The 258,765-nt window shown below is 39.0% G+C and overlaps 6 protein-coding genes across 7 annotated transcripts; 2 read left to right on the top strand and 4 right to left on the bottom strand.

Annotated features, from left to right (window-relative positions):
* Positions 1 to 2,785: 2,785 nt before the first annotated feature.
* ifnphi4 (interferon phi 4) lies at positions 2,786 to 4,705 on the top strand. Its single transcript, XM_056245783.1, has 5 exons — positions 2,786 to 2,941; positions 4,026 to 4,103; positions 4,191 to 4,334; positions 4,421 to 4,498; positions 4,582 to 4,705. Exons 1-5 carry the CDS (start codon positions 2,795 to 2,797, stop codon positions 4,675 to 4,677), a joined length of 543 nt encoding a protein of 180 aa, XP_056101758.1. The 5' UTR covers positions 2,786 to 2,794; the 3' UTR covers positions 4,678 to 4,705.
* Positions 4,706 to 9,586: 4,881 nt separating this feature from the next.
* Positions 9,587 to 15,990, bottom strand: cd79b (CD79b molecule, immunoglobulin-associated beta). 2 transcript variants are annotated; one of them, XM_056245785.1, is made up of 5 exons: positions 15,885 to 15,990; positions 15,140 to 15,436; positions 14,933 to 15,051; positions 14,476 to 14,529; positions 9,587 to 9,859 (listed from the first exon to the last, which is right to left on the bottom strand). In XM_056245785.1, exons 1-5 carry the CDS (start codon positions 15,934 to 15,936, stop codon positions 9,755 to 9,757), a joined length of 627 nt encoding a protein of 208 aa, XP_056101760.1. In that variant the 5' UTR covers positions 15,937 to 15,990; the 3' UTR covers positions 9,587 to 9,754. The 2 variants fall into 2 exon arrangements, with proteins under 2 accessions (XP_056101760.1, XP_056101759.1); XM_056245784.1 differs by lacking the exon at positions 15,885 to 15,990 and having other exon boundaries at positions 15,140 to 15,870.
* A 7,931-nt stretch (positions 15,991 to 23,921) lies between these two features.
* scn4aa (sodium channel, voltage-gated, type IV, alpha, a) lies at positions 23,922 to 67,088 on the bottom strand. The gene is made up of 26 exons (XM_056245986.1): positions 66,987 to 67,088; positions 54,480 to 54,784; positions 52,780 to 52,900; positions 52,583 to 52,682; positions 52,116 to 52,244; positions 51,029 to 51,120; positions 50,501 to 50,755; positions 49,422 to 49,485; positions 49,096 to 49,237; positions 48,807 to 49,001; positions 48,464 to 48,622; positions 46,788 to 46,932; positions 44,859 to 45,097; positions 43,733 to 43,906; positions 43,185 to 43,541; positions 36,202 to 36,567; positions 33,445 to 33,571; positions 33,156 to 33,310; positions 32,309 to 32,482; positions 32,085 to 32,207; positions 29,793 to 30,071; positions 29,362 to 29,415; positions 27,944 to 28,081; positions 27,739 to 27,843; positions 27,318 to 27,588; positions 23,922 to 25,602 (listed from the first exon to the last, which is right to left on the bottom strand). Exons 2-26 carry the CDS (start codon positions 54,729 to 54,731, stop codon positions 24,302 to 24,304), a joined length of 5,517 nt encoding a protein of 1,838 aa, XP_056101961.1. The 5' UTR covers positions 54,732 to 54,784; positions 66,987 to 67,088; the 3' UTR covers positions 23,922 to 24,301.
* A 3,717-nt stretch (positions 67,089 to 70,805) lies between these two features.
* Positions 70,806 to 78,643, bottom strand: ghrhr2 (growth hormone releasing hormone receptor 2). The gene is made up of 13 exons (XM_056245987.1): positions 78,587 to 78,643; positions 78,374 to 78,494; positions 77,404 to 77,502; positions 77,157 to 77,266; positions 75,515 to 75,612; positions 75,218 to 75,350; positions 74,956 to 75,109; positions 74,790 to 74,850; positions 74,639 to 74,705; positions 74,250 to 74,341; positions 71,502 to 71,631; positions 71,123 to 71,164; positions 70,806 to 71,034 (listed from the first exon to the last, which is right to left on the bottom strand). The coding sequence occupies exons 1-13, from the start codon at positions 78,641 to 78,643 to the stop codon at positions 70,942 to 70,944; spliced, it is 1,257 nt and encodes a 418-aa protein (XP_056101962.1). The 3' UTR covers positions 70,806 to 70,941.
* Positions 78,644 to 81,087: 2,444 nt separating this feature from the next.
* zgc:163073 (uncharacterized protein LOC100037358 homolog) lies at positions 81,088 to 174,850 on the top strand. Its single transcript, XM_056245988.1, has 7 exons — positions 81,088 to 81,439; positions 173,075 to 173,102; positions 173,182 to 173,331; positions 173,958 to 174,131; positions 174,264 to 174,341; positions 174,433 to 174,473; positions 174,756 to 174,850. The coding sequence occupies exons 1-6, from the start codon at positions 81,173 to 81,175 to the stop codon at positions 174,462 to 174,464; spliced, it is 729 nt and encodes a 242-aa protein (XP_056101963.1). The 5' UTR covers positions 81,088 to 81,172; the 3' UTR covers positions 174,465 to 174,473; positions 174,756 to 174,850.
* On the bottom strand, positions 151,171 to 153,674 carry LOC130080576 (pituitary adenylate cyclase-activating polypeptide type I receptor-like). Its single transcript, XM_056245989.1, has 6 exons — positions 153,496 to 153,674; positions 153,194 to 153,326; positions 152,932 to 153,085; positions 152,773 to 152,839; positions 152,644 to 152,710; positions 151,171 to 151,919 (listed from the first exon to the last, which is right to left on the bottom strand). The coding sequence occupies exons 1-6, from the start codon at positions 153,576 to 153,578 to the stop codon at positions 151,821 to 151,823; spliced, it is 603 nt and encodes a 200-aa protein (XP_056101964.1). The 5' UTR covers positions 153,579 to 153,674; the 3' UTR covers positions 151,171 to 151,820.
* Positions 174,851 to 258,765: the final 83,915 nt, after the last annotated feature.

Below are 258,765 nucleotides of genomic sequence, written 5' to 3' on the forward strand. Positions count from 1 at the left end.
TTAAAGAAATAGAAATCGCCCAATATTGTATAAAAGTGACAATAAAACGAATCATTAATGAAAAATAAAGCATAAGAAAAATATGTTTGTTCTACAACCCTTTTGTGACGTGTAGGACATTTCACACATGAGTTTCAAAACAAATTAAAATAACAAATAACGTAAAATATTTCTATACGCACTAACTGACGTATAAAAATAAAGCTTTAAAAGCTGACTATTTTATATGCCTGTCTTCATTTATTTAAGGTCAGAGTTTATTTGCTATTATGCTATGCTATTTTCCATACGTTTATGTATTTAGCTTATGTAGGCTATAGGGTGAATGCAGGTAAAGTGGGTCGTTTAAGGGTGATTGGACTGTGCTGCTCAGTAGACACTATTTCTTTAAATGATAAAATAGTTTTGGTTGATGGAATATGACATTGGTGGTCGTGGCCACACATCAAAAAACACCTCAATATGAAAGAAAACCCAGTTTAGACATAAGATTTTCATTTTTAACTTAAGGTTGCTCGCTAAATTTAAACAAATATTATTGTTTGTTACTACAGTTAACAAGGAATAAAATGCAAAGACTAAAAGGCTTAAAATTTATTTTCTTGTGTTTAAATATTGCTGGCCCACCATGGCTGAATGTGTTAGATAAAGTGGGACAGTGAAGTGGGATTCATGTAAAGTGGGCGACCTTTAACCTTCCGTAATTATTCTCAAATTGACATTCATTCACTTGTTATTTTATAGTTGACCTGTATATTTTTTTAGAAAACAGACATGAGTGTGCAGTCAGGAAATTCAAGTCAGAGATGGAAGAAAGGAAAGAAAGAACAGAAGGCGTTAAATTCAACCTGTGAAGGGAAGAAAGGACGAGAGGAGCAACATTTAGATACAGAGAGAGCTCTAAAATATGAACACAATTAAAGTTGATATAGAGAAAATAGACAGAAAAAAGGCATATTGAATGGTTATGGTTAAGCCATATTGAATCTTATTCAATTTTTGGTAGCCTTGCATGTTATAGTCACATTTTTATTATGTTGTAGAGTTCATTTTCATTTCATTAAATTTAATGTCAACACAACATGTTCTATCCGTTGTTTTAAATTTTACACATGCATTGAGTGAACTGATGAATTTTACTCATATAAGCTATATGTTTTTGGTTTGTTTAATGTTGTTGATGTTGACTAGCCTTGATGATGTAATAAATCGTGTTTTTGATACAGGATCATTTTTGATAAATCAGGGATGGCCCACTTTACCAGACCATCTGGCTGACATTTGCTGAAAATACATTTGTCTGGAGTGCATCTCAAAATGTTCATACCTGGCAAATAACAACAATAGCCTATGAACTGTATTCAAATTGAAGCTGGCCTTAAAGTTAACAAAGATAAGAAAAGAAAAGAAAAGAAAAGAAAAGAAAAGAAAAGAAAAGAAAAGAAAAGAAAAGAAAAGAAAAGAAAAGAAAAGAAAAGAAACATATGTAGGCCTATCTAAATCACACATTTAACAAAAAGTGTCCCACTTTACCTGCATTCACCCTTATTTTATGGTTTTGGTATCTATTTAAAAACCTTAAATATATATATTTTTTTTACATTTTTATTTCAATCTTCTTCTTCCTCCTCCTCTTCTTCTTCTTCTTCTTCTTCTTCTTCTTCTTCTTCTTCTTCTTCTTCTTCTTCTTCTTCTTCTTATTATTATTATATCATCATTATCTATTTTCTTCTAATTTCATCATCATCATCATCATCATCTGTCGTGTGTTTTCAACTCAAGGCATTACGTCATCAGCATTGCCGGGCAGCATTTGCTAAACTGACAGCTTTATTTCTCCTTATAATTGATTTTAGCCCACGGAATTAGTCTTTTTTCTGACTAATATTCTTGTAATTGCTAATTGTACTGTAATAATTCATGTGCATTCAATGATGAATTGAAATATGGAATAGGTAGCCTATATATGGCGTCACGACTCACGACGTCACTGGCTTTCGATTTCACTTTCTCAGGTATTCAGGTTTGGAATTTTTTCTACAATAAGAGTCAAAGTTCACACACAAACGCAAAGAAACATGACCTTTCTTCTTCTGCAAATCATGAAACAAACAAACAGACACAAATTACCTAAAATAAATTAATAAACAAAACACGCTGTGCACATGTAAACATTTGTGTAGGCTATTAATAGGCCCTATATTGGCTATATGTACGTTTTCCAACATTGATTTATGCTTTATTCTGCTAAACAGTATCTAGGCCTATCGTGCAATTTCTTTGTTTATTTATTGAGAAGTTGTGTTCGTACAAGGCAACACGAGTCCATTCACTCTCTCTCTCTCTCTCTCTCTCTCTCTCTCTCTCTCTCTCTCTCTCTCTCTCTCTCTCTCTCTCTCTCTCTCTCTCTCTCTCTCTCTTAATTTTTATTGTAGGGCTACTGTACATTACCAATAGATCTTCGGTGGTGTTTTATACTGTATATATTCAAGTGTAATGTATTTGCGCTTGTTATTGTGTAGCTACATAATGAAAAATCACTGTGGGAATTCTGATGAAACGTCGAACTTTCCCTCTCACGCTTGCGCACCGTGGTTTACCTATCGCTCAGGTGTGCCGCTGACATTTGCAAAGTGAATATCATATTCGATTCATGAGATAGCCTATATAAGAGGACAGCATGGAGGAGAAGAGACAAGATCATCCAACAGCAGTTAAGAACAAGCGGAGGACTGAAACAGCAGCAGCTCATCAAGCGGAACCTGTGGAATCACTGATCACTCAAGACAACAGGATGAATCGTGTGGATCTGAAGCTCTGCCTTCTCCTGGCAGTGTGTGTCAGCTCTGTGCTGAGCTGCAGGTGGACCAGTCAAACTCAACGAAGTCAATCAAAGTTTCGGCACCATCATGGAATCTCTCTGGATCTGATCAGAACGATGGTGAGTGTTTTTTTCTACTTAAAGAATGTCTTCCGATTTTTTCTTTTTTAAATAATTATTTTTCATATATGTTATGGCTATTCATTGAGAGACTAATAGTTGTATTAAAAAAAATTGTCATGAAGGACTGTAAGTGTAAAAAAAAATCGCAAAGTCTTTTGAACCCTGTAGGCTACTGTATCATATTCGATACATGATTTTATATGGCCTCTAGTCTAAATTACCAACATGAGCAAAATTTAAGTGAAAAACCTCAATCTTCACATTGATAATTCACACATTTAGTGAATAAAAGGTCTTTTAGTACAATGTAGAGACTAGAGAGAATAACCTTTAGGCTATATTGTTAGTGATATTTCAAGATGAACACTTACTGGACTGAAGTTTACTTGATTACTTGATTAAAAAAAATCATGTTGAAATGTGAGTATCAATATGAGGTTACACTTTATTTTAAGGTGTCCTTGTTACAGTGTAATTATATATTTAAGTACAGAGTAATATTAAGTAACTACATGTGCTTACTATAGGAATAGGGTAGGATTAGGATTTGGTTGAGGGTTAGTTACATGTAATTATGCATAATTTACTGTTATTACTACAGTAAGTACATGTAACATGTGTAACAAGGACACCGTAAAATAAAGTGTTACCCAATATGATCTATCAGGCTTTTGAGGGAAGTTTATTTGGACATCTGTCAATCATCATTGTATTGCATTGCATTATACGTTTTACTCTATAATATGGTTCATAAAACTAAACATTTAAATATCATCTTACTGATCTATTAATATGAATTTTATGTCAGTATCTGTTATTCGGATTTACATTACAAGCTATCAGAATTTCATCTTGCTTTTTGGCCATGTTAATATCAACCTCTACAGCAACTTTCATATTTCGGCTCAGTTTTTGACCTTTGAATAAAACCGATGAACTTCATATTCTCACTATATCATAGGCCTACTATATGACCCATATCAATCATATGATACAAAAAATTAAAAAGCATTCAGATCTGAATCTGTTCATTCTGTTCAAGATAGTGTCTTCATGAAATCTGTTTCTAAATATTTTGCAGGGTGAGAAAATCCATAATGACCACGAGGACATCAACCCTATCCCATATGAGCTGATCAATAACCACAGAAGAGCAGAGGTTAGTAAAAATGATTTTCACAAAAAAAAAAACTGATTTGTGCTGTTGATTACGACGAAGCTATATTCATATCTCTATTGTTTCCAGCCTGAGAAGCAGATCCTGTTTGTCATCCAGGCTCTGGTGGAGATCACTGGCCTCTTCGACGACGCCGTCGTGCCCTGGGATGCTAAAAAATGTGATGATTTCTTAAACATCGTCCATTCGCAGATTGACGGACTGCGCTCATGTGTGAGTACAGTATGTTCAGATGTGCATATACGTGATGTCATCAGCAGTCGAGCCAGAGGAACTCATTCTTTTCTTTCTGAATGCAGGGCGTTTACAAAATGAAGAGGAACAAAAAGCTGCATCTCTATTTCGAAAGATTGAGACACATGACAGAGCTGAACAAGGTGAGATTCTATTTCTAATATAGAAAGATTAACCCTCAGCTATAAATGTGGAAACTCCTGCTAATGTTGTCTTGCTCTTACAGGAGGATGGAGGTAAAAGCTGGGAGATCGTCAGGAAACGGGTCATAAGTCTCCTGAACCAGCTGGAGTCTTTCCCCTTCAACACTCAGGCTCACTGACTGGACTTCCAGAAGCTGCGCATTTACACAAGAACACGGAAACATTTCAGTGTTATTAATCAGTGTTTACACTCCTCTGTTTATATACAGTAGATTCACTGTTATACAGTTGAAAAAGAGTTATAGATTTATTTATTGTTGTTTTTTATTCTGTTTAGCTAATTATTTAAGATATTTCAAATTATTTATTGTTATTTAATATTTATATTTGATTTATTTTTATTTTATTTAAACATATTTTATATATATTTTTTATATGATATATTTAGCAGTTTTTTAAAAAGATTTTATACTTATTTATTTATTTATGGATCCTTTATTCTAGCATTAATATGCAAAAATGCATTACTGATTACATTAAAAATATATATTTTGTATTTCTGACATTCAATAAAAACTTGAATTCTTAATATATTTTGTGAATTTATTTATGAAATATAAAGAAAGTTTATAAAATCCTTTGCAGAAGAAAATGTTTTCCGATGTTTGCACATTGGCAGCTTGGGCTGGAATAAACTACAGCACTTTTCAGAACATCACTTGTCGACTTTGTAGAAGGTTAAGAAAAAGTGAACATCATACACTAAACAACTGAGGATCTCACACATCATCATTATATGAATATTGGAATGTCGTAATTAAAAAAATAAAATAAAAAATAAAAAAGAGGATTTAGGACTTTAAAAGTCGCAATTATGACATAAACCCCGGTTTCACAGACAAGGCTTAAGTCCCAGACTAAAATGCATGTTTGAGCTGTTTTAACTAGAAGTCGCTTGTACCGACGTATCTTAAGTGCCATTGTTTTATAGATGCACACCAGTAATGTTTTTAAGGCACATTTATAAAAGCTACTTAAATGTCCTAGTTAAACTTAGGCCTAATCTTGGTTTAATCTAAACCCTGTCTGTGATACCGGGCCAGTATGACTCTTCTAGGACAATTAAGTAGCTTTTATAAATGTGCCTTAGAATTACTGGTGTGAGACAAAACAAGACAAATCTTGAAACAAATCAATGGCACTGATATATTTTAAGATATGTCAATACAAGTTGCGTTAAGTTAAAACAGCTCAAACATCCATTTTAGTCCGGGACTAGATTTAAGCCTTATCTGTGAAACCAGAGGGAAAAATCGAAATAATGACTTAAGTCTGAACTATGCATTAAAAAGTAAACTATACTATAAATTAAAACTTAAAATCGGGGCAAAATCTGTTGAAAAGTCGTGTGTAGTATGGCAAGCCGTTTTAACTTTTATTCATTTCCAGGATATGAATACTTGATATCAACAATTCAATTTTCACTAGTTAAAATTATAATTATTGATATCAGGAATAATATTTCTACTAGTAACAATGGCAATTTTTGATATCAGGAATTACATTTTCACTAGTAACAATGCTAATTCTTGACATCAACATTTACATTTTCACTAGTTAAAATAATAATTCTTGATATCAACAATTGAATTGCAACTAGTAAAAACTATAATTCTTGATATCTGTAATTGTATTTTCACTAGTGAAATGTCACCATAGGCTAGGCATATGGCAAGCCGTTTTAACTTTTATTCATTTCCAGGATATGAATACTTGATATCAACAATTACATTTTAGATATCAACAATTACATTTTTTGATATCAACAATTAAATTTTTGATATCAACAATTACATTTTTGATATCAACAATTCAATTGTTGATATCAACAATTCAATTCTTGACATCAACAATTGAATTATTGATATCAAAAATGTAATTCTTGATATCAACAATTGTATTTTCACTAGTGAAATGTCACCATAGACTGCCATTCAAAATCAATTGTTGATATCAAGAATTGATTTCTTACTAGTAGAAATATAATTTTTGATATCAATAATTACATTGTTACTAGTAAAAATGCGAATTCCTGATATCAATAATTAAATTATCACTAGTCTAAATGTCTATTCTTGATATCAACAACTGAATTGCTACTAGTAAAAATTTTCATTTTTGATATCTGAAAATGTATTTCTGATATCAATATTATTTCAGATATCTAAAATGGCTTTCTTACTAGTAACAATCACATTCATGATATCAGAAATTAACATTGTCACTAGTGAAAATTGAATTATTGATATCAAAAATGAACATTGTTACTAGTAGCAATTCAATTGTTGATATCAAGAATAGACATTTCAACTAGTGACAATGTAATTCTTGATATCAAAAATAAAGGTTTTTACTAGTAAGAATTGTATTTCTGATATGTGAAATTGGAATTTCAACTAGTAAGAAATCAATTCTTGATATCAAGAATTGATTTTGAATGGCAGCCTATGGTGACATTTCACTAGTGAAAATACAATTACAGATATCAAGAATTATAGTTTTTACTAGTTGCAATTCAATTGTTGATATCAAGAATTATCATTTTAACTAGTGAAAATGTAAATGTTGATGTCAAGAATTAGCATTGTTACTAGTGAAAATGTAATTCCTGATATCAAAAATTGCCATTGTTACTAGTAGAAATATTATTCCTGATATCAATAATTATCATTTTAACTAGTGAAAATGTAATTGTTGATATCAAGTATTCATATCCTGGAAATGAATAAAAGTTAAAACGGCTTGGCTGCCATTCAAAATCAATTCTTGATATCAAGAATTGATTTCTTACTAGTTGAAATTCCAATTTCACATATCAGAAATACAATTCTTACTAGTAAAAACCTTTATTTTTGATATCAAGAATTAAATTGTCACTAGTTGAAATGTCTATTCTTGATATCAACAATTGAATTGCTACTAGTAACAATGTTCATTTTTGATATCAATAATTCAATTTTCACTAGTGACAATGTTCATTTCTGATATCATGAATGTGATTGTTACTAGTAAGAAAGCCATTTTAGATATCTGAAATAATATTGATATCAGAAATACATTTTCAGATATCAAAAATGAAATTTTTTACTAGTAGCAATTCAGTTGTTGATATCAAGAATAGACATTTAGACTAGTGATAATTTAATTATTGATATCAGGAATTCGCATTTTTACTAGTAATGTAATTATTGATATCAAAAATTATATTCCTACTAGTAAGAAATCAATTCTTGATATCAACAATTGATTTTGAATGGCAGTCTATGGTGACATTTCACTAGTGAAAATACAATTGTTGATATCAAGAATTACATTTTTGATATCAATAATTCAATTGTTGATATCAAGAATTGAATTGTTGATATCAAGAATTCAATTGTTGATATCAACAATTGTATTTTCACTAGTGAAATGTCACCATAGACTGCCATTCAAACTGTAATTGTTGATATCAACAATTCATATCCTGGAAATGAATAAAAGTTAAAACGGCTTGCCATAGTGTAGCCTATTCCAGCCTGAAGATGATCTCGACTGTTAGTTTGTCTGAATGGCCATAAGATGGAGCTCTCCCTGCAGCTCTTACTCTCTCACTTCATTATTAGAAGACTGAACACTCGTCCAGTCTGTCTCTTTCTGTCAGTCTGTTTCTCTTTTTGCATTTCTTAGATTCTCTCTTTTCCATACATGTGTATTATCCTGTCTCAGTCTCCATTCAAGTATGTAGGCCTATATACTTAATCCATATAGGCCTACTGTACAGTCCAAACTGACCAAATCTGATCTGTTTTAGGGTAAAGAATCAAAACAAATTCTAACGTAAAATGAAGAACACATATGATTTTGCAATATTTTAGTCAAATAGCAAATGTGTGACATTGACAATGTTAAATCCTTGTACAGACGGTCAAATGTTCTTTGCAGATGCTCTTTCAAATGATCATCAGATTTGTGGAGTCCATATCAGATAGAATGCAAAGAAAATATACCAAAAAAGCTGCTTTGTGGAAAACACCTGATTTTCACATGCTTATTTTAACAGATATGAAGTGAAAGTAGACATTTGATTTGCAGGTCCCTTTAGCATTGAGCAGTTCCTTACCACGAGTAATTTTATTTCCACATATACACGCACCTTATTATCACGAAAGAAACGCCAGAGCCAGTGCATTTATAAAACAAACACACTCAAAAATTAAAAAAAAAATAGCACATAACACAATATCAAACCCGTTCTCATCCCAAGGCGTCATATACTGACGCTTTTGCCAAAGCGTCTATATGAGACGCAGATATATGGCGCCTCCTAGTGGTCTAACCCTAACACTACCCCAGACCTAAACCTACCCATAACCGAAGCGTGTTATATTGACGCTAAAGGGTGCCATGTGCGTCGGATGTAGACGCTTTGGCAAAAGCGTCAGTATATGACGCCTTGGGATGAGAATGCGTTGCAATCAGTTGAGAAATTGAGTAATAAAGAAACCAAACAAGCAAACAACAAACACATAAGTTAAATGTATTACAACCATGCTAACAACAAATATGTTCCAAGAACGTTTTGCTAACGTTCTCATTAAGTTATGAAAACGTTATTTCTGAATGTTCTCAGAACATTTTAAAAACATTTTTTTCTCTCTCGGTTATGTGAACGTTACAGAAAACATTAAAGCCATGTTTTCTCCATTCTATCATTTTGCAAGTATTATGGGAACGTTACATTTGAATGTTCTCTGAACCATCTGAAAAAAAAAGTAGGCTAAATAGTAACATTCAAAAAAACATTATACTACCGTCCAATTAAAATATTTCAGAAAAACATTCCATGAATAATGTGTAAATAACTCTTTTGTGGTAATGTTTTGATAATGTTATTAAAGACCATAACTTTGAACGAACATTCTATTAACATTACTGGAAGAAGGTTTGTTCGTAACTGTGAGAGAACATCTGAGAACGGTCCCTGTAAGCTGCGAATTATTGTAAATTCTACAACATCATCAAAACGTATATAAACAGTAACGGCATGGTTACTCCTTCCGAGATAATAGTTTCAAGTGAAATCTTTTTCAAACATACACTCACACTCAGTGACATCATCAGTGTGCACACACAGCACACACAGATGGTCCGTCGTGATAGTGGACGGAATGTAATCATTGTTCTGGTGAAGCTGATATCTGGATGTGTGTTTTCTCACTCTTGGTCTGGGGACTCAACTTCCCATGGTGCATCTGTGGGCTGGGCGTAAACAGAGATGTCCTCGTACACATCACCACCACACTGCTCGATTTCTAAACCCTGTACAGCACACAGAGAAAACACAGAAAGAATATTAAGAACATGTGATGTTGTCAAAGTAGTATACTAAAGTAATAAGGCATGGGAAAGCCATGCATTTCATTTATGACAGTTTTTCTCGATTGATAACACACTATAATAACTGATTCAGTTGGCACAATTTCCCAAACCATTAATTCAGATCTCAAAACAAAGACACATTTCATAAAACGTTTAAAGGGATTATTCACCCAAAAATGAAAATTCTCTCACTAATTACTCACCTTCATGTCGTTCCAAACCCGTATGACTCATTTATCTTTGGAGCACAAATGAAGATTTTTTTTGATGAAATCTGAGAGATTTCTATCCCTCCATTGACAGTCTACACAACTTGACAGTCTACACAACATAAATTACCATTTTATTTACAATATATTAATCAACAACGCGTGTTCATGAGAACATGCACCAAGATGCATGTGTGTTGTGTTGACGCGAGAACAGAAGTTGTTGCGTGAACGAGCGTTTGAGATTTATATTTTGTAAATAAAGAGGTCAATTATGTTTTTTTCGCAAACAAAGCACTTGCATCGCCTCATACGTTGAGGTTAAACCACTGAAGTCACATGGATTACTTTAATAATGTCTTTATTACCTTTCTGGGGCTTGAAAGTGGAAGTTGCATAGCATGTCAATGGAGAAAGCTCTCAGATTTCATCAAAAAGACCTTCATTTGTTTTCCGAAGATGAACGGAAGTTTTATGGTTGTTGGAGTGAGCAATTAATGACAGAATTTTCATTTTTGGGTGAACTATCCCTTTGACACATCACCTGTTTTCACACACATTCCGATTTTCTTCATGATTAGTGCAAAAATGCCCTCATTTTTACAGCAATAAACCGTATTTCATTATCTGATATAATGTTAATTTACTGACCTTTTGAAGTATTAATATCTGTTTTTTTCCATTGTAATACACTGACAGCCAACAATCTCAGCAGTGATGAGAGTCAAATAGTCAACCAAAGCAATTAGTGAGCAATTAATGACAGAATTTTCATTTTTGGGTGAACTATCCCTTTGACACATCAAAAAACATAAAACATAAACAATGATTATGTGCTATGTTCATCCACAGGCTTTTTATACAGCTTACACATACAGTATAAGGGTAGACTGTAAAAAATGATCGTGATTTTAACGGTAAAAGACTGTAAAAATGCTACAGTGAAAAACTGTTAATTGGTTAACAGAAAGTTTCCTTACTATACGGTAAATAACTAATATATATAATGGTACATTTAATGTAATTTTACTGTAAAATACCGTTAAATTTACAGTTTTTGGAAGTGAAAAAGAACAAGTCATTGTATAATTTACAGTGAAAAAATGTAAATTGACATTCCCACAATTCCCTGCGAGACACTTCACATTTGATGTATTTTGTTTTTAAATAACTGTTTCTTCAGAATTTTCTTAGTTTTTTTCTAATCAGTTATGTACATTAGGGTTTTATGTTACATTTAATGTTGTTAAATTAATGCTTATTGCATTTTTTTAATTTCAACATGTTACCATGATGGTGTTTAATGTTTGTGTGAATGACACTGTGCAGCTTCTATATATTAGTATTAACTTTCTTGTGGAAGAGCTGCTTATGATGAGCTTTGGTTGACTATTTGACTCTCATCACTGCTGAGATTGTTGGCTGTCAGTGTATTACAATGGAAAAAAACAGATATTAATACTTCAAAAGGTCAGTAAATTAACATTATATCAGATAATGAAATACGGTTTATTGCTGTAAAATTATATACGGTTAAAAGTCTGTAAAACCTAAAAGGTTGCTACCGTCTTTTTAACAGGAAAACTCTGGTAACCACAGCTGCCAGGGTTTTCCTGTAAATTTAACGTTTTTTTTTTTACAGTGTATGCTTGATTTATTTGCAGAGGATTGCAAATAACACTTGAAGAGGATGCTTGATTTATTTATTTATTTATTACTGCACTGTAATTGACCGTATACTGTATTGTGTTGCATACAGAGTTCATATTCAATTCAAATGGTATTTGAACTTTAGTGCTTTTCATCTACTGTAGAATCTCTTTACAGTAGTGTAATGAAAATCATTTTTCCTAAAGCTCATTGTTGTATTTTACTGTATCTGCACTAATTTATGTTGTCTACTACTATAGACATTGAGCTGCAAAATTATTCCTGAATGTTGAGGATTTTGTTAGTGTTAATTATTCTCAATATAGGCAGGAAAGTAGTAATTTGTTAGGTTTTCTGTGTCATCTGAGGCCAAAATTTGATTCTGACAAAAGTGAACATGTTTTGGACTAAAATATTTGATTTGACATGATAGTTTGTACGAGTTGGTGTGTAGTTATGAGATTGTGTTTACAGAAAATAGTTATGTGTTAGCAATCGAGAAAAACTGTAATATAGACAGAACGATCAGTTCTTACACCAGGAAAAAAGGTCTATAATTCATTAGTGCTGCATGGTTAATTAATCTTTTTTGTAAATTAATTCCAAATGAGGCCAAAGCAGAATCAACTGTTGAGTGTCTACACCAAATACCAAAAGACCAAAGACTTTAGATATACAAATACTGTGCACTCATATTTCTATGAATGGGAGAAAGTACAACGCACAATATGGAGGAATAAGTGGTAAGTCATTGCATCACTGCAGCTGCTTTCAGAAGCTCCAGTCTCAATAGAAACAGTCTGTGTTTTGAGACACACGCTTATGACTGTACATGTGCATTGGCTGGTCCAGCCTGAAAAATGCAATTTCTTGGTAATGATTTGAGTGTTTAGAAACAAAAATTATGAGACAGTTGTTGTCAGATTTCATTTTAAATCTGCAATTTATTCGTATGCTTGGTGACCAGCTTTAAAGAGTTTGATGTTTCCCCATTGAGAGAGATAGGAGCTGCGTTTCAAAGGCGTTTTCAAAGATGGCCGCCGAGTAAAATGACTTGCCTTAAAGGGACTTTGGTGTTACATTCCTGAATGAATCAGGGTTACAATTCATTTTGATGGTCCCCTTTAGACATTCTGTTCTTACTCTAAGTAACATTACACCTACATGTCAACTAACTCTCATTCGATTTTTAGTTGAGTATTAGCAAACTGTTAAAGCAGCACTAAGTAGGAATTCCGTTTTTGTCAAACAGCGACCCCTAGAGTCGCTGTGGAGTACTTGTACTGTCGTGAATAGCACTCACGCAGAGATGGCTCGCACTCACGGCCGGATCCCCTCCCCCTGTACACCGGTACCTGTTCAGTGGGATGGACGCTGTAACGAGTGGAAATAAGGTATGGCCCCTTTAAGAGCTGCGCACGCCCAACACCACATGTATAGGGCGCCGGGTTATTTCTGTTTGATGCTCATTTTATCAGAATTTTATCAGATCTGTTTTTTGCCGTAAAGCAATTCGTTACCTCGCGAGACCTGATATCACACGATACTTCCTAACACTGAGGCCGGCGGCCCAAAGTTGCAAGGGTGGTTTTGCGGCTCACAGGCACCAGGGGGGTGCGAGACGACCACCATTCAACACGAAATCAGTAATATAAACATTACAATGACTCCAAAGCTGTTCGGTTAAGGTAAAAAAGTTACTTAGTTCACCTTTAAGTTAGGGTTAGGTGTTAAGGTTTGGATTAGTAGAATCAGCTGACATGTAATTTCAAAGTTACTTAAGGGCCGTTCACACCAAGGACAATAAATATAAAGATAACTATTTTAGTATCCACACCAGCGGACGATATCTGTCTTTTTATAAAGCGCGTGCTTGTCACTTTAATGGTTATTTAGAGTCAACAGAATGTGTAAAGTTACTATATTGGTTAGGGATGCACCAACATGACAACTTTGGTCGATACCGATAACTTTATATTTGAAAGCCGATAACCGATACATTGACCAATAAATGTAAATCCATATTTTTATATAATTTTTGAGAGCCTGATTACAAAAAAAAGTCTCACCATTAAAAGCCTTGTACCAAGCACACAATTATAATGTTCTCATTATATTGTTATGTAGCCTATATGACAGACTTGCGCTGCACATGTTGCACTTTACTGTATTTTCCTTTTTGAAGTGATTTCAATCATATTTCAAGCAATTCAAAACCATCAATGCGAACAGTGCACATCTGAAGGGTCTCAGCTGAAGGAAATACATTTATCTGCTTTAATATATCGGCCAAATTTTCTTATCGAGCTGATAACGATAACATTAAAAATGAACAAATATCGGCCGATATATCGTGCATCCCTAGAATTTGTATTGCAAAACAAGTCAAAAATACAAAGCAAATTATTTTTTGCAGTGCAAACTGACACAGACCAACTGAACTCATGGAACGGCTCTCGGCCAATCAAATTCGAGGACCGGAACTTGAAAAGTTTAGAAATGTTCCTATTTTCTTTATGAAATCGCATTGTACATCACAAGTATAATTTCATGCATTGTCTATCACAACAGACCATGTGTGTTTTCACTTCCTGTAGTGCATGCAACAATAGTTGCAGAACTCTGAGCTTAAAACTCAACCAACCGTAAAGCAACACATGACAGTAACAAGCTAACCGAATGAACCAAAACCCTCACCTCATATATGTGATCATCCTCAGGTTCTTCATAATCCGCTTCTTCTTTCTTCTCCTGAAACCAAACACAATGAGAAACTGCTGTTAATGCTTATTGATAACTGAATTAAAGTTGGTTAAAATAATTTCGATGGTCCACTTTAGATATTCAACTAACTAGAAGTAACTAGCAGTCATGAGAGGATTAGTCGACTGCCTGTTTAATATCCACTAACACTTTATTTTGATGCTCCTCAACCAATTTTCCACTGACTATATTAACTTTGCAACTGCGTGTCAACTTATTCTACTAAACCAAACTGTCTAATACTCTAATGAGAGTCAGTTGACATGTAGTTGCAAAGTTACTTATAGTTAGTAGAATGTCTAAAGTGGACTTTCGAAATAAAGTGTGACCAAACAGTAATGGATACCTCACACAAGTTCACATAGTAATAGAGAACGTTTGTGGCCCTTACCAGCTTGTAAAACTGAACCAGAGGAACGACAATGCACAAAATCAACAGAAAAGCCTGAAGGAAAATGATAACATCCTTGACTCTAGATCTGTGCAAGATAGCTTGGGGCTCACTATATCCTGTGGAAGAAACAAAGAAATACAATGGTAAACAGGCTAGCGAAGAAAGAAAGTGAATGAATGACTTTAACATCAAATCATCACCTACTGGACACTTGTAGCGCAGTTCCTGGTCCAAGCGTATCATTCAGCTTGCAAAAATAAACGCCGCTGTCCTCCATCTCCACTTTCTTTATGGCAATAGAGGCATTTGTTGTTTCACTCTTCTCCTTTATATTTATTCTTTGGCTGTTCTTGAGCGTGACTTTGTCAGCCCCTTCTTTAAACCACACTACATGAGCCGGCAAAGATGAATGAGACGACACGCAGTATATGATCACAGACCGACCTGTCTTAACGCCAAGAAATCGTGGCTTCTGGAACACATGGATATTGATTGCTTCAGCTGAAATTATGAAATGGACAGAGAGAAAATATATAAGACAAAACCGGTTTAATATTGCAATGGCCATTTGCTGCAAGTTATCAGCAGAAGTAAAACCATGAAACATGCTTGGCATTATCTAAGACACTTAACAGTATGTGCCTACCACATTACAACTGTTTATTTTTAAGGTGGCAAATGCAAACTTGTTTTGAAGCGGTGGGACTTCCTCTTTCACTCACAGATGGGAAGGAAGAACAACACTGAAAACAAGTCTAGGGCAACTGTAATATGCAAAATGTAATCCTGCAACTTTTAAATGTAAAACAAAATCAGTTGTAAAGAACTGCTGTCTTAAATAATTCCTTCCATATCTTAAAAAGTTCATCAAAATGTGGCATTTCAGAGAGTACCATGTTTAAAACTCAAACCAAAAAGCAGTTTTTAAATGTATAAAACAGCCATCTACCTGAGAGGTAAATCAGCGCCATGACTGAACATCCCAGCAGGAAGGAATGCATGATTCTTGGTCTTGAAATACACCTCTCCAAATAAAATGTACAAGTCAGTACAGATCAGATAGACAGAACTGAAGGAAGCCAGCTGAAGGGTGCGGGTCACGAAGCTGTGATGATACAATTCCGTTTCTGAGAAGAAACATGCAAATCCATACACCCATGCATCAAAATGTTAAGGAGCAAGTGAATCATCTTGATGCAAATTACATTAAGAATGATACTTTACCGTTTATGTTCAAAGATGACTAAACAACATACAAATGAAAATGTCAACTGCATGCATCACTGCACTGTAAGATACAAATCTGCAGAAAAACAGATCATGTCCTGGTAGAAAATGTTTTTTAGATTTTTTTTGTCTTGTTTTTCAGACCAGTACATATATCTAAACATTCTTAAATCAAGATACTTCTACTTAAGAAGTAAAATGACTTATTTTTGATGAATATTTCATTAAACAAGACTTAAGTTAAATTTAAGAGCTTACATAAAGAAACATCTGCCAGTGAGCTAAGACAAATATTATTGTTTTCCTTTTAAATTAAGTTTCATTTTCTGAACTCGCTGGCAGGAATTTCTTGATTTAAGATTTTCTTTTTAGATATTTGTAATGGGATATGATATCAATGTGTGATATCAATAAAACACATCAACAAATTACGAAAGGATTATTATTGCCGCTTCCATAGACATCAGTGCGTATTTTACAAGCTATCGTTGTAAATGTAGAAATGTATACATGCTCTACAATGGACTGTATTTTTTGGGACTTGTCTTTAAAGAAATTAGCCATTGTAATATGAATACACTCAGAAATAGTTAAATGCAAAAGCCCTGTTATATTACCTTCTGCAATACTGATGTGATTATAAAGAAGAATCAGCCTAATGGCTGCAAACAATAGCTGTTAAAAGCAACAAGTATGTGAAAATTAAAAGTAAATCTGAAAAAAAAGTAAATACTTTAAAAGTAAAGTGTTAACATTGAGTTAATGTAATTACCGTAATAAAGCTCAGAATCGCTCTCAGACACCGATCGGTCGGTCTGCACAGCGCCTCTTTAATTTGCACACACCTAAATCTGCAGTGGTTAGGTGGCACAGCGGTCATGTGGTACAAGTCGTAGCTCTCAGAAAATTAAGAGTTTATGTTGTAAGTTCTACAAGCACGTGAAGGCTTTTTACAGTTCGTAACTGTAATTACGACATGGCATGAACGCACCTCTATATACGCTGTGTTCACAACCCGTAGCGAACTCGTAGTTCCCATACTTATGACATTCTAATCTGAGCTGTTCTCAGGATATTACAGCCCGTTCTCATCCTTTGGCGTCATACGTGACGCTTTGTACATTTCGTCGAAATCTTACGCACATGGCATCGTTTAGCGTGAATATGAGACGCAGATCCCAAGGCGTCATAACCGTACCCTACCCCAGACCTAAACCTACCCATAACAGTGCGTGTTATATTGACGCTAAAGGATGGCATGTGCGTAAGATTTCGACGAAATGTCATATGGCGTCACCTATATGACGCCAAAGGATGAGAATGCGTTGGATATTATGTGTTTCTATGTCAACACTATCAATGGCAAAATTAATCTGCGGTCAGGTGGTACAAGTGAAAGTGACATGTGAAGACCAAGTATGGTAACCCATACTCTGAATTTGTTCTCTGCATTTAACCCATCCAAGTTAGTGCCCACACAGTAGTGAGTAGTGAACACACACACACACTGCAAACTGGACACAATTGTGGGTTACTCAGTCATTTCCTGCCGGTATTGAGAATCAAACCCGCAACCTTCGGGTTCAAGTCTCTAACCATTAGGCCACGACTGCCCGCAGTCTTAATTCTCTGAAAAGTTGTAATTACGAGTTCTTCTAGGACGTGAATCTCCTAATTGTGGTACTCCGACATGGCGTGAATGCACCTACAGTCCATTACAGGGGTGTTCAATCCTGTTCCTGGAGAGACACCTTCCAGCAGAGTTTAGCTCCAGCCCTAATTAAACACATCTCAACCCCGATCACTGGAAGCTTCCAGGCAGGTGTGTTGGAGCTAGACTTGTCCTCCAGCAGCAGGATTGCACATCCATGGTCTATAATCTTAATTTTGAGTTTTTACTGTTGCTGATGTTTTTTGTTTGACTTTGCTGAGTGTTGCCATGCTGAATTGTGTTGTGTCCCATACGTGTCTTTAATTTACATGCATAAGTTGGTGCTTTCCATGCGCATCTGCGGTGCAGTCCAACACAGTGGGTGGAGATAGCAGCAGTCGTTGAGCTGTGTGAATTGTACTGCAGTCAATACAGCTGTAACCACACACACACACACATACACAGACTCAATAGACTTGGTAAGTCCGTCCCATCCGTAAAACTCCAAGTGGACCTCTAGGTTAAAAAAGCGATAATCTAAGGAATTACATCGAGATGCCTGTGTGTTTTGTAGTCAAATGTCACCATTCAAACAAAGGCATGTTTAGCGGGATCCGTGTGCTAGTATTGGTGACGTATATCAAACGCGTCGAAAGCAGCGAAGAGTTGTAGTCCACAAAGTGCTCTCACACAAACTCTAACCGTATGAAAATTCTACCCGCTAAATTGTAGCATTCTTTACACGAAAAATAATATAAACAATTCACAGACAACATATGTTCACATTCATTGCAAAATTCAAACGGGATTAGAATATAATTATTTTCTCTCATTCACTTGCATTGACGATTTTTCAACCTAGAGGTCCAGCGGGGTAAGCGGAAGGGGCGGGACTTACCAGCTCTATTATCAGTCAAAGTCAGAACTGTTAGAGGAGGCACGGGAAGCGGTGTTCCTTCTCAAAAAACTCAGATGTGAAAATAATCAATGGTACAAAAATAAAACTTAACGTCCCGGTTTCACAAACAGGGTTTAGATTAAGCCAGGATTAGGTCTTAGTTAAATTAGGACATTTAAGTTGCTTTTTTTGTGCCTGAGAAAAAAAACACACACATTACTGGTGAGCATCTTGAGACAAATCAATGGCACTGACGTATTTTAAGAAATGTCAGTGCAAGTTGCTTTCAATTAAATCAAGATCAAACATGCATTTTAGTCTAAGATTAGGCAAACAAGTATTATGAAATATGTGATTAAATGAGATGAACCAGTGCATTCAGAGTGGGTTTTAGGTACCATGAAAGTGGCTTACGCTCCACGGCTAGCCTGCTCCAGGGCAGGTTTTGTTCTGGGTAAGAGATCTCAAACTCAAATGGAGCCAATCAGCTGAGAGCAAAGTGACACAAAGTGACTCTGATGCAATAAAGTCCCTCCAAACTAAAGTTTCTCTTGCTCCAAATTAAAGGTCACTACATAGTAACAGATCTTTAAGACAAAATCGTCTATTTATTATAATTATTTTACATGGTTTATAGATTATAATTATTATTTGCTTAATCTATTACATATGGGCAATTTTAGCCTGACAATTATTATTATGCATTTCATTTAAATTTAGGCCTATATAAATACAGTATATACAAAAGATATGTAATATAAAAACGCTTTAGAATCAATAGATAAAGCTTTAAAAATGAATACATGTAAGCTTACATATTCAAACATTTCTTTACCTATAGGCCTAACTTCACAGCTTTCACTGATATAGCAAGATATTTTCTTTTTGCTGTGTGAATACATTTATATACTTCATATTCTTCAATCTTTTAATCTTTGGCAGAAGAGAGAATTGAATCGCACTGACTCTCACGCGAGTGAATGGCAGTTTTGCATGTTTCAAGGCATGTGATTGGCTGTTTGCTGCTGATGTCTCAGCTTCATGTGCACGCTCTCCGAGAACTTAGGTTTAAAGCTTACAGAGAAAGTTGAATATCAGCATCATGGTACCAACAGAGCCTGATTAGATTGGTTTGGGTTAGTCAACTCTAAAACTAATCCTGTAACCCTGAGTTTGTTCAACTACCATCATGGTACAGGCCTCTGGTATATGTGTAACTAAAACTAGACCAATGGCCAATCAGAAATATCCTAAAATTCAAAACTCAAAATATACCATTCCATTAATATTATGCAAAATGAAAACCACTATATTGTAGTCATTTTGGGGTGTGGTCTGAAAAGTGTGACAGCCGATGTGAAATATTTGAGAATCAAAATGACAGTGGAAAAATAACTAAAATCATTTGAATGTTTTAGAAAAATGAGGTAAGCCCTGTGATGGACTGGCCATGTACAGCCTGAGACACAGGGATGTAAAAAAAAAAAAAAAAAGGTATACTTTACCACTGATATATGTGTAATGATTTAGAAACTGTCTGCTAAAACCCAGACACACGAAACACACTTCACTGCCTCACTTTCTGATTGACTCAGATGCTGTGGGAACAATTTCATGACTTTCACTTAAAGTTGTCCTAAGAACCATAACATTTTTATAAAAGTTATTTGTCCAAAAAAATCTTTTAAGCATTTCTAAACACTGAACAGAAATATAGGTCAGCATTCAGAACATCCACCTCAGTTTATAATTGTTCTTTCTCCCACTATCAGTAAATATGTTTGTGAAAGTTAAATTATATTAAAGTCGGCATGAGGGAAGTTGCGATAGGCTTTTCTTCCCTATCACTCTCAGAAAAAAGGTACAAAAGCTGTCACTGGGGCGGCACCCTTTCAAAAGGTGTACTGTTGTACCTAAAAACTGCATATTAGTACCTTAAAGGTATATACTGCTACCAAAAGTGTACATGTGTTAGTACCTAAATGGTAGGCTACATATTAGAACATTTTTAAAGGGTACGTCCCAGTGACAGCTTTTGCACCATTTTTCTAAGAGTGTAACGTACACTCACCGGCCACATTGTCATGATAGCATCACACAGTTGCTGCAGATTTGTCGGTTGCTCATCCATGATGTGAATCTCCTGTTCCACCACATCCCAAAGCTGCTCTATTGAATTGAGATCTGGAGACTGTGGAGGCCATTTGAGTATGGTTACAATGTCCTGTTAGAGAAACCAGTCTGACATGATTTAAGTTTTGTGACATGGTCACGTTATCCTGTTAGAAGTAGCCATCAGAAGATCCATTATAAAATAAGATATGTCAATTTCGATTTCATGACTAGTTTAAAAATGTAAAAAATGTACGTTGCATATTAAATCCCCATAACACAAATGCCAATGTTGACCACTGGATTCCAAACTTATTAAGACTGGTTACCTGAGGTGAAGACATCTCTAGCTGGGTGTAAAAATAGAAGGTGTGAAATAAGAACAGCTATCTGTTCAGGGGCCACTGTGACACACAGAAAAAGTCATATAGAGCACAAGTCCAATGGAAAAATGGGCTTGATAAACACCTCTGGGAAAACATATCCATAAACAACACATGATAGCATGCTAAGACTGCAAACGCCACAACATCTTGACATGAGATGAACTGTGATATTGCAGAACTGCAATCTGAGACTGCAATTCAAAACTTTAAAGCATGAAGAGACCCATGTTTATCTTATCAAATTTATTCTAAGAACATTTTAAATGCACATTGAATTAAATGTTTGTTAAGTTAAGTTATGATACAAAGAAAAGACAGCATCCGAGAAGTTTGCTTCTATCTGCAAAATGTATATACAGGCAATTAGAGGCGAGCAAAACCTAAAGCACTGCAATGTCTCTCTGCTTGATAAAAATGTAAACAATAGAAAATTATTTGCATATTAACAATATCAATATGAAACCAAAAAGTGCACAAAACTGCACACAAGCTCCATGAGATTTTTTTTTCTCACCAAAATTCATTCTCATTTAAACATGTACAGTAAATCAACATACGAGAGATAACATAAGTGTTAATGCTTTTTGGTAATAAGAGACCAAATCTAAAAACTATACAAGAGGTAAATATAAATGTCTCAAAAGTGCTTAATTTATACATTTTAAGAAATAAGACATTTGCAATCACTTTAAGACTTCAGAGGAAATCAATCATAAATGTCTCTAATACATAGAACTTTTCGCTACAACTCACAAGTACTAAAACACTCAGTGTACTTGAGGGAGAATTCACTTGATAGGGTTTTAAAATGACATACTTTAAATTGGATGAAAGGAATTTAAAGAAGGTGTGTAAACATCACAACCATATCTCCAGTAACAAATATGAATTTCAGTTAAAGATAAATTAGGTAAGAATTGCATGTGGCATCTACAGGACATTTCAGGCTCTTTTTGTAATGAAGGGATTTCATTTAATCTGGACAGAGAAAAAGAATCTGATGTAACTTAAATGTTCACAACTTAGCTATCAATTTATGATGACAGTATGACACTCAAATCAAATGGGACATTTTAGTGAAGATGATGCCTGTTTGTAGCTTGACTTCGTCATACTCATATTCTAGTCAGAATGTGAGTCTGATACTGCTCCCATAGGGCTTTGATTATGAGGCGTGTCTTAACCGAACCAGGAAAAAAACAACAACTCTGCACTTTTGGATAGACCTACAACCAATCAGAGCAACGCTGAGCTACGCATAGTTGTCAACAGAACTCAACTGCACGCACGCTGGAAGAAGTAGTAAAATAATGAGTGTTGCTTCTTTTACTTGGTCCACCATGAGTGTGACCAAAGGAGAAACCACAACGACCACAGGGTTTTCATTGCGTCCCATCTTCTTAGCGACCATCGGAGCCAGCTGATAAATTAAACTTTAGCCGAGTCCCGTAGGAAGGACGGCAAACACATCTTTCCGATCGACAAATGCCTTGATTGCAGTTCTCTGTTCGTCTTTTAAAATGAATGCGCTGTCGATTTCTTTTACAACAGACGCGATAGCGGAATCTCTACATCTCAGTTCTCCCGCAGCAGTCATCGCTGAGGGAAACCAGTTCAACCCAAGCGCTCTTTGATAACGTGATGATTACGTAACTGCAGATCATCTGTCCATCATCGTATAAAGCCCGCCCTGGCAATTTGATTGGCCCGACGATTTCTGAACCGATCATAATTACTCCTCAATAGATCGAGTCCAGACCGAACTTCCCGACCAAAAAATGTTGTGGGCGGGGTTCGGGCTGGCATCCAGGCTTGCCTGTGTGTTAAATTACAGTTTAATGGATGGGGTTACTTTTGGTTACTTAAATAATGTCTAAATAATAAACTAAATAAGGTCTCATTAAGTACATGAAAACCAAATAAATTGTATTTACTTTACAGGCATGGTAGAATTTCATGGTAGAAAACCTACTTTTGCAAACTAGTCCTAGGTTTTTCGTCCAATAGGAACTAAACCAGTGCAGAAAGATTCAAATTTGTTCGATGTGGGTGTGGCCACTTTTACTTAAATGACTATGGCCCTGTCCCAAATGCATGGCAGACTTCATATACACTTGCAGTCTTGTGGACTTACAATGGCTGCTGCGTGTCCACGTATCTGTTAAGTCCATAACACTGTAGGGTGTCCCATTTGTCATTTTAGGTTTCAGAAGGGTGCTCGTGGGCGCCCCCTTTGCTGCCGATATGCGCCCTCGATATGGACTTTTGCTGAGTCCATGAGCTCTACAGCAGACTTCTATCCAACAGTCAAAGCGAAGCGACATTACGTAAGTGTGGACTCGGAGGAAGATCGAGAGGGCTTAGGGCTCCATGTAAGACAGGGCCTATAACTATTGAATGGAAGGAGATATTGTAACCAAACCTGGTACATATGTGTATGGGCTCAATCGGCATCAAACGAAAAAATTGCGGTGCTTGTCCACTTTGTGGCACAATAACAGGATTCACAAGTTCACACTTACAAATAATCAGATAGAGTAAAAAGTATGTGTATTTGGCGTGCTGTCCGAGTGCATGGCTCCGAGCTCGAATTTTGGCCCGAACCCAGAGTACCCCTGTATCTCTGGTTAGGATAGTAACCAGGCAAGTGTGAGGAGACAGGGTGGTGGAGGGATGGAGGGAACATAGGAACATAGGTGAGTCGGCTATGTATATATATGCGCCTCCTCTCGTACTGATTAGATAGGCAATTTGAATGTGTTCCTCACGAACTTTGTTAATAAAAAATCATAAAATGTGAAAATGGCTCTAACTGCTCAACTGTAAATGAATACAAGGGCAAAACAACTTGGATAAGTACTGACATATACTGGGACATTTCCAATTGGGAACAAATAAGATAAAAAAATGAATAATAAAAAAAACAGTACTCCCAATAAATGGCATTCCAATGTCACACCATAGCAGTTCTGTATAATCCTCTAAGCCGACGACTTGTTTTTGGAGCATCTGTTGTTCAGTGCGTGCAGGTGATTCTCGATTTTACACCCAAGGATTATCTAAGTCCATACTCCAAAGACATTGGCTGCCAGTTATACTATTGACTCTTTTAATGTTGCATTCTCTGAACTGCACAGGCCATGCGTTGTGGGTGCAGATCGGAGGATCACCTCCCTTGTGAACTCCACTGGGATTATGAGTTGTCCCTGCGGCCGAGGGTAGGTCACTGATGCTCTATGCTGCGGGACCGAGGTGGGCTCAGGTGGCTGTCCATTAGACGGCATAGGCCTAGCCTGCAACTCAAGAGCCATGGCAAGTTCTGGGTTGCTACCATACAAGGCATCCATTTTCCTTTCAATTAGCCCTTGGGTTTCAGGAGGTTCTTCGTCGCCCTGACTACTAACTTTTCTCTTTGAGCGACGCATAAAGCAGGCATGTCGGATAGCACGTTTGAGGAGATGTCTACGGTATGTTCGTTGAACTGCAATGGCTGCTCGCTCTTCCTCCTTCCTCCTGAGAGTGGTGGTGATTGGCTCAAATGAGGCAGATGTGGGGTTGTTCATTATGAACTTGGCTTCAATGCTCTCCTTCATGGCATCCATCTCGATGGTGTCACCAAGAACCTCGCGGGTAACTGCCAGAAGAATATCCAGACAGTGGATTTTGTCTCCGGTTACAATGGGCAGATCCATGGTGATTAGTTTGAGGCGGTTGGGTTTGGCAATTCGCAGAGGTTCCTGCAAGACATCGACAAAGTCAAACAAGCGGTTGTATTCGATGAACTGTGTAGCATCAACGTCAAACTTTTCCCATGTCTCGTCGAACATCGTAAAGTCATCCTCGCAGAGTGGGTCTCCACTCTCCTCTTGAGCAACATTGAAGTTCTCAAGAATGATAGCAATGTACATGTTCACAACCACCAGGAACGACATGATTATGTAACTGCAGAAAAACATGATTCCCATGCCAGGATTCCCGCAGTTACCCCGAACGTCTGTACCGGGGTTCTCTATGTCAGGGTCACAATCTGGAGGGCCGCTGTTCATAATAGGCAGCAGAAGCCCATCCCAGCCTGCCGAGGTTGTGATCTCAAACAGACAGATGATGCTACCGCCAAATGTTTCAAAGTTGAAGATGTCATCGATGCCTGCCTGCTTTTTCACATAGGCAAAGTTAGACATGCCAAAAATTGAGAAGATGAACATGATGAGGAACAGAAGCAGTCCAATGTTGAAGAGGGCAGGAAGTGACATCATCAAGGCAAACAAAAGAGTCCTAATGCCTTTCGCACCTCTGATGAGACGAAGCACACGGCCGATCCTAGCAAGTCGGATGACACGGAACAAGGTGGGAGACACAAAGTACTTCTCAATGATGTCCGATAACATCAGACCTTGGGAAAGAAGAAATATGGGTTATTATAAACAATTTAGCGCAGTTACAGTAGGAAAGTATACACATAGGAGCACTTATAGAATGGTTAGTATCTAGTTTATTAAAATCAGTATGATCAATGCTTAGATATTCTATATGAAAAAACCTCAGCAACAAACTATAATGGCATGATGTTCAATAACTAGAATTCTACACTTTTGCAGAACTCCAAAAATACAAATAGCTACAGTATACATACATCTAAATGCAAGTTTTAGCTGAAACAAACAACAGTGGCAGTAGAACACCAACAAGTCAAGTCAAGTCATCTTCATTTATATAGCGCTTTTAACAATGTAGATTGTTTCAAAGCAGCTTTACAGAGATAAACATACAATTTACGGTAACTGAGATTGTTTTGGCTTTATAGCGATTTTTGAATAAGGTTATTTCCAGCTAAAGTTAGTTTTGATTGATTTACTTCCAGCAAAATTATCATTTGTTATCAAATTAGGGGCCACTAAGACGACGGCGTTCTCTCTAAACAGATTTTAAACGCGAACCTGTGACCTGATGGCGTTCACATGCGCAAATGTATTCCTGTTCACACAAATTGTGATTACGGAGCAGATTATCGATTAATAGGCCGAGTGTCCACCAAAGCGTTTTTAGGCAGCTGTAAATGCTAGACGCTCTGCTGAAGACGCCTAGCTGTGGGCGCGTGAGAGCGTTTTGGCAGCGCAGCATTTTTTCCTTTGAGACGTTTCGTTGCTATGATACAGAATATCCGCAGCACAGTTTACTTGTAACTGATTTCGCAGATAATTTGTTTCATACTATTTTTTCATCCATTTTGTTCGGATAGCTCTGCTGGTTGATGTCGATGTCGTTGTACAGAAAGAATGTTGTGACAGTTGGTCGGTGTGGTATTAGTCCCGCCCCTCCTCCACTGTGATTGGACGGCTGGGTAAAAAGTGACAGTGATGAGTGCTGCGTTTTTTATCCAAAGTTGAACATTTACTGGTCTCGGCGACCAGTAAAAAACGCCGGGCGCTCGGCGCTTCAGCGTGAAAAAACCGCTCAGCGCCTCATTACGCTCATGGCGTTTAAAAAACGCGGCGCTCCCATTGAAAACATACGCCAGGCGCGTGGAAAAACGCTTTGGTGGACACACGGCCATAGAATTTTCACGCGGTTCCTTGCGCAATACTATGTTAAGACCTCAAAACACTTTCCATAGTGCATGATTTGTACACTTATCGATTTTGACACTTGCATCACATAACTAGCTCCATATGTAGCTCACCTGGTACAAGTCCCATGAAACATGAGATACAATAAAAGAGCTCAAAGACATGTAGGAACAAGTTAAAATGGCTTGGTTAAGTCAGACAATAAGTATTTGTCCCGTTTGCTTTTGCTCACACTATTGGTTAGGTTTAGGGTACATTTAGTGAAGATGCTACATTATTTTCAAACATGATAGATCATTAACGTTTTAGCGCCACTAACTAGACATTTTATTTCAGAAAACGTGCAACAACCAACGTAATAAAAAATTTCCAGATTCACGTTCATCTATTTTGTATAAAACTGAACGTGGTCTTAGCGCCACTTGGTTGAAATTTCACTTCGAACGTGCTGCGAAATGTGCAAGAAGCAAGATAATGTTATTTTGCAGGAATGTTGCCACAAGCATGTTTTTCCAACGAGCCTGGGTTGTTCTACACTTACCTGCTACAGAAAGGATGACCACAACAAAATCAAAGACATTCCAGCCAATAGTGAAGAAGTACTGTCTGAGCGCAAACATCTTAAGTACGCATTCCCCTGAGAAGATGATGATGAACACCAAATTGATCAGGTATAGGATATCCTCTTTCTCAGTACTCTGGTCATCTGTCTCTATCATCATGGTCACCATATTGAGGCAGATAAGCACCATGATAAAGATGTCAAAGAACTGTTTTGAGATGAAGTCAAACACCACACCCTGGATAATATTCTGTTAGAAGAGCAATATAGTAGATTAGTTTTTAAAAACTTTTTAAAGAGATTTAATGCTGATATTTAAAAAAAATGTTTGACAGTCATTTAGTTTTAATGGTAAAAAAAACAGCAATGGAAGATTGAATGTAAGTAAAACGGTTCATACCGAAGGCCGAGGGATAGGTTTTGCAGGTTTTTTGGAACCCAATTTCTTCATGGCATTGTAGTACTTTTTCTGTTCCTCTGTCATGAAAAGGTCTTCCCCTCCAAAGTGCAGAAGAAACAAATATAAATTATTCTTTCTGATAAAGAACAATTCAAACGTGCAACACACATTAATTTGGAGGTTAGTTAAAAAAAGTGATACTTATCTTTGACTTTTGCTGATTAAAGTTGTCAATGATGACACCAATGAAGAGGTTGAGAGTGAAAAAGGAGCCAAAAATGATGAAAATAACAAAATATAGGTACATGTAAAGGTTGATCTCATATGATGGCTGCTCTTCCACCTGACATGGAAAAGAAATAATGAATGCTCCGATAAAAGTGTCATTTTAAAGTCATTATTTACTTTATTATTCTTAACCTTCGCTACATAACTCAAATCAATGCCACAACTTTGACGTCATGACGTTTGGTAACGAGAACCAACAATGCATAATGTTATTGACGTCCAACCTGTGCCATATGCACCATATATGATTTGAGATTTGCACTGGCGGAGAAGAATGACTTAACTCTTTCCCCGACATTGACCGAATTGTCCGTCATTTATGAGACAACACTTCCCGCCATTGACGGAATTTTCCGGCTTTCCGTGTTTTCACTGTTATACGGTAGGGGGCGCTATGACACATCTTCTGAAAAAGTACAGAATCTCCGGATCAAAACAAAGGCGAAAAAGAAGCAGAAACAAGCGATAGCATATGTAAGCAGATGCATGTGTAAAATATCATCATTAAACAGCATTAAAATCGAAATTGCCTAACGTTACCGAAAGAAATGTCGACCCAGGACTGTCAATCAACACCTTGGGGTGTTGATGGACTACTAGATCTACTCCATCTAAGTTTTGATCATCGTCCCGAATCCGATCCAGACGTAGTCTTTGACAAAAGAACGATTTTCTCAGCTTTTTGCTCAAAATGTTGCTTTTTTTTAATGAAACTTATCCACATTCAAGTGTTGATAAAAAAAAGAATGCATTAAGCTAGAATATAAACTCTTTTTTTTAGCAGAGGCTCTGTTCTGATATTGCATGTTTAGATATTCCTACAACAAAATAATCTGGGGGCCATAAAAGTTTTGTGAAAAGGATAAAAAATGCTGGCGCTGGCTGGCAACATTTTTTAAAAACTCTGGCAGGGAAAGAGTTAAATGTTTGTTGGTTCGTTACACACAGCTATTGAATGGCTTCAGAACACTTACACTATAGTGCAAGTTGACTACTTTTATGGTTCTTGCATAATGCATTTTCGTCCTTTTTAACAGCATACAGAGTTGGAAAGACATGAGGGCGAGTATATAATGGCGCAATTTTCATTATTTATATGAACTATTTCTATTTGTTTCACTCCAACCAAGAAATTTGTCCATGAATTAGACAGCACATTGCACTGTTCGTCTTTTTAATCAGCGAGGACAACATAACAGAAAGTTGTGTTGGCTATTTATTGTCAATTCACAAGCTCACAACTCACACTACATTATATGCATACCGCATTTAATATTGCTTTGTTGCAGCTGAGCATTGTAAATGTTCCAGGTGGAAAGCCCGTCGTTCACATACCTCTCTAGAATCCACTGCAGCATACATGATATCCATCCAGCCTTTGAATGTGGCCTATGTGGAGAGAGTATTTTCTGAATATCAGCATGTCAAGTTAAACGCATTGATTCATTATGGATTTGTAATGAATTACCTCTGTGTCCTCTGATGCAAAAAAAGAAAAGGACATGAAAATATATTCACAGTCTGTAAATATGCTTTAACTGATGCATTTATTTTTCTAATGTCACAAAGTTATGAAAGTTTTTTTTTTCTTTTTCTCAATGTTACTCTTTTGAGTTCTGAATTTCTGTTGTTTTTTTCAAATAGTAGCCTATATCAAGCCTTTTTCCCCCTCAAAAGATCAAGCAAAATATGATTCCTCATGATAGAGGTATGGCTGTTTATGGCTGTATAATAGACTGAACTCTGCAAGTAATGGCAAAACTTACAATTTGCAGTAGAGAGAGGTAGCCAAGACCCACGTTGTCATAGTTGACCTTGACATTAACCCAGCGCGCCTCATTGGTGTGCATCAGTGCCATGCAGTCACTCCTGTTGTTGACCACATCCATGGGAAAGCGTTCCTCTGTGGTGGTGTTGATGCAGTGGTAGAACTTTCCAGCAAACAGATTGACTCCCATAATGCTGAAGATGAGCCAGAATATCAGACACACCAGGAGCACATTAAAAATGGAGGGAATTGCCCCAACCAGTGCGTTCACCACCACCTGTATGGAGTGTGAAGACAATCATGATTTAGAGACAAATGAGTAATCAATATTTATATAAATATTACTTTAATGGAATTAGTATTTTTATGTTAACTTTGGAGTTGTTCTTAGAGGAAATGTTCTGCCCCTTAGGATGATTAAAATAAGAAATGCTTCAAATTCTGTCAAATCGTGCTTTACATAATTTTTTTAATTACCTTAAATTACTTTAATTACCTTTTCCTTCAAGTGTTGAAACCTTAAATACAGTATGGGTTAGGTATGGGTAAGGGTAAGGGTAAGGTTTCTCTATTTTTGAATTTTCAACTTCCCCTTTTTTGTGTCAAAATCAGAAAATTTCGAGGATTTCTTAAGGATTTTCAAAAGAATCATATTTCCATTCAGTTGGTATTCATGTGGACAATTTGTATAACATAGAATCACTGTTTCCAATCCTGCTTTCATTACCATCACACCAAACATTTAATTGATTGTTGCTTGCAAACTTGTTGTGTTAGCAAGTCCGAGGGTGCGTCTCAATCAGCTCGCTAGCTCCCTACATGAATCAGTATATCGCGTACATGAATTTGTCATTGGCAAGGACAGTAAGGACTCTGGCTCACTACACATTGGGACACTGATGGTGACATGGCAAGTGTGAAAGAGAACTCAATGTCTGAAGCAGCTTTCTGTGTGCATTAGTCGTGTGTGTGTGTCACATAGACAAGAGATTCACAGACAACGCGCCAATACCGTCTTTATATAACCGTGATTATATAATATAATGCTAGCTAAAGGATGACGGTGTCACAGATACCTGGCTGTAGAAAGCGTACGACGAATACACAGTCTTTAATTAGCAAACTCAGAGGAACATTCACATTCACGTTCAACACAAACAATAACCGATGAGGACTGAACAGAACAAGGAGTATAAATAATACACACAGTAAATAAGGACACTAAACAGGAACGACTGGACAGAGATGAACTAATCAGACACCATAGCAACTAATGAGAACTAATACAGACATGACAGGAACAACTAAACAGAACATAATTGCAAAAGACGGAAAGAAAATGCTGCGTTAATCGTGTTAATTTTGACAGCCCGAATTGTTTTGTGTTATTTAAATTACATTATGATAAATACTTTGTTACATATACCTGCAACATTTCAGCCATAAATGAATTATAAATGTTAGCTAGATTATGTTCAGTACCTGTTTAGTGATATATGTTTATGCTAAAATATAATTAAAACACTGTTTGTTTTTGTCGAAACATCTATTGCATGTCATTGCAATATGTACAGTGAGTTTGCTCATGTGATTTATGTTCCGCGCTTAGTTAAATGAACATGAATTGCGTCCCAATGACACACTCTACACTATGCACATATACTCTGTGTACTTATACACTATATATTCATCTGTGTAGTGTGTGAAATTTATAAGGTTATTTTGTAATTCAACATCGGGGCCTGATGCCCCTCCCCCTCCACTACGTAATTAAAGTTGCTGCATAAAATGTCCAACATTCCACACTTCGTATTTTCCGTTAATTGAGTGCATCCTCCGGGTATTTAAAGTGCATTTTCTTTTTGGGATTTTCAGTGTGAACTGTGAACAAACTATTTATACTTAAAAACATCATAGAATAGTGCATTAGAACGAATTGGGATGCACCTATAGTAAGCATCGATGCTCCCTGGTTTTCACGGTGCACTGTGGGACTTTTTTAGGAAGAGAATTTTGAATTTTGCGATTGAGCCCTTAAAATGGCCGACTCCCTAATCAGTGTCCTGACTACTGAACTAGGGAGCCGATTGAGACGCACCTCAAGGTTTAACAAATAATTCTGAAAAAGTAGAAAATGTCATAACCGTCCCACCACTCCATTAAAAAAAATCTACACCACATAAAGTATTCTATCAAAATTCTCTTTAAAGGATAATCAAGGTTTAGATATTTATTCCAGAATTGAAGAATCATACAAATAGACATAAATGAAAAGAGAGTAATTCTTTACCCTCATTCCCTCAAATCTCGACAGAGCTCGAAGGGGTCGAAGAGCCCTGAGTGTTCTGAGAGATTTGATTGGTCCCAACTCAGAATAGCCCATTAAATTGGCTGCTAAACTGACCAGAGACACCTTAAATAAAACAACAGGTGAGCAAGTCAGTACACACAAACTGGCATCCAACAGGTATTTGCTGATAAGGGTTAAGAGGCCAATTTTACAGGTAAACTCACATCCACAATGAGGAAGTCCAGCCAGCACCATGCATTAGTGAAGTACGTCTTGAAACCGTATGCCACCCACTTCAGTAACATCTCCACAATGAAAACGTATGTAAAGACTTTATCAGCATACTCCAGGATGATCTTGATCACTCTGCGGCGCTCAATGTTGATATCCTCAAAAGCCTGACAGAATGAAAACAATGATGCATCAAACAAGCATTAATGGATTTATAAGTTCCCATTTCCATAAAATGAGGTTCATAAAGATCCTGTGAAATGAAATTCCAGGACTTTCAAGGACTTTTCAAACTCTACTTTTTTGGTTTCCAAGGACTGCAGTCAGAGATCTCGCTTATCAATATAATATCTTTATTATCTTTCAAGTTCTAAAAAAGGTAAATAGATAAAAATAATAATACAACAAAATGGTAGAAATAAATTGCAGCAACCATTGAAAGGATACTATGACATATATATTGCTTTCCTTATTCAAACTGATTTTTCCCCCCCATGAATATATGATTGACCTGAAGAATAAAAGTTGTATCATATACTTGGATATGTATATGAGCAATATCATGCTCATAGCCATGCGATTGGCTATATATCAGATGGACTGCAGCGTAAATTTAGCATGAGAAGATTCGTTTATCGATAAAATTAAACACTAATTTCACATTGTCTTTCAATAACTCAAGCATTTCGAGATTGCTTTTCATAATTATGGCTGTTTTCAAGGGTTTTCCAGGACTTAAATTTCAAAAAGTCAATTTTAGCACCTTGGATTTAAAGGATTTAATTTTGTATGAATAACATAACTATAGTGCAGAAATACAGTAAGCATTGACAGACATACCAGTGCTCCACTGCTAAGGAGGATCATAAAGATGATGAAGGTCTCAAAGTAGTCATGCTCAACGATGGTGAAGCATGTTCTTCGCAGGTTCCACCACTTTTTCCCCCACCCTTCAGTGACGTCTACACTCAAACATGTACAGCGCTTAACACAACCTAGGTAAAAAGAGAAAAACATTTTGACCTTGATGAAGAACCTGCAGTCTTGAAGTGGTGCCTTGAACATTAATATTCATTTCATTATGAGTACTGGTAAGAAAAAGTGAGAAGAATGAAGCATGCATGCTCACCCTCTGTGAAACAGGACTCTGGCTCTTCAGGCTCAGGTTCTTCTTCCTCTTCGGGCTCAGGCTCAGGTTCTGGAGGTCGGTAGTCCACTGTGCTACAAACCGAAGAGTCGTCATCATTAAGAGTGGCCTGTGCAGCAAAAGACGTAAAGAAATGAGAGAGCGAACAACAAAATTGAAGGGAACAGTGTGAGATGTGCTTTAATTTCTAGCAATACAAATTAAATAAACATCATGAAATTAAATTAAATAAATATATTTGTTGAATACATTTTATATGATACAATTAAAAAAAAACACATACAAAACTGGGTAACAGGGTTGCAGATTTAGCCTTAATTACTTATATTTAAATTGTACGTGCATATTTCTCATGAATTAAAAAAATGTATTTGTTTAATAAATTCTCTTAAAAAATTGATAACAGGTTTCTGTTGTAATAAAATGTAAAAATGTCTGCAGCCATTACTTCAGTCTTCAAGGTCACATGATCTTTCAGAAATCATTCTAAGATAATTTATTATTATTATCAACGTTGAACAGTTTTAGCTGCTTATTATTATTTTTTGGGAAATCATGATACACAGCCATTCAAAAGTTTGGGGTAAGTACGATTTTTTTAAAAGAGAAAATAAATAAATGAATACTTCTATTTAGCAAAGGCGCATTAAATTGATCAAAAAAGACAGTATGAAATTATTAAATATTAAAAACAATTTCTATTTATAATAAATGCTGTTCTTTCTTTTAATTAAAGAATCCTGAAAAAAAAACATCATAGTTTCCACAAAAATGTTAAGCAGAACAACTGTGTTTAACATTAATAAGAAGAAATGTTTCTTTAGCACCAAACCTTGATGTTTCTATAATACGCATGATGTCACCGTTTTCACAAATTTGTGTTTTGTAACCCGTTTTCAAAAGTTAGCATTTTCAGACCTGCAAAACACCGTTGTTGTGTAAATGAACGGCCAAAACACATAAAAAGTTTTCTGCTTTTAGTTAAAACGGTTTTGTGTAAACGGCCCCTTAAAGGGATACTCCACCCAAAAATGAAAATTATGTCATCATTTACTCACCCTCAAGTTGTTGCAAACCTGTATGAGTTTCTTTCTTCTGCTGAACACAAAGGAAGATATTTTGAAGAACGAATGGAACTTTGGCACCATTGATTCCCATAGTATTTTGTTTTTCTACTATGGAAGTCAATGGTGCCCCACAACTGTTTGGTTCCAATCGTTCTTCAAAATATCTTCCTTTGTGTTCAGCAGAAGAAAGAAACTCATACAGGTTTGCAACAACTTGAGGGTGAGTAAATGATGACAGAATGGGTGGAGTAATGATCATTTTTGGGTGGAGTATCCCTTTAAATACACAGAGGAAGATAATTAACGGAACAGGAAACAGGTAAGAACTAATTAAAAACCATGACGACAAATAATGAACCAGAACACAGGCGAAACAATGAGCCTAAAGCCTAAACCCTCTCAATAATAAAGCAGTTTGAATTTTCATAGTCCGCCTACGACCGCTGACGGACTGTCCCGTATTAGCATATCTCCGCCCTCAGCCATTTGTATACTGTCTGCCAAGGCAGCTCTTTATGTGTCTTGACACACCCCACGGAAGAGAGGTATGAGGTGAGCAGTTGCTCATTATCGAAACGGGTCGCTGTGAACAGAGATGTTTTTGAGGAGGTAAAAAGGTTGTTCAACCATTGAGGAATTTTAACCAAAGTATGTTACAAACTTTACATGAAGACCCTAAAGAATCATACCAACGTGTGGAAAATGGGCATCCGATGACACCTTTAAAGGGATAGTTCACCCAAAAATGAAAATTCTGTCATTAATTACTCACACTCATGTTGTTCCAACCCCGTAAGACTTTCGTTCATCTTCGGAACACAAATTAAGATATTTTTGATGAAACCTGAGAGCAGGATCACTGCTTCTTTAGTGTGGGCCTCTGATGTGAGTTCACGAGAGCGCCACGACGCATGCGCGAGAACTGAGAAGATGACGCTAACGATCATTTGAGGGGAAAGTGTGAAAGGTAAGCCATTCATTTTGCGGCATTGGTAAGGCACTTTTACGTTTTCTTGTTGGTTTATCACGATTCGGACATCCAGGAAATGCACACTTTAGAACCATTTTAAACACGAAATCGAGACCCAACTGCGTCATCTTCTCAGTTCTCGCACATAAGTCGTGGCGCTCTCGTGAACTCACATCAGAGGCCCACACAGAAGAAAATGAATAGTTGAATAAAGTTGTTATTTCTGGGGGGTTTTGTGCACAAAAAGTATTCTCGTCGCTTCATAAACTTAAGGTTGAGCCACTGTAGTCACTTGGACTATTTTAACAATGTCTTTACTAACTTTTCTGGGCCGGCAGATGCAATTACCTAGCAGCCTATTAAGGAGTGATACAGCTCTCAGATTTCATCAAAAATATCTTTGATAAATATCGTGTTCCGAAGATGAACGAAAGTCTTACGGGGTTGGAACAACATGAGGGTGAGTAATTACTGACAGAATTGTCATTTTTGGGTGAACTAACCCATTAAAACTCAATACTTTTCATGGCAAGTAAATTTGTAATAATTTCTTCACGATAACTTGTAAAGGCTTATCTAGCATTTAGGATTTGTGCCTTTAATGCTTTTTTAAAAAGTAATGGCACACCACAGTGTACACTATTCTATATTTTGATGGAAGGAGAGTGAGGTAGAGTTGATTGCTAAGTTCTGACCCCTTACCTCTCTGTCCTCCTCATCAGAAGATTCATCGGAGTCCTCTTCAACATCGGACTCAAAACGAGCAATGGGCACAGTCAGTGTCAGAGACAAAGAGTTGGTCAAGCCATCTGCCATTTTTCCCTCATCCAGGTGGTTTAAAGCATATAGTTCTATGTCTCCGTCCACTCCTCCCTCCTTATTGTCAGGAGGTTTCTTTCCTAGAATCTGTCCCACCATACTGGCGACGAAGGCTTTGAGCCAATCTATACCCCTGGTGATGCGACCAATGGCGATCTGAAGGTTGTTCATCTCACCATCGTCATCACCTGCAGACAGGTTATCCCCACTGAAGGAGCTGAGCAGCAGGGCCAGGAACAGATTCAGCACCTGAGAAGAACAGGTAAGAATGAGCTTGGCAGGATATAGAAGACGTTCCTGTAGCTAGTAGTAGACCGTGGTGCTACAACTGCTAACAATGCCAAGATCAAGGGCTTCACAGTCACACACATGATAAAATGCATAAGATGCAAGTCACTTTGGATAAAAGGTGTTCTACTAAGTACTAAAGATGTTTGCCATGAGGGGGTTGACTAATTTTGAGACTGCAGGAGTTGAATTTGCGGAAACCACTTGAAACATTTTGCTGTGTTGAGCTATTTCAATTACTTTGGTTTGATTTCATCATTGCAAACAGCTGAAAGTCAGTGAGTTTTGCTAATAAACCTGATTTGCAATGGGGGTTGAAACATTTCGATTACAACTGTACATCCAAATGCCTGCCATGTTACACGTTAATTGTAATTTAACACAGTTGCAAAAATTTTATATTTATTTAAATATAAAGTTGATCACTTTTTGGCTTGAGCTAAAAAGTGATCAACTTTATATTTAAATAAATATTTAATTTTTGCAACTGTCTTGGATTTAGTACCACATATGGAAGTGGCCCAAATCAGAACAGAAAAGATCAGATTCCATGTGGTTTGTGCTGTTCACACTGTCATGACAAAACCAGCACAGTCACATATATGAGCAAAACAATCTGATTTGGGCCACATTTACCTGCAGTCTGAATGTAGCCTCAGTAATAAAAACAAATAGTTGGTTTTCAAGTTATACACAGGCAGGTTTATCAGGTTTAGGTAGGCTCTGTTGTAATGAAGTTTCTTTAACTGGAAGCCTGAGACAGGGATGCTATCTTTAGGATCTAAGCACACTAGATATAGCACATAATAACAGCAGCATGGCTGTTCTCATTTACACAGGCTGAGAAATATAAATAAAATAAGAGAGATCAGACGGGTATAAAGGCAGAATGATGTTGGTTCATCTAAATAAAAAGTTGTCAGGCTTATTTTATGAGAATTAAGACATATCATTTTAACCCCATCAGTTTTTTCTGATGTCACAGTATGGTTTATTTTGTAATATGACCTATTCCACTGATGCAGTACTTAAAATATTTTTGACACTTAAGGATATGTGGGTGTATTTAAAGCTCCAAAATAAGAATATAAGAATACATCATTACCCATTTATTTTGCTTAGTCAAGTTACTTAATACTATATTAATCATAATAGTGTCATGATACTATATTAATACCGAGCACACATTATTTGGCACTCAGTCACATCCTAGTGCAAAATGCCCAGACCATTTGACAACATATCAGCCTAATGTATGAAATACATCAAGCTTCCTGAGAAACACAGCAGTAGAAGCAGGTGCTGTGATTTTCACATTGCACATCAGAGTTGCATGCCAAATGAGGCCACTGATATTTGGTTTCCCGTGTTACCCTCCTCTAGCAAACTTTTTTCATCCAGCCCACTAAACTTAGAGTGCAGATGCAACTCATGCCAGTTCTCTTCTCAATGCTCTATGATTTGTTTGCACTCCATCATGTGGAGTATTCTGCCGATTTGTCTTCAGGACCCTCTGGTTTTTCTCAGTAAACCCTTTTAACATACAAATGTAAAAAAAGAATTAAAAAAATTTAATAAAATTTAAAGGGATAGTTCACCCAAAAATGAAAATTCTGTCAGTAATTACTCACCCTTGTTGGGTGAGTAACGGGGTTGGAACAACATGAGAGTTAGGGTGCTTTCACACCTGGATCGATTGGAGACGTTGTTCCGAATAAAAGGGGCGTTTCCCTTTTGGCCCGGTTCGTTTGGTCATATGTGAACACAACAATCGCACTCTGAATCGGAACAAAACAACCGAGCCGAGACCGCCTAGAAGAGGTGGTCTCGGCTCGATTCCACACGAACCCTGGAGCGGTTCGTTTGTAGTGAGAACACAACCGACCCACGAACCGGAACAAATCAATCTCGGAGTTTTTTCGCCTTTGCGCGGCACTGCTCGACGGACCGTTCATAACCCCTCTCTTTCATTTTATAGCTGATCTTCTTGTACACTTCGGTGTTCTTGTGTGTAGTGTCCAACATCTGGGAGATGTGTTCTTGTCTTCCGACCAAATATCTATGAGGCATTTCACCTCTTCGTAGCACCGCCACCAAGTCAACCCGCGATTCATTTTGTGTTAGGCTACTGTTATCATGACGATGTCCCACAATGGAATGCGCGACCTGCACGCATGAGGTAGTGATGTAATGGCGTACGGAAAGCCCTGGAAGGGTGCGCGATTTGGACCGCTTTACAAAAGTGTGGTGTGAACAGAGTGACGTATTAAATTGATTCGGAACAAAGTATTCTGTTTCGGATCTGTTCCGGAGCAAAACAAATCGATCCAGGTGTGAAAGCACCCTTTAGGATTAGGGTATGTCCCTCTGTCTGTTCCCATTGGCATCTAATAATACTTTTTGCCAATATACGGTAAAGTTTGAAGCACATCCTTTAACACCAGCAACAAACCGAACATCCAAAACAATGCTGTGTGCTGGGCTAACCGAACTGTGACGGGCAACATCACGACTATGACAAGAAAAAACTGGTATGCTTGAGCATTCTGTCCTTTTTAGGGTTGCATCTTGTGACATCATCATGTCCCGTTTTTGGTCTGTTTGCATGTCTTTGGTCCGTGTTACATTCATATTTCATTCGAACCGCACCAGAGTTCGTTTGGAAACTGAACGAGACCCATCTTTTCAGCGGACTCGGTCAACATGGTTGGTGCGCACCAGGCAGCGTTCACACTTATTCAAATAAACTGCACTAACAGCAATCGCACCAGGGTTCGTTTTAATCGAACCAAACACACCAAGTGTGAACATGCTAAATTTGCAACTACATACTGCATTTAAAAGTTATGGGTCAGTAAGATTTTTTAAAAGAAATATTCAGCAAGAATTCATTAAATTTATCAAAAGTGACAGTAAAGATATTTCTAATGTTGCAAAAGATTTCTGTTTCAAATAAATGCTGTTCTTTTGAACTTTCAATTCATCAAATAATTTTGGGAAAAAAATGTGTCGGTTTCCAGAAAAATATTAAGCAGCTCAACTGTTTTAAACTTTGATCATAATAAGAAATGATTCTTGAGAAAATAACAGTTAATTTAATTGGTAATAATATTTCACAATATTACTGTTTTTACTGGATTTTTTTATCAAGTAAATGCAGCCTTGGTGAGCATAAGAGACTTTAAAAAACAAAACAATTTTTTAAATCTCACCAACCCCAAACTTTTGACCAGTTGTTTATTGTCAGCTGTTTTTTCTTATTTGCATTTAGCATTGTTTTTCTCTCCTTTCAATGACCTTATCAGAGCAGGGAGCTGCGACATGGATCTTTAGCTTCTATCGGTGTGTTTCTTAGCTGTCCATGTTTGTTTCTTGTGCGCCAAGACATTCACTTGAGCTCTGTGTTAGCACACAGCCAAGATCAAAACCGTTGTTTGCTGGCTCCAGTCATACACAGCACTAAACATGTAACTGTGGCTTGCAATGCCTGTTTGACCAGAAGACAAGTGCAGTAGAGGGTAAATACGAGAAGAGTGTATGTGTGAAATGTATGTTAGCCATGGGTCGTGTTGTAATAATAGGTTTGCTAGCTCGCTAAGACAGGCCATTTCCTTTTCTCTCTATGTATAACCTGAGAGGAAGTTTATTCAGTCAGCAGCTCCAATATGGTAATTATGTGCACAGCTGCTAGCAGCTCATCTGCATCTCCTTGTTATGTATCAACACATGAAGTTAGCAGACTAGTTTTCACTTAAAAAGTCAAGTCAAGTCAAATTTATTTGTATAGAGCTTTTCACAACATACATTGATTCGAACACGATTTACAATTACCTACTTCCTCCAGAGCAGTGGTGTCTTTAGCCATTTTCAAGAAACCGCCAAAGACATCTCTTTCGTGAACACTTGACCCAGTAAAACGAACACACTACTGTACCTTCACCTTAAAAAAATCCTTGCTGCATGCACTGTGCTAAACTAAGTGAGAATTATCTCAGCACTTATTCTATTGTTGCCCTTTTGTTGGATAAATTGCTTTGATTGTAAGTTATTGTGGATAAAAGTGTCTGTTAAATGAATAAGTGTTATGTAAATGTGGAGCTGAGTGATAATATAGTTTACATTTTGCGACGACGCAAGCAATCAAGCAGATTAGCTATATAGCATGTAACGCTTTATGAGAATGTACTGTATGTATGCGGATATAGTTTAAAATATACCATACTGTGACATCAACTCAACATGTATGTGTAACATTGCGTTTTGTTCATCTGTTCATGTCTTTAATTTTGTAATTAATGCTCACAGTCTTGAGCTGTGTTCAAAAACATCCCCTATACGCTCATTCACTATTTCCTACATTATAGTCCACTTGAAGGAGTGAATGAAAATGAGAGAGCGGATTCAGACACTGAGTGCGCTGGAAGGGCTGCCGCTTTCGCATAGTTTGTGCTTGCTGTAATTCTGTTTAATAATCATTTGAAACTTGGCAAACTGGTAGTAATGAGAAGATTTATCTTGAACTCTGTTTAGGGCTGCATTTACCTCCACTTTTAGACATACACGTGCAAACTTCCCTAAGCACTTCCCCTTGGGGGAATCCCTGCCAACATTTTGAAGTTTATTTTGGACATCCCCTCGACCCCTCGATTTTGACAAAAGGAGCAAGTAAACTCAATATGTATAGGCAGATACATAGACAACAACTCAACACGATTTTGACGTCACAGGAATCGTGCTTAATTTTCTCCACTCCACACAACTCTAGTTTATGATATTGGAGTAGTTTACTGTATGATTATCATTTTCGTTTGTGTAATTTTTTATATTGTCTCCAACAGCCCAAGCATACACACAGTGTTACATTCGGTCAGGAACAAAACGGAGAGTGAATCCAATCGCAAGCTTTTTTAATAACATAAACAGGTAATCCAAGGAACTCAGAACAGGACAGAGATAGCTACAGGAACCAAGTAACATTAAACAACAACCAACAACTGAAACACAGGGGTTTAAATACACAGACAAACAAGCTAAACAAGATAACAAGGGGGCGTGGTTAATAAGAAACACCTGGGGAGACTAATAAACATAGACGAGGAACACCTGTGGACACTGAGCAACAACAAACAAAAGACAAGACGCATGGCAGGATCACATGACAAACAAGGAATCACGTGACGTGATATACAAGACACAACAAAAACCCACACGTAACACACAGGCCTATAGATTGGTGCGTAAAAGGAAAAAAAGGGGGGAAACTGTAAATAAGCTCCATTCCAAGTGATCAAGGGCTTAGGGCGTTCCATTTAAACACATTGCAAGGGTTCTGCCAGTAGTGTGCACTCGTCTCATGCAACATTAGCAAAGGAAGGGCATAAAAAATTGGACTTAAATGCAGTCAATAGCATGTATAAACCTTAATTAAACACTTTATTAATCAATTAAAAAGGAATGTATACCTGCTGTAATATATACCGTTGCACCCACATTGGAGCAGCGGTTTGGAAAATGGATGGATGATTCAGCTGTGGTGCATTATGGGATTGAGTGAGTGCACTCGATAACGTTCACTATAGTTTCGGACACCACTACAAATGGCTGTCCCCTCAAATAGTGCCCTGTTTAAGGGTTTTAAGGGTCTTACTTAGTATTTTTGTCTGGTTTACTGGTACAATATCTAAACATTCTTAAATCAAGATTTTTTTTCCCTGAGATGCAAAATGTATAAAAATAAAGTGAGTTTATGCTTAAAACAAGAAAAAAAAAAAATCTGTCCGCAGGGTAAGAAAATAAACTTAATTCAATGGGAAAACAAGATTATGTTTCCTTTTCCATTGACAGACATTTTTTTCTTGTTTTAAGCATAAACTTACTTCATTTTAATACATTTGTCAGAAAACAAGACTTAATATCTTAAGGCATATTCTCAAGTAAATATATCTGTATTTAAAAATATGCAGGTATTTGTACTGGAAAACAAGATAAAAATACTAGGTAAGAAAATCCTTTTTTGCTAAGTAAGAAAATCTTTATAATAACCTTGATTTAACATTATAATAAATAAATCTGATTTCAGCATTTATTTCTCATTTAGGAGACATTTAAAGAATTTTTCCCATTGAAATTCAGCAAATGGTTGTACACTATAGGCTGCCCTACATATGAAAGTTGAAATGTTATGACTTATTAACACCTGGTTACACAGAGGAATCAGATGCTAACTGATGTGCCACCTGAATGTCAACAACAGCCGGCCTGCCATCAGCTGTGCTGAAAATCCTTTGGGTTTGGCTTGGTTGATATGCTAAAGCTTCAGATCAGGACAGCTTCTGGCTAACAGTTATAAAGATTAACAGCTTAGCAGTGGCAGCAGATGTAATAATAATAATAATGATGTTCCCTCTCAGTGCAAAGGAAAATAGTAGCATATCAGAGCGGTGCTGTACTGAAAGCTTTCTTGCACATACAATGTCAGAGATACACTGCTGTCTTTTTACAGAACACTCAGCAAAATCAGCAAAGTTCAGTGCCAGAATTGATTCGTATCATGTTTGTACAATCTCCGCTTCACTTACCACAAGGTTTCCAATGACCATGACCATCATGAAGACTATCAAACACATGTTTGCTCCCGCCACCTCCATGCAGTCCCACATGGTCTCGATCCACTCTCCACACAAGATCCGGAAGACGATGAGAAAAGAGTGGAAGAAGTCGTTCATGTGCCAGCGGGGAAGCTCGCAGTCCTGAGAGATCTTACAAACACAGTCCTTGTAGCTCTTGCCAAAGAGCTGCATGCCCACCACGGCGAAGATGAAGACGATGATGGCCAGGACAAGCGTTAGGTTCCCCAGGGCACCGACTGAGTTGCCGATGATCTTAATCAGCATGCTAAGGGTGGGCCAAGATTTAGCGAGTTTGAAGACACGTAGCTACTTCCAGCACATCCGTCAGAGATGGGCACAAACATACACATAGAGACACAATTACATACAAAGTTAAACCACACACCATTTTTATGTGGGGTTGGAGTATTTCACAAATTGTAACAGGTTAAAGAGGATATAAATCACGCAAACCATAAAATAATGAAACAGATCGAGGGGTTGAGATTCAGACTTACCAAACGGAAGGACCTAAGAACGGACAATCCCTGAACATTGGCCAGTCCCAACTCTACCAGACTGAGTGTGACAATGATGCTGTCAAAAATGTTCCAGCCCACCTGGAAGTAGTAGTAGGGGTCCAAAGCAATAAGCTTGAACACCATTTCAGCTGTGAAGATTCCTGTAAATACCTTGAAGAATAAGGTGAGATAAGAATGGAAACATAAACGGTCAATTTTAAGGTACACTATGTAGCTCTTGGTGCTCTAGCTGTTAATAAACAAAACTACATGTATATGACGAGTCACGCAGGTTCTACGGTTGTTGTCCCACCCGGTCTAAAATAGTCTAAATATAAACACTTATTATAGGCGTTTCAGGATAAGACAAAAACACGGTTTGGAAGTTGGATTCATGATGGACTCGCTCATTATATAAATACATTTTGAACAAAAAAGTTACATAGTGTACCTTTAAAGGGATACTCCACCCAAAAATTAAAAGTTCTCTTATCATTTAATCAACCCCATGCCACAAAATGATAGGTGTGTGAAAACAATACTATTTTAAACTTTTTAAACAAACAATCGCTTCAGCCAAACTGTCAACAATGGAATGACATGATGGTGAGTAAATGATGAGAGAATTTTCATTTTGGGGCAGAGTATTACTTTAATACTATTAATGACCAAAATGAATGACCTGATAATCATGCTTTGCTGATATTAACAGTCGCTTTGTCCTGATGCTAATGCCTACACTTAAATGACTTTACTAAAATAGGAAAGCTTTTGTGTAGAGCTGTGCAAAGATGTTCTCAGGCGAGCCCAGAAAGGGAAGATACACACATTCAACCTATTACAGTTTCTGTTCACAGTGATTCTGATCTTATTGATTTAAGGTTCCATGCTAGTTCAAGTTGCAACAAAATGCTGGTCAACCAGCATGGCCCTGGTTAAGCTAGTTCAGATGGCTGGTATAGGGACATCAGCATAGGGACCAGCATCCAAAACACAGCTATGCATTATGATATATGCTCTATCTGACATACAGTATGCATAGATTTTCAAAAAGGTAAATCCTGAAGATTAATATTTCTACAGAGTTTTGACAGTAATCCAGAAGTATTAATGTAACACTTACCAAGTTGCCTACTGAGAGAACATGTTCGAAATCCGTACTCATGGGGTAGTGCTCCATGGCCATGAAAAGTGTGTTGAGAACAATGCAGATGGTGATACCTAGATCAACAAATGGGTCCATCACTACAAAATGAACCCAATTCTTAAAGATGACCCAGGGAGCCCAGCAGTCCCATTTAAGGAAAATATCAGCGAATTTATACCAGCCCGGAGGACAAGGCCTCTGAGCATCTTCAAGATCTGGTGAGACAAAGAAATAGAGAAAGAGATATTGAAAATGTTTTTTTTTTTCATTTACAGTGAGCGGTAATAGCATTAAGAGCAATGAATGAACACCAGAAGAGTGACAGCAACAGTCTAAAGTCAGTCCATGGCTCTGAAATAGCCCAAAGATTAGCACCACTCTGATTAAGTTAACAGGTTTTTTCTCCACACATAATGTGACCTTTGCTTGGAATAAATCTCTAGCTCCAGACAATAGACACACTAAAACAGTTCTGTCACACCATGGCACACTAATCTAGACAATTTCACTTTATATTAAAATTCAAGAACATAGGGCCTCATTTACAAAAAGTGTATGGATTCACATCTTTACAGCTCCACAGCTTTTTTTGGGTTAAAAATTATCCAAAATACATATTTGAGAAAATACATAACCAGCCAGTGTTCAAAACTATCTGCTTGCCTTAGCTCAAACCGGTGTAATAATGTTTTTAATTCCAGTGGTACTGGTGGATTTCCGCGGGAGATTCGAGCAAGTCTTTGCGTCATTACGTCACATCTGTACACATAAAGAAGAGTCTCGGCTAGTATAAGCTATATTGAGTGTGAGGATGCTGGAGGTGGAGATCAATTTGATGGCGGATCCAGAAAGGTTCAAACGACAATCACCAGTGACAACTGGAGACTCACCCGTTGTAAAATGCAAAAGACTTTCGGACTTCGGAGTGGCTACAGAAAAAAAGAGACTGCAACCGGACCCATGCGAAAACAAGGATACATATCGGAAGGACATTACATGTAGTCACGCAATGCTGACGTTGTTAACATTAACAATTTGAGAACAAAGTATAATTTGCACGGTTCTGCGTGATATGATAAGCGATTGTTAGATTTAATCAGCGCGATTTACTGCAATGTCAGAACCAGAACAAAAGTAGATGTTACTTGTTCAGATGCCATTTTCCGGTGAAAATTATTATGTTGGTCATACTTCCAAAAAGAATAATCTGTGATTCTGAATGCCAGTATCCACACCGGCGCGGTGACTGACAGCTGCACACTCTACTCAAACATTGTGTTCATCCGCGCTGTGTTGTGTCGAACTACAACTCACGTAAAGTTGATAATTCCGCGAATAACAATTGCAGATTTCGAACAGAGATGGCGACAAAGAGGAAAAACTGCGGACTGCAGGCTGTAAGAGAGGCATACGCATGTTTTTGTGAGTGCGTTCTTTCTCAGAATCACACGTACGCACATTGGAGAAATAATCGAAAGATCAAAAGTAGGACAGTTTCTACGCAACATTTTATAAATGAAGCCCCTAGAAAATGCCTGTGATTATTTAGCATGTCTTTGATGTTTTAACCAGATCATTACAGAATGTCTTGCAAACCATACCTCCTCAAAACTAAAAATACAAAAAATTTATTACATGGTTATAAATGTATTAATTTGCTGAGCCTGTGCAGTGATGGTAATATTAATCAATTTAAAGCACAATTTTGTTTACTTTTGAATAACAAACCATTTTGGTACTGTGTTGGGACACCACTTGATGTTCAACATAAAGCCCTGACATTCTGGGACATCTGGAGAAGCACAATAAATGTAAAAACTCTAAAGGCTTCTAGACATGCTCCTCAGTGACAATAGCTACTTAATGAGGTATCCTTTTAATTTGCAGTTAACTTCAAGCTAGTACCCTCCATCGTGGCAGTGAGCACACTGACGGCACTAGCTGTTCTCTTGGAGAGCTTAGGCTGGTCCAGGTACTGCATGCTGTGTTTGGAGCTCATGGACTTGTCATCCTCTTCAGGCGGATCTCTTGTGAATTTCTCTTGTGATAACTGGAGGATAAATGAAACAGTCGCTGTTTCAAAACGGATGTCAAATAAAAGCTTTTTCAACAATCCAGAGTGAAGAGATTCTAATTTTCTAATTTACAATTTCTAAATGACTCGAAAACTTCTATTTACCATTCAGTTATTGCTGTATAATGAGCATGATGGCATGCATCAAAACGTCATTAAGATCATATGAAAAATACAGTATGTTGAAACTTTTGACTGGTTGTGTATAAATAGTACAGTAATCAGGGGTGTAAAAAGTACTGAGTAATTGTACTTACGCTAAAGTACATAAACTGTCAAACATTTTAGTCAAATTAAAATTCTATGTATCTACCAAAAAATATGAGTAATGGTAAAATAGTATCTACATTTAATTGTACTTAAGTTTTTAAAACCTGAAAAATGACACTTTGAGGTGTAAGAGATTTTACCATTTTAGTATTTTTTATGCAAAAATGACTATTTTCAATTAAATCATTATTTTCTCAGTGTTCTGACTACATAAAACTCTACAACACAGCAGATGTTAAAGTAAACCAATATCCTGTAACCTATTAGCTGAATATTTTGATCAAATATTTTCAGCAGATGATTATACAGTGGTTTGACATTTGAATATAGTGATTTTTAGACTAATAATCAAGACTAATCATGAACCGTGTTCACACTTTCATGTTCATGACTCAAGTTCCCAAAAATTGACGTTCTGTCATCCTTTACTCACCCTCATTTTTCAGTCACAAAATACTGTATTTATTTTTAAATAATTGAGAAACAATTTAAGTCATATGAGACTTTGTAAAGCTGCATGATTCTGGATAAATTGAGAACCTTTTGTGTGTCATACAGAGACCACGGTTTTCCCATGATTCGGAACAAAAACGTAATTTACTAGAGGTTCTGACAAAATGTTAATTAATCTGAATTATTTAAAAAACTCGGTTTAAACGAATGATTCAATGACTCACTCATAAATACTTTAGTTGGTTCATTACTGGATAAATCAGCGTTTTTGAAGGAATCTTTTTTGAATGAATGATTTAATGACAGATACATTTTTTAACAGTCAATTGTTGCCACCTGGTATAATTGTTTTCTGAAGTGCCAAGTTACTTTTAAAAGGTAATTTGCTCCATTTTGATCACTTCTGTAGACATCAGTGTTTTTATACGAACTATAAACTTTTATCTCAGGACTTCTGTGATGATATTGGTAACACAGAAATGACAATACTGTGTGGTTGAAAAGTTTGAATGTTCCGGTGTGATTTTTCCAAAGGTTTAATAGACACAGGTGAATCATTGTCATTTAGGAATGAGATGGCATGGGTGAGATCTGTTAACGATTAATCGTGCAGCTCAAGTATTTTGTACTTTTAAGTCTACTTGAAATTGTAATAGAATAAAAAGTATTATTTTTACAATGTAAAAGTACTTGGTTTTAACAGAACTCAAGTTTTACAGATTCCCCAAAATAATAATACTAAACATATTTTTTAAATACTCCTGATCTGAAAGCTGTACATCACCTCTCTGTCAGAGGAGACTCTGTTGATGATGAGGCGGGGCACAATCCGGCCATTACAGTCCTTTATGGCATCATCGCCGTCAAGACTGTGCAGGGAACCTGTCCTGTTTGACCCTCGACTTTGAGTTGTCTGGCTGGCCAGAGATGCTTTACTGCCTACCTGTAATTTGTGATATAAATAAACCACTATATAACAACATATCAGTGTGACGTGTATCAATATACATAATTGAATAATGAGTGTTTTGGAGTTTTGATATGCATTACACATTATCAACTGAATCTGTTCATTTTAAAGAAAGTAACCATATTTTAATGTGAAATCATTATGGTAGTCACCTGACCTCTTGGTTCCTGAGCTGCTCTAGCAATCTTTGAAACTTCTCTTCTTTCTCAATGGCCTCAGCCAAGGTGGCCGCATTCTGCTCATCATATGCCATCGCAACCACAGCCAAGATCAGATTGATGAGGTAGAAAGAGCCCAGGAAGATGACCACCACAAAGAAGATCATGTAGGTCTTCCCAGCAGCACGAAGGGTCTAAACAAGATGGAAAAGATGGAATTTAATTCGCTTACGCTACTGTATTCCAACAGATGAACAGACATAAAAACAACTACTGTAGTTAACAGACCAACTGGAAGAGATTCTCCCAATAGTCCTGAGTCATGACTCTGAAGAGGGCGAGAAAGGCCCAGCCAAAGTTGTCATAGCTGGTGTAGCCATAATTTGGGTTTCGGCCAGCCTTCATACAAGTGTATCCTTCTGGGCACCTCCTATAAAAACATCAGACAACAAATGTCATTCATCTTTATCTTTTCATACATAAATCTGTATTGCCTTTATGTGGCATTACAATTTGCTATCAGAAATGAATGAAAGCACTTGATATTATAGACAGCCTATATTAAATTACAAGCATTTTCAATTACCGCTAAATAGGAATGAAAGCAAACTTACCCAGCATCAGAGCTGTTACCACATATTAAAGCATCTAAACTTTCTTCCAGAAAGTATTGGTTTTCTGCAAAGTATAACAAGCAAATTTTTAGTAGACAAATGGTACGTTCAAGTCATGTCGAAAAGATCGTATTTCATGAGTTGAATGCACATGAACACCACCACAAAGTCATAAATACGAGTGGGAAGCTCGGGGTTTTATTTAGGCCTCAGAGTGCTTGACTGTTGTGATGTTATTTATTTCCATGAAGAGGTGCATACATTTTTGGTGAAGATCTTGTATTGACAATGCAAGAGTCCAGCACTCTGTAAAGTCTCCTCCAGCACATCCCAAAGACTTTCAATGAATTTAAGATCTAGACTGGAAGTGCCAATTCAGTGTCAAAATGATTCGTCATGCTCCCTCTTAACCATTCTTTCACAATTTGAGACTGATGGATCTTGCAACTTTTTTTTTGGCCGGGCAGTGTATAACAATATAATACTTTCCAATCAAGTTTACAGTGGCTTCATAAATTTATAAAAAATGTTAAAAAGTAAAGCACATCGGATGTACATTCTTTGTTTTTAATTAAGTAAATTTAATTAAGTAAATTTTAAAAAGTTGATTTTTGTGTAGTTAATTAAGAGAAGGTACACCGCCACCTTGCTCTGACGAAAGTATCTTGAACGCACCTGACGTCGTAAACACGACTTCCCAACTCGTAAATACAAACTTGCCAGGAGGACTTGAACGCACTAAAAGTTTATAGTAGACAATATATTTGCATTTTCATTGTAGGATTTAAAAAAAAAAAAACAGTGACTTGCAAAAAGAATCATTATATTTAACTAATATTTCACACATTTTGTCACAAAACACAGCTCAAATTCCAATAAAAACAGCACAACACAGCTGTAAAAAATGTATGCCAAAACCATTCCAATACTTTTCACATTTACAAAATTATTATCATCATTATTATTGTCCTGGAATTACAAGTGCTGCTAGTAGCCTACTACTTGTAGCACTAACTATGTGATGATGACATAGTTGAGTTAAAAATTGGAAATATTTAATAACCTTGATCTGAATTCACCTTCATTGCTTATGTATGCTTTGAAATCGAAAGTATCTGTGACGTTGAGGGTGGTGTCATTGGCCATGGTGGAGTTGTAGACATCAAAGATGGTGCTGTTGGGAATGGGCCAACGGATGCACTTATGACGTAGATTTCCCATGAACAGCTGCAGGCCAATGAGGGCAAATACAGCCAGTGCAAAGACGGTCAAAATCATTACGTCTACCATCTTCTTGACTGACTGAATCAAAGCCCCGACAATGGTTTTCAAACCTGAGCGGAAAGTACAAGGAGAGATTGAAACAAAATAACAATTCTTTTATGGTGTATGTACGTTATGCATTTTTCAGACATATGGTGGAGAAAAAAATGCAATGCAAAGGTGTTATCATTAAAATCAAAATGATATTATGGAAATAAATGTAGTTGCATCCAAAGACATTAAAGAAAATACCATTGAAAACATTTGCGCTTGTGTGGTTTTGTGCTTTTCCATTTGTGTGTGCTTTTTAAAGAACTGTAGCATTACATACAATTATTACATACCAGGGATAACTGTGATTGTTTTGAGAGCTCGAAGCACACGAAACGTCCTCAGTGCTGACACATTACCAAGGTCTACAAACTCTGTGATGTACCTAGAAACAATCAAACCACAAATCAGTGTCAAATAGGCACAACAGACAACACCAGCTACAATATGATTGAAATAAAGAAAACATTACCCACTTTTAATATTGATATTGCATCCTTTTGCAGTCCAACTAAATTTTAAGGTGACGTATTTACACGTTACTACATGTACTTACTATAGTAATAACAGTAAATGATGCATAATTACAAGTAACTAACCCTAAACCAAACCCTAACCCTTCCCATAACTCTATAGTAAGTACATATAGTTAATTAATATTACTCAGTACTTATTTGAGTAAGTACAATGTAACTAACTACGTCACCTTAAAATGAAGTAAAGGGGTTTCTTTTCATAGAAAAAAGCAATCAACAGACTTTAGCATCTCATATTTGGATAAACATTATTTTACAGAATGTATACTTACAGTGTAGTTACCAAAGAAAGCACTTTAATATAAGGTGACTACATGGGTTAAGGTCAGCTTTACTGATAGGTTCAGGGTTATTACCTAGTTATAACCTAGTTATTGTAATTGCTATAATAATACATAGTATGTACCGGTACATGTGAAACAGGACTGTAAAATGAAGTGCTACTCATATTTTGTATTCCACAGTATAAAGAAATATTAGTATAAAGAAAGTTGTACTGGTTTAGAATGATACAATTTCAAGATTCAAAAGAGATTATTCCTCTAATCATTTCTTTGTGTTAGCTGTTCCTGGCAGTGGAAAGTGATTGGTTTTTATATGTTTTATATTTAGAACTGTCAACCAATGTGGCCAAGTGGTAGCATTAGCTGACAGTTACTGAGAAGGTGTCTGAAAGATACATTGCAAAACATTAGATCAAAGAAACATTCTTAATACCAGTTGTGTGTGTGTGCGTGCGCATGCGCGCGCGCGTGTGTGTGTGTGTGTTTCAATCGAGCCCTATATATGTGTGTGTATGTGTGTGTATTGAAGTTAATGTATATATGTGAATTGAAATACTCACGCCATGCTAATCACCATGAAATCAAGCCAGTTCCATGGATCACGTAGGAATGTGAAAGGTCCTATGCAGAAGCCTCGTGACAAAAGTTTGATTGTTGCTTCAAAGGTATATATACCAGTAAAAACATACCTACAATAACAAATAAATAAACAGAAATAAAAATGTTTCTTGTGAATTAATTAATTATCATAAGAAAGTGTTTCAGAGTCACAATTATATAATACTAGTATTAATACTGAACTAAATCAGTTGCAAATGTCAACTATACAACATGTTTGGGATATATTTAAGATACAAATATTAAAAAATGAAATATAAATAAATAAACCAGCAATAAATGTGTTGATATTTCATATAGATTTTTTTAAAAGTTGTTTTATTTACTGTCTAATCTTTCATTTCTCCAAAATTATTTGATAATTCTGCTAGTACTTAAAATGTGTGTGTTCACACAAGGTAAATCTTACTCGACTGTTTTACTCCAGGCTGGAGGGTTACTCATTGTCATGAACACGCAGTTGGACAGGATGGTGATCATGATGAACAAACTAAAATATTTGAAGCACAGTCAAGGTAAATATGACAAACAACTCATTACTGAATCAATCATGATAACCATTACAAAACATTATGATTGTTATCAAAATGATGGCTTGAGAAGGATATGAATGTATAAGAATTTTGATGGCTCCTCTTCTGACAAGACTAAAAGGACTGATACAAAGCATTGCTGGTTCAGCTGAAAACCTGTAGATTGTGTTTCCCTTGCTTATGACAATAAACGTCTGCAAATGAGAAAGAGGTTAACACAAAGGCAACATTGAAAAACATTTATAGACACTAGGGGTGGGCGATATTCCGGTAGACACGATTAACCGGAATTTGTCAACCGGTAGAGATTTTGGACTATTAACTCTGAGCACATTTACACTGATAATTTCCAAAAATTAGTTTATTGAAATATCCCAATTTACATGCAAATCAATAACCTGGCAATGCAAGTAAACCGTGTTTACAAGACTGTTTAAAAACAGGTTATTTCCAGATGGTGACTTAAAAATGTAAGCATATTACACTCAGAGTATTCTAGCTAAATAATGCATTAAAAAAGTGCGGGCACATGAAGCCGCTGCTCATAAAACGTGTGAGAACTGAACTGACTGTTTTTTGCAGACTAACTGGGCTTGAACTGGTAAATACACATACTTACTGTATGTGTCAAAGTGACCATGTCTTTGCAGGTACACACAGTCATTTATGTCTTAAGTGAACATAAACAGTTGAGAAACTCTCTGCTCTTCAAATAATCACTTTTGTAACTTTCATAAGAATAAATGTATATTTAATTTACACAGTGAAGACTATGCAGTGTTTTTTATACATTTGATTACAAGGCCCAAAGCTGTGGAACGTACTTCAACCTCACCTGCGAAGTATTACTATGTTGAGCACTTTTAAATCGCAGTTGAAAACACATCTATTCAGACAAGCTTTTAACACATAGCTTCCGTCCCGTTTCAATTGCTATTTTATGTACACTTATGTTTTTATATATTGTTGTTTATTGATGTTTTACTGGAAAGCGCCTTGTGCACCTTTTGGTTGTTGTAAGGCGCTCTACAAATAAAATAAAATTTGATTTGATTACTTTATACAAGTGATGTAGTAGGCTCTATTTCTTATTTCTAGTGCTTCAAATTTTCCAGGTCTATTTCATTTGTCTTTGTTCTATTGTAGGTTGCTTTCCTGTATGCTAGTAATTAGATTCTTTGTTCTTTCTTTATCACTGTTTATGCAACAGTTCATTGTGTTTGAATTTTGTTTTCTGTTTTCACCATCGCCCGGCCTGGGTTAGTTTTTTAATTTGTCACCATGGTTTTTAATTTGATTTATTGTTTTCAGCTGTTCCCTAATTTGTTCTCTTGGTTTTCTAACAGTATATATCTCTGCCTGTGTTTTTAGTCTTGTTGGTTCTCGTTTATGCTATCGCTGAGTTTGGTTTCGTGAGTTTTACGTAAAGTCTTTTCAGCATTAGTCGTCTTCATCGTGCTCTTTCACACACCACTTAGCAGAGCGTGACAATTTTCTTGTCTTCAGTAAGCTTGAGGTTTTTTTTTAGTATTAGTTGTTTGTGATATTGAAAATGGTGACAAGAATTATGAAATTTCAATGGTATCAAAACATTTTATATCATAAAAACCTTATTTAAAGCAAAAACAACTATATTGTGATATACTGTATGTCGTTATACTGTATACTCATACCGTGATATAAGATTTTGGTCATATCGCCCACCCCAGACAAACACAGGTTTAGGTTTAAAAAAAGGGCAATCTATTTAACATTTATGGGTGTGAGACTGACTTTCTGTGCTTTATAGAAGGGGTCTAGATCCTCCAGAGGCGTGTTGAGGAGATCTTTTGGTGGTTCACCATAGATCATGGGCAGACACTTTCCTGCCTCCAGATCATTGCTTGGTGCCAGTGGTTCCTCCTCAACCCCGTCTACTTCCTCCCTGGTGCTCCTCTCCTGGATGAGCCTGTCGATCTCCGCCAGGGACTCTGGGGTGAATTTGCGTAATGTGTATGAGCCTGTGCGAGGGACAAGGCTTGCCATCTTGGCATCGCGAAGAGATACCACCTCAACGGGGAATCTCTACACCAAGCTCCCTAAAGAGAGAGAGGAATTTTAATTATGAATGTTACCATGGACTTCATATATGAAAGTTATATTATGAGTAAGTGCATTTTGAGGAAAATTTAAATTAAAATAAATAACTTTCTCCATTTCAAAACTGGCTTGCATTTGTCTGCTGCGGATGTATAGCAAGAGATTTAAAAAATGCAAAAGCATTTTATTCAGAGTCAAATATCTATAAGAAGTGAAGTCAAGTCACATTTATTTAGCCTATTTAGCACTTTATACAATACATTATACAATGTTAATGCTATAAAATGTATCAATTATGAAACAAATTTAAGCTGTAAAGCAGCTCTACAGAAGATAAAAGGGTCCAGCTCAAGATTAGTTGTTTCAATTAAGTTTAGTAACTAAATAAGTGACCAGGAGTATGAAATATGCAAATGATGTCATCAATTGTGGTTTGACTTGCACATGAACCCCAACCAAACAAATTAAAATCTGACGACAAACAGTCTTGGGTGTGAACCAAAAGCTGTGGTGTTTAAGCATTAATTTAAAAATAAAATGTTGAGGTACATGCACTAAATTACAAGTTTTTGGAGGCCGTTCATGACTAAACTTGTATGGGTGTGCATTCTCTTGTATGAGACAGCGTTTCCTCTCACTGACATCCTTGTTTAATAACATCTCCTTGTGGTCATTAATACAACTGCAAAACCCTCAGTCATGGCTGTTATATATGCATGATATCAAAACATCATAAGCCTACACAGAATATATAAGATGTGCATTATTGTAGCAGTAAATGGCAAAAAACTTAAGATAGGTTCAGGAAACAAATTTCTGTGCCACTGGTTACACAGAATGGAAAAGACAGAATGGAAATAATGATATAGTGAGAATATTGAGCTCACACTCAAGGGGTAAAAACACCTATCACACGTTTTATTCAGAAACCCAAACAGAGCAAACGTAAGCAATTTTTTATGATCAAAGCTCTGTAGTTTTAATTGTGAGGGGAAAAACATATAATGCAATGCAATACAATAATGATTGAGAGATGAACAAATAAACGTTACTCAAAAGCCTGATGCATTTGATCATTAAAAAATGATTAATGGATAATCAATTAAACCTTCAAAAACTTTAAAAAGTTGCTTCAGTCCAGTAAATGTTCATCTTGAAATATTACAAACAATATAGAAGTTATTCTCACGTTTACTATATAAATGCGATTTTACAGTGGAAAAAAAACATGAGAACCTAAACTGAATTTTTGTGCAATTTCGGTGAATAATAATAGTGAATAATCGTTAGTAAAAAACGATAAACTATAAATCAGACAAAAGAAGGCAATAGTAGATGTACAACAGGTTTTTCAGCAAAGCTGATCATTTAGAGGCGTTAGAAATGTGCGTATCAAATTTGATACAATAAGTAGGCTGTATAACAAGGTTAAGACCCTGCATTGATATCAGAATAGTTGCTCATTTAAAGGGGTGGTATAATGCCATTTTCACAAGATGTCAAATAAGTATTTGATGTCCCCAGAGTGTGTATGTGAAGTTTTAGCTCAAAATACCCCACAGAAATTTTTATATTGCATGTTAAAATTGTCACTTTTTGAAGGTGATCAAAAACGCACCGTGGGGGGCGGACCACAGGGGGCGGAGCTTCAACAGCTTGTGTCCTGAAAATTTCAAAAACTTTTAGCCTTTTATGTTCAAGGTCAAACCGGAGTCAGACAAAGATGGACTCTAGAAGAAGTGACAACATGTAGACAACATTTCTGAATGGTTAGTTGATGAATTTATGTAGCTTATGTGTAGTTATCTTAGTCATTGATTAGCATATTCGCGTTCCTGGGGGCAGGGTTGTAAATTTTAGGGTTGGTGATGTCACTAACCCGGGAGGAATGTCTTGTAGTCCCTTTCAGCCGTTTGTTGTAGTCCTTAAAATGCAATTTCTTGAAAAAGAAAATATCTCCCTTTGCTTTGAACTTTGAGCGTCGTAACTTAGCAGATGTTGTTTATGCTCAAACAGCAACATTACACACTAACTGAAGTTAAAAAAGTGAAATCATAATCAACCACCCCTTTAACCTACGGTAGAGAGTTCTGCTATTATTGTGCTGTGCTGAGAGTCACTTCAGGTCACATAATTTAATGATCTATAAAGTATCTCAGAACAATAAGTGTACACCACTGAGGTTTGAAATGTCAGTTAAGATGACTGTGGACTGCCAAGGAAAGGCTACGTTACAAGCTGACCTTGAAGATGTACGCTTGGCAGACTGACACTCCCTCTAAGACATGAGCCACGACCAGTCGAACCTCCAGTCTGCCACACTCCACCTGTGAGATCCCATCCTTGAGACTGAAGCATGAGGCAACCCAAATAAATGTGCCAAAGCAATGACAAAGTGTGCGAGACTTGCTTGGGAGCGACAGCAAGACACTTTCCCACAGTACCAAAGAGAACCAAACATTACTCTAGATAGAACATCATATTACTTATTAATTTAGCAGACACAGTCACCCCCGCCAACTCACATAGATCATGATGAGTTCACAGAGACAGTCAACGGCTGCCCACTACTAACGAGGAGCCGGAGGAGGTGGTTAAGTGTGTCAGGCCGCCATTTTGTATCTTTCTCGTTGAATATGAAATCAAACACTATAAGGGTAACACATTACAATAAGGTACCATCTGATAATAATAGTTAATTACATTAGTTCACATGAACTAACAATGAAAAATAATTCTAAAGCAGAACTTAGTTCATGTTAATTACTAATAAGTTGCATCTGTCAACATTATTTAATGGACCTGAGCTGACATGAACTATAATAGGCATGTGACGTATCAAATTTTCATAATACGATAATTCCCGAAGCTTTTATCACTGTATTGAATTAAGCTACAAAAAATATAAAGTAAACAAATATTTCAAACAGATTAAACTGCAAAAGAACTATAAAGAACAATAGATAACACTTTACAATAAGGTCCCATTAGTTAATGTTAGTTAATATTTTAACTAACATTAACAATGAGTCGTTACACTATTTTAAGGTGTCATTGTTACAGTGTAATTATACATGTACTTACTATAGGGTTAGGATTAGGAATTGGGTTTGGTTTAGGGTCAGTTGCATGTAATTATGCATAATTTACCATTATTGCTATAGTAAGTACATGTAACATGTAACAAGGGCACTGTAAAATAAAGTGTTACCCAATGAGCAATACTGTAGCTACATTTGTTACAGTATTTATAATTTTTTGTTAACATTAGTTAATAAAAATACAACTGTTCTTTGTTAGTTCATGTTAGCTCAATTAACATTAACATACAACTTTGATTTTAATAATGTATTAGTAAATGTTGAAATTAACAAAGACTAATAAATACTTAAACACATGTTTTGTTCATAATTAATTTTAATGCGATAACTACTAATCTGACCTTATTGTAAAGTGTTATCAAAATGTATCAAAGAACAAAACACAGCCTTGATTATTAATTCTGTAATGCACATATTTTACTACATATTTCTGATTGAATCATAATTCATTTTTTAGGTTCAGTGGAAATGAAGTTTGCCCTTGTAGGGCAGCATACATAACATGGGCACAAGTGCAAAGCACACACACATACATACATACACTTAAAGGATTCAGTGTTTCTTTATGGGGACCCAGTATACAGGGCAACAGGGGCTGGGAGACTTACTCTCTGTATCACTCTAATACACATGCGTACCACACAAACACTGATACGGTTGCTGCTCAGCTGCCGTGGGCCATCACGGTTGAGCATCGAGTTACAGAAGCGAGATGACTCTGCTCATTCCAGCCTCACTCGCATCGCACCAATAAACAGGCTAACACGCCAACTCAGCTCCGACCCACACCTCAACGCCCAACACCTAGTCTTATGCATGAGACTCCTTTAACCATCAAAAACAAATGGTCCCTCACTTTGATCCTTCCACCCATTACAGCGCACAACATCGTGAGTTTCACAGCAGGTCAATGTCACTCCATTACAAATTTACTGTAATTGAATTCAAACCGTCTCTTTTCTTACGTTTTCTAAAGGTTCTTTTAAAAGTAATGCGTTACAATATTGCGTTACTCCCTAAAAAGTAACTAATTGTGTTAGTTTGTTACTTTTCATGAAAAGTAATGCATTGCGTTACATTTTCTCACCTGTTACTTGTTTATTACAAAATAAAAAAGTTATATTTTGGGCAAATGTAAAGGCCCTTCCATGCTTGAAGTGAAATGACTCAGGAGAAGAAAGTTTAACACTCTTACGAAAAACAAAAAGTGAAACACTGTGACATTTCAACAAAGTCATTTTGCTTATGAATTGGATCATCAAAAGTCAACAGCAAAGACACTGGTTAATAAAGTGAGATTAAATACATAAATGATGTATTATTCAACATTTTAATTATTTGCAGGTTTGTTTAAAGGGGTGGTATAATGCCCCTTTTTACAATATATGTAAAATATGTCTCTGATGTGTGTATATGTGAAGTTGTTTATGCTCAAACAGCAACATTACACACTAACTAAAGTTAGAAAAGTGAAATCATAATCAACCACCACTTTAATAGTTTGCATTTCCCTGTTTTTATTAATTTTGAGGAATGACTTTTTTTGTGGAAGGGAAATGATTAAATGCCTGCTTAAAATTTAAGTCTAGAACTACAATAACCATCATGTTCTTAAACGCCTCTGCACTTACCCACGATTTCTCTCAACACGGGAACAGGAGAAGTGTCAAACAATGAAAAAAGTAATAAAAAAAATGAATCTGATTACGTAACTCACATGTATGTATTTTCCCCCCACCCCTGGTAGTGGCATCATTAGCATTTCTAGGACACCATTTCTGACCCATTTTTTGCAGCTTAGCATCCAACAATTTGTCAGTTTGTTTACACTGTCCAGCAAACTTTTTCAAAAGAGCACCTGCCAAAAAATGGAGGGTGTTCTATGTCATTTTCCCACCAATATTAAGCTTCACTGTGATATCCTGGATGGGGCTATTAAGCTGCCATCAAGATCTACTATCAGGGGTTTTCAAACTGTGAGAGTGGGAAAAGGTGGGTCGCGCAAAGTCACTTGGCTGCAGCTAAATTTACGTTTCAATGAATGACACAAATGACATACAGTAAACAGACACAAGTAGTTTAGTTCGGTGATTTAATTATGTAAACATATGCACCGCATGTTTCAAAGTGAAGCGTGCACATGCAACTTGTAATGATTGTGTTTTCAGGGTCTCAGAGTGACTCATGAGACTGCATTACACCGGAGAATCCAAATGTCATGAAAAGCATGTATTTGACATACCTACCAACACAATATGGCCTTTGTGACACAACACAATAAGGGAAAATATGTCTTTAAAAAGCATTTCACATGTACACACATGGAACGAGCATGAGGGCAGAAATGGAGAAATTGGAAGGTAAAAATGTTTACAGTTGGAAATTTTACAGTTGTACTATAAAATAATTAATAATAATTAATACAATTTATTAAATACTCGATTTCTGTCACATCAAAAGTTTGATACTACTATCTAAAACATTTTGATGGATTAAAACATTTTAATCTATCTCAAGTTCATTTTGAACTTGAGATAGATTATACTTGTCTAATGTCCTGGAATGGAAAAGTTTGGAAATCCTGTCCCATTTCACTACCGGATGAGACAGAGCGCCACCCCCTCCTACACTTTTTAAAAGTCTCTATCAGGTCAGGGGCCCAGTTTTCCCCAAGCCTTAAAATATACTTCTTGCAGAGTCTTTATTGAAGACATTTCCTGACTGCATTATAGCAGATCAGATCTTCAACAAGTAATAACTATACCACTGAACAGTCCGGCAACTTGCTCATACACAGTAGCTGTCAACAGAGATTTTTGTAAAGCCAGTACACAGGGCAAGACTAGTGACACTGACTGAAGTCTCAATTATAGGACAGAAAAGTTAATAATGCAGTCTGATGACATACTAATATGTGTTGCTGGTATTGCATCTTACTGTACAACAGCCAAATAGAGATCTCATACTGTTATGCACTCAGAAATATAGTGAAAAGATTCTCTTCATTTGAGTGATCCTTGCCAAGCTTTTTCAGATGACTGATGCTCAATGTTTGGCAGCAAAACACAGATGTAAAGATAATAATGAACCAACATATAGGAAATGTCCACCAATATACATACACATAATTGCATAGATTAGAAAAAATCTGTCATGTTTTTTTTTTTTTTTTTTTTTTAAAGGTAGCATTAAGCAGACATTAAAAATCAAATAATTGTGTTATGGTGTAAATTATAAAGCAATAAGTTCAAAATGAAGATAAAAAAGATAGAACTTGAGCTGAGTTAACTTTTTAGAGATCTGTACCAGACCCGAATTGACACCTAATCACTTCTTACCCAAACCTTACATGCATACATTAGTTTTGTTAAAAAAAATTGTTAAAAAAAACCCTCAACTTTAGATAGATCTGATAGAAATAGACCCGAGTCCAACTCAACGAAAACTTTTTAGAACCCGCCTGAACCGCAATGTAAAGGACAGTGAATTCAGTCTCCAGGAGGGTTTGTAATTTATAGATTAGGTGTATGTTAATGTCATGTTGTTAAATGGCAAAAAAAAACATTATAATAGAAAGTTGGCATTATTCATTTGGCTCCCTTTGGTATAAAACCACATTTATTTTACATTACAGGTGCATGTCTGAGGTACCTGCAACGGGTTTTCAGGTGCAAGTAAACCCATGAAGACCAATTCTTCATAAACCTATTATTGCCTAACTGCAAAAATGGGCAAAAAAAAATTAGAGCTGCTTACGTGTCCAAATAACTTACGGGGTAACTGCACACAGGCAAGAGCTTGAGTTTTAACACATGATCAATGTTGCTCATAAAACAGTGTCACTGACTGACATCCAAAAGGGGAAAAATCGATTGAAAAGCATAAATAGCATTAAAACTATACAACTATGCTGACACAACTGATATTTCAACAAAGTAAAACACCTCTACATTTCATTTAAATAAGACCAGGAATAGCTTGACTATATCCATTTGTGACCTCTTGACACCTGCACTTATGCCTGATGTGGTAAGTTGTAAACAAATGATCAGTAGTACAAACAAGAGATTTTATTACCATACCGTGATGACATGAGGCGTGCTCTGGGCCTATGTCTTCTTTACCGCTGCCGTGTGCACTTAACCTTGCTCTCTGGTCTCTGTAAGGCCTCACACAAAGCTCTAATGAATGCTGGAGCCTTACTGGCAAAGATGTCTCAAATCCACTGCTATCAACTGAAATCACTTTGTAAATCATGGTAATTTCATTCCAAATATGAGGATTATTCATCTAAAGGTTTATTTGCTTAATTGTGGAACTCAATACAATGATTACTATGATTTTTTTCCCCCAGTAATAAACAGATATAAGTTAAATGACCATTGTATGTAGACAAGTATGGGATATTTATGAAAATAACTGTGAAAAATGTATTTACACATTTTAAGGAAAATGGTAAAGGGTCTACATGTAGCAGAAAGCCACAGAAGGTCAAACATACGAGCATGTTAACACAACAGAAATCATTTACTCCCCCTCATGCCATCTGAAACCATTATACTCTTCTTTATACAGTGTAACACTAACAAGATATGTTTCATAATGTCTAAGCTGGTACTTTCTCAACAGTGACCAGTGGGTGTCAAGCGCCAAACAACACAAAAAAGCATATTAAACTAGTCCATATAATGATGAACAATACTTGAAGTATTCTGCAACAGAATATCTTTCTGTGAGAAACAGACATTGAAGTTATTGCTGAAAATCATCCCTCCTTTTTAGCTCTCAAATCACATTTACACCTGCACACCTTCGAGACACAGCAAGTTTGAGTTTAAATTTGAACATATTGAACAACATAATACAGAGGAGAGGGGAATTAAACAAACAAGGTTTGCCTACTTTGATGTATGGAATACTTTTCTTGTCCCTTTTGTCGCTGTTTGATTGACATTCAATTTATACTGTACTGTACTGCAAAGAGCATATTTTCAGCTCCTCCTTAACATTTCCTTTTGTGTTCCACAGAAGAAAGAAAGTCATAGTCCAACAATGGGGCTGTAAATAATGACAGAATTTTAATTTTGGGGTGAAATATTCCTTGAACTGAGGAACACTGGCACACTGTACTATGGTACACTACAGTATAGGGGCTTTCGCACTGGGTAGTTATAGGAACTTGGTTATAGGAACTAGCCAGGGCGGTCCCCCGAGAACTACATTTTCTCCTAGGGCCATTTTCCTGGTAAGTAGGCCAACAGCAACATCATTTAAACGTGGCATTCAATAACGTCATTAACTAGAGGATGGAAGACGCCATGATCAGAGCTGTGTTTTTATTGTGTGTTATGGGTTTCATGATAAAGGAAATAGAATGTAGACGTACAAGTTATGTGATAGAAAGAGCAAAAAGGAACGCTGAGAGATAAAATCTACTGACAACTTGCAGTTCTACATATCATTGAGGCTGAGAAAAAAACAGCACCGCAGACAAAGGCAAATGCTACCTATCACTGTTTTCCATGTTCGTGGAGTAAGTTTAAACTGTGGGTTTACACTGATTTTTAAAACTGGTGTGTTTTGTAAGGCATGCGTTCAGCCAATCAACGTACACTTACGTCACAGGTAGTTTTTATTGAGCTGGGTTAGACCTACTCTGAAGTACAAAAGGCGTTCCTATAACAAAAATAATTCCCAGTTCCAGTGGTGTCAAAAAATGGGTATCTCCGCCAATAGTTAGAGCTACAAAGATTAATCGTTATAAAAAATTGCGATCTTATTCCTAAATGAAAATGATTCACCTGTGTCTATTAAATCTTTGACAAAATCACACCGGAACATTCTGAATGATCTGTGTTTGCACTGCTGTTGACAAAAATATATTTATCATGTACTCTCTATAGGTATGAAACAGCTTCACAAACAGTCTTTTCAATCACACAGTATTGATATTTCTGTACAATAATTCAAATCATCACAGAAGTACTTGAACTAAGTTCACATTTCGAATATGAACACTGATGCAATCAAAATAGAGCAAATCCCATTTTAAAAGTAACATGGCGTTGTAAATAACGATTGTATAGATTAAATCGTTACACCAGTAGATGGCGACAAGCGACTGTTAAAAAAAAATTGTCGTTGAATTTTCATTCAAGAGATTCGTTCAAAAACGCTGATTCATCCAGTAATGAAACAAGTGAAATATTTATTAATGAGTCATTGAATCATTCATTCAACCCAATTTTTTTATATTAATTCTAATTAATTAAACATTTTTAAATAGACAGCAGCAATTAATATTTTGTCAGATTACATTACCTCTAGTAATTTACAGTAATGTTTTATTTAGTTGTCTGTTCAGAATTGTGGGAGAATTGTGATCTCTATTTGAAACAACAACAAAAAAATCGTGATTCTCTATTTATCCATAATCATGCCGCTCTACCTTCTAGGAACTATGAAAATGTTCCTGTGCGAAAGCCCCTTATATGTGCAGTTTCAAAGTGATCAATGGAAATTAATCAAGACCAGGGTGTCGTTAGACTCTTTTTATAGTAAAATATTACTGATAAGTCCTTGTCTGACAATGGAGATTACGGCATCTGAGGTGCGTTTTGCCAAAGACAACTATGGTCGCAAGTTCCGTCTTACAACACAATTTAACGGAACTTGCGACCATAGTTGGCTTTGGGAAACGCACCCTTGAGAATCATTTTCCCTAATAAGATTTCAGCAATCATGTAGTGTATTTTTAGATTAAGAACTAATGATGCCAGATTCGGAAATAAATCACTCTTTTGATCTAATCTGACGAAACTGTTTTTTGTTCGCGATTCAGTTTGATTCATTTGGACAGTTCACTCACACACTAAAATCTGTTTTTCACACCAAAATATTTACAAGATACTTTATAAGACAGAAAAAAAAGAGAGCACTGCATGATATATTTAGGCCTACCTATTCATTGTAGGATATGAAACCTGCAAATGTCTTATCATTTGAGTACAAGGAAGCAGCTCGGCTCTGTACTGCAAAGCCAATTTATATAAATATATCTGTAACAGTATCCAAAAAAAATAAAAAAAATATTGGGACACTTTTTGACGGAGGTCTGTGCGTCAGTACTGATGAAAAGCTAAAAACGCCCTTGATCGACACATATCTCATAGTGATATAATATCTCAAAGATATTAAAAGTCACAGCACTACAAACTCCGGATGCTCGAAAATGTGTGGTGGCTGAAACGGGTCAAATTCATGTTTGCACTTTCAACACTGAGTCCCCTTTTGCACACATTAGGAGAGTGCTGGTAGTGGGATTGCCAGAAGATCACATGGTTTCACCGGTGAAAGAAACCTAAAACCAACACCTTTTGCGTCCAAGGACATGTGATGCCCATACTCGCTCATACACACACACACACACACACTACACAACACAACACAACAGAATCTAATTCAACAGAATCTACACCAAATATGTCACTGAATGATGACATAAACAGTTGCTCCATCCATATGTCCGTGACAGTATCATATACATGGTGTTGTCAGCGTTTAGCTCCAAGTAACCACAACCCGTCCACCAGGGCTAAACTCACAAGGTCCAACCTCAGGTCTCAATTTTGCCCTCAGCAATAAAACTAAAAACAAACATCTCCTTTTATTTCAATCACAAGCAATATCCAGTATTAAACAACCTTTAGTTAGCTGGCACCTCTGTGAAATGAGACTACTTCATACAGGTACCTCTGTGAAAGGCAAGTGCATAAATCTGAAGGGGGGTTAAGTAAAATCCGATCTGAGGGCTTCTGACGAGCGTCTCGGGACCAACAGTCCAAGAGTCTCCAACATCCTACACCTCTGATCGGGGCAACATGGATTAACATTGGAGGAATGGTGGGGTACAACTGAGTACTACGAGCATCATCAGCCGAGCCCTGAAATGAAGACCCAGGCTATATTTAACTCTGACTCCATACTCTGTTGGATGGGAAAAAGAGTACGGCTACACAGTCAGCATCTGCTGGAACAATAGACCTGACACATTAGCCTAGCCATAGGGGAAAACTTGTATAGTCTTCACATATACATTTATAGAAATATGGTGGAGAGCAAATACACATGAGAGTAAGAGAAAAAACTTTGTGAATATGTAAAGGATAATGCAAATTGGTCACACTTTAGATTAGGGTCCAATTCTCACTATTAACTAACTGTGAACTATGACTTCTGCCTCAATAAACTCCTAATTACTGCTTATTAATAGTTAGTAAGGTAGTTGTTAAGTTTAGGTTTGATTAGGGATGTAGAATATGGTCATGCAGAATAAGGCAAGTAGGATGTGCTTTATAATATGTGCTTTATGAGTATTAATAAACAGCCAATCTCCTAGTAATATGCATGCTAATAAACAACTACTGTAGTTAATACTGAGAGTTGGACCCTAAACTAAAGTGTTACGTGCAAAATTATAATGTACATTATCCTGTTTACTACACACCCGCTTACAAAATAAATAAATAAATAAATAGACATGAATATTTAATTGAGTTTCAGTATTCATTTATTATTTATTTTTGAATTATTTTATTATTTGAAAAGAAAGACCACAGCATGATTTTGAGACATGAAACTAGCACAGCTACTTACGAAATAGTTAGTCGGGGACAATGTTCAATTCAAATTTAGTGGTCATTGTACAAAAATATTTGCCAGCAGAATGCCACAATTGACAAGTATTTCAGAGAGAAATATTTTAAAATCTTTCCCAACTTCCCATCTAATTTTCTAGATACTAAACTATTGGACATATTTACAGTATGTCTAGCTAAGCGGTGTAGCCCAACTTAAATCATGACCATTTTAAATCCCAATTCCTCAATATTCTATCATATCAAGCTTCTTATTAAGCTAGACACTTCTGTCAAGTCATGGTCAACAGCATATTAAAACAACACTGAAATCAAAATTTTTGGGGGCCAAAATGAATACTTATATGAATATGAATGAATACAGCTTTCTAGATAGAGACACAGCCTTGCCCTCAACCGACTGACCTATGCATCATGCAGTGCGCTCTTGACCACAGCTTTACCTTTCACAGTGAGGTAAATATTTCCACAAACTCTTCGGTCTTTGGTCTTCCTTCCAGCTGAAGTCTCGTCTCTCTTACCCGAGGCCAGCGCGAGCTCCAGGACAGCTGTTGCTGACGCATAAACGTCTTGAATGAAACCTGAGATTGAGCCGCAGGTATAGAGGATCATCACTGGAAAACTCTTACATATGCGGGGTTTGAAATACACTGTCTACTTTACCTTTCTGGAGCAGATGCTTTAATGGGTTGTTTTTATAGTAAAACAATGTATTGCCTATAGAGTAGACTAGAGAATGATTCGCCCTCCCCCACGGGGGTATTTAAAGGTTTTGGTTGTATTATAAAGGAATAGGCCTATTTAAACCGCTTGTTTAGCTTCTTTGTAAAATTAATCTAACGAAAAGAACCTATAACGTTTAGGAAAATTATAACACAGCTTACAAAAAGTGCACATTCATCAGTATCGCACAAATAGTCCGATAATCGAATGCGAAAGAGTTCACAGTCACACACGTTCAAACGAGTATTGTGGTAAAAAAAAGAGAAATCGATTTCATTTAAATTATTATTGATTTTCAACGAATAATTGAATCAGTGCATTGTTAGCCCATTGTTATTTTTATGTTTTAAATGCTAAATTTGTCATGATTAATAAATGGGTATAAATAAATAATAGGCTAAATTGTTAGTTCTAACAGTTCAAACTAAACAAAGCATATATATATGAAACAGATATAGGCTAAAACACACACACACACACACACACACACACACACACACCTCTCTCTCTCTCTCTCTCTCTCTCTCTCTCTCTCTCTCTCTCTCTCTCTCTCTCTCTCTCTCTCTCTCTCTCTCTCTCTCTCTCTCAGTCACTTTCTCTCACGCACACACCGACTGTTTAAAGTAGATCATGCAGCTGAACAGAAATGTAATATAGTTGATCACTCCCTACTGATAATGTTGCAGATGCTTCTTGGAAGGGATGAATGAAGAACTGTATAGGCTGCATGCTAACAACAACTTTTTTTCAGAAAACCTCTGAACCTATTCACATCACTATTTGCTCACCGTTTAATACTGAATGTCTAATACACATTATTCACATCATGACATGTTAATGTAAATACTGACTAAAAGGAGCTCAAGTTTGAAAACTGATATTGATGACGTAATACATCACACTGAATATTGAACATGTAGCGCCATCCTCTGGTGTCACAAAAAAACATACAAAAAATTAAGGGTTATATTAATAAATTCTATTTTAATATTAACACATGATTAAAAATAGTAAAGTATAAACCAAATAGGATTTTAAAATTTTCAACATGCCAAAAACACATTAGACATGTGGAAACAAATATACAGCGGCCACAAAATTGGACACAAGCCACTCTTAAATTTGTATGAATGCCATTGCATCAGATAAAATATGAAACTAAGTGGCAAAATATAAACCAAGTGTCTTTTTTTCACACCTAACTTTTTTAAACTAAATTGCAGCCATTTTTGCTTTTAATCAACCAAGTTTTTGCAAGTGATTTAGGTAATCAAAGTTCTCCTCCAGTTCACAGGTGTCCTATCATAGTTAAAACAGGTGTATTTCATCACATAAGCTATGCACTAATGTTTGACAACAATAAATATGTTAATAAATATATGGGCCATTCTACAGAATTGGTTCAAAGTCAGAGTTGGAAACATCTTGAATTTATTTTTTCCCCCACACATTTTGTATGCAAATTGTATAATATCCAAGGTACACATTTCTAGTAATTGTGCAGTTAATTCTCATATTGTATTTTCAGAATGTTTTGGAATATTTTCCTCTCCCCAAATTTGTCACTACCGAAACACAATAATACATAATAAGAAGGCTTATAAGGCAATAACAATTGCAATTTGAAAAATATTTCAAGTGTAATTTATGAGATTTGTTGTATTTTGAATCCAATCTTTCTTTGTAAAAGGCATAAAGACAAGTTTATCATACTGATTTCAAAGTTAAGGATTCATTAGTTTGAATATACATTGCACCAAACACTATAATAACATCTTAGTTGATAATTCAATATACTTATTTTTGACAAAACATTTCGGTTGTCATTTTCACAAGTTGAAATTTAGGGGTTAGGGTTCGGGACAGCCACCTCCCAATTGAAAGTACCCAATAAATGATGATTTTATAATACATTAAGCTTACTGATATTTTAAATATCGTTGTGGGATTCAGTAGATAACAGAAGGATCTTAGTAAACATCTAAGATTTGAATACTTAAATGCTTTTTAAATGTGTTTTTTGGTTGTGGGACAGCAGTTTGCACCAATTCTGTAGAATGGCCCATGTACTAAATAAACAATAAATAAACACTATATGGATACAAGTATTGGGACACACACACCTCAATTCAGGTGTTTCAATGAGACCCATTACCAAAGGTGTATAAAAGCAAGCACCTAGGCATGCAGTCTGCATTTACAAATATTTGTGAAAAAATGTGTCGTTCTGAAGAGCTCAGTAAATTCAAGCGTGGTACTGTTGATGGGATGCCACGTCTGCAGCAAGTCAGATTTTATCCCTGCTAGATATTCCTAGGTCAACTGTAAATGGTATTATTGGAAAGTGGAAGCGTTTAGGAACAGCAGCAACTCAGCCATGAAGCGAAAGACCACATAAAGTCACAGAGTGTAAAGCATAAAGGTCGCCAATTCTCTGCTGATTACATAGTTGAAGAGTTCCAAACTTCTACTGGCAATACAATCAGCACAAATGGAATGGAATGGATTTCCTTGGCAGAGCATGCTGCATGCAAGCCTCACATCAACAAGTACAATCCCAAGCATCGGATGGAGGTGTGTACTGTAAAGCACGCCACCACTAGACTCTGGAGCAGTGGAAACGTTCTGTGGAGTGATACATCAGACTTCTCTGTTTGGCAGTCTGATGGGTGAGTCTGGGTTTGGCGGATGCCAGGAGACCGTTACCTGCCTGACCAACACATTCTCATCCTTTGGCGTCATATAGGTGACGCCATATGACATTTCGTCGAAATCTTACGCACATGGCATCCTTTAGCGTCAATATAACACGCACTGTTATGGGTAGGTTTTGGTCTGGGGTAGGGTTACGGTTATGACGCCTTGGGATCTGCGTCTCATATTGACGCTAAAGGATGCCATGTGCGTCGGATTTCGACGAAATGTCAAAAGCGTCACATGTATGACGCCTTGGGATGAGAACGGGCTGGCCTGACTGCATTGTGCCAACTGTAATGTTTGGTGGAGGGATACTGGCATGGGGTTGTTTTACAGGGATTGGTCTGCCCCTTACTTCCAGTGAAGGGAAAACTTAATGCTTCAGTATACCAAGACATTTTGGACAATGCTATGCACCCAAATTTGTGGTAACAGTTTGGGGAAAGCCTTTTTTTTATTCCAGCATGACTGCCACAGTGCACAAATCAAGGTCCATCAGGACATGGTTGGATGAGTTTGGTGTGGAAGAACTTGACTGGCCCACACAGAGTGATGACCTAAATCCCATCGAACAGCTTTGGGATGAACTGGAATGAAGTCTGCGAACCAGGCTTTCGCGTCCAACATCTGTGCCTGACCTCACAAAGGCTCTACTGGGCAAAAAATCCCACAGAAACATTCCAAAATCCTGTGGAAAGCCTTCCCAGAACAGTGGAAGCTGTAATAGCTGCAATGAACCAACTCCATATGAATATATATGTATTTAGAATATGATGTCATTACAGTCCCTGTTGGTGTAATGGTTATGTGTCCCAATACTTTTGTCCATATAGTGTATATAAATGAGCTTTTACATGACCGGAAAAAAACAACCATATGTGATGTGTGAAAACATTTACGTAGTTATCATGACAGTGGTATAACAACATAACATGACAGAGCAAGCTGAAGTGCGTTTGTTATAAAATGTCCTCAAGTTTATGCAGTAAATTCTTGCGTTGCCATTTGGAGAGTGTTGTTGTCAGTTCGAGACTTGTATTTCTCAATCTCTTTTCTTATTTCATTCTGGACCTATGAAATCCAGTAGTTAGTTTATTACAAGAGGTCCGAAATATTTCTTTATATCTTCATTTGCTATTAAAAATAAATTAGATCTTACCTCAGTGTTCATGAAGCAGTATAACAATGCCACAATGAAACCCTTAAAAGAAAAGGCAAAATTAGTATTATGAGTCATGACTTTATTGAGAGGTTTTTATTTATGACAGGTTTTTTCATTGAGACTTTATAAACTTGACTACTATGTTTCTGCATGCTGTAGCTTTTGTATTTCAAGTGTATTTACTGTAGTAGAGGGCACAGTTTCACTTATGAACAAGCTTCATAGAAGCATCTCTTAGGCTCTTCACCACCTCTCAAATGAGAGAGCTAATAACAACAAATCTTGACAGCTTATTTCTTAAAGATGGCAGTATATATAGTTGACATTCCTGGGCTACACTGTAGATAGCATTAAGCCATAAGTGCCTGAACAGTACCTGGAAGGAACCTAGCACAAGTTCAAAGAAGAGTCTCGCCTCTAGACCCACATGCTCGGGAAAAAGAGCAAATACGGTGTAATGCACTCCAAAAAGAGGGATTAGCAGAAGAGTTGACTTAGCCAGTCGCCTACAGAACACAGTGAACACACATTGTAGTTTTAAAAAAAGTGAATGGTGGATAATAGAGATCAAGGCTCCTTAATATACACTCACCTAAAGGATTATTAGGAACATCTGTTCAATTTCTCATTAATGCAATTATCTAATCAACCAACCAAAGCAGTTGCTTCAATGCATTTAGGGGTGTGGTCCTGGTCAAGACAATCTCCTGAACTCCAAACTAAATGTCAGAATGGGAAAGAAAGGTGATTTAAGCAATTCTAAGCGTGCATGGTTGTTGGTGCCAGACGGGCCGGTCTGAGTATTTCACAATCTGCTCAGTTACTGGGATTTTCACGCACAACCATTTCTAGGGTTTACAAAGAATGGTGTGAAAAGGGAAAAACATCCAGTATGCGGCAGTCCTGTGGGCGAAAATGCCTTGTTGATGCTAGAGGTCAGAGGAGAATGGGCCGACTGATTCAAGCTGATAGAAGAGCAACTTTGACTGAAATAACCACTCGTTACAACCGAGGTATGCAGCAAAGCATTTGCGAAGCCACAACACGCACAACCTTGAGGCGGATGGGCTACAACAGCAGAAGACCCCACCGGGTACCACTCATCTCCACTACAAATAGGAAAAAGAGGCTACAATTTGCAAGAGTCTCGATTTCTGTTGAGACATTCAGATGGTAGAGTCAGAATTTGGCGTAAACAGAATGAGAACATGGATCCATCATGCCTTGTTACCACTGTGCAGGCTGGTGGTGGTGGTGTAATGGTGTGGGAGATGTTTTCTTGGCACACTTTAGGCCCCTTAGTGCCAATTGGGCATCGTTTAAATGCCACGGCCTACCTGAGCATTGTTTCTGACCATGTCCATCCCTTTATGGCCACCATGTACCCATCCTCTGATGGCTACTTCCAGCAGGATAATGCACCATGTCACAAAGCTGAAATTGGTTTCTTGAACATGACAATGAGTTCACTGTACTAAAATGGCCCCCACAGTCACCAGATCTCAACCCAATAGAGCATCTTTGGGATGTGGTGGAACGGGAGCTTCGTGCCCTGGATGTGCATCCCACAAATCTCCATCAACTGCAAGATGCTATCCTATCAATATAGGCCAACATTTCTAAAGAATGCTTTCAGCACCTTGTTGAATCAATGCCATGTAGAATTAAGGCAGTTCTGAAGGCGAAAGGGGGTGAAACACAGTATTAGTATGGTGTTCCTAATAATCCTTTAGGTGAGTGTATATAATGTGACGTATCTGTAACATTGCCTGTAACACAGTAAGAGGGGCCACTTACACTACACCATTTTCAATTAAAAAGTAAACTTTTTATGCTGAAAACTCAAACCTTTGAAAACTGGTTTCAAAGTGCAAGTTTTTAAAAACTATACCGCTATCTTCTCTGTGTAAACTACAAAAATGCAATTTGTGAAAACGGTGACATCATGCGCATGCGTATCACGTGTTCAGTTTATATGCACATAGTGTTTCTTTACAAAGTGACATCGCCAACTACTGGCCTGGCAGCAACATACAGCGTTTCACTGTAAACCCGAATAAGTTGGCACAACTCAAAAAATGTAAGGCAATCAGTTGCCTCAAATTTTTTAAGTTAAGAAATTCAAAGTTTAAGTAAGCAGAACTGACATATTTTTACTTTGTATTTGTACATTTGAATTGTTCTTAACTTGAAATGTTTGAGTACACTAATTCATACATTTAACTTACAATTTCATGTAATCTCAATGTGAACACTTTTATTAGTATTAACTTAGCTAGCTTTAACAAGCTAGTTTGCTAACATACTATTTTGTTAACATCTTAACAATAGTATGCTATACAGTAACACTTGCAGCAATATATAGATTTTATTTGCTCTCAAATCAAGCTCATGCACCACTTGTCACCATGATGGTAACTATCCTAAAACCAACATTAACAGAAATTCTTCTAAATTAGCATAACGAAACATCAATCATTACTAAATCACCCACTTAACATTAATCTTGCACAAAAAAACATTGTATTACACTTAATTTGAGCATTTACTCTCCCTTTCGAGTGCCATCGGCAAAGCATGCTGGGGAATATACATCCCAGCCGTTTCAGTTAAACTTAAGTTCGTCTAAATTAAAAGAAATAATTTCATAAAACTCAAAACAATGAAACAGTTCAGTTTACTTAAAATATATCCATTCTGTGAACTTGAAAGAAAAAGAAAGTGCTAAATACTTAATTTAAGTTTTTCCTACTCAAACCAATTAAGTATTTTGAGCGTTAGGGTTTACAGTGTTGTTTTCATGGGTCCGTGTGAACGGTGATTGTTTGACAATGGTGTCATCTGTACATCGTTGTCGTGTAACCGTACCCATATAGGCTGAATCCGAAATCGGCCCCTAAACTCTCTTTGTAAGAGAGTGAGTAAATTTGGACAGACTTTCTGTGTCATCGGCTGTACACTAGTTATTGCGGTGCAATGTGGTATTGAATGAGTGCACTCGGTAGCGTCCACTATGGTTTTGGACATCACTACAAATGGCCCCCTTAAGGGTGTATGGGGCGATTTCGGATTCAGCCATACATGCTCTATGTGAGATCTATATTAATTACTTAATATATCTCACCTGTAAAGCCGCCTTTCTCCTCCATTTGATTCTGGGGTTTTTGTCTTCACAACTATCATCCTGCTTATATTAACAAACACTACAAAGTTCACCTGTAAAGTTTAAAAGTACAAACCTTTTTATTATCTTGATTTATAGTCAATAAGTCTAAGAAGTATTATGTTCAAGTGTAATTTTTGTGGTAAGACACTGAAAAAATGTAACATAAATTAATTGGTTTAATATCACTGAATCAGCCCACATACGTTCATTTATAGCCTACACAAAAATGTTTTTTTATAGATTATATCAGGTAGAAATCAAATTACTCTTTAACCCCTTAAGTGTCAAACTGAATATTTACTGAATATTAAACTGGGAGTGTTTCATTTTTTTCTGCATAAACTTACAAATACAGAAAGCAAAATGGGAATTTTGATGATCCACCAGTAGCCACTGTCCATGTCATCCCAGCACCTACCAACACATATAAACACAGGCGTTTATGATACACTTAAGTACATAAGATCCAAATGTACCCCACAATAATCTCATTATCACCCATAGTTGTCATATTTCTGCTTGAGGAATGTCCATATGATTACTGTGACAGATGGAGTCCCTGTAGGACAGAGAAAAGAATCAACAAACACTTCAGAATAAGTTATACTATAATCAGCGGTTTGTGTGTAAAATATGCTTCCTGTAATGTAACACTTGGTTTTACCCCAGCCAATAAGAGTATACCACCAGAAGAATGTTCCCTTGCGGGCGAAGGTGAAAACTAGCAGTGTCTGGAGATAAAGTCCCTCAACGAGCAGCCAGTAGAAATTTGATAACACACAGTACTGGAAGAACGTCACCACAGCCTTGCACAAAACCTGGCAGATGAAATACAGCATTCAGTTATAGAGGATCAGATGATCTGATTTATGCTATGGCATTTATTTTGCATTGATCTTATCAGTCATTTCGTCGGTGTAATGTACAGTGGAGACTGTGCAGTGATTGATTGTCTCGTCGGCGAATAACACAGCATCTTTTACAAACACAGCCAAAGCCCTCAGGATAAATGTGGAGAAGAGGTTGAGGTGGATGTAGGTCCGTGTACACAGAAGCTTTCTGTTGGATTAATGAAAATGCGACACTATTACGTGATATCAGCATTCATTGAAGCAAATATAATATATGTAAAAAAAACTTCACCAGAATTGAATTCCAGCATGTAGCAGAACAGTGAAAGAGTAAAGGCACTGAAGCAAGAAGTGAATGTTTAAAGTTATTACCTAAAGATGCAGAAGATGAAGACCGCAATACAGAGAGAACCAATGGACACGCCGTACCCAACGGTGTATATCAACTTCACCATGGCAAAGTACTCTCGCTTCCACAGTAAAATGGAAAATATAAGTTTAGATACCACTTTATTCATCTTGGAGAATCCATTTGATCTAATCTAAAGTAATAAATTAACTTTTTCTTCAAAGGTGATGTGACTGTGTAATTTTTTTTTGCAATATTTAAATTCTTCCTGTAACATAATTGCTTAGGGCAGTAGTTAAACCTTCCTTATCCACATCATGATTTGCACAGTGAGCTGAACAGTTTAATTGTTAATACTGAGCTCATATTGATAACTTAATGCAAACAATGAATATTGAACATGTAGCCACAGGTGTCACATACAAAGCATAACAAAACAGGTTAGACACAAAAAAATGTATTCGGACACTTAAAGGGGTCATATAATGCCATTTTTGTACAAGCTAATATGATTCTTTAGGGTCTAAATTAAAAGTTTGTAATATACTTTAATTAAAAATTCTCATAAGTATTGTAAGAAAACACTTATTTTACTTGGTCAAAAACAGCTCTGTTTTCAGCACGCCGTTTCAGTGCATATGACTTTAAATGATAATGAACTTTGCTCACCCCGCCTCTCTGTTCTGTGCGTACACCGTTTGTAACTCAATAACACAATAACCATAACGCGTTGTTCAGTATAAACGTGGGATTATGAATTATATTGAGAACATCATACATAGAAAACATGCCGTAATGTTCCCTAAGTGTAAACCTTAGACGCATTCATTGTGAAGCGTGCAGCTAGCGATTTGCAAAGATTAATATAAATATTAATGTAAAGTTTAATAAAACGTTACACTCACTTCAGTTCTTCTAGAGGTTCAGCAGGAACACGAATAGCTGGTACCGATCCTTTTTTCATGAGCAGCTTCTTAGCAAAACCAGCTCATACTGATCCTCGTTTATAAAGCAGTCTGGTGTGTGAAATGATTCGCGCAAACATGAAAGCATTGACGTTGCTCGTGGGGAATATTCCCTTCGAAAACAAACTCAGCCACTGTGTCTTCAGCGTTTCGGATTTAGGAACATTAAAATGACTGCTGTGTTCGTTATTACACCCAAGAACAGAACACCACAATCGCTTAGACGCCATTCTGCTCATAGACAGTGCTCCAGCATATCAACAAAGACTGGATGGATTTTTATCATTTTATGATGGTTGTGTACAGGCACTGCCAACACACATTTCAGTACAATCAACTTGTAAAAGTGCAGGTACCAGTATATGACCCCTTTAAGCCACGCTTAAATATGTATGGATCATGACATTGTATCCGATAAAATATCAAACCAAGTGCCATTTCTCACACCTAATCTTTTATAAAAAAAGCCAATGGGGGAAGGGGAAGTGTTCAGGAAACCTGTTTAAAAAACATTCAAAAACCAGATCATTTTTATGTTTGGTGATGCTGGTGGTGAATCTTTTTTTTTTAAATCACACACTTCACCTTCCACAATACAGCAACATTAAACAGGATTGTAGAACCCATCCAGAAGTGCAATAATCCATAGCATTTAGTTATGTTCATTTAATATCAAATACGATTTCTTCAAGGCTTTTACTCTGTGTCCAGTGTCTTCCTGATCTGTGCTGTTGTCCTGAAAGCAGGCGCTGTAATAAGGCACACTCAGCCTACTCCATCCCTCAGTAGTGCAGGTGCGGGTGATCAGCTCTAAAGAAGTCAATCATAAAGACTTTTACATTTACTGTACGTCACAGCATTGGACTTTATGGCCACATTCATAGAAAGAGTGCAATTAATGTGTTGAAGTTTTGATATGTGCAGGGTCCTAAGAGAGAGAACATTACCATGGGAGTTCAGGAGAGGAGGTGGACAAGACACTGAGACTCTCTCTCCTACACTAACTGCAGGCCAGCAGTTCACTCCATCCCACTCAACCAGACAACCTGAAGACATCCACAGTGGTACAATTAAAGACAGAAGTCTTCTAAAACAGCTACATTAAACTGATTCTCATCATCATAAGTATATGTTTTCCTGTGAACTCCTGTAACTGTTAATGCTAATGAATTATTATTTATGTTGTCTTATAGTAATGCATCTTATAGTTCTGTAAAGAGGTTGCATAAAAAAAAATACAATGAAAAGCAATGGACTACGGCATTAAGATAGCAAAGATTGCCTGTGATTAATGACTTGAATTTTTGTCTGTTCTTTATGTAAAGCTGTTATATGGCTTCAGAAAACATCTAGCACACATATAGACAGAACTGCTTTTATGGTGCTTTAACAATGCAGGATGAATTTCAATCTTTTATAAAAGGGAATTGAAAGAGGAAAATTAAATAATCTGTTAAATTTTTTATCCTTAGTCAGTCCCATATTTGCAATTGATCAGAATCAGCTTTAATCGCCAAAGAATTTGTTGCGGTTAACAGGAGCTCTGGTTATACATATATAATACAAGAGAATAAAAAAAAACATTTAAAAAAGGAAAATTAATAAAAATAAAAATACTATACATTATTATACTATACATAACTACTATGTACAGGTGTTTTTTCCCCCAAAAATTAATATTTACATCTATCATTTGTATTTACATACTTAAATCTAAACTCTAAACCCTCAGGTTGACATAAATGCCATAAGCCCACTGAATTATGAATTAAAAACAGGTAGTAATTGGTGTGCTGTATATAAGCCTGAGGATATACATTTATGCAAATAACATGATAAAATCAAAGGATCAATAGTGTGAGTCGACATCTTGATGAAATGTTTTGAGTATCAGTGCTTATCTGTGACTTAGCTCACCTGTATCAGTAGCGTTAAAGTTTAACAAAGACTGCGTTAAACCTGCGATTTTGAGCTGACATTCAGCTTCATTCTTTTGCAGATGCAATACTATAGAACATTCAGGATGAACGGTCTTCACCTGAAAGGCATAAGTGGATGCACACTATAAGAACTTCACAGAAATATTGATCTTTTGAATATAGTTTTGAAAAAAGATAACAAAGAACTTACCCCTTCACGTGTACTAACTATAAGAGTCCAGATGACAAAGCCATGATTAAGGTCCATGATGTTTTTTCTATTCAAGTCCCCGATGTAAATAATTCTTGGTCGGTTATGGTGAACAAGTGTAGCTCTATTGATTTTGTCAGTAGCCTACACACATATTCCAATGCTTATTCACAGTAATTCTCATCTATCTCTCCAACCTGTTTCAAGCAGCAGATGGTGAGATATACCCAGATGGTACAGCCCACTTTTCTGGGTGTACAGGACCCTTATCACCTCATGACATTAAAGTGTCATTGTTATTTTAAAACAAATCTAACGAAAAAAGATATCTTTCTATTACCTTTACAACATTCAGCATCTATTAGAACCTTGATTCTGAAACTATCTCTTGCACTGTCCTATGTTTGTTAATACTGTAAATAGGCTGTTTTTTGTGTTTCTACCTTGGCATTCAAGGCAGTCATCCGTCTTCTACCTGCCTGCTATCACACTAGGGAGGTTAAATGAGTCTTTTAGCCAGCACCATTTACTGCATGAGTGAACGTTAATCACTTCTTCTGAGTTAAAAGGATGACATTACTTCAGAGGTATGCAAATGACAAAGTCCCTCCAATCCACATTAAACATATTTTGAAAAGGGTTGATACAAAAATAAGAATAATAATGATTCTAATGTAGTTTAGTGCATGTCTCCTTTACAGGGTTAGGAATTGAATCGATTAATTTGCTTGTTATTGTGTGGACAGCAGTTAAGTTTTTCGTATGGTGCAGATGGACCGTGCCACTTTATCCATCCATTTTTAAAGCATGTCCTTCCCCTGAGGAGCTGAGGTTAGGCTGAAAGAAGACAATCGCAGAAAGATACATTCATACAATATTCAGAAAGAGAGATGTACTGAGGGATGAAAGTGAGAATTTGAAAATGACAGAATGAAAGTGTATTCATATTCATTGGTGTGTGTGTGTGTAGAAACTATAGAGGCAGCGATGTGTTTGAATATCACTCTAAAAACTTTTACTATGATTTACTCTTTTTTTTACACTTAAAAATATTGATTACATTTTAAAGCAGTGAAATCAATTACATACACTGTATGAACTGAGTAAATGTAAGTAAAAAAAATTAAGTAGCCTAGATGCATTTGGTAGGCTACAAAATAAAATTGAGCAGAAATAATTGGGAGGAAACATTTAAAAACCAATATTTATGAGTAATATTAACTGTTTTTATTTGTGTAATATGAACTTTTTTATTTCCTCTAAACCTTTGTAAAATATTCCATACAACCACCGGACATTGGCCTTTATTGTCGATGAGTAGCCTAGCTACAGCACAGCATACTGTTTAAACGTCAAGTAGTATACAATATTGCCTACATTTAAATTCATGTAACAAACATTTTAGAAGTAAAAATTAAACATTCAAGTGTAATCAATCGGTCTGTTCCAAGTATCAGCGCTGGTTCTCGTGCCGGAGATGGACTCGCGGTTTGCTGGTGAACTTTAGACCGCCGTCCTGCATTTTACTCATAACCGAAAGATGCTGCGACGCGACTGACTCCATCACCAATGCGACACTAGTTTAGGTGTCACATTGCGCCTCTGTATGTCTGTATTGTAATACATAACTCTGTATGTTAGCCATTGACTCCCATAGTATTTTTTTTCTCTGGAAGTCAATGGCATCTCTCAGGTTACCAGCATTCTTTAAAATATCTTTGTTTGTTTTCAGCAGAAGAAAGAAACTCATATGGGTTTGAAACAACATGAGAGTGAGTAAATGATGACAGAATTTTCATTTTTGGGTGAACTATCCCTTTAAGTGAAACTTTCATAATCCATTTCATTATATTGTATTCAATTCAATTCTAGCTAATTTTACACAAATTACAACCCTCAGTTAAGGTGTAATTTCAACAATTTAATGCACATGAAAATGAGGCTGTGTAAAGACTTACATTCTTTACAATGGCATGCTACTGAGTTTTTGTCTACTTTTTGTCATATGTTTTGGAAAAGCTGAGCAGGTGTGAATGAGGTGTTAATGTTTGGGGGTACAGTTAAGCTACAACATTTGTGTCTATTAAAAGCAGCAGCACTGTACAGTATCCCTACTCCTATGCTATCATCCTTATTGGTTTTTATGTCATTATGTTGATGATATTAATTAGCAGAACACAAAATGTAATATCCATCTACACATCTATAGTGCTATAGATGTAGATGGGTAGATGGATATTCCATTTTGTGTTTTGACAAGGATGACAGCAGAAAATAGAAAATACTCACACAGGACAAAGAGGAACATGGATGATGGTGCTCTGAGCAGGCAGCAAAAGGTATAACAATATGAAGTGGGGAGGGGATATGTATATCCAATGAAGCTTAATGCATGCACTGGAGTCACGGCATTCTTTCCTTTTTTAGAAATGTGAGTAATATATGGGAGGTGCAGCAGATTCAGCGCTGAGTATATAACATTTAAGAGTATATAACATTTAAGGCTCCTATCCGTACCATTCAACAGCAGTCAAACATTTGCATAAGACTCGATTTTGTCCATTCACTTACTGTGATTACACCACCATGGCTTCACAAAAGCAAGTGGCCAAAACAGAAGGAAAGCCCGCCCCAGCTCCAGAGGAAGAACCAGCTCCCGGAGCAGCAGAACCAGCATCAGCAGCACTGGAAACGGTTACTTCTGCCCCAACTGCAACACCAGAGTCAGCTACAAAAGAGTCTGAAAAAGCCAGCACTGCACCTGGGTTAGCCCCAGTCACAGCAGCCGAAGATCCAGCCAAAGCACAAGCTTCTCTTCCAAATCCAGCTTTCAAAAATGATCCTGCTGCTGCAGTAAGTCTCTGTTTTGGATAACATTATTTTATGGTATTTCAGTTGCCTGATGGCCTGGATTGATGTGCCCACAATAACGATTGACGTCTACATTTAAATGCACACATTTCTTTTAAGAATAAAGACTAAATGATTAAGATCACTTTATTGACAAGCATTTGGGTAATTAAACTTAGTGTTAATTAATTGAAAAGTTCAAATGAGGCACAATGACAAATTTTTTTTAAAACAAAAGGTCCACCTGTTTAAAATAGGGACATATTGATATTCTGTCTAAATAAATAAATATATTCACTAAAACTTAAATAAATATGCTGCACTTTGCCAAAAATGAAAATTCTACCATTAATTACTCACCCTCATGTTGTTCCAAACCAGTAAGACTTTCAAACCCATAAGAACACAAATGAAGATATTTTTAATGAAATCTTAGATATTTCTTCCCATCTGTTGACGCAACTAACAATATGACGCTTTAAAAAGTTTATAAAGAGATTAAATGAGACACGGTCGCTTTATATGATGAACATATTTAACTATAGGCCTTTATTCCCATTTAAACTTTGGTCAGCAAACATAAACAGAAGCTCAACCGTACTTGCTTGATGTTGTCATATAGATTCAAATACTCAGTCATATGTATGTAGAAAAGAGAAAATCCAAGGCACTCTTCTTCAAAATTATTTAAAAAAACTTTATTTTACTGGCTATTTCATATTAGAAAATTAAAAGACATGGGGAGAAGCAACCCACGTGTGGCGGCGCAAACAGCCTTCTTCAGGGTGTGCTTTTCAAACAAACAATTTCCCCTTTTGTGTGTGTGCTAATTACACATTACACCTGTGACATGGTGAGTTACCACATGAACATAATACATACACATACAGAGAGTCAACTAGGTGGCTACATTGCAAATTGAATTCAAAAACAAATGCTTAAAGTCCTCTCAAGAGTGCGTTTACTTCAAAGCTATTCCATGCCGTTCCGCTAGTATGGCAAGAATTTAATCATTTGTAAAACCACAATTGGAATACTCCTTAATCTGTTCATAATTCATCATGTATCGGGTTGCGTCAGAACAATGAGGGTGCCAGTCGGCAAGTCATCATTTTGATTTTTAAAGTCAGAATTTCTTTTTTTTTTTTTATCTCATAATTTCGATTTGGCATGTCAAAATTTCAACTTTTTATCTCATACTTGTGACTTAAAGTCATAATTTCGATTCAGTAAGTCATAAATTCGACTTTTTATCTCATAATTATGACTTAAGAATGCTGTATTTTTTCTTATGTGGCGGGAATGGGCTTCCATAATTATTAAGAGATAAGTCATAATTACGAGAAAGTTTCTCATTATAATGACATAAGTCGTTATTATGAGAAACTTTCTCAATAATGAGAAACTAAGTCATAATTATGAGAAAGTTTTCTTTATCTAGTAGCCGACATGCATCGCGTCAAGAGCCGATTGGTCTGCGCAACGCATAAAATGGACCAGCCGTCTTCCCGTACTGGTTGGGCCTTGTCATCTGACAGAAGTTTGCGAGACTCAATTTTTCCCCCAAAACTTGATCCGAGGATGAAGTGTCGTTTTCATGCACGGCTTTGAAATTATGTTGAACATGAAAGTTCAGATGTTAATGATAGCATTATTGATAAATTGGGAGTTTGTAATAACAGTAGCCCATCTTAACAGAGACGATGCGAAAATTGATACAAATCGAGTCAATGAGTCGCTCCAAAAAGCACAGCAGTCTCCCGCAGACGTGGAGAGGTTGTACTTGAGAACTGCTGAAGCACGTGAAGATGATTGCGAACTTTATCTCAAACATTCAACGCCTTCAAGCGAATCGGCAGAAGACTCAATGACCGAATCCACTTTCAAATGCCATCCATGTTTGGCGGATCAAAGTTGGGGGAATGCGGACTCAAACCGAGATGGACCAATTCCCACACAAAATGACGAGTTTAAAGAGCTTCTCAGGGGACCAGTGACCTGGCGATCCTTAAAAAGTTTGTTGTTGAGCTAGTACTTAGCACTTAATTACGTGTGCCATTTTTAAAGGTATATTTTCTTTGACTAACTGCGCATAAAACCCGCTTTATTCTTTCATCAAGGTCATCAGTGGGTTTTGGACGGAGTCGCGGTGTCTGGCGTCAATCAACCAGTGTTTCATTGTGGCAATGAACTCCTTATGATCAAGTTGTCCATGACTCTGCACTCAAATCCACGCTTGGTTATCAGTAACGGTAAGTAAAGTAGGGGAGAGCGGGGCACAACCTAACACATTTTGGTTTTGGCTCAATTATTAAAAAAAATAAAGTTAGATTCATCTTTTTTTTTACACAAGCTACATACACATCTCTGCTACAAATGAACACTTAAAGTTTTTTTCTAGGATTTTCCATTTTCGTACTGTTGCACTGAAAGTGACAGAAGTGCAAATGTTACAACCTACCCTATATGCGGGGTTAATTGTAACAGACAGAGGGGTTAGTTGTAACACTTGTGTGTAACACATAATTCAGTACTATTTTATCTGTATAGTTTGATATTGTTTGTGCATCTCTATAGATAGATATCCATACATCCATCCCTCATCCTTCTATTATGGATCAATATCATAGATAGAGATATGAAAGGGCTGCACAGTTTTGCAAGCAATAAATAAATAAAATCATCAAATATTGTAATTGTAATTGCAATTGAATTACATTTGTGTGTGGCAGCTGCATGTACAATTATTATTATTATTGATAATAATAACAGTAATAATAATAAAAACGAGCTTATTGCATTAAAACCAGGCTATATTTATAATAAAGAAACAAGTGATCAATGCATAGTAAACTAAATAAAAATAAACATCCAACATTGTTTGTGAAAGTCCAACAAAGTTAAATATATAAATATATACTCAAACAGGAAAAGTTGTGTGGCTCCCTGTTTTCATTTGATTATCATTGTACACTTGGCGGCTTAGTTGTAACACTGTGCGACAACTAACCCCGCTGTGTAAAACATATTTTAAGCCTAGCTAACAGTTGCTAGGAGTTGCTGACATGTTTCAAAACGGTGCTATGTTTTAGCAAACAAGACCGTGATTAAGGCAATATAAAGTTAGATTTGGTGACGTACACACCCAACTCAGAAACCAAAAAAACCTATGATGAAAAAATTTACTTGCATGGTGTCAAAACACTCTTTGATCAGTATCTTCATGAAATCTTATCAAAACTTTCCACATATTCGCGGGAGACCGTCTTCTGGCTGCGAGAGAAAAAGAGCGGAAACACAACCGGCTTGATCCTGACTAACTATATAAAAGGTCCGTGTTACATTTAGGTTGTGCCCCGCGCTCCCCTACCTGCTGTGAATATTCTCTCTGAGATAAAGAGGCGAAAGGAAATCGAATTATGAATAAATTGTCACCACAGACACAAAGTGAATGTTTTGTGTTTAATATCATTAACAAATAATAATAATATTAACATTAGCCCAATGTTATTAGCCCAAGAGACAATGCAGAAGTTGATACAAATTGAGCCAATAAGTCGCTCAAAAAGCACAGCAGGCTTTACTGTGTATTTTTGTATTTTACTTACTATTTTTAATGTCGAAAAGTCTCTTATGCTTATCAAGCCTGCATTTATTTGATAAAAAAATACAGTAGAAAACATTAATATTGTGAAATATTATTACAATTTAAAATAATTTAATAAATAACTTTTAATATAATTTATTTCTGTGATGGAAACCTGAATTTTCAGCATCATTAGCTACTCCAGTGTGCGTTGCATTTACAATCCTGTGAAAACAGCACCCCTACTTCCTGCGCCCCTGATATTTAGCTTTTATTGTATATAATTGTTAAAGTTTATGCTTGTAAATGAGGTCAAAAAGTGCATTGAAACTAGATTAAATCGGTCATTCCATAGGCTACAATTAGTACCGTATATCTTCCTTCATTGTGACGTTTTAATTTTTCCCTCTATTACTGAAACACAAAGTTCATGAATATTTAAAGGGGCAAATGCTGTTTAGTTTGCTGTTTGTTGCTGAACAAGTGGTCAGTACATAAAATGAGCAATTTACAAGAAACATTCTATAAAAATGGTTATTGCAGTCTATTTAGATAGATATGTTAAATTGTTTTGCATTAATTTTCAGTAACTATTTTGTGTGAATCTGCTATAGTGCATTATCAACATCAAACATTATTTAATGTAATCTATTTTTCAACGTATCTTTTCAGAGACAAAATGGACTGATTCACCTTCACAAAAGCAGTGTCAATGCATCAAAAGGAATCATGGGCCATCAATGCTACTGGGAATCCCTTTTAAAGAGTGCTTTACTCAAAACTGGGTAAGATATTCTCTTAATAGTAGCCTAGATGTCATGCTACATATTTATCATTTGTCACCTTGACAGACTGGTTTATACCCCCCTTTTTTTAAAGCTATGGTCATTTCCATACAGGACATTTGAGTTCATTAAATTGTATAGATCTATCCCGTTAAGTTTCTGCATGTAGATTTAGTTTTGATATAGCTAATATTGACATTAAAACTTATAATTCAAGGTTTACTATAGCTTACTTGTTTGCAAACTCCTAAGGGGTTTATCTTAAGAACTTGCACAGCTGTCACACATGGCATTTTATGAATACAGTACTGACTAACTTTAATTTGAATGTTAAAGCCTGTAGCAATCAGGACAGGACTATAAATAGACTTGACTAAACTTTTATTACCAGGGATGCACCTATTTTACAGATTGAGTTAAGCCCTATTCGCACGGGATTAGTATTATCTGGTGACCTATAGTAATTTGTAATAATTGCGGAGTTTGTCTGTGATCTTAATCCCGTGCGAATCGGCCATGTCTGTAATTTGTAAAGTAAAAATTCCCCCGCAAATTACCTACTATATTTCGCCGAACACCGAGGTCCTGTGATAATATTAGTCCCGCGCGAATCGGCATCTCTGTGATTTGGCCGGATCGTATATCATTTTTTCAAGGTTTTTGTTTCATGTGTGCCTTTTTATCCATCTTTCGCGAAGAATGGAAGCTGGTTTGGAGTGTTTTGATAGTATTTTGGGTGCTGGGTCATATCGCAACTACACAATTTGCAGAAAGTGAAAGCTGAAAATCATCAGAAGAGCAAGAACAAAAAGAATGATTAGATGGAGATGAATGACATGTATAGCAGCATGCGGTAAGGAACTTTTTTTCTGTTTTTATGTCATAATATATCATACAGCTAGACCTATAACAAAAATAAATGTCCAAGCAATAGCCTATTGAGGTCATATCCGGGAGATAAGTTTGAGTAAAATCACAGGCTTCGGTTATCCCGTGCGAATGCGCCACATGAAATTCAGATGTGGCGGGGTAATATCTAAATCACATAATACTAATCCCGTGCGAATAGGGCTTTAGACACCGATACTCGCCGACACACCGTACAGATTCCTGTATTTTCATTGCATTTGTTATTTTTAAAACACTGCTTTTCCACTATTTCAGTTTGGTCCACTATTTTCCAGTCCTGGAAAACACATAGGAAATTAGAGAATCTAAAATGTTCTAAATGTTGTTGTCCTGGAAAAAAAATTTTTTCACAGATTTTATCACTGGCCCAAAACAATTAGCGCTAGTTGCTTAAAGTGTTATGTTCAGGGATGCTGAGTTTTGACATGTGAGAAGTATTTTGAATGATAATGTTTAGTCTTGTGTTGCCACTTGCAGCAGTTAGCTAATGTTATCAGCTGCTCAAATAAATGCAGCGAATGCCAACTGGTAAGCAGCTGCCTAATTTAGTAACTTGCTAACTAATAATTTTGGTGCGGTATAAGGCAAGGCAAGTTTAGTTCTGATTGATGTCAAAAGTACATGATACTTTGGTACCAAGTCGATATTGAAATATTATATATAACTATATCAGCCTTTCTGCAGTACTGATAGTACCAAGTACCAGGTCAATCTGGTACCCACTGACTGCATTCAAACACTCCCCCTCATATTTGTTTGAGTGCCATGTTAACCCTTTCACGCGTACGATCACACCGGTGTGATTAGAACGGTCAGTGCATCACGTGATCAACTGCTAAATATAAACGTGCTTTCGCGCGTTGGCTGGCGCTGAGCCAGAGACGGACGCACTCAGTGTTGTCATTATATATCACAACTATTGAGTATTTTAAACCACATAGTTTATTTTAGGTTTCAGACATTTAAATACACATAAGTACTAGCAAAACAATGATTGAGTTTGTAATATACACACTGATGTCTATGGAAGCGGCAATAATAATCCTTTCCATTATAATAAGACGAAACGTTTTATTCATATCAGATACACATTGTGTAAGTAGCTTTACATTTTACCCTATTCTTCTCCCAGTTCACTGGCCACTTTCATGTATTTCGTGAGAAGCAACAGATTCGATTCTCTGAACTGTGAAACAAACTAGCATGGCGCCACCCATCGCGCATACAGCTCAACTAACGCGATCGTTATAAAGGTATTTAAACAACAAAACACATCCACTTACACATATTTGACAATCGGAATATCAGTTTCATGTTATAGCTAATACATTTGTGAATATTTTTAATAGAAAAGGAAAAAAGACATAAAAGCAGATCATCATTCATTCAGCTCTGTGTTGTGATTGCGCTGTGTCATGTGACAAGAATTGACGCGTCACCATGGAAACATTAAAGTGACAGGTTCTAAATTACGGTCGCCTTGAAAAACTCACGCTGGGGGTCAGTTAGAATATTTTCATTTTACGTGTGAAAGGGTTAATGTTAAGCACATGAACACAATGGCCAATCAGAGGTATTTAAAGCTGCAGTCGCAGTTTTTCCTCTGTCGCCATCTCTGTTCGAAATCTGCAATTGCAGTTATTCGCGGAATTATCAACTTTACGTGAGTTGTACTTCGACACCGCACAGCGCGGATGAACACAATGTTTGTGGAGAGTGTGCAGTTGTCAGTCACCGCGCCGGTGTGGATACTGGCATTCAGAATCACAGATTATTCTTTTTGGAAGTATGACCAACATAATAATTTTCACCGGAAAATGTCATCTGAACAAGTAACATCCACTTTTGTTCTGGTTCTGACATTGTAGTAAATCGCCCTGATTAAATCTAACAATCGCTTATCATATCACGTAAAAGCGTGCAAATGATACTTTGTTCTCAAATTGTTAATGTTAACAACGTCAGCATTGCGTGACTACATGTAATGTCCTTCCGATGTTTATCCTTGTTTTCGCTTGGGTCCGGTTGCAGTCTCTTTTTTTCTGTAGCCAGTCTGAAGTCCAACGAAGTCTTTTGCATTTTACAGCGGGTGGATCTGTTGTCACTGGTGATTGTCGTTTGAACCTTTCTGGATCCGCCATCAAATTGATAAGTTTAATTATATCAAGTGCTGTGAGAAAAGGCTACAAATCTCCACCTCCAACATCCTCACTCGCAATATAGCCTACTAGCCGAGACTCCTTTGTCTACCGATGTGACGTAATGACGCAAAGACGAATTGCGTCATTACATGTCAATATCAGCAAATTTGCTCGAATCTCCCGCGTAAATCCACCAGTACCACTGGAATTATAAACATTATTACAAGCTTACCGTTTTGAATCGAGCTAAGGCAAGCAGATACACACTTGTTCCTGTACACAGGAAAATGAGCGGTGAACGGGTGTGTTTCTGTCTTACTTTATCTAATTAACCTTATTGAGGTTTTCTTTTGCAAAATGTTTATTACATCTAGACAAAAATCCATATTACCGCTAGTAGCACTTCACTCTCTCTAGGATAGGGGAATCTAAGCTGAAAGCTCTATCATATGTTGCTTTAAAAAAAAAAATCTACATAAGACGCGTGTGAAATTACTAAATTAGTGATTATGTACACTGAACGAATCTATTTCTTCCGTTCTCCATAAATTAATGAGAACATTTAATTTAATTGAAAGGAGGGTTTCATTTGTCTGTCCAAAATAATAATTTGGGCAATACGTCACAGGGAAGTTAGAAACAATTGTATATGGTTTGTTTTGTTCATTCATTATTTTATTACATTAACAGTTACGCTGACTGAATTCCAACTAAATTAATGAATAAGTGGGACCCCCTCAATTAAATGAAATGTTCTCATTAATTTATGGAGAACGAAAGAAATAGACTCATTCAGTAAATGAAACGTTTTTACAAAAATGTAAAAAGCAACATGATGGCAGAGCTTTCAGTTTATAGATTCCCTTATCCTAGAGTGGAGTGCTACTAAGTCCTAATGTGGATTTCTGTCTATATAATAAACATTTACCAAAACCTCAATAAGGTAAATTATAAAGACAGAAACACACCTGTTCACCGCTCATTTTCCCATGGGCAAAGGCAAGCACGCGTTTCACATCAGTGTTTCTCCCGAGAGACTAGCGCGAAATTGATCCCCTATCTTAGCGCCATCTACTGTTCTAGAAGAGGAAGTTGCTCAACTGCTTTTGTGAGAAAATCTGCCTGGACGCGTTTTTCGTACTTGTAGAATTTTGTTTTGTACTTGTAGAATTTTCTTTTTGTACATGAAGGTTTTTGTTTCGTACTTGTAGAATTTTGTTTTGTACTTGAAAGATTTTAGTTTGTACTTGGATGATATTTTTGTCATTGAAGAAATACGTTTCTATGTATATGTAAAACATACTGTATTTGTTTGATAGGTATGTTTTTTATTTGCAGAACAATATGCATTAGTTTGAGTGATGTTTTGTATTTACAAACCACATTGAGTTTGTTTGTGAATCATTGGGTGTGAGTAAAACACGTTTTGTGTGTGTGTGAGGTTTTGGCACATAATTCGCTCCATAGGCGGCACCATTCATTCACACAGAACATGCAGGATTCGTATTTAAATAGTCTTTGTGTTTAAATATTCACACACACTAGTCTACATCGCGATTTGATTTCAAGTGTACTGAACTGCTTTCTATTTTTTCCTCAAATTTACAAATTCCGTGAAATTCGGAAAAATGGAGAATTTTTTTTTAAGACCTAAGAAACAACTTCTGTTTTCTGGATCAAACCTAAAAGACAGACTCCTAAAACACTGGTGTCAAAGTAGTAGTGTGAACAGAATAATAAAGAAAGAGGCATGAATCATCTTACCTTTCACTTAAAATTACTACTTATCAACTGTAATTAATTTACTTATTACAGTTGTTTAGAGACATGCACAAAATATCTGGTCTATCTACGCAGTTTTTCTGTTAGCTATTCAACCGTTACACTTCAAACTTTTCAAACTCTTACACTTAAAACTCTGCATTTCACCGCACAGTTACATGTAACTTTATTGTTCTTAATGTGTTTGCATTACAATAGTGTGGCATAGTTCCTCTAACAAATCTGACAGAGCAAAAACAAAAATAAATGTACAAAGATTTTTTAGCACATATAGTAACTTTATTTGAGTCAAAGAAGATGGTGATAACAATCTTCACCAAATATGTATTTTGCTATAATCTATACATATATCTAAACTATAATCTTTAATGCTAAGCAGGACGTTGAAATAAACTATTCTGCGGACATTAAGCAACTTAATATAAGAAGTATAATATGAAATACTGGTTTGTTAAAAAGAGAGTTCAGTCGTATATTTAAAAAAGCCTATCGAGAGAGGCCCTTTTACTGCAGCAGCCTCTCTCGATAGGCTGCTGCAGTTGCCGCAGGACAGCTAATAGTCACGCGAGCCGCCTTGCCTATGTCTGCATACTGCCGCAATGCGTTTTACATTAATTCAAAATTAAGGATAATTTTTGGCTTCAATATCTCGTGGAAAAGAGGTTTTCCCCTAGCGTAAGATATTACGCAGTACGAGAGAACCTTGTAAGAGAACTGTTATTTTTTTGTTATTTATACAGTTTTTATTTCTATAAAATATTGTGCAAAAATCTCATCTTGTTGTGAACCCAATCTCATCTTGTCTAGTCACACCCCTAGCACACTCGCAAATTATTTCTTTATAACCAACAAAGTGTAAACACAATGTCAATAAGGTTACGTTCAGACTGTCAGACCAAATCAGATTGTGCATATCCGATTGAGATCACATTTAGCACGTGTGAACGGCAAAAAAAATCTCACACCACATAAAACTTAACGTCAGACGTTGTTATAGAAACATGCTGAAAGTCACTGCAGAAACATGGTTGTGATGTTGCAAAGTGCCGGACGAGCAGAAAATGACAATAGAACATGTTTATACAAGACATGTTTTGAAACCGGCGGAGACGACAGCACCGAATAAAGCCACTCATACCAGCCTCCTACGTTTCTGCCGCTGCCTCAGAAGACACAGTAGTCCAGCGCGGCGGATACACGCTTATGTTGTAAATAAAACAACATCTGTATTTCAACCCCCCCCCCCCCCCCCATGTTGCGGTTGTTGGCATATACCTACCAACGTAACATCATTGCCAACGTCAATAATTTTAGATCAGATTCCAATCACCTACACAAATAATCGGATTTGGACTGACTCTGTGGACTCCCTTAGTTGATGAAAACTGATGACATTTAGTCTGGTTAGTCTAGTCTCTTTTAGTCTCTTTTTAGTAATGCAATTCTATTTAACCCAGTCAATATAGTATAAGTACCTAGTAGTATAGACAAAACCAAAATTTTCTTTTAGCCAAACCCATTTCAAACAACGTTATCTTATTATATTATTGTTACCTTATAGACTCAAGAATACATCCATTCCAGACACGGAAGATGCTCTGATTTGAATTTACAACATATTTATTTTACCAACTAAACGTGTTGTGGAAAAATGTGGCAACTTCTAACATATTCAGTTTTCTTTTCCACTTCTATGTAAGGAAAGTTTTTCCAAAATGTCGTTTCTTTTTCTCCCAAAGACGAACCCCGGCTGGCCGGCCATCGGTCCCTTTCTCTGTGTCAGACTTAACTTTGTTGTCGTTTACGCTAAATCCCTGCAGCTGCATCTTATAAATAATGCCATGAGTAAATGATGGCGGCTGCGTCTGCGCAGTGCGACCTGATGCAGCCCCTGAAGTGAGACACAGGAAACAGAAATACTGCTAAATAACGCCACTAAACGAGACGAAATAACGTTATATTTCGTCTCGTGTTGGTCAACAAAGTTGAGACATTTTAGCATAGTTTTTATTTTATAAACCACATTTAGTCTCGTTTTTATTCGTCAATATTGCAACAATATTGCATTATACATTTATAGTCATCGTCACATGACCAGCATTTACGTTGCGTCTTGTTTTCGTCACGAGATAAATGTTCGTTGATGACGATATTTAGTCATTTTCGTTGACGAAAGCAACACTACCTGGAGGAGGTGGTCTGAGTTCGTTTGCACTCGAACCGTGCCGCGGTTCGTGTGAATGTGAAAGCAACACTGACTCGGGTGCGCACTTGTTCAGGAAGTAAAGTAACCTGCGCATGCGTTTTAGCTGATTATGATGTATTTAGTTATATAAAACACATGTAAGGTATGATGGTGTTAATGATTTACCTTGGGTACAAGTGAGAGTGAGCCTGTAGTGTATTCGTGCATAGCGCATGGAATCAGGGCAAATGATAGGGCCTGATAGGGCCATTATGGGAGGGCATAAAGCTTTCTTACACAAAACATGTCTTATTCAGATAAAACAATATATTGATTTAAAATTTGAGTACGCATAATAACTTTCACATAGTTAAACAAATATTCTAAGGCAAGGCAAGTTTATTTATATAGCACATTTCATACACAATGGTAATTCAAAGTGCTTTACATAGAAGAAATTTAAAAAATCAAAAGAAATAACAATAATTAAAACAGTTTAGAATAAAGAAATTAAAATAATCAAAAGAAATAAGAATAAATATAGCTGCAAGCAGCGATTACGGGCCCAAGCCGGTGGCACCGCAACCCCGGTGCCTTTAGTTACCTAAAGGCACCAGGGTGGCGGTGCCGCCGGCTTTTGCCCTTCATCGCTGCTCGCAGCTATATATATATATATATATATAAAGCCGGTGGCACCGCCACCCTGGTGCCTTTAGGGTTATTGTGCACGATGTGACACAAAATATCTGCTCGCTATCTGCCGAACGGCTCTGGTAGTTTCGCTTCAGCACTGATGATGTTGTAGAAATAGTGCGCTCTGGTTGGTCTGGATTATTCGGGAATAAGTACTAGTAGCATGAAAATAGAGACTAGTAGGTTAAAACGATTAAATGTTAAAACGGCTTGCCATATTGGCTCAGAGAGAGAGAAAATGACCTTTTAGATACTAGTACCTATTAATAGATACTAGTATTTATTCAATAAATACTAGTTCTAAGTCATTAGATACTAGTACCTATTAAATAGATACCAGTACTTATTCATTAGCTACTAATACGTATTCAAAAGAATATCTAAAGAATAAGCACTAGTATCTAAAGAATAGGCACTAGTACTAAAGAATAAACACTAGTCGCTAATGAATAAGTACTAGTACTTAATGGAATAGATACTAGTATCTAAAAAATAAGTACTAGAAGCATGAAAATTGAGACTAGTAGGTTAAAATAATTAAATGTTAAAACGGCTTGCCATATTGGCTCAGAGAGAGAGAGAGAGAGAGAGAGAGAGAGAGAGAGAGAGAGAGAGAGAGAGAGAGAGAGAGAGAAAATGACCATATTCAAACCAAAATATCTGACTTCCTCTTGGTCTGAGCTAATGACAGTTAATTAGAAAGTTGTCCGGCTTGATCTGAACAATATGCGTACCGAGTTTTATGATTGTAGGTAAAACTATAAAACTAACCCCCCCACTTTTGTCAAAAGGTGGCGCTACTGAGTCCCTGCACCACGCCCGTTTCTGAAACTTTGCACGTCTACTGGCTAATAAATGTGATATGTCTGTCGAGTTTCATGCAATTTTAAGCAATTTCAGGCATGCTAAGAGTCTCAAAAGCATCCAAAAAGAATATTAAAGTTTGATGCGTTGCCATGGCAACAGTATCTAAGATATCAATAATCCTTTCACAGGTCTACATCTGGCGTGTGTCTACATTATACACATACAGTTTGAAGCAAATCGGGTAAAAATAAGAGGGTGATTTAAAAGCATTTTGAAAGTGACACACTTCCTGCTGCCAGTTGGTGGCGCTATAACTTTGACTCACAATAGTCACATCCATGTGATCGGCCTCTTACAGCGAACACACTGCTAAAGTTTCATCAAGATCAGTTACTGTATGCTGAAGTTATAACACACTTCCTGTTTCCATTTCTTCCTGTTGGCAATTTTTCATCCTCAATGTCTTGACTTCATGCACACCGAGTTTGGCGATGATTGAATGAATTCCCTAGGAGAAGTGTTTCAAATTCCTGAGCATGCGTTTCCAAACAACCCTAAATAGTCGACTTCCTGTTGGGCTGGCGTAAAACTTAGAGCGCGAAAGTTGTTCAGCCCGATGAGATCTATATGTGTACCGAGTTTCAGATTATTACATGCAAGCGTGTTTGATATATGGACAAGTGTTCAAACCCCATTCCAGGGGGCGCTGTCGAGCCCCCCTGCCACGCCCGGGTACCAGCTTCAGCCTGATGGCCGCGGGTTCTGACCCGTGTGCAAAGTTTCAAGAGTTTTCGAGCACGTTAAGGGCCCCAAAAGTGCCCGAAAGGTTAAAAAAATAATAATAATTAAAGCTGCAAGCAGCATTTAGCGGTGTTCAAGCAGTTAAGGCCTTTAAGGCCGTTAAGCACAAAAGCATCAAAAGACATTAAGTTTTATGTAGCATACATTTAAACACTGACATAATAGATGGAAAAGACCATTTACAGCCAATACAGGCAGTTATAGCGCCACCTATGGTCCGATCTCCATAAAACTTTGCATGCATGTTCATGATGTTATGTCACATATGGATTTTTTCAGAAACATGGAACTACACACACATTCATTCTATTGTAGATTAAACTGTCTCATTCAGGGTTCACATTTGTCAATGTGACAATGAATTTTGACTAAATGTGATTGTAAATGTTAAAATATTGATTATATAAACTCTAAATATGAATTATAGAACAATAATAGTCAGCATTATGAAAAAATTACTATTTTAAACAGCAGGGGGCAGTAGAATACCACTTATTGGCTTAATATGCCATTATGGTCATATAATTTCCCCCTTTTTAACTGTAATAGAGGCAAATTTTGTCCGATCTGTCTGAAAATTGTCATGCTTGTTTAGAGTGATAGGTCTCATGTTCTGAGTTGTTTTTAATAAGATCTGAGCATTCATTGAAGAGATATAGGCTTTCGGGCACACTCGGTCAAGGCTACTGTGACGAAGCGGATGCTGAGGCAGACTCCATATGCAGATGTTTATTTGAATCCATAGAAAACAGATCAGAATCGGTAGGCAGATAGCATAAACTTGAAACAGGCTGAGGTAACTTTGTGTGTTTCAGCACTTTGCACACCACTATGGTCCGATCTCCATGAAACTCTGCATGCTTCTTCACCATGTTATGACACATGTGCTCATCAATTTTTGTGAAGTTCTGAGTTTTTATTTATGATTTATAGGCTTTTGAGTGTATTTTGACACGCCCCCTTTTCTAAACGACCCTGTTACAGTGAACCAAAGGGCAAAGTTCAACTTTTTTTTGATAATTATTGATCTAGAGAGTCCATAGAATTGTCCTAGACTGGTCTGGTTCCGATCAGGGAAAAAACCAGGGACTAGTTCGCAAAAGTAGGTTTTGGACAAAATTGGCCATAACAATTTTTTTTTGCTCAAATCAAGAATCCGAGATATACATCTTGTCCGTCTTGAGCCAAGGAACACAGTGGTGTGCAAATCTAGATTCTAGGTCAAACGGCCGATGAGTTATGGGCAATTTAGTACTTTTGGTTGCTGTAGCGCCACCTATGGGCCAATCAGGGTCATACTCTGATAGGTTCTCCCCAAACTGAGGCCCTAGCACCTGGCCAGGTTTCAAGTCTCTAGGCCTTACGGTTTGGGCTGCACGATGCGTTTTAGGTTTTTTTTTTTTTTCAAATAGCAATTACAATAGGTTTTCAGCACTTCGTGCTTGAACACCTAATAATAGGGGACCTTTTTGACAGTTATAGCGCCACCTATGGTCCGATCTCCATGAAACTCTGCATGCTTCTTCACCATGTTAGGACACATGTGCTCATCAATTTTTGTGAAGTTCTGAGTTTTTATTTATGATTTATAGGCTTTTGAGTGTATTTTGACACGCCCCCTTTTCTAAATGACCCTGTTACAGTGAACCAAAGGGCAAAGTTCAACTTTTTTTTGATAATTATTGATCTAGAGAGTCCATAGAATTGTCCTAGACTGGTCTGGTTCCGATCAGGGAAAAAACCAGGGACTAGTTCGCAAAAGTAGGTTTTGGACAAAATTGGCCATAACAAATTTTTTTTTGCTCAAATCGAGAATCCGAGATATACATCTTGTTCGTCTTGAGCCAAGGAACACAGTGGTGTGCAAATCTAGATTCAAGGTCAAACGGTCGATGAGTTATGGGCAATTTAGTACTTTTGGTTGCTGTAGCGCCACCTATGGGCCAATCAGGGTCATACTCTGATAGGTTCTCCCCAAACTGAGGCCCTAGCACCTGGCCAGGTTTCAAGTCTCTAGGCCTTACGGTTTGGGCTGCACGATGCGTTTTAGGTTTTTTTTTTTTTTCAAATAGCAATTACAATAGGTTTTCAGCACTTCGTGCTTGAACACCTAATAATAGGGGACCTTTTTGACAGTTATAGCGCCACCTATGGTCCGATCTCCATGAAACTCTGCATGCTTCTTCACCATGTTAGGACACATGTGCTCATCAATTTTTGTGAAGTTCTGAGTTTTTATTTATGATTTATAGGCTTTTGAGTGTATTTTGACACGCCCCCTTTTCTAAATGACCCTGTTACAGTGAACCAAAGGGCAAAGTTCAACTTTTTTTTGATAATTATTGATCTAGAGAGTCCATAGAATTGTCCTAGACTGGTCTGGTTCCGATCAGGGAAAAAACCAGGGACTAGTTTGCAAAAGTAGGTTTTGGACAAAATTGGCCATAAACAATTTTTTTTTTGCTCAAATCGAGAATCCGAGATATACATCTTGTCCGTCTTGAGCCAAGGAACACAGTGGTGTGCAAATCTAGATTCTAGGTCAAACGGTCGATGAGTTATGGGCAATTTAGTACTTTTGGTTGCTGTAGCGCCACCTATGGGCCAATCAGGGTCATACTCTGATAGGTTCTCCCCAAACTGAGGCCCTAGCACCTGGCCAGGTTTCAAGTCTCTAGGCCTTACGGTTTGGGCTGCACGATGCGTTTTAGGTTTTTTTTTTTTTTCAAATAGCAATTACAATAGGTTTTCAGCACTTCGTGCTTGAACACCTAATAAAGAAGAATAGCAAATAATCCTAAGAAGAACAATAGGGCTCTGCGCCCTTTCAGGGCTTGGGCCCTAATAAAGAAGAATAGCAAATAATCCTAAGAAGAACAATAGGGCTCTGCGCCCTTTCAGGGCTTGGGCCCTAATTAAAACAGTTTAGAATACAAAAATTAAAAATAAAATATATATATTTAATACAGTACAAACAGTCGGACGAACAGTGGCACAGTGATACAATTCTAGGCTACGTGATACAATTTTCAAAAGTCTTGTGAAAAAATATTCAGTATGGGTTTCATGACCTTATTTCAGTGACTATTTTATTTTTATTTTTTACAAACCATGCATAAACATCTCAAAACTACAAACTTGTACATGCTGCTGACATATTATTGTAGCAGAGTTTGTGCTGAATAGTGTAATAAGACTTTAGCCATTAAATTAAATTTCACAAGTAACAGAAATAAGCACAAATGTCAGAACATCTCCAGGACCCAGAAAACACCTCAGACCCCAGAGGGTTAAGGTTCAAACATGAATAACTTTTTTATTTTTTTTATTGTAGAGGCCATATGCAGTCTCACATTATCTTCTATATGCCTGTAGACGTTCCCTGATGTCTGTCGATCTCTGAGTTTTTGTTGGGAAACAGTCTCCCAAGACACTGATGTATTATATGCATATTATGATACCCTAGTACAATTTCATTCGGATTACATAAACGGAGAATTTGTTTTTCCTATGAGTTATGTCTTTAGAAAGCTTGAACTTTTAAATGAAGTATCTCATATCTGTATGGCAAATATTCACTGAGTTTCAGTTAATTTTTCTGATGCATTTCAGAATGGACTTTACTGAGGGAGAAGGCAGAACACGCATCCTGTTTGTTTTCTTTATTTTTCCATAAGCACAACAATTTGTTATTGTGATTGTATACAAATAAAAGTAGACACTTAACAGTTTTGAATGATGTAGACCTGTCACGATAACTACCTTTTGTTGGGCAGTAATATTGTCCCAGAAATAATTGCGATTAATCAATATTTTCAATAACTTTTAAAGAATATTTAGTAGGGATGGGCATTGAAAACCGGTTCCACTCGAGAACCGGTTCTAAGTTTTACGATCCATCGATATTGTATGCCCTCGACGTTAACGAGTCCTCTTATCGATGCTCCTGCTCTGAGTCAGCCTTAGTATGTAGGCTACAGACCGTGAACTCACAACTGTCCCTTTTGTCCTTTATGAATCACCATAGCACGGCGTCCAAAGCGAATTTTTGTACCGCCAAAGTCTTATTTGATCGGAGAGTAATGTAGATGAACTGCTGCGCTTGTGACAGGGCGCATGTTTAACCGAACGAGCAGAGAGAGAGAGAGAGCGAGCCCCGGTCGCGCGCGCGCACTCCCTCTCTTCAGAGCAAAGCGAAAGTAAGGGTTCACCGTCTCAAAACTAAGTGCTGTCTTGCTCTTTCTCCCTCGCACATATTAATCAAAATAAACGACACGATGGTAAGGTCGGGAGACTAAAGTTTCATGTGGAGCATTCGGAGATTTGTTTTTCCTGAATTAGGCTACCGCTGGGTGTGAATTGTGCTAAAATATGTTGCCTTTATCGGAAAAGCGTTCCGCACATTCGGCTGACATAAACCACACTTTAAATAAACGAAAAAAAACTATCCAGTGATGAAACGTTTTCTGTGATGACACAATTCTTGCGGGATGTCCCAACCGCGGGCTAATCACACAACGCGCACACGTCCGAAAATTACAAGTCCGATTCGCGAACTAATGATTTATTTGAACCGATTCGTTTTAATGAATGGTTAAATCAACTGATCTTTCCAACACTGAACTCACGGGACATTTTTAATCGGTGTATAACTAATCGGTAACACTTTACAATAAGGTTCCATTTATTACATAAATTACATAAGTACAGTTTGCTCAAGTGTAAGCTTTAAAACAAATAAAACCACTTGTTTTCCCCCCGAAAAAGCACATGACTAGCCTACTTTTTTCCACACAGTGCAGTCTGTGCTATCAGGAATCGATAAGAGAATCGTTAAAGAATCGGATCGATAAGAAGAACCGTTAGTGGCATTGATATTGATAAAATCTTATCAGTTCCCATCCCTAATATTTAGACACTGGAAATGCTGTCAAAAAATAAATATCCTAAATAAAATAAAAACTTGAAAAAAATTATAAATTAAAGGGGTCATATAATGCCATTTTTGTACAAGCTAATATGATTCTTTAGGGTCTAAATTAAAAGTTTGTAATATACTTTAATTAAAAATTCTCATTAGTATTGTAAGAAAACACTTATTTTACTTGGTCAAAAACAGCTCTGTTTTCAGCACGCCGTGTCAGTGCATATGACTTTAAATGATAATGAGCTTTGCTCACCCCGCCTCTCTGTTCTGTGTACACCGTTTGTAACTCAATAACACAATAACCATAACGCGTTGTTCAGTATAAACATGGGATTATGAATTATATTGAGAACATCATACAAAGAAAAGTGCAAAAGTGTAAACCTTAGACGCATTCATTGTGAAGCGTGCAGCTAGCGATTTGCAAAGATTCATATATTAATATAAAGTTTAATAAGACGTTACTCACTTCCGTTCTTCTGGAGATTCAGCAGGAAAACTAATATCTGGTACCGATCCTTTTTCATGAGCAGCTTCTTAGCAAATCCAGCTTTATACTGATCCTCGTTTATAAAGCAGTCTGGTGTGTGAAATGATTCGCGCAAACATGAGAGCATTGACGTTGCTTGTGGAGAATATTCCCTTCAAAAACAAACACAGCCACTGCGTCTTCAGCGGTTCGGATTTAGGAACGTTAAAATGACTGCTGTGTTCGTTATTACACCCAAGAACAGAACACCACAATCGCTTAGACGCCATTCTGCTCATAGACAGTGCTCCAGCGTATCAACAATGACCGCGCCGGTCCGCGCGGACTATGATTGACAGCTGGCTCACGAGCGAGGGCGGGTCTGTGTTGACTCGCTCCTGTCAATCAACAATCGTGGGAGGGGCTTCCGACCGTGTGACGTCACGCGGTCGAACGGCTTGATTTGAGGCAGGGGAAAACATATAAGGAGATTAAAACAAAAACACTGGATGGATTTTTATCATTTTATGATGGTTGTGTACAGGCACTGCCAACACACATTTCAGGACAATCAACTTGTAAAAGTGCAGGTACCATTATATGACCCTTTTAACATTTTCTAACAAAGTGCACAAGTAACAAGTAAAAAAAAAAAACGCCTGCAAATGCACAAAAGGCACACTGGAGTTTTTCCTTCTACAGATTTTTGCCTGACCTTTTCTCAGTAAAGTAAGGGTGCACTAGCCTGACTTCGTCATACTCATATTCTAGTCAGAATGTGAGTCTGATACTGCTCCATAGGGCTTTGATAATGAGGCGTGTCTTAACTGAACCAGGAAAAAAAAAAAACTCTGCACTCAATTGGATAGACCTACAACCAATCAGAGCAACGCAGTAGTGTTTTTTTTTTTTTTTTTTTATGAGCTACGCAAAGTTTATTTTTATGAGCTACGCAACAGAACTCAACTACACGCACACTGGAAGTAGTAGTAAAATGTGTTGATTCTTTTACTTGGTCCTCCATGAGTGCGACCAAAGGAGAAACCACAACGACCACAGGGTTTTCATTGCGTCCCATCTTCTTAGCGACCATCGGAGCCAGCTGATAAATTAAACTTTTGGCGAATCTCGTAGGAAGGACGGCAAACGCATCTTTCCGATCGACAAATGCCTTGATTGCAGTTCTCTGTTCGTCTTTTAAAATGAATGCGCTGTCGATTTATTTTACAACAGACGCGATAGCGGAATCTATACATCTCAATTCTCCAGCTGCAGTCATCTCTGAGGGAAACCAGTTCAACCCAAGCGCTCTTTGATAACGTGATTACGTAACTGCAGATCATCTGTCCATCATCGTATAAAGCCCGCCCTGGCAATTTGATTGGCCCGACTAATTCTGAACCGATCATAATTTACTCAATGGATCGAGTCCAGACCGAACTTCCCGACCAAAACATTTTGTGGGCGGGCTTCGGGCTGGCATCCAGGATAAGGGTGCACAACACTATTGCTGAAAAACACAAACCCTACTTGGTAGTTCGATGTTCATATGAGCAAAGGCACAGAAGCCTCAACTGGCCTGTCTGCTGATTAAACAATTTTTCTAGAGGCATGTTTAAAAAAACAAAAATTAACTTAACTTGAGCACCGCATGATTGACGCCGTTATGCAAAAGATGTCGGTCAGACATGTCCGTTTACATGGAAAAACAATGGAAAAACCGTAGCCTGGTTAAAACCAGACCATTCTCAGTTATAACTGAGTTATGGTCTGGCAAAGCTTCATAGACAAATTTCCAAAGGGGCGTCACCAACGGACGTAGCTCAAATGCCTCTGGGCGCAATTGGATAGACCTAAAACCAATCAGAGTGCTGAAGGAGATGACGTATGCAGAGCGACGTTCGTCTGTTACAGAACAACTTAGTTTGAATAAATGACACTGATTAGCTACTTGCTCTACGTTTATTTAAAATTAACAGCAAGACAACTACAAGTGAATGTGCTTTCCATTATATAAATCACACACAGTAAACAAAACCTTAACAAAAAAAACTTTGTAATGAACTTTGCAATTTAGACACGCAAACTGCGTGCCGGTGCGGTGAGACGTAGCCCTACATGCTCGGGCAGATTCGGCTTGAAGTCGTTCATCCTCGGATGCGGCGCCGCGCACGCTGTTACAAAAAAAGCCGTGCACACAGCCAAGGGAAGTGGGGTCGGTCTTGCGCACCGAACACATCATTTTTGCCGCGCACCTTCGCGCCGAGTATAAACGAAGCTTTACTCCGTGTCAGCGCGCGCTCTGATCGGTAAAGGTGCACAGACCTCTCCCGAATCATTACCAGCAGTAGCAGCCTCTGAAGCATCACTAACTCCGCCTCCGTTTTCCTCGTAAGCTGATATTAGTATTTAAACATTCTCTATGATAAAAAATGTTTGTGAAAAAAACATTTTAATAACATGGTTTTGGCGGTTATAGAGTTCTAATGACGGTGTTCAACTATAACCGTCACACCCCTTTGTAAATGTACAAAATCTGCTTCATCGTCGCTGTGCTGTCGTCATCGTGTAAAGCCCGCCCCAACGTTTCTGATTGGTGCCGTGATTTCGACGGATTAGAAATGGGCTTGAATGAGCTCTTTGCCAGACTAACTTTCAGAGCAAATCTAAATTTGCCGGAAGTTGTCTGGGTTTTCCCAGGCTAGAAAAACCGTGCAATGGGAAAAAAACCCACGTTCTCTGTCAAAATGAACTGTGAAAATGGTCCTGTGTGAAACAGCCTTAACACTAGCGTGCACCATTTCGCTCTGTGACGTTTATATATGTACCGGAACAGTGGATTGTGACTAAATTGGGATTTATTCTTCCAAACTGTCTTTATTTGTCAGGAAAACAATACCTCAAATGACGCTTTTTTACCTGTTGATGTCCGCTCTGTGAATTAAAGAACTGCCTGAACCCAGCTTTCGCCTCCGACTCGGAGAGCAGACGAGATGACGGCACGAACGGCAAAATGTAAACCTAATAGGAAGTGTATTGCGCCACCAAAAAATATCGAGGTCACATGCATATCGTGCTATAATTCGATATTGATTATCATGACAGGCCTAGATGTATAACACTTATCTGTATGACCTAAATCGACTGAGTATTTTGAGTCTCTTTCACACCAAGAAAAAAAGACCCCAGGGGTTAAAGGGTTAGTTGACCCCCAAAAAAAAAATTGGCATTTATTCATCCTTGTCATTCCAAATCCAAAAGACTTATGTATCTTCAGAACACAAAGATATTTAATGAAATCTGAGAGATATCTGTCCCTCCATTGACAATCTATGCATCTACCACTTTGATGCTTTAAACATTTCATAAAGAGATCATAAAGCTAATCCAAATTAATTGAGCGGTTTGATCCAAATTCTCTGAAGAGACACGATCACTTTATATAACGAACCGTTTGAATTTAGGCTTTTATCCACATATAAACATTGATCAGCGAACATAACCCGAAGCTGAACCGTACTTGCTTGATGTGCGAGAACAAACCTCATGGTTTCTTGCGGAAGCTTAAATGTACTGCGTAAAACACGAGAATGAACCTCATTGGTTTTTGCACCTCACGCAAGCATGCTTGAGCATCCGTTCACCATAACTGATGTGTGCGTTGATGAATGTGTGTGATTTAAAAATTAAATTTGTTTGTCATATAAAGCAACCTTGTCTCTTCAATAAAACGCTCGATTCATATAGATTAGTTTTACAATCTCTTTATGAACTTTTTGAAATGTCAAAGTAGTAGTTGCGTAGACTGTCAATGGAGGGATAGAAATCTTACAGATTTCATTGTAAATATCTTAATTTGTGTTTTGAAGATGTCCTGGGGACCCCCTGCACTGTTTATTTCCAACCTGCTTCCGCTCACCTACGTGTGTATTTTCAAGTGATCCTGCAGTGCTTTATTAGCTGGTTCAGGTGTGGTTGGTTAGGGTTGGAGCTAAACTCTGCAGGACAGTGGATCCCAGGAGCAGGGTTGTTGAAGACCTCTGTATTAAACTATATGGTTTTTTTTCCTTTTTTACGTGCTTTAATATGAAGCATTCTCATGTTTATGACCACTTGGTCATGCACTATTCCTGCAGCTCACTCTGCTTCCTGCTGTTTTTGAGATGCGTTTTTTCCGTAATAATTAGTGCTGGGCGGTATGACCAAAAATGTATATCACAGTATTTCTAAAAAGTAGTGCTGGGCAACGATTAAAAAATTTAATCGCGATTAATCGCATGATTTTCTTGCGATTAATCGCGATTAATCGCATTGTTACGCGCAAAATTGAATAATGAATTCTAAAGTAGTGTATTGCGCACTTTTGATTTAAATGTACTGCTACAAAAGTGCAATAATATGTGGTTTGCAAAAACTTTAAACAAATAAGGTGCTTTTATACCAGCAGTATTCCCTTTTACACAGTATCAATAAAATATTTCTTGTAAATCTCAACTTAAACATTAATGTAATCAAATCAAATATTTAAACAAAGCTATTTGCCACTGCCAGGGCATTACCTTTTATCTAGCTTGTTAAAACGAGTCCAGTTTTCTTGTTTTTTTTTTCGGAACAGGTATCTTGTATCAGGGAGCAGCAGAAACAGTCTATGTAGTCAAAGGGTCATGATCACTACTATAAGTCGACCAACGTTACTTCTCTGATAGCAGCTTAGGTTTGGTCATGGCATGCCATCAGGGACGTGCACAGGGGGGTTGCTCAGGTTGCCCGGGCAACTGCCCATATGCCCTTCTCGACTCAGGTTGCCCTTCCGAGAAAAAATAAATAAATAAAATGGTACAATGGATGCAGAATTTCACGTAGGCCTATATTAAAAAAATAATTAAAAAAAATAAAATCGCAAAGCCTCATTCACTTCCATTCGGGCACCGAAAGTGAAAGTCAGTAAGGGAAGGGCAAACTGTTTACATGGCTGTAGCGCTGCACGCGACCATAGACTGCACGCGACCGGCGTAGGGCCACGCAAATTACTTAAGGCCCCGCCTCCATCTCGTGTCATAGCGCGTCAATTAATGTGTACAACATCCATGACAAAATGAAGCGAAACTATCCTTCTGGTCACGAAAAGAGGAAGAAGAAAAAAACCATGAGAGTGAATTGCGGGAACAACAATCAGGTAAACTTGTGTTCTCTCCTCTCTAAGTTTGATGTCAGCAAAGTTTGATGTTTTTCGGTCTTGCTAACCTAGCTGGGCAGGCAGTGCATCTCTTGCATCACTTTGTGCCTGACAAAAGTGAGAGTAAAATACAATTATTTATTACGTTTGATTTTGATAAACGACAAAGTGCAACGGTGTTTTTTACTGCAGCTCGGAAAACATAACCGCGCGCGTCGCGTGTGTTATCGTGCGTTCAAATGCGCGTGCATGAAATGAAACGCGCATTTTTCAAGCAGAAATATGTGGAGACCAGACATACTGTACAATATATGCACGTGAATGATGGCACTCCCAATCAAAGTACACATTATACTTTTAAAACAAGACACTGATTATCTAGTCTCAGTGTTAAAAACTCTAAACAACTACACTAATTATGCAAGATAGAAAGCAATGTATTGACAATTTGACATTGATTGACTATTGATTTATAGGCTATATTGAATTTAAAATGTTGATTAGCTGGACATACTGGTCAATATGAATGCACATCCATCAGTAAATAATAACCATAAATCAAGAATGGCTTCAACATGCATAATAAAAAAAAAAAAATCATACTGATGCCGAAAATGCCCAGGCTGTAGAGAGAACCAAAGTTAATCCCAAAAGCCAAAGCTCAGGGTTATAATTTATTATTTTCTTCTTATTTATGTTTACGTTAATATTCACTTACTTAATAATATTCACTTGTTATCTTAACATTCTATAGAAAATACTCTATTCAATAAATATTGTTTGTTGGAACTTCATTCTGTTCTTTGTTGTACTTATTCTTTGACTGTTTTGTTTAAAGGAGGGAGGATTGTATTGGGAGCACTGAAGTGTCAGGTGCGACTGTGGCAATGGCAAATGGTTTACATAGCTCATGACATCACGGGTCAGGTAGAGGGCCCCTTAGCAGAATTTTGCTTAGGGCCCCAGGGAAGTCAGGATCGGCACTGGGTTTAGCAGTCGATTCTGTTCCCTACCGGAATTCCTGTTCCCTTTACGCAATCATACTACAAATCATGCGTAGTTGCCCAGTTACCATACGTACCATCAGAACTGAATTCGAGCAAAAAGCACAATTGAATGTACGGGAAGCCAAAAGGTTAAAAAAGGATTGTATTTTTTCCCGAAATCTAAGCGTTTTTTTTTATTATTAGAAGCGAGTTTTTCCCCATCTGTCAATTCAATCCAGATTATTTATTTTCAAATTAAAAAATAAATAAATAATAATAATTAAAAAAGACAATAAACAATAATATGAGGAACTCTTTTTCTCATGTGTATTTTGGTGACATTTAACATATTGTTAATACATTTTGTATACTGTTTACAAAGTTGTATATCATAAACCTGTCATCTCTGACGTTTTGCAATCTTTATAAATAATAATAAGACCATAATATGAGGCATTGCGTTTGGACATAAACACGATCAGATAAGGCAATTTGTATGGGCAAAATTCAATTTAATATATTCCTTCATATAGCCCGTGAGTTTTTTTGGGGGGGGGGGGGGGGGGTTGTGCCTCTTTTTCAGGTCAGAGCAACTGCCCCACAAAATTCCTGTGCACGTCCCTGCATGCCATGGTTTCCCACGTAAGATTACATTAAACAGAGGTAAAGCCCAATTTATACTTCTGCGTCGAACTCACGCCGTAGCTGTGTAGCGCGCGTACCCTGACGTGCATCTCTCCAAAAATGTAACGTCAATTCTACGCGCACCGCAAGCGCTGTGATTGATAGAACCGCTCCCCGGGTTTCACACTCTCCCTCTGCATGTGTAATTGCGCGTCAACGCGGACAACGACGCAGATATATAAATGAAAACCAACGCGTAGTCTATAGCGTAGAGGCTCCGGCTTAGGTCCGGCGCAGAAGTATAAATCAGCCTAGAGTTAGGTGAAGTGGTCGAGCACAGCACAGGTGCAGCGACAAGCGGGTGCGTTCCTGTGAAACTGTTGCGGTCATGCTCGCCTCACGCACGCGCCCGCGCGTTGCCGAAGTTGAATTGTCTAACTTTTTGTACACGACGCGCAGCACAAATCATTGGATGAGAGACTGATCCTCGGCTCGCTGTTTGTGAGTTTCCAGAATCTAAATAGTTATCAGGACATCAACAGGAGGGAATTCACATGGCAGAGCATCCCCGCTAAAATAAACGCAGACCTATCAGTTAAAGTTATGTATAATTTTAATTTAAGTTAAAAAGGCTACAGCTGCGTAGCGCACAGAAGCCGTTGCCATGGTTACTATCCATAGAGCGCCTGTCATTCACTCGCGGAGCGCTGTCTCCCTTTCTTTTCACCTGAGAGAACCTGCCAAAGCCTCTCCACTGCTTGTTTGGGTGGGTTATTTGCTGGCTGACCAACATCCCACCCCTCCTGTGATCATGGTTTGACTGTAGGCCTATGTGTATTGAGCCAGTGAGCAACGGACTTTCAAAATAATAATAATAAAAAAAACTGCGTTAACGCGCGATAAAAAAATTGTCGGCATTAATTAATAAATGCGTTAACGCGATAATAACGCGTTAACTTGCCCAGCACTACTAAAAAGTATTCCGGTTTCACGGTATATAACGATATTCTTTTTCCCCGCACATGACTGTGTTAACCACATTTTCTACTGATTGAAAGAGGAAATACGGTAGTAGATTGACTTAGAATGCCCTATTTTACTGTCGTGAGTGCATATTGTAGAGAAATTCCACACGTATTAATACAGGTTTGCAAGGCCCCACAAAATGATGCTGTTTACAAAGAGGTGCCAGCAGGAGGCGCTTTTAGGTGCGGCAGAAACAGCGGTTTCCCTGACGATTTTTTTTTTTTAAAGAAATTGACGAATTACACTTTAAATGTAAGTATAGGTTTTCAACTTACTCAAATGCTAGTATCTAATGATACTAATAATTCTAATGTAAAAAAAAAGTTAAAGCAGTTCATATGTTGACTTATATCTTACTAAGATGCGATTTATTTAGTTACACTCTTTATATACAGAAATAGACCATGGTGAACTTATTTAGACAGTTTGTAAACCCTGTTTTGCTTTCAGACAGTTTAATATAACTTAAAGTAAAAACGTTACTGTCACTCATCAACGACAGCTGTCACCATGGGCGTCGGTTTGGTTTGAAATGTGCTGGGGACAGAGACGCATTCGGAAGAGCTAATACAATGCTAAATCATAAATCAGATGTACCTATGTACAATAACATGTCCAGCAATCGATTTAAATAGTACATTGTGTTTAATGAGATCTAACATGTGTTGGTGCCGAGAATTTACTTTAATGGTCCAGTGGCAGAACTTTTGCCAAGCGTGTCAGAGGTTCTGGGTTCTAATCCGCACTCGTATAGGTTTTTTTTTCTCTCATTAAAACCGATTGTTTGTCAGTGAATGTATATCAAGCAGGGACACGTTTGTGTGCATTTTACTTTGTGATTTCACCGGAACGAATAGTCTCCGCAACGGATTAAAGCGCGAGTCCGTGTGAAGACTATGCGTGATGCAGCGTGAGCCACAAGAGAACACTGTATCCGCGCCACTGATCGCAGTCAACGAGAACTTTGATCACTTGATTTCAAAAACAACACATTTCAGCGTGCTAGATCGCCTCTTATTTAACAAACGAACGAAATGAATGCTCTGCTAGTTAACTAGAGATGTTTTATTTATTTGTATTAGTTAAATCCGTGCCGCGAGATGTTTCAAAAGTGGTGGGGACAATATCGACCCCGGCAAAAAGTGGTGGGGACATGTCCCACCCGCAAATTATGCCTATGGCTGTCACAGTTGCTAGGTGACAAGAACAGTCACATAGGCTAGACCATCCCATTTAACAACGCTCAGTCCGACCTTTGCGGCCTTCTAAAGCATAGCCATTTAAGTCAGAGTATTTCGAAGGATGCAGCTTTTGAATTGGTTCACAGCCTTGTGCTTTGCACATCACCACACATCCTAAAACGACTCGTCCGATGATTCAGTCTCGAAATGCCTCCTCTCCGCGAGCCTACTCTGCTCTGATTGGCCAGATGGCCCAGTTTGTTGTGATTGGTCTACTGCTTGCACCGTGTTGGAAATTAAACGCCCATTACCATAACTGAACTTGCTCCGGAGGTTTCCTCAGCGATTGTACACACTGTAAAGACAGTGTAAAAACGATGGCGTTGATTGTACAATTTCAATCTGGGCGTGAGTACGATGATGAAACATGGAAGAATTTACCCGAACCTCCATCGGAAGGATTACTTTAGCAGGGCGTTTCTCAGTGATGCGCTACTCAGTTTGATGTACATTGAGATGTTGCAACTGTTATTTCTTCGCCATCAGAATTAACAAGTGTATGTCTATTAACAACCCGATGTGTATATTTCTAATGTATTGCAGTTCACATCAGAGAACTGTATCAATATCAGCTCATACATCAGCTGAGCACTAGGGCTGTCAACGAATATTCTAAATTCGAATATATATTCGAATAGTTTTAAAAAACAGAAATTCGAAGGTGAAAATTAATATTCGAATCATGTGGAAAAACACGCGCACGGTAGCAGAGGCGCGGCTGTCTGCTTTGCGAGTGGCAAAATTCTGAAGCTTAAAATGTAAAACGCATTTTCCAGCTGCACAGCTAGCACAGTGAGTGTCTGGCTCACTCATTGGCTGTGCTGCGGCAACCGCACATCCAATGGCACGGGCGCCTCCAACGTGTGCGCCAATGAGCTAGCATTACATCAGACACGTCACAGCCCGCCATGGGGGCGTGGCCAGACGCCCTCGAAATAGCCATATAGCAGGCTAGCTAGCAGCAGTTTACCCATGAGTTTATCACAGCACAGCTCGCTCGGAGCGTTCAATGTCGGTTCTATATACTGTAAAACTTCAATTAATGTTAATAATATTTGTTTCAATCACCGAATGAAGCCTGCTATATCTAGGACAAGAGTCGCGACCTTACATTGCTTGCACAAAATTCTTGATCAGCACTCAACATTTGTTTATTGTTGTTCATTTAAACCGTTATGCGCAGAGAGCGTGAGGGCGAGAGAGAGAGAAAGAGTGCCTGCGAGTTAGGGATGTCCCGATCAGGTTTTTTTGCCCTCGAGTCCGAGTCATTTGATTTTGAGTATCTACCGATACCGAGTCCCGATCCGATACTTATGTAATACATAAAAAAAGAATAAAGAAGAGAGAGAAAAAAAGATCCAGGATGTTCCTTATTTTTTATTTAATTCACCTTATTTTAACATTCAACAACCCTGTTAACAAACAGAGCACTTCTGTGAGGTTGCTTGAACAATCAAGTAATAAATAACATAACATCTTCACTTTTGGACTTTAGTGCAACAGTAAATATAGAAAGTCTAATATAAAAACAAATAGCACCTCAACTTAAAATACCCGGCAGGCATGTAAACAAAAAATAAAAATGTTTTAAAAGTGTATAAAAAAATAATGAGCATATATATATATATATATATATATATATATATACACATTAGGGGTGTAACAGTTCACAAGATTTGTGGTGCGGTACGATACGATACAGCAAAAAGAAAGAAATGCCAGAGAAATTTCCTATTTATTAAAAGAAAAACCTTTAAATAAGTTTGAGTTTTCCTACATCTTGAAACTTTCAGGTTTATAAATGGGGTAATCTTTGAAGGATGAACAAATAATGTTTTGGTAATCACATTAAAAATAACATTTAAATATATATTTATATAATATTTGAGTTTTGAAGTGAAACATTAGATCCATGTTCACAATGTTTCTCCTGGTTCCCACGTCAGCGCTGTTTGATCTAATAGAGATCTACGGTTAATAACGGAGAAATGTGAATGCTTCTCACTAGATCTCGCAGCGATGTTATTACTTCAGTGGCGGATTCAAATGTTTTCTTCACTGGATCTCTCAGCACAGTGTCGCTTGATCTCGCGCTGCACAGATGTTGCTGGTCCGAACTGATAATGGTCCGTTAAGCACAATATAATGAGAAGCGCAGTTTCGTTCCGCTTTCATTACGTTTGCCATTTGATGTTGCGCAACGTTGTGGTGATCGCGCCAGCGCGGATTTTGTCTGCAGGAAAAATGGTCCTAGGAATCGTTCGGTTTGTATGCGTACCGAACCGGAAGCCTCGTACCGAAACGGTTCAATAATTACGATTACATGTACCGTTACACCCCTAATTTACATATATCCGAGTCCTGATCGGGAGGTAACGTCCGATTCCGATCGAGTCTGAAACCACGTGATCGGGCCCGATTTCCGATCGCGTGATCGGATCGGGACATCCCTACTGCGAGTGCGAGCGAGAGTAAGGTCTGCGGTCTTGGCCATTAGTTGATTTACCTGGTTTTGTGTAAGTTAATACGTTGTCAAATATGTTTAAACTTAAATAAACTACCTATACAAGTAGTTGTGTCTCTTTGTATTAATTTGTCCTGTTATTGACGTAATGCGCGTCATTGAGAAAATGCGCAACCAGATATTCGAATAGTTCGATTATGTGTTTTTTTTAGAGGGAATATTCGAACGTCATTTTTGAGCAATTTTGACAGCCCTACTGAGCACTGACGTGAATGAGTAATGATTGTTTTACAAACTTTAATGTTACATCAGTCAAAGTTGTAAGAATGACAATCTGCATTAATGGACAGAATTGGATTATTAGGTAATAGTGGGCCCACAGCTGCTTAGCAGAACTATTTGAGGGAGACAATAATAACGCAAGTTAGCCGGAGACCTACACAATATCAAACCCAAAACTACATATTTTACATGTACATGTTAGAACTACAACACCCGTTAGAAAATATATACATTTAATCATACTTACATGTTTTGATTCTGATGAGCAACTGGTCTAAATAAACTGCGTTCTACTGACTAGGGGTGTGATGAGATGCTTTGCTCACGAGAGGAACAAGAAGATTTTTTCACAGTATTTATAAGTAATCCTCAATGATGAAATGCATGACTAAAAAAATGGTCTGCTGGTGCATTTGAAATGTTTTGCAGAGAATAAGGACTCGAGTCCAGGACTCGAGTACTCCATCACTGGTATCCTCAAACTGGCTACCAGTGTGAGCGTTGAGTCTGAGGAGGGGGCCGGGGAAACAACGGTCTCTGATATTTTGAATTTGGCCTGCAGTACCCATTTCGACCACTACATACATGTCATTCTTACATACAGCACCTTTAACACAGTGGGATTCGAATTACTGGTGACTCGTTTAAGTGGTTCAGGGTCAATTCTTTCTTTTGGGAGACAATAACTTTATTTATCGTGCACTTCCGATTTTACAACTTTTCAGACCGTTTACATTCATAGACCGCTATATTACACACTGCAAGAAAGGTAATATTAGAAAAAAGAGGCACTTTAAATTTAGGCTTCCCACATACAAATGATGCTATTACTAACACTGTGGTCTGCATTTGTGTGTAGATACTAGAGATGCTCCGCTCAGGATTTTTGCAGACACTAACGTTATCAAAAATAAACTTATCAACTGTTAGTGTTTGTTCCAGCTAGGCTATATCAAAATAATGAATGCTTAACTTTGAAATATGTATAATAAAAAATGTATTGGCATACTTTAAAAAAATAATACTTTATAAGAGATTTATGGAAAAAGACTATTTTCCAACTCTAACTTTGAACCAATTCTATTGAATGGCCCACATAACCTATTTGAACAGGATTTGTTTCCAGGTATGACTTAAAATGTGCTTTTGACTTTCATTTATATTTTGATTATATATATATGTCTGTGTGTGTGTGTGTGTGTGTGTAGCAACATTGGGTATTGCATTAATTAGCTCAGAATATATATAGGGAATTTTAATAGTTAATCATGAATATGATTAATATATTGCATGTTAGTTAAATTATCGAAATTGAAAATAGATCGATTGTTATATATGAATGATCAATCACAACGAATTATAATTCCTCATTCATATATCAATGGTCTCATTACAGATCGATTATATGAGAACTTTAAGGGAATTAATTTAGTTATCAAACAATCGGTTTGTCCAGCAAACGACCGTAAGATTAACTTATCAACTTCTCAACAAAGTTATCCCTTTTTATAAACTCCAAGAAATATCAATTTTCTGGCCGTGAACATTAATTTTCCTGTCTTTATAAAATTAAACTACTCAAAGTAGTCAATAATAAAGCTTTTGTAGCTAGACCAATCATTTCATTGACTTGTAAATATGAGCTTTTTAGACAATCAAGAATATAATGGCTTTAATAATTGGACTAATAATACATTGAACTACAATTTCACACAGAATATATGTGTATACACCCGAACAAACAAAACGAAAAACATTACAAACACGAAATAAATTGGATGAGAGAGGAAGATAAAAATGAGGGAGAGAGAGTTGGGAAGAGAGAGAGAGAGAGATTGAGAGTAAGAAGATCTGGAGAGATCTTCTTGTGGCAAAAGTCACAAACATAACCTTGAGAGGCACAAAGATCAAATCCCCTGAATGGGGCAATCACTATGACTATGATCCCCCACCAAGCAATCTATGGTGTTATGTGAATGATTAGATAGGATGATTTTCAGATCATTTTGAAGCAAATACTCTAGGCCAAAACTTCCATTAGTCAAAAGTCTTGTGGACACATATTTAGTATGTGTTTTGTGGCCTTATTTCAGAAACTTTAATTTTTAGTTTGATCAATAAACATGCATAAACAATATTCTCTCAAAAATACAAACATGTACATACACTACCGTTAAAAAATTTGGGGTCAGTGAGAATTTTATTTTTATTTTTTGGAGGAAAGAAATCAATACTTAATTTGATCGAAAGTGACAGTAAAGACATTTATAATGTTACAAAAGATTCTATTTCAAACAAATGCTGTTCTTTTGAAGTTCCTATTCATCAAAGAATCCTAAAAAAAAAAAAAAAAAAAACTGTACAACTGACAGACCAACAACTGTTTCAACATTAATAATAATAAATGTTTCTTGAACATCAAATCCTCATATTATACTGATTTGTGAAGGATCATTTGACACTGAAGACACTGACACTGGTGATGCTGAAAATTCAGCTTTGATCACAGGAATAAATTACACTTTACTATATATTCACACAGAAAACAGCTGATTTACACTGGAATAATATTTAATACTATAACTGATTTTTGTTGTATTTTTAATCAAATAAGCGCAGCCATGGTTAGCAGAAGAGAATTCTTTTAAAAGTATTTAAAATCTTACCGACCCCAAACTTTTGAACGGTAGTGTACATGTTGCTTACATATTATGGTAGCCCTGTTTGTGCTAAATAGTGTAATTTCACCTGTACCAGTAATATGTTTATAAGCAACTGAAAAAAGCACAAATGTCAGGACCCCAAAAACACCTTGGTCCCCAGAGGGTTAAATAAACCAATCTCAAACTGAACATAATTACAACCCATAAGGTATAACAAAACATTGTTCAATATGTGACTGAGGACAAAAAAAATAGACACACTGCAACTCTTAAGGCCAATTCACACTGCACAGACAAATGCCAACAAACAACAAACTTAATTGACTGTTGAATTTAGAATTTTATGAAAAATAAGTCATGTTCACACTGCCCCAACAGACAGAAAAACGCTGATTGAACCTCAGTCGGGTGAACGCCAACCTTGGCTAACGCCAACGGGTAACACTGATCCGACAATACCCAAAAAACGTGTTTGTTGGCGTTTGTCAGTGCGGTGTGAATTGGCCTCTAATTGATATCGATATTCAGATGATATTTTTGCAATCCTTCAAAGAAATGTGTGCAAACTGGCAAAGAAGGTCCAGTTGGTCTTTTGACTTGCTGCATTTTACCTATCATTGGATAGTATTACTAGTACATAAAGATATGAGACATAATTGATTTAAACATGAACCAAGTTACTGTACTAAATATTTATTGTAATACAAGAACAGTGCTTTTTCAGTACAATATATGTACGTATTAAATTTACTTTGTGCTTTGCAAATAGGCAGTTCACAAAATTCACGGTTCGGTTTGATACGATACAGTGATGTACGTTTTCGATACAGCAAAAAGAAAGAAATAACAGATACATTTCCTATTAAAAGAAAAAATATTTTTAAATAAGTGAGTTTTTTTTTACATCTTGAAACCTTTAGTTTTATATATGGGGGTCATATTTGAAGGATGAGCAAATAATGTTTTGGTCATCATCACATTAAAAATAACTTTTAAATATGATAATATTTAAGTTTTGAAGTGCTGGAATAAGATGTGTGATGTAGGCCTACCTGAAAGCATTTTACTATTTCTGCCAAACTTCCATGGTTACAGTTAGTGTTACTATATTAAATCCATGGTGAATGTTGCTGATCTGTGAACGTAAATTTGCCTATAACTAGTTCATTCATGGCAAAATGTTTCTCCTGGTTTCCACGTTTGATCCGTTAATAACAGAGAAATGTGCATGCTTCTCACTAGATCTCGCAGTGATGTTATTAGTACTTCAGTGGCGAATTCAAATGTTTTCTCTGGATCTCTTAGCGCTGTGTATAACAGTGTCGCTTCATCACGATTCGGCGCGCGCTGCACTGACATTGATGGTCCGAACTGAAACGGTCCGTGAAGCACAGAATAATAGCGCAGTTTCGTTCCGCTTTTATTACGTTTGCCATTTGATGTTGTGCAACGTTATGGTGGTCGCGCCAACACTGATTTTGGTCGGCAGGAAAAAATGGTCCAACGAATCATTCGGTTTGTATGCGTACCGAACCGAAAGCCTCATACCGAACGGTTCAATACGAATACGTGTACCATTACACCCCTATTTGCAAACAGTACTTCTATTAGACTAACAACAATGTAACTACCTATTTACTAGAAGTTAAAAGAAGCCCTGTTCGGAGGCTATTACGGTGGATCTCTTGGGAAAATGTATTCCATCTTTTGGACTCATCATTATACAACGCAATTTTTAAATACTTTTTTACTTTTTTACTTCAGACTTCAGTTTTCTGCAAACAACGCATATTTTGCCTTTTTCTATCAGCTATTTTATTAATCGTACATCGGCTTTATTCTTTACGTTTTTGGATCGTTGCTTTAACCTAGAAACGTCATAACACACAGGTAAGAACTTAGTTGTATTGCAAATTAGTAGCAGCTTACTCTCGTGCAATTGAGGAACGATCGTGATTTTGTAAAAAAAACACACAAAAAACCCAACATAAAATACAGTCAAACAAACCCCTACATCAGGGCTATTCAATTAGTTTCATTCGAGGGCCGCATTATCAAATCGAAAAGTAGAGGTGGGTTGGTTTGGGGGTTTATCTTATTTATTGAAACATAACAGTTTCAATAAATAAGTTAAAGTAACCCTAAAAAATGTTTTATTTACTTGGAAATGTGGTATTAGACTTTATAATTTAGACTTGATAATTTACAGCTGTGTACAACTATTTTCCTTGGAACAAATACATTATTTATACAAACTTATAGCTGTTGGAGAGAAATAATAATAATAATTTTTTATAATTGTTATGCTTAAATGAAAATATTCTGACAGTGAGACTTGTTAACCACAGGCTACTCACTCCCACTGTATAAAGAAATGCCTAAACACAAGTTAAAAACTATACGCACCTTTACAAAGAAACTGACATAATTTCATAACAAGCATTAATTATTCCTCTACCCACCTAATAAAACTAATGCAATACAAATCACTATATTTACTATTATAGGCCTATATAATATGTGACCTGATCCAGCAAAATGAGTCACAGTGACCCAAATTTAAAAATTGAGATTTTGGTATTAATGGAAAGAGGAGACCTTAAGCTTTCAATTGATATCCTAGTCAAAGTCATACCTTGAATGGTTGTAAAGATATACACATTTGAATTATGGTCGTCTGCCCTCTTTTTCCAATTGAAAACCTGAGAAAATCGCTTTTAAAGTTTTTTTGCCCGTTTTTTGTTGATATCTTTCAAAATCCATTACATTTAAAGGGATAAACTATTTATTTTACAGCTTAATTTGACCAAAGACATTAATATATAAATGCTATTAAACCAGGCTGAAGCTCAAATTATTTTAAAGTTTTTATTTGAATAAATAATTTAACAGTAGGCCTACCTTTTACAAAAATGTACTAAAATCAGAAAGATTGAACAGAGGTGCTACATTGCTTGAGAGAGAGAGAGTGTGTGTGTGTGTGTGTGTGTGTGTGTGTGTGAGAGGCAGAGAGACAAGGAAACAGATCAAATAATGCTAGTCTATGCAATCATATCTTAGTGTAGGCTAGTTGACAATAACAGCGTAACAAATTCATAACGGAGATACCAACAAATATTGGGTTAATCAAACACATTAATGAATTCTCCTTGCAGATAAATAGCTACACTCATTCACATTTGTCAATCACGTTATGTCAATCACGCTTGCACACTACGACACTTTCATCCGTTATATAAAAACAATCGTAAGTTTTTCGCATCCGTAGCAAGCAGTTTGAATGGTGTTTTGACAATTCGGAGCCACCGAATCAATACGAAGAAAAAACCCATACGAAAAAAACGCGGACTCAGTGTGCAATGGCCAGGGGGCTTGATGACGCTTTGGCAACTTTGCTCGCTTTTGACAGCGACATTTCTCAAATTAATAATATTTAATCTTTCTGAGGAGATCTGCTAGCTTGTTTATTACACAGAGCGCTCGCTGCGAGTCTGACGGTAGGGTGACTGGACCAATCGCGTGCCGGTCACTCGAAACGGCTTCCCATCGACAAATAATCAGCATTTGTGTACATTTCTAAGCTTTTTGATTGGTTCTATACAACGTATAACACCATTTAAAGAGCAGAGATTGTGACGTTTCAGGGGATACCCGGGAAATGCTCAGAGGTGACGAGAGGAGTTGAGAAAAGCAATGTTCATTTCCAGCGAATTTAGTAAAACTTTGTAAACTTTAATAGTAATTTAGATACCTTTACTCAATTATCTGGACTACTAAACTTTGGGAGATTATTTTTGAATGTCTGTTCTTTGAAATTAGCACAAAAAAAAAAAATCTATTATTTCATTGTTTTTCCACATAATCGGCCCATATCTTAAAATAGAACGTTGCGACTTCCGACTCATTTCGCCAGATCGGGTCACATATTATAGTATATATATTTACTATATTTATTTATTACTACATATTATTCAATATAAATATTGCACATTTCTGCCCAACCATGGTAAATTACTACAGTACATTCATGGTAAATGTTTGTAAGGGTGATTAGGGGATTTAAAGTCTTCTAATTTCGTTCATGCTCACAGTGTTTCTTCTGCTTTCCTCATCAGTCTTGTTGGGAATGTTGAGGCTGTTTCATCCGATTTAATAAATCAAGTGATTTAAATCAAGTGATTGTTGGTTTGTAACAGAGAGGTGTCTGTCGAATTGAAACACTTCTCACTGGTTGTCGCAACGCTGTTTAATAATAGTGTCCGGGAGTAAACGCAACTCTGTGCTGGGCCGTGTTGAAACAACTAGTGAAACAACTGAAAACATCGCTATTTGTTGTTAGACTGTACTGAACGAGTTCACCGCTTCAGATGATTCAGTAACGGAGCGGTCCGAATGAATCCGAATAGTTTTAGACCGTTATGCAAGCGCATTTAGAATCGAACCAAATGAATGATTCATTCACGAATGATTGGTAGCCTATCGCTGGTTCAGTCGACATAAATTCAGAACACATATAATAACTGCTGAAATATTCGCACGTAAAACGTTTCTCAGGTCAATCGGAGCGAGTATCAAACTGAATTAGCTGCACCGCCAGGAAAAGAGGAGGGAGGTTGGTGCCGTCGGGCCGCATGGAGATGATTGGCGGGCCGCCAATTGAATAGCCCTGCCCTACAGTATTAAAATCGCAACATATAATAGTTTAGAAGGTTATAGTAGTGTTATTTGTTTTGTGTTTAACTTCCTTCAGCTCTTTTCATGTTTGGGGGGGTCAGATTGTACAAATTATGAAATATTCGATATCCCAATTTTGCATATCGTCCAGACAACAATTTGGATATTATCGTCTAAACAATATATCGCCCACCTCTACCATCACTAGAAATAAAAATACAACACAAATTGCATGCACACAATTAATCAAATGTACAAAAACTGTGCATAATCAAGTGTATTTGACCTTTCAAGCCCAGAAAGATAAGTAATTACACGCTGTGTGAGCAGTAGCTTTTTTGCGTGCATTCAAGGTGTGCTCAGAACCCATCTCTTAGACTGCGCGCACACATATCGAACGAGCACTGTTTCGCTGCTTACTGCGCGGTTTGTTAAATCGCAAGGCTTAAAAAGGCATTGTATCTTGAGGCCGTAGTAACACGACTGTGGCTCTAAAGTCTGACGTCGTCATTTTGCGATCGTAAGGTGAAATCGGCCAATTTTAGTGACTCCTGAATAGTCAAAGAATGTGATTATCAGCCAATGCAGATCGATCAAATGCATCCCTGGTATATACAGTGTATATTTAGTTTCTCAAGGAACCTGCTATTGATACATTTCTGAGTTCCTTGCCCCATGAACAAAAGTTAAACTGCCTGTTTAATCCCTCAGACTCGAGGCAAAAGGATGTTCTACTCTGTAAGAGTACTTTACTTTGATCGCCTTTTAATGAGGAAATTTTCCGGCACTGCTACCTGTCATTCTGCCATCCTGCCACATGATGTACCTTCTACAAGAGAATCACCCGAAGTTATCTGTGGAAAGGCATATGTGATTGTAAAACTACTAGCCAAGGCGATTAAAAATGTTAAAGTTTTGGGTGAGTACTTGTTACTGATGAGTTACACCAATAGTTTTGGACTGTAGTAGTTTAATATAACATTCCAACTATAATAATAATGTAAAAAGGGAACTGTTTTGAAAGAAATATTTATGAGCCGTAAAAGAATATTCCTATCAACTTTTGTCTCAAGATGTGTCCAGACAATTGCCTCGTCCAGTCCTTTGGAAAAGTCACCATAATGTATACGTCAAAGTGAAACGTTCAACGATTGAGGTATGAACCGTTTTCACTGAACAATTATGTTTTGCTACAGTTTTTGAAGTTTTGTTGTCTCTACTGATTTTGCAATCTATTTATTGATTTTGCCAACTCTCTCTAAAGGGTGGTTTTCTCCAGTTGGATTATCTTGATGTGACTGGAAAATCACAGACAATCACAGTGTCCTGTGTTTACCATACGTTCCCTTTTAAAAAGGCCATCAGAAAACGAAGACACAACCCATTTGATTTTATTTCGGAATATGATCCCAAACCGACAGTTCCCTTTAAACCAGATTGGGCAGCAATCGCTTCCCCTTTACAGACTATCATGCCAACTGGAATCTCTGCTCATTCAGAATCTAGTTCTCCTAGTATTGTCACTACTGGGCCATTTGACATTACACCTGATGCAAGAGTAGCTGAAGGTCTAGATTTTGATTTGTTGGAAGACCGTGTCAACCCCACAGTTTCCTTCGAGCCACTTGAGCAAACTCTTGGTACAGCTCCCAAAACACCACCATGCACAGATAGACAGCCAACCAAAACTGGAACTGCTGTTGATGCTAATGTAGAGTGTGCAACAGATTTTGGTCTTTTTGAGTCGGTCATACCCACTGTTCCATTTGGAGAATATGAAGAAACCCCTAAAATGACCCAGTGGACACTTCCATCAAACACACATACACATCCAGACCATGTAACATTTAAAACAGCAACCAAGATAGAAGTAATTTCTTGTAATGCTAGTGATGAATTTAACTTTCATATGGGTTTCTCAGATATACCACTTGGACCTTACAGACCCGTTACAACCACAGCACCAACACATGCCAACCTCGAATCAACTCCGGTCTCTAGAGAGACCACACTTCCGACTACTGAGGGAGCTTTGGAAATTAGCACTGCAGATGAAACAATGTCTCCAAGCACCACTTCGCCTGAATCATTGTTTAAAACGACAACCTCAGTTAGTTCAACAGCAGTTGTATTAGAAAAATTCACATCTGTAATAACAGCCTCAACTGTAACTGTGCATGGCTTAACATCTGCTGTTGAAACCACAATGGCTCAAACTACAACTTATACAGAGAGTACTGCCCTAGGCAGCACTCCTCCAGAAACAACTTGTCTAAGGAGTACTTCCCCTGAAACGACACCCTCAGTCAGTTTAACAGGAATTGCATTGGAAACATCCACACCTGTAATGACAGCTGCTATGGAAACATCAGTTGGAACTACACCTTGCTTAACATCTGTTGAAACTATGTTGCCTAAAACTACAACTACTGCAGACAGTACTACCCTAGGCAGCACTTCAGAAACATTTTCCTTAGGCACAACTTCTCCAATAACTTCAGTCCCAGGTACCACTGCTGAAATGACACCCTCAGTTAGTTCAACAGGGATTGTATTGGAAACATCCACACTTGTAATGACAACTGGTATGAAAACGACCTCAGATGTCACTACAACTTCTCCAGAAACTACTTCCCTAGGCTGTACTTCTGGTGACTCTATGCCTTCAGTTAGTTCAACAGGAATTGCATTGGAAACATCCACACCTATAATGAACACCGCTAAAAAAACAACCTCGGTTGTAAGTACAACAGGCTTAACATCTCCTGTTAAAACTACATTGGCTCAAACTACAACTTCTGCAGAAAGTACTACTCTACTCACCACATCTCCAGAAACTACTTCCCTAGGCTCTACTTCTGGTGAAGCCACTTCAGTTAGTTCAACAGGAATTGCATTGGAAACATCCACACCTATAATGAACACCGCTATGAAAACAACCTCGGTTGTAAGTACAACAGGCCTAACATCTCCTGTTAAAACTACATTGGCTCAAACTACAACTTTTGCAGAAAGTACTACCCTAGGCAGCATATGTCCAGAAACTACTTCACTAGGCACTACTTCTGCTGAAGCCACTTCAGTTAGTTCAACAGGAATTGTATTGGAAACTTCCACACCTGTAATGACTTCTCAAAAAACATCATCAGTTGTAAGTACACCTGGCTTAACATCTGCTGTTAAAACTACATTATCTCAAACTACAACTTCTGCAGAAAGTACTACCCTAGGCTCTACGTCTGCTGAATCTACACCTTCAGTTAGTTCAACAGGAATTGTATGGGAAAAATCCATGCCTATAATGAACACCACTATGAAAACAACCTCGGTTGTAAGTACACCAGGCTTAACATCTGCTGTTATAACTACGTTGGCTCAAACTACAACTACTGCAGAAAGTACTACGCTAGGCAGCACTTCTCCAGAAACTACTTCTCTGAGGACTACTTCCAGTGAAACGACACCCTCAGTTAGTTCAACAGGAATTGTATTGGAAACATCAACACCTGTTATGACAACTGCTATGAAAACCTCAGTTTTGACCACACCTAGCTTAACATCTGTTGAAACTACGTTGGCTCAAACTACAACTTCTGCAGAAAGTTCTACTCTAAGCAGCACTTCTCCAGAAACTTGTCCCATAGGAACTACTGCTGAGACAACGCCCCCAGTTAGTTCAACAGGAATTATATTGGAAACATCCACACCTGTAATGACAACTGCTATTAAAACAATCTCAGTTGTAACCACACCTGGCTTAACATCTCCTTTTAAAACTACTATGTCTCAAACTACATCTCCAGAAAGTACTAGCCTAGGGAGCACTTCCACAGAAACGTCTCCCGTAGGAACTACTGCTGAAACGACACCCTCAGTTAGTTCAACAGGAATTGTATTGCAAGCATCAACACCTGTTATGACAACTGCTATGAAAACAACCTCAGTTGTAAATACACCTGGCCTAACTTCTCCTTTTAAAACTACATTGGCTCAAACTACATCTGCAGAAAGTACTACCCTAGGCAGCACTTCAGCAGAAACTTCTCCCATAGGAACTACTGCTGAAACAACGCCCTCAGTTAGTTCAACAGGAATTGTATTGGAAACATCAACACCTGTTATGACAACTGCTATGAAAACTACCTCAGTTTTGACCACACCTAGCTTAACATCTGTTGAAACTACGTTGGCTCAAACTACAACTTCTGCAGAAAGTTCTACTCTAAGCAGCACTTCAGCAGAAACTTGTCCCATAGGAACTACTGCTGAAACAACGCCCCCAGTTAGTTCAACAGGAATTATATTAGAAACATCCACACCTATAATGAACACTGCTATAAAAACAACCTTGGTTGTAAGTACACCAGGCTTAACATCTCCTGTTAAAACTACATTGGCTCAAACTGCAACTTCTGCAGAAAGTACTACTCTACTCACCACATCTCCAGAAACTACTTCCCTAGGCTTTACTTCTGCTGACTCTATAACTTCAGTTAGTTCAACAGGAATTGTACTGGAAACATCCACACCTGTAATGACAACTGCTATGAAAACAACCTCAGATGTCACTACAACTTCTCCAGAAACTACTTCCCTAGGCTGTACTTCTGGTGAATCTACACCTTCAGTTAGTTCAACAGGAATTGTACTGGAAACATCCACACTTGAAATGACAACTGCTATGAAAACAACCTCAGATGTCACTACAACTTCTCCAGAAACTACTTCCCTAGGCTCTACTTCTGGTGAATCTACGCCTTCAGTTAGTTCAACAGGAATTGTATTGGAAACATCCACACCTATAATGAACACCGCTAAAAAAACAACCTTGGTTGTAAGTACACCAGGCTTAACATCTCCTGTTAAAACTACATTGGCTCAAACTACAACTTTTGCAGAAAGTACTACCCTAGGCAGCACATCTCCAGAAACCACTTCACTAGGCACTACTTCTGCTGAAGCCACTTCAGTTAGTTCAACAGGAATTGTATTGGAAACATCAACACCTGTTATGACAACTGCTATGAAAACAACCTCAGTTTTGACCACACCTAGCTTAACATCTGTTGAAACTACGTTGGCTCAAACTACAACTTCTGCAGAAAGTTCTACTCTAAGCAGCACTTCTCCAGAAACTTGTCCCATAGGAACTACTGCTGAGACAACGCCCCCAGTTAGTTCAACAGGAATTATATTGGAAACATCCACACCTGTAATGACAACTGCTATTAAAACAATCTCAGTTGTAACCACACCTGGCTTAACATCTCCTTTTAAAACTACTATGTCTCAAACTACATCTCCAGAAAGTACTAGCCTAGGGAGCACTTCTACAGAAACGTCTCCCGTAGGAACTACTGCTGAAACGACACCCTCAGTTAGTTCAACAGGAATTGTATTGCAAGCATCAACACCTGTTATGACAACTGCTATGAAAACAACCTCAGTTGTAAATACACCTGGCCTAACTTCTCCTTTTAAAACTACATTGGCTCAAACTACATCTGCAGAAAGTACTACCCTAGGCAGCACTTCAGCAGAAACTTCTCCCATAGGAACTACTGCTGAAACAACGCCCTCAGTTAGTTCAACAGGAATTGTATTGGAAACATCAACACCTGTTATGACAACTGCTATGAAAACTACCTCAGTTTTGACCACACCTAGCTTAACATCTGTTGAAACTACGTTGGCTCAAACTACAACTTCTGCAGAAAGTTCTACTCTAAGCAGCACTTCAGCAGAAACTTGTCCCATAGGAACTACTGCTGAAACAACGCCCCCAGTTAGTTCAACAGGAATTATATTAGAAACATCCACACCTATAATGAACACTGCTATAAAAACAACCTTGGTTGTAAGTACACCAGGCTTAACATCTCCTGTTAAAACTACATTGGCTCAAACTGCAACTTCTGCAGAAAGTACTACTCTACTCACCACATCTCCAGAAACTACTTCCCTAGGCTTTACTTCTGCTGACTCTATAACTTCAGTTAGTTCAACAGGAATTGTACTGGAAACATCCACACCTGTAATGACAACTGCTATGAAAACAACCTCAGATGTCACTACAACTTCTCCAGAAACTACTTCCCTAGGCTGTACTTCTGGTGAATCTACACCTTCAGTTAGTTCAACAGGAATTGTACTGGAAACATCCACACTTGAAATGACAACTGCTATGAAAACAACCTCAGATGTCACTACAACTTCTCCAGAAACTACTTCCCTAGGCTCTACTTCTGGTGAATCTACGCCTTCAGTTAGTTCAACAGGAATTGTATTGGAAACATCCACACCTATAATGAACACCGCTAAAAAAACAACCTTGGTTGTAAGTACACCAGGCTTAACATCTCCTGTTAAAACTACATTGGCTCAAACTACAACTTTTGCAGAAAGTACTACCCTAGGCAGCACATCTCCAGAAACCACTTCACTAGGCACTACTTCTGCTGAAGCCACTTCAGTTAGTTCAACAGGAATTGTATTGGAAACATCAACACCTGTTATGACAACTGCTATGAAAACAACCTCAGTTTTGACCACACCTAGCTTAACATCTGTTGAAACTACGTTGGCTCAAACTACAACTTCTGCAGAATGTACTACCATAGGCAGCACTTTGGCAGAAACTACTTCCTTAGCCACAACTTCTCCAATAACTTCATTCCCAGCTACTACTACTGCTGAAATGACACTTTCTGTTAGGTCAACAGGAATTGTATTGGAAACATCCCCACGTGTGATGACAACTGCTATGAAAACAACCTCAGTTGTGACTACACCTGTCTTAACATCTGTTGAAACAACTACGTTGGCTCAAACTACCACTTCTGCTGAAACGACACCCTCAGTTAGATCAACAGGGATTATACTGGAGACATCCACACCTGTAATGACAACTGCTGTTGAAACCACGTTGGCTCAAACTACAAATTCTGCAGAACGTACTACCGTAGGCACCACTTTGGCAGAAACTACTTCCTTAGCTACAGCTTCTCCAATAACTTCATTCCCAGGTACTACTACTGCTGAAACGACACCTGTAGTCAGTTCAACAGGAATTGTATTGGACACTTCCACGCCTATTACAGGTGCTATGACAACTGCTATAAAAACGATCTCTTCAACTAGCTTAACATCTGCTGTTAAAACTACATTATCTCAAACTACAACTTCTGCAGAAAGTACTACCCTAGGCTCTACGTCTGCTGAATCTACACCTTCAGTTAGTTCAACAGGAATTGTATGGGAAAAATCCACGCCTATAATGAACACCACTATGAAAACAACCTCGGTTGTAAGTACACCAGGCTTAACATCTGCTGTTATAACTACGTTGGCTCAAACTACAACTACTGCAGAAAGTTCTACTCTAAGCAGCACTTCTCCAGAAACTACTTCTCTGAGGACTACTTCCAGTGAAACGACACCCTCAGTTAGTTCAACAGGAATTGTATTGGAAACATCAACACCTGTTATAACAACTGCTATGAAAACAACCTCAGTTTTGACCACACCTAGCTTAACATCTGTTGAAACTACGTTGGCTCAAACTACAACTTCTGCAGAAAGTTCTACTCTAAGCAGCACTTCTCCAGAAACTTGTCCCATAGGAACTACTGCTGAGACAACGCCCCCAGTTAGTTCAACAGGAATTGCATTGGAAACATCCACACCTATAATGAACACTGCTATGAAAACAACCTTGGTTGTAAGTACACCAGGCTTAACATCTCCTGTTAAAACTACATTGGCTCAAACTGCAACTTCTGCAGAAAGTACTACTCTACTCATCACATCTCCAGAAACTACTTCCCTAGGCTTTACTTCTGCTGACTCTATAACTTCAGTTAGTTCAACAGGAATTGTACTGGAAACATCCACACCTGTAATGACAACTGCTATAAAAACGACCTCAGATGTCACTACAACTTCTCCAGAAACTACTTCCCTAGGCTGTACTTCTGGTGAATCTACGCCTTCAGTTAGTTCAACAGGGATTGTATTGGAAACATCCACACCTTTAATGACAACTGCTATGAAAACAACCTCAGATGTCACTACAACTTCTCCAGAAACCACTTCCCTAGGCTCTACTTCTGCTGACTCTATAACTTCAGTTAGTTCAACAGGAATTGTACTGGAAACATCCACACCTGTAATGACAACTGCTATGAAAACGACCTCAGATGTCACTACAACTTCTCCAGAAACTACTTCCCTAGGCTGTACTTCTGGTGAATCTACGCCTTCAGTTAGTTCAACAGGAATTGTATTGGAAACATCCACACCTGTAATGACAACTGCTATGAAAACAACCTCAGATGTCACTACAACTTCTCCAGAAACTACTTCCCTAGGTTTTACTTCTGGTGAATCTACGCCCTCAGTTAGTTCAACAGGAATTGTATTGGAAACATCAACACCTGTTATGACAACTGCTATGAAAACTACCTCAGTTTTGACCACACCTAGCTTAACATCTGTTGAAACTACGTTGGCTCAAACTACAACTTCTGCAGAAAGTACTACTCTACTCACCACTTCTCCAGAAACTTGTCCCATAGGAACTACTGCTGAAACAACGCCCCCAGTTAGTTCAACAGGAATTATATTGGAAACATCCACACCTATAATGAACTCTGTTATAAAAACAACCTTGGTTGTAAGTACACCAGGCTTAACATCTCCAGTTGAAACTACATTGGCTCAAACTGCAACTTCTGCAGAAAGTACTACTCTACCCAGGACTTCTCCAGAAACTATTTCCCTAGGCTCTACTTCTGCTGAATCTAAGCCTTCAATTAGTTCAACAGGAATTGTATTGGAAATATCCACACCTGTAATGACAACTGCTATGAAAACGACCTCAGATGTCACTACAACTTCTCCAGAAACTACTTCCCTAGGCTCTACTTCTGGTGAATCTACGCCTTCAGTTAGTTCAACAGGAATTGCTTTGGAAACATCCACACCTATAATGAACACCGCTATGAAAACAACCTTGGTTGTAAGTACACCAGGCTTAGCATCTCCTGTTAAAACTACATTGGCTCAAACTACAACTTCTGCAGAAACTACCACCATAGGATGCATTTCTCCAGAAACTTCTACTCTCAGGACTACTAACACTGAAACGACACCCTCAGTTCGTTCAACAGGACTTGTATTGGAAACATCCATGCCTGTAATGACAACTGCTATTAAAACAACCTCAGTTGTAAATACACCTGTCTTAACATATCCTTTTAAAACTACATTGGCTCAAACTACTTCCCTAGGCTCTACTTCTGCTGAATCTACGCCTTCAGTTAGTTCAACAGGAAATGTTGTGGAACTATCAACACCTGTAACAGCAAATGCTATGAAAACGACCTTTGTTACTACAACTAGACTAACATCTGCTGTTAAAACTACATTGGCTCAAACTACAACTTCTGCAGAAAGTACTACTCTACTCGGCACATCTCCAGAAACTACTTCTCTAGGCTCTACTTCTGCTGACTCTACGCCTTCAGTTAGTTCAACAGGAATTGTATTGGAAACATCCACACCTGTTATGTCAGCTGCTATGAAAACAACCTCAGTTGTAACTACACCTGGCTTAACATCTGTTGAAACTACGTTGCCTAAAACTACAACTTCTGCAGAAAGTACTACCATAGGCAGCACTTTGGCAGAAACTACTTCCTTAGGCACAACTTCTCTATCTTCAACCCCAGGTACTGCTGCTTTTGAAATGACACCCTCAGTTAGTTCAACAGGGATTGTGTTTGAAACATCCACACCTGTAATGTCAACTGCTATGAAAACAACCTCAGTTGTAACTACACCTGGCTTAACATCTCCTGTTAAAACTACGTTGGCTAAAACTACAACTTCTGCAGAAAGTACTACCATAGGCACCATTTTTCCAGAAACAACTTCTCCGAGGACTACTTCCACTGAAACGACACCCTCAGTTAGTATAACAGGAATTGTATTGGAAATATCCACGCCTATAATGACAACAGCTATGAAAACAACATCGGTTGTAAGTACACCTGGCTTAACATCTCCTGTTAAAACTACATTGGCTCAAACTACTGCAGCTCAAACTACATCTGCAGAAAGTACTACCCTAGGCAGCACTTCTGCAGAAACTTCTCCCATAGGAACTACTGCTGAAACAACGCCCTCAGTTAGTTCAACAGGAATTGTATTGGAAACATCAACACCTGTTATGAAAACTGCAATGAAATCAACCTCAGTTGTGACTACACCTGTCTTAACATCTGTTGAAACTACGTTGACTCAAACTACAACTTCTGCAGAATGTACTACCATAGGCAGCACTTTGGCAGAAACTACTTCCTTAGCCACAACTTCTCCAATAACTTCATTCCCAGCTACTACTACTGCTGAAATGACACTTTCTGATAGGTCAACAGGAATTGTATTGGAAACATCCCCATGTGTGATGACAACTGCTATGAAAACAACCTCAGTTGTGACTACACCTGTCTTAACATCTGTTGAAACTACGTTGGCTCAAACTACCGCTTCTGCTGAAACGACACCCTCAGTTAGATCAACAGGGATTATACTGGAGACATCCACACCTGTAATGACAACTGCTGTTGAAACCACGTTGGCTCAAACTACAAATTCTGCAGAACGTACTACCGTAGGCACCACTTTGGCAGAAACTACTTCCTTAGGTACAGCTTCTCCAATAACTTCATTCCCAGGTACTACTACTGCTGAAACGACACCTGTAGTCAGTTCAACAGGAATTGTATTGGACACTTCCACGCCTATTACAGGTGCTATGACAACTGCTATAAAAACGATCTCTTCAACTAGCTTAACATCTGCGGTTAAAACTACATTGGTTCAAACTACAACTTCTGTAGAAAGTACTACCCTAGGCAGCACTTCTGCAGAAAGTACTACACATGGGAGCACTTCTGCAGAAACTTCTCCCATAGGAACTACTCTTGAAATGACACCCTCAGTTAGTTCAACAGGGATTGTATTGGAAACATCCATGCCTAAAATGAACACGGTTATGAAAACAACCTCGGTTGTAACTACACCTGGCTTAACATCTCCTGTTAAAACAACATTGGCTCGAACTACAACTTCTTGCAGAGAGCTTTATCCTAGGCTGAAACTGCTTCTCTGAGTACTTCTGCAGAAAGTACGACCCTAGGGAGCACTTTTGCAGAAACTGCTTCTCTGAGTACTTCTGCAGAAAGTACGACCCTAGGGAGCACTTTTGCAGAAACTTTTCCCATAGGAACTACTGCTGAATCTAAGCCTTCAGTTAGTTCAACAGGGATTGTATTGGAAACATCCACACCTGTAATGACAACTGGAATGAAATTAACCTCGGATGTCACTACAACTTCTACAGAAAGTACTACTCTACCAAGCACTTCTCCAGAAACTACTTCCCTAGGCTCTACTTCTGCTGAATCTACGTCTTCAGTTAGTTCATCGGGAATTGTATTGGAAACATCCGCACCTGTAATGTCAGCTGCTATGAAAACAACTTCAGTTGTAACTACACCTGGCTTAACATCTGCTTTTAAAACTACATTGACTTACAACAACTACTACAACTTCTGCAGAAAGTTCTACCCTAGGCAGCACTTGTCCAGAAACTGCTTTTCTGAGGACTACTTCCACTGAAACGACACCCTCAGTAAGTTCAACAGGAATTGTAATTGAAACATCCACACCTGTAATGACAATTGCTATGAAATCTACCTTAGTAAAATCCTGTGGAAAGCCTTCCCAGAACAGTGGAAGCTGTTATAGCTGCAAAGAGGGACCAACTCCATATGAATATCAATGTATTTAGAATATGATGTCATTACAGTCCCTGTTGTTGTAATGGTTATGTGTCCCAATACTTTTGTCCAAATAGTGTATATAAATTAACTTTTACATGACCGGGAAAAAGCAACCATATGTGATATGAGAAAACATTTATGTAGTTATGACAGTGGTATAACAACATAACATGACAGAGCATGCTGAAGTGCGTTTGTTATAAAATGTCCTCAAGTTTATGCAGTAAAATCTTGCGTTGCCATTTGGAGACTTGTTGTCAGTTCAAGACTTGTATTTCTCAATCTCTTTTCTTATTTCATTCTGGACCTATGAAATCCAGTAGTTAGTTTATTACAAGAGGTCAGAAATATTTCTTTATATCTTCATTTGCTATTAAAAATAAATTAGATCTTACCTCAGTGTTCATGAAGCACTACAACAATGTCACAATGAAACCCTTAAAAGAAATGGCAAAATTAGTATTATGAGTCATGACTTTATTGAGAGGTTTTTATTTATGACAGGTTTTTTTATTGAGACTTTATGAAATGTATACTTGACTACTATGTTTCTGCAAACTGTAGCTTTTGTATTTCAAGTGTATTTACTGTAGAGGGCACGGTTTCACTTATGAACATGCTTCATAGAAGCGTCTCTTAGGCTCTTCACCACCTCTCAAATGAGAGAGCTAATAACAAATCTTGACAGCTTATTTCTTAAAGATGGCAGTATATAAAGTTGACATTCCTGGGCTACACTGTAGATAGCATTAAGCCATAAGTGCCTGAACACTACCTGGAAGGAACCTAGCACAAGTTCAAAGAAGAGTCTCGCCTCTAGACCCACATGCTCGGGAAAAAGAGCCTATACGGTGTAATGCACTCCAAAAAGAGGGATTAGCAGAAAAGTTGACTTAGCCAGTCTCCTACAGAACACAGTGAACACACATTGTAGTTTAAAAAAAAAAGTGAATGGTAGATAATCGAGATCAAGGCTCCTTAATATATATAATGTGACTTGCCTGTAACACAGTAAGAGGGGCCACCTACACTACACCATTTTCAATTAAAAAGTAAACTCTTTTTTTTTTACAACATATTTTTATTGAAAACTGAATCGAGTTATATAAAATAGACAACTTTTACAATTTAGATTTTAAACAGAAAACAAGAAAGGAAAAAGACATGACATGACAACCAAATCAAACCCATCCCCACCCTGGCTTACTTAAAATCATATACAAATATAAAATATAACAGGACTTAGTCTGGTAAGACCTGCAAGTCTGCAAAATATGATAGAAAAGGCTGCCAGATGTAAAAAAAAACTTGTCAGTGTTTCCTCTCATTGCATATTTAATTTTCTCAAGTTTTAAGAAATGCATAGCATCAGTAAGCCACTGCGAGACTGACGGAGGATTTGGAGATTTCCACTGTAAAGAAAGAAAGAAAGAATTCGACGTCTGGCCAATAAAGATGTGAATTTGAGAATTTATTTCTGTGCCCAATTAAATCGATCTGATTTGTCTGGGGTCCCAAAAATAGCAATAAAGGGGCAAGGCTGAAGGTGTATTCCTATTATAATTGAAATTATGTTGAAGAAACCAGACCAAAAGTTGTGTAACCGTGGACAAAGAAAAAACATGTGGCTCAAATGATAACGTGGGTTAAGACCTCTTTCACACTTATACTCTACTTCTGGGAAAATTGCAGATAATCTTGCTTTGGAGTAATGGACCCTGTGTACAACCTTGAAATGAATCAGTACAAGACGTGCACAAGATGACACAGTGCTCAGTCTATCAATGACCTCTTGCCACCACTCCTCACTGAATTGTTGTCCCAGTTCCTCCTCCCAAGCAGTCTTTGTTTTTGAGTTTTTGTAGTTACAAAGATCCAGAATACAGTTATACATTTCTGAGACAATCCCTCTTTGTTGTAGCTTAAAGTCAAGCAATCTATCCCATGGTTGTTGAGGAGGTAAAAAAGCAAAATTAGAAAAACTTTTTGAAACAAAGTGCTGAATTTGAAGGTACCTAAAGAAATGGTTCACAGGTAATCCATACAATGATGACACATTGGTAAAACTTTTAAAAATACCATTGGAATACAAATCAGCAAAACAACGTATATATCTTTGTTATGCCATGTCAAAAAAGTTGAATCAAGAGATGAGGGAGGGACCAAATGATTCCTACACAGTGGACCAACTGGAGATGATGTTACAAATTTGAAATGTTTCCTGAATTGATACCAAACTTTTAAAGTGTTAAGCACCACAGGGTTTTTAACATACAGCGAGATTTTGGTTGGAAGAGAAGAATGTATGAGGGTAGATATAGAGGATTTTGGAACGCAAGAAAGGGCTTCCAGTCTGCACCAAGGTAAATAAGGAAACTCATTCCAGCAGCGTATTTTATGAATATGACTAGCCCAGTAGTAAAATTGGATGTTCGGTAGAGCAAGACCACCACCAAACTTACATTGCTGAAGTAATGATTTACGGACCCGTGGAGACTTCGCACACCATATAAAGGAACTTATCATTTTGTCTAAGGAGTCAAAGAAATATTTAGGGAGAAATAGAGGAATTGATTTAAAAAAAAGAAATTTAGGTGAAGCATTCATTTTAATAACATTGATCTTGCCAATAAGGGAAAGAGGTAGATTATTCCATCTCTGGAGATCAGATTTAATTTTGGCTAAAAGTGGGGAATAGTTAGCAGACAGAAGACCGGAAAATGTCCGTGTCACACTAATACCGAGATACTTGAAGCCAGAGTGACTGATATTAAAGGGCAAGTCAATTTGTTGGAGTAATAATCCCGCTGTATTGTTGGTATAACATTTGCTCTTTTGTAAATTAATTTTATATCCAGAGAAAGAACTAAATGTTTTAAGAGTGGACAAAATGGTCGGAAGACAGGATACTAGGTCGGATACATATAACAATAAATCGTCCTTATATAAAGATAAACAATGTTCGACGTCATTGTGAAAAACGCCTTTAAAACAGGATGAGGATCGTAACATAATGGAGAGCGGTTCAATAGCCAAAGCGAACAAAGATGGTGACAGAGGACAATCCTGACGCATCCCTCGCTCTAATGGAAAATATTCAGAGCGGATGTCATTTGTTTGAACACAAGCTTGTGGTGATGTATATAACATCAACATCAACATTTAGGGTGTATTCACACCAGGAAAGTCCGATAGTTCACTTGCTTTGGGCCGGACCAAATAACATTTTTTTTTTTTTTTTTGGTACGGTTCACGTTCACACTGCTCTTTTTGCAAGTGAACCAAAATTTGTCAGAGGTGGAAAGAGTAATAAAATATTCTACTCATGTAAAAGTACTACTACTTCGGTAATTTTACTTGTACTTAAGTAAAATTTCATGGGTCTAAAAATCTACTCAAGTAAAAGTAAAAAGTAGCTCATTTAAAATTTACTCAGAGTAAAAGTTACTAAGTTACTTTTTTAACAGCGGTGGTGGGGGACTCTCCCATGTAGGGTTGTAATGGTATGAGATTTTCACAGTATGATAACGTCTCAGAAAATATCACAGTTTACAGTATTAATCAATTATTAAATAAACTGTATTATTAAATTATGGTTATTATTATTATTATTATCATCAGTTAAAATGACAGTTAAATGAATGAAACGGTTTTTTTTTGGTTGAACAAATGCTTTTAATCATAACAAACTTGAAACCATTTGTTTGTTTTGTTTATTAAAATTTCAATAGAACATGTCTAATCAATTAAATTCGATAATTGATAATGAATTAGATTAACAACTTATTTTTAACATTAATTATTTATTAAAATGTTTAAGAACAATATTGTCCTATGAAATGTATTTTATTCAGAAAATTAATGTTTCTTTTTATGATTTAATCCAAATATATTATCAAAAACGGTGGTAATCAAATGTAAATTTGAACTTGTGTCCTTTTATTTTTTGAGAAAGCGCTGCAAAAACAGATTTACTAAATTAAACCATGGACAAAAAATATATTCCTTTAAATAATGTTTAAATAAAATGTATTATTATTGTTGTTATTTTTTTTTTATTTTGAGAAGTAGGCTACGTTCTATTGTATGCCTACAATAGTAATATATTTCTGTCATAATTTCTCCTAGTAAAACCGAACTTTTATTTTGACGGGTTGTAGTGAAGACCAAAAGTGTAAAAAAAAGTGTTTCAAAGTGTATTCGACAATGGTTTTGTTTTTCTCAAAATTATGAAAATGCTCATAAGGCGTTCTCTCAGAGCAGCTCTGGAACTGTTCATGTATTCATATCCTCAAATTGTTTTTGAGACGCTGAAAACACCATGAACGTCACGCGTACTTGAGTATGTAGTAGACAAAGCGGCGCAGCTCAGCAGAACAAATAGGGTTATATTTACATGCAGTATTTTTGTGCTTAATTATTCACAGACCATGTCGCATTGGATTTATTGCACAGTTCTACTTTCCATGTATTCATCCATCCATTGTTTTGCGTGTTTTACGTGACATCTGCGTTATGTGAATAATTCCATTTTCATGACTGGATTCCGGGATTTCCTCTGCATCACGTAAGTCATTCGGCCTTAAATTATAATCGGGACATAGGCCTACCTTTATCAGCAGGAGGGATGGTGTCCTATGTATCCTCCTTTTGCAGCCACTTTGCGTCCACATTTTTTGCAAATTGGATATCTATCCTCGAGGAAGACAAGCACACTTTTTTCCTACAAAGTATTTTCATACAGGCCATAATTCGCTTCATAAGAATTCGAGGGCGCTTCGTTTTCAGCTTCAGCTGGGTCTGCGTCACCTTTCTTGCGTGTTTGTTCTCCCGCCCTTCAACCAATGCAGTAGTTTCCGGAGTGTGATTTTTTTTTTTCTCCCTTGTATTATTATTATTTACTCAGTAACGGATATGATTTCAAATGTAGCGAAGTACAATACTTCAAACAAAACGTACTTAAGTAAAAGTACAGATTTTAAAAACTACTTAAAGTAGAAGTACACAAAAAAACTACTTAATTACGTAACGCGAGTAAATGTAATTCGTTACTTTCCACCTCTGAAATTTGTAAACAAAACCACACGTGTGCTAAGGTCATCCATTCATTGGACAAGGATTCTCAAGTAGGGAAATCAGAAAGTGCAAAAAAGGCTTAACGTAAATTAACGCAGCATCATGCTTGTATTGTAACTATTGTTACATTAAATTAACTGCAAATGCTTTTTTTTTTTTTTTTTTTTTTTTTTTTTTTTTTGCATCTATGCGCGATTAGACTAAAGAGAACGCTCTGTATGTGAATGTCCTGATGCACACACTCATTCATTCATTCCATTCCAATGATGCACACACGACACGCAGAAAGACGCGCAACAGATGTAATGTAGTAGGCTACAACATCACTTTCCCATAACGCAACTCTGACTACGGAAGCCTGTTAACTCAAAAGGCACAGTACTTTCTTGCAATTGGGTCGGTTCATGTTCACACCGTAAACGAACCGTACTATTCAGCTGGTTCTCGGTTCGGTTGTTTGGTCCGCACCCGAGTTCGATTGCTGTATTCACACCTGCCCAAAAGGTCCGCACCAAGGGGGGAAACAAACTAGAGTTCGATTCAATCGAACCAAACAAGGCAGGTGTGAATACACCCTTAGTAAGGAAAGCGGTCTATAAGAGCCACAGAGGTTAGGATCCTTGTCAGGCTTCAAGAGAAGAAATATTGATGCTTGAGTAAGTGTGGGAGGTAGCAAACCGTGAGGTGGATTGCCGTTTTAACTCGTCTGCCAATAACCGATTTGCTTTATCACCGTGTTCATAAAAAGTACCTCGAGTTAATAATAACATTCGCTCTGCGTTTTTAGATGAAATTAGATCGAACTCTGTCTGGAGATCAAGACGCTTCTTAAATAGCTATGGGGAGGGGTCAGATGCACTTTCTTGAGCAAGGTTACCGATAGCTAACAAAAGTTCTGACAGCCTTGTTTTATGTTTTTTATTGGAGTAGGAGGAGTACGAAATAATCTGTCCCCTGAGAAATGCTTTCAATGACTCCCAAAGCAGTGAATATGATGTAGCCTCATTCTGATTAAAAGAGAGAAACTCATCAATAGAATTGGAAATAAAATCACAAAATGTTTCATCTGCCAGCAATAAAGAATTTAGTCTCCAAAGCGGTGCAGTATATTTATGTATGGATAATTGAACATCAAGAAACAATGGAGCATGATCGGATATTAGAATGGCTGAATAATCAGTTGAAACAACACAACGATTAATACTATTATCTATAAAAAAGTAATCAATTCTTGAGTAAGACTGATGTCCCTGGGAGAAGAAAGAAAACTTTTTGGTTGAGGGATTACGATGCCTCCAAGGATCCACCAAACCACTCTTGAGTCATGAAATCAGCAAAGGATTTGGACATAGATGATTGGGACATTGTGCGGGGACTAGATCTGTCCAACACTGGGTCAAACACACAATTCAGATCACCTCCAAGAATTAACAAATGAGTGTTTAAAAAGGTATGCTGCTAAGTAGTCTATTAGCAAAATCAACGTCATCAAAATTAGGTGCATAAACGTTGACAAGCAACACCTTGGTCTGCATTAATGTGCCTGCCACTATGAGATATCTGCCATTTTTATCTGCAATAACCTCACTAGATAGAAATTTAACTTTTTTACCAATTAAATTAGCAACTCCTCTGGCTTTGGAGTTAAAATTGGAGTGGTGGATCTGACCTACCCAGGAAGACTGGAGCCTGTGATGGTCCTTAAGTCTAAGATGGGTTTCCTGCAATAACACAATGTCAGCGCTAAGTCGCGTCAGATGGGTAAAAACCCTAAGGGAGACAGCATAAGGGAGACAGCAGTGCAAAACAGGGAAAACTGTCGCCACAAACAGTGACAACTCGGAGAATCACTTAGCTCAGGGATACTCATTGCGCGGCTCGCCAAGCTTTAATTTGTGGCTCGCATGCCAGTTACTAATACGGTGATATGATTACGCAGTCAATACAGATATATGTCATGAAACATTAAAAACAAGCAGGGCTATAACGTAACCCATTAAAAAACTCATACAAATAATAATTTATATAGATACTCAAAACAGCGTCAGTAGATGCCCTTAAATCCTTAACACTGACTCACTGCGGAGTTGCCAGTGGCGGCCTTTCCAGCTCTTACCCCCGAATGTGCTCTTGATATCATACATGATGGGCTAATGTCGAAAAAATAACTTAAGGTCATTAAAATATAGATTATGCATACCCTCTAATCTATAATTTCATGATGGTGAATATGGAATATTTTTGGGCATTTACAAAAAAATCTAAATAAAATGTTATGGTAAATTGAAGCAATTCAATTGGAGGAGACTGGCGCACATTATAACAACGCTAGTTATTTCCAGCATTTCATGCTAGTTAGCTTGTGTTATACGGACTGAAAATGGATCGATTTCTTGTTAGACAAAGTCGAGCACCAAACAAGAAACAAAGCAATGTGACAGTGACAAACGAGGGAACTGATTCGGAGCATGCAACAACCGCAAATCGACAGGAAGATGATGGAGACGAGGTTTGCGGAGAGTCAACTCCTGCTAAAAAGAGAAAGGCACGAGTCATACAAGATGAGCATAGAAAATTTCAAGAAAAGTGGACAGAGGAATTTTTATTTGTCCTCCACGGATCGAACACTTTGTGTTTACTATGCAAACAAACCCGCTCTGGTTTCAAGCGAAGTAATTTGGAGCGACATTTTCAAACGACCCACCCAAATTTTAACGAAAGTTACCCACCTGGAAGTGTAATAAGGAAAAGAAAAATAGAGCAGCTTTCTTCCTCTCTTTCTGGACAGCAAAGGCTCATACACAGGACAACTTCTACAGCTGAACGTTTAACTGAGGCATCTTTTGAGATCGCATGGATTTTGGCTCAGGGAAAAAACCCTTCTCAGACTCAGAAATTGTGAAAGATTGCTTTTTGGCTTCGGCAGAAATATTATTTGCAGAATTTGACAACAAAGATGCAATTGTAAAGCAAATTAAAGGATTACAATAATCTGATACCACCATAATGAGGCGGATAGAAAACATCGGCAAAGACGTGAGTGACCAGCTCTGTGCAGATGTGTCAGCAGCACCGTGTTTCAGCATCGCGGTGGATGAAAGCACCGATACGACAGATGTTGCCCAGTTGTGTGTTTGGGTAAGGTTCCCAAAAGAAAAATCTTTCAGAGAAGAAATGCTGTGCTTGCTTCCACTTGTTGGCCAAACGAGAGGTGAGGACATTCTGAATGCAATTCTGGCATTTTTTGATGAAAAAAATCTCAGTTGGTCAGGTCTAGCAAGTGTGTGCACTGATGGTGCCCCTAGCATGCGAGGAAAGGAGAAGGGGCTTGTTGGGCTCATGAAAAAAAGAGAAGAAATACCAAACTTTGTCAGTTTCCACTGCATCAGGAGTCACTGGTTTCAAAACTAAAAACGAAATCATTCCAAAATGTGATGCAAACAGTTGTTCGTGTGGTAAACTTCATAGTCTCCAGAGCGCTGAATCACAGACAGTTCCGACAGTTCATTGAGGAATATGACACGGAGTATGGTGATTTACTGATGCACAGTGAAGTGAGATGGTTATCTCGTGGAAAAGTGCTTGAACGGTTTCTGAGCCTCCTCCCTGAAATTTGCACTTTCCTGGACAGCAAAGGAAAACGGGAGCCAGAGTTGGAAGACCCATGCTGGATCACACAGCTGGCCTTTCTCACTGACATCACCTGTCACCTGAACACTCTCAACTTGCAGCTTCAAGGAAGAGATAAGCTTCCAAGCAACATGCTGAATGCCATCAGAGCATTTCAGAACAAAATAACTTCCCTGTACATACCTGACAGAGAATTCATTCACTTTCCCAAACTCAGAGCTGTCACCACAAATGACCCATCTCTGCAGCAGCACTTCAGCCACAGAGGATTTGTGAATGTTTTGGAAGAGCTGAGAGGGGAATTTGAATCCAGATTCAAAGATGTGAATGAGCACAAGGAGATTTTCAACTTTATTGAAAATCCCTTCCATGTGGATGTGTCATCTCTCACTCCAACTATCACTCTGCTCTGCCCTACTCAGCGTGCTGATGTAGAAAGTGAAATTGTAGAACTGCAGACAAAAGACATTCTTAAAGTTGAACTCAGAGCAGGTGTTGGTCACTTCTGGGGCTCTATCTTGCACTCGGCGCAAATGACTTTGTACACTGACGCATGTATCATTCCTATTTTGCACCCGCGCAAAGCGGACTTTTCCCTCCACAGACACACGTCGGTTAACTAAGAAATACACTTGCGCTCCCCGGGGCGGTTCAGCGCAAAGAGGAGGCGTGTTCCGGCGCAAACTTTCCCTCATGCTATTTTGCTGTTCTATAAAACAATTGCGCCACTGACCAGAAAAAAACTAGTCTAAAGTCAGTGGCGCGTTGCGCGTTGTTCATAATGCTATTTTAAGCGCGCTTGGCCATAATGTAGCGGGTGCACAACGCGCATACACTTTGATTCTCTCATCAACACAGATGCAGCAGTTTTTATTTTTGCAAATCATACATTATAACAAGGAAAAATATTAACACATGAGGGAAATCATTGTGGTGTCCATGAAAATTTAGTTTTTTTTCCTCCCACGCCTGTTTAACCGACGCTGATTTGTATGGGGATGGGAGAAACCCACCCACGATAGATAGATAGATAGAGAGATAAATAGATAGATAAGTCTGATTTGAACGTTGAATTTCTTGTTATTTCTGCATGCATTCTACTTCAGACAGTCAATAAACAGTGCCGTCTGAGGGTGTTACTGCATGAGGGTTTATGCCATAGTTTACAGGTGCACGCAATACAACGTCACTTCTCTGTCTTTCACGGTCCTGACAAGAACGTCGGTCTCATCGGCTGTGAACCGCTCCTGACGCGCGCCTGGTAAATCCGCCGTTATAATAGCAATCCGCCATGCAACATGCGCACCTGCTCTTAAAGGGAATGTGAGATGACGCTCTGATTGGTTTATTCCACGTTATGCCCAAACCACACCTATGAATAATGAAGCTACTTCAGACCAACCTCTTTTAGATTTGCGCCAGGCGCAAGAGTCATTTATCCCGCCGGGAAAATAGCAACAGCGCCGGGATCCGCCCACAAAGTTACTTGCGCTTTGCGCTTTGACACTTGCGTTTCAGATCGTTAAAATAGGGCCCCTGGAGTTTGGTGTCTAAAAATGATTTTCCCACTTTGAAGCCACTTGTGCAAAAAGTGATGTCCTTCTTTGTGAGCACATACACTTGTGAGTCAACATTCTCAACCATGAACACTATTAAGAGGAAACAGAGAAGCCGCCTCACCAATGAACATCTTGCATCCCTCACAAGGATTGCAACAACAAGCTACAAATACAACATAAATAAGGTCAAAGAAATGCATGCATGCTTCCGGTCATCCCAGCATTAAGTTAATCCTGCCTTTTTGTTATTAAGGGAAATCATTGTGTCGCAGTTACAAATTTGACTGGTAAAATAAAGAATGATTCCCCCTTTTTTTTCTATGACTGTGAAGCACTTTGTGACCCTTCTTGTGTGAAAGGTGCTATATAAATAAAGTTTACTAAATAAAGTTTACTTACTTTTTGTATTTAATGCATTATGTTCAGGGGTGACAGATTGATAAGCAGACTGGAGGTTAATTTTTATACTTTGCAGTAAAAGTGGCTCTCCTATTGACTTTTTCCTATATGTGTGGCTCTCATGAAAAAAATAGTGAAGACCACTGACTTAGCTAAACCTAAGAGACACTCCCACAGAGTCAATTGGCATTAAGGCTCAGTTAATACTGATATACCCCATAACGGGTCGACCTAACAACAATAAGATATAAGTCAAGTGCGTTTGCAAACTAGGCCTAATTTAAATTGTAAAGAGGAAATATAAACACTTCGCTCATCGTAACTAAACTTATATTATAAACATAAAATTGGGCTAAAGTAGAGCGTTATTACACGTCGATTTTAATTCACCAAAGAAATAAGGAGAGATGAAAGTTATATTTTCATATTTTCATCATAAGAACGTTATATTTAACCTAACGTTAAATATATGAACACAGGATGTAAACAACATTCAAATGAAAACTGAAGGCATGATATAACTGTAAGATGCCACTTGTAAATATTACCCAATGTTCATCTTCTCGACGTAAGTTTTAGCATCGTCCGCTGAAACAAAGTCCTTTTCCACACCTCCATAGCTGATCCGCAGTCAGGCCGGGTAGAAAAGACCGTAGCGGACCCACTCAACGCCTCGCAGGAGCTTCCGAACTTCGTTGAAGGCAGCCCTGGCTCGGACTACCTTGGCAGTGTGATCGGGGAAAATGCTAATCCTCGCATTCCCCGCACTGAACCGCTGGCCCTCTCTTGCGCGTCGCAAAACATCTGCACAATCAGTGTAGTAATGGAATCTAGCGATAATGGGACGAGGTCGCTCATCTGGTGTGGGCCTCGGCTGGGCTGATCTGTGTGCTCGGTCTAATAGTGGCTCTTTATCCAACTTCAGTACGTTCTTTAGCAGGGCGGCGATCGCGGTAGTGTTAACAACCGTGTCTTCAGAAACACCAACGATTCTTATATTTTGGCAGCGTGATCTGGATTCGAGGTCCTCACACTTATTCTCCAACTTTGAAAAATCGGAAATTAAGCATTTATATTTGCACTTCAGATCAACGATGTCGTCAGTACATGACGAAAGGGACACCTCCACTTTCCCCACAGTACCTTTGAGTAAGGCTAATTCAGCATCCGCAGCTGCTTTATTATTTGCAAGCTGGGTTTTTACGGCTTGCAAGTCTGCTCTGATTGTAGATAGGTCGTTTCCCAGTGCCGCTCGGAGTTCAGTTTTAAAAATCTCCGCAATGTCTTGTCTCAAACACGTTAGCAGTTCGAGCTTCAAGGCATCCGCATTGGTAACGTTAGCTTGAGCGTCAGGTCTGGGCGAGGTAGAGCCGCAAGGCGGAGATGAACTACCTGTAGCCGAGGGCGTCACCTGTGAGCCAGGCCTCTGCTGCTGGGCATAAAAAGTTTAGTGTTCCTTCCAGACATTGTAACTCTTTCAAACTGAATGCTAACAAGCACGGAATTCACTTGGGTATCTGTTTTAAAGGATTTACCCCCCAAAAAAGCGCTGATAAATAACGGTTTAGTTGAAAATCTGCGGGAGCCTCCAAACACACGTCCTACTCCATTGGTTGCTGAGCAGCGCCCCCCCCCCCCAAAGTAAACTTTTTATGCTGAAAACTCAAACCTTTGAAAACTGTTTTCAAAGTGCAAGTTTTTAAAAACTATACCGCTATCTTCTCCGTGTAAACTACAAAAATGCAATTTGTGAAAACGGTGACGTCATGCGTATACGTATCACGTAGGGCTGTCAGTTAAACGCGTTATAAACCCATTTTAATGGCGTAAAAAATTTTATCGCGCGATTAACGGTCTTTTTTGGCCTAGCAAACTTTGTCGGGTTTTTTCACATGCATTTGCAACAGGACGCGGCACTGCGCTATGAAACCCATTTATTTCAATGGCTTGCGCCGCGCAAGGACGTTTTGTTGCTTCGTCGACCAAAGCACAAGCGGATCTAGCTACTGTAGACCGGCACAAAACAACAGGCACGCCGCACACACTTGTTTGGGCTTGGGAGCCGGCCAAATAGTTGGTTAACGTTACGTTTTGAGTGGATGACGAGCGCGAGACGCCGAAATGGATACCAATAAGATTCTGAATGGAAAGTTTACTTTTAAAAAGTTGCCAAATGGTTCCATTGACAAGACCAAAGTGATCTGTGTGTTTTGTCGTTGTGAACTGAGATATCATCATCGTAGCACGTCCAGTCTGAAATACCACACACAGCTGATGCGAATTCTCCGCCCCCTCGTCAATATCAGGACCTCGTCAGTATTTCTCTCACCCTTTTATTGATGGACAGTGTTACATTGTGTGAGAGATTATTTGCTCCAAGTGAGAATGTTAGTGTGAAATTGAACACAGTATATGTCAATGTTGTTTTCAATAAAAAACATTTGCACAAAGCAAGCCGATCCACTTTTCCATGCTGATAAGAGCATTAAAATGAGAAAAAATAATGGGACAAAAAGAAATCAAGAGACATTTAGAATAGATAAAAATGTGCGATTAATTGCGATTAATCGCGAGTTAACTATGACATTAATGCGAATAATCGCGATTAAATATTTTAATCGTTTGACAGCACTAGTATCACGTGTTCAGTTTATATGCGCATAGTGTTTCTTTACAAAGTGACATCGCCAACTACTGGCCTGGCAGCAACATACAGCGTTTTTAGTTGTTTTCATGGGTCCGTGTGAACGGTGATTGTTTGACAATGGTGTCATCTGTACATCGTTGTCGTGTAACTGTACCCATATAGGCTGAATCCGAAATCGGCCCCTAAACTCTCTTTGTATGAGAGAGTGAGTAAATTTGGACAGACTTTCTGTGTCATCAGCTGTACACTAATTATTGCGGTGCAATGTGGTATTGAATGAGTGCATTCGGTAACGTCCACTATGGTTTTGGACATCACTACAAATGGCCCCCTTAAGGGTGTATGGGGCGATTTTGGATTCAGCCATACGTGCTCTATGTGAGATATTAATTACTTAAAGGGGAAATGAAGCAGTCAGTCAAGTTTACATAATTTACAAGATGGATTACCACTATAATCAAAAATTATATAAGAAACATGACAAATGTTAACATATAAAAGAAATAAGAAACCGTTATATCTTTCGAGCGGCAAGGGCGCCGCCATTGTGCAGTATTATAACTGGTGACGTCACGGGGTTGGTTGGCTCTGTGCTGAGTTCAGTAAAATACAGTGAAAGATCCATGTAAGCTGGTCGATCCAGCGAACAACTAACTCTAGGTACAGTCATTGTTAGCTAAAAGCTGTAAGCATGAACTAGCTAATGATAACTTAGTGTTTAGCTAGTGAACTTTATTAGTACCAGACAAAAAGACGATCGACGTCTAACGTTAACAAACTGCACATGGAAACATTGTTCGTGATGTCTGCAATCGGTCTTTGTCAGGTGACGTCACACTCGTGATACACGAAGTGCATTATGGGGCGTAGCCGCCATTTGTAAGGTATCGATGCAGGGGTATTCTGTTGTTGGAGAATTGTGTTTTTCATTATTTTTTAAAACTAAACCATCCTTAACATGACATTATCATCATCATCAATACAGCAAACCTATCTTTGCTGTTACTACTGTGTCCTTCGGTGGGAATGTAAATAAATCCTGTACTCAGCCGTTGGTAAAATGTACGTGGGTTTTAAGAGATTTATAGTTTTTAAATTGTTCACTGGTATATGCGCTTATACCATAAACAAGATAGTTGACAATGTCCCAGTATGAGGATGAGAAAGCAATGCGGGATCAGCACTCCAATTTACTGCAGTCAGCTCATATATGGATCTATGTTCTGAATGGATGACAATTTCTCCAAATAACGGTACCTGCCATATTTATCGAGTTTATTGTGGTACGGCATTTCCTCTGTTTTCTTGTGTTTCTCCAGTTTTGCGAGTTATTTACTTGTTATCTCTACTCTTGTAATCTCTTCAATGCTCACAGTCAGTAGCGATACCTCAAAAATGGCGCCTGCGGTGACGTCACACACAACAAACCCACGTGTCTGACAAAGACCGATCATATTCCTGTCTCTTGTCAACACCATGGTCAAGATCAGCGTCTTGACAGCAGATGGATGGTGCTATCGTGGCGTAATAATCTGTTTGGTTGTAAAATGTATTACCTGAATGAAATGAAATCGAATGTGTCGTCCTGTGGAATCATTCATTCACAGACAGCATACGAAGATGTTCAACTAATAAAGATCTTCATCGCTGGCAAACAATTTGATAGATTTGCAGATTTGCTTTCACTAGACTGTACTGTAGGTCTGAATGATCTGTTCAGTTTTCTGCACGCACTGAATCACTTCGCGCTTTCTATTCACACTCGACTCTGAGTTGTAACAGGAAGATTTAAGAACATCAAGAGCGTTGGATGAAGTGGCCATGGACCTACAGTACAGTCTAGTGAAAGCAAATCTGCAAATCTATCAAATTGTTTGCCAGCGATGAAGATCTTTATTAGTTGAACATCTTCGTATGCTGTCTGTGAATGAATGATTCCACAGGACGACACATTCGATTTCATTTCATTCAGGTAATACATTTTACAACCAAACAGATTATTACGCCACGATAGCACCATCCATCTGCTGTCAAGACGCTGATCTTGACCATGGTGTTGACAAGAGACAGGAATATGATTGCAGACATCACGAACAATGTTTCCATGTGCAGTTTGTTAACGTTAGACGTTGATCGTCTTTTTGTCTGGTAGCCTACTAATAAAGTTCACTAGCTAAACACTAAGCTATCATTAGCTAGTTCATGCTTACAACTGTTAGCTAACAATGACTGTACCTAACGTTAGTTGTTCGCTGGATCGACCAGCTTACATGCATCTTTCACTGTATTTTACTGAACTCAGCACAGGGCCAACCAACCCCGTGACGTCACCAGTTATAATACTGCACAATGGCGGCGCCCTTGCCGCTCGAAAGATATAACGGTGTTTCTTTTTTCTTTTATATGTTAACATTTGTCATGTTTCTTATATAATTTTTGATTATAGTGGTAATCCATCTTGTAAATTATGTAAACTTGACTGACTGCTTCATTTCCCCTTTAACCCTCTGGGGTCGGCCGGCGCGCCGGCGCGACAAGCTCGTTTTTTTTCACATAGCAAAAAAATAGACTTAAAATACTCGATCATATCTGGTCATACAGACTTAAGAAATATGACAAAATAAACTGTTAAATGTCTATTTTTTTATGTGTCCACTTACAATCGAAACGAAACTTTGTGCTTTTGTAAAATAAAGAAAATAAACAGGGTGTGCTGCCTCTCCGTCTCGTTGAACTTTTTTTCTGGAGCACGTCTCTAAACTGAAACAAAACTCAGCGAATACTATTCACCCAGGCGTGAGATGGACTGTATATCTTCATAATCATTTAAGTTTGTACTTTTAAATGATCTGATTCAAAGCGAAAACAAATTTTCTCTGTTTAAGTAATTTGTATAAAACCAACAAGATTTCTAGTTTCTCAAACGCTTGCTCATTATTTTTAATTTGACCACGCCCACACCCGCAAAAGAGACTGATATGCAAATCTCCACGAAGGAACGCGAACGCGCTCATTACCTCAAAAACAAAGCACCAAACTTCAGTCCTCTCCTCTGCTTTTCGTCGAGTTCGGAAGACATGCAGTGAGCTTACATTGGATTTAGTTACCTCAGAAGAAGAAGAACGTGATTTGAAGACAAGAAAGATGTAAGGTAAGAAATGTATTATGAATTAAATTAGTTAGTGTTATTGTTGCATAAACTTAACATTCCAGTTGAACTGTTGCTAGACTAAAATGTATGAAATCGACAGAAACATGTTGAAATATGAACTCTAGCCTAGACAGGCAGGAAATGTACAGTATATGTCATGTACGACACGAGGATGTTTTTATGTTTGATAATAAAACACAGCTTTATGTTAGGCTAGTATCAGTGTTTACTCTAATATGGTGAATATTATAATGTTTAGAACCATCATGTTTACTGTTAAATACTGTTGTAAGGGGTATACAGTCAAAGACCCAGAACCAGATATGAAGAATGAAGACCCGGAGTCAGAATTATAAAAAATTAAAGAAAAGTTTTACTGAAGATAGTATGCAGTTTCATCAGCAGAAGTCAGCTTCAAGACTCACCCAGGAGTTCGTAGGCCGCCCCGCTTACAGTTACAAAGATCACAGCAGTTATACCATTTCCAAGGTCTAAGCTACGTCATTGCTTACAGGTTGAATGATTCTCATTGGCTAAGAAATATTAAGAGCCGAAACAATTTAACACATGTGAGGAGATAGGGGTGCCTATCGCCATTAGTCAAGATAGTTGTCGTCCACTCATTAGATTTAGGTCTGTGGTGGCCTCGCAGGTTAGAGAAGGGCGCCGGGTTGTCTGGTCCGAACGTCCAGAACCTACATAGAATGTCATACGCACACACACACACACACACACATAACAGACACTAGCAAATAACAGCTCCCATCAAGGCTGAAGAGAGTCTGAGCTCCTTATTATCAGTTAAGTATACCAAAACATAATGCTAAAACATTCACTCATTTGGGAGAAAAACAGATCACTGGCATTTACTCGGAAGGAAGGAAATATACTGGAAAGAATACATTTTAATACAACAATTAAAGTTTGATAGTAACGCTCAATATAGCTTGACCATATGTCCAGCGAAGAATCATATGTGCCCACGCTGCCTTTAGGACCCTCTACTGATACCAGAGAAAGAGACAAACGGCCTTGTGGGTTACTTGGCGTTCGTGTCCTGCGTGTACTACGTGCAATCTCAAAGTAAGATTGGAATGCACCTAAAAGAAACTGGTTACTTACATCACATGCATTTAAGAAAATATAATTTCACAAGCACAAAGAATATAAAAATTATTATGTGATAATGAATATATTTGATTATTGATTTTTATAAAGGAAGTATATAACCATTCAAAAGGATATATGATTATAGATGTATTTGAAGAGGCAAGGGATTTTGACCAACCCTTCACTGTGTTTGTAACGAATGGAAACATTTGAAGTAAACGTATCCATATTTTTCTCTAGTGTACTGAAGTGTTTATTTTTAACGATTTATAGGCCGCATGCTATAGGCTATTATTATTATTATTTGGAATTAAAATCACCCCACATCATCACATACCCTTCACCATACCTAGAGATTAGCATGGGGTACTTTCCATAAGATCATCTTTCAATGCAAATCAAACCAGCTATTAGGCTAACTGAAATAAAACCATGTCTATATTGTGAAGGGTAGTCAACTTTAGCATGGGTGTGTTCACTTATTCTAAGCACTGTGTGTGTGTGTATGTATGTATATATATATATATATATATATATGTATATATATATATATATATATATATATATATATAATTAAATCGCAATTTTAACCAGAAAAATCTACAATGCATGCCCAAAGTCGTGCAGCCATATAGTTTCTCTTGATATCAGCATGTTCACGGGTGTTTATTTTTTTATTTTGTTTTTAACAGGGACGAGATGCCACTGATGAGTCCTGCTGACTTCAACATTCAACACTCTCTGTACATGAACATGGTAAAATGAAAAATCAAACACCTTGGAAATGACAGGTATGTACTATGTTTCAGGAATAGCACAAAAGGTGTGTGACTGTTCAAGCCTCTGTCTTTAGATCAGTGTGTTTACTAATGTGCTTTTTTGTCCTTTGTTGTGTATCTTTGGATTATGTTGTGTTGTAAATAAATCCAAACAATCTAAAAGCCATTCTTTTTTAAATCTCCTCATTCTTTGTGCAAGGCTCCTCATAATGATATGGCCTGATAGCACACCTAATAGGGCCATTATTGTCTTTCTCAGGTGTGAAATGCATACATATTAATGAGAGATCATGTCTCCTCGCATAAAGCTTTCTCACACAAAACACATCATACAAATTATAAATCACTTTATTGTCTTTTCTGAATGAGTAGTCAGGATGTTTCTCACATAGTTTTGGAGCAAATATTCTAGGCTATGTGATACAATTTTCAAAAGTCTTGTGAAGAAATAATCAATATGTGTTTTGTGGCCTTATTTCAGAAACTTTCATTTTTAGTTTTTTCAATAATGCATAAACAATATTCTCTCAAAAATACAAACATGTACATACATGTTGCTCACATATTATGGTAGCCCTGTTTGTGCTAAATAGAGTGTAATTACACCTGTGACATTAATATGTTTATAAGCAACTGAAAAAAGCACAAATGTCAGGGCATGTCAAAAGATCTCAAGGACCCCAAAAACACCTTAAACCCCAGAGGGTTAATAAATCTCATATGTAAAGCCGCCTTTCTCCTCCATTTGATTCTGGGGTTTTTGTCTTCACAACTATCATCCTGCTTATATTAAAGGTACAATATGCAGGATTTTTCGCCACCAGGGGTCGCTAAGCTCTTACAATAACAAAGGCGTATATTAATGACGTATATTCCGCATTAAACGGAATTATGGATCTTGTCGTCAAGCTGATGGATCTTTTATGGATGAGTGAATACATTGATGTTTTTAACATGACTGTGGTATGAAGCAGGGCGCGATTGCTAGACGTATACCAGCGCCACACGAGTCCCGCCGGTATAAAGGAATAAGGACATTTCATTCTACGGAACTACACGCTAGTAATAATAATAATAATAATAATTCATTACATTTATATAGCGCTTTTCTAGGCACTCATTCAGCACTGTGCTTCACATGGAAGGGGGAATCTCCTCAACCACCACCAATGTGCAGCATCCACCTGGATGATGCGACGGCAGCCATAGTGCGCCAGAACGCCCACCACACACCAGCTTACTGGTGGAGAGGAGACAGAGTGATGAAGCCAATCAGTGTATATATATATATATATATGGGGAGCAGTGCTGAATTAATACTCACACAGGTCAGTTTATCAGACGAATGAAACTTGAGGTAACGCAGCGCTGTTTCACTTGCTCTAACAGTTACACTATCTCACTAAACGGCATTTGTGGGTGGAATGTTGTTAGTTAGGTTGTTTGTTGGCTGTATGAGACAGTAAGCTAGATCAACATTAGAATAACATACAGATCATATTCTAACTTTTCATCATGTTGAACTACATAACATTGATTAGTTTTATGTACATTTGCTCACCTGTCTAATAAAGTAACATGCAACACTCGCGTCTCTATCAAGTCGAAGTTAGTCGCGGGCGTGGAGCTCTCGGCATCTCGAAAGATGTTGATCTTCGTTTTAGTCCTCTTTTTGTCTCAAAGTCTGCTTGCCATGGTCCAAAATGTTTGAACAAAACAACAACAGCGTGAGCGTCCTTCTAGGCATAACGGGCATAACCGGTATAACCCAGTTGTCAACGTCTGTCGCCTTGGTTACTATTGCAGTACGAGGTCAAACCTGGCGGAAACCGGGGGTAACGCGGATATGACGCCATTGACTGGCGACTCCTCACCCCTGCTCACACGCCCCGTTTCCTTGGTTAAAATCGCAATTTTCTCACGATTTACAAATAGTTGGAAACATTTGGGATATTGTAAGTAATCAACTAAACAAAATATATAACATTGGCCTAGTGGTTTTTGGATATTTTACTGCAAAAATCCTGCATATTGTACCTTTAACAAACACTACAAAGTTCACCTGTAAAGTTTAAAAGTACAAACATTTTTATTATTTTGATTTATAGTCAATAAGTCTAAGAAGTATGATGTTCAAGTGTAATTTTTGTGGTAAGACACTGAAAAATTGTAACATCTAAATTAATTGGTGTTGTAGAAAATTTAATCTTACACTGACTAGTAGTGAAGATTACTAGGTAGTTTGAGCCAATGAGTAAAAATATACATGTGTACGTGCTTGTGCGTGACGTTTCAGGAACATATGGGACAGGACCTCTGACCTAAGGGACGGTCAGATTTGGCCAGTTTATTTCAGTATCACTTCTGTCCTTGTGTAGAAACTGAACAGCAGAAAGGACCTTATCTGGACACAACTTATAAGGAAGAACCTTGAAAAGAGTATAAAGGCTGTCTCCATCTCTTCCTGTCGGTGTCACTCTCATGCAGCGTAACTTCTGTGTGTCAGACTGAACCTATTCTTGCAAAAATAAATCATTTTAAAAGACCGTTTGTCTCAGAATGTCTCTTACGCAGTTATATTGGTTGGTTAATGATTTTTTGCCACAACATTGGTTTAATATCACTGAATCAGCCCAAATACGTTAATTTATAGCCTAGACAAAAATGTTTTTTTTATAGATTATATCAGGTAGAAATCAAATTGCTCTTTAACCCCTTAAGTGTCAAACTGAATATTTACTGAATATTAAACTGGGAGTGTTTCATTGTTTTCTGCACAAACTTACAAATACAGAAAGCAAAATGGGAATTTTGATGATCCACCAGTAGCCACTGTCCATGTCATCCCAGCACCTACCAACACATATAAACACAGGCGTTTATGATACACTTAAGTACATAAGATCCAAATGTACTCCGCAATAATCTCATTATATTTCTGCTTGAGGAATGTCCAGATGATTACTGTGACAGATGGAGTCCCTGTAAGAATCAACGAACACTTCAGAATAAGTTATACTATAATCAGTGGTTTGTGTGTAAAATATGCTTCCTGTAATGTAATGTGGTTTTACCCCACCCAATAAGAGTATACCACCAGAAGAATGTTCCCTTGCGGGCGAAGGTGAAAACTAACAGTGTCTGGAGATAAAGTCCCTCAACGAGCAGCCAATAGAAATTTGATAACACACAGTACTGGAAGAACGTCACCACAGCCTTGCACAAAACCTGGCAGATGAAATACAGCATTCAGTTATAGAAGATCAGATGACCTGATTTATGCTATGGCATTTATTTTGCATTGATCTTATCAGTCATTTCGTCGGTGTAATGTACAGTGGAGACTGTGCAGTGATTGATTGTCTCGTCGGCGAATAACACAGCATCTTTTACAAACACAGCCAAAGCCCTCAGGATGAATGTGGAGAAGAGGTTGAGGTGGATGTAGGTCCGTGTACACAGAAGCTTTCTGTTGGATTAATGAAAATGCGACACTATTACGTGATATCAGCATTCCTTGAAGCAAAAATAATATATATATATAAAAAAAAACTTCACCAGAATTGAATTCCAGCATGTAGCAGAACAGTGAAAGAGTAAAGGCACTGAAGCAAGAAGTGAATGTTTAAAGTTATTACCTGAAGATGCAGAAGATGAAGACCGCAATACAGAGAGAACCAATGGACACGCCGTACCCAACGGTGTATATCAACTTCACCATGGCAAAGTACTCTCGCTTCCACAGTAAAATGGAAAATATCAAGTTTGGATACCACTTGATTCATCTTGGAGAATCCATTTGATCTAATCTAAAGTAATAAATTAACTTTTTCTTTAAAGGTGATGTGACTGTAATTTTTTTTGCAATATTTAAATTCTTCCTGTAACATAATTGCTTAGGGCAGTAGTTAAACCTTCCTTATCCACATCATGATTTGCATAGTGAGCTGAACAGTATAATTCTTAATACTGAGCTCATATTGATAACTTAATGCAAACAATGAATATTGAACATGTAGCCACAGGTGTCACATACAAAGCATAACAAAACAGGTTAGACACAAAAAAATGTATTCGGACACTTAAGCCACGCTTAAATATGGATGACATTGTATCCGATAAAATATCAAACCAAGTGCCATTTCTCACACCTAGGGGAAGGGGAAGTGTTCAGGAAACCTGTTTAAAAAACATTCAAAAACCAGATCATATTTATGTTTGGTGATGCTGGTGGTGAAAAAACAAAACAAAAAAAAACACACACTTCACTTTCCACAATACAGCAACATTAAACAGGATTGTAAAACCCATCCAGAAGTGCAATAATCCATAGCATTTAGTTACGTTCATTTAATATCAAATACGATTTCTTCAAGGCTTTTACTCTGTGTCCAGTGTCTTCCTGATCTGTGCTGTTGTCCTGAAAGCAGGCGCTGTAATAAGGCACACTCAGCCTACTCCATCCCTCAGTAGTGCAGGTGCGGGTGATCAGCTCTAAAGAAGTCAATCATAAAGACTTTTACATTTACTGTACGTCACAGCTAGTGATGTGACATTTGAACCGAGGCATCGGAGCTTGTGTCGAGAAAAAATGGGCGTGCCAGATGAAGCCGCGATTCGAGGCTTGTGTTGTAAAAGGAACACTCCGACTTTTTGGGACTTTAGCCAATGGGCTATATGCACGCATAACTTCCGCGTTTGATGCAAGGATGCTCTTGCGTTTCCGGTTGGGGAGATTTAAAGCGGAGGAAAACCGAGGAAAACGGGATTATGACAGAGTCTTCAAAATGTACTGTCCTCTCGTCTTTGAAACGAAACTTTAAAACGTTTAGATGTAATTTTATATATAGTTATGTTTATTTAATATAATAAACAAAGAAGCATAAACAACATGAGGGGTGTCTGTTTTGTCTGTTTTTGTGACTAACGTTTCTTTAGTATAGCAATAGAGTATAAAAACCAATATAAATTCTCGATATAGCATTGGACTCTACGATCGGCGGAAGTAATCCAGCATCCTTAGACCTTCACCGGAAATACTGCCGTGCATAGAGCCCATTCACCTTATCCTCCAGAGTTAGATAAGTCCATACATACCTTTTTCATCTCCGTGCGTGCTATAAGTCTGTTTGACGCACCCACCGCTAGACTAGCTTAGCACAAAGACTGGATGTAAATGGTTGCAGCTAGCATACTAATCCAAATAAGTGACAAAATAACGCAAATGTTCCTATTTACATGTTGTGATTTGTATAGTCACAGAGTGTACAAAAAACAAAGTCACATGAGAGACAGACATATTTTAACCGTATAAATACTGGGAACTATATTCTCTGAAGGCGAAGCACTGTAGAGCCCGGAACACCTCCCCGGGAAGGCGTCGAGGAGGCATCTGGAACAGATGCCAGAGCCACCTCAGCTGACCCCTCTCGATGTGGAGGAGCAGCGGCTCTACTCTGAGCTCCTCCCGAGTGACCGAGCTTCTCACCCTTTCTCTAAGGGATAGCCCAGCCACCCTGCGAAGAAAGCTGATTTCGGCCGCCTGTATCCGGGATCTTGTCCTTTCGGTCATGACCCAAAGCCCATGACCATAGGTGAGAGTAGGAACGTAGATTGACCGGTAAATCAAGAGCTTCGCCTTGCGGCTCAGCTCCTTCTTCACCACGACAGACCGGTACATCGACTGCATTACTGCAGAAGCTGCACCGATCCGTCTGTCAATCTCCCGTTCCATCCTTCCCTCACTCGTGAACAAAACCCCAAGATACTTAAACTCCTCTACTTGAGGCAGGAACTCTCCACCAACCTGAGGTGGGCAAGCCACCCTTTTCCGACTGAGGACCATGGCCTCGGATTTGGAGGTGCTGATTCTTATCCCAACCGCTTCACACTCGGCTGCAAACCGTCCCAGTGCATGCTGAAGGTCCTGGTCTGAAGGGGCCAACACGACAACATCATCCGCAAAGAGCAGAGACGAAATCGTGTGGTCCCCAAACCTGACACCCTCCTTCTCCAAATCCACAAAGCATATGTGGATTGGTTGGGCAAACTCCCATGAACCCTCCAGCACTCTGTAGAGGGTATAGAGCTGGTCCAGTGTTCCACGGCCTGGACGAAAACCGCACTGTTCCTTCTGAATCCGAGGTTCCACCATCGGCCGTATTCTCCTCTCCAGTACCCTGGCATAGACTTTCCCAGGGAGGCTGAGAAGTGTGATCCCCCTGTAGTTGGAACACACCCTCCGGTCCCCTTTCTTAAAAAGAGGGACCACCACCCTGGTCTGCCATCCCAGAGGCACTGTCCCCAACCGCCACGCGATGCTGCAGAGGCGTGTCAGCCAAGACAGCCCCACAACATCCAAAGACTTGAGGTACTCAGGGCGGATCTCATCCACCCCTAGTGCCTTGCCACCAAGGAGTTTCTTGACTACCTCGGTGACTTCAGCTAGGGTGATGGACGAGTCCACCTCTGAGCCCTCAGCCTCTGCTTCCTCAATGGAAGACGTGATGGCGGGATTGAGGAGATCCTCGAAGTATTCTTTCCACCATCCGACGACATCCCCAGTTGAGGTCAACAGCTGCCCACCTCCACTGTAAACAGCGTTGGTAGGGCACTGCTTCCCTCTCCTGAGGCGCCGGACAGTTTGCCAGAATCTCTTCGAGGCCAGCCGATAGTCCTTCTCCATGGCCTCACCCAACTCCTCCCAGGCCCGAGTTTTTGCCTCCACAACCACCCGGGCTGCAATCCGCTTGGCCTGCCGGTACCTGTCAGCTGCCTCAGGAGTCCCACAAGCCAACCAGGCCCGATAGGACTCCTTCTTCAGCTTGACGGCATCCTTTACTTCCGGTGTCCACCACCGGGTTCGGGGATTGCCGCCTCGACAGGCACCGGAGACCTTACGGCCACAGCTCCGAGCGGCCACTTCGACAATGGAGGTTGAGAACATGGTCCACTCGGACTCAATATCTCCAGCCTCCCTCGGGATCCAGTCGAGGCTCTGCCGGAGGTGGGAGTTGAAGATCTCTCTGACAGGAGACTCGGCCAAACGTTCCCAGCAGACCCTTACAGTACGCTTGGGTCTGCCGAGTCTGTCCAGCTTCCACCCCGCGATCGGATCCAACTCACCACCAGGTGGTGATCAGTTGACAGCTCCGCCCCTCTCTTCACCCGAGTGTCCAAGATATACGCAGGTCAGATGAAACAACCACAAAGTCGATCATCGACCTACGGCCTAGGGAGTCCTGGTGCCACGTGCACTGATGGACACCCTTATGCTTGAACATGATGTTCGTTATGGACAATCAATGGTGCCAAACAACTGTTTGGTTCCAATCGTTCTTCAAAATATCTTCCTTTGTGTTCAGCAGAGGAAAGAAACTCATACAGGTTTGCAACAACTTGAGGGTGAGTAAATGATGACAGAATGGGTGGAGTAATGATCATTTTTGGGTGGAGTATCCCTTTAAATACACAGAGGAAGATAATTAACGGAACAGGAAACAAACTCAGTAGCATGCCATTGTAAAGAATGTAAGTCTTTACACAGCCTCATTTTCATGTGCATTAAATTGTTGAAATTACACCTTAACTGAGGGTACTTGTAATTTGTGTAAAATTAGCTTGAATTGAAAACAATATAATGAAATGGATTATGATTATTTCACTTAAAGGGATAGTTCACCCAAAAATTAAAATTCTGTCCTCATTTACTCACTCTCATGTTGTTCCAAACCCATATGAGTTTCTTTCTTCTGCTGAAAACAAACAAAGATATTTTAAAGGGATACTCCACCCAAAAATGTAAATTCTGTCATCATTTACTCACCCTCAAGTTGCAAACCTGTATGAGTTTCTTTCCTCTGCTGAACACAAAGGAAGATATTTTGAAGAACAGCCTTCTTCAGGGTGTGCTTTCCTAACAAACTATTTCCCCTTTTGTGTGTGCTAATTAGAGCATTACACCTGTGACATGGTGAGTTATGAAGCATGCCAAAATAATATACACATACAGAGAGTCAACTAGGTGGCTACATTGCAAATTGAATCCAAAAACAAATTTATATACAGAAAAAATTATCACAAAAAAGGACTGAAATCAATTTTTTCATTCAACCCCGGGTACACTGTGGCCTGTAAATCGTATATATAAGAATGTTTCTCCCTGTAAAAGTAATTTTAATCGGTCATCACCCCGAATGTTCTTTTTGATCGTTTTGATCGTTTCTAAACCCTCAACCCTACACTCATATGTATACTGTTATTCTTGTTTTATTATGTATTGTTGGTTACCATTTATTATAGATGTCTATTTTAACATCACTTAAACCTGCGTATACTGGCGGGTGACGCTAGGGGGCAGTGGTGAGCCGCAGGGAACCTCATTGGTTCTTGCTGAAGCTCAAACGTGTTGCGTAACACAAGAATGAACCTCATCGGTTCTTGCTGAAGCTCAAACGTGTTGCGTAACACGAGAATGAACCTCATTGGTTCTTGCTGAAGCTCAAACGTGTTGCGTAACACGAGAATGAACCTCATTGGTTCTTGCTGAAGCTCAAACGTGCTGCGTAACACGAGAATGAACCTCATTGGTTCTTGCTGAAGCTCAAACGTGTTGCGTAACACGAGAATGAACCTCATCGGTTCTTGCTGAAGCTCAAACGTGTTGCGTAACACGAGAATGAACCTCATCGGTTCTTGCTGAAGCTCAAACGTGTTGCGTAACACGAGAATAAACCTCATTGGTTCTTGCTGAAGCTCAAACGTGTTGCGTAACACGAGAATGAACCTCATTGGTTCTTGCTGAAGCTCAAACGTGCTGCGTAACACGAGAATGAACCTCATCGGTTCTTGCTGAAGCTCAAACGTGTTGCGTAACACGAGAATGAACCTCATCGGTTCTTGCTGAAGCTCAAACGTGCTGCGTAACACGAGAATGAACCTCATCGGTTCTTGCTGAAGCTCAAACGTGTTGCGTAACATGAGAATGAACCTCATTGGTTCTTGCTGAAGCTCAAACGTGCTGCGTAACACGAGAATGAACCTCATCGGTTCTTGCTGAAGCTCAAACGTGCTGCGTAACACGAGAATGAACCTCATCGGTTCTTGCTGAAGCTCAAACGTGCTGCGTAACACTAGAATGAACCTCATTGGTTCTTGCTGAAGCTCAAACGTGTTGCGTAACACAAGAATGAACCTCATCGGTTCTTGCTGAAGCTCAAACGTGTTGCGTAACACGAGAATGAACCTCATTGGTTCTTGCTGAAGCTCAAACGTGCTGCGTTACACGAGAATGAACCTCATCGGTTCTTGCTGAAGCTCAAACGTGCTGCGTAACACGAGAATGAACCTCATCGGTTCTTGCTGAAGCTCAAACGTGTTGCGTAACACAAGAATGAACCTCATCGGTTCTTGCTGAAGCTCAAACGTGCTGCGTAACACAAGAATGAACCTCATCGGTTCTTGCTGAAGCTCAAACGTGCTGCGTAACACGAGAATGAACCTCATCGGTTCTTGCTGAAGCTCAAACGTGTTGCGTAACACGAGAACGAAACCTCATTGGTTCTTGCTGAAGCTCAAACGTGCTGCGTAACACGAGAATGAACCTCATCGGTTCTTGCTGAAGCTCAAACGTGCTGCGTAACACGAGAATGAACCTCATCGGTTCTTGCTGAAGCTCAAACGTGTTGCGTAACACGAGAATGAACCTCATCGGTTCTTGCTGAAACTCAAACGTGCTGCGTAACACAAGAATGAACCTCATTGGTTCTTGCTGAAACTCAAACGTGCTGCGTAACACGAGAATGAACCTCATTGGTTCTTGCTGAAGCTCAAACGTGTTGCGTAACACAAGAATGAACCTCATCGGTTCTTGCTGAAGCTCAAACGTGTTGCGTAACACGAGAATGAACCTCATTGGTTCTTGCTGAAGCTCAAACGTGTTGCGTAACACGAGAATGAACCTCATTGGTTCTTGCAGAAGCTCAAACGTGCTGCGTAACACAAGAATGAACCTCAAAATCAATTTTTTCATTCAACCCCGGGTACACTGTGGCCTGTAAATCGTATATATAAGAATGTTTCTCCCTGTAAAAGTAATTTTAATCGGTCATCACCCCGAATGTTCTTTTTGATCGTTTTGATCGTTTCTAAACCCTCAACCCTACACTCATATGTATACTGTTATTCTTGTTTTATTATGTATTGTTGGTTACCATTTATTATAGATGTCTATTTTAACATCACTTAAACCTGCGTATACTGGCGGGTGACGCTAGGGGGCAGTGGTGAGCCGCAGGGAACCTCATCGGTTCTTGCTGAAGCTCAAACGTGTTGAGTAACACGAGAATGAACCACGAGAATGAACCTCATTGGTTCTTGCTGAAGCTCAAACGTGTTGCGTAACACGAGAATGAACCACGAGAATGAACCTCATTGGTTCTTGCTGAAGCTCAAACGTGCTGCGTAACACGAGAATGAACCTCATTGGTTCTTGCTGAAGCTCAAACGTGTTGCGTAACACAAGAATGGACCTCATCGGTTCTTGCTGAAGCTCAAACGTGTTGCGTAACACGAGAATGAACCTCATCGGTTCTTGCTGAAGCTCAAACGTGCTGCGTAACACGAGAATGAACCTCATCGGTTCTTGCTGAAGCTCAAACGTGTTGCGTAACACAAGAATGAACCTCATCGGTTCTTGCTGAAGCTCAAACGTGTTGCGTAACACGAGAATGAACCTCATTGGTTCTTGCTGAAGCTCAAACGTGTTGCGTAACACAAGAATGAACCTCATCGGTTCTTGCTGAAGCTCAAACGTGTTGCGTAACACTAGAATAAACCTCATTGGTTCTTGCTGAAGCTCAAACGTGCTGCGTAACACAAGAATGAACCTCATCGGTTCTTGCTGAAGCTCAAACGTGTTGCGTAACACGAGAATGAACCTCATTGGTTCTTGCTGAAGCTCAAACGTGTTGCGTAACACGAGAACGAAACCTCATTGGTTCTTGCTGAAGCTCAAACGTGCTGCGTAACACGAGAATGAACCTCATTGGTTCTTGCTAAAGCTCAAACGTGTTGCGTAACACGAGAATGAACCTCATTGGTTCTTGCTGAAGCTCAAACGTGTTGCGTAACACAAGAATGAACCTTATCGGTTCTTGCTGAAGCTCAAACGTGCTGCGTAACACGAGAATGAACCTCATTGGTTCTTGCTGAAGCTCAAACGTGTTGCGTAACACGAGAATGAACCTCATTGGTCCTTGCTGAAGCTCAAACGTGCTGCGTAACACGAGAATGAACCTCATTGGTTCTTGCTGAAGCTCAAACGTGTTGCGTAACACGAGAATGAACCTCATTGGTCCTTGCTGAAGCTCAAACGTGTTGCGTAACACAAGAATGAACCTCATCGGTTCTTGCTGAAGCTCAAACTTGCTGCGTAACACAAGAATGAACCTCATCGGTTCTTGCTGAAACTTAAACGTGCTGCGTAACAAGAATGAACCTCATTGTTTTTTGCTGAAGCTCAAACGTGTTGAGTAACACAAGAATGAACCTCATCGGTTCTTGCTGAAGCTCAAACGTGTTGCGTAACACGAGAATGAACCTCATAGGTTCTTGCTGAAGCTCAAACGTGTTGCGTAACACGAGAATGAACCTCATCGGTTCTTGCTGAAGCTCAAACGTGATGCGTAACACGAGAATGAACCTCATTGGTTCTTGCTGAAGCTCAAACGTGTTGAGTAACACAAGAATGAACCTCATCGGTTCTTGCTGAAGCTCAAACATGCTGCGTAACAAGAATGAACCTCATTGTTTTTTGCTGAAGCTAAAACGTGTTGAGTAACACGAGAATGAACCTCATTGGTTCTTGCTGAAGCTCAAACGTGTTGCGTAACACGAGAATGAACCTCATTGGTTCTTGCTGAAGCTCAAACGTGTTGCGTAACACAAGAATGAACCTCATCGGTTCTTGCTGAAACTCAAACGTGCTGCGTAACAAGAATGAACCTCATTGTTTTTTGCTGAAGCTCAAACGTGTTGAGTAACACAAGAATGAACCTCATCGGTTCTTGCTGAAGCTCAAACGTGTTGCGTAACACGAGAATGAACCTCATTGGTTCTTGCTGAAGCTCAAACGTGTTGCGTAACACGAGAATGAACCTCATTGGTTCTTGCTGAAGCTCAAACGTGTTGCGTAACACGAGAATTAACCTCATTGGTTCTTGCTGAAGCTCAAACGTGTTGAGTAACACAAGAATGAACCTCATCGGTTCTTGCTGAAGCTCAAACGTGTTGCGTAACACGAGAATGAACCTCATTGGTTCTTGCTGAAGCTCAAACGTCTTGCGTAACACAAGAATGAACCTCATTGGTTCTTGCTGAAGCTCAAACGTGTTGCGTAACACAAGAATGAATCTTATCGGTTCTTGCTGAAGCTCAAACGTGTTGCGTAACACGAGAATGAACCTCATTGGTTCTTGCTGAAGCTCAAACGTGTTGCGTAACACAAGAATGAACCTCATCGGTTCTTGCTGAAGAATGCACCACATTGGTTCTTGCTGAAGCTCAAACGTGTTGCGTAACACAAGAATGAACCTCATCGGTTCTTGCTGAAGCTCAAACGTGTTGCGTAACACGAGAAAGAACCTCATTGGTTCTTGCTGAAGCTCAAACGTGTTGCGTAACACAAGAATGAACCTCATCGGTTCTTGCTGAAGCTCAAACGTGTTGCGTAACACAAGAATGAACCTCATCGGTTCTTGCTGAAGCTCAAACGTGTTGCGTAACACGAGAATGAACCTCATTGGTTCTTGCTGAAGCTCAAACGTGTTGCGTAACACAAGAATGAACCTCATTGGTTCTTGCTGAAGCTCAAACGTGTTGCGTAACACAAGAATGAACCTCATCGGTTCTTGCTGAAGCTCAAACGTGTTGCGTAACACGAGAATGAACCTCATCGGTTCTTGCAGAAGCTCAAACGTGCTGCGTAACACAAGAATGAACCTCATCGGTTCTTGCTGAAGCTCAAACATGTTGCGTAACACGAGAATGAACCTCATTGGTTCTTGCAGAAGCTCAAACGTGCTGCGTAACACGAGAATGAACCTCATCGGTTCTTGCTGAAGCTCAAACGTGCTGCGTAACACAAGAATGAACCTCATTGGTTCTTGCAGAAGCTCAAACGTGTTGCGTAACACGAGAATGAACCTCATCGGTTCTTGCAGAAGCTCAAACGTGCTGCGTAACACAAGAATGAACCTCATTGGTTCTTGCTGAAGCTCAAACGTGCTGCGTAACACAAGAATGAACCTCATTATCAGCAGCCATATCACCCTGTAGCCCAAGACTGGTTGCCCATTGAAGCTAAGCAGGGCTGAGCCTGGTTAGTACCTGGATGGGAGACCTTCTGAGAAAACCAGGTTGCTGCTGGAAGAGGTGTTAGTGAGGCCAGCAGGGGGTGCTCACCCTGTGGTCTGTGTGGGTCCTAACGCCCCAGTATAGTGACGGGGACACTATACTGTCAAAGAGCACCGTCCTTCGGATGAGACGTTAAACCGAGGCCCTGACTCTCTGTGGTCATTAAAAATCCCAGGATGTATTCGGAAAGAGTAGGGGTGTAACCCCGGCATCCTGGCCAAATTTGCCCATTGGCCTCTGTCCATCATGGCCTCCTAATCATCCCCATATATATATACACTGATTGGCTTCATCACTCTGTCTCCTCTCCACCAGTAAGCTGGTGTGTGGTCAGCGTTCTAGCGCACTATGGCTGCCGTCGCATCATCCAAGTGGATGCTGCACATTGGTGGTGGTTGAGGAGATTCCCCCTTCCATGTGAAGCGCTTTGAGTGCTGAGAAAAGCGCTATATAAATGTAATGAATTATTATTATTATTATTATTATTATTGGTTCCTGCAGAAGCTCAAACGTGCTGCGTAACACAAGAATGAACCTCATCGGTTCTTGCTGAAGCTCAAACGTGCTGCGTAACACAAGAATGAACCTCATCGGTTCTTGCTGAAGCTCAAACGTGCTGCGTAACACGAGAATTAACCTCATCGGTTCTTGCTGAAGCTCAAACGTGTTGCGTAACACGAGAATGAACCTCATTGGTTCTTGCTGAAACTCAAACGTGCTGCGTAACACGAGAATGAACCTCATTGGTTCTTGCTGAAGCTCAAACGTGTTGCGTAACACAAGAATGAACCTCATCGGTTCTTGCTGAAGCTCAAACGTGTTGCGTAACACGAGAATGAACCTCATTGGTTCTTGCTGAAGCTCAAACGTCTTGCGTAACACGAGAATGAACCTCATTGGTTCTTGCAGAAGCTCAAACGTGCTGCGTAACACGAGAATGAACCTCATTGGTTCTTGCTGAAGCTCAAACGTGTTGCGTAACACAAGAATGAACCTCATCGGTTCTTGCTGAAGCTCAAACGTGTTGCGTAACACGAGAATTAACCTCATTGGTTCTTGCTGAAGCTCAAACGTCTTGCGTAACACAAGAATGAACCTCATCGGTTCTTGCTGAAGCTCAAACGTGCTGCGTAACACGAGAATGAACCTCATTGGTTCTTGCAGAAGCTCAAACGTGCTGCGTAACACAAGAATGAACCTCATCGGTTCTTGCTAAAGCTCAAACGTGCTGCGTAACACGAGAATGAACCTGATCGGTTCTTGCTGAAGCTCAAACGTGTTGCGTAACACAAGAATGAACCTCATCGGTTCTTGCCGAAGCTCAAACATGTTGCGTAACACGAGAATGAACCTCATCGGTTCTTGCTGAAGCTCAAACGTGCTGCGTAACACAAGAATGAACCTCATCGGTTCTTGCCGAAGCTCAAACATGTTGCGTAACACGAGAACGAACCTCATCGGTTCTTGCTGAAGCTCAAACGTGCTGCGTAACACGAGAATGAACCTCATCGGTTCTTGCTGAAGCTCAAACGTGCTGCGTAACATGAGAATGAACCTCATCGGTTTTTGCTGAAGCTCAAACGTGCTGCGTAACACGAGAATGAACCTCATCGGTTCTTGCTGAAGCTCAAACGTGCTGCGTAACATGAGAATGAACCTCATCGGTTTTTGCTGAAGCTCAAACGTGCTGCGTAACATGAGAATGAACCTGATCGGTTCTTGCTGAAGCTCAAACGTGTTGCGTAACACAAGAATGAACCTCATCGGTTCTTGCCGAAGCTCAAACATGTTGCGTAACACGAGAATGAACCTCATTGGTTCTTGCTGAAGCTCAAACGTGTTGCGTAACACAAGAATGAACCTCATCGGTTCTTGCTGAAGCTCAAACGTGTTGCGTAACACAAGAATGAACCTCATCGGTTCTTGCTGAAGCTCAAACGTGTTGCGTAACACAAGAATGAACCTCATCGGTTCTTGCTGAAGCTCAAACGTGTTGCGTAACACAAGAATGAACCTCATCGGTTCTTGCTGAAGCTCAAACGTGTTGCGTAACACGAGAATGAACCTCATCGGTTCTTGCTGAAGCTCAAACGTGTTGCGTAACACAAGAATGAACCTCATCGGTTCTTGCTGAAACTCAAACGTGTTGCGTAACACGAGAATGAACCTAATCGGTTCTTGCTGAAGCTCAAACGTGTTGCGTAACACGAGAATGAACCTAATCGGTTCTTGCTGAAGCTCAAACGTGTTGCGTAACACAAGAATGAACCTCATCGGTTCTTGCTGAAACTCTAACGTGTTGCGTAACACAAGAATGAACCTTATCGGTTCTTGCTGAAGCTCAAACGTGTTGCGTAACACGAGAATGAACCTCATCGGTTCTTGCTGAAGCTCAAACATGTTGCGTAACACGAGAATGAACCTCATCGGTTCTTGCTGAAGCTCAAACGTGCTGCGTAACACGAGAATGAACTTCATCGGTTCTTGCTGAAGCTCAAACGTGCTGCGTAACATAAGAATGAACCTCATCGGTTCTTGCTGAAGCTCAAACGTGTTGCGTAACACAAGAATGAACCTCATCGGTTCTTGCTGAAACTCAAACGTGCTGCGTAACACGAGAATGAACCTCTTTGGTTCTTGCTGAAGCTCAAACGTGTTGAGTAACACGAGAATGAACCTCATTGGTTCTTGCTGAAGCTCAAACGTGTTGCGTAACACGAGAATGAACCTCATTGGTTCTTGCTGAAGCTCAAACGTGTTGCGTAACACGAGAATGAACCTCATTGGTTCTTGCTGAAGCTCAAACGTGTTGCGTAACACAAGAATGAACCTCATTGGTTCTTGCTGAAGCTCAAACGTGTTGCGTAACACGAGAATGAACCTCATCGGTTCTTGCTGAAGCTCAAACATGTTGCGTAACACGAGAATGAACCTCATCGGTTCTTGCTGAAGCTCAAACGTGCTGCGTAACACGAGAATGAACCTCATCGGTTCTTGCTGAAGCTCAAACGTGCTGCGTAACACGAGAATGAACCTCATCGGTTCTTGCTGAAGCTCAAACGTGCTGCGTAACATGAGAATGAACCTCATCGGTTTTTGCTGAAGCTCAAACGTGCTGCGTAACACGAGAATGAACCTGATCGGTTCTTGCTGAAGCTCAAACGTGTTGCGTAACACAAGAATGAACCTCATCGGTTCTTGCCGAAGCTCAAACATGTTGCGTAACACGAGAATGAACCTCATTGGTTCTTGCTGAAGCTCAAACGTGTTGCGTAACACAAGAATGAACCTCATCGGTTCTTGCTGAAGCTCAAACGTGTTGCGTAACACAAGAATGAACCTCATCGGTTCTTGCTGAAGCTCAAACGTGTTGCGTAACACAAGAATGAACCTCATCGGTTCTTGCTGAAGCTCAAACGTGTTGCGTAAGACAAGAATGAACCTCATTGGTTCTTGCTGAAGCTCAAACGTGTTGCGTAACACGAGAATGAACCTCATCGGTTCTTGCTGAAGCTCAAACGTGTTGCGTAACACAAGAATGAACCTCATCGGTTCTTGCTGAAACTCAAACGTGTTGCGTAACACGAGAATGAACCTAATCGGTTCTTGCTGAAGCTCAAACGTGTTGCGTAACACGAGAATGAACCTCATCGTTTTTTGCTGAAGCTGAAACACGTTGCGTAACACAAGAATGAACCTCATCGGTTCTTGCTGAAGCTCAAACGTGTTGCGTAACACAAGAATGAACCTTATCGGTTCTTGCTGAAGCTTAAACGTGTTGCGTAACACGAGAATGAACCTCATCGGTTCTTGCTGAAGCTCAAACGCGTTGCGTAACATAAGAATGAACCTCATCGGTTCTTGCTGAAGCTCAAACGTGTTGCGTAACACAAGAATGAACCTCATCGGTTCTTGCTGAAACTCAAACGTGCTGCGTAACACGAGAATGAACCTCTTTGGTTCTTGCTGAAGCTCAAACGTGTTGAGTAACACGAGAATGAACCTCATTGGTTCTTGCTGAAGCTCAAACGTGTTGCGTAACACGAGAATGAACCTCATTGGTTCTTGCTGAAGCTCAAACGTGTTGCTTAACACGAGAATGAACCTCATTGGTTCTTGCTGAAGCTCAAACGTGTTGCGTAACACAAGAATGAACCTCATCGGTTCTTGCTGAAGCTCAAACGTGCTGCGTAACACAAGAATGAACCTCATCGGTTCTTGCTGAAGCTCAAACGTGTTGCGTAACACGAGAATGAACCTCATTGGTTCTTGCTGAAGCTCAAACGTGTTGCGTAACACAAGAATGAACCTCATCGGTTCTTGCTGAAGCTCAAACGTGCTGCGTAACACAAGAATGAACCTCATCGGTTCTTGCTGAAGCTCAAACGTGTTGCGTAACACAAGAATGAACCTCATCGGTTCTTGCTGAAGCTCAAACGTGCTGCGTAACACGAGAATGAACCTCATTGTTTTTTGCTGAAGCTCAAACGTGCTGCGTAACACAAGAATGAACCTCATCGGTTCTTGCTGAAGCTCAAACGTGTTGCGTAACACAAGAATGAACCTCATCGGTTCTTGCTGAAACTCAAACGTGCTGCGTAACACGAGAATGAACCTCATTGTTTTTTGCTGAAGCTCAAACGTGCTGCGTAACACAAGAATGAACCTCATCGGTTCTTGCTGAAGCTCAAACGTGCTGCGTAACACAAGAATGAACCTCATCGGTTCTTGCTGAAGCTCAAACGTGCTGCGTAACACGAGAATGAACCTCATTGGTTCTTGCTGAAGCTCAAACGTGCTGCGTAACACGAGAATGAACCTCATTGGTTCTTGCTGAAGCTCAAACGTGCTGCGTAACACAAGAATGAACCTCATCGGTTCTTGCTGAAGCTCAAACGTGCTGCGTAACACAAGAATGAACCTCATCGGTTCTTGCTGAAGCTCAAACGTGCTGCGTAACACAAGAATGAACCTCATTGTTTTTTGCTGAAGCTCAAACGTGCTGCTGGGTAACACAAACGTGCTGGGTAACACAAGAATGAACCTCATTGGTTCTCTTACGTCAAACGTACATGCTTGAGTTTCCGTTTACCATAACTGATGTTTGCGTTGATGAATGTTTATATGTGATTAAAAGCCTGAATTAAATCTGTTCAACATATAAAGCGATCGAGTCTCTTCAGAAAATTTGGACTTAACTGTTAAATTCATATGGATTGGTTTTATGATCTCTTTATGAACTTTCCCAGATAGCATGTAATCATTGAAACAATGTTGACTCAGTGTTGATGCGTCAACGCTAATTGCATTGAATTAACGTTACAAAGTAATGTTGCTTTAGTATCACTCTTGCACCCTCAGTTAATGTTGAAAAAATGTTGGGAATTCAACCAAAAATCAATGGTAATAGTATTGATTCAACATTACAAAGTGATATTTTATCAACATCACTTTTGCACCCTCAGTTAATGTTGAAATAATGTTGGGAATTCAACCAAAAATCAACGGTAATAGTATTGATTCAACATTACAAAGTGATATTTTATCAACATCACTTTTGCACCCTCAGTTAATGTTGAAATAATGTTGGGAATTCAACCAAAAATCAACGGTAATAGTATTGATTCAACATTACAAAGTGATATTTTATCAACATCACTTTTGCACCCTCAGTTAATGTTGAAACTATGTTGAACAAAAAATCAATGGTAATGCTATTGAATCAACGTTACACTATGATTGATTATACATCACTGCTGTTGAATCAATATTGAAATTAACAAAAATAATCAATGGTAATATTGTTGAATCAACATTACACTATGATGTTGAATCTACATCACTGCTGTTGAATCAGCTCTGAAATTAACAAAAATAATCAATGGTAATATTGTTGAATCAACGTTACACTATGATTGATTCTATATCACTGATGCTGAATCAATATTGAAATTAACTAAAATAATCAATGGTAATATTGTTGAATCAACGTTACACTATGATGTTGAATCTAAATCACTGCTGTTGAATTAACACTGAAATTAACAAAAATTAAACTTTGGTACTATGGTTTGATCAATGTTACAATGTGATGTTGATTCTAAATACATTTTGTTGAAAGACTGAAAAGGAATGTCAAACAATGTTGCCATCTGATGTACCAATTAATGTTGAAACAGCATTAATATTTCAATCACACGTCAATGGTGCGTCAACAAATTCCTGACCATTTCAAAATTTGTTGAAAACCTTTTCAAATATAAATGACACCTTTCCAGCAGTTGAGTCAATTTATTTTATTCAATCAATCAATGACAACAAATATATTAAAATATCATTTTTTTTAAAGAAAGGGGGAGAAATAGGACAAAAGCATTTCAACCTTTAAAAATAAAATTGGCTTCAGAAGTCTGATGTCATCATAACTACAGGTCCAGGTAGGTTTTTTCAGGTTTTTAAAAATCTGTCTTGCATCATCAGACTACTGCCTCTTTTCCTTTGAGTTCTCTGGAATCTGAAAAAGAAAGCATGATGTTAAGAACGAATCAATTCAGTTGTCATACATACAGTCACATTCAATAATGTTAATATACTAAACACAATATGATTCTTTTTGAACTTTTTTTTTTAAAGTCACTGAAAACAAAATATTCTAACTACGATTGTAGTATCGTAAAATTCTGTTTATTTATTTCTATGAATGCTTTAATATCAAAAGAAAGCACTAGCAGGGGTGTTGGATTTATCTCCAGCCCTAATTAAACACACCTGAGGCAGTTAATCAAGGTCATCAGATCAATAAACACTTCCAGGTGCTGGAGCTAAACTCTTCATGAAGAGGAACAAACACCTCTGAGCTATAGCCATTAAATATCTCAGTTCATTTTCTGTGAAACTACAGCATTCAAATAACACTTTTTGATCTTGTAGAATAAAAAAGATCTTAGTTTTTTTCAATGAAAATTTATTTAAAGAGATAGTTCAGCCCGAAATGAAAATTCTGTAATCATTTACTCACCCTCAAGTTGTTCCAAACCTGTATGAGTTTCTTTCTTCTTTTGTACACAAAATAAGATATTTTAAAGAATGTAGGTAACCAGAAAGTTGACGGTGGCCATTGATTTCCATAGTAGGAAATAATTACCATGGAAGTCAATGGCTAACATCAACTGTCTGGTTACCGACATTATTCACTCTATCTTCTTTTGTGTGCAGCAGAAGAAAGACATTCATACAGGTTTGGAACAACTTGAGGGTAAATAAATGATGACATAATTTTAATTTCAGGCTGAACTATCTCTTTAAAGCTGCAGATTCACCTTATGTAGACCCCAATCTCTTTAAATATCACAAAATAGCCATGTCAGTCAGTTTCTTAATAAACACTAGATGTTTTTTTGTTATTGTGTTTCAGTGGAAACAAGCTAAACTGAATGGAAATCAGTTATTTCTCAAATTTGATACAGATTCAGGAATATGAATGATTACCTGATTAAGCAGTGATAAGATACAGGATATCATCAAGTCCCAGGTCAGGTGATTATGCTGTCGACAACAACTCAATGTATGATCAATGTCAGCATTATCAGGAGGGTGCTTTTTTAAATGTCCATCTTCATCTGCCTTCACTCCTACTAAAGGAGCAATGTGTTCTGCATGCAAGCACTGACCGATACAAGACATGGGCTATGTTAACATTCTTGCTCCTGTTTATGTCTCTTGCACCTTAAGAAATCTGTTAAATGACATAACTTTATTCAGGAAATTCCTAATAAACTTTACTAAAGCAAGATGCATTTTTTAAGAATGTAGAAAAATAGATGCTTTATTCAAACACTTTAATAACTTTGTAATCTAATTACAGTGAGTAACAACACAAATCAAACGCAAATAAGCATGCAAAACAAAGGAACAGAGAAATAAGGTAGATGCACCATTGTTTGAAACTGTGCTAGAGAAGTCATGTAAGTCAGGTGATTCAACAAACAAGAGGTCTGTATAGGATGCACCTGTTTTCTCTCTAATGAGGAAGCATTAGACTATTGAAAAGTGCACATGCAAAGACAAAAAGGGGCGTTTACCAATCAGTGGCCAATTTCAAACTACAATACAGGTAAATGTTTTTCAACCATTTTTCAACAGACTTGCTAAAATCATGAAGGCCCACCCCTAAACCAAGCCCACAGTGGATTACAGCAAATCGGGTAAAGCGGTTGAAAATGCCCATTGTGGTTTGAAAACGCCCCACTGATCGAGAAACACCCACTAGTGTTCTGCAGAGATACGCCTGAATGATCTTGTGCTCATCAACTACAAATCACTGTTAGTTCAATGTCACTGTCTCCACCCATGTGTGCTGTTGGCTTTCATCAAAATTTCAATGCTGATCCAGCACACTTTAAAGATTGAAATGTCAATCTCAACCAAAATGATGGTTTAGATCAAAACTCAACATTGTATCAATGTCACCATGCTATCTGGGTTTTGATGCATCAAAGTGGTAGTTGCATAGACTGACAGTGGAGAGACAGGCATGTCTCAGATTTCATTCAAAATATCTTCATTTGGGTTCCAAAGATGTACAAGAGTCTTACGGGTTTGGAAGGACATGAGGGTGAGTAATTAAGACAGAATTTGTGAATTTTTGGGTGAACTAACCATTTAAGGCAAAGCAATATAATATACAGCTAGATTAATAAAAGCTGAGCACAAGAACTAACTCATGCACACCTAATTCACTGTCTCTTCAAGTTAGTGCTGATGATCTTTAAAAAGGTGGAACGTAAATAAATATCCAATATATTTATAAAAACCCAGGCCGATAACTAATATTGTTATGATGTTGGAAGGGTGAAGAAGGGAATGAACCCAATCGCAGACAGTAGTCACAGCACACGGTTTATTATGAACAAAAAGAGAAAACAAAACCCACGAGGGGGCGAAACACAGACAGGACATTAGGCTGACAAGACTAAACTATGACTTCACAATAATTCTAATAAATGCTCACAATGACAATAATCTCCACAAAGTACTCACAGGTAACATTTGGCAATGAACCGACACAAGACAGCAAACACAAGGGGATAAAATAGGGAGACTAATCATGACATGACAGGTGACACAGATAAAGCAATAATGACTAAATCAGGATAACAAGGGGGCGGGGTTAAGAGACGAGACAACACAAGCACATGACCAAAACACAAGGCCATGTGCTTGCACACAGAACATGGGTCTGTCATGATCCTGCCGCAATACTAAGAGAATCACGGACATGATGGCAGAATCATGACAAATATGGTGCAATACACATATCTCATTTAAAAGGTCATAAATATTAATTAATAAATATTTAATGAATCCCATGTTTTCATTGCTGGAACATTTCTTTCAATTTTGAAAAGCAGTTGTAATTGCTGGACATGACCTGTACAATAATACTTGTATACAATATATGCTTCATGGCAGGATTCCAGCAGATGTTCTTTACATGGATCTACACACACTCGCTGCGGGGGTTGTCCCACTCTTCCTAATACACTTCCTAAGTTAGACTCCCTAGGGAGACAGATATGGATGATATGATCTCATAAACAGACTGTGAACTTTGAGGGGAGATTATTCTTGGTGCCAGGAAAAACAATGACAGAACAACTGCCAGAGTTTTAACTTACTGCATGACACTAATATATATGCATTATATAGATCAGCAATGAATGTATTTGCAATGTCTATTACTGATGATGCACATAAATGCCTATATAAAAACCTAAAAAAGAAATCTCTTGTTCTGTGTTTCAGGGTAATCTCAGTGCTGAACAACTTGAAGGTAAGAAACAGCCTAAAAAGGTAATCTGATCAACTTAATTTTAAATGAACTAATTTGTTGTTATTTTGCATTTATACAGAGTTCAAAGAAGCGTTCCTGTTGTTTGCCAGGACTCCCTCAGGGGAGATGAAGATATCACTAGCTCAGTGTGGGGATGTGATGAGAGCTTTGGGCCAGAACCCAACTAACGCTGAAGTCTTGAATGTTCTAGGAAAACCAAAGCCTGAAGGTAGACCCACAATGGAAAAAATACAGCTGTGTGACTTTTCAGGGCATTGTACAAGGTGCATGTCATGATCTATATAAAATTACACAAGCTTCCCTGCATCCTATGGGATCATTCATGAGCAAACAAAGGGAAAGACCTAACACACTTCTGTCACAGAGATTACAAAGAGGTGTTGGGTGTCACAAATGTCAAAGATTATCATTTACAGAAGACAAATTCTCTCTGACGTTTGCAAGTCATTCTCTGAATACTGAGATCCTTGTCATAATGGCTCACTAAAAGTCAAAATGCCATTCCAACCGCAGGAATGTAATATTTTACCTTAACACAAAAGAGAAAGAGGTGACAAAGGACTATAAATATAACATTTACTTTTTGCAATTGTGCTATTGAAGCTATTAAAGGAATAGGTCACAATCATTGTCTTGTTGTCTTTCGTTCTTCTTTGGAACCCAAAGGATGATATTTTCTTTATGTATTTATTGGTAAATAAATACAATGAAAGTAAATGGGGTCTAATGTTTGGATTTGTTTGTGTGAACTATCCAATTAAAAAAAAAAATTCTCAGATTGTCAAATAAAATCTAAGAACCTACTAATTGCTTTATTTAAATTGTGTTGTTCAGAGATGGAATCCAAACTGATCGACTTTGAGACTTTCCTGCCTATGTTTCAACAAGTTTCAAAGTCTACTGAAAGGGGTACATCTGAAGATTTTGTTGAGGGCCTTCGGGTCTTTGACAAAGAAGGCAATGGAACAGTCATGGGGGCTGAACTCCGCCATGTGCTTGCTACTTTGGGTATGATGTTATGGAGGAAAAATATGCCAAATTCATATATTTGACCAACATTGAACAGTGTAGTCAAATGTTGAAAACATTGACAACTAAAAATGTATAATTTTGCTCATTGGAACACTGTTTGAATTTCAGGTGAGAGGCTGTCTGAGGGTGAAGTGGATCAGTTGCTGGCAGGGCAAGAGGACACAAATGGTTGTATCAACTATGAGGGTAAGATACAGTTACTCAAGACTTCCCTCTACTGACAAAATGAATGACTTGACGTTTCTCATTGAAATTAATTTTATGTTCTTTCTCCAAGCTTTTATAAAACATGTCATGCTGGCTGAGTGATCGTTTCTGGTAAGTTCTAAATCATCTAAATCAGGGCTTCCCAACCCTATCAACATTAACATTTCAATAAATATAATGATTAAATAATGAAAGCAACTGATTTTTTTTGTTCAGTTTTAATTATATGCATTTAGTTCAGCCAGTTCATGACCTCATGAACTTATAGAACTTCCATCATGAACTCCTACAGAACCACAAAGCCCTGGTTGGGAAGTCCTGATCTGAACTATAATATGCTTTGCTGGTACATTTTAGACTTTAATTTATTTTGCATCTTTTCTGTTGGCCTAGGTACCGTGGCAGCCTAACATTGATGTTTGCAGAAGTAATCTGAAGGTCATGTGTGAGAGTTGACATCAATAAAACAAAATTTTTGTAAAATATTATATACAGTAACTGATTAAATTCACTCTGTTCTTCAATCACCACTTTGAAGCTGTTTTACATCAAGTGCAAATTATCAGTGCAACAAGAGGAGGCAAAATGCCAACGCGATCTCATGAAAGTGCGTATCTATACCACGAATTAAATTTCTCGTGATATGCTACGCACTGTAAATCTCTTGGGTAGGATTAGGGGTGTGGAGTGCGTGCGTATTACTCGCCAAAAAGTGCGTATCATATGCACGCGAAAACTGCGTCACTCTTAGAAAAAAGGGTTCATTTGGGGTTCTATATAGAACCATAGGGATACTCAACTCCAAAGAACCTTTTATGGTAAAAAGGTTCTATAATGACAAGAAAGAACCCTTTTGGCACAAAGATTCTTTAGGCTATTATTCATTCATATATTATAATATTCTGCAACATTTTGTAGTTGTAATTAAATTATGTTTATTAAACTGTTGTAATAACTTAATATCATATTTTAATCATGCTGATTTTTGGAGGAGTAAAAACTGAAATGGCACTCGTGATATTGATTAACTACATAAAATTATCTAAATATATAGCCCACATTTTCTAACCCCCATATCTTGAATTTTGTGATCATTCACATGCATTCATAAATGCTTTTGAATACACTGAATAATGCAGTGAAAGAACGGGCTCAAAATGCACATGCGCACTATAGCCTATAACTTTAGATGCGTGCACTCTGTAGGCACGATTTGTTTAGTTTTTGAAATATACTTGATAATGTTAAAGCGCACATCGTTAAAACAAAAAATACGATATTATCGCAGACGATTTAGCTCGCACACCTCTATATTGACCTTATCGTCATCATCATCATCATCATTATTATCATCATAACAAGAAATTACTCAGTACAAAAACAAACATAAGGGCTCATTCTAAGCCATTTATAGCTGAGGCTTTCGTCTTGTCTTACTTAGCCTTGTTTGCTGCTCTCATTATTTGTCATTTATGTGAAATTATTGTACCGCAACTAAACAATTTTGCATTATGGATTTAATTTTTTTATCTGTTGAACAGCAAACATAAACAAAAAGAAGTAATAGACTCATTATTTTCATTAATTTTACAAAGTAGCTAAACAATTTGTTTGCATTTGCGCGAGCATTTGCGCTCAGCTCTGTCTCGCGAGTGCGTGCACGCACGTTTTTGAATTCCAATGGTCGAGAAGATACTGATCCCCGTCTGCTGATTTGGTCTGACGGAAATTTTTGTTGTGGTAAGTCAGAGAAATACATCGATTTTTTTAAGTAATTTACTTGTTATAAGCTTTAAACCCATTAGTAATAAAGTTGTCAATTTTCTACAGCGGATTTACACTAAAACATGAAAGAGCCTGAACCGCGACAGTGTCACAAGTTGCCTTACAGTAGGCCTACATGGTAAGTTAAAGGTGAACTAAGTAACTTTTTTACCTTAACCGAACAGCTTTGGAGTCATTGTAATGTTTATATTACTGATTTCGTGTTGTATGGTGGTCGTCTCGCACCCCCCTGGTGCCTGTGAGCCGCAAAATCACACTTGCAACTTTGGGCCGGCGAGCCGGGAAAAAACAGATCTGATAAAATGAGCATCAAACCGCCGTATACATGTGGTGTTCGAGCAAGCGGCAACCTCCCTGTCTCTCTCTTGAAACCAACACGGAAGTGAATTAAACTGCAATTCATCGACTGACCGCTTGAGGCAGGCTGCAGAAGTGAGTCAAATCTGCATCTCCCCCATGTTAAAATGCCCAACTTTACAGCAGAAAAAAAACATGTTTACAGCCTGGAGCAAAAAGTGGTTTTGGTCTTTATAGCTTATTTTGCCCTTCATGACAACTGTGAGGGGGGTGCATTTTTTTACAACTCATCCGTTTAAATTATATTAAGCCTGCATAATTAAGGGCGTGGCCACTTGAGTGACAGGTGGATTGCGGCCGTTTGTCTGTCACTCTCAGCTAATTCCAGCAGCTGCTGTACTTGCCATCTCTGCCGTGTTTGTGCTTTTTTCGGGATTATTTCATACAATTTAATACACGCATTATACCTTCGCCCACGCCGTTGGATTCCGTTGTTGTCGTCGAGTATGGAGCATAGACTGGTATGGAGAGAACAACCAGCGCTGTATTTCCAGTTGTTTTCCTCGCATGCACTAACGTTACGTTAATGAATGTCTGACAATTTCCTTGCTAAAAAAGTCTATAGACAGAGAGACCACACTCGTTATGCGGTACTGTTGCTCTCACGGAACAGATGCTTATTTTACTTTTTAGTGTTAAATAAAAAGTACCGTCAGATGAAATCCTGCAGGTGTCAGTGCTTTCTCTCCGTCCATGCAGTAACGTTAGATGCACACCCTTGAATGAGCGCGGATTTCTAGTGCATTTACTTGAACTTCTGAGGTAATATCTTTCGTGTAACCCATTTGAGAAAATGAGAGGCGGCCAAAATCAGATTTTAAAATGGACTGAATAAAGCTCTTTACGGACTTGACGTGCGATGCCATGCTGACTGACATGTATGTGCATGAATCACTGTCACACGCAAGCTCAGAGCAATATTGTAAGTTACTGCATGATAATACATTTTTATAGCAGAATAATAATACATCACGATACACAGTCTCACTTTTAGTTATGTCTTTTAACTATTATAATATTTCAAAGGGCAAAAACATGAACTTTCACTATTGCCTTTACTTCTTCAAACAGCTATCACTTTAGCGCGAGGCCAGTAGCATATAGCATTAGCACCTCAGCTCCACCCACGGCCCGCCTCTTTGCCCATTTTCTGTTATCCGGTAGTGACGAGAGGTGACGCGCTGCCAAGATGGCGACGGCCGGCCCCGCCCACTTTAGGCTTCAAAAACGCTCTTCAGAAACCTACGGGTGACGTCACGGACACTACGTCCATATTTTTTTACAGTCTATGTGTTCGAGACGCAGGGCGCGCGCAGCTCTTAAAGGGGCCATACCTTATTTCCACTCGTTACAGCGTCCATCCTACTGAACAGGTACCGGTGTACAGGGGGAGGGGATCTGGCCGTGAGTGCGAGCCATCTCTGCGTGAGTGCTATTCACGACAGTACAAGTACTCCACCACAGCGACTCTAGGGGTCGCTGTTTGACAAAAACGGAATTCTTACTTAGTTCTGCTTTAAGTTTTGTTGTGCTTGTTGCAAACTGTTAAATTTTGTGTTTTCTGATCCTAAGTTTTTAACTGCAGATAGTGGTCTAATCTAGTTTTTGACCGCACACTCAAATGGTCATGAAGAACCATAGACAGTAAAAGAAATGGACACAGCGACCCCATAGACTTCAACGGAGAAAAGTGAAGTCAATTAGGAGCACTCACTTCCTGATTGCCAAGCGAACTGCGCAGGCTCACACTGAGCTTGATGACGTATATGTGACGTGAGCAACCTGACTCACAGTTGTAGCCTATGTCTTCTAGTAGCTGTGCCAAGAGGAATCTGAATCATTCCCTTCCGAATCTTGCAGAGCCGGAGATGGTGAGTATTAGCTGTCCTGTCCATGAGCTCACAGCAGGAGCAACTTTATGACTCTCCATGGGCTTCTCCCTTGACTTTATGCCTCCACGTCCCCCCGATTCCGAACGAGCTTCTACTTCTGTCTATACGGTAATTTCTCTACTGCGCGACAGAGAGTCGCTTGTTATGACGCAATGGTTAGCCTATTTTTACAAAAACTGCTTCTACGGGGCCATAACGTAAGATACAAGGTAATGGAGGCTTTTATACATTGTCGTGTTTCTTTAGAAATAAACAATGGACAAATTGAGTTTTTAAACGCCTCAGATGTAAAGTTATTCGCTGTCAAAGTGACGCCAAAATGAATGGGAGTCAATGGAATGCTAACAGCAGGTTAAGGCTTGTTAGCCAATGGCGGCCCCCGGGGAGACTTCAGTTTCCGGCTGATGGATTACCCCCTTGTGAAGAGCAGCCCTACAGAACAGAACAGAACGCTTGTGTGCGTTCAGCTTAGGGGCGGTTCTAGACCCTTTTTAGGTGGGCTTCAACCCCCATATTTTTCGTCTCAGCCCCCCTAAAACTATAATCAGCTATCTGAATGATCAGGCATGCAGTGCTGCTTCTTCAGTAAAGTTTATCATTCTCTCTTGTTTACTGATGGACCCCCCTAAAGGTGAAATCCTAGAATCGCCCCTGCAGCTAGTGGTTAAATGTACTCGCACTTCGGCTCAGAAATGCTTTTATGATGCTAGATAATTGTAAACAGCCCAATGTGAACACTCTTGTGATTCACTTCAACCTTTTCAAACTTTATGAATGATTATTTTATGTTCAAGTCAAGTGTTGTCTAAGGAACTGGAAGCAGGTCGGTTTCTAAAGCACACACAGCTTAAAGGAATAGTTCACTTTAAAATGAAAATTCTGTCATCATTTACTCACCCTCAAGTTGTTTCATACCTGTATGAATTTCTTTCTTCTGCTGAACACAAGGGTTCCAGTTAACTGTTTTGGTTACTGACATTCTTCAAAATATCTTCCCTTGTGTTCAGCAGAAGAAAGAAATTCATACAGGTTTGAAACAACTTGAGGGTGAGTAAATTCATTTTAAAGTGAACTATCCCTTTAACTACAATTAATCTGCCCTGATAACAAGTGTATTAAATTGACACTATATCTTTACTTGGAATGCACTTGCTTGTAGACTGTACAATTAGGGTCTATTCACATGTTCTTATCCCCCTTCATCTATTAATTCCCTAAATCACTTTTCCTCTTTAGGGTTGTGGAAAGGCTGGGGCCTTTTTCCCTCAGCAACATTTTTAAATTGCCTGTTCAAATACAAATTTGTTTAATGCTTTTTGTAGAAGATTTGTTTTTGAGAAATGTACATACGCATCATGATTGTTCATTTTAAAGTGTTAGGTGATTTTATATGAAAAATCAATAAATTATTTAGAAATTTTATGGTAGACTAAGGTTAAGAAAGTAGTGACATGTACATGATGTGATAGTAATTAATAGTAACTTTCTGTTTTCCTTTTCAAGATTACATAATGGTAGACAAATGGACAACAGATGATGTCTGCAAATGGATCCAAACCATCAACCTGATTGATTCCAAAGAAGTCTTCAGAGGTATTTAATGGAGTTCTGCAAATGCCCATTCTGTAATGTCATTAAGTGTACAATACACAAGTACCTTAAACATTTGCCACTACTTCACCAACACCAGCGAGACTTCAAAATAATATGTAATATAGAGGGCTGTAAGAGGAGCTATTTCACAAATAATTTATATGTTTTTCCAACTTGCAGGAATCAGTAAAGCCAACCAATGAAGCTTCAAACCCCCTCCATGCAAAAAGAGCCAGCATCAATATGGAGGGTGTCAACATTGTGAGCGCAGAAATGGATCTGATGGAGGCAATGGAGTGCCTCTTTGCTACTTATTTCGTATTCAGTGTGGAATACCCCAAGCACATCACTCACACATCACTCACACGAATTTTGTTGAGCACTACCTGTTTAAACTCTCCAGCAGCCAAAAAAAAAACCTGTCTGTCCCAGTACTCAAAATGTATAATCAATTATCATAATACTTTGATATGTCATGAATAGTGCTAATGTTAATTTGTAAATATGAGGCGATTGATGTTATTCTGAAATGCTGATCTGAATTTGAATCTGGTTTCAGAATTTAATCTATGTGTTCACATTATTTATGAGTGATATTAATATGAATTTGTAGATTTTAAGTACTTCTATATCTGTATATTTTCATTGTGAGTTATATTAATATGGATTTGTAGTTTTGAGGGACTTGATGTTCTAATACTGATGGGAATTTAGATTAATTGTATATTTGGATTATTTATTAGTGATAGATTAATGTAATTTTGTACATTTTATGGACTTATTTTGTAATATGTAGATGTAGGTGAAACTCTATTTTCATTATTTATGAGATATTTTTAAATGGTTGATGGTTTAATACTGATTTGTACATTTAAAGGCTTGAATACTTGAAATTACAGTAGCATTCTTTCAGTAATATTAATTATTTTTGTTAATATAAATAAATGACTAGTTCAATGCACTTTGGGTGTGATTTTTGCACTCAAAAATATAAAACTTTTCAGTTTTATAAAGGTGAAATAAAACTACTTTTTATTTCAAAGATCTTGGAAAAAGCTGCACTGTTACAGTTTACCTCTTATCTGAATACTTTTAATATTTTAGACCCATTTCAATCTGGTTTTAGAGCGCTGTATAGCACTGAGTCAGCACTGCTGAAGGTTACAAACGACATTCTATTGTCTATCGATTCTGGGTCTTCCGTTATCCTGATACTTTTAGATCTGAGTGGTGCATTTGACACCATTGATCATAATATTTTACTGAGACGACTGGAGTATATTGTTGGAGTAGAGGGCCTTGCTCTACAGTGGTTCGCCTCATATTTGCAGGGGAGGACCTTCTCTGTAAATATCGGGTCATTCACTTCACCCTCTGCGTCGATCCAGTGTGGCGTTCCACAGGGATCCATTCTTGGCCCCCTTTTGTTTTCCCTCTACATGTTACCTTTAGGTTCAATATTCAAGAAATATAACATAAATTATCACTGTTACGCTGACGACCTCCAATTATATCTCCCAATCAAATCAGGAAATAATTTTTCATTAGACAACCTCTTTACATGCCTTAAAGAAGTCAAGAACTGGATGACAAATAACTCACTACAACTGAATGAAAATAAAACCGAAGTGTTTTTACTGGGTCCTGCTGCTACCAACAACTCCATTAAAACACAGGTCCTTTAAGTAACAACTTACACAATCGTGCAAAAAATCGTGGAGTCTATTTTGACCCTCTTCTCCAATTTGATAAGCACGTAAATGCAGTTGTAAAGAGAAGCTTTTTTCAACTACGATCTATTGCAAAAGTGAAAAACTTTCTATCTAGTAAAGACCTTGAAATTGTGATTCATGCGCTAATTTCATCTCGATTGGACTACTGCAATTCTCTGTACATTGGCCTACCTCAAACTACACTGTCTCGGTTACAAATGGTTCAAAGTTCAGCAGCCAGATTGTTGACAGGAACTAAGAAAAGGGATCACATCTCCCCTGTTCTTGCCTCATTGCATTGGCTACCAATAACATTTAGAGTCGGTTTTAAGATCCTTATTTTTGCATACAAGGCCCTACATAGTTCGGCACCAGATTATATTTGTGATCTTATTAGGCCATATACAGCCTCTAGGTCACTAAGATCTTGTGATCAGTCAGTTTTATCTGTCCCACACTCTCGGTGTAAATCAAAAGGTGACCGAGCTTTCTCTGTAGTTGCCCCAAAGCTCTGGAACAATTTACCTTTAACTATTAGGACCTCTCCATCTCTGGTTGCTTTTAAATCCAGCTTAAAGACCCATTTTTACTCTCTCGCATTTGAGTAATATTGTGTATGTATTTTAAATAACTTGGTGTTCTACGTTATGTATGTGCTGTTTGTATATTTACGGAATGGTTTGATACTTCATTTTATCTCTTTTTTTTCTACTACTACTTTTTCTTTTTCTCTTTTTATTCTTTTATTCTATTTTTATTTTTATTATACTGTAAAGCACTTTGGATCAACTACGGTTGTGTTAAATTTGTGCTATATAAATAAACCTTGACTTGACTTGACTTGAATTGTTGTTCTATGAAAGCTGCCACCTCCCCCACATCCGTTTTGTTCTTTCCCCGCCAAAGTTTGTTCTTGCTTAAAGTCTTCTCAAGAGTGCGTTTACTCAAAGCTATTCCATGCCGTTCCGCTAGTACGGCAATAATTTAATCATTTGTAAAACCACAATCGAAATACTCCTTAATCTGTTCATAATTCATCATGTATCGGGTCGCGTCAGAACAATGAGGGTGCCAGTCGGCAAGTCATAATTTTTTTAATCTCATAATTTCGATTTGGCATGTCAAAATTTCAACTTTTTATCTCATACTTATGACTTTTAAAGTCATAATTTCGATTCAGTAAGTCATAAATTCGACTTTTTATGTCATAATTATGACTTAAGAATGCTCTATTTTTTTCGTATGTGGTGGGAATGGCTTCCATAGGAATGGGCTTCCATAATTATTAAGAGATAAGTCATATAATTACGAGAACGTTTCTCATTATAATGAGATAAGTCATTATTATGAGAAACTTTCTCAATATAATGAGAAACTAAGTCATAATAATGAGAAAGTTTCTCATTATGACTTACAGAATTATATTTTTTTTCTCAACTGTGGCGGAAACGGCCTTCCATAGGAAAGATTTTAATTGATAGATTTTTTTTTATCTAGTAGCCGACATGCATCGCGTCAAGAGCCGATTGGTCTGCGCAGCGCATAAAATGGACCAGCCGTCTTCCCGTACTGGTTGGGCCTTGTCATCTGACAGAAGTTTGCTAGACTCAATTTTTCCCCCAAAACTTGATCCGAGGATGAAGTGTCGTTTTCATGCACGGCTTTGAAATTATGTTGAACATGAAAGTTCAGATGTTAATGATAGCATTATTGATAAATTGGGAGTTTGTAATAACAGTAGCCCATCTTAACAGAGACGATGCGAAAATTGATACAAATCGAGTCAATGAGTCGCTCCAAAAAGCACAGCAGTCTCCCGCAGACGTGGAGAGGTTGTACTTGAGAACTGCTGAAGCACGTGAAGATGATTGCGAACTTTATCTCAAACATTCAACGCCTTCAAGCGAATCGGCAGAAGACTCAATGACCGAATCCACTTTCAAATGCCATGCATGTTTGGCGGATCAAAGTTGGGGGAATGCGGACTCAAACCGAGATGGACCAATTCCCACACAAAATGACGAGTTTAAAGAGCTTCTCAGGGGACCAGTGACCTGGCGATCCTTAAAAAGTATGTTGTTGAGCTAGTACTTAGCACTTAATTACGTGTGCCATTTTTAAAGGTATATTTTCTTTGACAAACTGCGCATAAAACCCGCTTTATTCTTTCATCAAGGTCATCAGTGGGTTTTGGACGGAGTCGCGGTGTCTGGCGTCAATCAACCAGTGTTTCATTGTGGCAATGAACTCCTTATGATCAAGTTGTCCATGACTCTGCACTCAAATCCACGCTTGGTTATCAGTAACGGTAAGTAAAGTATACCTGCTGTGAATATTCTCTCCGAGCTATAAAGAGGCGAAAGGAAATCGAATTATGAATAAATTGTCACCACAGACACAAAGTGAATGTTTTTGTGTTTAATATCATTAACAAATAATAATAAAATTGATTAACATTAGCCCAATGTTAATAGCCCAAGAGACAATGTAGAAGTTGATACAAATTGAGCCAATAAGTCGCTCAAAAAGCACAGCAGGCTTTACTCTGTGTATTTTTGTATTTTACTTACTATTTTTAATGTTGAAAAGTCTCTTATGCTTATCAAGCCTGCATTTATTTGATAAAAAATACAGTAGAAAACATTAATATTGTGAAATATTATTACAATTTAAAATAATTTAATAAATAACTTTTAATATTATTTATTTCTGTGACGGAAACCTGAATTTTCAGCATCATTAGCTACTCCAGTGTGCGTTGCATTTACAATCCTGTGAAAACAGCACCCCTACTTCCTGCGCCCCTGATATTTAGCTTTTATTGTATATAATTGTTAAAGTTTATGCTTGTAAATGAGGTCAAAAAGTGCATTGAAACTAGATTAAATCGGTCATTCCATAGGCTACAATTAGTACCGTATATCTTCCTTCATTGTGACATTTTAATTTTTCCCTCTATTACTGAAACACAAAGTTCATGAATATTTAAAGGGGCAAATGCTGTTTAGTTTGCTGTTTGTTGCTGAACAAGTGGTCAGTACATGAAATGAGCAATTTACAAGAAACATTCTATAAAAATGGTTATTGCAGTCTATTTCAGTCTATTTATGTTAAATTGTTTTGCATTAATTTTCAGTAACTATTTTGTGTGAATCTGCTATAGTGCATTATCAACATCAAACATTATTTAATGTAATCAATTTTCAACGTATCTTTTCAGAGACAAAATGGACTGATTCACCTTCACAAAAGCAGTGTCAATGCATCAAAAGGAATCATGGGCCATCAATTCTACTGGGAATCCCTTTTAAAGAGTGCTTTACTCAAAACTGGGTAAGGTATTCTTTTAACAGTAGCCTAGATGTCATGCCACATATTTATCATTTGTCACCTTGACAGACTGGTTTATTCCCCCTTTTTGAAAAAAAAAAAAAAAACCTATGGTCATTTCCATACAGGACATTTGAGTTCATTAAATTGTATAGATCTATCCCGTTAAGTTTCTGCATGTAGATTTAGTTTTGATATAGCTAATATTGACATTAAAACTTATAATTCAAGGCTTACTATAGCTTATCTGTTTGCAAACTCCTAAGGGGTTTATCTTAAGAACTTGCACAGCTGTCACACATGGCATTTTATGAATGTTAAAGCCCGTAGCAATCAGGACTATAAATAGACTTGACTAAACTTTTATTACCAGGGATGCACCTATTTTACAGATTGAGTTAGACACCGATACTTTAATTTGATACTCGCCGATACACAGTACCGATTCCTGTATTTTCATTGCATTTGTTATTTTTAAAACACTGCTTTTCCACTATTTCAGTTTGGTCCACTATTTTCCAGTCCTGGAAAACACATGGGAAATTAGAGAATCTAAAATGTCCAAAATTTTGTTGTCCTGGAAAATTATTTTTTCACAGTTTATGACTGGCCCAAAACAATTAACGCTAGTTGCTTAAGGTGTTATGTTCAGGGATGCTGAGTTTTGGCATGTGAGAAGTATTTTGAATGATAATGTTTAGTCTTGTGTTGCCACTTGCAGCAGTTAGCTAATGTTATCAACTGCTCAAATAAATGCAGCGAATGCCAACTGGTAGGCAGCTGCCTAATTTAGTAACTTGCTAACTAATAATTTTGGTGTGGTATAAGGCAAGGCAAGTTTTTAGTTCTGATTGATGTCAAGATTACTGATACTTTGGTACCAAGTCGATATTGAAATATTATATATAACTCTATCAGCCTTTCTGCAGTACTGATAGTACCAAGTACCAGGTCAATCTGGTACCCACTGACTGCTTTCAAACACTCCCCCTCATATTTATTTGAGTGCCATGTTAATGTTAAGCACATTAACACAATGGCCAATCAGAGGTATTTAAAGCTGCTGTCCGCAGTTTTTCCTCTGTCGCCATCTCTGTTTGAAATCTGCAATTGCAGTTATTCGCGGAATTATCAACTTTACGTGAGTTGTACTTCGACACCGCACAGCGTGGATGAACACAATGTTTGAGGAGACTGTGTGTCTGTCAGTCACCGTGCCGTTGTGGATACTGTCATTCAGAATAACAGATTATTCTTTTTGGAAGTATGACCAACATAATTAATAATTTTCACCGGAAAATGTCATCTGAACAAGTAAAATCCACTTTTGTTCTGGTTCTGACATTGCAGTAAATCGCGCTGAGTAAATCTAACAATCGCTTATCATATCACGCAAAACCGTGCAAATTATACTTTCTCAAATTGTTAATGTTAACAACGTCAGGATTGCGTGACTACATGTAATGTCCTTCCGAATCCGATATTTATCCTTGTTTTCGCTTGGGTCCGGTTGCAGTCTCTTTTTTCTGTAGCCAGTCTGAAGTCCGAATGAAGTCTTTTGCATTTTACAGCGGGTGAATCTGTTGTCACTGGTGATAGTCGTTTGAACGTTTCTGGATCCGCCATCAAATTGATGTTTAATTATATCAAGTGCTGTGAGAAAGGCTATAAATCTCCACCTCCAACATCCTCAAACGCAATATAGCCTACTAGCTGAGACTCCTTTGTGTACAGATGTGACGCAATGACGCAAAGACTTGCTCGAATCTCCCGCGAAAATCCACCAGTACCACTGGAATAAAAAACATTATTACAAGCTTACCGTTTTGAATCGAGCTAAGGCAAGCAGATAGTTTTGAACACTGGCTGGTTATGTATTTTCTCAAATATGTATTTTGGATAATTTTTAACCCAAAAAAGCTACGGACTGCAGCTTTAAGTTAGTCAGAATTCACTCAATACCAATCAAAATGCTCAAGTTTTTTTTCCAAAGGGAGCTCACTGACTGAGTTCTGCTCGCTCTAGAGGTGTGACGAGATCTCGCCAGACTAAAGCGTGATGAGATTTCTCGTCGAGTGAAAAGCGGTATCGCCGTATCATCATGACTCAGCATGAGGGTTAAATTAGCTTAGAATATGCCACTGCTACATTCACGTTACGCCTCCACTGTTGTATTGCTGTTTTTATAAAAAAATAAAAACTATTGTAAACTAAAACGTCTGTTCTGCTCATCCAGCACGAGTTTCAATCGCACACAGTGCAGCAGGAATCACAGTTCACTGATCGCGTGACCATGGTGGATGTTTCGTTGAGCAACCGAGCCTAAACGTCTGATAAATGTCTTATCTTGTAGAATGCGCACTCACCACTGCCACTCCCTTTATACAGAGTACGTTCGATCGCAAATGCCAAAGTGAAAGTAAAACACGAGCTAGTAATGCAAGAGCAACTGTACACAAACGCACCAGCCTAACTCACTCGCACGTTTCTCTCTACCCGGCCTTTTTCCAAACACACTGCCTTAACCCTATAACTCCCGGTGCAAAATAAAACCGCAATTGTGTCTGTGCGCTATACACAAATCCGGCGAAACACGGAAGTAAAGCAGCGCCGCCGTTACTGCGTGCCTTGCTGCTAAGGATGTAGCGGAAGTAGCGTTGGTCCCGTAGGCGGCTGTAGCAGATGTTAGCTGTACGAAATGTTATTTCTATGTATTTTTTTTTAGTACGTATGCTGACCAGTGATGCCGGGAAGAGCGTGTTGTGTGGTTGGCTGTTTTAACAACAAATAAAACCGTTTGTGAAATTCACAAACCTTTGTTGCGCATTGACTGCCCATGTTTACGGCACTACGGAGTTCCTGGCACGGGCGGTAATGCACTCACACTATGTGTGAATTCTGTATGCTGGCAAATCCTCTAATTATAACAAAAAAAGTGTATATATTATGGAAGACTCATTGTGCAGTCAGCTTCATTGATAATAACAGATGTGTGAGATCGGGATGAACTGTCAGCTTTTTAGGTATAGGGCCCTATGATTTCTGCGATCACGGAATCGCGGACGGAATTACGGAATTGGCAAATTAACGCGGAATCTAGTGTTAACGCGGAATTTCGTGGAATTTTACATATTTGGATTGAAATTCTGTTTTTGTGTGGGAGAAGAACGTATGTCTGGTGAAAATGCAGACCGGGGGAAGCAAATCTGGGCGACACAACCCCTCCCGTCATTTCAGCTCCAATGACGGCATCAAAACAATGAAAGCATGACGAAGCGGCTCTCCACGGCTCTGCTTTCCTCGGCGAAAAAGTTAAGAAACTCGACGCTATAAGCCCTCAGTGCCGAGCAGTTCGCACGTGACTTTTATGCAGTGTTTCCCACACATAGACTAATTCGCGGCCACAAAATCAACTCCGGCCGCCACATATTGCGTTTCGTTCTTTTTTTACGCTATTTAAAACGCGCAGCGTATTCTTTCCGTTTTATTTCCTTTCCCCGCTCTCCCTCCGTCTCTCTATCACTCACACGTCTCGCTCACATACACACACACAAACACACCGCGTCTGTCTATGAGGCGCCGGACTGGACAAAAGCGAAGCGAACTCCGCGAGCGACACTGGGCGTGAGAGAGACAGAGTGTGACTTTTATTTAAACTTTAAACTAATATAATTTATTTTACTGGACAGTTTAAAGCTCATAACCATATTTTGTTGTTACTTGAAGAGTGCAGTGTCATGTGGCATCATGCAGTATTTGTCCTGAAAAGGCTACTGAGTAAATGTCTGTAATTTAAGGTCATTCCTATTTTATTTGTATACATTTTAATCATTGACTTTAAAAGCACACTTTTTTTACGACTAAAATAACAGTAAAGGGTAAAAAAAAATGAATTCCCAAAAATTAAAACGGAAAAAACGGAATTTGGGAAAAAATAAAACGGAATTTGGGAAAAAATTAAACGGATTTCATAGGGCCCTATAGGTATTATTAAGAGCGCACTTGCGCGCATTCATTCATGCCAAACCATGCACGCAGTAGCCTGCTTGCTTTTATGTTATAACAGTGTGGTTTGTGTGTTAATGCTTTAATAACAAATAATTTACCAGGAGCACTCATACCAGCCTCCTACGTTTCTGCCGCTGCCTCAGAAGACACAGTAGTCCAGCGCGGCGGATACACGCTTATGTTGTAAATAAAACAACATCTGTATTTCAAACCCCACCCCCTGGTTGCGGTTGTTGGCGTATACCTACCAACGTAACGTCATTGCCAACGTCAATAATTTTAGATCAGATTCCAATCACCTACACAAATAATCGGATTTGGACTGACTGTGTGAACGTAGCCAAAGAGATTCATTGTGCAGTGTAGCCAGCTTCGTTGGTTATAATGGAATTTGCAGAAGTGCATAACTCAGTGAGCTTGTGCTGAATTGATTGACCGCTTCGGTGATTATGAAGGAAGCGCACTTTGTTTGTTGTCTGTAAATTACCTATTCAGAATGTGGTTAACCCTCTGGGGACCAAGGTGTTTTTGGGGTCCTTGATGTTTTGACATGCCCTGACATTTGTGCTTTTTTCAGTTGCTTATAAACATATTACTGGCACAGGTGAAATTACACTCTATTTAGCACAAACAGGGCTACCATAATATGTAAGCAACATGTATGTACATGTTTGTATTTTTGAGAGAATATTGTTTATGCATGTTTATTGATAAAACTATAAAAATTAAAGTTTCTGAAATGAGGCCACAAAACACATACTAAATATGTGTCCACAAGACTTTTGACTAATGGAAGTTGTGGCCTAGAGTATTTGCTTCAAAATGATCTGAAAATCATCCTTTCTAATCATTCACATAACACCATAGATTGCTTTAAATTGTGAAAAACATTTTTTTTGTTTGAAAGGCAATATACGAATGGGCGTGAACGGCCCAACCCCCTCATGTATAATTAGGTGATTCTCACCTGAGAAGACAAAGATGCATTCATTTCATTCAGGTGTGTCACAAGAAAGAATGCAATGAAAATATATATACACACAAACACAGACATATATATATATATATATATATATATATATATATATATATATATATATATATATATATATATATATGCTGTCAAACGATTAAAATATTTAATCGCGATTAATCGCTTTAATGTCATAGTTAACTCGCGATTAATCACAATTAATCGCACATTTTTATCTATTCTAAATGTCTCTTTTGTTTTTGTTTTGTTTTTCCCATTATTTTTTTTCTACTTTTAATGCTCTTATCAACATGGAAAAGTGGATCCGCTTGCTTTGTGCAAATGTTTTTTTTTTATTGAAAACAACATTGGCATCCATCCATCCATCTTCCGCTTATCCGGGGCCGGGTCGCGGGGGCAGCAGTCTAAGCAGAGATGCCCAGACTTCCCTCTCCCTGGACACTTCCTCCAGCTCTTCCGGGGGGACACCGAGGCGTTCCCAGGCCAGCCGGGAGACATAGTCTCTCCAGCGTGTCCTAGGTCTTCCCCGGGGTCTCCTCCCAGTGGGACGTGCCCGGAACACCTCCCCGGGAAGGCGTCCAGGAGGCATCCGAAACAGATGCCCGAGCCACCTCAGCTGACCCCTCTCGATGTGGAGGAGCAGCGGCTCTACTCTGAGCTCCTCCCGAGTGACCGAGCTTCTCACCCTATCTCTAAGGGATCGCCCAGCCACCCTGCGGAGAAAGCTCATTTCGGCCGCCTGTATCCGGGATCTTGTCCTTTCGGTCATGACCCAAAGCTCATGACCATAGGTGAGAGTAGGAACGTAGATTGACCGGTAAATCGAGAGCTTTGCCTTACGGCTCAGCTCTTTCTTCACCACAACAGACCGGTACATCGACCGCATTACTGCAGAAGCTGCACCGATCCGTCTGTCAATCTCCCGTTCCATCCTTCCCTCACTCGTGAACAAAACCCCAAGATACTTAAACTCCTCCACTTGAGGAAGGATCTCTCCACCAACCTGAAGTGAGCAAGCCGCCCTTTTCCGACTGAGGACCATGGCCTCGGATTTGGAGGCGCTGATTCTCATCCCAGCCGCTTCACACTCGGCTGCAAACCGTCCCAGTGCATGCTGAAGGTCCTGGCGTGAGGGGGCCAACACGACAACATCATCCGCAAAGAGCAGAGACGAAATCGCGTGGTCCCCAAACCTGACACCCTCCGGCCCCTGGCTGCGCCTAGAAATTCTGTCCATAAAAATTATGAACAGAACCGGCGACAAAGGGCAGCCCTGCCGGAGTCCAACTTGCACCGGGAAGAAGTCTGACTTACTACCGGCAATGCGAACCAAGCTCCTGCTTCGGTCATACAGGGACCGGACAGCCCTTAGCAAAGGACCCGGGACCCCATACTCCCGGAGCACCCTCCACAGGCCGCCTCGGGGGACACAGTCGAATGCCTTCTCCAAATCCACAAAGCACATGTGGACTGGTTGGGCAAACTCCCATGAACCCTCCAGCACCCTGTAGAGGGTATAGAGCTGGTCCAGTGTTCCACGGCCTGGACGAAAACCGCACTGTTCCTCCTGAATCCGAGGTTCCACTATCGGCCGTATTCTCCTCTCCAGTACCCTGGCATAGACTTTCCCAGGGAGGCTGAGAAGTGTGATCCCCCTGTAGTTGGAACACACCCTCCGGTCCCCCTTCTTAAAAAGAGGGACCACCACCCCGGTCTGCCATCCCAGAGGCACTGTCCCCGACCGCCACGCGATGCTGCAGAGGCGTGTCAGCCAAGACAGCCCCACAACATCCAGAGACTTGAGGTACTCAGGGCGGATCTCATCCACCCCCGGTGCCCTGCCACCGAGGAGTTTCTTGACTACCTCGGTGACCTCAGCTACGGTGATGGACGAGTCCACCTCTGAGCCCTCAGCCTCTGCTTCCTCAATAGAAGTCGTGACGGCGGGATTGAGGAGATCCTCGAAGTATTCCTTCCACCGTCCGACGACATCCCCAGTTGAGGTCAACAGCTGCCCACCTCCACTGTAAACAGCGTTGGTAGGGCACTGTTTCCCTCTCCTGAGGCGCCGGACAGTTTGCCAGAATCTCTTCGAGGCCAGCCGATAGTCCTTCTCCATGGCCTCACCGAACTCCTCCCAGGCCCGAGTTTTTGCCTCCACAACCACCCGGGCTGCAGTCCGCTTGGCCTGCCGGTACCTGTCAGCTGCCTCAGGAGTCCCACAAGCCAACCAGGCCCGATAGGACTCCTTCTTCAGCTTGACGGCATCCTTTACTTCCGGTGTCCACCACCGGGTTCGGGGATTGCCGCCTCGACAGGCACCGGAGACCTTACGGCCACAGCTCCGAGCCGCCGCTTCGACAATGGAGGCGGAGAACATGGTCCACTCAGACTCAATATCTCCAGCCTCCCTCGGGATCCGGTCGTGGCTCTGCCGGAGGTGGGAGTTGAAGATCTCTCTGACAGGAGATTCGGCCAAACGTTCCCAGCAAACCCTTACAGTACGCTTGGGTCTGCCGTGTCTGTCCAGCTTCCTCCCCCGCCATCGGATCCAACTCACCACCAGGTGGTGATCAGTTGACAGCTCCGCCCCTCTCTTCACCCGAGTGTCCAAGACATACGGCCGCAGGTCAGATGAAACGACCACAAAGTCGATCATCGACCTACGACCTAGGGTGTCCTGGTGCCACGTGCACTGATGGACACCCTTATGCTTGAACATGGTGTTCGTTATGGACAAACTGTAACTAGCACAGAAGTCCAATAACTGAACACCGCTCGGGTTCAGGTCGGGGGGGCCGTTCCTCCCAATCACGCCCCTCCAGGTGTCACTGTCGCTGCCCACGTGAGCGTTGAAGTCCCCCAGTAGAACGACGGAGTCCCCAGTCGGAGCACTTTCCAGCACTCCTCCCAGAGACCCCAAGAAGGCCGGGTACTCTGCACTGCCGTTCGGCCCGTAGGCACACACGACAGTGAGAGACCTATCCCCGACCCGTAGGCGCAGGGAAACGACCCTCTCGTTCACCGGGGTAAACTCCAGCACATGGCGGCTGAGCTGGGGGGCTATAAGCAAACCCACACCAGCCCGTCGCCTCTCACCATGGGCAACTCCAGAGTGGTGAAGAGTCCATCCTCTCTCAAGGAGTGTGGTTCCAGAGCCCAAGCCATGCGTAGAGGTGATCCCGACTATCTCTAGTCGGAACCTCTCAACCTCACGCACGATCTCAGGCTCCTTCCCCGCCAGCGAGGTGATGTTCCACGTCCCTAAGGCTAGTTTCCGTGTCCAGGGATCGGGTCGTCGAGGCCCCCGCCTTCGACTGCCGCCCGATCCTCTCTGCACCGGCCCCTTACGGCTCTTCCTGCAGGTGGTGAGCCCACGGGAAGGCGGTCCCACGTCGCTCCTTCGGGCTGAGCCCGGCCGGACCCCGTGGGGAGAGGCCCGGCCACCAGGCGCTCGCATACGAGCCCCAACCCCGGGCCTGGCTCCAGGGTGGGGCCCCGGCTGCGCCATACCGGGCGACGTCACAGTCCTTGTATTGTTGTGCATCATAAGGGGTTTTTGAACCGCTCTTAGTCTGACCCGTCGCCTAGGACCTGTTTGCCTTGGGAGACCCTACCAGGGGCATATAGCCCCAGACAACATAGCTCCTAGGGTCATTCGGGTACTCAAACCCCTCCACCACGTTAAGGTGGCAGTTCAAGGAGGAGAACATTGGCATATACTGTTCAATTTCACACTAACATTCTCACTTGGAGCAAATAATCTCTCACACAATGTAACACTGTTCATCAATAAAAGGGTGAAAGAATTACTGACAGGTCCTGATATTGACGAGGGGGCGGAGAATTCGCATCAGCTGTGTGTGTGTGTGTGCTTGACCATCAAGTGGTGTTTCAAAATAATTAAATTCCTCTTCTTTATTTTAATTATACATGTATACCTCCTTTCCATTGTTTTTTTTTCTTTCTTTCTTTTTCTTGTTTCTAATATGTGATTCGAATGTTCTTTAATTTCATTGAAATGGATGTTATCTTTAATGCTCTTCCTATCTTATGATGATTTGTAATAATTTAGAACAGTATATGTGAAACATTTATATCTACTGTATTATGTCATATAATTTTGAAAAAAAAGAAAAGTGGTGTTTCAGACTGGACGTGCTGCGATGATGATAGCTCAGTTCACAACGACAAAACAGATCACTTTGGTCTTGTCAATGGAACCATTTGGCAACTTTTTAAAAGTAAACTTTCAATTCAGAAACTTATTGACATCCGTTTCGGCATCTCGCGCTCGTCATCCACTCAAAACATAACGTTAACCAACTATTTGGCCGGCTCGCAAGCCCAAACGAGTGTGTGCGGCGTGCCTGTTGTTTTGTTTCCGGTCTAGCTAGATCCGCTTGCGCTTTGGTCGACGAAGCAACAAAACATCCTCGCGCGGCGCAAGCCATTGAAATGAATGGGTTTCATAGCGCCATGCCGCGTCCTGTTGCAAAAAGCATGTGAAAAAAACCGACAAAGTTTGCTAGGCCAAAAAGACCGTTAATCGCGCGATAAAAAAATTAACGCCGTTAAAATGGGTTTGCGTTAACGCCGTTAATAACGCGTTTAACTGACAGCCCTAATATATATATATATATATATATATATATATATATATATATATATATATATATATATATATATATCTCTCAAAATATAAATGAAAGTCAAAAGCACATTTTTAGTCATACCTGGAAACAAATCCTGTTCAAATGGGTTATATGGGCCATTCAATGGAATTGGTTCAAAGTTAGAGTTGGAAACATCTTGAAAAGAAAATTGTCTTTTTCCATAAATCTCTTATAAAGTATTATTCTTTATTATACATATTTCAAAGTTAAGGATTCATTATTTTGATATAGCCTAGCTGGAACAAACACTATAACAGTTGATAAGTTTATTTTTGACAAAACATACTATATATCTAACATATGAGCAGAGACTGCTAACAAAAGCTTTTTTGATGTCTATTTTAGAGTTAAAACTTTATAATCGATCCTAAACTAGTCAAGTCAAGTCATCTTCATTTATATAGCGCTTTTAACAATGGAGATTGTTTCAAAGCAGCTTTACAGAGATAAACATACAATTTACGGTAACAGAGATTGTTTTGGCTTTATAGCGATTTTTGAATAATGTTATTTCCAGCTAAAGTTGGTTTTGATTGATTCACTTCCCGCAAAATTATCATTTGTTATTACATTAGGGGCCACTAAGACGACGGCGTTCTCTCTAAACAGACTTTAAACACGAACCTGTGACCTGATGGCGTTCACATGCGCATTAAAAATTTATTCTATAGTTAAATTCGTTTGAATGTGTGCGCAGGTTTGTAATTTCCCAACAAACCATGCCTAAACAAACTACTTGTCTTGCCTATAAATTTGATAAAGAATTTTATTTTATCACTTCGAGGTACGCGAACTGGATTTTCAACAACGCTTTATCTGTAGAGTGGGAAAGGGATCCTCCATAGGGAGAGGATAGTTGACACTTCAGCACTGCATTGTCATCGGGTCCAGGCGAATCTCCTTCGTCAGATCTGGATACGGCCTGGATCCGGCAGGCTGCAGGAAAACCTTGGGATAAACAAAGACACTAAAGTTAGCGTAGATGCCATTCTTCTTATGATGTAACGAGTACATCTGGATTTAAGGGAAGTGTTCCCAGTTCCGGCTGACCTAATCTATGCAGCCTAACATTGAATTATCGAAGTCTATAATGTATTATGTGTATGCTAGGTCAAAGAGATGTGTTTTTAGTCTAGCTTTGAACTGACAGAGTGTGTCTGCTTCCCGGACAATGGTAGGAAGACTATTCCAAAGTTTTGGTGCTAAATAAGAAAAGGATCTACCGCCAGCAGTCGATTTAGATATTCTAGGTATTATCAACTGGCCGGAATTGAGATTGCAATAGACGTGAAGGACTATGTTTTAAAAGCTCACTCAAGTACTGCGGAGCTAAGCCATTTAGTGCTTTGTAAGTAATCAACAATATTTTAAAATGTATACGATGTTTAATAGGCAGCCAATGCAGTGTTGACTGAACCAGGCTAATATGGTCATATTTCCTGGTTCTGGTAAGAACTCGAGCTGCTGCATTTTGAACTAGCTGTAGTTTATTTATTAAGTGTGCAGGGCAACCACCTAGTAGAGCATTACAATAATCTAGCCTTGATGTCATGAACGCATGAACTAATTGTTCTGCATTTGTTAATGAGAGCATATGGCGTAATTTAGATATGTTTTTAAGATGGAAAAATGCGGTTTTACAGATACTAGACACGTGACTTTCAAATGAGAGATTGGTATCAAAGAGCACACCCAGGTTCCTAACCGACGACGAAGACTTAACAAAGCAGCCATCAAGTGTTAGACAGTATTCTAGGTTATTACGTGTGGAAGTTTTTTGTCCAATAATTTGAATCTCTGTTTTTTCAGAATTTAGTAGTAGGAAATTACTAGTCATCCAATTTTTTATATCGGCTATGCCAGGGGTGCCCAATCCTGCTCCTGGCGATCGACTGTCCTGCACAGTTCATCTCCAACCCTAATCAAACACACCTGCCTTTAATTTTCAAGTGATCCTGACGTGCTCTGAAGACCTTAATTGGTTGCTTCATGTGTGTTTGATTAGGGTTGGAGATGAACTGTGCAGGACAGTCGATCGCCAGGAGCAGGATTGGGCACCCCTGGGCTATGCATTCCGTTAATTTTGTGAATTGGTAAGTTTTGTCGGGGCGTGAAGAAATATACAGCTGAGTATCATCGGCATAACAGCGAAAACTAATTTCATGTTCTCTAATGATATCTCCTAATGGTAGCATGTACAGAGTGAACAGCAACGGTCCTAGTACTGAGCCTTGTGGTACGCCATACTGAACTTGTGATCGATAAGACATATTTTCATTTACTGCTACAAACTGTTAACGGTCAGATAAGTATGATTTAAACCATGCTAGTGCAACTCCACTAATGCCAACATAATTTTCGAGTCTATTTAAAAGAATATTGTGGTCAATAGTATCAAATGCAGCACTAAGATCAAGTAACACTAATAGAGAGATACAACCACGATCGGATAAGAGCAAATCATTTGTGACTCTGATGAGAGCGGTCTCGGTACTATGGTACGGTCTGAATCCTGACTGAAAATCCTCGCAGATATAATTTCTTTCTAGAAAGGAGCACAGTTGTGAGGATACTGCTTTTTCTAATATCTTTGATAGAAAAGGCAGATTCGAGATCGGCCTGTAATTGACTAATTTTGTATGATCAAGTTGCGGTTTTTTAACAAGCGGTTTTATCATAGCCAGCTTAAAGGTTTTTGGTACGTATCCTAGAGACAAAGACGAATTAATGATAGTTAGAAGAGGATCTATGACCTCTGGAAGCATCTCTATCAGTAGCTTAGTCGGTATAGGGTCTAACATACATGTTGTCGATTTAGATGATTTAACGAGTTTAGAAAATTCGTCCTCTCCTATGGCAACAAATGAATCAAATTTTTCCTCATGGAGACTACAATGCACTCCCTGATGCGATACTGTGGTAGACGGTTGCATAGTTATAATTTTGTCCCTGATATTATCAATCTTATAAGTAAAGAAGTTCATAAAGTCATCACTGCTGTGTTGCTTGGACACTTCTGGGGTTGAAGCTTTCTTTTTCGTTAGTTTAGCTATTGTTTCAAATAAATACCTAGGATTATATTTATTTTCTTCTAATAGGGTTGAAAAATAAGCAGATCTAGCAGCTTTTAAAGCCTCTCTGTAAGCAATCAAGCTCTCTTTCCATGAAATCCGAAATACCTCTAGTTTAGTTTTCTTCCAGTTGCGCTCCATTTTGTCTGGCTGCTCTCTTAAGGGCCTGGGTGTGCTCGTTGTACCACGGTGTTGGAATATTTTCTTTAATCTTCTTTAAGCGCAATTGAGCAACTGCGTCTAAAGTGCTGGAAAAGAGTTAAAAGGTTAGGGTTAGGTTGCAATATCGAGTTCTTCTAAGCTATCTGGGATGCTGAGATGATGAAACTGATTAGGAAGATTATTGATAAAGCAATCTTTAGTGGCAGAAGTTATAGGTCTAACGTATAGTGGCAGAAGTTATAGGTCTAACGTATTTATAACACGGAGTCGGCTTTGCAGCCTTGGCTAAATGTAATTTACATGAGACTAGATAATGATCTGAGATGTCATCGCTCTGCTGCAGAATTTCAACGGCATCAATATCTATTCCATGTGATAATATTAGATCTAGAGTATGATTACGACAGTGAGTAGGTCCCGACATGTGTTTTCTAACTCCAATTGAGTTTACAATATCTTTAAATGCCAATCCCAATGCATCTTTTTCATTATCTACATGTATATTAGAATCACCAACAATTAGTACTTTATCTGCAGCCAATACTAATTCTGATAGAAAGTCCGCAAATTCTTTGATAAAATCTTTATGGTGCCCTGGTGGCCTGTACACAGTAGCCAGCAGAATTCTCAAATGTGATTTATCGTTTACACTATATATTTTTACATTAAGAACCAACACTTCAAAAAAAAGTATATTTAAAACTAGATTTCTTAGTGGTTTTGAAAATATTACTATAAATTACAGCAACACCTCCCCCTTTGCCTTTCAGACGAGGTTCATGTTTATAACTGTAATCTTGTGGGGTTGACTCATTTAAAGTAATATAATCGTTTGGTTTTAGCCAGGTTTCTGTCAAACACAGCACATCTAGATCAAAATCACTCATAGTTAATGATATGATTTCAGATTATAGAGTAAGGGATCGAATATTCAGCAACCCAAGCTTTATCATTTGCTCATCTGTATTATATCTGTTTTTTATTTGTTGAACATCAATTAAATTTTTAACCTGACGTTTTTTGGATTTCCAAATTCGGGGAACAGACAGTCTCTATATGATGATATCTAGGTGAAAGAGGCTCTATGTGATGGGATTTATCTGACCTTGGTGACGTGAGGCCGCTAGCAGACGGTTGGTTTAGCCAGTCTGTCTGCTTCCTGACCTGAGCCCCAGATTGTCATGTTTTAGCTCTAAGACTATGAGCCAAATTACTAGAGAGAAGAGCAGCACCAGCCCAGGAGGGATGAATACCATCTCTTTTCAACAGGTCAGGCTTGCCCCAAAAACTTTTCCAATTGTCTATGAATTCTACATTATTTTGCGGACACCACTCAGACAGTCAGCGATTCAGTGAGGCCAATCTACTAACGATCTCATCACTCCTGCGAACAGGAAGAGGGCCAGAGCAAATTACAGTGCCTGACATCATACTTGCGAGTTCACACACCTCTTTAATATTAATTTTGGTGATCTCCGACTGGCGGAGTCGAACATTAGTGCCGACATGAATAATGATCCTAGAGAATTTACGATTAGGATTTGCCAGCACTTTTAAATTTGCTTTGATGTCAGGTGCTCTGGCTCCCGGCAAACATGTGACTATGGTGGCTTGTGTCTCTATTTTCACGTTCCGTGTGATCGAATCACCAATTACCAGGGCACAATCAACAGAATTCTCAGTGGGTGTTTCACTGAGTGGGGCAAATCGATTTGTTATGGGAATCGGAACGGAAGAGTGGTTCTTTGATCCGCGACTAGAACGATCTCTGACAGTCACCCATCTGCCCTGCTGCACAGGCTCTTCTTCAGCCGGAACCGTATCATGTAAAGAGTTCACTATGCTAGGCGCATCCAAAACACTATCTAAAGATCTAGCATTCTTACCATCCTCAATTAAAGTTTGGATGCGTGTCTCTAGTTCTGAAATCTTCTCCGTCAGCCTGACTGTCTCCTTGCATTTATCACATATAAATCCTATATTGCCATCGGAGAAGGCTATACTAAACATATGACATGTGACACAGGTGACAATAACAGGACAAGACATTACTCACAGTGTTTGTTGACTGAGTTCATAAGTCCAGGTAAGTAAGAATCAAAGGCGCGGGCGCGCGAGATAAAATAAATAAATAAATCGCACGGGGTGCGCGTTAACAGGCTAACGTTAGCGAGTTAGCGTGCTGTGTTAACAATAACGGAAGCTAGAGATGTAAGGTTAATCTCAGATGTTGGGTAAGCTGTATTTAGTAGTATAAACAACTAGAAATGATAGTAAATGATAAATGATGGCTCAAAACAGAAAGAAATACGAGGCTCAGGCGGAGCTTACAACCTCGAAGCAAACAAACACACAGCAGGCAGCGAGGCAGACAGGAGCAGACTAAACTAGTCAAACACACACACAGAAACATGATTCAATTTTAAACAGTAGGCTATTTTTGTGTTTACAGACACTAAACGTTATTCTATATCGCGATTTAGAACAAAGCACAAGAATAAAACACTTACAGTTCAGCTCGCTCCTCGAAGTGAAAATAAACCAGCACTTGTTCTGAGGTAGGTAAATGTCCCAGGATTATTCCTCACAGCCGCGCCAAACGACAGTACATTAATCTGACTAAATAGTGTTTACAGAGTTTTATGGGCGTTTTACATGTCTCAATGTGTTGCTTCAGATCATTAGCGTTTGAATAGTGCGCGCTCTCCGTGGGCGTGTCATATTAGGAAAATAATGAGCTGAGAGAACGATAATGAGAATGACTGACACATCTCTCTTTTTAAATAGATTACATAAACAGGGAATATTTATTTTAGTTTTAAATTGGATAATTTAAAAGTACAAACTTAAATGATCATAAACATATATTGCTCATGTCTGGGTGAATAGTATTAGCTGAGTTTTTTTAAAGTTTAGAGACGTGCTCCAGAAAAAAAGTTCACGGACATGGAGAGGCAGAACGCACACCCTGTTTATTTTCTTTATTTTACAAAAGCACAATTTTATTTCGATTGTAGGTGGGCACATAAAAAAATTAGACATTTAATAGTTTTTTTTAAATGTTTCATAACTCTGTATGACCAGAAATGGAGTAGTTTAAGTCTATTTTTCTGCTATGTGAAAAAAATCTGGGTTAAAAGTTTTTTTTTTTTTTTTTTATGCTGCCAAGTATACAGACTGTAAAGTTTTAGAAATGACAAACTAATATTTAAATGCGGGGTTAAATCAAATTGTAGATTGACATGGTAATAACCATAGCAATAGACGGGACAAATTCTGATGTCAAAATAGATGTGTGCAGTAAGGATGCTTTCACACTGGCAGTTTAGTTCGGAACGGTGCACAGTTCGCATGAAAAATCGCTAATGTGCAAATTTATGGTGTAATTCTGAACCTCTTGGCTTGCCATACTAATCCTAACCAAACGTATAATACACACGCACCCAACACCAATACTAAACCTACCCGTGCCTATCCTATGCACGTAAACTAATTTTCGCGTATAAATTGCACGATAAAAACACTGCGTGCTATAGAGACGCATTTAGTGTGACCGGGTTGATATATCTATGGCAACCAAACTTCAGTGAGACAAACGTGCGACGAACGGACGATCAGGATGACCTTTTGGCAGGGAAAAACTGATTAGAAAATGTAACCGAACGTTGTAGAAATGTAGTGGAGTAGAAAGTATAATAATTGCTGCGAAATGTAACGAAGTAAAAGTAAAAAGTATGCACTATTTATTCTACTTAAGTAAAGTACAGATACGTGAAAAATGTACTTAAGTAAAGGAACGAAGTATTTGTATTTAGTTACATTCCACCACTGCCCGAGACTACCTAGAGGTAGTGTTTCTTTTGGTGATGAATGCAGCCCCTGAAGTGAGACACAGGAAACAGAAATACTGCTAAATAACGTGACTAAACGAGACGAAATAATGTTATAGAATTTCGTCTCGTTTTGGTCAACAAAAATGAAGAGACATTTTAGCATAGTTTTTATTTTGTAAACCACATTTAGTTTCGTTTTTATTCGTCAACAATATTGCATTATACGTTTAATTATAGTCATCGTCACATGACCAGCCTTTACGTTGCGTCTTGTTTTCGTCACGAGAGAAAGGTTCGTTGATGACGATATTTAGTCATTTTCGTTGACGAAAGCAACACTACCTGGAGGAGGTGGTCTGAGTTCGGTTGCACTCGAACTGTGCCGCGGTTCAGGTGAATGTGAAAGCAACACTGACTCGGGTGCGCACTTGTTCAGGAAGTAAAGTAACCTGCGCATGTGTTTTAGCTGATTATGATGTATTTAGTTAAATAAAACACATGTAAGGTATGATGGTGTTAATGATTTACCTTGGATACAAGTGTGAGTGAGCCTGTAGTGTATTCGTGCATAGCGCATAGAATCAGGTAAAATGATAGGGCCTGATAGCACCTGATAGGGCCATTATGGGAGGGTCTTTGTCTTTCTCAGGTGTGAAACATCAATATTCATGAGGATTCACTCCTCCTCGCATAAAGCTTTCTTACACAAAACATGTCTTATTCAGATAAAACAATATATTAATTTAAAATTGAGTACGCAGGATGATTTTCACATAGTTAAGCAAATATTCTAGGCTACGTGATAATTTTCAAAAGTCTTGTGAAGAAATTATCAGTATGGGTTTCATGACTTTATTTCAGTGACAATTTTTTTTTTTTTTTTTACAAACCACGCATAAACATCATTATCTCAAAACTACAAACTTGTACGTACATGCTGCTGACATTGTATTCAGCACAAACACTGCCACAATAATGTGTAATAAGACTTTAGCCATTAAATAATTAAGTTTCACAAGTAACAGAAATAAGCACAAATGTCAGAACACCTCCAGGACCCAGAAAACACCTCAGACCCCAGAGGGTTAAGGTTCAAACATGAATAACTTTTTTTTTTTTTTTTTTTTTTTTTATATATATATATTGTAGAGGCCATATGCAGTCTCACATTATCTTCTATATGCCTGTAGACGTTCCCTGATGTCTGTCGATCTCTGAGTTTTTTTACCTCTTGTCTTTTGTTGTGAAACACTCTCCCAAGACATGCATTCGAGTTGTTTCATAAGGGATTCAGTCAGTGATGTTTTCTCCATGTTGAACCCTCTTTTCACCATATCCAGATGTGCTTATTCAGCTGTCTGGTAGATGTGGCTCCCATCCTCATAGAATACAGTCTTTCCAGATAAGGGGTCTGGAATCAAGTCTTTTCTTTCAGGACTTTTTTCACCTCTGTGTATCGGTCAGACATGTCCGTTTACATGGAAAAACAATGGAAAAAAACCCACATTCTCTGTGAAAATGAACTGTGAAAATGGTCCTGTGTGAAACAGCCTTAACACTTAACACTAGCGTGCACCATTTCGCTCTGTAACATTTATATATGTACCGAAACAGTGGATTGTGACTGAATTGGGATTTATTCTTCCAAACTGTCTTTAGTTGTCAGGAAAACAATGCCTCAAATGACGCTTTTTTACCTGTTGATGTCCGCTCTGTGAATTAAAGAACTGCCTGAACCGCACGATGACCGCACGAACGGCCAAATGTAAACCTAATAGGAAGTGTATTGCGCCACCAAAAAATATCGAGGTCACATGCATATCGTGCTATATGTCGTTATTGATTATCATGACAGGCCTAGATGTATAACACTTATCTGTATGGCCTAGATCGACTGAGTATTTTGAGTCTCTTTCACACCAAGAAAAAAAGACCCCAGGGGGTCAAAGGGTTAGTTGACCCAAAAATAAAAATTTGGCATTTATTCAGCCTTGTCATTCCAAATCCATAAGACTTTTATTTATCTTCAGAACACAAAGATATTTAATGAAATCTGAGAGATTTCTGTCCCTCCATTGACAATCTATGCATCTACCACTTTGATGCTCCTAACATTTCATAAAGAGATCGTAAAGCTAATCCAAATTAATTGAGCGGTTTGATCCAAATTCTCTGAAGAGACACGATCACTTTATATAACGAACCGTTTGAATTTAGGCTTTTATCCACATATAAACATTGATCAGCGAACATAACCCGAAGCTGAACCGTACTTGCTTGATGTGTGAGAACAAACCTCATTGTTTCTTGCGGAAGCTTAAATGTACTGCGTAAAACACGAGAATGAACCTCATTGGTTTTTGCACCTCACGCAAGCATGCTTGAGCATCCGTTCACCATAACTGATGTGTGTGTGATTTAAAAGCCTAAATTAAATCTGTTTGTCATATAAAGCAACCTTGTCTCCAATAAAACGCTTGATTCATATAGATTAGTTTTACAATCTCTTTATGAACTTTTTGAAATGTCAAAGTGGTAGTTGCGTAGACTGTCAATGGAGGGATAGAAATATTACAGATTTCATTGTAAATATATTCATTTGTGTTTTGAAGATGAACAAAAGGTTTGGAACAACATGATGGTGAGTAAATGATGACAGAATTCAAATTTTTGGGTGAACGATCCCTTTAAACCAGAGATCTTTAACCCTGGTCCTGGGGACCCACTGTCCTGCACTGTTTATTTCCAACCTGCTTCCGCTCACCTACATGTGTATTTAAGTCATCCTGAAGTGCTTTATTAGCTGGTTCAGGTGTGGTTGGTTAGGGTTGGGGCTAAACTCTCCAGGACAGTGGATCCCAGGAGCAGGGTTGAAGACCTCTGTATTAAACTATATGCTTTTTTTTTTTGCTTTTTTTACGTGCTTTAATATGAAGCATTCTTATGTTTATGACCACTTGGTCATGCACTATTCCTGCAGCTCACTCTGCTTCCTGCTGTTTTTGAGATGCGTTTTGTCCATAATAATTAGTGCTGGGCGGTATGACCAAAAACTTGTATCACAGTATTTCTAAAAAGTATTCCGGTTTCACGGTATATGACGATATATTCTTTTTCCCCACACATGACTGTGTTTTAACCACATTTTCTACTGATTGAGAGTGAAAATACTGTAGTAGATTGACTTAGAATGCCCTATTTTACTGTCATGAGTGCATATTGTAGAAAAATTCCACACATATTAATACAGGTTTGCAAGGCCCCACAAAATGTTGTTTACAAAGAGGTGCCAGCAGGAGGCGCTTTTTGGAGCTGCAGAAACAGCGGTTTCCCTGGTAACGGCTGTACACAAAGCAGTGCAGAAAAAAAAATAAATCCAGGAAAAACAATGCATTTGTGCTGCGTTCCAATTCAGAGGCTTCATCCTTCGAAGAACGCATTCGAAGGCCGATTGCTTAACCGTGGCGCGACGAAGGCTGTCCCAATTCGAAGGCTCCTTCAAATGCGGCCTCCAAATGCTTTGTTTCCCATGACATGGATACAACAGATGGATCCTTCGCAGCCTTGCCTAGCCCAGAATTCATTCCGCACCAGTGACTTTTTTTTTTAAAGAAATTGACGAATTACACTTTAAATGGAAGTATAGGTTTTCAACTTACTCAAATGCTAGTATCTAATGATACTAATAATTCTAATGTAAAAGAAAAAGTTAAAGTAGTTTATATGTTGACATATCTTACTAAGATGCGATTTATTTACACTCTTTATTATATACAGAAATGGACCATGGTTAACTTTTTTAGACAGTTTGTAAACCCTGTTTTGCTTTCAGACAGTTTAATATAATGTAACCCATTAGTAGGATTTAACACCGGAAAAAGAAAAGGAGGAAAAAAAACATACGTAAATAAACGACATTTACACGCATGTACTTTAATGGTCCAGTGGCAGAACTTTTGCCAAGCGTGTCAGAGGTTCTGGGTTCTAATCCGCACTTGTATAGGTTTTTTTTTTCTCATTAAAACCAGTGGTTGAATACAAGCAGGGACACGTTTGTGTGCATTTTACTTTGTGATTTCACCGGAACGAATAGAGAGTCTCCGCAATGGATTAAAGCGCGAGTACGTGTGAAGACTGTGCACGACGCAGCGCGAGCCACGAGAGCACTGTATCTGCGCCACTGTTCGCAGTCAAAGAGCACTTTGATCACTTGATTTCAAAAACACATTTCAGCGTGCTAGATCGCCGCTCATTTAAACGAATGAAATGAATGCTCTGCTAGTTAACTAGAGATGTTTTATTTATTTGTATTAGTTAAAAACGCGAGATGTTTCAAAAGTGGTGGGGACAATATCGACCCTCGCAAAAAGTGGGGGGACATGTCCCACCCGCAAATTAAGCTTAGTTCTTGTCACCTAGCAACTGTGACAGCCATGTCACATAGGCTAGACCATCCCATTTAACAACGCTCAGACCGACCTTTGCGGCCTTCTAAAGCGTAGCCTTTTAAGTCAGTATTTCGAAGGATGCAGCTTTTAAATTGGTTCACAGCCTTGTGCTTTGCACATCACCACATTTTTCAATGATCCTAAAACGACTCGTCCGATGATTCAGTCTCTAAATGCCTCCTCTCCGCGAGCCTACTCTGCTCTGATTGGCCAGATGGCCCAGTTTGTTGTGATTGGTCTACTGCTTGCAGCGTGTCGGAAATTAAACGCCCATTACCATAACTGAACTTGCTCCGGAGGTTTCCTCAGCGATTGTACACTGTAAAGACAGTGTAAAAACGATGGCGTTGATTGTACAATTTCAATTTGCGCGTGAGTACGATGATGAAACATGGAAGAATTTACCCGAACCTCCATCGGAAGGATTATTTTAGCAGGAGGTTTCTCAGTGATGCGCTACTCAGTTTGATGTACATTGAGATGTTGCAACGTTAATTCTGATGGGGAGGAATTACAAAGTGTATGTCCATTTAACAAACCGATGTGTATATTTCTAATTTATTGCTGTTCACATCAGATAACTGTATCAATGTCAGCTCATACATCAGCCGAGCACTAACGTGAATGAGTAATGATTTTCTTTACAAACTTTATTGTTACATCAGTCAAAGTTGTAAGAATGACAAACAATCTGCATTAATGGACATAATTGGATTATTAGGTAATAGTGGTCCAACAGCTGCTTAGAACTATTTGAGTTAGACAATAATAACACAAGTTAGCCAGAGACCTACACAATATCAAATCCCAAACTACATAATTTACATGTTACAACTACAACACCTGTTAGAAAATATATACATTTAATCATACTTACAGGTTGTGATTTCTGAGGAGCAAGCTGGACCAAATAAACTGGGTACTACTGCCTAAGCGTGTGATGAGATGCTTTGCTCACGAGAGGAACGAGAAGATTTTTTTCACAGTATTTATAAGTAATCCTCAATGATGAAATGCATGACTAGAAAAATAGTCTGCTGGTGCATTTGAAATGTTTTAACTAATCATCTTGTAATGAATTATCATATGCAGTAAAAGACGACAATACTCAAGCACTGTAAAAGATTTTGCCACAAACTCAACTGACTGGCTTCTCTCCTGTTTGATTTCATACAAGTCTTTTCAGACCTTAGAACTTTACATGATTTATGAGCTACTACAACTTTTGACATCCTAACTGAACTCCTTTCCACAAATTCATCATAGAAATAAAAAAAATATAAATAAAAATGAACATTCTCTTAGCCTTAATTGCAAACAATAAGTGCAATCATAAAAGTACTCTCTCAATATCAGGGCTCTAGTAGTGTTGTCACGATACTAGAATTTCTAACTTCGATACGATACCTTGAAAAATATCGATATTCGATACCATTTTCGATACCACGGAGAAAAAACTGCCACAATATTAAGGGGGTATTTTTTAATTTAAAGCTAAATATAACAAGTCTAGAACATGACGATGAGGTATATTTTACATGAACAAAAATGTCCTGAGTTCTATTTGTTTATATTTTTTAATTGGACCAGAGCTAACATGATGTATTTTTATTACCTACTGTTATCAAAGATTAAAATATACTGTAACAAAAAAGCACTTAACAGTATCAAATTGGAGGATAGAGAGTCAGTAATGTATAATAATAAGATTAAACATTCAATTTTCAGTTAAAGGCATGTCATTATTGAATTTAGAGATGCCATTGTCTAGCTGTTTAGTTTAATTAATATCTGTGTAATCAAATTGATGATAATAGCTAATGAAGGAAAATTGCAGAATAAATAATAAATTTTGAATAAAGTTAAATAGGCACCAGTTAATTTACATTTGACCAGTTACAATATTTACTTGTCTAAGATTCCTCAGTCAGATTATGTTAACTTTAAGAATTAAAACGAGACAACACAGACTCTTATCAACAACAATACTAGGCCATCTTGGTTAATGTTTCAGAAAAGTTCAAATGGGAAGAGTTACAGTGTTTCCTTGAGGATTTTTTTTTAGCAGTGGGGGCAGGTCTGTCCAAACAACAAACACCCCTGATGCTGAGCATATGCTGCTAAATAGTAGCCTACCCCTGGAGCCTGTTCCTTAAGTCTGTTTTCACCTATACAATAATTTTAAAAAATGAGTGATGTGAGGGATTATTGATAGTCAAACAATCTGTTGGGTGCCCGCAGCCCGCTCGCGTGTCCGCGCTATTCTCCGACATGCCCGCTCGCGGTGTGTAGCGCGTGTCCACGCTATTCTCCGACTCCGACATGCCCGCTCGCGGTGTGTTTTTTACGCGTGTCCGCGCTATTCTCCGACATGCCCGATCGCGGTGTTCTTTATCAATCAACCAAAGCCGGTCGCGGGGGCGCCGCCCTCGCCATCTTTCCATTCACTTCACTTTTGCTATTTAACCAGAGCGAATGAGACGAGTGCGTCACGTGTGGTGTTTGTCAACGCGCCTTTTGAGAGAAGTGAAAGTGACTGCTCGGCTAGTATCGATACTTCGGGAAATTAGTATTGGTACCGTTCAGATATTTCAGTATCGATATTTATCGAAATATCGATATTTTTGACAACACTAGGCTCTAGAGTGCGACCAATTTGGTCGCATGTACGACCAAAATTTGTAAGGGTGCGTCAAATTTTTCCAAGGTTGCACCGGTGCACCTAACGTCCTCGCGTCCGCTGCCTCTCCACGAGCGAAGCGCTTGTTTTCCTTTTTCGGAACTCACACTCATGGTTGGATCATATCGTGGTCTAAACCAATCAGAGACAGAGATAGGGCGGGTCTTTGCCTCTGATTGGCTGTGGTAGGCTTACACTGCTCCGTGCTGTGTGACTGAAATTGCGACCTGAGCACCAGAGAATCAGTTACGGCAATCAGCATCAGCAAAAGAAACGCAAGAAAACAGACGACGAACAATGAGAAGAAATAGACCCATAGAGTTTTTTTCTTTAACCCTCTGGGGACCAAGGGGTTTTTGGGGCCCTTGGGATGTTTTGACATGCACTGACATTTGTGCTTTTTTCAGTTATTTATAAACATGTTAATGGCAAAGGTGTAAATTCACTCTATATAGCACAAACGGGGCTATCATAATCTGTGAGCAACATGTATGTACATGTTTGTATTTTTGAGAGAATATTATTTATGCATGGTTATTGAAAAACTTAAAAATAGAAGTTTCTGAAATAAGGCCACAAAACACATATTGATTATTTCTTCACAAGACTTTTGAAAATTGTATCACATAGTCTAGAATATTTGCTCCAAAACTATGTGAGAATCATCCTGACTACTCATTCAGATAAGTCAATAAAGTCTTTTATAATGTGTATGACGTGTTTAGTGTGAGAAAGCTTTATGCGAGGAGGCGTGATCTCTCATTAATATGTATGGCATTTCACACCTGAGAAAGACAAAGACCCTCCCATAATGGCCCTATTAGGTGCTATCAGGCCATATCATTATGAGGAGCCTTGCACAAAGAATGAGGAGATTTAAAAAAGAATGGCTTTTAGATTGTTTGGATTTAACACAACATAAGCCAAAGATGCACAACAAAGGACAAAAAAGCACATTAGTAAACACACTGATCTAAAGACAGAGGCTCGAACAGTCACACAACATTGTCCCATTCCTGAAACATAGTACATACCTGTCATTTGCAAGGTGTTTGATTTTTCATTACAGTCTCCTGTGAATGTTGAAGTCAGCAGGACTGATATCAAGAGAAACTATACGGCTGCAGTGTAGATTTTTCTGGTTAAAATAGCTTTTTAATTATATATATATATATATATATATATATATATATATATATATATATATATACACACACACACACACACACACTGCTTGGATTTAGAAGTGAACACACCCATGCTAAAGTTGACTAAAAAGAGAAATAAAAAAATCTTAATGCCTTAATTAAAAAAATGAGAAACTCCAACCTTTAGGGACGTGAATAATGTCCCTGAATTCTTTGTGAATGAATAATGTATCGCAAATAATTAAATGTTCTTCTTTAAAATACAGGGTGCATACGTCTGGACATTTCTATCCCCAGAAACTCCTAACAAAAGCTGATGTCTTTATTTTGAAGCTTTTTGAAGCTTATTTGATTTGAAAAACTTTATCCAAAACTAGTCAACAAAATTTTGTCTTTTATTTCGTCTGTAACAGTGCGTATCTGTGCATTCATTCATTTACACACACACACACACAGAGAGAAACATGATTCACATTTAAACAGTATGCTATTTTTCCATTTACAGACACTAACGTTATTCTATATCGCGATTAGATCAAAGCACAAGCATAAAACACTTACAGTTCTCAGCTGAATCTGTTGCTCCTCCTCGAAGTGAAAATAAAACCAGCACGTTTGTGGTAAATGTCCCAGGATTATTCCTCATAGCCGCGCAAGACGAATCTTAATCTGACTAAAAAATATAGTGAGTTTACAGCATTTGCCTGGGGGCGTTTATCTATTTTGCAAATGGCCTCAACACATTATCTTATGAATAGCGCTCTCTGCGAGTGGGTGTGAACAAATTAACGATAATGAGCTGAGACAGGAGAAACTGTACTTCTCTTTAGTTTCAGACAGATTACATTGCAGAAGAATATTTGTTTTAAATGTGAATTGTTTTATTTAAAAGTAGAAATTTAAAGCGTTCTTTAGACGTATGTTTCATGTTTGTGTGATAAGTACTAGCGGAGTTTCCGTTCATTTTCCAGACATGTTTCAGAAAGATTTTTGTGGAGACAGAGTGAGCTGAAAGCGCACCCTGTTTATTTTATTTATTTAAAAAAAACCCACAAGGTTTTGATGTTAATGTGAGTGTACACAAAAAAAGAAGACCCTCTATAGTTTATAATCATGTATTGATTTTATTTATATGACCATAAATGACGGAGTATTTTAAGTCTATGTTGCAGCTATGTGAAAAAAAAAAACAGCAAAACGCGTGGGCGCGTTCTCGGTCCCCAGAGGGTTTAGAAAAGTAGGCCTGTTTCCCCCAACACTCTCCCCGGTAGGGATGGGTACCGAAACCAGGTATTCAACTTCTGAAAGACCGCTGTATCGATCAGCTCGGACGTGATCGGTTCTGATGTCGGTAACTTACTGGAGAAATTAAGAAAATACACATACTATTTATTATTACTATAAAGACGTTATTTAAAAAAAAGAATTTATCTTGCGAGCCTTTTCTGTGTATAATATTACACCATTTTTGCTATTCGCAGTCCAAGAGAGAAAGAGAGAGAGAGAGATCTCTCACGTGGAGCCACAGCGCGCACAACACGACAGCTCTGCTTAATGAGTGACGATGGCAGAACTAAACATTCAAACGTAGCCTGGTTACACTTTAGGTCTGTGATATTAGTCTGATTTTATTTTAGATTTCGGCTTCCAAGGATTATTAAAAAAAATATTGAGGTAAAACCATTTAAAACTACAGCCACATTCGGTCTTGCGCAGCTTCCTTCCCTTCGCAGCAGTGCGCTGTCATTTCTCCCTAAAACTCAAACTTAACGACAGAATCAGCTCCTGATTGTTGTAAAATGCAGTCCAGCTACTCTTGGTAAATTGCGGGACGCGTTTAATAAAAAGAGCTATTAAAAGCACTAAAGTCTGCACGAGATGCTGTTCCCAAGGCGACGCGCGCTCCGAAACAGACCGTAACGAGACAAGCAAATTATACTTTGGGTTTCATGTGCGTGTCTACAAAAATGTCAAAATGACCGGCTTGTATTCACAGCTCTTGAATTAATAACTTCAGCTTTAATAAGCATTATCTATCTATGATAAAATATGCAGTGTTATTTTACATTTGATTACTTTATTAGATTTCTTTTTAGACCATACTTGAACAGTAGCTAATGTTAGTACCGGTAGACCTTCCTGAAATTAAAGCACTGTGTAGGCCTATATAATGTGCATCTTTTTTAAATTGTTTCTTTTTTTATAAAACAAAAAGAACCGATAAGAATGCTCTTAAAGTACCGGATCGATAAGCAGTATCGGTAAGACTAGTAATACCGTTAAAACCTTATGGATACCCATCCCTACTCCCCGGTTAATGCTCCGACAACAGCCCAGACATGGAGCTACTTCAGCCACCCGTCTCCCCAGTCCCTGTAAGATGCCAAGCCCTGGTCCTTCCTCGGAGATGGCATCCGACTCAAGAGGTAGAGCCTACCAAGCCTGAGCTAGAGACTCAAAATAGTTAGGGTGTAATCACACCTGCCTTGTTTGGTTCGATTGAATCGAACTCTAGTTCGTTTCCCCCCTTGGTGCGGACCTTTTGGGCAGGTGTGAATACAGCAATCGAACTCGGGTGCGGACCAAACAACCGAACCGAGACCCAGCTGAAGAGGTGGTCTCGGTATGGTTCCAAACGAACTCTGGTACGGTTCGTTTACGGTGTGAACATGAACCGACCCAATTGCAAGAAAGCACTGCGCCTTTGAGTTAAAAGGCTTCCGTAGTCGGAGATTTTGGCATAATGGTTTGTGTTGTTCAAGTGCGAAAGAGAATTCCATTCCGGCGCGCTGTCTGGCCACGCGATACTGTTGCGCGTCTTTCTGCGCGCCGTGTGTGCGTCATTGGAATGGAATGAATGAATGAGTGTGTGCATCAGGACATTCACATACAGCGCGTTCTCTTTAGTCTAATTGCGCATAGATGCAAAAAAAGCTTTTGCAGTTCATATAATGTAACGATAGTTACAATACAAGGATGACGCTGCATTAAACTGGACAAACTTAAATCGCAAGCGTTAACATTGACAGCACTTGTTAGCAGTAGCCTATATACAATAAGATTCTCATTATTTGAATGTGTGAACATAGCCCCTCTCTATGAATCAACTTTATACCTTATCCGTCTTCTGCGCAGTTTCTTCATATTGCGTTTGTACAGAATAACACAAAATTAGTAAAATAACAAATATTGCAGTATGAAATATCTCCATGCTGAGCCTTTTTTGCACTTCCTGATTTCCCTACTTGAGAATCCTTGTCCAATGAATGGACGACCTTAGCACACGTGTGGTTTTGTTGACAAATTTTGGTTCACTTGCAAAAAGAGCAGTGTGAAAGCGAACCGTACAAAAACAAAATATATATATATTATTTGGTCCGGACCAAAGCAAGTGAACTATCGGACTTTCCTGGTGTGAATACACCCTTAGTTTGGCAGCTGAAGCACTTAAAAAAAAAAAAAAAAAAAAAAAAATTAAATACAATATAATTGTGCTTCAAAAAAACCCTACCTTACCTACACTTTATTCTTGTTTAAAATAATTTACATAATATATGTGAATGTATATGGAGCATGATAAAAAGCTGAGCTTGAAATTGTGGCGTTAAAGGCGACGCGAGCCGAGGAAACATTTGGGTGCACCTAAATTTTGTGCTGGTGCACCTAAATAAAAAAGTTAGGCGCATCAGTGCAACCAAGGCAAAAAGTTAGTCTTGAGCCCTGAATATTCAAGGTGCAAATAGACCACATTTTTCTTCTAGCATGATACAGAGTTAAGAGAAGGTTACGACTACACAGCCCAGCCTAAGATAGCTTTTATATTGGGAGATATTTGCATCCGTCAGGGAGCCGCTTTAAAAATGTGGGGTATTGAAATCGCATTTGAATGCGCACTCGCATATTACTTGCGCGATCGCTTACTGTGTATAGGGAGCGGCTCGTGTTGGATGATCTAGATGGGATTGAAGCGACCGTTATCCAACAGAATTAAAAAATATATATTTCTATAAGAAGCAAAACAACAGTGGAGGTGTAATGTAAACGTAGTGTCAACTGGCATATTCTATCCTAATTTTACCTTCACACTCCGTCTCGGTCTCATCTCGTTACACCCCTAATACTGACCCATCGTTCAAGAGCGTGTTGAACTCCCCGAGATTTGAGAAGCAGTCATCATGAACGCAACAAAAGATTGGGATTGTAGTTGTACTGCTTTGGTATCATTGAAAAAATTAATTTTAACCCCTGATTCTTCGTAGCTTCATTTGGAAGTGAAAATAAAACAAATTTACTTTCACAGCATAGGACACAGCATCTTCTTGACATAATAATCATACAACAAAGCTAAAGTGTTTGTGGGTGGGACAATATTGCAGACGGACAACATAGAACATAGGCAGGCATTATGCAAATGTGTTACCCAGTGACGTGTAGCCTTAAAGGTGCTCTATGTAACATTTTAAAAAAAAATTATGTTTCTTAGGAAACATGCTAAGTTCACATAATTGTTTCTCTGAAAAACACTTCTACAGCCAGTTATTTTACTTATTGTTTTACACGTTCCATGTTGTCAGTCGGGTTTTGTTTTGGTCTGTGTGATCTCGCCCACTGCCTGTTCACCCAATAGTATTTCGACACCCTGGGATGCCAGTTGGCAGGGAACACAGCGTATCACAGCCCTGGAAACAAGCAAACAAACTGGTCAGATTGCAGATTCCACACAACCTCTGTATCCATCTAAAAATCTCTATGAACGAGAGCATATTAACGCGGATAAATCAGCTCATCAACTTAGTTGCTTTTCGTCGTCAATGGCGCTCGCTCCTGTTGCGTATCCTCAAACTGGCTACCAGCCTGAGCGTCGAGTCTGAGGAGGGGGCCGGGGAAACAACGTTCTCTGATATTTTGAATTTGGCCTGCAGTACCGATTTTGACCACTACATGCATGACATTCTGACATACATCACCTTTAACACAGTGGGATTCGAATTCCCGGTGACTCGTTTAAGTGGTTAAGGGTCAATTCTTTCTTTTGGGAGACAATAACTTTATTTATCGTGCGCTTCCGATTTTACAACTTTTCAGACCGTTTACATTCACAGACAGCTATATTACACACTGCAAGAAAGGTAATATTAGAAAAAATAGGCACTTTAAATTTAGGCTTCACACATACAAATGATGCTATTACTAACACTGTGGTCTGCATTTGTGTGTATATACTAGAGATGCTCCGCTCAGGATTTTTGTAGCCGATAACGATCTTGATCATTCAAGCTTAATATAAGTAATTAATCTCTGTTGAATGTCAAGAGTTTTTTTTTTTTTAAGATAATACCACAGGCGTTATTTACAGTAATGCTATAAATGGTTTTAATTGAGAATCAAATAAGCACAGATATTAATTTTAAAAATAGGGCTTATGCAAAACACTATCCATATTAGGATACTCTTAATCTTGTGGCTCTTTAATAAACCAATGTCAAACTGAACATAATTACAACCCATAAGGTATAACAAAACATTGTTCAATATGTGACAGGACAAAAACAAATAGAAACACTGCAACTCCTAAGGCCAATTCACACCGCACAGACAAATGCCATCAAACAACAAAACTAATTGACTGTTGAATTTAGAATTTTATGAAAAATAAGTCACGTTCTCACTGCCCCAAAAGACAGAAAAATGCTGATTGAATGCCAACCTCGGCTAACGCCAATGGGTAACACTGATCCGACAATATCCCAAAAGACGTGTTTGTTGGCGTTTGTCAGTGTGGTGTGAATTGGCCTCTAATTGAACAAAATGAGTAATCTGATGCAAAAATCATCAGGAATATTATGCATCAAGTGCGGAGTCTGTATTATAAATTCGAGCTGTTCAACCCATCTCTTAGACCGCGCGTACACATATCAAACGAGCACTGTTTCGCTGCTTACTGCGCGATTTGTTAAATCGCAAGGCTTACAATGGCATTGTATCTTGAGACCGCAGTAACTCCATTGCTGATGACACGACTGTGGCTCTAAAGTCTGACGTCATCAATTTGTGATCGGATGGTGAAATCGGCCCATTTTAGTAACTCCTGAATAGTCAAAAGAATGATTATCAGCCAATGCAGATCGATTGAAGCATCCCTAGTATATACACAGTGTATATTTAGTTTCTCAATGCACCTGCTATTGATACATTTCTGAGTTCCTTGCCCCATGAACAAAAGTTAAACTGCCTGTTTAATCCCTCAGACTCGAGGCAAAAGGATGTTCTACTCTGTAAGAGTCCTCTACTTTGATCACCTTTTAATGAGGAAATTGTCCGGCACTGCTACCTGTCATTCTGCCATCCTGCCACATGATGTACCTTCTACAGGAGAATCACCCGAAGTTATCTGTGGAAAGGCATATGTGATTGTAAAACTACTAGCCAAGACGATTAAAAATGTTAAAGTTTTGGGTGAGTACTTGTTACTGATGAGTTACACCAATAGTTTTGGACTGTAGTAGTTTAATATAACATCCCAACTATAATAATAATGATGCAAAGAACTAATGGAAAATGGGAACTGTTTTGAAAGGAATATTCTTTTACGGCTCATAAATATTTCTATCAACTTTTGTCTCAAGATGTGTCCAGGCAATTGCCTCGTCCAGTCCTTTGGAAAAGTCACCATATTGTATACGTCAAAGTGAAACGTTCAACGATTGAGGTATGAACCGTTTTCACTGAACAATTGTGTTTTGCTACAGTTTTTGAAATTTTGTTGTCTCTACTTATTTTGCAATCTATTTATTGATTTTGCCAACTCTCTAAAGGGTGGTTTTCTCCTGTTGGATTATCTTGATGTGACTGGAAAATCACAGACAATCACAGTGTCCTGTGTTCACCATACGTTCCCTTTTAAGAAGGCCATCAGAAAAAGAAGACGCATCCCATTTGATTTTATTTCGGAATATGATCCCATACCGACAGTTCCCTTTAAACCAAATTGGCCAGCAATCGCTTCCCCTTTACTGACTATCATGCCAACTGGAATCTCTGCTCATTCAGAATCTAGTTCTCCTAGTATTGTCACTACTGGGACATTTGACATTACACCTGATGCAAGAGTAGCTGAAGGTCTAGATTTTGATTTGTTGGAAGACCGTGTTGTCACTACTGGGACATTTGACATTACACCTGATGCAAGAGTAGCTGAAGGTCTAGATTTTGATTTGTTGGAAGACCGTGCTGTCACTACTGGGACATTTGACATTACACCTGATGCAAGAGTAGCTGAAGGTCTAGATTTTGATTTGTTGGAAGACCGTGTCAACCCCACAGTTCCCTTCGAGCCACTTGAGCAAACTCTTGGTACAGCTCCCAAAACACCACCATGCACAGATAGACAGCCAACCAAAACTGGAACAGCTGTTGATGCTAATGTAGAGTGTGCAACAGATTTTGGTCTTTTGGACTTTGTTTTACCCAGTGTTCCATTTTGGGAATATGAAGAATCTCCTAAAATGACCCAGAGGAAAGTTCCATCATCAAGCACACCTACACATCCACACCCCACTACAAGGATCAACACTTTTCCCTCCAGGCTACCTGAGATTACTCTTGGTACAAACCAGAAAGAACCTTTACCTGCTGCTACACAGCCAAGAAGAATCACTGAAACTGTAACTGCTGCTGTTAATGTTGATGTAGAGTGTGCTACTGATTTTGGTCTTTTGGAGTCGGTCATACCCACTGTTCCATTTGGAGAATATGAAGAAACCCCTAAAATGACCCAGAGGACACTTGCATCAAGGACACCTTCACATCCAGACCTTGCATCAAGGACACCTTCACATCCAGACCTTACTACAAGGACTAACACAGTTCCTTTCATACCGCCTGAAATGACTCTTGGTACCACCCAGAAAGCAGAAACCTTAGGTGGTGCTTCACAGCCAAGCAAAATCATCAAAACTCCAACTACTGATGTTGATGCTGATGTAAAGTGTGCAACGGATTTAGGTCTTTTGGACTCTGTCATACCCACAGTTCCATTTGGAGAATTTGAAGAATCTCCTAAAATGACTCAGTGGACACTTCCATCAAACACGCGTATACATCCAGACCATGTAACATTTAAAACAGAAACCAAGATAGAAGTAATTTCTTGTAATGCTAGTGATGAATTTAACTTTCATATGGGTTTCTCAGATATACCACTGGGACCTTACAGACCCGTTACAACCACAGCACCAACACATGCCAACCTCGAATCAACTCCGGTCTCTAGAGCGACCACACTTCCGACTACTGAGGGAGCTTTGGAAATTAGCACTGCAGGTGAAACAATGTCTCCAAGCACCACTCCGCCTGAATCATTGTTTAAGACGACAACCTCACTTAGTTCAACAGCAGTTGTATTAGAAAAAATCACATCTGTAATAACAGCCTCAACTGTAACTGTGCATGACTTAACATCTGCTGTTGAAACCACAATGGCTCAAACTACAACTTGTACAGAAAGTACTGCCCTAGGCAGTACTCCTCCAGAAACAACTTCTCTAAGGAGTACTTCCCCCGAAACGACACCCTCAGTCAGTTTAACAGGAATTGCATTGGAAACATCCACACCTGTAACGACAGCTGCTATGAAAACAACATCAGTTGGAACTACACCTGGCTTAACATCTGCTGTTAAAACTACGTTGGCTCCAACTACAACTTCTGCAGAAAGTACTGCCATAGGCAGCATTACTGTAGAAAGTACTACCATAGGCAGCACTTCTGCAGAAACTTGTCCCATAGGAACTACTGCAGAAACACCGCCATCAGTTAGTTCAACAGGAATTGTATTGGAAACATCCATGCCTGTAATGACAACAGCTATGAAAACAACCTCGATTGTAAGTACACCGGGCTTAACATCTGCTGTTAAAACTACGTTTGCTCAAACTACAACTTCAGAAAGTTCTACCCTAGTTAGCACTTCTCCAGAAACTACTTCTCTGAGGACTACTTCCACTGAAACGACACCCTCAGTTAGTTCAACAGGAATTGTATTGGAAACATCCACACCTATGACAACAGCTATGAAAACAACCTCAGATGTCACTACAACTTCTCCAGAAACTTCTTCCCTAGGCTCTACTTCTGCTGAATCTACGCCTTCAGGTAGTTCAACAGGAATTGTATTGGAAAAATCCACGCCTATAATGAACACCGCTATGAAAACCTCAGTTGTAAATACACCTGACTTAACATCTCCTTTTAAAACTACATTGGCTCAAACTACATCTGCAGAAAGTACTACCCTAGGCAGCACTTCTGCAGAAACTTCTCACATAGGAACTACTGCTGAAACAACGCCCTCAATTTGTTCAACAGGAATTGTATTGGAAACATCCCTGCCTGTAATGACAACAGCTATGAAAACAACCTCGATTGTAAGTACACCGGGCTCAACATCTGCTGTTAAAACTACGTTAGTTCAAACTACAACTTCAGAAAGTTCTACCCTAGGCAGCACTTCTCCAGAAACTACTTCTCTGAGGACTACTTCCACTGAAACGACACCCTCAGTTAGTTCAACAGGAACTGTATTGGAAACATCCACTCCTGTATTGACAACTGCAATGAAAACATCCTCTGTTGTGACTACACCTGTCTTAACATCTGTTGAAACTATATTGGCTCAAACTACGTCTGCAGAAAGTACTACCCTAGGCAGTACTTCTGCAGAAACTTCTCCCATAGGAACTACTGCTGAAACGACACCCTCAGTTAGTTCAACAGGAATTGTATTGGAAACATCCACGCCTATAATGACAACAGCTATGAAAACAACATCGGTTGTAAGTACACCTGGCTTAACATCTCCTGTTAAAACTACTACGGCTCAAACTACATCTGCAGAAAGTACTACCCTAGGCAGCACTTCTGCAGAAACTTCTCCCATAGGAACTACTGCTGAAACAACGACCTCACTTAGTTCAACAGGAATTGTATTAGAAACTTCCACACCTGTAATGATGACTTCTCAAAAAACATCATCGGTTGTAACTACACCTGGCTTAATATCTGCTGTTAAAACTACGTTAGCTCAAACTACAACTGCAGAAAGTTCTATCCTATTCAGCACTTCTCCAGAAACTACTGTAAGGAGTACATCCACTGAAATGACACCCTCAGTTAGTTCAACAGGAATAGTATTGGAAACATCAACACCTGTTATGACATCTGCTATGAAAACAATCACAGTTGTAAATACACCTGGCTTAACATCTCCTTTTAAAACTACATTGGCTCAAACTACATCTGCAGAAAGTACTACCCTAGGCAGCACTTCTCCAGAAACTTTTTCCTTAGGAACAATTTCTCCAATAACTTCATTCCCAGGTACTACTACTGCTGAAACAACACCCATAGTCAGTTCGACAGGATTTGTAATGGAAACATCGACGCCTATGACAACAGCTATGAAAACAACATATGTTGTAACTACTTCTGGCTTAACATCTTTTAAAACTACATTGGCTCAAACTACAACTTCTGCAGAAAGTTCTACCCTAAGCAGCACTTCTCCAGAAACTTGTCCCATAGGAACTACTGCTGAAACAACGCCCCCAGTTAGTTCAACAGGATTTGCATTGGAAACATCCACACCTGTAATGACAACTGCTATGAAAACAATCTCAGTTGCAACCACACGTGGCTTAACATCTCCTGTTAAAACTACATTGGCTCAAACTACTACGTCTCAAACTACATCTGTAGAACATACTAGCCTAGGGAGCACTTCCACAGAAACGTCTCCCGTAGGAACTACTGCTGAAACGACACCCTCAGTTAGTTCAACAGGGATTGTATTGGAAACGTCCACACCTGTAATGACAACTGCTATGAAAACAACCTCAGATGTTACTACAACTTCTACAGAAAGTACTACTCTACCCAGCACTTCTCCAGAAACTGCTTCTCTAGGCTCTACTTCTGCTGAATCTACGCCTTCAGTTAGTTCAACAGGGATTATATTAGAAACATCCACACCTACACTGACAACTGCTATGAAAACAACCTCAGTTGTAAGTACAGCTGGCTTAACATCTTTTAAAACTACATTGGCTCAAACTACAACTTCTGCAGAAAGTACTACCCTGGGCAATACTTCTCCAGAAACAACTACTCTGAGTACTTCCACTGAAGTGACACCCTCAGTTAGTTCAACAGGAATTGTATTGGAAAAATCCACACCTGTAATGACTTCTCAAAAAACATCATCAGTTGTAACTACACATGGCTTAACATCTGCAGTTGAAACAACATTGTCTGAAACTACAACTTCAGAGAGCTCTACCCTAGGCAGCACTTCTCCAGAAACTACTGTAAGAAGTACTTCCACTGAAACGACACCCTCAGTTAGTTCAACAGGAATTGTATTGGAAACATCAACACCTGTTATGACAACTGCTATGAAAACAACCTTGAATGTAAGTACACCGGGCTTAACATCTGCTGTTAAAACTACATTGGCTCAAACTACATCTGCAGAAAGTACTACCCTAGGCAGCACTTATCCAGAAACTTTTTCCCTAGGCTCTACTTCTGCTGAATCTACGCCTTCAGTTAGTTCAACAGGAATTGTATTGGAAACATCCACGCCAGCTATGAAAACAACAGCTATGAAAACAACATCGGTTATGACTACACCTGGCTTAACATCTGCTGTTAAAACTACGTTAGCTCAAACTACAACTTCAGAAAGTTCTACCCTAGGCAGCACTTCTCCAGAATCTACTTCTCTGAGGACTACTTCCACTGAAACAACACCCTCAGTTAGTTCAACAGGAATTGTATTGGAAACATCCACACCTGTAATGACAACTGCTATGAAAACAACCTCAGTTGTAACTACACCTGGCTTAACATCTGCAGTTGAAACTACATTGGCTGAAACTACAACTTCAGAAAGTTCTACCCTAGGCAGCACTTCTCCAGAATCTACTTCTCTGAGGACTACTTCCACTGAAACAACACTTTCAGTTAGTTCAACAGGAATTGTATTGGAAACATCCACACCTGTAATGACAACTGCAATGAGAAACACCTCAGTTGTAACTACACCTGGCTTAACATCTTTTAAAACTTCATTGGCTCAAACTACGACTTCTGCAGAAAGTACTACCCTAGGCAGCACTTCTGCAGAAACTTCTTCCCTTGGCACTACTTCTGCTGAAACAACACCCTCAGTTAGTTCAACAGGAATTGTATTGGAAACATCCACACCTATAATGACTTCTCAAAAAACATCAGTTGTAACTACACCTGGCTTAACATCTGCAGTTGAAACTACGTTGGCTGAAACTACAACTTCTGCAGAGAGTACTATCCTAGGCAGCACTTCTCCAGAAATGACTTCTCTAAGGAGTACTTCCACTGAAATGACATCCTCCGTTAGTTCAACAGGAATTGTATTGGAAACATCAACACCTGTTATGACAACTGCTATGAAAACAACCTCAGTTGTAAATACACCTGGCTTAACATCTGTTGAAACTACTACGGCTCAAACTACATCTGCAGAAAGTACTACCCTAGGCAGCACTTCTGCAGAAACTTGTCCAATAGGAACTACTGCTGAATCAACGCCCTCAGTTAGTTCAACAGGAATTGTATTGGAAACATCAACACCTGTTATGACAACAGCTATGAAAACAACCTCGGTTGTAAGTCCACCGGGCTTAACATCTGCTGTTAAAACTACATTGGCTCATACTACATCTGCAGAAAGTACTACCCTACGCAGCACTTCTCCAGAAACTTTTTCCTTAGGAACAACTTCTCCAATAACTTCATTCCCTGGTACTACTACTGCTGAAACGATACCCTTAGTCAGTTCGACAGGAAATGTAATGGAAACATCTACGCCTATAATGATAACAGCTATGGAAACAACACCGGTTGTAAGTACACCTGGCTTAACATCTCCTGTTAAAACTACATTGGCTCAAACTATAACTTCTGCAGAGAGTACTATCCTAGGCAGCACTTCTCCAGAAACTGCTTCTCTAGGCTCTACTTCTGCTGAATCTACGCCTTCAGTTAGTTCAACAGGGATTATATTAGAAACATCCACACCTGTACTGACAACTGCTATGAAAACAACCTCAGTTGTAACTACACCTGGCTTAACATCTTTTAAAACTACATTGGTTAAAACTACAACTTCTGCAGAAAGTATCACCCTAGGCAGCACTTCTCCAGAAACTGCTTCTTCGAGTACCATTTCCACTGAAACGACACCCTCAGTTAGTTCAACAAGGATGGTATTGGAAACATCCACACCTGTTATGACAACAGCTATGAAAACAACCTCAGTTGTAAATACACCTGGCTTAACATCTTTTAAAACTACATTGGTTCAAACTACATCTTCTGCAGAAAGTACTACCTTAGGCAGCACTTCTGCAGAAACGTCTTCCCTTGGCACTACTTCTGCTGAATCTACGCCTTCAGTTAGTTCAACAGGGATTATATTAGAAACATCCACACCTGTACTGACAACTGCTATGAAAACAACCTCAGTTGTAACTACCCATGGCTTAACATCTGTTGAAACTACATTGGCTCAAACTACAACTTCTGCAGAAAGTACTACCCTGGGCAATACTTCTCCAGAAACTTCTCCCATAGGTACTACTGCTGAAACAACACCCTCAGTTACTTCAACAGGAATTGTATTGGAAACATCCACACCTGTAATGACAACTGCTATGAAAACGATCTCAGTTGTAACTACACCTGTCTTAACATCTGCAGTTGAAGCTACATTTGCTGAAACTACAACTTCTGCAGAGAGTACTATACTAGGCAGCACTTCTCCAGAAACGACTTCTCTAGGCTCTACTTCTGCTGAATCTACGCTTTCAGTTAGTTCAACAGGGATTGTATTGGAAACATCCACACCTGTACTGACAACTGCTATGAAAACAACCTCAGTTGTAACTACACCTGGCTTAACATCTTTTAAAACTACATTGGCTCAAACTACGACTTCTGCAGAGAGCACTATACTAGGCAGCACTTCTCCAGAAACTACCTTTCTAGGCTCTACTTCTGCTGAATCTACGCTTTCAGTTAGTTCAACAGGGATTATATTAGAAACATCCACACCTGTACTGACAACTGCTATGAAAACAACCTCAGTTGTAAATACACCTGGCTTAACATCTGTTGAAACTACTACGGCTCAAACTACATCTGCAGAAAGTACTACCCTTGGCAGCACTTCTGCAGAAACTTCTCCTGTAGGTACTACTGCTGAAACAACACCCTCAGTTAGTTCAACAGGGATTATATTAGAAACATCCACACCTGTACTGACAACTGCTATGAAAACAACCTCAGGTGTAAATACACCAGGCTTAACATCTGTTGAAACTACTACGGCTCAAACTACATCTGCAGAAAGTACTACCCTAGGCAGCACTTCTGCAGAAACTTCTTCCCTTGGCACTACTTCTGCTGAAACAACACCCTCAGTTAGTTCAACAGAAATTGTATTGGAAACATCGACGCCTATAATGACAACAGCTATTAAAACAACATATGTTATAACTACACCTGGCTTAACTTCTGCAGTTAAAACTACATTGGTTAAAACTACAACTTCTGCAGAAAATACCACCCTAGGCAGCACTTCTCCAGAAACTGCTTCTCCGAGTACCATTTCCACTGAAACGACACCCTCAGTTAGTTCAACAGGAATTGTATTGGAAAAATCGACGCCTATAATGACAACAGCTATTAAAACAACATCGGTTGTAAGTACACCTGGCTTATCATCTGTTGAAACTACTACGGCTCAAACTACATCTGCAGAAAGTACTACCCTAGGCAGCACTTCTGCAGAAACTTGTCCCATAGGAACTACTGCTGAAACAACGCCCTCAGTTAGTTCAACAGGAATAGTATTGGAAACATCCACACCTGTACTGACAACTGCTATGAAAACAACCTCAGTTGTAACTACACCTGGCTTAACATCTGTTGAAACTACTATGGCTCAAACTACATCTGCAGAAAGTACTACCCTGGTCAATACTTCTCCAGAAACTACTTCTCTAAGGAGTCCTTCCACTGAAACGACACCCTCAGTTAGTTCAACAGGAATTGTATTGGAAACATCCATGCCTATAATGATAACAGCTATGGAAATAACACCGACTGTAAGTACACCTGGCTTAACATCTCCTGTTAAAACTACATTGGCTCAAACTATAACTTCTGCAGAGAGTACTATCCTAGGCAGCCCTTCTCCAGAAACTGCTTCTCTAGGCTCTACTTCTGCTGAATCTACGCCTTCACTTAGTTCAACAGGGATTATATTAGACACATCCACACCTGTACTGACAACTGCTATGAAAACAACCTCAGTTGTAACTACACCTGGCTTAACATCTGTTGAAACTACTATGGCTCAAACCACATCTGCAGAAAGTACTACCCTGGACAATACTTCTCCAGAAACTACTTCTCTAAGGAATACTTCTGCTGAAACGACACCATCAGTTAGTTCAACAGGGATTGTATTAGAAACATCCACACCTGTAATGACTTCTCAAAAAACATCATCAGTTGTAACTACACCTGGCTTAACATCTGTTGAAACTACTACGGCTCAAACTACATCTGCAGAAAGTACTACCCTAGGCAGCACTTCTGCAGAAACTTCTCCCATAGGTACTACTGCTGAAACAACACCCTCAGTTAGTTCAACAGGGATTATATTAGAAACATCCACACCTGTACTGACAACTGCTATGAAAACAACCTCAGTTTTAACTACACCTGGCTTAACATCTGTTGAAACTACTACGGCTCAAACTACATCTGCAGAAAGTACTACCCTAGGCAGCACTTCTGCAGAAACTTCTTCCCTTGGCACTACTTCTGCTGAAACAACACCCTCAGTTAGTTCAGCAGGAACTGTATTGGAAACATCCACTCCTGTATTGACAACTGCTATGAAAACAACATATGTTGTAACTACACCTGGCTTAACATCTGTTGAAACTACTATGGCTCAAACTACATCTGCAGAAAGTACTACCCTGGACAATACTTCTCCAGAAACTACTTCTCTAAGGAATACTTCCACTGAAACGACACCCTCAGTTAGTTCAACAGGAATTTTATTGGAAACATCGACGCTTATAATGACAACAGCTATGAAAACAACCTCGGTTGTAAGTCCACCGGGCTTAACATCTGCTGTGAAAACTACATTGGCTCATACTACATCTGCAGAAAGTACTACCCTAGGCAGCACTTCTCCAGAAACGTTTTCCTTAGGAACAACTTCTCCAATAACTTCATTCCCTGGTACTACTACTGCTGAATCTACGCCTTCAGTTAGTTCAACAGGGATTATATTAGAAACATCCACACCATTACTGACAACTGCTATGAAAACAACCTCAGTTGTAACTACACCTGGCTTAACATCTGTTGAAACTACTACGGCTCAAACTACATCTGCAGAAAGTACTACCCTAGGCAGCACTTCTGCAGAAACATCTTCCCTTGGCACTACTTCTGCTGAAACAACACCCTCAGTTAGTTCAACAAAGATGGTATTGGAAACATCCACACCTGTAATGACTTCTCAAAAAACATTATCAGCTGTAACTACACCTGGCTTAACATCTGCAGTTGAAACTACATTGGCTGAAACTACAACTTCTGCAGAGAGTACTATCCTAGGCAGCACTTCTCCAGAAACTACTTCTCTAGGCTCTACTTCTGCTGAATCTACGCCTTCAGTTAGTTCAACAGGGATTATATTGGAAACATCCACACCTCTACTGACAACAGCTATTAAAACAACATCGGTTGTAAGTACACCTGGCTTAACATCTGTTGAAACTACATTGGCTCAAACTACATCTGCAGAAAGTACTACCCTAGGAAGCACTTCTGCAGAAACGTCTCCCGTAGGATCTCCTGCTGAAACGACACCATCAGTTAGTTCAACAGGGATTGTATTAGAAACATCCACACCTGTACTGACAACTGCTATGAAAACAACCTCAGTTGTAACTACACCTGGCTTAACATCTGTTGAAACTACATTGGCTCAAACTACAACTTCTGCAGAAAGTACTACCCTGGGCAATACTTCTCCAGAAACTACTGTAAGGAGTACTTCCACTGAAACGATACCCTCAGTTAGTTCAACAGGAATTGTATTGGAAACATCAACACCTGTAATGACAACTGCTATGAAAACAACCTCAGTTGTAACTACACCTGGCTTAACATCAGTTGAAACTACTACGGCTCAAACTACATCTGCAGAAAGTACTACCCTAGGCAGCACTTCTCCAGAAACTGCTTCTCCGAGGACCATTTCCACTGAAACGACACCATCAGTTAGTTCAACAGGGATTATATTAGAAACATCCACACCTGTACTGACAACTGCTATGAAAACAACCTCAGTTGTAACTACACCTGGCTTAACATCTGTTGAAACTACTATGGCTCAAACTACATCTGCAGAAAGTACTACCCTAGGCAGCACTTCTGCAGAAACGTCTCCCGTAGGATCTCCTGCTGAAACGACACCCTCAGTTAGTTCAACAGGGATTGTATTGGAAACATCCACACCTGTTATGACAACAGCTATGAAAACAACCTCGGTTGTAAGTCCACCAGGCTTAACATCTGCTGTTAAAACTACATTGGCTCATATTATATCTGCAGAAAGTACTACCCTAGGCAGCACTTCTCCAGAAACGTTTTCCTTAGGAACAACTTCTCCAATAACTTCATTCCCTGGTACTACTACTGCTGAAACGATACCCTTAGTCAGTTCGACAGGAATTGTAATGGAAACATCAACACCTGTATTGACAACTGCTATGAAAACAACCTCAGTTGTAACTACACCTGGCTTAACATCTGTTGAAACTACATTGGCTCAAACTACAACTTCTGCAGAAAGTAGTACCCTGGGCAATACTTCTCCAGAAACTACTGTAAGGAGTACTTCCACTGAAACGACACCCTCAGTTAGTTCAACAGGGATTATATTAGAAACATCCACACCTGTACTGACAACTGCTATGAAAACAACCTCAGTTGTAACTACACCTGGCTTAACATCTGTTGAAACTACTACGGCTCAAACTACATCTGCAGAAAGTACTACCCTAGGCAGCACTTCTGCAGAAACTTCTTCCCTTGGCACTACTTCTGCTGAAACAACACCCTCAGTTAGTTCAACAGGAATTGTATTGGAAACATCCACGCCTATAATGATAACAGCTATTAAAACAACATATGTTGTAACTACACCTGGCTTAACTTCTGCAGTTAAAACTACATTGGTTAAAACTACAACTTCTGCAGAAAGTACCACCCTAGGCAGCACTTCTCCAGAAACTGCTTCCCCGAGTACCATTTCCACTGAAACGACACCCTCAGTTAGTTCAACAGGAATTGTATTGGAAACATCGACGCCTATAATGACAACAGATATTAAAACAACATCGGTTGTAAGTACACCTGGCTTAACATCTGTTGAAACTACTACGGCTCAAACTACATCTGCAGAAAGTACTACCCTAGGCAGCACTTCTGCAGAAACTTGTCCCATAGGAACTACTGCTGAAACAACGCCCTCAGTTAGTTCAACAGGAATTGTATTGGAAACATCCACGCCTATAATGATAACAGCTATGGAAATAACACCGACTGTAAGTACACCTGGCTTAACATCTCCTGTTAAAACTACATTGGCTCAAACTATAACTTCTGCAGAGAGTACTATCCTAGGCAGCACTTCTCCAGAAACTGCTTCTCTAGGCTCTACTTCTGCTGAATCTACGCCTTCAGTTAGTTCAACAGGGATTATATTAGAAACATCCACACCTGTACTGACAACTGCTATGAAAACAACCTCAGTTGTAACTACACCTGGCTTAACATCTGTTGAAACTACTACGGCTCAAACTACATCTGCAGAAAGTACTACCCTAGGCAGCACTTCTGCAGAAACTTCTTCCCTTGGCACTACTTCTGCTGAAACAACACCCTCAGTTAGTTCAACAAGGATGGTATTGGAAACATCCACACCTGTAATGACTTCTCAAAAAACATCATCAGCTGTAACTACACCTGGCTTAACATCTGCAGTTGAAACTACGTTGGCTGAAACTACAACTTCTGCAGAGAGTACTATCCTAGGCAGCACTTCTCCAGAAACGTTTTCCTTAGGAACAACTTCTCCAATAACTTCATTCCCTGGTACTACTACTGCTGAAACGATACCCTTAGTCAGTTCGACAGGAATTGTAATGGAAACATCAACACCTGTATTGACAACTGCTATGAAAACAACCTCAGTTGTAACTACACCTGGCTTAACATCTGTTGAAACTACTACGGCTCAAACTACATCTGCAGAAAGTACTACCCTAGGCAGCACTTCTCCAGAAACTGCTTCTCCGAGGACCATTTCCACTGAAACGACACCCTCAGTTAGTTCAACAGGGATGGTATTAGAAACATCCACACCTGTACTGACAACTGCTATGAAAACAACCTCAGTTGTAACTACACCTGGCTTAACATCTGTTGAAACTACTATGGCTCAAACTACATCTGCAGAAAGTACTACCCTGGACAATACTTCTCCAGAAACTACTTCTCTAAGGAGTACTTCCACTGAAACGACACCATCAGTTAGTTCAACAGGGATTGTATTAGAAACATCCACACCTGTAATGACTTCTCAAAAAACATCATCCGTTGTATCTACACCTGGCTTAACATCTGTTGAAACTACTATGGCTCAAACTACATCTGCAGAAAGTACTACCCTAGGCAGCACTTCTGCAGAAACGTCTCCCGTAGGATCTCCTGCTGAAACGACACCCTCAGTTAGTTCAACAGGGATTGTATTGGAAACATCCACACCTGTAATGACTTCTCAAAAAACATCATCAGCTGTAACTACACCTGGCTTAACATCTGCAGTTGAAACTACGTTGGCTGAAACTACAACTTCTGCAGAGAGTACTATCCTAGGCAGCACTTCTCCAGAAACGTTTTCCTTAGGAACAACTTCTCCAATAACTTCATTCCCTGGTACTACTACTGCTGAAACGATACCCTTAGTCAGTTCGACAGGAATTGTAATGGAAACATCAACACCTGTATTGACAACTGCTATGAAAACGACCTCAGTTGTAACTACACCTGGCTTAACATCTGTTGAAACTACTACGGCTCAAACTAGATCTGCAGAAAGTACTACCCTAGGCAGCACTTCTCCAGAAACTACTGTAAGGAGTACTTCCACTGAAACGACACCCTCAGTTAGTTCAACAGGAATTGTATTGGAAACATCAACACCTGTTATGACAACTGCTATGAAAACAACCTCAGTTGTAACTACACCTGGCTTAACATCTGTTGAAACTACTACGGCTCAAACTAGATCTGCAGAAAGTACTACCCTAGGCAGCACTTCTCCAGAAACTGCTTCTCCGAGGACCATTTCCACTGAAACGACACCCTCAGTTAGTTCAACAGGGATGGTATTAGAAACATCCACACCTGTACTGACAACTGCTATGAAAACAACCTCAGTTGTAACTACACCTGGCTTAACATCTGTTGAAACTACTATGGCTCAAACTACATCTGTTGAAACTACTATGGCTCAAACTACATCTGCAGAAAGTACTACCCTAGGCAGCACTACTGCAGAAACGTCTCCCGTAGGATCTCCTGCTGAAACGACACCCTCAGTTAGTTCAACAGGGATTGTATTGGAAACATCCACACCTGTTATGACAACAGCTATGAAAACAACCTCGGTTGTAAGTCCACCGGGCTTAACATCTGCTGTTAAAACTACATTGGCTCATATTACATCTGCAGAAAGTACTACCCTAGGCAGCACTTCTCCAGAAACGTTTTCCTTAGGAACAACTTCTCCAATAACTTCATTCCCTGGTACTACTACTGCTGAAACGATACCCTTAGTCAGTTCGACAGGAATTGTAATGGAAACATCAACACCTGTATTGACAACTGCTATGAAAACAACCTCAGTTGTAACTACACATGGCTTAACATCTTTTGAAACTACATTGGCTCAAACTACAACTTCTGCAGAAAGTACTACCCTGGGCAATACTTCTCCAGAAACTACTGTAAGGAGTACTTCCACTGAAACGACACCCTCAGTTAGTTCAACAGGGATTATATTAGAAACATCCACACCTGTACTGACAACTGCTATGAAAACAACCTCAGTTGTAACTACACCTGGCTTAACATCTGTTGAAACTACTACGGCTCAAACTACATCTGCAGAAAGTACTACCCTAGGCAGCACTTCTGCAGAAACTTCTTCCCTTGGCACTACTTCTGCTGAAACAACACCCTCGGTTAGGTCAACAGGAATTGTATTGGAAATATCCACACCTGTAATGACTTCTCAAAAAACATCACTTGGAACTACACCTGGCTTAACATCTGTTAAAACTACTACGGCTCAAACTACATCTGCAGAAAGTACTACCCTAGGCAGCACTTCTGCAGAAACTTGTCCCATAGGAACTACTGCTGAAACAACGCCCTCAGTTAGTTCAACAGGAATTGTATTGGAAACATCCCCGCCTATAATGATAACAGCTATGGAGATAACACCGACTGTAAGTACACCTGGCTTAACATCTCCTGTTAAAACTACATCGGCTCAAACTATAACTTCTGCAGAGAGTACTATCCTAGGCAGCACTTCTCCAGAAACTGCTTCTCTAGGCTCTACTTCTGCTGAATCTACGCCTTCAGTTAGTTCAACAGGGATTATATTAGAAACATCCACACCTGTACTGACAACTGCTATGAAAACAACCTCAGTTGTAACTACACCTGGCTTAACATCTGTTGAAACTACTACGGCTCAAACTACATCTGCAGAAAGTACTACCCTAGGCAGCACTTCTGCAGAAACTTTTCCCATAGGTACTACTGCTGAAACAACACCCTCAGTTAGTTCAACAGGGATTGTATTGGAAACATCCACACCTGTACTGACAACTGCTATGAAAACAACATATGTTGTAACTACACCTGGCTTAACTTCTGCTGTTAAAACTACATTGGTTAAAACTACAACTTCTGCAGAAAGTACCACCCTAGACAGCACTTCTGCAGAAACTTTTCCCATAGGTACTACTGCTGAAACGACACCCTCAGTTAGTTCAACAGGGATTTTATTGGAAACATCCACACCTGTTATGACAACATCTATGAAAACAAACTCAGTTGTAACTACAGCTGGCTTAACATCTGTTGAGACTACTTTGGCTCAAACTACAACTTCTGCAGAAAGTACTACCCTGGGCAATACTTCTCCAGAAACTACTTCTCTAAGGAGTACTTCCACTGAAACGACACCCTCAGTTAGTTCAACAGGGATTGTATTGGAAACATCCACACCTGTTATGACGACAGCTATGAAAACAACCTCAGTTGTAACTACACCTGGCTTAACATCTTTTAAAACTACTATGGCTCAAACTACATCTGCAGAAAGTACTACCCTAGGCAGCACTTCTGCAGAAACTTCTTCCCTTGGCACTACTTCTGCTGAAACAACACTCTCAGTTAGTTCAGCAGGAACTGTATTGGAAACATCCACTCCTGTACTGACAACTGCTATGAAAACAACCTCAGTTGTAACTACACCTGGCTTAACATCTCCTTTTAAAACTACATTGGCTCAAACTACTACGCCTCAAACTACATCTGCAGAAAGTACTACCCTAGGCAGCACTTCTGCAGAAACTTCTCCCATACGTACTACTGCTGAAACAACACCCTCAGTTAGTTCAACAGGAATTGTATTGGAAACATCCATACCTGTAATGACAACTGCTATGAAAACAACCTCAGTTGTAACTACACCTGGCTTAACATCTGTTGAAACTACTATGGCTCAAACTACATCTGCAGAAAGTACTACCCTAGGCAGCACTTCTGCAGAAACTTCTCCCATAGGTACTACTGCTGAAACAACACCCTCAGTTAGTTCAACAGGAATTGTATTGGAAACATCCATACCTGTAATGACAACTGCTATGAAAACAACCTCAGTTGTAACTACACCTGGCTTAACATCTTTTAAAACTACTATGGCTCAAACTACATCTGCAGAAAGTACTACCTTAGGCAGCACTTCTGCAGAAACTGCTTCCCTTGGCACTACTTCTGCTGAAACAACACCCTCAGTTAGTTCAACAGGAATTGTATTGGAAACATCCACACCTGTAATGACTTCTCAAAAAACATCATCAGTTGTAACTACACCTGGCTTAACATCTGCAGTTGAAACTACATTGGCTGAAACTACAACTTCAGAAAGTTCTACCCTAGGCAGCACTTCTCCAGAAACGACTTCTCTAAGGAGTGCTTCCACTGAAATAACATCCTCAGTTAGTTCAACAGGAATTGTATTGGAAACATCCACGCCTATAATGACAACAGCTATGAAAACAACCTCGGTTGTAAGTCCACCGGGCTTAACATCTGCTGTTAAAACTACATTGGCTCATACTACATCTGCAGAAAGTACCACCCTAGGCAGCACTTCTCCAGAAACTGCTTCTCCGAGGACCATTTCCACTGAAACGACACCCTCAGTTAGTTCAACAACGATGGTATTGGAAACATCGACGCCTATGACAACAGCTATGAAAACAACATCAGTTGTTAGTACACCTGGCTTAACATCTCCTGTTAAAACTACATTGGCTCAAACTACATCTGCAGAAAGTACTACCCTAGGCAGCACTTCTGCAAAAACGTCTCCCGTAGGATCTACTGCTGAAACGACACCCTCAGTTAGTTCAACAGGGATTGTATTGGAAACATCCACACCTGTTATGACAACAGCTATGAAAACAACCTCAGTTGTAAATACACCTGGCTTAACATCTCCTTTTAAAACTACATTGGCTCAAACTACATCTGCAGAAAGTATTACCCTGGACAATACTTCTCCAGAAACTACTGTAAGGAGTACTTCCACTGAAACGACACCCTCAGTTAGTTCAACAGGAATTGTATTGGAAAAATCAACACCTGTTATGACAACTGCTATGAAAACAACCTCAGTTGTAAATACACCTGGCTTAACATCTGTTGAAACTACTACGGCTCAAACTACAACTTCTGCAGAAAGTACTACCCTAGGCAGCACTTCTGCAGAAAATTGTCCCATAGGAACTACTGCTGAAACAACGCCCTCAGTTAGTTCAACAGGAATTGTATTGGAAACATCCACGCCTATAATGATAACAGCTATGGAAATAACACCGGTTGTAAGTCCACCGGGCTTAACATCTGCTGTTAAAACTACATTGGCTCATACTACATCTGCAGAAAGTACTACCCTAGGCAGCACTTCTCCAGAAACGTTTTTCTTAGGAACAACTTCTCCAATAACTTCATTCCCTGGTACTACTACTGCTGAAACGATACCCTTAGTCAGTTCGACAGGAATTGTAATGGAAACATCAACACCTATATTGACAACTGCTATGAAAACAACCTCAGTTGTAACTACACCTGGCTTAACATCTGTTGAAACTACTATGGCTCAAACTACATCTGCAGAAAGTACTACCCTGGACAATACTTCTCCAGAAACTACTTCTCTAAGGAATACTTCCACTGAAACAACACCATCAGTTAGTTCAACAGGAATTGTATTACAAACATCCACACCTGTATTGACAACTGCTATGAAAACAACCTCAGTTGTAACTACACCTGGCTTAACATCTGTTGAAACTACTACGGCTCAAACTACATCTGCAGAAAGTACTACCCTAGGCAGCACTTCTGCAGAAACTTCTTCCTTTGGCACTACTTCTGCTGAAACAACACCCTCAGTTAGTTCAACAGAAATTGTATTGGAAATATCCACACCTGAAATGACTTCTCAAAAAACATCATCAGTTGTAACTACACCTGGCTTAACATCTGTTGAAACTACTACGGCTCAAACTACATCTGCAGAAAGTACTACCCTAGGCAGCACTTCTCCAGAAACTGCTTCTCCGAGTACCATTTCCATTGAAACGACACCCTCAGTTAGTTCAACAAGGATGGTATTGGAAACACCGACGCCTATAATGACAACAGCTATTAAAACATCGGTTGTAAGTACACCTGGCTTAACATCTCCTGTTAAAACTACATTGGCTCAAACTACTATTCCTCAAACTACATCTGCAGAAAGTACTACCCTAGGGAGCACTTCTGCAGAAACGTCTCCTATAGGAACTACTGCTAAAACGACACCCTCAGTTAGTTCAACAGGGATTTTATTGGAAACATCCACACCTGTACTGACTTCTCAAAAAACATCATCAGTTGTAACTACACCTGGCTTAACATCCGCAGTTGAAACTACTTTGGCTCTATCTACATCTACTGCAGACAGTTCTACCCTAGGCAGCACTTCTCCAGAAACGACTTCTCTAAGGAGTACTTCCACTGAAATGACATCCTCAGTTAGTTCAACAGGAATTGTATTGGAAACATCCACACCTGTATTGACAACTGCTATGAAAACATCCTCAGATGTCACTACAACTTCTGCAGAGAGTACTATCCTAGGCAGCACTTCTCCAGAAATTACTTCTCTAGGCTCTACTTCTGCTGAATATACGCCTTCAGTTAGTTCAACAGGAATTGTATTGGAAACATCCACGCCTATAATGATAACAGCTATGGAAACAACACCGGTTGTAAGTACACCTGGCTTAACACCTCCTGTTAAAACTACATTGGCTCAAACTATAACTTCTGCAGAGAGTACTATCCTAGGCAGCACTTCTCCAGAAACTGCTTCTCTAGGCTCTACTTCTGCTGAATCTACGCCTTCAGTTAGTTCAACAGGGAGTATATTAGAAACATCCACACCTGTACTGACAACTGCTATGAAAACAACCTCAGTTGTAACTAGACCTGGCTTAACATCTGCTGTTAAAACTACATTGGTTCAAACTACAACTTCTGCAGAAAGTACCACCCTAGGCAGCACTTCTCGAGAAACTGCTTCTCCGAGTACCATTTCCACTGAAACGACACCCTCAGTTAGTTCAACAGGAATTGTATTGGAAACATCCACACCTGTACTGACAACTGCTATGAAAACAACCTCAGTTGTAGATACACCTGGCTTAACATCTGTTGAAACTACTAGGCATCAAACTACAACTTCAGAAAGTTCTACCCTAGGCAGCACTTCTCCAGAAACGACTTCTCTAGGGAGTACTTCCACTGAAATGACATCCTCAGTTAGTTCAACAGGAATTGTATTGGAAACATCCACACCTGTACTGACAACTGCTATGAAAACAACCTCAGTTGTAACTACAACTGGCTTAACATCTGTTGAAACTACTACGGCTCAAACTACATCTGCAGAAAGTACTACCCTAGGCAGCACTTCTGCAGAAACTTCTTCCCTTGGCACTATTTCTGCTGAAACAACACCCTTAGTTAGTTCAACAAGGATGGTATTGGAAACATCCACACCTGTAATGACTTCTCAAAAAACACCATCAGCTGTAACTACACTTGGCTTAACATCTTTGGAAACTACATTGGCTCAAACTACAACTTCTGCAGAAAGTACTACCCTGGGCAATACTTCTCCAGAAACTACTGTAAGGAGTACTTTAACTGAGGGTGTCGTTTCAGTGGGTTCAACAGGAATTGTATTAGAAGCATCCACACCTATATTGACAACTGCTATGAAAACAACCTCAGTTGTAACTACACCTGGCTTAACATCAGTTGAAACTACTACGGCTCAAACTACATCTGCAGAAAGTACTACCCTAGGCAGCACTTCTGCAGAAACTTCTCCCATAGGTACTACTGCTGAAGCACCCTCAGTTAGTTCAACAGGGATTATATTAGAAACATCCACACCTGTACTGACAACTGCTATGAAAACAACCTCAGTTGTAACTACACCTAGCTTAACATCTGTTGAAACTACTACGGCTCAAACTACATCTGCAGAAAGTACTACCCTAGGCAGCACTTCTGCAGAAACTTCTTCCCTTGGCACTACTTCTGCTGAAACAACACCCTCAGTTAGTTCAACAGGAATTGTATTGGAAACATCCACGCCTATGATAACAGCTATTAAAACAACATATGTTGTAACTACACCTGGCTTAACTTCTGCAGTTAAAACTACATTGGTTAAAACTACAACTTCTGCAGAAAGTACCACCCTAGGCAGCACTTCTCCAGAAACTGCTTCCCCGAGTACCATTTCCACTGAAACGACACCCTCAGTTAGTTCAACAGGAATTGTATTGGAAACATCGACGCCTATAATGACAACAGATATTAAAACAACATCGGTTGTAAGTACACCTGGCTTAACATCTGTTGAAACTACTACGGCTCAAACTACATCTGCAGAAAGTACTACCCTAGGCAGCACTTCTGCAGAAACTTGTCCCATAGGAACTACTGCTGAAACAACGCCCTCAGTTAGTTCAACAGGAATTGTATTGGAAACATCCACGCCTATAATGATAACAGCTATGGAAATAACACCGACTGTAAGTACACCTGGCTTAACATCTCCTGTTAAAACTACATTGGCTCAAACTATAACTTCTGCAGAGAGTACTATCCTAGGCAGCACTTCTCCAGAAACTGCTTCTCTAGGCTCTACTTCTGCTGAATCTACGCCTTCAGTTAGTTCAACAGGGATTATATTAGAAACATCCACACCTGTACTGACAACTGCTATGAAAACAACCTCAGTTGTAACTACACCTGGCTTAACATCTGTTGAAACTACTACGGCTCAAACTACATCTGCAGAAAGTACTACCCTAGGCAGCACTTCTGCAGAAACTTCTTCCCTTGGCACTACTTCTGCTGAAACAACACCCTCAGTTAGTTCAACAAGGATGGTATTGGAAACATCCACACCTGTAATGACTTCTCAAAAAACATCATCAGCTGTAACTACACCTGGCTTAACATCTGCAGTTGAAACTACGTTGGCTGAAACTACAACTTCTGCAGAGAGTACTATCCTAGGCAGCACTTCTCCAGAAACGTTTTCCTTAGGAACAACTTCTCCAATAACTTCATTCCCTGGTACTACTACTGCTGAAACGATACCCTTAGTCAGTTCGACAGGAATTGTAATGGAAACATCAACACCTGTATTGACAACTGCTATGAAAACAACCTCAGTTGTAACTACACCTGGCTTAACATCTGTTGAAACTACTACGGCTCAAACTACATCTGCAGAAAGTACTACCCTAGGCAGCACTTCTCCAGAAACTGCTTCTCCGAGGACCATTTCCACTGAAACGACACCCTCAGTTAGTTCAACAGGGATGGTATTAGAAACATCCACACCTGTACTGACAACTGCTATGAAAACAACCTCAGTTGTAACTACACCTGGCTTAACATCTGTTGAAACTACTATGGCTCAAACTACATCTGCAGAAAGTACTACCCTGGACAATACTTCTCCAGAAACTACTTCTCTAAGGAGTACTTCCACTGAAACGACACCATCAGTTAGTTCAACAGGGTTTGTATTAGAAACATCCACACCTGTAATGACTTCTCAAAAAACATCATCCGTTGTATCTACACCTGGCTTAACATCTGTTGAAACTACTATGGCTCAAACTACATCTGCAGAAAGTACTACCCTAGGCAGCACTTCTGCAGAAACGTCTCCCGTAGGATCTCCTGCTGAAACGACACCCTCAGTTAGTTCAACAGGGATTGTATTGGAAACATCCACACCTGTTATGACAACAGCTATGAAAACAACCTCGGTTGTAAGTCCACCGGGCTTAACATCTGCTGTTAAAACTACATTGGCTCATATTATATCTGCAGAAAGTACTACCCTAGGCAGCACTTCTCCAGAAACGTTTTCCTTAGGAACAACTTCTCCAATAACTTCATTCCCTGGTACTACTACTGCTGAAACGATACCCTTAGTCAGTTCGACAGGAATTGTAATGGAAACATCAACACCTGTATTGACAACTGCTATGAAAACAACCTCAGTTGTAACTACACCTGGCTTAACATCTGTTGAAACTACATTGGCTCAAACTACAACTTCTGCAGAAAGTAGTACCCTGGGCAATACTTCTCCAGAAACTACTGTAAGGAGTACTTCCACTGAAACGACACCCTCAGTTAGTTCAACAGGGATTATATTAGAAACATCCACACCTGTACTGACAACTGCTATGAAAACAACCTCAGTTGTAACTACACCTGGCTTAACATCTGTTGAAACTACTACGGCTCAAACTACATCTGCAGAAAGTACTACCCTAGGCAGCACTTCTGCAGAAACTTCTTACCTTGGCACTACTTCTGCTGAAACAACACCCTCAGTTAGTTCAACAGGAATTGTATTGGAAACATCCACGCCTATAATGATAACAGCTATTAAAACAACATATGTTGTAACTACACCTGGCTTAACTTCTGCAGTTAAAACTACATTGGTTAAAACTACAACTTCTGCAGAAAGTACCACCCTAGGCAGCACTTCTCCAGAAACTGCTTCCCCGAGTACCATTTCCACTGAAACGACACCCTCAGTTAGTTCAACAGGAATTGTATTGGAAACATCGACGCCTATAATGACAACAGATATTAAAACAACATCGGTTGTAAGTACACCTGGCTTAACATCTGTTGAAACTACTACGGCTCAAACTACATCTGCAGAAAGTACTACCCTAGGCAGCACTTCTGCAGAAACTTGTCCCATAGGAACTACTGCTGAAACAACGCCCTCAGTTAGTTCAACAGGAATTGTATTGGAAACATCCACGCCTATAATGATAACAGCTATGGAAATAACACCGACTGTAAGTACACCTGGCTTAACATCTCCTGTTAAAACTACATTGGCTCAAACTATAACTTCTGCAGAGAGTACTATCCTAGGCAGCACTTCTCCAGAAACTGCTTCTCTAGGCTCTACTTCTGCTGAATCTACGCCTTCAGTTAGTTCAACAGGGATTATATTAGAAACATCCACACCTGTACTGACAACTGCTATGAAAACAACCTCAGTTGTAACTACACCTGGCTTAACATCTGTTGAAACTACTACGGCTCAAACTACATCTGCAGAAAGTACTACCCTAGGCAGCACTTCTGCAGAAACTTCTTCCCTTGGCACTACTTCTGCTGAAACAACACCCTCAGTTAGTTCAACAAGGATGGTATTGGAAACATCCACACCTGTAATGACTTCTCAAAAAACATCATCAGCTGTAACTACACCTGGCTTAACATCTGCAGTTGAAACTACGTTGGCTGAAACTACAACTTCTGCAGAGAGTACTATCCTAGGCAGCACTTCTCCAGAAACGTTTTCCTTAGGAACAACTTCTCCAATAACTTCATTCCCTGGTACTACTACTGCTGAAACGATACCCTTAGTCAGTTCGACAGGAATTGTAATGGAAACATCAACACCTGTATTGACAACTGCTATGAAAACAACCTCAGTTGTAACTACACCTGGCTTAACATCTGTTGAAACTACTACGGCTCAAACTACATCTGCAGAAAGTACTACCCTAGGCAGCACTTCTCCAGAAACTGCTTCTCCGAGGACCATTTCCACTGAAACGACACCCTCAGTTAGTTCAACAGGGATGGTATTAGAAACATCCACACCTGTACTGACAACTGCTATGAAAACAACCTCAGTTGTAACTACACCTGGCTTAACATCTGTTGAAACTACTATGGCTCAAACTACATCTGCAGAAAGTACTACCCTGGACAATACTTCTCCAGAAACTACTTCTCTAAGGAGTACTTCGACTGAAACGACACCATCAGTTAGTTCAACAGGGATTGTATTAGAAACATCCACACCTGTAATGACTTCTCAAAAAACATCATCCGTTGTATCTACACCTGGCTTAACATCTGTTGAAACTACTATGGCTCAAACTACATCTGCAGAAAGTACTACCCTAGGCAGCACTTCTGCAGAAACGTCTCCCGTAGGATCTCCTGCTGAAACGACACCCTCAGTTAGTTCAACAGGGATTGTATTGGAAACATCCACACCTGTTATGACAACAGCTATGAAAACAACCTCGGTTGTAAGTCCACCGGGCTTAACATCTGCTGTTAAAACTACATTGGCTCATATTATATCTGCAGAAAGTACTACCCTAGGCAGCACTTCTCCAGAAACGTTTTCCTTAGGAACAACTTCTCCAATAACTTCATTCCCTGGTACTACTACTGCTGAAACGATACCCTTAGTCAGTTCGACAGGAATTGTAATGGAAACATCAACACCTGTATTGACAACTGCTATGAAAACAACCTCAGTTGTAACTACACCTGGCTTAACATCTGTTGAAACTACATTGGCTCAAACTACAACTTCTGCAGAAAGTAGTACCCTGGGCAATACTTCTCCAGAAACTACTGTAAGGAGTACTTCCACTGAAACGACACCCTCAGTTAGTTCAACAGGGATTATATTAGAAACATCCACACCTGTACTGACAACTGCTATGAAAACAACCTCAGTTGTAACTACACCTGGCTTAACATCTGTTGAAACTACTACGGCTCAAACTACATCTGCAGAAAGTACTACCCTAGGCAGCACTTCTGCAGAAACTTCTTCCCTTGGCACTACTTCTGCTGAAACAACACCCTCAGTTAGTTCAACAGGAATTGTATTGGAAACATCCACGCCTATAATGATAACAGCTATTAAAACAACATATGTTGTAACTACACCTGGCTTAACTTCTGCAGTTAAAACTACATTGGTTAAAACTACAACTTCTGCAGAAAGTACCACCCTAGGCAGCACTTCTCCAGAAACTGCTTCCCCGAGTACCATTTCCACTGAAACGACACCCTCAGTTAGTTCAACAGGAATTGTATTGGAAACATCGACGCCTATAATGACAACAGATATTAAAACAACATCGGTTGTAAGTACACCTGGCTTAACATCTGTTGAAACTACTACGGCTCAAACTACATCTGCAGAAAGTACTACCCTAGGCAGCACTTCTGCAGAAACTTGTCCCATAGGAACTACTGCTGAAACAACGCCCTCAGTTAGTTCAACAGGAATTGTATTGGAAACATCGACGCCTATAATGACAACAGATATTAAAACAACATCGGTTGTAAGTACACCTGGCTTAACATCTCCTGTTAAAACTACATTGGCTCAAACTATAACTTCTGCAGAGAGTACTATCCTAGGCAGCACTTCTCCAGAAACTGCTTCTCTAGGCTCTACTTCTGCTGAATCTACGCCTTCAGTTAGTTCAACAGGGATTATATTAGAAACATCCACACCTGTACTGACAACTGCTATGAAAACAACCTCAGTTGTAACTACACCTGGCTTAACATCTGTTGAAACTACTACGGCTCAAACTACATCTGCAGAAAGTACTACCCTAGGCAGCACTTCTGCAGAAACTTCTTCCCTTGGCACTACTTCTGCTGAAACAACACCCTCAGTTAGTTCAACAAGGATGGTATTGGAAACATCCACACCTGTAATGACTTCTCAAAAAACATCATCAGCTGTAATTACACCTGGCTTAACATCTGCAGTTGAAACTACGTTGGCTGAAACTACAACTTCTGCAGAGAGTACTATCCTAGGCAGCACTTCTCCAGAAACGTTTTCCTTAGGAACAATTTCTCCAATAACTTCATTCCCTGGTACTACTACTGCTGAAACGATACCCTTAGTCAGTTCGACAGGAATTGTAATGGAAACATCAACACCTGTATTGACAACTGCTATGAAAACGACCTCAGTTGTAACTACACCTGGCTTAACATCTGTTGAAACCACTACGGCTCAAACTAGATCTGCAGAAAGTACTACCCTAGGCAGCACTTCTCCAGAAACTACTGTAAGGAGTACTTCCACTGAAACGACACCCTCAGTTAGTTCAACAGGGATGGTATTAGAAACATCCACACCTGTACTGACAACTGCTATGAAAACAACCTCAGTTGTAACTACACCTGGCTTAACATCTGTTGAAACTACTATGGCTCAAACTACATCTGTTGAAACTACTATGGCTCAAACTACATCTGCAGAAAGTACTACCCTAGGCAGCACTTCTGCAGAAACGTCTCCCGTAGGATCTCCTGCTGAAACGACACCCTCAGTTAGTTCAACAGGGATTGTATTGGAAACATCCACACCTGTTATGACAACAGCTATGAAAACAACCTCGGTTGTAAGTCCACCGGGCTTAACATCTGCTGTTAAAACTACATTGGCTCATATTACATCTGCAGAAAGTACTACCCTAGGCAGCACTTCTCCAGAAACGTTTTCCTTAGGAACAACTTCTCCAATAACTTCATTCCCTGGTACTACTACTGCTGAAACGATACCCTTAGTCAGTTCGACAGGAATTGTAATGGAAACATCAACACCTGTATTGACAACTGCTATGAAAACAACCTCAGTTGTAACTACACCTGGCTTAACATCTGTTGAAACTACTATGGCTCAAACTACATCTGTTGAAACTACTATGGCTCAAACTACATCTGCAGAAAGTACTACCCTAGGCAGCACTTCTGCAGAAACGTCTCCCGTAGGATCTCCTGCTGAAACAACACCCTCAGTTAGTTCAACAAGGATGGTATTGGAAACATCCACACCTGTAATGACTTCTCAAAAAACATCATCAGCTGTAACTACACCTGGCTTAACATCTGCAGTTGAAACTACGTTGGCTGAAAGTACAACTTCTGCAGAGAGTACTATCCTAGGCAGCACTTCTCCAGAAACGTTTTCCTTAGGAACAACTTCTCCAATAACTTCATTCCCTGGTACTACTACTGCTGAAACGATACCCTTAGTCAGTTCGACAGGAATTGTAATGGAAACATCAACACCTGTATTGACAACTGCTATGAAAACAACCTCAGTTGTAACTACACCTGGCTTAACATCTGTTGAAACTACTACGGCTCAAACTACATCTGCAGAAAGTACTACCCTAGGCAGCACTTCTCCAGAAACTGCTTCTCCGAGGACCATTTCCACTGAAACGACACCCTCAGTTAGTTCAACAGGGATGGTATTAGAAACATCCACACCTGTACTGACAACTGCTATGAAAACAACCTCAGTTGTAACTACACCTGGCTTAACATCTGTTGAAACTACTATGGCTCAAACTACATCTGCAGAAAGTACTACCCTGGACAATACTTCTCCAGAAACTACTTCTCTAAGGAGTACTTCCACTGAAACGACACCATCAGTTAGTTCAACAGGGATTGTATTAGAAACATCCACACCTGTAATGACTTCTCAAAAAACATCATCCGTTGTATCTACACCTGGCTTAACATCTGTTGAAACTACTATGGCTCAAACTACATCTGCAGAAAGTACTACCCTAGGCAGCACTTCTGCAGAAACGTCTCCCGTAGGATCTCCTGCTGAAACGACACCCTCAGTTAGTTCAACAGGGATTGTATTGGAAACATCCACACCTGTTATGACAACAGCTATGAAAACAACCTCGGTTGTAAGTCCACCGGGCTTAACATCTGCTGTTAAAACTACATTGGCTCATATTATATCTGCAGAAAGTACTACCCTAGGCAGCACTTCTCCAGAAACGTTTTCCTTAGGAACAACTTCTCCAATAACTTCATTCCCTGGTACTACTACTGCTGAAACGATACCCTTAGTCAGTTCGACAGGAATTGTAATGGAAACATCAACACCTGTATTGACAACTGCTATGAAAACAACCTCAGTTGTAACTACACCTGGCTTAACATCTGTTGAAACTACATTGGCTCAAACTACAACTTCTGCAGAAAGTAGTACCCTGGGCAATACTTCTCCAGAAACTACTGTAAGGAGTACTTCCACTGAAACGACACCCTCAGTTAGTTCAACAGGGATTATATTAGAAACATCCACACCTGTACTGACAACTGCTATGAAAACAACCTCAGTTGTAACTACACCTGGCTTAACATCTGTTGAAACTACTACGGCTCAAACTACATCTGCAGAAAGTACTACCCTAGGCAGCACTTCTGCAGAAACTTCTTCCCTTGGCACTACTTCTGCTGAAACAACACCCTCAGTTAGTTCAACAGGAATTGTATTGGAAACATCCACGCCTATAATGATAACAGCTATTAAAACAACATATGTTGTAACTACACCTGGCTTAACTTCTGCAGTTAAAACTACATTGGTTAAAACTACAACTTCTGCAGAAAGTACCACCCTAGGCAGCACTTCTCCAGAAACTGCTTCCCCGAGTACCATTTCCACTGAAACGACACCCTCAGTTAGTTCAACAGGAATTGTATTGGAAACATCGACGCCTATAATGACAACAGATATTAAAACAACATCGGTTGTAAGTACACCTGGCTTAACATCTGTTGAAACTACTACGGCTCAAACTACATCTGCAGAAAGTACTACCCTAGGCAGCACTTCTGCAGAAACTTGTCCCATAGGAACTACTGCTGAAACAACGCCCTCAGTTAGTTCAACAGGAATTGTATTGGAAACATCCACGCCTATAATGATAACAGCTATGGAAATAACACCGACTGTAAGTACACCTGGCTTAACATCTCCTGTTAAAACTACATTGGCTCAAACTATAACTTCTGCAGAGAGTACTATCCTAGGCAGCACTTCTCCAGAAACTGCTTCTCTAGGCTCTACTTCTGCTGAATCTACGCCTTCAGTTAGTTCAACAGGGATTATATTAGAAACATCCACACCTGTACTGACAACTGCTATGAAAACAACCTCAGTTGTAACTACACCTGGCTTAACATCTGTTGAAACTACTACGGCTCAAACTACATCTGCAGAAAGTACTACCCTAGGCAGCACTTCTGCAGAAACTTCTTCCCTTGGCACTACTTCTGCTGAAACAACACCCTCAGTTAGTTCAACAAGGATGGTATTGGAAACATCCACACCTGTAATGACTTCTCAAAAAACATCATCAGCTGTAACTACACCTGGCTTAACATCTGCAGTTGAAACTACGTTGGCTGAAACTACAACTTCTGCAGAGAGTACTATCCTAGGCAGCACTTCTCCAGAAACGTTTTCCTTAGGAACAACTTCTCCAATAACTTCATTCCCTGGTACTACTACTGCTGAAACGATACCCTTAGTCAGTTCGACAGGAATTGTAATGGAAACATCAACACCTGTATTGACAACTGCTATGAAAACAACCTCAGTTGTAACTACACCTGGCTTAACATCTGTTGAAACTACTACGGCTCAAACTACATCTGCAGAAAGTACTACCCTAGGCAGCACTTCTCCAGAAACTGCTTCTCCGAGGACCATTTCCACTGAAACGACACCCTCAGTTAGTTCAACAGGGATGGTATTAGAAACATCCACACCTGTACTGACAACTGCTATGAAAACAACCTCAGTTGTAACTACACCTGGCTTAACATCTGTTGAAACCACTACGGCTCAAACTAGATCTGCAGAAAGTACTACCCTAGGCAGCACTTCTCCAGAAACTACTGTAAGGAGTACTTCCACTGAAACGACACCCTCAGTTAGTTCAACAGGGATGGTATTAGAAACATCCACACCTGTACTGACAACTGCTATGAAAACAACCTCAGTTGTAACTACACCTGGCTTAACATCTGTTGAAACTACTATGGCTCAAACTACATCTGTTGAAACTACTATGGCTCAAACTACATCTGCAGAAAGTACTACCCTAGGCAGCACTTCTGCAGAAACGTCTCCCGTAGGATCTCCTGCTGAAACGACACCCTCAGTTAGTTCAACAGGGATTGTATTGGAAACATCCACACCTGTTATGACAACAGCTATGAAAACAACCTCGGTTGTAAGTCCACCGGGCTTAACATCTGCTGTTAAAACTACATTGGCTCATATTACATCTGCAGAAAGTACTACCCTAGGCAGCACTTCTCCAGAAACGTTTTCCTTAGGAACAACTTCTCCAATAACTTCATTCCCTGGTACTACTACTGCTGAAACGATACCCTTAGTCAGTTCGACAGGAATTGTAATGGAAACATCAACACCTGTATTGACAACTGCTATGAAAACAACCTCAGTTGTAACTACACATGGCTTAACATCTTTTGAAACTACATTGGCTCAAACTACAACTTCTGCAGAAAGTACTACCCTGGGCAATACTTCTCCAGAAACTACTGTAAGGAGTACTTCCACTGAAACGACACCCTCAGTTAGTTCAACAGGGATTATATTAGAAACATCCACACCTGTACTGACAACTGCTATGAAAACAACCTCAGTTGTAACTACACCTGGCTTAACATCTGTTGAAACTACTACGGCTCAAACTACATCTGCAGAAAGTACTACCCTAGGCAGCACTTCTGCAGAAACTTCTTCCCTTGGCACTACTTCTGCTGAAACAACACCCTCGGTTAGGTCAACAGGAATTGTATTGGAAATATCCACACCTGTAATGACTTCTCAAAAAACATCACTTGGAACTACACCTGGCTTAACATCTGTTAAAACTACTACGGCTCAAACTACATCTGCAGAAAGTACTACCCTAGGCAGCACTTCTGCAGAAACTTGTCCCATAGGAACTACTGCTGAAACAACGCCCTCAGTTAGTTCAACAGGAATTGTATTGGAAACATCCCCGCCTATAATGATAACAGCTATGGAGATAACACCGACTGTAAGTACACCTGGCTTAACATCTCCTGTTAAAACTACATCGGCTCAAACTATAACTTCTGCAGAGAGTACTATCCTAGGCAGCACTTCTCCAGAAACTGCTTCTCTAGGCTCTACTTCTGCTGAATCTACGCCTTCAGTTAGTTCAACAGGGATTATATTAGAAACATCCACACCTGTACTGACAACTGCTATGAAAACAACCTCAGTTGTAACTACACCTGGCTTAACATCTGTTGAAACTACTACGGCTCAAACTACATCTGCAGAAAGTACTACCCTAGGCAGCACTTCTGCAGAAACTTTTCCCATAGGTACTACTGCTGAAACAACACCCTCAGTTAGTTCAACAGGGATTGTATTGGAAACATCCACACCTGTACTGACAACTGCTATGAAAACAACATATGTTGTAACTACACCTGGCTTAACTTCTGCTGTTAAAACTACATTGGTTAAAACTACAACTTCTGCAGAAAGTACCACCCTAGACAGCACTTCTGCAGAAACTTTTCCCATAGGTACTACTGCTGAAACGACACCCTCAGTTAGTTCAACAGGGATTTTATTGGAAACATCCACACCTGTTATGACAACATCTATGAAAACAAACTCAGTTGTAACTACAGCTGGCTTAACATCTGTTGAGACTACTTTGGCTCAAACTACAACTTCTGCAGAAAGTACTACCCTGGGCAATACTTCTCCAGAAACTACTTCTCTAAGGAGTACTTCCACTGAAACGACACCCTCAGTTAGTTCAACAGGGATTGTATTGGAAACATCCACACCTGTTATGACGACAGCTATGAAAACAACCTCAGTTGTAACTACACCTGGCTTAACATCTTTTAAAACTACTATGGCTCAAACTACATCTGCAGAAAGTACTACCCTAGGCAGCACTTCTGCAGAAACTTCTTCCCTTGGCACTACTTCTGCTGAAACAACACTCTCAGTTAGTTCAGCAGGAACTGTATTGGAAACATCCACTCCTGTACTGACAACTGCTATGAAAACAACCTCAGTTGTAACTACACCTGGCTTAACATCTCCTTTTAAAACTACATTGGCTCAAACTACTACGCCTCAAACTACATCTGCAGAAAGTACTACCCTAGGCAGCACTTCTGCAGAAACTTCTCCCATACGTACTACTGCTGAAACAACACCCTCAGTTAGTTCAACAGGAATTGTATTGGAAACATCCATACCTGTAATGACAACTGCTATGAAAACAACCTCAGTTGTAACTACACCTGGCTTAACATCTGTTGAAACTACTATGGCTAAAACTACATCTGCAGAAAGTACTACCCTAGGCAGCACTTCTGCAGAAACTTCTCCCATAGGTACTACTGCTGAAACAACACCCTCAGTTAGTTCAACAGGAATTGTATTGGAAACATCCATACCTGTAATGACAACTGCTATGAAAACAACCTCAGTTGTAACTACACCTGGCTTAACATCTTTTAAAACTACTATGGCTCAAACTACATCTGCAGAAAGTACTACCTTAGGCAGCACTTCTGCAGAAACTGCTTCCCTTGGCACTACTTCTGCTGAAACAACACCCTCAGTTAGTTCAACAGGAATTGTATTGGAAACATCCACACCTGTAATGACTTCTCAAAAAACATCATCAGTTGTAACTACACCTGGCTTAACATCTGCAGTTGAAACTACATTGGCTGAAACTACAACTTCAGAAAGTTCTACCCTAGGCAGCACTTCTCCAGAAACGACTTCTCTAAGGAGTGCTTCCACTGAAATAACATCCTCAGTTAGTTCAACAGGAATTGTATTGGAAACATCCACGTCTATAATGACAACAGCTATGAAAACAACCTCGGTTGTAAGTCCACCGGGCTTAACATCTGCTGTTAAAACTACATTGGCTCATACTACATCTGCAGAAAGTACCACCCTAGGCAGCACTTCTCCAGAAACTGCTTCTCCGAGGACCATTTCCACTGAAACGACACCCTCAGTTAGTTCAACAACGATGGTATTGGAAACATCGACGCCTATGACAACAGCTATGAAAACAACATCAGTTGTAAGTACACCTGGCTTAACATCTCCTGTTAAAACTACATTGGCTCAAACTACATCTGCAGAAAGTACTACCCTAGGCAGCACTTCTGCAAAAACGTCTCCCGTAGGATCTACTGCTGAAACGACACCCTCAGTTAGTTCAACAGGGATTGTATTGGAAACATCCACACCTGTTATGACAACAGCTATGAAAACAACCTCAGTTGTAAATACACCTGGCTTAACATCTCCTTTTAAAACTACATTGGCTCAAACTACATCTGCAGAAAGTATTACCCTGGACAATACTTCTCCAGAAACTACTGTAAGGAGTACTTCCACTGAAACGACACCCTCAGTTAGTTCAACAGGAATTGTATTGGAAAAATCAACACCTGTTATGACAACTGCTATGAAAACAACCTCAGTTGTAAATACACCTGGCTTAACATCTGTTGAAACTACTACGGCTCAAACTACAACTTCTGCAGAAAGTACTACCCTAGGCAGCACTTCTGCAGAAAATTGTCCCATAGGAACTACTGCTGAAACAACGCCCTCAGTTAGTTCAACAGGAATTGTATTGGAAACATCCACGCCTATAATGATAACAGCTATGGAAATAACACCGGTTGTAAGTCCACCGGGCTTAACATCTGCTGTTAAAACTACATTGGCTCATACTACATCTGCAGAAAGTACTACCCTAGGCAGCACTTCTCCAGAAACGTTTTTCTTAGGAACAACTTCTCCAATAACTTCATTCCCTGGTACTACTACTGCTGAAACGATACCCTTAGTCAGTTCGACAGGAATTGTAATGGAAACATCAACACCTATATTGACAACTGCTATGAAAACAACCTCAGTTGTAACTACACCTGGCTTAACATCTGTTGAAACTACTATGGCTCAAACTACATCTGCAGAAAGTACTACCCTGGACAATACTTCTCCAGAAACTACTTCTCTAAGGAATACTTCCACTGAAACAACACCATCAGTTAGTTCAACAGGAATTGTATTACAAACATCCACACCTGTATTGACAACTGCTATGAAAACAACCTCAGTTGTAACTACACCTGGCTTAACATCTGTTGAAACTACTACGGCTCAAACTACATCTGCAGAAAGTACTACCCTAGGCAGCACTTCTGCAGAAACTTCTTCCTTTGGCACTACTTCTGCTGAAACAACACCCTCAGTTAGTTCAACAGAAATTGTATTGGAAATATCCACACCTGAAATGACTTCTCAAAAAACATCATCAGTTGTAACTACACCTGGCTTAACATCTGTTGAAACTACTACGGCTCAAACTACATCTGCAGAAAGTACTACCCTAGGCAGCACTTCTCCAGAAACTGCTTCTCCGAGTACCATTTCCATTGAAACGACACCCTCAGTTAGTTCAACAAGGATGGTATTGGAAACACCGACGCCTATAATGACAACAGCTATTAAAACATCGGTTGTAAGTACACCTGGCTTAACATCTCCTGTTAAAACTACATTGGCTCAAACTACTATTCCTCAAACTACATCTGCAGAAAGTACTACCCTAGGGAGCACTTCTGCAGAAACGTCTCCTATAGGAACTACTGCTAAAACGACACCCTCAGTTAGTTCAACAGGGATTTTATTGGAAACATCCACACCTGTACTGACTTCTCAAAAAACATCATCAGTTGTAACTACACCTGGCTTAACATCCGCAGTTGAAACTACTTTGGCTCTATCTACATCTACTGCAGACAGTTCTACCCTAGGCAGCACTTCTCCAGAAACGACTTCTCTAAGGAGTACTTCCACTGAAATGACATCCTCAGTTAGTTCAACAGGAATTGTATTGGAAACATCCACACCTGTATTGACAACTGCTATGAAAACATCCTCAGATGTCACTACAACTTCTGCAGAGAGTACTATCCTAGGCAGCACTTCTCCAGAAATTACTTCTCTAGGCTCTACTTCTGCTGAATATACGCCTTCAGTTAGTTCAACAGGAATTGTATTGGAAACATCCACGCCTATAATGATAACAGCTATGGAAACAACACCGGTTGTAAGTACACCTGGCTTAACACCTCCTGTTAAAACTACATTGGCTCAAACTATAACTTCTGCAGAGAGTACTATCCTAGGCAGCACTTCTCCAGAAACTGCTTCTCTAGGCTCTACTTCTGCTGAATCTACGCCTTCAGTTAGTTCAACAGGGAGTATATTAGAAACATCCACACCTGTACTGACAACTGCTATGAAAACAACCTCAGTTGTAACTAGACCTGGCTTAACATCTGCTGTTAAAACTACATTGGTTCAAACTACAACTTCTGCAGAAAGTACCACCCTAGGCAGCACTTCTCGAGAAACTGCTTCTCCGAGTACCATTTCCACTGAAACGACACCCTCAGTTAGTTCAACAGGAATTGTATTGGAAACATCCACACCTGTACTGACAACTGCTATGAAAACAACCTCAGTTGTAGATACACCTGGCTTAACATCTGTTGAAACTACTAGGCATCAAACTACAACTTCAGAAAGTTCTACCCTAGGCAGCACTTCTCCAGAAACGACTTCTCTAGGGAGTACTTCCACTGAAATGACATCCTCAGTTAGTTCAACAGGAATTGTATTGGAAACATCCACACCTGTACTGACAACTGCTATGAAAACAACCTCAGTTGTAGATACACCTGGCTTAACATCTGTTGAAACTACTACGGCTCCAACTACATCTGCAGAAAGTAATACCCTAGGCAGCACTTCTCCAGAAACTGCTTCTCCGAGGACCATTTCCACTGAAACGACACCATCAGTTAGTTCAACAGGGATTATATTAGAAACATCCACACCTGTACTGACAACTGCTATGAAAACAACCTCAGTTGTAACTACACCTGGCTTAACATCTGTTGAAACTACTATGGCTCAAACTACATCTGCAGAAAGTACTACCCTAGGCAGCACTTTTGCAGAAACTTGTCCCATAGGAACTACTGCTGAAACAACGCCCTCAGTTAGTTCAACAGGAATTGTATTGGAAACATCCACACCTGTAATGACAGCTGCTATTAAAACAGCCTCAGATGTCACTACAACTTCTACAGAAAGTACTACTCTACCCAGCACTTCTCCAGAAACTACTTCCTTAGGCTCTACTTCTGCTGAAACAACACCCTCAGTTAGTTCAGCAGGAACTGTATTGGAAACATCCACTCCTGTATTGACAACTGCTATGAAAACAACCTCAGTTGTGACTACACCTGGCTTAACATCTGCTGTTAAAACTACTTTGGCCCTATCTACATCTACTGCAGACAGTACTACCATAGGCAGCACTTCTCCAGAAACTACTTCCTTAGGCTCTACTTCTGCTGAAACAACACCCTCAGTTAGTTCAGCAGGAACTGTATTGGAAACATCCACTCCTGTACTGACAACTGCTATGAAAACAACCTCAGTTGTAACTACACCTGGCTTAACATCTCCTTTTAAAACTACATTGGCTCAAACTACTACGCCTCAAACTACATCTGCAGAAAGTACTACCCTAGGCAGCACTTCTGCAGAAACTTCTTCCATAGGTACTACTGCTGAAACAACACCCTCAGTTAGTTCAACAGGAATTGTATTGGAAACATCCATACCTGTAATGACAACTGCTATGAAAACAACCTCAGTTGTAACTACACCTGGCTTAACATCTGTTGAAACTACTATGGCTCAAACTACATCTGCAGAAAGTACTACCCTAGGCAGCACTTCTGCAGAAACTTCTCCCATAGGTACTACTGCTGAAACAACACCCTCAGTTAGTTCAACAGGAATTGTATTGGAAACATCCACACCTGTATTGACAACTGCTATGAAAACATCCTCAGATGTCACTACAACTTCTGCAGAGAGTACTATCCTAGGCAGCACTTCTCCAGAAATTACTTCTCTAGGCTCTACTTCTGCTGAATATACGCCTTCAGTTAGTTCAACAGGAATTGTATTGGAAACATCCACGCCTATAATGATAACAGCTATGGAAACAACACCGGTTGTAAGTACACCTGGCTTAACACCTCCTGTTAAAACTACATTGGCTCAAACTATAACTTCTACAGAGAGTACTATCCTAGGCAGCACTTCTCCAGAAACTGCTTCTCTAGGCTCTACTTCTGCTGAATCTACGCCTTCAGTTAGTTCAACAGGGAGTATATTAGAAACATCCACACCTGTACTGACAACTGCTATGAAAACAACCTCAGTTGTAACTAGACCTGGCTTAACATCTGCTGTTAAAACTACATTGGTTCAAACTACAACTTCTGCAGAAAGTACCACCCTAGGCAGCACTTCTCGAGAAACTGCTTCTCCGAGTACCATTTCCACTGAAACGACACCCTCAGTTAGTTCAACAGGAATTGTATTGGAAACATCCACACCTGTACTGACAACTGCTATGAAAACAACCTCAGTTGTAGATACACCTGGCTTAACATCTGTTGAAACTACTATGGCTCCAACTACATCTGCAGAAAGTAATACCCTAGGCAGCACTTCTGCAGAAACTTGTCCCATAGGAACTACTGCTGAAACAACACCCTCAGTTAGTTCAGCAGGAACTGTATTAGAAACATCCACACCTGTACTGACAACTGCTATGAAAACCTCAGTTGTGACTACACCTGTCTTAACATCTGTTGAAACTACTACGGCTCCAACTACATCTGCAGAAAGTAATACCCTAGGCAGCACTTCTGCAGAAACTTTTTCCCTTGGCACTACTTCTGCTGTTAAAACTACATTGGTTAAAACTACAACTTCTGCAGAAAGTACCACTCTAGGCAGCACTTCTCCAGAAACGACTTCTCTAAGGAGTACTTCCACTGAAATGACATCCTCAGTTAGTTCAACAGGAATTGTATTGGAAACATCAACACCTGTTATGACAACTGCTATGAAAACAACCTCAGTTGTAGATACACCTGGCTTAACATCTGTTGAAACTGCTACGGCTCAAACTACATCTGCAGAAAGTACTACCCTAGGCAGCACTTTTGCAGAAACTTGTCCCATAGGAACTACTGCTGAAACAACGCCCTCAGTTAGTTCAACAGGAATTGTATTGGAAACATCCACACCTGTAATGACAGCTGCTATTAAAACAGCCTCAGATGTCACTACAACTTCTACAGAAAGTACTACTCTACCCAGCACTTCTCCAGAAACTACTTCCTTAGGCTCTACTTCTGCTGAAACAACACCCTCAGTTAGTTCAGCAGGAACTGTATTGGAAACATCCACTCCTGTACTGACAACTGCTATGAAAACAACCTCAGTTGTAACTACACCTGGCTTAACATCTCCTTTTAAAACTACATTGGCTCAAACTACTACGCCTCAAACTACATCTGCAGAAAGTACTACCCTAGGCAGCACTTCTGCAGAAACTTCTCCCATAGGTACTACTGCTGAAACAACACCCTCAGTTAGTTCAACAGGAATTGTATTGGAAACATCCATACCTGTAATGACAACTGCTATGAAAACAACCTCAGTTGTAACTACACCTGGCTTAACATCTGTTGAAACTACTATGGCTCAAACTACATCTGCAGAAAGTACTACCCTAGGCAGCACTTCTGCAGAAACTGCTTTTCTAGGCTCTACTTCTGCTGAATCTACACCTTCAGTTAGTTCAACAGGAATTGTATTGGAAACATCCACACCTGTAATGACTTCTCAAAAAACATCATCAGTTGTAACTACACCTGGCTTAACATCTGCAGTTGAAACTACATTGGCTGAAACTACAACTTCAGAAAGTTCTACCCTAGGCAGCACTTCTCCAGAAACGACTTCTCTAAGGAGTACTTCCACTGAAATTACATCCTCAGTTAGTTCAACAGGAATTGTATTGGAAACATCCACACCTGTATTGACAACTGCTATGAAAACAACCTCAGTTGTAACTACACCTGGCTTAACATCTTTTAAAACTACATTGGCTCAAACTACAACTTCTGCAGAAAGTACTACCCTAGGCAGCACTTCTGCAGAAACTTGTCCCATAGGAACTACTGCTGAAACAACGCCCTCAGTTAGTTCAACAGGATTTGTTTTGGAAACATCCACACCTGTAATGACTTCTCAAAAAACATCATCAGTTGTAACTACACCTGGCTTAACATCTTTTAAAACTACATTGGCTCAAACTACAACTTCTGCAGAAAGTACTACCCTAGGCAGCACTTCTGCAGAAACTTGTCCCAAAGGAACTACTGCTGAAACAACGCCCTCAGTTAGTTCAACAGGAATTGTATTGGAAACATCCACGCCTATAATGACAACAGCTATGAAAACAACCTTGGTTGTAAGTCCACCGAGCTTAACATCTGCTGTTAAAACTACATTGGCTCATACTACATCTGCAGAAAGTACTACCCTAGGCAGCACTTCTCCAGAAACTTTTTCCTTAGGAACAACTTCTCCAATAACTTCATTCCCTGGTACTACTTCTGCTGAAACACCCTCAGTTAGTTCAGCAGGAACTGTCTTGGAAACATCCACTCCTGTATTGACAACTGCTATGAAAACAACCTCAGTTGTGACTACACCTGTCTTAACATCTGTTGAAACTACGGCTCAAACTACATCTTCAGAAAGCACTACCTTAGGCAGCAATTCTGCAGAAACTTCTCCCATAGGAACTACTGCTGAAACAACGCCCTCAGTTAGTTCAACAGGATTTGTATTGGAAACATCCACACCTGTAATGACTTCTCAAAAAACATCATCAGTTGTAACTACACCTGGCTTAACATCTGCAGTTGAAACTACATTGGCTGAAACTACAACGTCTGCAGAAAGTACTACCATAGGCAGCATTTCTCCAGAAACAACTTCTCTGAGGACTACTTCCACTGAAACGACACCCTCAGTTAGTTCCACAGGGATTGTATTAGAGACATCCACACCTGTAATGACAACTGCTATGAAAACCGCCTCAGATGTAATTACACCTGGCTTAACATCTGCAGTTGAATCCACAATGTCTCTGAATACAACAATCGTAGAAATTTCTACCATAGGCACGACTTCTCCAGAAACTTTTACTCTAGGCATTGCTTCTGCTGAAACAACACCTTTAGTTAGTTCAACAGCAATTCATTTGGAATCATCCACATCCTTAATGACAACTGCTGGAGAAACAACCTCACCTGAAAATGGTTCCTTCTGCAGAAAGTACCCTAGGCACCACTTCTGTAGACAGTACCATATTGGAAACGTGTACAGCTGCAATGACAGTACAAAAAGTTGGGTTACAAGGCCAGCTACTGCAGAAACAACACATTCAGTTAATTCAACAGAAATTAATTTAGAAACATCAACACCTATCAAGACAACTGCTGGAGAAACAACCTCACCTGAAAATGGTTCCTTCTGCAGAAAGTACCCTAGGCACCACTTCTGTAGACAGTACCATATTGGAAACGTGTACAGCTGCAATGACAGTACAAAAAGTTGGGTTACAAGGCCAGCTACTGCAGAAACAACACATTCAGTTAAGTCAACAGAAATTCCTCTGGAAACATGGACACCTATGACAACTGCTGTTGTAACTACACCTGGCTTAACATCTGCAGTTGAATCCACAATGTCTCTGAATACAACAACCGTAGAAATTTCTACCATAGGCACGACTTCTCCAGAAACTTTTACTCTAGGCATTGCTTCTGCTGAAACAACACCTTTAGTTAGTTCAACAGCAATTCATTTGGAATCATCCACATCCTTAATGACAACTACTGGAGAAACAACCTCACCTGAAAATGGTTGCTTCTGCAGAAAGCACCCTAGGCACCACTTCTGTAGACAGTACCATATTGGAAACGTGTACAGCTGCAATGACAGTACAAAAAGTTGGGTTACAAGGCCAGCTACTGCAGAAACAACACATTCAGTTAATTCAACAGAAATTAATTTAGAAACATCAACACCTATCAAGACAACTGCTGGAGAAACAACCTCACCTGAAAATGGTTCCTTCTGCAGAAAGTACCCTAGGCACCACTTCTGTAGACAGTACCATATTGGAAACGTGTACAGCTGCAATGACAGTACAAAAAGTTGGGTTACAAGGCCAGCTACTGCAGAAACAACACATTCAGTTAAGTCAACAGAAATTCCTCTGGAAACATGGACACCTATGACAACTGCAGTTGTAACTACACCTGGCTTAACATCTGCAGTTGAATCCACAATGTCTCTGAATACAACAACCGTAGAAATTTCTACCATAGGCACGACTTCTCCAGAAACTTTTACTCTAGGCATTGCTTCTGCTGAAACAACACCTTTAGTTAGTTCAACAGCAATTCATTTGGAATCATCCACATCCTTAATGACAACTGCTGGAGAAACAACCTCACCTGAAAATGGTTCCTTCTGCAGAAAGTACCCTAGGCACCACTTCTGTAGACAGTACCATATTGGAAACGTGTACAGCTGCAATGACAGTACAAAAAGTTGGGTTACAAGGCCAGCTACTGCAGAAACAACACATTTAGTTAAGTCAACAGAAATTCCTCTGGAAACATGGACACCTATGACAACTGCTGTTGTAACTACACCTGGCTTAACATCTGCAGTTGAATCCACAATGTCTCTGAATACAACAACCGTAGAAATTTCTACCATAGGCACGACTTCTCCAGAAACTTTTACTCTAGGCATTGCTTCTGCTGAAACAACACCTTTAGTTAGTTCAACAGCAATTCATTTGGAATCATCCACATCCTTAATGACAACTACTG

This window comes from Rhinichthys klamathensis, unplaced genomic scaffold, assembly GCF_029890125.1.
Source record: "Rhinichthys klamathensis goyatoka isolate OS25496 unplaced genomic scaffold, OSU_Roscu_1.1 h1tg000035l_1, whole genome shotgun sequence".
Taxonomy (NCBI): Eukaryota; Metazoa; Chordata; class Actinopteri; order Cypriniformes; family Leuciscidae; genus Rhinichthys; species Rhinichthys klamathensis.

What these genes read in the sequence shown, in the direction of transcription:
- scn4aa (XM_056245986.1), bottom strand. Translation starts at nt 54,731, where the DNA reads ATGGCAAGCCTTGTCCCTCGCACAGGCTCATACACATTACGCAAATTC. An exon ending in TGGACTTCCTCATTGTGGAT is followed by an intron (nt 32,208 to 32,308) that starts GTGAGTTTACCT and finishes GTTTTATTTAAG; the next exon opens with GTGTCTCTGGTCAGTTTAGC. An exon ending in ACCTCTCTCTACTGCAAATT is followed by an intron (nt 29,416 to 29,792) that starts GTAAGTTTTGCC and finishes CTCTCCACATAG; the next exon opens with GCCACATTCAAAGGCTGGAT.
- ghrhr2 (XM_056245987.1), bottom strand. Translation starts at nt 78,643, where the DNA reads ATGGACCTTAATCATGGCTTTGTCATCTGGACTCTTATAGTTAGTACA. An exon ending in TAGTTAGTACACGTGAAGGG is followed by an intron (nt 78,495 to 78,586) that starts GTAAGTTCTTTG and finishes TATGCCTTTCAG; the next exon opens with GTGAAGACCGTTCATCCTGA. An exon ending in AGGAAGACACTGGACACAGA is followed by an intron (nt 75,613 to 77,156) that starts GTAAAAGCCTTG and finishes TTACTGTGGAAG; the next exon opens with CGAGAGTACTTTGCCATGGT.
- ifnphi4 (XM_056245783.1), top strand. Translation starts at nt 2,795, where the DNA reads ATGAATCGTGTGGATCTGAAGCTCTGCCTTCTCCTGGCAGTGTGTGTC. An exon ending in TTGACGGACTGCGCTCATGT is followed by an intron (nt 4,335 to 4,420) that starts GTGAGTACAGTA and finishes TTCTGAATGCAG; the next exon opens with GGCGTTTACAAAATGAAGAG. An exon ending in ACATGACAGAGCTGAACAAG is followed by an intron (nt 4,499 to 4,581) that starts GTGAGATTCTAT and finishes TTGCTCTTACAG; the next exon opens with GAGGATGGAGGTAAAAGCTG.
- cd79b (XM_056245784.1), bottom strand. Translation starts at nt 15,551, where the DNA reads ATGCCAAGCATGTTTCATGGTTTTACTTCTGCTGATAACTTGCAGCAA. An exon ending in AACTGCGCTACAAGTGTCCA is followed by an intron (nt 15,052 to 15,139) that starts GTAGGTGATGAT and finishes TTTCTTCCACAG; the next exon opens with GATATAGTGAGCCCCAAGCT. An exon ending in AGGATGATCACATATATGAG is followed by an intron (nt 9,860 to 14,475) that starts GTGAGGGTTTTG and finishes TGTGCTGTACAG; the next exon opens with GGTTTAGAAATCGAGCAGTG.
- LOC130080576 (XM_056245989.1), bottom strand. Translation starts at nt 153,578, where the DNA reads ATGGTGAAGTTGATATACACCGTTGGGTACGGCGTGTCCATTGGTTCT. An exon ending in TTCATCTTCTGCATCTTCAG is followed by an intron (nt 153,327 to 153,495) that starts GTAATAACTTTA and finishes TTAATCCAACAG; the next exon opens with AAAGCTTCTGTGTACACGGA. An exon ending in ATCACTGCACAGTCTCCACT is followed by an intron (nt 153,086 to 153,193) that starts GTACATTACACC and finishes TTCATCTGCCAG; the next exon opens with GTTTTGTGCAAGGCTGTGGT.
- zgc:163073 (XM_056245988.1), top strand. Translation starts at nt 81,173, where the DNA reads ATGGCTTCACAAAAGCAAGTGGCCAAAACAGAAGGAAAGCCCGCCCCA. An exon ending in CAGTGCTGAACAACTTGAAG is followed by an intron (nt 173,103 to 173,181) that starts GTAAGAAACAGC and finishes GCATTTATACAG; the next exon opens with AGTTCAAAGAAGCGTTCCTG. An exon ending in AGGAAAACCAAAGCCTGAAG is followed by an intron (nt 173,332 to 173,957) that starts GTAGACCCACAA and finishes TGTGTTGTTCAG; the next exon opens with AGATGGAATCCAAACTGATC.